The sequence below is a fragment of the Panthera pardus genome, unplaced genomic scaffold (assembly GCF_024362965.1).
Source record: "Panthera pardus isolate Hobbes unplaced genomic scaffold, ASM2436296v1 HiC_scaffold_18, whole genome shotgun sequence".
Taxonomy (NCBI): domain Eukaryota; kingdom Metazoa; phylum Chordata; class Mammalia; order Carnivora; family Felidae; genus Panthera; species Panthera pardus.
In genome coordinates, this window is record NW_026526743.1 from 20,574,685 (window position 1) to 20,863,042 (window position 288,358).

Consider the following 288,358-nt stretch of genomic DNA (forward strand, 5'->3'; position numbering starts at 1 on the left):
AAACAGACAGCATTTATCTCTTTGAGGATAAATTCTGCTGACAGCAGCCTTCTCTTTAGAAATCTAAACTATAACCCTGAGGTTCAAGTAAAACAAGTAAGCAGCTATGAAACCAAATTCCATGAAAAAATAAACTCCTTCCACATTAGCAAGTCCAGTCGAGACCTTGCCACATCGTCCAGTGACTAGACTCCATTTAGCATATATTTAATACACTTCAATAAGCTGGTTCCTTGGTTTCTGACCTTCAAAGAAAGGAAAAACACTCATCTTGTGTATTTTAAAAGAGCTTTATTTAGTATATAATCTCCGTACAACTCAGTACAACAAATTATAAAGGCTCTTTGTAAGATTTTACCCTTAGGATGTTAAATACAGAAAATCAATTGCCACAACACAGCAAGACACTCTCATCTTAAAAGCTTTTTTCCATCAGCAGATAAGCACTCTCTTCTAGGCCAAAAGGTTGTCATATATAAAGCCTTTGGGAGAATACTAACCAACATACGTGATCTGAGAACATTTTAATATCTTCCTAACAATCCCAAGGTTTGAGTGAAATTTTTAAAAAATGGAATATTTCTGTGTTAACTCAGGGAGGTTTTGGCCAAAGATGAGCTAAAACTGGTACATCTTAAACTAAGTTCATATGGAATCAGAATAAACATTTTTAGTTAATCATGAAGTAAAGATGCAGACTGGATGAAATATTACGCATGTCTTTGCCATCTGGCGGCACCTGCCCCAAACACACACACGCACACGCACACACGCACATCTGGTTGACCTCACAAAGTTCAAGAAAATCATCTTTAAGTGGACAACAAATGGCCTAGATAAACACCTAATTATGCTTCTGGCTAATATATCTGAAATTAATCCCTATTTTTTAAGTCTGTAATAAAAGTGACTGTAACCTTTCAACTATAGTAGGATCTCTGTTAGCCACTGTGATCAGGATCAGTCATTTAATGAAGTAAGTAGATTTATGCAGGGAATCATCATTTTAAATGTGTAATTGTCCACTCATTTCCTAACCTTCTGCTGGGAAGCCAAGGCCTTTCCTTTGCAACAGGGGTTCAACGACTGCAGCTCTATTCTTGAATAAATCACACCAATAATATGATTTGGGTACATTTTAACACCTTCTGATCAGTCTAGATATTTTTAAAGGTGGAATAAGTACTTAAATCGATAAAGCAACCTAAGCTTAGAAATGTCCTTGAATTTTATGTTTTCCCAATATTTTATAATTTTTCCAACCATGCCTAATGTATTTAAAAGCAATTTTGACTAGCAACTCAACCTTTATCAAATCTTACCAAAGCATTCAAGTTAAATTTCACAGAAATAACCCTTTCTTTTCCACACCCGTATCTCCTAGGTTTGTGTTGAACTGTGTACTCACAGCAGGAAGTAGAACTTGCAGAGAAGCTGCGTACGGGCACAGAGCTCACGGGACGGAGCACATGCCGTGGGCGGACACTGGGCAGCAGCCTGGGCAGTCAGCTTACGGGAGGGATGGAGTCCGTCGGGGAGTCCGGTGAGTCACGTTAAGTAGAGGATGATTAAGAGCACTTATTGTACGTAGACGTTCTTCCGAATGCTAACTCCGAAGCAAGATCAAGTGGTTTTTCTACCCATGAACACCAGCCACAGTATGAGGCTATTACCAAATATTAACAGAGCCACTGAGATCTGCACGGCGGGGAGCGAGGACGGCCCCAGGTGACGTGCTTTGGCCTGGTAGAGAGCCAGGAGTCAGTCACTTTTCCTCTTTCCTCCCGTGGACTCCAACGAGAAGGTCATAAAAGAGACAACTGATGAGCACTAAGAAGATTTAACATGATTTGTTGGCAGATTTGGTCATCAGGACATAAAAATGTCAACTCTACAAGGTCACAGTGTCTTGGAAAGAGCATATGTATGGATTCTGTCTTGCAAGACCTTTTTTTTTTTTTTTTTTGGCACTTTATTTTTTTTCACAGAAGACTGAACACTATGTTTTGGCAACAATGGCACGTAGACTGTGAGAAAAAGATTACTGTGTGCCATCACGGCGGTGAGGAGAAGCATAAAAATTGAAGTACGTGTTTCTTATACTGAAACTGCACATACCCAAATGCTTAGATGAACGCATATAGAAACATTTAAAATAAAACTGAAACATATCTGGAAGGTAACAGAGGACTTTAAAAACAAAACTACATAGTCTAACATGTACCTTACATGTGCTTCCTTTCAATTAAGAGTAAGGCACTCGCTGAAGGATGTACTGACCCATGCTGTCAGCCACACCGGGCATGCATCATTACTGGCTTAATTAAAGTTTTAGTACTGATTAAAGTGTTTTATTATTGTATTATCCTAAACTGCAGTGGTCTCCAACCTTATTAAGGGATACAGGAAAGACATAATTCAGGAGTTTCAGCTGCATAATTTAGTAACCCAGCCAGTGTCATTTTTTTTATTTAAATAAGTTTTGATTAAAAAAGCTGAGTATCCTTGAGTCCAACATGACAGTGTAAAATTTCTTTTTGAATACTGTTTAATAATAGTAACTCAATAGAACATCATTTAAACATGCGATAGATCTATCTTGATGCCGAGGGTAATTTACTTCAATACAACTGCAAGGAGAAACCTTTAAATCATTTCCAACTGGCAAGTACAGGGGAGAAAGTTAATTTCATTAGCCATCTTGATTTAATTAAACATGCAATATGCTTTTATCAGCAACTTTTACATGTCCCCATCATTAGAAATTAATTATAAAAGCAATTATCAAAAAATTTTTGAACAGGTATACATAATCTCTTTGTTGTTTACAAATAAGCATGACTTAGAGGCACTTGGTTACCTTTGAGTAAGAAAAAGAATCACACTACCTGGGCCCTCACAGCAAGATTGGAGACCACAAATCAAATTTGGTATGAAAATGCTCTCTGCCAAAAATATTGTATTAGTGAATTAGTTAAGATATAACCTTTTAAAAATATTCAGACTTTGCAAGGTTCTATGCTGTAAAAAATACAAAGGCTAAAAACAAAAAGTTTACAAAATTTTGCAAACCCAGTAAATTTAAATGAGTAAGAAATGAAGAAAAATTTTCTTACTTGCAGGATAGGTTAAGTAGTATCAATAGGTTTTAAAATAACACTAAACAGTAACAAATTCTGCTTGGCTACGTAACATTTTTGCTCCTTTAAGGACTTACAATAAGGAATTTGCCACACTTTTCTGTATCCGGCATTAAAACATGCACCCACATGCGCATACAGACACAGACAGACACACACAGACAGGATGCATACGCTGAAGTGCGAAACATTACATTTCAGACACGGCACAACACAAGGTTTTAGGTATATATACAAAGACCCAACGTGATTAAAAAAAAATATTAAAAGCATGACAGTCGGAAAACATTATAAAAGTTTTTAGGTGAAACAGGGCGATCGAGGGCTTTTAAAAACCCACCAGGTGTTCTTTGCTAGGGAAACGACATTAAAGAATTGCGTTATGCATCCCGTTGATTCAATTCAATCGTAGCTGTCTGAAGTCAATCAGCTCAGTCAAATCCTGAAGAGCCTCTTGATTTCCAACAAGAGGGGTGTCTGTCCAGGCTCCCGTGGAACACTTCCTGTTCTCCCCACCAGCAAAACTTCTAAGACCACTCTTAGAAAGTGGAGAATGTTTAGGCTACAGAACATTAATGAAACAAGATAAAAAAGACTGAAGCTTGTGTGAGATACTTCCCAGGACGGTAACGCTTGTGTAAACATCCCTACAACTTACTTATATCACAGCTTTGTGGTACAGGCTACCTAACGACAGATGAAATGTTACCTGTTGAGTTTCATTAGGATGGAGTTTCACGTATCAAAAATAGAGATTGACCGAAGAGCTCGGCTACTTGTTTCTAGAGAGCTTGTAAACGTGGAACGTTTTGTTCTGGAACACTCTGGTGAAGTATGCCGTGTAGGGCGGCAGGTTTCTCTTTATCTCTTCGCAGAAGCGAGGGTGGCCTGCGAGTTTCAAATCAGGATCGTTCTCTCCTGGGCCATCCATCATCTAAAGCCAAAACAAAACCGAATACAATTTGGGAAAAAAATAATTATATTGAGAAGAGAAGAAGGAACAGGTGACGGGGCTCCTCTGAGAGTGGTACGTTAGGTGAGCGTAAATCGTCCAATTTCAATGTCAGTGGCTGCTTCGAGACGATCTGGCCCACCTCTTTCCCCTGCGGAAGTGTAAACCACAGCTGGAGAGGGGAGTTCTGCCACAGGAGCATCCCCTCTAATGGCAAAGCCAGAAGCAGAACTTGGGTCCCCTTGTTCTTAGGAATGTAACACGCTGTGGCTCTCACAAGAATAAAAAACTGAGAAGAATGACTATGACCAGAGGAAATCCTCCAACTCAGTAGGTGGCCTCGTTAGAAAAAGTTACACACAAATCAAGATTTAAATGCGCGTCTTTAGTCTTTACCTCCTGTGAATTCAAGATGGTTAGGGACAGTTACTTTCCTCCGGCAAAAATCTGAATCTCATGTTTGTCCCCGCCACCCCCTGCCAAGCTTTACCGAGGCATAGCTGACAGACAAAACTGTATATATTCATGATGATCTGATACACATGGACATGGTCAAATGATCACCACCATCAAGTTAATTAAAACATCCATGTTCCGGGGCGCCTGGGTGGCTTGGTCGGTTAAGCGTCCGACTTCGGCTCAGGTCATGATCTCATGGGCCGTGAGTTCGAGCCCCGCGTTGGGCTCTGTGCTGACAGCTCGGAGCCTGGAGCCTGTTTCAGATTCTGTTTCTCCCTCTCTCTCTGCCCCTCCCCTGTTCATGCTCTGTCTCTCTCTGTCTCAAAAATAAATAAGCGTTTAAAAAAAAAAAAAATTAAAAAAAAAATTCATGTTCCTTAAAGGAACAAACCTGCAGTTACAAGGTGAATGAGTTCTGAGGCCCGACTGTACAGCATGGGGAGAACAGTCAATAATACCACAGACTTGAGATTTGCTGAGAGAGGAGATCTTAAGTGTCCTGAATCTCAAAATCTGCACAGTCAAGTTTTTCTTCCCTCACTTGTTTCTTAAATATCTATCAGCTTTTATACCAAATAATTACAGCACCTCTACAGGGTGAAAAGCTTCTGCTTGTGCTAATCTGAGGCCTGGCATAGGTCCGAGAACATTTTTCTCAGAAGGCTGGAGGGAGCAATAGCTTGTTCTTCTGCTCTGGAAGACTTGGCCGCAGAAAGCCATCTTGGTGGCATGGTGCCAGTGGGCAAAGGGGACACTGGCGGGAGCGGTGCCTGGAAGGGGAGATGGGGGCCCTGCTGTCACGGTCATATTCACGTGCCAGCCAAAACAATGCTCTGGGGCAGTGGTGTTAAGAGGGTTCTGCTTTTAACGGCAAAACCTTTAAAAATGAGTTTTATACATAGCCTCATGATACGAATCAGCTAAAGACAGAGTGGTTCTATTTAACGAGAAGTTGGGGTCTGAACCCCCCTATCTGTCCCCTGGCCCGGCCCGCACGGCTGTCACTGATGCGCCAGAGCCGGGAATTGTGTGGGATGCTGTGAAGATGGTGAGCTGATTCCCGACATCATTCTCTAACGTACAGAGAGTGAGACTGGACCCCCCCCCCCAACACTCCGGGAGCCCCGCACGGGGCGAGGGGACACGCTTACGTGCCCGTTGGCGATGTCCAGCAGGTCCCGCAGCCGGCAGCCCCGCTGGTGTCTTCGCTCGTAGCAGATGCTGTCTTCCAGGATGACATAGTCAGCGCCGAAGGACCTCAGGAGGGCGTGCACGTCCTCCGGAGACCTCTTTGCGTAGATCTGATAAACCTGCGAAACGAGATGAGAGTGGAATAGCGAAAAATAGCACCCAACTGCCAGGAAGTCAGTGGACGAGTATCTAATAAGGTGACGTCCCACAGGGGTTATGGCTAAGACCCGACACCCAGCTCCCCGACCTCTTCCCGTGCAGGCCACTCCCTCCTCCGCGGTCCTGGGTTGTGTGGGGGAAATTCCCAAAAGAATGCAAGTCACAATCACTCAGCTTTGGGAAGAAGAGAGTGAGTCATGCTGAATACATTGGGCTTTAGACACCAAACAGATCTGGATTTAGAATGTATTGTTGGGAGCTATGTATCCGTAGATGCCTGTTCTAAGGATGCTTCCCTGAGGTAAATAAACAGTGGAGTAAAGAAGACACAATCTCTACGTTTAAAAAAGGGTTCTTTGCACGAAAAGGTCCATCAGGCATGACAGTACAGCTTGGGGGCACCTCTACTTGTAAGGATCCTCAGCTTCTGACAATGGCGGTTGGAGAAGAGCACCGCCATAGGGTCCTCGGTGCTAGGCTGCCCCCGGCTTGACCAGAAGACCCCGTGCTTCGCTCTCACGCTTCCTGGAGCACGAACAACCTGCAGCACCAGTGGCAGTTCAGTGGGAGGCGCCTCCTCCCTGTTCATCACCAGCGTCACATACCTTAAGTGACTGCAGAGTGTGTGTGTGTGTGTGTGTGTGTGTGTGCGCACGTGTGTGCATGTGGGCGGGGGGATGGACAGGGGTGCCGACTCCTTCCCTGCACACTGATGTCTAATGACGCGTTTCTGACCAAAGAGACTGGGCCCTGAGGGCCAGCGTGCCTGTACCGATAGGTGAAATGCCAGGAGGTGGTCTCCTTCTGTGACTTGAAGCCAGAGGCCATCCTCGCTGTAGTTTAGCAGTGGCCTCACACCAAAGCCATTCCCAGGATTTGAAGGTCACGACTGAAGAAGGGCACCAGGACCTTAAGGATGTGTTTGGTTAGAGCACAAAACTCAGTCCCTAGACAAGGGCTGGATATCGGAGAGGGGGGGGGCAAGGAGGAGCTCCCGTGTGCCTGACGTGTCTCTTCTGCACCTTCTGCCAAGTCTGAGCCGCACCAGCCACCTCCCGCCTGGACTCCGGTTCTGTGGAGCCGGTGCCCTCCCTGCTTCCTCCAGCTAAACTGGGGCGATCTCAGGTACTTGCACCAACTGAAAAATCCCCATTTTAGTAGGAATCTAGGTTCAGATGATTCTCATAAAAAACAGGGGACTTAGTAAAAAATCATTTGCTTTTAGGCTAGTTAAATCTCCTGCCAAAACAAGACTTTTCAGCAACTTTTCAGCCGCTAAGATTATGAAGTGACTGACATAAAACATGAAAAAGTTTGAGCCCACTGCTGGAGAGGACTGGGGGAAAGGGGTACCTCTCTGCACTGCTGACTGGAATGTATGTGGTATAATCTGTACAGAGGGCAACTTAGGACTATCTGTCTAGCTCAATTACAAATGCCCGTACTTTCTGTCCCACAAGTTCATCTCTAAGAATCTGATGTACAAACAAACACTTGTATTTGTGCACAGTGATACGCATACAAGTTTACCATTTGGAACATTGTTTACATCATTACAAAAGACAGGGAAACAACCTAAATGGTTAAATAAAATATGCTATGTCTGCATAACAAAATTTTTGTAGATTCAAAAATACAATGCTGTCAATAACAGATATGGGGGGGGGGCGCCTGGTGGCTCAGTCAGTTGAGCATCCAACTCTCAATTTCGGCTCAGGTTATGATCTCGTGGTCGTGAGATCAAGCTCTGTGCTGGGTTCTGCACTTAAGATTCTGTCTCTCCCTCTGCCCCTCTCTCCCACTCACGCTCACTCTCTAAAATATAAAATTTAAAAAAAAGGAAGTGACTAGTTAAAAAAAATAACTGCTATGGAATGAGCTGCGAAGTATATGAAATGCCAAAGAAACCAAGATTTAGTATGTTCTTTTGTAAAAGAGGGGGAAAGAATGTGAATACAGTGTGTGTACATTTGTATATGCACAAAATGCCTGTGGAAAGATACACAACAAAGCATTTGTCTCCTGTGAGGGGAGACAGTAGCTGGGAGAGGGTGGGATGTAGACTTTTCACTAAGTTCCCTTTTATTTTGAAATTTGAACTATGTAGCTATATTACCAATACACACACACACACACACACACACACAATGGTCCGTAAAACAAGTTACTAGCGTGTCTCTACTCCTTTTCTTTCCCTAATTCAAAAGCTCTGAGGGTTCTGTTCTTAAATGGTCTTTTCTGTACATCTCAAGCCGTTTCTCTTGTTATTTTAATCCAGAGGAATATATATGTTGCCTTTAATGGATGTGGGGGGCAGGGCAGACTCAGGAGATAAGGGCCTGTGGCCTTCAGGTCCGACTGCCCCTGACAACATACACACGACAGCAAGCCACTGCTGGCCCCCCAGAAGCCATGAGCCCTCACCGCTTTGGTCCGCTCTCTCAGGCTGTTGTCTTCGTAGTGCGGGTGGTTGGTTAAGGTCCTTCCTGTGCACAGCTTAACTCCGGCCAGCAACTGCATGCTCCCGGCAAACACGGCCTTTCTTGGGGTGTTGGAGCTAGAAGATTCAGAGTCTGAATTAACTCCACCGCTAAGATTTCCTCAAAGACAACAAGAAAATAACATCATGTTCCCAGAATCACCCAGCTGCGTCAGGAAGGGCTGAGGCTTTGGGAAAAACACAGGAGGCTGCTTGACATTTGCCTTCAAACTGTTTCATGAAGCTTCTCCTGTCTGTTTTTGACAATGGTTAGGAAACTTCTAATTTACTGTTTTGATGGGTTTACCCTTATAATGAATGGGCTTAGGATGTGGGCATCTCCTGGCTCTAAGCCTTCTGGGCTAAATCCCATAATCCTCTCCCTCTCTTGCTCCAGAGGGTCAGATTCTGACAAAAAAGAACTTACAAGACTGTCATCCTGTTCTGTATTAAACTTAACTAAAGGGCTGCCTAGAGTAAAACAAATTATAAAGCCAGAAACTGCAGCTAATCATGAGTCAATTCCAACCGTTTTCATTTGAAACAAGAAAAAAGATCACAGATATTATAAATAGCTTTCCAGAAAAAAAAAAAAAAAAAAAAAAACAGAATCAGTAGAAACAAAAGAACACAGAAGATTTTGAAAAGGCAAATAATTTATTACTCAGTATGGGGACGTACACTGTTTCTGATGTGGAAACACAAGCATTTCCCATACTCCTCTCCTTGGCCCTGATTATGAAAGTCTGAGGAATCTGGAGGAATACGGGCACTCTCGTATCATTAAATCATGACCCTGCTAAGTGCCACCAAGCTGCGATTCCCTGCCTCCCTGTGGGGTGTGATGGACACTGACAGAGGATCAAGGAAAGAGTCCCTGATTCCAGTGAACTCCTTTTTCCTTTTCCCCCTGAAAGAAAAGAATCTTAGTGGTTGATTTTAATTCCCTTCCATTTTTTGGAGTGTCTTGCAAATCAACGAGGTGTCAGTTCCCCGGGACGACCCCGAGCGCCTTTGTGCAGACTGCTCAGCACACTGCTTCCTGCGGGGGCCACTGGGGGCCCCGCGAGCCCTGCCCGTGCTAAGAAAAGAGCAGCCTGAGCTTGCCAGGGGGAGGTAAAGGACGCAGATAATTTCGAGAAGAAGTCTCACTGAAATTATTAAAACTTGAAATACTCTAGAGAAAGACAGAGCAGGCTGTTCTCCTTGCGTTTTGGGAGATCAGGGCAGAAACTTACCCTGGTGCTAAGTTTCTAAGAGAAGCCGCCATCATATTCCCGCATCACGTGCGGATGTTCTATTTCCTTCAGTGCAATGCTAAGACCAGAGTGTGAACGCCATCTGACAAAGGCCTTACGGTACATCCTACAGTTCAAGTTGTAACGCTCACAACTTACTTGAAGAACTCAGATTTTCTACCAATGACCCTCTCACTTGGATTTCAATGGGCTTTCTCAAGTGACAAGACGTGGACAGAAGGACGATGGGCAACAGGAACGACGTGTGACCTGCGTCCTCCCTTATGGACGCCAGAGGCTAGAGTGTGGACTAGCACAGAACCAGGTTTTCAGTGAGCCTGACTGCTGGGTGGGTGGTCATCGTTCCAACAAGCAGACCCAAGAGTGCAAGAACAAACGAATGTTTGCCCTGTCCCCTTGAGCTGGCGATTTACAGGGAACTCTGGACTCCTGTCCCATGTGGTGGGTGGGACAGGCGGGTTTCAATGACAACATGTGAAGGTGTAGCATTCCTTAGTGGGAGATTCTACAAATATTTAGTTTAATTCAACTGACACTTACTAAGCACTTAGTCTGGGCCGCCTACCCTGAGCCACCCTCATCACCGCGCGCCAGACTTGCAAAAGAGTCCCTAATGGAAACAAACCATAAGACACTCCTAACAATGGGGAACAAACCGAGGGGTGCTCGAGAACAAACCGAGGGAGGTGGCTGGGGGACGGGCTAGATGGGTGATGGACATCAAGGAGGGCACTTGTGATGAGCACTGGGTGTTGTGAGTGATGAATCACTGAATTCTACTCCTGAAACCAACAGCAATACTGAAACCAATACCGACACGGATTTAAATGAAAATTTAAAAAGAAAAAGGGCATCTGGATGGCTCAGTGGGTTAAATGTCCAACTCTTGGTTTCGGCTCAGGCCATGCTCTCAGTTTGTGAGTTCAAGCCCCACATCAGGCTCTGTGCTAACAGCACAAAGCCCGCTTGGGATTCTCTCTCTCTCTTTTTCTCCCTCAAAATAAATAAATAAACTAAAAAAAAACAAGAAAAAAAAAAAGAAAAAATAATGGAAAACTTAAAAAAAAAAAAAAAAGAATTGCTAAAGAATAAGTATGGACAAATATTAATTAAAGAAAAGTGTCATCATTTTCCCAAGCCAGTCTTCTTTTCTTTTGTATACTCTTAACTGGCTTAAACCATTCCACCACAATAAATAATATAATCATATCCCATATTAAATAATGCCCAAAAGTGGCTGTCTCTGGGGCCTCTGAACTGAAGATACGAAGTCTGGTCTCCACGTCTGGCAGAGCACAGGGTAGAGGCGAGGGCGAGCTGTGGGTGAGCTGTCCTGGCTTACAGTCTTACTGCCTAAAGAGTGCCCAACTGGTCTTTGTACACAGATGACAAATCTGGCCGCTGAGCTGATAACATCCATCCAGATCTCGAGACTGTCTTAACATCCCCGTTTCGAATTAGAACAGGAGCCAGCGTCAGGGAGATGCACAGAGCTGTTTCTAGTATATATTTTATAACTGTGGCAGACACAGATGAGTGATCTAGGACTGATCTCTTATCTATTCATGGCTAATGACCCAGGTTTCATCTCCCTTCCTAGACTATAATCGTACTACTTGGATGAATTACATAGTTCTCAAAGGTTTAAAATATCCAAAGTCCTGAACTGCTTGCTGGGAAGCTACAAAGCTATTCTTTATTCAGTCAAAATCTATTGCTGCGGGCCTACTGTGTGCTGGGCTGGCAAACGTGGTATGATGGTAACCTGGCTTCAAGAAGCCTTCTAGCTAATAAGCTAATAGAGCCAGACTCAGCTCCCACTATAGGCAGACACTTCCATATAAACCAGTCATTAGTCTAGCACATATTTACTAGTGCTCTCTGTGGGCCTTGGGCGATCCTGGGAACGAAACACAACAGACTTGGCTCACCCTGGCAAATCCCGCCTCTCCCCACTGGGTGCTCAGGGAGCACTGGAGCGCCCCGCCCCCACAGCGGTGCAGCCACGTGCCGCAGGACTGCTCAGAGGCACGGAGAGAAAAATGAACTAAACCACATTCTTCTGTGATGTGTGTGTGTTTTTTTTTAAACGTTTATTTATTTTTGAGACAGAGAGAGACAGAGCATGGGGGGGGAGGGGCAGAGAGAGAGGGAGACACTGAATCAGAAGCGGGCTTCAGGCTCTGAGCTGTCAGCACAGAGCCCGATGAGGGGCTTGAACTCACGAACCACGAGATCATGACCTGAGCCGAAGTCGGACGCTTAACTGACCGAGCCACCCAGGCGCCCCTTCTGTGATGTGTTTTAAGTTTGGCCTCCTTAGCAAAGAGTCAGAAAGTTTAAAAGTAAAGGAATCTGTCTCAGCCGCTGGCACAACAATCCTGTGGCCTGTTAGCAGTCTTTCCTTGGTTTTATTTATTTTTTTTAAACTTTAAAAATTTGTTTATTATTGAGAAACAGAGAGAGACAGAGCATGAACATGGGAGGGGCAAAGAGAAGGGGAGACAGAATCTGAAGCAAGCTCTAGGCTCTGAGCCGTCAGCACAGACCCCGACGCGGGGCTCGAACTCACAAACTGCAAGATCACGACCTGAACCAAAGTCGGGCGCTCAACCGACTGAGCCACTCAGGCACCCCCTTGGTTTTACTTTAAAGCAGCAAATACAAGTACCCCAATGCCTATAAAATGAGCTAGAAGTAATACTTCCTTGAAAACCAGGGACTTCCGAGCATAGCAGAAACGATGTTTATTTGCTCTCTTCTAGTGACTTGGTTTCATAAGCTAGCCCCATTGCAAACCTGGGACATTTCACATTTTAAAGATTCAAGTTTACCCATGAAGCCAATGCAAAGCAAAACAAACAAGCAAAGTGGAACAAAAGGAAAAACAATCACACGTTTTCTGAACTTTAAAAACCTAGCTAGCTTCACCATGGTTTATATTTTCTGTGGTGAACTCAGCAGGCAAAGGGAAAAGGCATTTTTTTGTCCTTAACTTAAAATATGCAGTATGACAGGTGTAATGCTGGGTATTCTGCCTTCACAGATACTTCTGCTGACACAGTCTGTGGTCTGTGTCTAAAACAGCTAATGTGCTTTTAACCATTGAATGACACTTCTCTATTATAGAAAAACAAAGCAATTTTTACCAATGTTTGAACAAATGATGTATAAAATGAAAGGATAATTTGTTTTTATAGCCCTCTGCCAAGCTCTATAGCGGGCTGCCCAACCTGCAAACAATTTATTCTGCAAGAAATGTCACTAAATAATGACAAGGACTCACAGGTCAAACGGATTTACATTACATAATTTAAATGTCATTCCGGGAAGACCTGATGGCATTTTGAACAAATAATCTCATTTACTTTTGAAGCTCTAAGCTTCAACAAGTTAATTACTGTTGAACTAATGGGTAAACTGAGCATTAGAATATAATGTGCGAACATTTGCTTTATCTACCCCTCAAAAATTTATAGAATTATGCAAATACCACAAAATGATTCATTAAATATAAAAGAGGCTTATAGGCATTTAAGGTCTCAACTTAACCTTCATCATACTTAAGATACACAGTAATTCTTTCTGCTTTGATAAAATGCTAAGGAAGTGTGGTCCATTTTCTCAGTCCCATTGAGAATATATTGCACATGCAGGCTTCATCACTGAAAAGGGACTACCGTTAGTGAAAAATCTTCTAAAGCCCCATGGTTAAAATGTCACATCTCAGAATATTCAAATCTGCGGGAGTGTCTTCATTGCACAACGTCAAAGAAGAATTTCAGGAGCAAGAATGAAACACTTACGGGTCACAAAGGAACGAGGTCTGAAGCACCACGGCCGTGGCGTTTGGCCTCGTGGAAGTAAAAGTGCTTCCTAGTCACACACACGGCACAGCAAGTACCACCTGGGTCTTGCCGAAAGAGCTGCCAGAAACTAAAATCAATCAATCAATCAATCAATCAATCAATCGTGTTTTTAATCTCTGCGTTTGGGAGACCCTCAATCTGCTGGGAAGCGAGCATGCGGCAGTGAGTGCCGTGCGGAGGGCAGGCGGCCAGGGGAGCACACAGGCCGGCCCCGAGGAAGGATCGGGGTATAAGCGGCCTCCTGGTTCTCCCAGGGAAGATTCTGGGGCTGACTTCAACACAATGTCCTCACTGATTAACGAGGGATCGACTCTCAAAGTTCTATTAGTTTTCTACTTACAGTGAAATCTCGAAGGAACTAAAGAGAGGACATTTCTATTACTAATATAAAAAAGTTTTCAGTTGAAACCTGATAAGGCTCTAAAAACCTTAAACTGGAGTCAACAGTAAGAATATGGAAAACAGGCATGAAGACAGCAGTGCTGAGATGAGACTCAACTCTAGCGGAGAGGTGGTGAGAGTGGGCGGCCACGTGATGTCCTATGTGTCGTTGGTGCTCAGTAAGTATCTGTTAAATCGTATCAGTAAGTTCAAGTTCAGATATAACTTGACGCATTAAGGTGTTAGACAGTCTCTCAGAAACCGAATCCCTTCAGAACGGCCCCTCTCCTATTAATATGTGGTGTCCTAAAGCCATGCCCTTTGTCTTCCCCGGAGGCTGTCTGGTCAGCCAGTAAAGGGTCATAACCGAGCCCCTCCAGAAGAGGAGGAAATAACTAACTCCTGCTGAGATGGAATCTTTCGATTCATCCTCCAAGCCCGAGAAGCCCAAGTGAATACTCGGCCAGCCCTGATCTCCAAACGGAGGCCCCGTGTCCCGGAGCACAACGGTGATGCGTAAGGCAGGCGTGTGGTTTGCCCCAGCATCAAGTATACAGAACAGAGACCGGGACGTGCTGGGTAGGCTTCTTCTCAACACTTCACAGAGGAGGGGCCCTGTGCCATCACGGAGGGTCACTTGAGGTGTCCCCGAGGGTTCCTGTAGGTCACGGCTTCTCATCCCGACTCGTCCCGCAGCCGTCCTGTGACGGAAGCTACATCCCGCCCCGTACGCGCTGCCATGACCTCCCTGACGAAAGACAGACGTGGCGCCCCTGTGCCGGCTGTCCGAGAACAGCAGCAGACGACGTGGGAAGAAGGGGGCCGAGTCCCCGCCGGAGCTCTGCCGGCTGCCCTCAGACAACTTCAGACCGACTCCCAGGTACAGTCCATGCCATCCTTCGGCCACAGCCTGCTTCCAGCACAGCTCAGACCTGCTAGTGTCCCGGGCACAGGTGACTCATCAGAGTAGTAAAATGGAAGCGGAAGGTCATATGTTACGTTTCAGAAACAGAAGAAATCAAGGCGAGTTCAAAGAATATGAAGTGTGTTTTCCCTTGTGTTTGGAACCGAAGGCTACAGACCAGAGCTGATTTCAATGTTGATTTCAACAAATACATTTTGCGTCTAACTAGGCCCAATTTTGGCATATATTCATCATCACTTAAGCTTATTTCACAAACATGCCCAGCAGCTATTTTTACAAAAACGATAATTAAGATTTGAAGAATTTTAAGGGAAAACGAGCAAGATTAGATCACAATGGGGCCAATATTTTGGAACAATACAAAGCTTTCCAGTTGCTGAGGATTTTTTAAAAAGTAGAAAGAACGTGTTTCCATACAGGGAGAGGACCATGTTAGTAGGAGGATGATAAAGTAAGGAACAAAGATCGCTTTCGCAAAGGAGAGAAGTAACAGACTAACAGACTGTCTTCTTTGCACTCGGAATATAACCTCTCGTCTGCCATCTCTCAGAACCAGAAATGTCACTGTAAGTAATCTTGCCTGAGGACAAGCACGGAGACACAGGCACTGTAGTAAGCGCAGCAGCCTGACACTGCCACGGACCGCCTGGCCTCCGCCAGGACACGTTCTTACCCAGGCTTCATTCATTCCCCAGGGACCAGGGAGCGGAGGCGGGCTGCTCACAGGAATGACCGAGGCAGGCCCGCCAGCTTCAGGGCTCTACCAGGAGGGGGCGCCCTGCGCTCTTCCGATCAATAGTGTGACTTTGAAACCAGAACACCACCAGCCTCACCTTCACAGGTACGTGCCATAAATTTCCGGGTGGCTATAGTTAATGCAAAAGTAATTAGCTTTTCTTTACACGAATAACCCTCTTTTCCCATACACAATAAATACGGAAGGAATTATTTACTCTATAATTGTCTGCCGTGATTTAAAGTTAAATAAATAAATAAAGACAAAGCACTGCTTAGTAATCTCAGCACTGGAAGTACATGAAAAATTATACTCACTGCATCTAGTCAAAGCCAGTCCGACATTGGGACCAAAGCCACATATATATTTTAGACATAAATCTCTATAAAATCCATGTATTGCACTCAAGAGACCGAAGCTATCAAACGTTTACCATCTCTTAATACACAAGCGGTGCTAAACTGTACTGGTTAGTAAACATTAGTCATGAGCAAGTGCCAATATGGCTACTAAAACCCTAAGTGATGGAGACGATACCGCCGATGCCTTCAGAATATGTCACACAAGATTTGCGACGTCTATTTACATGTGAATAATCACACTGCTGCTTTTTGGTTACAAAGCAGGGAAATGCAGTACTACAGGGCACAGGAATGCTGCTCTGGGTAACAAAGTTTATTTCCGGTGGGAGGCAGGTTCCATTAACAAAGCTTTCGAACACATGACTTTCACGCTGACACTGAGTGCTGGGGCAAAGCAACAGAACGCAGGCAACAGTAGGCACCAAGAGAATGCTAAACGGGACGATGTTCAAGAGAGAAAGAGTCTGGATTTTTAGTTTTCTTTAGGCCTGGGCTCGGGCAGTGTGCTTCGTTGAAATCAAATGTGCACGCAGCTAGTAGGACTCCGTCGTTTACGGTATAACTTTTCAATGATTAACAAGGAAAGAATACTTTCATGTGTCAGCAGTAACAGAAAATCTGAATGGTACCAAAATGGAAGACACGCTAAAGGTAAAATTGGCCTAGACTACGAAGCTTCCTTTCCACTGCTGCCAGTGGCCTGGGGAGCATCCTCCAGCTCTGACTTCCTCTCCTTACAGGTATTGTCTCTTCTTCCGGAGTTTGTGGTTACAGGGAATATTTCTTGAATGGGGAGAAATTATTTCCAAATATAGAGCTTTAAAGAAAAACTCGGAAATGAATGTATCTTCACAGTTAGATTTCAGAAAAAAAGAAAACACCAAATGAGGTCTATGGTGACTCTTAAAAGGCACTTTAAATTTTAAAGGTTAAAAAAAAATCCTCTTACTTAATCCAGTTCATCAGCTCCACTGTATCTGGATCATAGAATTCTCTCAACTCGGAGAGTTCATCCATCATTCCTGGCCAGAACTGAAATTAAAAACAAAACAAAACAAAAACAAAATCCACCCCCACACCCACAACTGTCACTAAGATTAAAACGAAAGGGGACAAACGGCATATAGCCTGTGAACTAAATAAACACGCAACCGCAGCATCTGAACGACTTCACCGCGGCAGTGGACCCTCCTAGCAGAAGCCAGCCAAAGTCCGAAAAAGGTTCCCCGAGTTATTCTGAGCCAAAGCTAATCAGGGCTAGAGGGGTTGTCAACTTTTTACAATGAGCTTTTATTTTACTCTAATAAAAAACCTGTTGTATGTGGTGTTAGTATCTAGTGAAACATTCATTTGGATAGGACAGGAAATGGCAACCGCGAGAAGGTTCCCGGTATGTTAGAAAAATAGATCTTCCATCATGCAATCTACCCTTCGATGCGGAAGGTGCCCTTACAAGACAGCGCCACGTTAGAGCTGCAGAAACGCTCTGGGACAGAATCTCCTCTCATCCCCACAGTTACCCAGGGAGGAAGTGGACGCAAGCGGGCACCATCCCTACTGCTGTTCACGGTTCATTTTGTTGGTGTGGAGACGCTGGCTGGAGAGGTAGCCCGACTTGACCAGCTCACGGACTGGTAGAGCTATGGCCTGAAACCTGACTCCAAATCCAAATCCAGGATAGCCTGGCATATTTTAATATAATTACAGGTACAATGGGAGAGAAGAATATTTGAAAGTAGGACTCTCCAGGAAATCAGGAACATTTTATGCCACTGGTGCCTCCTACTCAACTCAAGGTAGTGAAGGGGAAGCAGAGTGCGAACACCACGCTCTGAGCTTACTGCTTTTCTACCATAATTCCCTATTTAATCCAACAATTAATTAAATGTTCACTGCCGTATCGAATGATAATCGGCTAAGAAGCCTCGATAATCTACATACGTCCTAAGGTGAACAGCAGAACTCCCATGTTGGAAGAAGGCCAATGACAAAGTGCCCGTGCTTCATTAATTTTGAAAATACAGGAATTTTATTTAGGAACCACTAACTAGAACCCGAGTGAAACCTGACTGCTTGGAGGCTGTGTTGTCAGCCCTGTCACTTTCTTATCATCTCAACTTTGGCCATTTTTACTGCTCATTCTCATCTAGTGTTGTGGGTGGGTGAACCCGGAAAACTGTTGGTGATGGAAAACCAAGACAGCACTACTGTCTCAAAGTTTTAGAAGAGATGTAATCATAGTGATTCAATGATACCTTTGTAATATTTCAATTATCCCTATTAATTTGGATAATCAATAGAATACCAACTTTTTAATGATAGGTCCAAATTATGTGGGTATAAAACATATTTTAAAATCTATCAATTCAATGGATAGTAGATATTTTTCTAGCTTGAAAGTTGCTGTTGTTAATTCTGAAAATGTTAAAATCTAGTAACATTGTCTTGTGGCAGACTTCTTAAACAGTGTGAAAGTGTCAAATTAACTAAATGCTGTTTCTAAATGACTAGCAATACTGTGAGAATGCAGCGATGCAAATAAATTAATCAACGTGAGCATAATAATAACTCCTGATTTTAGAGTGAAGTGCATGCTTTTCCCTTTTAAATAGGATTGTCCTAAAGAGACATATAGCAAGATTGCTACTATGGACAAGGAAATCTGAAATCCTCATTACAATTGTTCTGTGAAACTCAAATGAGGCTTCGAAGTAGAGGAGTTCATTTTACTTATCAGTAAATCTGTTCAATAGTTGGAAAACAGATTCAGTTTCGGGGTAATTCTCAATATACATAACACCTTTATTTTCTTTGTGATTTTAAATGTGGAGAGGTTGGAATATCTCAACGGTTTTGTACCGTGGAAGCTGGACGCATGAAGATTTCTCCTGAAGTCCGATACTGAGAAGGGCTACGCTGGTTCTAGGCAAGTCTTCGGAAGGATTCTTCCGAGTTACTAACTCTCACTCAAAGAATATCAACATAGACTTCCTGGAAATGATGGCTTTTTTGGTGCTCTCACTGGTTTTTCTATAGTAATGGTTTTCAAGAGAGGTGGGGAGAGGGATTTTGCCCCACCCCCAGAGGGATGTTTTGCAATGTCTGGAGGTTTTTGATTGTCCCAACAGGAGAGAAGTGCCATTGGCATCTAGGGGGTCGAAATTAGGGATGTTGCTAAACATCCTACAACACACAGGACAGCCCCCTATGACAAGGAATTACCTAGCCAAAATGTCATTAGTCCAGGGAAGCCCTGTCCTGTGTGTAAGTGCCACCTGGAGGGCCAGGGAAACACATTTCTGGACTCCACTCTAGAGGTTCTGATTCGGTAGGTCTGGTCTGGAGTGGGACCCAAACATCTGTATTTCTAACAAGTTCCCAGGTGATGCTGATGTTGCTTGTCTGGGGACCACACTCTGAGACCCAATGCCATATAGCGTAGTTTGTTTCTTCTAGAATGCCCTTCCTGTTTTACCAAGAACAAGAGACTGAAGTCCTCAAATAGCTGTAAAAAATGAACACAATTCCAAATACATAGCTGAGACATGGAAGAACTCAGCCTACACAGAGAGGCTGTGGAAAAAAGACTGCTACTGTGTGCATACGTCTTTAGCGTGAGACCAGAAACGTGGTGAGCTCTGTCTTCTCTGGGAGGAGGGGGTTTATCACCCAGAACCAACGTGCAGAGGGGAAGTTACCTCATTCCTTATTAAACATAAATTCTACTTAATCTTCCGTTTTTGCTTTCCAGATGTTTTAAAGAAGTTTCATTTATTTACATCAGAGCAAGAAAATTCCCAGGGGCAGGGTGGTAGAAATAACCTATTTCTAGGTTTTCCAGTATCTGAGTTAGCACAGTGCTCTGCCTATGACAATAAATGTCTTGATGGATAGGAACATGATAGAGCATGATTTTTTGAAATATTTACAGTAGAATCATCCAAGAGTGTGATTATCACATACTATTTTTAGCCTAAAACCTCTGGCTTTGAGTAAAATCTTACATGAAAGTATAAGCCAAACCCGAAGCTGAGCTGCAATCGCTAATCCTCCCCGTGGCTGAGCCCCCTCCTCCCTTGAGACTCCCTCCCAAATGAGGGGCGATACACAGTAGAGGATGAGATCTACTGTTCGTTCTGACATAAAACCAAATTTGAAGGAAAAAATCTAAACTTAAGAATATGTGTAAGATTGTTTAAAAAGAGAGGGTAAAAGCTCAGTTGGATGGCGTAGTCTGGGCTCCCTGCCCAGGTACTGATTCAAGCCTCTAAATCTTAAAGATGCGTCAAGAGTCACCAAATCGTCCATCTGACTGGCGACTCCCTGTCTCTTACGAAGGATTCTCAGAACTGAAGCACAGTTAAAGCTATTTCAGGAGTTACTCAACTGAGAATATGAGGAATTTCCTTATTTCCTATTGAAACTGAAGGACAGATAACGAGGCTAGTCTGGGACTGTACTTACTTACATATGCCCAGCCTCTTACAAAGTGATTTTAAGCATCTAATAAAATATGTAGGTTAAAGTAAGATGCATTTTAGGATCTCTTACTCTAAAGCAGGTAACAGGGAATTATTTTTCTACTTAATTTACCTCAACATAGGTCTGAAAACATCTTTCGGAATTTGCATCAGCGGAATAGTAAGTCAAAACCAAAGTTAATCAGAAAAATTAACCTGTAGTCGTTTTTGCTACAGTGTTTTTACTTGTTAAATACTATTTGAGAAATAGATGGGTTTTCCTATCAATGCCAGGTGGCTTCATAAGAAGCCAAGGAGAGGTCTGTAACCTCCACAAACCATTCTATTTGCCAGTAACATAGAGAGTACAGAGTCAAAGCAATTATTCTGCTAAACTGATTAATGGCAACAATGAGGAAAATCAGTCTTACCTTATAGCCCAGATACAGCAGTATTAATATCGGTACTGAATATCGCATTATACATATCTATATAAGAAAGACATTATTTAGATCACAGGTATTTTGAACACTTTGGCCTTACAGTTTTGTTCTGTAAACATAGGACCCATTCTTTTTAAAGCAACAAAAATGTGATTTCACGGAGCATGAGTCTCCACTATGCCAGACAACGGGGTCAACGTAAGGGTCCCAATCACTCATGAGATACTTGTAGCTTCTACTCTATTGCCACCTTGTGAGTTCACACGGGAGAACAATTCAAAACTGCAGTTATAGGCTATTAACCATAACCATATGCTTATTCATATTTGTGTTTTCCTATCCCCCGTTATTAATATTTGTTTTAAGGATAATTTATTATAATAATAGTGATAACTGGATAATGGAGTTCTTGATGATTTGTAATTTTTCCTTGTGTGCTTTACAGTATTTCCAAATTCAGTATAATAAGCAAATCTAACCAATGGTTTGGGAAAAAATAAATAATTTAAAAAATAAAATTAAGAATAAAACTATTTTAGAAATAACTCCTTAGAAAATCCTAAGGTCTACGGCCACACCAGCCTGAATGCGACCGATCTCGTCTGATCTTGGAAGCTAAGCAGGGTTGGGCCTGGTTAGTACTTAGACGGGAGAAAACCATAAGGTGCCAGTTATCTATTTTCTGCCTCAAATTTTAGTATCTGTTTCACTGGACTGATGTAGGGGCAACTACTGAAAACAACAATAATTGGTAGGAAAGAAATCCTGAAAGTCATAAAACTAAAAGGGATAATAGCACTGACCCTCTTTGGGTTATAAAGATGGATCAACTTCAGGAGTAACTCCCATATTTCAGGGCTGCATAAGCCAAACGATGCAAACACACACATGTGTGACGTCCAGAGGTACTTCATTCTGTAGGAAAAGAAACAGGCAAAGGTCAACAAGTGCCAGCCAGCCGTGGAGAGACCCGCGGTATGAGACAGTTGTACCATCTGGGACAGGAAAATCTAACTAAGACTGTGCAGGAACCGTCTGCCAAAGGATCAGTTACGAGTTTCACTGCCTTTTGAGAACCATCATATAGGTAAAAATAGATCAATCTGGGTAATTAGGAAAAAAGTGGTTATTAATAATATTTTGTACTGGAAAAGGTAGCAAACAAGAAAAATTTTATGGCAACCATAATTATCAATGAAGATGCCCGTCAGTTTCCAAGTTACATTGCTAAAATATGTCAGGTAAAGAATGGTCAAATAAAAACATTAATCAAGCAAACAGATCAGACAAAATACCTCATCGTACTCAATGCCAAGAATCCAAACAGAATGGTATGTATTAAGTTGTAGGCAGTTTCTGGTTTCAGGATGATCGTGCACTTTCCCATTTGACCCATGGATTGTTGATTTGCAGAATCACTGAATAAAACAGCACATGTACAAAATTGAAACTGGATACATAACTGTAAGTTAGGTAAATCTTTTTAAAAGATTTATGCCTTCATATATATACAAATGTATTTAGAAACTTATCTCTTCATATATTTAGAAATGTATTATTGCTCTAAGACAAAATGAGTCAGCATTAATCAATTTTGAATTTATGAAGCTAAAAGTGTTAAAATGCATCACTAGCTAAAATTTAACAAATTACATTGTAAGGAAAAATTTAGAGTACTTCAACCCTTTATAAGAAAATAGAAAAAATAGTCTTCTGGAGTCAAAAAGATAAAGATATCTTTAAAGATATTTCATGAGTTGCTAGTATTTTGTAAGTTTTCATAAATAAGAAAAAATAAAAATGTGTCCATAAACTTGGAATTCAGTTCCTTTAAGAACAAATGATCACATTTTAACCTATCAATACCTCATTACAGATGTCTGACGTGATTTTTTTAAAATCAAACATGGCTACGTTAAAATAATTACACCCATAATATTAACAATAATTCCTCATCACGTAACACCCACTTTGTATTCTATTTCCCACGTACTGCCATTGCTTTTTTCAGGTGGTTTCTTTGAATCAGGACCCTAAGCTTTCACACTGCATTTCATCAACGTCTCTTTAAGTTATCTCTCAGTCAAAACAAGGATCCTCTGCTTTGAGGCTGTTTATTGGCTGAAAGAAATGTCATTTGTCCTGTAACTACTTCCACCTTCTGGATTTGGCTGATTTTCTCCTTGTGGTGGTGTTTAATACGTTTCTCTATGCCCACCCTGCTTATAAACTTATAATTAGATCTAGAGGTTAATTATTAGAGTCAGTTTTATTTTGGCAAGAATACTCCATGGGGGACCTGCTGTACTCTAAACTGGGTCACACCGGGGAGGCACATACTGTCGTCTCTGGTGGTCCCCACTTTAGAGATGCTGAGATGGACGAGTGGGTTCGGATGTCGTCCAGTGTGTTGTCAAGGGCATAAGGAAACAACAGGAAGTGCCATCAGTTTCAGATAAAAGCAATACCTTGTAAAGGCCCCACTTAGCCTTCATAAAATCCAACACACCTGGATACGTAGGAGGCTTCCATGTAACTAGAAAACTATTCTTCCCTAGAAATCCTTTCAACCACCCTAGATACGTATGAAAATTAAACTGGTATTCTAAGGTAATTTTCACCACTGGTAGTAATCTTTACTTAGGTGTCATATATTACAACCCAAACCCTGGCTTCTATGTTGCTACTAAAAGGTTGCTCCAGACAAGAACATATGTTCTCATTTTCCCCTGATACCTGAGAGAATTCTGCAACACCTCTCCCCATCTCCCTGGCCAAGCTGGAAAGCTCATATTGATCCCATGAATATAGAGCCCATGAGTTAATTCCTTTTCAGTCGTAGCCTTTACACCAACACAGATGTGTTGCGTGAACAGAACAGTATCATCCTTCCTAGTATTGAGATGGTGGAAATATTTTAAATACTTGGCATCGATAAAATATCCTTCAAATTACTTAGAAGTTCATCTTAAGATACCATTATTCTTAAATTACTTTAATTAATGTAGTACTTTTCCTCTAATAAGGTTCTAATACCCCTACGTGGTAGATGAGGATGTTCTAAAACCTTACCCACAATCATACACCAAGTCAGCCTGCAGAGACGGCTCCTAGATTCACACTGAGCATGGCAGACATTTTCACAAAATACTGCAGGCCAACTCAACTTCCTGCTTTGCATGCAGTCTAGAGTCCTGCCGACACTTGGCGTGTCTGGAATAATATTAAATTACGCTGTCTAGAATAATTTCCATCTATTTTCACAGGGCTGGATTTTATCTTGGGCTAGAGATCAGGCTAAGAACACTTCTGAAAGATACTAAAATAGTTTATAGTCAATGAAGTATTTTCATGGTTCAATGTTGCTTCACTCTCTTAATAATCATAAAACATCTCAACTGATCTGGACTCATTTTAATGCCCTTCTCCAGCACAGCTCTCCGGTGGCTGCGAATCACAGCCCACCAGCACCTTAATTGGCAAGATAACTATGGAGAAAAAGGGCTTCCTTCTGAGCTTCATTAAGTTTTCACAAATGACAGCAGCTTCAATTTCTTACACTTAATTTTCTTTCAATTTAACACGGACAGTAAATGCAAAAGCCCTCCATCAGCCTTGCAGGTAGGTATTCCACACGTTTTTAAAAAGTCTTTATACTCCCTGGCTCTTTCTTTTAGCAGATTAGTAGACATGTTAAGTTTTTAGAAACAGCCAATTATTGCTGAAGACTTTGGTGGACTCCAACTTTACAAGCCCTTTAACAACATGCAACAAAACAACAGTTAACTCTTGATACTTCATGAGAAATAAAAAAGGCAGCTAGACCAAGAAAGGCAGAAAAACAACAGGAAAACTAACAATGAGAACCAAAGAGAGACTATGAGTCATTAATAGTAATACGAGCTAATGACATATAAAATGCACAGAATGTTCCAGGCGTGAGGCACCATTCTAAGCACTGTATGTCATTTTAACTTATTTACTTCCCACAAACCCTGTAGAGTAAGTCCTCTGAGTATCCTGTGTCTATAGAAAGGGGCATACGGGAAGGGCTCAAAGGGGACAGTCTGCTCGGTACTGCCTTTTTGCTATGTCTTAGCTGGTCCATCGTTAATGACTGAGTGGAGTCCAATCTAAACTGGCTACGTCCCCCCTTTCAGCTGCACAATACCGCATCTGTGTCTGATTGATTTTCAACGGAGCACTTTTTCGGCAACAGAGAGCAAGTTCGTTAAAGCACAGCATAGGCTTCCGAAACACGCCATACCTGAGATTATGGAAGGCGACTGCTAACGCTGCCATCACTGTGATGGACAGAACAAATATGTAAGCGTAAAAAAGGAGAGTATCTGAGAGCCTTCCAAATGTATTAAAAGGTAAGAGGCCAAATGCTTCTTCACAGAGATACAGATTTGCATCGAAATCTCTAGGGAACAAATGAAAAGGCAAAATATTAAATTCAAAACAAGAGAAGTAAACCACACATTTTTCCTCAAAATGAGCCTGGAATTAATAGTTCAAGGCACTATGAAGTTTGAAAGTCCCTGCTGATTTAATATAAAAAAGCAAACATAAATTTTAAATTCAGCCATACCTTGTTGCTCCAAACCCAAATTTTGCCTTCAGAAATTTAAATATGTGTTCGTCTGACTTCAGATTAAGAATTTTCTATCAGGGAGGGAGAAAATGAAAATTACTATTAGTGCCTCATGCATGATTTCCTGATAATTTCCCAATGAATACATACATCTGGTGTCCAGTTTCACAGGACTGCGTGTGTGTGTGCGTGTGTGTGTTTATAGCAAATGTTCTCAATAGTTGTCAGAAATGAGGAATTCTAACACAGTGACTTTTACACTCCTTCATCCCCCCCCCCTTTTTATAAGCAGAATCACTTTTTTCAACCTTATAAAGAAGTTCAACACGTAAAATAGATAAAAGATGAGCTTCTTTGGTCTCAGGGAGGAGATGGCTGAAGCCAGGTGAGTACAATTTTTTTTTTTTTTAATCAGAAAACCAATAATTTGATGATCTGAGACCTCAAACAGGTATAGAGCCCACAGGGCCTCTCTGGCTTTGGGGTCTCCGTCTGGAGACACAATTGATAGAAGACTCATTCACACAATGACAACTGAAGGCTCAGTGGTGGCCCCCAGAGTGAACAAATACCAGCGCATATCATTAGTGATTAGGATTTTAATTCACATCATTTTATTTTTAACATACGCTTTACAAAAATCCATATAACATAAATCAGTCAAGAAATTCTATCAAAAGGAAAATGAAGACAGAAAAGAAAGTAAGATGAATCCAGAAGTGAGGTTAGTACATAAAATACATTTGCTAGAGATGAGCTGCAAATCTGGGCTTACACATTCTACTAGCAAATGCAGAGGGAGATAAAAGCACAGGTCATAAGATTAAAACAAACTAGTTGCTCAAAACAGATCCTAACACTCCTAAAACTGAGACTCAAGAGAAATTTTCCCCATGGGTACGGTAAAAACAGCAGGAGTCTCAAAGACAAATTTTTTCTAATTCCTCTCATTGTATGTAGCTGGCAAGACATCAAGTATGACTCAATAGATGGTATTCTTTGGGAAGTCAAGAATCAATGGTCCAGGCATGCAGCGCTCTACTGGCTTCACTCAGGCACGGATGACTAAATGTCTCGAGCGGGGGAATGGGTGAACTGCGTATCTTTCAGCCAATCTTTCGGAAACGCTGATTGCTCAGCTCAAGTAAGCTTTTGATAAGTACTGAACTGTGTGGGGTTTAAGAACTAGCGACAAGGACCTGGAGTGGAAGTGTTTAATGTGGCCGGATGAGTGAGAGTCTCTGAGAGTCAACAGACAGGAAGAGGGACTGCCAACGTACATGCGGATGTCTCCTGCCCTGAAACCAGCCTGCCAGGAGGGGCAAAATCGTTTCAATAAATCACTGTGGTTCCAACAGTAAAGCTAGTTTCTCTCTCTTCTTTTCTTTTGTTTTAAGTAATCTTCTATACCTACCGTGGGGCTCGAACTGACGACCCCGAGACCAAGAGTTGCACGCTTCACCAACTGAGACAGCCAGGCGCCCTGCCTGTTCATCTATCAACTTAACCCAGTGAAAATCATGTCATCTTTTTCTTTGTACCATAGTGCAAGAAAACGCTCTCTAAAAAGTAGAATTTTTTACAATTAGAGAGACACTCGTTTAATGCCTTTAAAGTTGAGCTTTTAAAAAGTGTAGTGACTCAAAAAGTGAGTTCAAGTTAGAACATATTTAAAAAATGAGCAGAAATCAATGACTGAGATAGAGAATAACTGTTTCAGAAACAAAGTAAAAACTGAGCTTGTTAAAAGGAGAACTGGTCATTCTTTAGGTAACTTTAATTCATAAATTAAATGTCATTTTATTAACCTACCTTAATAATGTTGTTGAGAAAAAGTGTCAAGCATAAAACTGCAAATAAATGTAATAATAGTTTCCCCAGCCTATTAAGGAAGCTTCCAGTTTTCAGATTTTTCTAGAAATGAAAACAGCTGAGTCTTAATTCTTAAATTACTTCAGAGACATTTAAGATGAGATTACTTAAGGATTTAAAACATGAGATCATGCAACATACTGGGAAAATATGTGGAAAATATCACCTACTTTTCACGAGGTTATATACTATCTTAATGCTTGTAAATGTCTAATATAAATGTAAATGAATCCCTTAATATAAAGCTTCATAATATCAGAAAACTGTCCTAGTCTTTTTTTTTTTTTTAGACCTTTGCAACTAGAGTATGGAGTGTGCCAGAAGGTACTCAGGATACACTGACTGAACAAATCTCGTGGTCATTTAACCATTAATTCATGTATCACAGACGACACAGCAAATTAAAGACCTACCAGTATAATAAAAGATAAATTGTGCTTATAACTGTCAGATTAACTTTACAGATCATCAAATATAATAATAACTAATAATTTTGAAGAATTAAATAGGCATGATGTTTATTTATAACTAAAGTTAGAAGGATGAATGAGAACTATTGTTTTAGATCATCAACTGAAGCCTTTTTTAAAAAAATCTTTGTGACAGCTTGTCCATGACAGGATATTTTCTTCCTAAAGCAGAAAGTAAAACAGCTTCTTGATATAAAAGTACTTATGAGAAATGTTTCTCATATGCTTATGAAAAAGAAAACAGGCCTTGTGACATTATGTGAAGAAAAACAAATTAAATCTCATGTAACTTTAAGAGATTTGAATTCTTTAATAAAACCAAAATATCAGGTCAATGTTTTCAAATGTGACACTCCAGGAATGTCCCCTTATTTCTGAATGTATGTATCTAGATTCTCAAAATTCTCAGAGTTAATCTAAATTCACTTAAAAATCAATACCACGATACGGAACGATGCGGTAGGGAGTAGTGCTACTGTGTCACCAATAATAAGGTATCCAGCAACTCGAAAGACACTGGGATGAACATATGTCCCCAAGCAACAGGTTCTTCTTACTCTTGAATTCACACACACCAGAAGTAAAAAAGTTTTTCTTCTTTGTTTCAGGTTTAAATCAATGGCATGCATTCAAATAAGCATCTCTGGCTAATCCCTGAATTGAGATTCCCATTCTCTAAGACAAAAGTAAATGTCAAAACAAGGGGTGGCACATCAGAAAGCTTGACAACAGAGATGCTACACCGTGCACATAAAAACAAACAAACAAACAAACAAAACCAAAAACCAAACCAAAACAAAAAATAATGGGTCCGGTGCTTTTCAGTGGGAATCTGGTCATAAATTTTCCTTTGTGTGCTGTATAAAAATAAGGCCCAAGCAACCACACAATTTAAAAAAGAGTTTGCTTAAAGGACAAAAATAATGTCCTACCTGAAGTTTTCTTGCAATTAATACTGAAAGATTAAAACTGATCAGCAATGATCCAAGAATCATAGAATTAAAAAACTGAAGAATGCACACCAAGAGCAAGCCTGTCATTTGTATGCCATACAGCCATGTCGCCTGCAACAAGCAAAGATTAGGTGGTTAAAGACTTGATCAGAAGCCTACTGCATGCTGGCACGTGGGCAACTAGCCGGCTGGATACATTTCAAGTTACAAATGAAGCAGAAAGCACACCTAGCTTCAAGCAATTCCATCTAAAAACCAAAATCATACACATACTGCTTATTTACCTTTTAATATACTGCATTTTAAACCTTGTAACATTAGTTAAAGAGGAAACAAACAGATAATATGAAGTAGAGGAAGCAGACAATGGCAAAAACATATTCTGGAAATGGGCAAATGCAGTCCGCAATTTCCTTCTAAATTCTCTTACAGTTACTATGTACAGAATCTTCTGGTGTTCTGTTATTTCCGAATTTTCCACACTCCAGACTATCCTATTGCTTCCTTTTCTCTGTGTGTGCACCTGATTCCATCAGGCTGAAAAGCCCTCCTGGAGCAAGGCCTTCGACTTTCCACTTCGGGGGGTCTCTAGCAGGTGGCACAGCGCAGCAGTCAAGAACACGACTGGGGTCGGGGCGCCTGGGTGGCTCAGTGAGTTAAGCGTCTCACTTGCACTCAGGTTGTGATTTCGCAGTCGGCAGGTTCGAGCCCCACGTCGGGCTCTGTCCTGACAGCTCAGAGCCTGGAGCCTGCTTTGGATTCTGGGTCTGTCCCTCTCGCTCATGCTCTGTCTCCCTCTCAAAAATAAATAAACATTAAAAAAAAAAAAAAAAACCCACAACTGGGGTCAATAGCACCTGTGCTAGCTTGCGGATTCTGACATAAACCAGCTGTGTGACCTTCATGTGCTGGAACTGGTTCATGTGCAAAAGAGGGATGTTTACACCTTCCTCAGAGTTGCCGTGAGGCCTGGCGGAAGGACCGGATGTGGTACTATTTTAAAATGCCTAGCACATGATGAGCACTCGCTAACGACAGCTCTCGGTGTATAAGAATTGTTGACAGGTGGATACTGAAAGAAGCAAAACTCCACCAACTTGAACACAGAAAATATGCCACAAAGAAAAACTGACAGCCTCTAATAACGAGTTGATACTTTCTCTCCTCTTTGAGATTGGACAATTCCATATTCATATCGGCATATGAAAAATCCCACTTTCATTCAGCAGCAAACCAGATTTCCCTCATAGCTTTGTTTTCTTAACTTCAAAGGAAACAAACCTATAACAAGCATTTAGAAGGCAACACCTGCAACGGTTCAGCGCTTTTGCTTGGTTGTTCACAGAAATGTGGATTTTAGGATTATAAAGGCACAATATTTCATTATAGGAGATTTAGGAAAACATAAAAAAAGAAACAATAATGGATAGAAAAGTGGGCTCTAAAATCAAAATCCAACATCATTACCTACAGAGATAATATTGATTTCATAGTGGTGGTAGGATATTTCATGTGGCATTTTCCTTATTTCACGTTATATTGTATCATTTTCTCACATCAATGACTGTTCTGTGAAAACTTAATTTTAAATGGTTACATAACATTCTACCATATGCCGTAATTTGTCTGCCAGTGGATCATTTGTTCCCAGCTTTTTATTATTGTTGAAGTTAATGTTATTACGAACATCCTTTTGAAAAAGTCCTCAAATCATTGTATCTGATTACACTCCTCCACCCTTATCTGCGAGGGATCTGTTCCAAGATCCCAGTGGGCTCCTGCCTAGTCGCGCCTGAAACCATGAAGGCGCCGAATGGATGGATACATAGTATGTTTTCTCCTGTACACGATGATAAAGTTTAACTTATGAATTAGGCACAGTAAGAGATTAACAACAGTAACCAATAATAAAATACATAGAACCATTGTAACAATATACCGTACAAGATTTATGGGAATGTAGTCTCTCTCAAAATACCTTCTTATACTGCACTCACCCTTTTTCTTGTGATATGATAAAATGCCTACGTGATGAGATGAATGTAGTAAGGTGAGTGATGCAGGCATGTGACATTGAATCAGGCTACTACTGTCATTCTGGCTATAGGTCAGAGGTGGATTATCTGCTTCTCACCGTGGCTGACCTCACATAGCTGAAAACATGGATAAGGTGTGGGGGTGGGGAGGCTTCCGTAGCTCCTTAATTTGTTCATTGTTGTATAGCTAGCACCTAAAACAACACCCACTAGGACAGTGACACTCAATAAATATTGGAGGGACAAATGAATGAATGCATTTCCTTAGGACAGATTCCTAAAAGTACAATTACTAGATAGCGAAGGGATAGTTATTCTTTTTTAATAGCTTTATTGAGATATAATTCACATGCCATAAAATTCACCTTTTTAAAGTGTACAATTCCTGACTTTTAGTATTAACAGTTGTGCAAACATCACCAAAATCTAATTTTAAGATATCCTCATCATCTCCCCAGTCCCCCCAAATTCCACAGCCATTAGCTGTAACTCCTTTTTTTTTTTTTTTTTTTTTTGTAGGTCCTCACTCCTTATTTCCTTCCCATCATTCCTATCCAACACCAATCTACTTTCTGCCTCTAAGGATTGGCATATTTTGACATTCCATATAAGTGGAACCACACAATATTTGTTTTTGTGTGACTGGCTTCGTAGCACAGTGTTTTTTCAAGGTTCCTTCATGTTGTAGCATGTATCAGTGCTTCATTCTAAATTTTGACGGTTGAATAATATTCCGTTGTACCACATTTTGTTTACCCCATTCATCAAGTGATGGGCATTTTGGTAGTTTCCACTTTCTGGCCATTCTGAATCACGCTGCTATGAACATTCATGTACAAATTTTTATGCGGATATAGGTTTTCATTGCTCTTGGGTATGTTACCTAGCAGTGGAATTGCTGATCGCGTGGCAACTCTACGTTTAACACGTGAGCCACTGCTAAGTTGTTTTCCAAAGAGGCTGCACCCTTCTATATATCCCTCCAGCAATGAGAGTTCTAACATCTTCACATCCTTGCCAACGCTTATCATCTGTCTTTGTTGTTGTTTTTAGATTTTAGCCATCTGAGTGGGGGTGAAAGTGTATCTTATTTTGGTTTTGACTTATTTCCCTAGTGAGTAATGATGCTGAGCATCTTTTCATGTGCTTACTGGACATTTATGTATCTTCTCGAATTGTCTATCCAATCTTTTGCCCGTATTTATTATTGAAAGAGCTGAAAGAGTTCTTTATATATCCTGGAAGTGCATTATCAGATAGAGGATTTGCAAATATTCTCTCCCATTTTGTGAGCTGTCTTTTCACTTTGATGATTTGTTTTGAAACACAAAAGTTTTTAAGTTTGATGAAGTCCACTTCACCCATGTTTTTCTTTAGTCACTCATGCTTTTGGTGCTGATCCTTGTAAGAAGGCTTGGCCTACTCCAAGGTCATGAAGAATTTTTCCTGTCTTCTCCATGTTTTATAGCTTTAGCTCTTAAAGTAGGTCTTTGCTGTACTTTGAGTTAATTATTGTATATGGGGGGGGGGGTTGGGGGGAGGGGTCTGACTTAATTCTTTCACATGTGGATATCCAGTTATTCCAGCACCATTTGCTGAAAAGATTATTCTTTCTCCATAATTATCTTGGCTCCCTTGTTGAAAATCAATTGACTGTTTATTTTTGGTGAAGACTTATTTCTGGTCTTTCAATTTTATTCCACTGATTTATGTCTGTCCTCCTACCAGTATCACACTGTCTCAATTGCTGTAGCTTGAAAATAAGTTCTGAAATTGGAAAGTGTGAGTCTCCCAACTCTATTCCTCTTTTTCATGGCTGCTTCAACTATTCTGGGTCCCTTGGGTTTTCCCATGAATTTTAAGATTGGCTTGTCAATTTCTGCCAAAAAAAAAAAAAAATCACCTGGGATTCTGAGAGAAATTGTGTTGAATGTGTACATCAATTTAGGAGTACTGTCATTTTAAAAATAGTAAGCCTTCCAATCCATAAACATGGGTATCCTTCTAACTTATGTTGGTCTTTAAAACTTTCAATGTTTTGTAGTTTGCAGTGTAGAAGAAAGTTTGCAATTCTTTTGTTCAAGTTATATCAAAGTATTTTATTCTTTTTGCTGCTTTTCCTTCTAGGAAGTATTTGTATTTTTTGCTCTCTTTCCTACTGGAGTGCAAATATTTTTCTCATTATCCTCTTTAAGGATAACAAATCACTCACGAATACATTTAAAAAAAAAACAATTTTTTGTTTGCCTTTTTGAGTTATGGTGTTTTCTGGTGTTGCCAGTTTTTGGGTCAAATAGGCATACTTCTAGAAAAAAGAACAGTTTGTGTTACAACAAGGTTGTATGGTTTTATAAATGTAATGATATTCAAGGTTCGTAAGAAACATTGCTAGTGAGCCGCCGGAATGTAACGTTGAGTAGTATTGCATATTAGAAAGTCCTAAATTATCAGTGGTAGATCTGATGTTTGTTCTCAGATTTTATTAGTCCAGTAGAGTTTAGAAACGAGGTAGCAGTAATATATTCTTTCTATGTAGAGTAACTGGAATTTTCTTCAGTGGGTCTTGCTCCTGCTCTCTATAATCATTTAAAAAAAATTTTTTTTAATGTTTATTTTTGAGACAGACAGAGCATGAGTGGGGGAGAGGCAGAGAGAGACACACACACAGAATCCGAAGCAGGCTCCAGGCTCTGAGCTGTAAGCACAGAGCCTGACACAGGACTAGAACTCACGAACTGCGAGATCGTGACCTGAGTTGAAGTCAGACACTTAACTGACTGAGCCACCCAGGTGCCCCTCTCCATAATCATTTTGAATTAGCCATGGTTAACATTTGTGTAACATTCATAAAATACCAGGCAGTTTTGTTCTAAATGACTCAAATATATCAACTCGCTCAAACCTAGGTGGTCCGGTTCCAGAATCTGTGCTCTTAACTAACTATGCTATAATACAGGCTAGAACAGAGACTCAAACTTTGGTATCAAAATGAGTTGAGATTGAGTTTCTAATGCTCCAGGCCATTATGAGGTCTGGCTAGAGGTTTGTAATTTTGCTTTTGAAAGAACTAGCTTTTAAGATTTTATTTTTTTAAAATAATCTCTACACCTAGCGTGGGGCCTGAACCCACAACCCCAAGATTCAGAGTTGCATACTACACCAACTGAGCCAGCCAGGGCACCCCAAGAACTAGCTTTTTATTTCACTGATTTTCTCTATTGCTTTTATGTTTCAATTTCACTGATTTCTGCTTTTATTATTTTCTTCCTTTTGCTTGTCTCGGGTTTATTTTGCTCTTCTTTTTCTAATTTCTTAAGGTGGGAGCTTAGATTACTGATTTCAGATGTTTTCTCTTTTCTAATGTGATACATTTCTCTTTATTGCTGCTTTAGCTGTATCCTACAAGGTTTGATACAACAAGGTTGCCTTTTGTCACTGAGTTCAGTGTCATCTCAAGGCTTTGAGACCATAGGTATTGACGTTCTTTGACCCATAGGTTATTTAGAAGTGTGTTGTTTAGTTTCTAAGTATTAGAATTTTTTTTTTAACCTTTCTGTACTGATTTCTAGTTTGACTCTATTGATTCAATCCATTGGCTCTTCTGCTGTTATTGGGTGTGGTGTTCTATAAATGTTGATTACATCCTGTTCCTTGATGGTGTTAAGTACTATATCCTTAATGATTTTCTGTTTTATCAGTTGTTGAAAGAGGGGTGTTGAGGTCCTCAACTTATTTGTGGATTTGTCTAGTTCTCCTTTCGGCTGCCAGTTTTTGCTTCACATATTTTGTAGCTCTACTGTTCGGTGCACACATATTTAGGATTGCTATGTCTTCTTGGTAGATTAACCCTTTTGTTATAATAACCCTTTTGTCCTGGTAATTTTCTCTGCTCTGACACCTACTTTATCTCATATTAACATACTACTACTACTTTCTTTTGATTAATGTTTGCATAGTGTTATCTTTCCGAATTTCTTTTACTTTCAATCTTCTTAATGCTGTGTTTGAAATAAGTTCTTGTGCTTCTTTAACCCACTCTACCGATCTCTGTCTTTAAGTAGTTGTAGTTAGATCATTTATCTTTAATGTAATTATTGATTTGTTAGGTCGTACCTGTCATTTTGTTTTCTGTTTGCTCACTGTTTTTCATCTGTTTTCTTTTTCTTACCTTCCTGTTGGTTACTTGAACATTCTTAGAATTCCATTTTTATTTATTTATAGTATTTTTGAATTTATCTTTTTGTACAGATTTTTTAATGGTCGTTCTGGGTTATTACATTATACATTCATAACTTACCACAGTCTACTGGTGTGGCTATTTTACCAGTTTGAATCAAGTTTAGAAACTTTACTTAAATCCCTTTTTTCTTCCCATTTATAACACAATTATCTTAGATATTTCCTCTACATACAATGAGAACCACATTCAACATTGTAATTTTTGCTTCAGCCATCAAACATACATTAGAAAACTCAAGAGGAGATGGCAAGTCTGTTTCATTTATTAATAGTTTTACTCTTTTGCCTTTTCTTTGTTCCTGATGTCCCAACATTTCTTCTTTATCATTTCCTGTTTCAAGAACTTCTTTTAGCCATTTTTTAGGGTAGTTCCATGAGCAACAAACTCTTTTCCTTCATCTGAGAATGTTTTCATTTCTCCTCCTTCTGTGAAGGATATTTTTGCTGGGCATAGGATTCTGGGTTAACCATTCTTTTCTTTCAGCACCATTGTTTCTGATGAGAAACCTGCTGTCACTCGACTTAGTTTTCCCCTTTGGATAAGTATTGTTTTTCTCTGCTTTTAAGATTTCATATTTATTTATTTATTTATTTATTTTTTATTTAATGTTATTTTATCTTATTTATTTATTTATTTATTTATTTTTATTTTTTTAAAGTAAGCTTCATGCTCAGTGTGGAACCCAATGCCGGGCTTGAACTAATGACTCTGAGATCAAGACCTGAGCTGAGACCAAGAGTTGGATGCTTAACTGACTCTGCCACTCAGGCACCCCTCTTTATCTTTAGTCTTCAGAAGTTTGATTGTTATGTGTCTTGGCATGTATTTGTTTGGGTTTATCCTATTTGACATTAGCTCAGCTTCTTGATTCTGTAAGTTTCCATCTTTTGTGAAATTTGGGAAATTCTCAAACACCTTCAAAAAGTACTTTTTCAAATACTTTTTTTCAGTCTTACACTCGATCTCTCCTTTGGGGATTTTGATTAGAAGAATATTAGAGTTTCTGTTATAGTCCCACAGGAACCTGAGGCTGCTCTTTTTTTTTTTCCCACTCTATTTTCTCTTGTTCAAATTAGGTAATTTCTAACCTGTTCTATCTTCAAGTTCACTGGTTCTTTCTTAAAAAAATTTTTTTTAAATGTTTATTTATTTTTAAGAGACAGAGATAGACAGAGCATGAGCAGGGGAGGGGCAGAGAGAGAGACACACACAGAATCTGAAGTAGGCTTTAGGCTCTGAGCTGTCAGCACAGAACCTGATGTGGGGCTCGAATCCACGAGCTAGGAGATCATGAACTGAGCCGAAGTCGGGCGCTTAACCAACTGAGCCACCCAAGTGCCCCTCATTGGTTCTTTCTTCTGACCACTCCATTTTGCTGTTGGGCCCATCTACTGAGTTTTTAAATTTTCATTACTGGAGTTTTTCAGCAAAAAAATTTCTTATATGCTCCTTATTTGTATCTTCTGTATGTTGCGAGTTTATATTTTTAATTTGTTTCAAGTGTTTGTATGTGCTCAATGAAAATTTTTTATAATGGCTGCTTTAAATTCCTCATAAGATAATCCAACTTCTGTGTGTTGGTGTTGAGATCTGGTAATTGTTTCTTTTCACTCAAGAGAGATTTTCCCAGTTCTTAGTATAAGAAGCGATCTTCAATCGCACTGTATTATGTTACTGGACTCTGGATCTTATTTAAGTTTCTGTATCAGGAGGCGTCCTCTGTGCCATGCCAGTCGGGGAAGAAGGATGCAGTCTCATTATTTCCAGATGGGGTTAGATCTAGGTTTTCCACTTGGCCTCTGTTGACTTTTGGGAGACAGGGGAGAGGGGTGTCTCATGGCTGGGAGATGATGAAACTTTAGGCTCCCTACAAGGCTTCTGCTGATACCATCCTGGCTGGGAAGGGAAGGGACGCCTCCACACTGCTCCTCACATGGCCCTTCGCTGACACTGTTGGGGGTCGGGGGGAGGGTGAAGGGAGCGAAGGAGGTTTGTTACTTTAAAAAAAAAATGTTTTTTTCACGTTTATATATTTGAGAGAGAGAGAGAGAGTGGGAGCACAAGTTGGGGAGGAACAGAGATAGAAGGAGAGAGAGAGAATCCCAAGCAGTCTCTGCACTGTCAGCACAGAGCTTGATGTGGAGCTTAAACTCACAAATGGTGAGATCATGACCTGAACAGAAATCAAGAGTCATAGACGTCCAACTGACTGAGCCACCCAGGTGCCCCAAGGCTTATGGTGGTTAAAACTCTGGCTTCCCTGTTGGTCTTTTCCGACACCATCCTGTCAGGGAGAGGAAGGGATATGTCACTACTACTGGATGAGGGGAAGGGATATCTCACTAACCACTGGATGTGGCCCTCACTGACGCTTCTGGGAGACAGTGAAAGCGCTGCCTCCCCAATAGATTTCTTCTGACATAGCCCCAGCAGGAAGTGAGGACTATCTTGTTACAGCTGGGGGAGGGCGGAAGTCCAGCTTCCCCACTGAACTTCTGCCGATGGAGGTGGGAGTGAAGCTTTTTCCGTGGTGTTTGGCTAAGTACACAATCAATGTCTAAAGGTTTTCTATCTTGCTAGAGATATCCCGCCTCCCCTTTTCTGGTCCTTTGGCTTATCTTGGGACTTCTGATTGAGTCCATTGGGGTTTCCTGGTTGCTGACTTTTCCAGCACCTACTCTGGGATACATGAGGCAAAAGGAAAATCCAAGGACCCCACTGCCACGTTCTTCTTCCAGTCGCCGGGGCTCTAAGCAGCCTGCTTTTTTTTCTTCGCCCCTTAAAATCTTCTCATGTTTCTTTTATATATATTGTCCAGGGCTTTTAGTTGTACTTAGTGGGAGGAATAGAGGGGAGTGCATTTACTCCATCTTGTCTGGAACCACATGGAGTCCTTTAAAATTTCTTCTTAGGTAGTGATCATTAATGCGTCTTGTTGTTTTCACAATGGGTTAATAAAACTTTATCAGCCTCCATATTCTTCGGCTTTAATATAAAAAAGTATATGCTTTATAATACCATCTACTGTTCTGCTCTATAGTTTCAAAGCCTATACACATACCTAAGTGAAACTTGAGCTTTTGATGGTTAGAGAGTTTCTTTCTTTCCATCGACCATGAAAAGATGACACACACTGAAGAGGCTACTCTTTCTTGTCACCACATCAGGCTCTGAATCTGCATTACCTTTTTCTCTCCCAACTATTCTGACTCTCCCATTTGGCATGATTAGAGATCAGTGATTCCAATTTATAAAGACACTGAGGCTGCAAGAAGTTAAACCACTTGCCGAAATTTAAAGAGCTAGTTATTTTCATACTTGATAAAAGCAGCTTGGTTTTGCAACTCAGGATTCTTTCCTTACTAAGCTGCCCCTCCTTAAATTTTCATACTTACAATGACCACCACTAACATTGACACAGTTTCAATGACAAAAGTTTAGAACCAAATAAGACATAAATTAACTGTTATTCTTTGGTTTTGTGTGTGTGTGCGCACGTGCGCACGTCAAAACTGTGTCAAAACTGTATCTTTTATTCTGTTTTCTAGTTTAAAAGAAAACAGAAAAAGAAACACGTGTTCTTTACAGAAAAATTAAAAAGATTTAAAGGACAAAAGGAATTTAAGAACATCAATCACACAGCTGATTGCTAATACTTGGATGTATAGGAACTTTTCTCACTTTCCCTATATGTGTTTTACTTTTAAAAACAAGACAGGGAAAATAAAGGTTATGTAATACTCTGTTGCACTAATATACCATATTTATTTAACAATATTCTATTGCCATTGACTTAGACTGTTTCCAGCTAGGGTTTTCTTATTACGGCACAACTTAAATGGACATGGTTGATTATTTCCTAAGGATAAATCTCTAGAAGTGAAAGTGTCAGTGAAAGGGAAAGCACATTTTTAGGCTTTTCTGTGAAATTACACTACAGAAAATTTTATGTATTTGTTTTCAAAATAGCTCAACGTATTTATTTTTTATATGAAAATGTACAGAGTTCTTTTGAAAAGTACTTGCTGGAAAGGGAGGAAACGTGGTATTACATACAAAGAGAGAAAGGCAGACCAGCTGGCCTAGGAATGCGGCCCAGGAGGAACAGAGGCACCAGGCACCCCTTCCCCGGAGCCTACAGGTCACCATGACCAAAGTACACAGGTTACAAAACAGGAAAAGCAAATATAAACAGACTCACTTCACTTGTACACGAGGCTTTTTGAGGCACGTGGAGCTCTATAACCATGATTTAGTATCACGTACACGTACTTTCCACACACAAACACTGCTTTACCTTTGCTCCACCGACTTGCTTTCCCTCCTGTATTTTACCTTTATAACCTGCCCCCTCACACTCCATCCAAATTCTACTCTTCTCATTTGTGGCCTGGCCCTAGCCTCCCATTTCTGTGGAAACTTTCTGGCCTGAAAAGAACCTTCTTCTAGACTTCAGCACTCCCTATTACTACAAATTAACATTGCAGACATACAGACATCTAGTTGGTCTAGCTGTCTCTGTATCTCCCAGGCTGCAGCAACACCCTTGCGGATGGGACAATGTCTTACGTGGGTGGTGACGCCCAGTCGTGCCTATCCTGTCCTAGCTGCCAAGGACAATGTCCACTTGCTGGCTGGCTTTAATGTTTCCTAATTCAGATTCAGTCAGTCTCTAAAGACCGCTGCGTCTCTCTGGACATGGAATAAATGAACACGACTCTTCTGTATTCAACTCTACTGCTGCCTTAGACTTGGAGAGAATATTTTATTACACTGGGAGAATACTTAGTTACTGTTACTTTACTAATGATGAACAAATTTTAAAACATACACAATACATTAAAGCACATTTCTGCACGTGAAAAACACCTTGCAATGAAATAATAGCGGCGCATACCCGCCGTCACACATGGTGAGACAAACAACGGCTTCCTTAAAATTGCTGTTTCCTATGTGACCTCTGGCCAGGCAGCAGGGATTCCCACGCTTGTTAAACGTGACTATGAAAATTTTACGAAGTACCACAGAAAGGTGTTGCCTACCCACTGATTTCCTTGGGGGGAAAAGGCAGTATATCATAAGACATTTTACAAGAGCTAGCTTCTATTTTAAAATTTAAGTCATCTCTACAAAGGACAATTGATCGAGACAGAATAAAAGTTAAGCTGGTCAAACGAGGCTGCACAGATTACTCAACTTCAGTTGGCCACAGCAGATTTATACTGTAGCGAAGAAGCAGCTTCAACTTCACTGCTAAGCATGTGCACCTCTGGAGCTCGCGCTCTGACCTACGGCGCTAAATGACGACTGTCCCCACCGAGAGGAGAAAGCGCGGCTCACCTTCGCTGCCGGCAGCATGTCCAGGGAGTCCAGTGTGAACAGCACTAATGCTTGCATCAGCATCATAAACTGATTAAATTGCCATGTCAGACTAAAGAGAAAAGTTGATACGAAAATGGCAAGAAGTGTCAGCCTCTGTAAAAAGAAAACCTGAGTATAATTTACATGTCTCTAGGAAGAAAAAGCCTTGCAGATAAGTTTTCTCAAAAGCAGCCAATGTCTATGTAAACCAAATAGAAAAACCATAAACTGTTGCTCTGAAAACCCTTGCACTTGTTATTTGAGCTCTAACTGTCCTAAAGTGACACTGTGCACGGAAACATTCACATAAGGAACGTGTACACTGTGCACGGAAACATCCACGCAAGGAACGTATACACTGTGCATAGAAACATCCACGTAAGGAACGTGTCCACTGTGCACGGAAATAGTTACATAAGGAACGTGTACACTGTGCGTGGAAACATCCACATAAGGAATATGTACACTGTGCATAGAAACATTCATATAAGGAACGTGTACACTGTGCACGGAAACATCCACGCAAGGAACGTGTATACTGTGCACGGAAATAGTTACATAAGGAATGTGTACACTGTGCACGGAAACATCCACGTAAGGAACGTGTACACTGTGCACGGAAATAGTTACATAAGGAACGTGTACACTGTGCATGGAAACATCCACGCAAGGAACGTGTACACTGTGCACGGAAAGAGTTACATAAGGAACGTGTACACTGTGCACGGAAATATCCACATAAGGAATATGTACACTGTGCATAGAAACATTCATATAAGGAACATGTACACTGTGCACGGAAACATCCACGTAAGGAACGTGTACACTGTGCACGGAAAGAGTTACATAAGGAACGTGTACACTGTGCACGGAAATAGTTACATAAGGAACGTGTACACTGTGCATGGAAACATCCACGCAAGGAACGTGTACACTGTGCACGGAAAGAGTTACATAAGGAACGTGTACACTGTGCATGGAAATATCCACATAAGGAATATGTACACTGTGCATAGAAACATTCATATAAGGAACGTGTACACTGTGCATGGAAACATCCACGCAAGGAACGTGTACACTGTGCACGGAAATAGTTACATAAGGAACGTGTACACTGTGCACGGAAACATCCACGTAAGGAATGTGTACACTGTGCACAGAAACATCCACGTAAGGAACGTGTACACTGTGCACGGAAATATCCACATAAGGAATATGTACACTGTGCACAGAAACATTCATATAAGGAACGTGTACACTGTGCATAGAAACATCCACGTAAGGAACGTGTACACTGTGCACGGAAATAGTTACATAAAGAACGTGTACACTGTGCATGGAAATATCCACATAAGGAATGTGTACACTGTGCATAGAAACATCCACGTAAGGAATGTGTACACTGTGCACGGAAATAGTTACATAAAGAACATGTACACTGTGCATAGAAACATCCACATAAGGAATGTGTACACTGTGCATAGAAACATCCACATAGGGAACGTGTACCCCACAGTCTTATGGAGGCGCTAATGCTCCAACTCACATCTCAAGAGCACCGGCTTCAGGACTCTGACAGTTTCGCAGACATTGTGTGTGGGTTTGCTGCAGCTATTTAAGGGCAGATTATGTAGAGTACATTTTTAACATCAAAAAGGAAAACATTTTCTTTGCAAAGTAGGAGAGGGCTCAGGAAGAGGAAACTTCGTTTAACTCAAGTTAAAAACTGGTCACGCAATAAGAACTATTCCCGTGCAGTGTGACACTATGCATGTCACATCTTTCGAAGTTTCTGAGACAAAACTGGAGAATTAAAAATATATATAAAGTATTACAAAAACTTACCTCAGAAAGAGGCCGTAAGTTTGGTCTCAGGAAATATGTAATTGCCGCTATCTGAATAGCAAAGAATGGCAGAGCCCAATTCTCTCTCAAGGGGATGGTAAACTCAACTCTCGTAGTATCTATCCTGCACAGAGAAAACACAAATGGCCAAAGGAATCATTTTTACTATAATTAGCTGAAAGGTTTCCTAAAGGGAAAGATATAGGACGTTAACTATACTTAGATTCTGGTTGTCAGTTCTCGACAGTAATGATATGTCCTCATCATTATCATCCCTGTAATACCAAGTTGCACTGGGAAAATGCAAGGAACCTGTCCCCAGGTATGCAGCTAGCTAAGTGGTGGAACTGGGGTCCAATCCACGGTGGTGATTCCAAACCCCATGCCTAACTGCCTCGCACGTTTATTTCCTTCCAACTTCATTAGTGCAAACTGGCATTGTTTTGCATTCTCCCTCTCCGTGTTTCTCTAGTGCTTAAATCTGAATCTTAAATTTGTCACTGGTAATAATTTTTGAAAGAGCCTCTTGTCCCTCTGGAACGGAAACCGCCAGAGGGCAAGTACAGTTGAGCTTTCACTTTTGGTTACCCAGTACCAAAAGCATCTCCACACATACTGGGCACTCAATACATGTCTTTTATTTACTTTAAGAGAACAACAAACTTGCCTTTCATTTACTCGTAGCAGGAATAATATGTTAAAATGTTAAGAGGCGGTATACTCTTGGGTGTTTCATACCCTGCATTTGAATTCTGACCGAGACTTAGCTGGCTGTATGTGTGTATGACTTTATCAGTATATAAATACACACATCTTAACTTTGTAAGTAATATGTGTGTTTGTGTGTGTGTGTGTGTGTGTGTGTGTAAGCTTAACCTTTTAAGCTTTAATTTTCTCATCTCTAAAATGTTAATAGTATCTACCCTATAGGGTTGTTAAAAGAATATAAATAAAGCATTTTGTAAAGTGGTTGGCATACAGTAAGCACTCAATAAGGTTATATTAAAAAGTAATTTGCTTAGGATTATAAAGTAAATCAATATTAGAACTTGTGCTTTTAACACTCGTACTGAGCATTGGTGTTGCTACTGTAGATCAGGAAATTAATCAATACATCTTGACTATGTTTTTTAAAAAGTGCTATTTAGTGTTCTTGTATTTAGAATGATAGATATTAACTACGTAACATAAGAACTTCCGGCATCTGAACAGTCCTTTATGCTTTGTTAATTATGAGCGACACACAGCCCTATTAAGGTTAACAGTAAAGATATCATTAAACGTCTTTAAGAGATGAGATATGTGGCCGGAGAAATATTGATCACACATCAAACTGTAATAGGACTGGAATTATCATGGTGATTCTCCTGACCTATAATTCAACGTTCTGTTTCTCAGCTGGAAATATACATAAGAAGAACTTTCTACCTTGCTAAAGAAGACAAGTACACAGCACTACGTAAACCAAAGAGAAAATACTCCTACGTAAACAAATGTGCCAGAACAACTTCCTTTGAACTGGAAATGAGGTAACTGTGTTTTAACTTACGTCTTCAAAAGGGAGATGGGAAAACGGATTCCAACTCACCTATTCGTGACATACCAGAAAGCTGCCAGCAGTCCTGACAGCCACGTGCCACTAAGGAGCCAGCTGGTTATGTAAAGGGCTGTGACATAGATCGCCTGCAGTCCAAACAAGGTGTAAATATAAAAATAAACTGGCTCTAAATATTTCTGAAGAAAGGAACAAGAAAAAATATTTGTTACGGAAGCCCTAATCCTTTTCACTGTCACTTAAAAAATATGATACTAGAGGGGTGCCTGGCTGGCTCGGTCAACAGAGCAATGCGACTCTTTTTTTTTTAATTTATTTTTTTGATGTTTATTTATTTATTTATTTGAGAGAAGAGAGAAAGAGAGAGAGAGAGAGAGAGAGAGAGAGAGAGGCAGAGAAAATATCCCAAGCAGGCTCTGTGATGTCAGCATTGGAGCCTGACGTGGGGCTCAATCTCATGAACCGTGAGATCATGACCTGAGCCAAAAGCAAGAGCTGGCCACTTAACTGACTGACCCGCCCAGATGCCCCAGAGCATGTTGACTCTTAATCTCAGGGTCACAAATTTAAGCCCTAAATTGGACGTGGAGCCTACTTAAAAAAAAAATTGGAAAAATATATGACACTGGAAATGTAATATTTGGAATCTTGCTGTTAATTACAAGCAATAAACATACATCATCAGTCCTTTTTGTGCAAAAGTGTGTTGGCAGGCAGACTTTCTTCCCCCCAGCAGAGTAGAAGAGGGAAAGGAGCCCTTGAGGGCTCTGGCTTCATTCTTTTTTTTTTTTTTTTTTTTTTAACGTTTATTTATTTTTGAGACAGAGAGAGATAGAGCATGAGCAGGGGAGGATCAGAGAGAGAGGGAGACACACAATCCGAAACGGGCTCTAGGCTCTGAGCTTTCAGCACAGAGCCCGACGCGGGGCTTGAACTCATGGACCGTGAGATCATGACCTGAGCCGAAGTCGGCCACTTAACCGACTGAGCCACCCAGGCGCCCCTCTGGCTTCTTTCTTTAGACAAACTGTACGTCTACCTTTGCCCAGGATTGCCTTATTCACACGAAGCGGTCATTGTGATTTGCTAATTTCCAGTTTTTAAATTTCAAGGATAACTGAGGAGTGACTGATTACATGTTTCTAAATGAAAGTATGTACCAGTCTCTAGACTGCACACATATATGATAAGCCAGGAAGTATCTATGTAAAAAATACCTCATAAAAACAAGTAAAAAGCAAAGTTCACAACATATCTGGAGAACATTGGGATACTGTTGCTTTTTTACCAAGACAGCTGAAGATCAGAATAACATATGTGAACGTTTCAACTTAAGATAGCAGATTTTGACTTTCATGTGATATTAACAATTCAGTGTCACAGAACATAACATACCTGTATGGGTAGAACTCTATATAAAATACTGAGAAAAACTTCTTGGTAAATATTCATTCGTTGAAGAAGGTTAATTGTCCTCATAGACTCAGTTTTGTTATCATATATTAAGCCATGAAAACCTAAGGTTGATATTTGAAAGATCAGGAAAAAATAATTATAAATTATTCATTCATTTAAAACCATCCATAGATTCTTTAGTGTGTGCCAGAGAATGTGCTAGGCATTGGGGATATAATAGTAAGCAAAAAACACAGTCCCACCCTCAAAGAGCTTACTGTATATTAGATGGACGTTTACGTGTTTACACAAACATAGGTAAATTATAATTCTCGTGCATACAATGAAAAAGAAAAGCTCCTATGTTCTTTTATAATAATGTAGGCAAGAGGATTTTATATCCCTGCTCTGTCCTCCTGCCATGAGGCCTACAATACCTCTTTTGGGGGTGTAAGTAGCCTCCCCCGCTTCCCTGGGATAGGTTTGGCCATTTGACTTGCTCTGACCAATGGCATGTGAGAGGATGTGACATCTTTTAATAAAAGATGATGCATGTTTCCACCAGCAGTGTGGCTATTTCCCTCTGTCATGACAACAGCAGGTTCCAAACGGGGGCTGGATAATAAAAGCAAGAGATAAACCTGTTGTTGCAGAATTCTATGGCTATATCGAGGTCATATACCACTGCAACCAAGCTGAGTAATTAATAGAAGGCATGAAGAGATAGTTCATAGAAGAAAATATGCATATAGTCCTTACACATATGAAAAGACGCTCAACCTTGCTCCTACTGTAAGTGCAAATTAACACTACACTGAGATACCATTTCTCACCTATCAGCTTGGAAAAAAAATTCAGTCTGACAACAGGGGCACCTGGGTGGCTCAGTCATTTTAAGCGTCTGACTCTTGATCTCGGCTCAGGTCCTGATCTCATGATTCGTGAGATGGAGCCCTGCACTGGGTCCTGTTTGGGATTCTCTCTCTCCGGCTCTCTCTCCCCCTCCCCGGCACGCTCTTTCTCAAAAAAAAAAACTTAAAAAAAGAAGTCTGACGACATACTCAGTGTGGTTCTAAGGAAGTAAGGTCTCTCATACACTACAGTCGGGAAAACAATTTTAGCACCACCAAGCAAAATTACATGTGCATTTACCTTTTGATCTGGCCTAGAAATCAGTCCTAAAGACAGACTGGCAAAAACACAAAAGAACACAGGCCTCAGATCATTCCTGCAGTGCCCTCTTTAAAAGTAAAAGATCAGAAGCAACCAGATGTCCATCAGCAGGAGGTGTTCTGGACTGAACTGTATCCCTCCAAATTTCTGTATTAAGGCCCAAACCCAATGCGTATTTGGATAGGGTCTATAAGGAGGTAATGAAGGTTAAGAGACGTCATAAGGATAGGGCCATAATATGATAGGACTGGTGTCCTCAGAAGAGGAACAGACAAGAGAGAGCTCTTTTGCTTTCTCTGTGCACACATACAGGGGAAAGGCCAAGTGAGGACATGGCAAGAAGGTGGCCATCTACAAGCCAGGAAGAGAGGCTTTACCAGAAACCAACCCTGGCAGTACCTTGATCTTGGACTTCAGCCTTCAGACCTGAGAGAAAATCAATTTGTGTTGTTTAAGCCACCTGGTCTGTTATGGCAGTCTTGCCAGACTAACAGAGGCGTGCTACAGACTGAGTGTCTGTGTCCCACCAGAACTCATAAGCTGAAGCCCTAACCCCTAACGTGATGGTATTTGGAAGTGTGGCCTTTGGGAGGTAATTAGGGTTAGACAAGGTCATGACAGTGGGGCCCTCGTGACGGGACTAGTGACCTTGTGGGAAGAGACACCAGAGCTGGCTCTCTGTCTTCCACGTGAGGGTGCAGCGACAGGTGGCTAGCTGCAAGCCAAGAAGAGACTCTTCACCAGAACCAGGATTGGAACTCTAACCTCAGACTTCCTGCTTCCAGAACTCTAGGAAGCTAAATTAGTTTTTTTAAGCCACCCAGTCCATGGTATTTTGTTATGGCAGCCTGAGCAGATGAAGACAAGAAAGCTACCTGAATAAACTATGGTTATCCACACAAACGGAGTACTATGCAATTACAAAAAGAATTAGGAGTATCTTCATGTTATATTATAGCGTGATCAAGATTTTTGACAAATGAAAAAGCAAAAAAAGGAGAACAGTGTATACAGCAATAAAGGAGATATATGAATATATAAAGTATTTGTTTATATTAAAAATACTGAGACTAGGGGAAAAATACTGATAGTAGAAGAATAAAACAAAATCTAAAAAAAAATGGTTACTTAAAGAGTGTAGAAGGAAATAAGATGGAAGGGGCAGGGGGGGAAGGACACCTCCCTGAATGCTTCCTGTTTTACTGTTTGACTTTGGAACCATGTAAAATAAACTTTTTTTAGAAGTATAAAAAACCAAAATAAAATTTTTTTACAAAACAATCCTGGAAAAAACAAAAGAAATATAAAACAAACCTATTAAGTTGGTGGCTTGGTCACACAGAAAGAACTCTTTCCAATGACAGAGGAACGTGAAAAAAAAATTATATATATATATATATATATATATATATATATATATATATATATATACACACACACATAGACATACACACGTAGTTGGTTTTATCTTAAGGACAAAAAGAACTACAAAGACAGCCTGAATTGTTTTCAGGTAATCATATTAGAAGCAACATAATTACTGCTGCACTGAAAGTATTGTGTGTGTGTGTGTGTGTGTGTGTGTATACACACTGCGTGTATATGCACAGTTGTACACAACAGCTAAATGATAATGTTAATATTGTAAGAAACCAAAATTTTCAACTTAAGGAGAAAGACATACAAATATAAAATCAAAAAAAGTAAAAACCCTGTTATACTAACTTTGAACTGAAAATAACTATATTCCTATTTTCTTCTAGGAAAAAAAATTCACATCTCCTGCCTCTTCTCACTAAAAAGGACTGGAAACAAGGACCAATCTAGTAGTAAAAAGTATCCCTACCATCGATCCAAACTGTGGGCTCTAAATAGCCACTAAAGAGAACTGAGTTCCTTGGAGAAATGGTGGATCCTAGGTCAGGGTGGAGATACACGAGTGGATAAGAAATATCTTGTCATGCCAAAAAGCGAGGGAGTTTTCAACGACTCCCGGAATGTTGTCAAAAAGACAGCAGCCAATCTGAAGGGCATCCCGCTGACCAAAGATTGGACAATTTCAATAAGAAGAATAATGCAAAAGATCGAAACACATCAAAGATGTTAAAAACCCATGCTTTCTGATGATATATAAAAAGCAAAACCTTTAGCGGATGCAAGAGGGCAACTCATGCTAAAACACAGGGAAAGGAGCAATCCAACCTTTTCTTTAGGAACTGAAATTCTGAGTTACCAAACAGTTGATGAGAATTCATTGTTCTCTAGAGATGAATTCCATCTGATAATGATGGAAGGAAATATAGAATTCAAATATTACTGTCCTTATGAAGTTAACGGCTTTAGGTAATGGTCACGAATGGTGCTAACCCATCAGAGGAAAGGCTAAATGAGAACTTAGCATTGGATCAGTCTAAACCCTAAAAGAGATGGTGCACATTATGTCCCCGATGCGGAAGTGGGCACCACGTGTTTGACAGAACCTGGACCTGAGCACGCCTCCAGACCCAACTACCAATTCATAGGAGATACAGGCAACAGAGAATCATGAAATGACACCACGGGGCTCCTCCAATATCCAGAAAGTGAAAAACTATCAGACAAATGAATCTGGGGTTTCAACAAAAAATTACAAGAAAAAAAGATGGAAAGAAACCTACAGATTAAAGGAAACAAGGAGACAGAGCAAATGACTGCAATGTGTGGACTTTATTTGGATCTCGAAAACTGTATTAAAAATCTGCAAGACAATCAGGAAAATGAGAACACTGGGTATTTGATAGTAAGAAATTTCCCAATTGTTTAAGTGTGATAATGGTAACATGGTAATACTTATGAAAGGGGTTGCCACCCTTTAAAGAAATATACTGATATATTTACAAATGCGGAATATGACGTCTTGGGGTTTTTCCAAAATAATCCAGCCTGAAGATGGCGGGTAGAGAGGAGACAAGATTGGTCGTGAGTTGGTAACTGTGGTAGCTGATGACAGACAGGTGGGAATCCATCAGAGGAGTCTCTCTACCCTTTTATATGTTTGGAATTTTCTAGAAGGAAGATCTTAACAAATGACTTAGACGAAATGAAACGGAGGAACCAATGAGTTTGTGGTGATAGAAAATACTCATATTTACCTTTATGAGCAACTCTGAACTTTAACACTATTGGTATTTTGACAGTTGGGGCCTGATAATTCTTTGTTCTAGGGACATTGTAGGATGTTTAGCAATATCTGTCGCAGTTCCGTCCATTCCAGTAGCACGATCTCAATCTACCCCAGCTGTCACAACCAAAAATGTATCTGCACGTTTCAGATGTCTCCTAGGGACACAACTGACCCTCCATAAGAACCACCACTTTAGAGGATGCTAGAGAAGCAAATCACAACTTTGAGAACTCACTGACTCATTTTTCTCAGTAGTCACATTCTATTAAGTTGCAGTGAAAACTGAATTAGCAATACTGAGCCCTGTAGGAAATACAGGGTTATGTTCTTATGAGCCTCTGGTCATCAAGTGATCGACATATCACCTTGATTTACATGTTTCTGTTTAAAGACGTCTTCTTTTAACGTATACTAGCAATTCATTAACATTGAACACATGGCCAACAGTATCTAACTCATAACTGAACAAAGCTTATCTGACAAACGTGTTTTCTCGGTGTGCCTTCTTCACAGCCTGCTTGCACTCAGGAACTCCAGACAGTGATTTAGCACTACGCTGGGGGCCGTTTTAAACCACAAAATCACCAACAAAAAGCACAAAAATGCAAAAAACAAGGCCCCAGGTGGACTGTGAACAGGACGCTATAGTATGAGAGCTGAACACAACAGCAGGGCTCCGCCTTGTTGGACCTCAGCTGGGAACGTGCCCGTCAGGTGATAAAAATTTTTGGCTGCTCTGCACAAGCCTGCGAATGACTGCAAAAGCACCACAAATACTGATTCTGGGGTCACAAATACGTGTTAGTGAGTGAGTATGGAAATATGGACTCTATGAATAACGAAGATCAACTGTATGGGGAAAGAAAATCAGCACTTAGCCTGCCTTTTTGTATAAACCGTACGTCAGGGTCACCAAATAGTTGATGAGGAAGAGGTTTCTTAAGTGACAGAGTTCCAGCTAACAAATACAAGAGGAATGCAGAATGTCACTTTTGTTAACTACTGAAATGTGGGTATAGGCAGTGAGCATCAGTGGCTGCTAAAACCACTCAGTGAAAGGCTGATGGGTAATTAGCCTTATTGCATAGGAACCAACTGGTTATATTTATGGCACAAAAAGAAAGATAACATTTCATGTCTCCCACTGTAATAAAATTAGGAGAAGTACAAAACATCACCTGTGAAGAATTCTTGCCAAAAATGTATCTGAATCCAAGTAAAACCTAGCAAATGTCTCTGTCAGGTGGAGCATATCAAACATAGATTAAGCAGGAGAGATCCTTTTTGGGGTCCTATTAGATGGAGTAAAGGTAACGGGTACGGGCTCTAAACCACTTACAAACAGTGAAAATGTGGGAAAATGACAACTGCAAGGTAAGGGGCTGAATGGGAACATTGGGGACAAGGACAACTGTAATTTTTGTTTGTATTACCAAAACGCTTCCTGTTTTTAGACACTACTCCTTCACCTGCGAAGACTTTTTCCAAAATGATCAGGAGAAAAACCAGCAGCAAAACCAGGAAATCAGAAACAGATGAATTCAGAGATGGAGTAGAGCTGAGGAGAGGAGAGTTACATTAAGTATCATATAACTGCTTCCAGAGCCAAACACTGATGATGTTGGCAGGGAAAAACTACACAAGTTCACAGAAAAGCTACCCAAGTTCTATAAAGCATTCTAAATGCTTTAGTGCAAAAGTATGTTTGGCAGAAATAGCGGAAGGGGTGAAGCAGATCCCACTAAAGTCATCAGCTATAATTACCTTGCATGAGGGTCGGAGCCTGCAGCATTTGCTTGTAGTAGGAGTAATACAGTCCACATTCTGTTCTGAATGAGATCTCTCGCTCCACTTCCTGAAATAAAGTGAGGTCTACTGGGTTTACATGACCTAGTTTGTTTTTTTAAATCTACTGTCACTGTAGAAACGGGATCCAGAACTACAACTTAAAAGGAAAACAAACACACAAAACCTCTCAAAATATAATCTTAAGAAATTTGGGCAAACAAGAACAATAGAAGGCTGATGATTGTTGAAGCTGGGCATGTATTACAGGAGTTTATTATACAATTCTCTCTGCCTTTGTAGATGTTTAAATTTTCCATAACAAACCATTAAATTTTTTTTTTTTAACATTTATTTATTTTTCAGAGACAGAGGACAAGTGGCGGAGGGGCAGAGAGAGAGGGAGACTCAGAATCTGAAGCAGGCTCCAGGCTCTGAGCTGTTAGCACAGAGCCCCACGCGGGGCTTGAACTCACAAACCGTGAGACCACCACCTGAGCTGAAGTCAGATGCTTAACCGACGGAGCCACCCAGGCACCCCCATAGCAAACCATTTTAAAACATGGAGACAACGGATTCCATCTGCATTGATGTTTCAGAGTTAAGGTTTTTCTTTTATTTCACACAAATTAAAACTTAAAAAAAACAAAACAAAACCATACCACCAATTCTTATGTAATATTAGAATCAAAATAGGGACAGTATAAAAAAATCTCCCAAGTGAAAAGAACTATAATTGCGTTACACACCTACCTAAAAGCTAACAGTATTACATAAGATTAATAATTTTCTTTTTATTCTAAGAACATAAGGTACTCTTAGTGAAATGAGGCAGACCTTTTACATGTGAATTTCAGTTTGACAAATATAACCTTGGTGGAAAGACACTCTTGTAGGGAAACAGATACAAGAAATATTCAGTTTTGTAAAACTGAAAATTTAAAGTGATACCTATTAGTCAATTTGGTTGTAAGGTGCCATCAAGAAATTTAAAATTTAAATTAACAAAATACGGAGGCAACCGGTAAGGAGGATGGGGAAGACATTGGACTAGTCACATTACTATTCTTAGATACTGTAGTTCATATATGTAAAAAACAGTGTACGTGAATGAAAATTATAACTTATGTCATTATAGATTCTCTTACACCAATGTTCAAAGAACCAGGTCCTGGAATCTGGCACACACTGTCTGAAATGTATTTCCATCTATGTGCTTCCTACCGCAACAGATCCCTATTCCACAAACCCAATTTTATTGGGGGAGGATGATAAACACGAAACATGGTGTGTTCTAGAGGATAAGCTGCTTCTAATACATCTTTGTTTTCCCCTATCTCTAACTATTTTTCAAATCATAATAAACATCTCATGAAAAGAGCCACCCAAGCTATTTATCTTCAGACCTGAAATTATTTAATGTACTCCTTCTACCCTTTAAATATTTCTCCTATCCTTAAAAAATATACAAATTGATTCATGAATAAATTAATCAATTATCCGAGTATAAATGTTATCCGAGTATAAATGTCCAATTATTGACCTTCAGAAACAAATTTATGTTTTATCATTGTTAACCCTTCTTTAAAAAAACAAGAGGAGGGGCTCCTGGGTGGCTCAGTCGGTTGAGCGTCTGACTTCGGCTCAGGTCATGATCTCGCGGTAGTACGAGCCCCACGTCAGGCTGTGTGCTGACAGCTCAGAGCCTGGAGCCTGCTTCGAATTCTGTGTCTCCCTCTCTTCCCACCCCTCCCCCCACTCATGCTGTCTCTCTCTCAAAAATAAATAAACATTAAAAAAAATAAAAAAATAAAAAACAAGAGGAGGGTGGAGTAGCAAACCTTATTTACTGGGCTTCCTTCTGTAGAAAACAAATTTATCTTGGGGAAATCAAACATGGAAAACAAGGACCAGGCGGGTTCTGAAATTCACTTTCATTGGCACCCTCGCTTTATAAAAAGGACAATATGTGATGGAGCTCTTTTAGCTTCTGCATTTGCCACTGATTTGTGTTGTTATCTTTCATAGCAGTAAAGGCGATTCTCAGCAGTCATGTTAATCTGTTCATCTTTAATTTTTGAGAAAAACTGCTCTATTGCTTTTCATAACATAAAACTAAACTGGTATCGCCTGTTTCTACAATGTTCACACTCCTACAAGGTCAAGTAGCCATAGAGGCTGTGAACTGATGTTAACTGAGCAAATGTTAGCTTTTGTTCATGCATATCAGGGAAAAAACCCACAAAGTTTAATTACATTCGGTTTCTTCTCTCCAGCTGCCTTTCAGTGTTCAAAGCACGGCTGTCTTCAATGGAATACTCTTAACGTCAAACCTACATCCCCAAATCAAACTGGAGAGCCAGATCAATCACTCACATGAAGGGGGCTTCATATCCAACATGGCTCAAGAATACAGGAAGAGTGACTTCATAAAGATGGAAAAACAGAAAAAACCCACCACTCCAGGTACAAAGGTAGAAAGCTTTTGTGCCCCACCCCTCTCTTTAATATACCCAGAAAGCGTAAGGAACAGAGGGGGGCCTTATTAGTAAAAAAGCATTCACACATGATTAATTGGTAATCTTGGCACCAGCTGTATGGGACCAAATGCTATACTTCATGAGACAGACACTTGCAAGCTTTACATCTGCTTCATGCTAAGAGAACATCTGCTTTACTCATTCAAACACTTTTCCAGTTTTACAGCAATTTACACTTTGCCTGGTGGATTGTGCCAATGAAAATGTACACCAATACAAGTTACCCTCTAAAGAATGCAACATGAACAAATACTTCATATGTTCATTTCCATCAGTTCCACAGGGAACGTGATGTCGGGAGAATGAAAACATTTCTTCTGGAGATAATGACAGAAAGAAACAGACAAAAGCGGTGTTATTTTTAAGGAGCTGTACAACGAAAACCATTTAATAGTAGTTTATATAGTAATTTGACAAAAATACTAAAAGGAAAAAGCATTAAAACAATGACTGCTCACAGGGAGTGATTTGGGTCCCCTAGAAACACACAAAATGTAACAGCGCCTTTTAGGCAAATGACACCACATCTGCCAAAGGAAACCTCGCGTTAGTTTTTAAGACTCTTCATGTAAATAACTTTTGTTTACAAAAACTGTGTCCAAACTGAGTAGGCTGCTGGTGGTGGGGAAGCCACGGAAAGACTAACTTTACAAATGCAGTCTGTTTCAGGAGCAGGTAACAAATCATCTCACCAAGAAACAGTAGCTCACGATAAGACAGCTGTTCTTGAAGTTTCGTACTGGGAACCATGCCCTTAGCAGACATTCTTAAGGCATGTACTCTGTTCATTGTCTGGTGAGCCCCCTGTCCGTCTGTCAGAATGGAATGATCTTGCCCTAGGGCTGAGAGCTTCGTGTGGGGGCAGGCTGGGGACAGGCTGGGCTACTGCTGACAGCACACCCCCCGCACCCCCGGCACCCACCGGGCTCACACAGAAGCATCCACCACTCTTGGTACCCCTGGACTTACAACTTGGCTAGTTAACTCTACGTATTCTAGAGAGTCCTTGCTGAGTGAGGGTATTCAGTGGGAAGATATGCAAATTCCGTAACATCAAACGAATATGAGAATAACAGTGGAAAATATTAGCATAAGAAAAGACTGAAAAAAACTGGTAAAAATTGAGTGACATGAGTGTTTTTTTAGCTAAATGAGAATTATTTTTCCTTATCACTGAACATTTCTTTGCTGGGGAAACAAAGGTATAAAACTTTAGTCCTCGACCCCAAGGGGTTTAGGTTTCAATGAGAAAGAATAATGCATTTTTGTAAAGAAAATGACTATTGAAGGAAAGGTATCAATTAGAAGGGATGAAGAGCCTTTGGCCTGCACTATTTTTTTAAAATGTTTATTTTAAGAGAGAAAGAGCGAGCACGCACACGAGGGAGAGAGTCAGAGAAAGAGGAAGGGAGAGAATCCCAAGCAGGCTCTGTGCTGTCAGCACAGAGCCTGATGTGGGGTTCCTTCCCACGAACAATGAGATCATGACCTGAGCTGAAATCAAGAGTCGAACGCCCAACTGACAGGGCCACCCAGGTGCCCCTGCCTGAACTATTAAACCAGCTCCCACTGGATTCTGGGTTTCTAATTGGTCTCTTTTTCCTCTATCTTCCTCATTCATTCATTCATTCATTCAACAAACAGCTACTGACCAAAAAGTGACAAGCGTTCTCTTGCTGAGATTCAGCAGGGAACAAAGGAGATGCAAATCTTTGTCTTCATGGAATTTGTAATCTAGAACAGAGGGAGAACAAATAAATGTGTAAAATATAAAAAGCAGAGTAGGGGGATGGCGAGGGGTAGGGTGTTGTGATCTTGCAGTTGGGTGGGGAAGGCCGCACCGATGAAGTGACTACTGAACAGAGATCTGAAGAGGCGGGGCAGTGAGCCATGTGGAGGAGAGCCTGTGGGTCGCACAGGACAGCTCATGTACACCTTGAAGAACAATGAGGAAGGCAGCGTGGTTTGAGGTGGAGGGAGCAAGGAAGGTCGGGGGCGGTACGGTAGAGTGGTGTGAAATAACATGGGGTTGGACACCCAGTCCTGCTAGCTAACTAGGACTCCAGGCTTGTACTCTGAGCTAGGTGTGTGTGTGGGGAGGTGAGGGAGGTCAGGAGTGTGGTTTCAGACCTGCTGAGCTGGACTGTGAAGGGCTCTGAGCTGCTGTAATAATCCCGGTGGGGATATGGGTTGTGAGAGGTGATCACATTCTACACATTGTTAAAGGGAAACGGACAGGGCACTTGAGAGAACCAGGACTGTTCAAGGGCAGGAGCCCCGAGCCACCGGAGGACGAAGCTGCAATGTACAGAGAGGAGGTATCAGGAGAAACCCCTGAGGGCAGGTACAGTCAGGCGTTTGATGTGGACTTGTTAAGTTCGAAATGCCTGTTGGACATCCCAGCTCAGGTGGTCAAGCAGGCGGCTGTATATACAAGTCTGGAGTTCAGGGGAAGGTATGAGCAGGGGACAGACATTCGGGGGCCATGAGCGTAGAGATGGTATTTAAAGCTATAGGTAAGATTGTTCTTAGAAATGACAAATGGACAGAAAAGTACAGAGCTAAGTCCTGGATTCTCTGCCAACAAGAGGTCAGAAGGCTGAGGGGTAGCCTGTGAAGGAGCCAAAGAACCACCTGGAGAGGGAGGAGTAAATCCAGGAGAACACGCGTCCTGGAGTCCAGGAAAAATGAGGACTGAGACATGACCACTAAACTGGACAGGAACTTTTAGAGAGCAGTGCCATGGCTGCAGCCTGCCTGGGGTGGGCTCAAGATAGAGATTAAGAAGAGAGGAATAGAGACTGTGGGACTGCACACTTTCTGGGTGTGTTTGGGTGTTAAGGTGAGCAGAGCAACGGACAGTAGCTGAAAGAGAAGATGGGGACAGAAGAGCCTTCCCGACCCCAGGACGGGAGAAGGCAGGGGAGACTCAACTGCCAGAGGGATGTAACTTGGCCGAAGGCAGGGGAGCAGATGCCACCCACAGGGTGACAAGTCGGTGCACACGGGCACAGATCCAGGCAGATGTGGGGCTGAAGCACGTGGGAGGTCTCTTCAGCTTGCTTCTCCTTCCTCAGTCGACAGGGTTCCTGAAATGCTACCTCCAAATACGGCACCTTGACTCACTGAGTATCTTAAGCTGAAGGAATGTGACAAATGGCAGGTGCAGGAAGGCTCTCTGCCTCTCCCTGGTCCCCTGAAGCAGGTCCTAAGACTGTCTTGTGAAAGGTGCACTCCCTCTACCCGGAGGAAAAGAAATCCTTATCTCCGAAGGTGGAGGGGCATGGAGAGGAATCTGAACAAACAGGCTTTGCTAACTAAGTTCAGCCCCTTTTCTTCCTATGATATTTTCCACGTTCTACTCTTTGTCAAATCCAGTATTAAAATGCTCAGGTTTAACCATTTCTTCACGTCTTCATTTCCTTATGAAGGTTCTAGTGTCACGTAAAACTTGTCTTAAGTAAATTTGTACGCTTTTCTCTTGTTAATCTGTCTTTTGTCAGTTCACCTGACAGAACCCCAGCCAGAGGACGCAGGAGGGCAGTGGGTTCCCCTCCACAGTGAAACAGGAAGCAATGTAACCCTGGGGAAGGTCTGGGGGGAAAAGCAGGGAACAACAGGTTAGAACGGTCGTCTAGGAGAGCTGGGGGGTTAATGGACAAAGGAAGTGTAACAGGACTGCCAGGCAGCACTTTTAAAAACTGACAAATTTGGGGGCACCTGGGTGGCTCAGTCGGTTGAGCATCCGACTTCAGCTCAGGTCTTGATCTCACGGTCCATGAGTTCGAGCCCCACGTCAGGCTCTATGCGGACAGCTCAGAGCCCACAGCCTGCTTTGGATTCTGTCTCCCTCTCTCTCTGCCCCTTCCATGCTCATGCTCTGTCTCTGTCTCAAGAATAAATAAAAGCATTAAAATTTTTTTTTAAAAAATCTGACAAGTTTTAAAATAAAATATTTTGGTTTCTGTATATTTAAATGTGTATTTAGTCCCTGCTACTGAGTTTTCTTATTGCTTGTAATAATTTTTCAGATTCTCTTGTGGTTTCCAGGTATATAATGACATGACCTACAAGTAATTTTACCTCCTCCTTCCCAATTTTTATACTTTTTACTTCTCCTGTTTATATTGCTGGTACCTCCAAAGCAATGTTAAACAATAGTACTAACAGACAGCTTTGGCTTGGGATACGCCTCTAGCCACATGTGCCTACTTAAATTTAATTAAACTAAAAATTCAGTTTCTCAGTTTTTGAACACAAATGGCTAACGGCTAGAGTATTAGTAATACAGCATGAAGAACTTTTCATCATCACAGAAAGTTCTGTTAGATAGCTAGCACTGTTCTAGTGTTTCCCTAATGGGGAAGGTCTTAGCATCTGGTCTGAAATGTATTCATGCTATATTAAAAAAAAAGGATGCATCTATTTTTTAAGTTTTACCGAGACAGAATTCACATACCATACCATTCACCCATTTAAAGTGTACAATTCAATGGCTTTTACTGTACTCACAAAGTTATACGTGCATCACTACAATGTTAGACCATTTCATTACCCCTAAAAAGAATCACCACTCGGAGTCATCACCCTACAAATCCCCCATGCTTTGTAGCACTGGGCAACACTAATCTACTTTCTATCTCTTTAGGTTGGCTTCTCCGGGACAGTCCGTAAAATGAAATGATACAATATGTGGTCCTTTGGGCCTGATTTCATTCGTTCGGCAAGTTTTCGAGGCTCCTCTAATGCTGCGGCATGTATCACTCATTGCAAAATCGCCAAATAATATTCCACTGTATGGATGTACCACATTTTACTTACCCATTCCTCCCTTAGTGGACACTGAGGTTGTTTCCTCTTTGGGCCATTATGAAAAACGCTGCTATGAGTATTCATGTACAAGTTTTTGTGTGGGTATGTTTTCCTTTTTCTTGGGTATTTCCTTAGGAATGGGACGGCTAAGATCATTTGAGAACTATGTTTCCCTGTTTGAGGGTTGCTAGACTGCTTACCAAAGTGGTTGCATTATTTTACATTCCAATCAGCACTGTAAAACATTCCAATTTCTCCACATCCTTGTCAACATTTGTTACTACATGTCTTCTTATTACAGCCCTGCCAGTGGATGTGAAGTGTTATCCCATTGTGGGTTTGAGTAGAACTTCCTGACAGGCTAATGATGTTGAGCATCTTTTTTGCATGTGCTTTTTTAGCCATTTGTATATCATCTTTTGAAAAATGTCTATTCAAGTCCTTTTTTCATAAAAAAAAAATTGGGCTGTGTTTTTATTAGTGAATTGTTATAGTTCTCTCTATATTCCAGATTCAGATCCCTTATCAGGCATATGATCTGTAAATATTTTCTCCCTGAGTGGTGTCTTTTCGTTTTGATTGTATGCTCTGGGGCACAAAACTTTCTAATGCTGAAGAAGTCCAATGTAACTATTTTTCCTTTCCTTTAGTCACTTGTGCTTTTGGTGTATCTAGGATGGCCGAGCCCAACCCAAAGCCATGATGACTTATTCATGTTTTCTTTGCATTTTACTTTTTTAAATATAATTTACTGTCAAATTGGCCAACATACAGGGTGTACAGTGTGCTCTTAGAAGCTTCAGAGTTACATTTAGGTCTCTGACCCACTTTGAGTTCATCTGTGTGTGTGTGTACGAGGAAGGGGCCCAATTTCCTTATTTTACACATGAATATCCGTTTGTCCTCAGATCACTTGTTGCAAAGACTATTCTTTCTTCATTTAATTGTCTTGGCATCTTTGTTGAAAATCAATTGGTCATAAATGTAATGGTTTATTTCTGGACTCTCAATGCTATTTCATCTACCCTAATGCCAGTCCCACACTTTCTTGCTTATTGTTGTGAGTCTTCTAACTTTATTTTATTTTTTTTCAAAACTGCTTTGGCTATTCTGGGTCATTTCAGTTTCCATATAAATGTGGTCAGCTTGTCAATTTCTGCAAAAAGATCCCATTTTGAGAGGGATCCGTCAAATCTGTACACCAACTTGGGGTGTATTGCTATCTTAACAATCTTGTCTTCCAATTCATGAACATGGTTTAAATTTTATACTTCTTTTGTTCAATTTATTCCTAAGTATCTTATTATCTTGTTGCTATTGTAAAAGAAACTCTTGTTAATTTAATTTTGGTTTGCTCATTGCTACTGTATAAAAATACAATTAGCTTTTGTGTATTGATCTTGTATCCTGCAACCTGGATAAACTCATTTATTAGTTCTAATAGTTTTTTTTTAGTGGGTTCTATATAGAAGATCATGTTTTCTACAGAGCCAGTTTTACTTCTTCCTTTCCAATTTGGAGGTCTTTTGTTTCATTTTCTTGCCCGATTTCCCTGATTAGGGCCTCTAGTATAGTGCTGAAAAGAAATGGCTAGAGCAGACATTCTTGTCTTGTTCCTAATCTTAGGGGGAAAACTTTTGATTTATCACCATTAAATATGATGTTAGCTGTTGGATTTTTGGCAGACGCCCTTTCTGAAGCTAAAGATCCCTTCTATTTCTAGTCTGTTGAGTGTTTTTTATTATGAAGAGTTGGTGAGGGGTTCCTGGGTGGCTTAGTTGGTTGAGCATCTGACTTTGGCTCAGGTCATGATCTTGCAGTTCGTGGGTTCAAGCCCTGCGCTGGGCTTTGAGCTGACAGTGTGGAGCCTGCTTCGGATTCTCTATCACCCTCTCTGTCTGTCCCTCCCCATCTCACTCTCTCTCTCTTTCAAAAATAAACATTAAAAAAAAAAATGAAGAGTTGTTGAATTCTGTTAAATACTTTTTTAATGTCTTTTAAGATAATCACATGGTTTTTGTGTTTTATTCCATTGATGTCATGGGCTCATCTGGCCAATTCTTATTTTGTTACGTGTGTTACAAGAAAATGATACTATATTTTTTCCAAATACCATTTCTTGCATCTTTTGAAGTACTAACAGAACAAACAAGTGTATTACTAGATTTCTCAGCAATTGCCTTTAGTTTCCTGGTAGAAAAATGACTTTTTCATGGAGCGTTTTACTTTGGGTTTTTTTTTTTTTTTAATTTTTTTTTAATGTTTATTTATTTTTGAGACAGAGAGAGACAGAGCATGAATGGGGGAGGGGCAGAGAGAGAGGGAGACACAGGATCGGAAGCAGGCTCCAGGCTCTGAGCCATCAGCCCAGAGCCCGACGCGGGGCTCGAACTCACGAACCATGAGATCGTGACCTGAGCTGAAGTTGGACGCTCAACCGACTGAGCCACCCAGGCGCCCCAGGAGCGTTTTACTTTGAACATGCAACCAGATTCTCTTTATTAGTATTAATTAGAATTTTTGGTTCAACATATATATAAGTGGGATTAGTCCCTGAGCTTTGTTTTTTTATATTACTTACATTACATACAGTTGATTCTCATCATTCACACGTTTCTGATTTGCAAACCTGCCTACTAACTAAAATCTGTAACAACAAGATTGACAAAAAGTACTCGCTGTGCTTTTGCAGTCATGTGTAGAGCGGTGACACTTTGAGTTGCCTCATGCGCACGGTTCCCAACTGTGCTCTGCCTCTTGCTCCAGCTGTCATACAGAAGTGATCCGAAGGTGACTGCGCTAAGGGGCAGTGCAGCACAGTGTCAGAAGCTCTGCGCCCAGGTGGACGGGGTTTCTATCCAACTCTGGTACCTGTTAGTGGGACGGCCTTAGGCAAGTCACTTAACAACTCTGAACCTCATTTTCTCTTTTATAAAATGAAGAAAACAGAATCTACCGGGAGTTCTTAGAATTTAAGACCTATGTGTGACACACATGCACGCGTACACGCATGCACACACACACACACACACGCGCGCGCGATTTCCCCAGGAGCAATGACTAGTATTCTCTAATTCAGTGTTCAGTGACTTTTAGAATATAACTGCTGGGAGTAAGAAAAATTGACTGTAGTTATATTCTGATCCTCAGTTTTGGTGTGTTATGCCTGACTCATAAAAATAATCTAGAAGTTTTCTTTCTCTTTGGTGTTCTAGAATGGCTGAAATAGTACTGGAATATTTTGGTTCTTCAGTAAGAGTTTGGTAAAATTCCTCCATAAAATCAACAGGGTCTGCTGTTTTGGGGAGTGCAGGATGGGTAGTTCTTTATTAAGTCTTCTCTATCACATCTGCAGAAATAACTATATTTTCTGGGGCTAGTTTTGCCAATTTATATCCTAGAAAAGCATCCATTTCACCCATTCATCTAATTTGCACGGAATCAAACAGAACAGACCACGTGGCTCCTTTCTATTTCTTGGTCTCCATAGTTATTTCTCTGCTCCCACATTTCATCATCTCTGCAATTATTTCTGGTATTTATTTTGGGTATTTGTACTCCCTACCCTATCTTCATCCTTCTTATTTTTTACTCCCCAAATAATCACTCATTTATTAATTATTTTCCTACTTTCTAACTCATCAATTTCTTATTTTATTTTTATCCTTCCTTCTGTTGCTACATTTTGTTTACTTTCCAACTACGTAAGTGGAATAATGAATTCATTTGTTTACTCATTCTTATTTCATAATACAATATTTAAAGCTACAAATTCTTCTGAATACTGCTTTAGCTGTATTCCATAATCCAGAAACATGGTTTTCATCATTTTCTAGATTTTGTTTATAATTTCTATAAGTTCAGTTTTAATGTGAACAAAAAATTATTTATAAAGTTATTTTTACATTTCCAGAAAGTGAGCTTTTTCTTCTTAATTAGTTATCTCCAGTTTTCATTTAAATGAATGAATAAATTAAAAGAGCATACTGTGAGTCTATGACCATTATCCCCAAAGCCGAGAATAAGACAACTCTATGCACTACCACAACGTGATAAGGAAATACTATTTCTGGGTCTGAGATTTTTCTCTAGGGCTGAACATATGAATATTTTAGTTAATGTTCTGTGGATATTTAAAAAGAACATACATTCTGTCATTAGATATTTATAAATTAGATCTTACTATTTTCTCTAGGTCTTCTATATTCTCATTTTTGACCACCTGCTTTTTTTATGGACTAAGAATTAAAACTCAATAGTAATGGGTTTCTCTATTACTTCTTGTATTTCCTGTAGCTTTTGCTTTATAAATTTTGTTAAGTTATTTGACACATAGATAGTCCTATCTGTGGTCGGCATCTTTATCACTGAAAAATTGCCTTTCTTTGCCTCATTTTTCTGAGACTTTCTTTCCCTTTTTTTGCAGTATTTCAATAAGTTCTTATCTACACCTTAGATCTAATCCAAGAAACTGTTCTGGGAGAATCTTATCCATATAGTAAGTGATCTGATTTTGCTCTGTGACACAGAGTTTTCATCAGGTGAGTAAAGCAGACGTATATTTATTTATGCAAAAATATTTTGACATTTTTGTGTTAACACGTTTTCTGTCACAGTTTTTAGAACAAATCCTCTACTATATTGCCTGTGTCTGCTTGTGTGTGTCTTTTAATTTCGAAGGTTTATGTTTTTATTGTAGGAGTTACCTCTAGAACTGTAACTTTCAAGGATGACTTAATTCTTTATTTCTATGGATAGTATCTACTGAGTTCCTATAACGAGTGATTACAATCTCATGAAATTTGTATTTCTCCCCTGCCCAATTTTACTTGATATTTTCTTGGCATTTTCTTTTATATACATCTGTTTCTTATCATTTTTAAATGAAACTTGACTTCTAGCTATCAAAAATAAAGAAATGGATACCTCCACCATCTTCTACCTTCTCTTTTCCTTCCTCTTCTTTTTACTACATTGTTATTGCTACTATTTCATTGTTATAACATCACTGAGTATTACTACATTGTTACATCATATATATTTTGTCTATAAATATTTGGTGCTAGTCCTACAGTTAAATACGTTTGTACTTCACCGATAGGCCTTCTGCCATTGTTTTGCCTTTTATCTCTTGGCCAGGTAAAGTTTTCCCTCTAACAATTTCTTCAGGTGTTAAAAAAAAATAGATTTCTCAGAATCAAAACAGTTTGTTGGGTGCTTTATGCAGGATGGAATGACTGCATTAAAACATATAAATCACATTCTCTTGTCTTCTGCAGACATCATTCAAGATCTTTTAAGCATTAAATGTCACCATGGAAAAGTTGGAAGCCAGACTGACTTGTCTCCCTTTTGTTTGGATGTCTGGGGATTTCTTACTGTTGAAGGCCACCAATTTCACAGAACTATACCCTGCTGATGATCTGTCGAGGCCAAGTTTTCCTGATGCCCCTCAACTTGTAGATTCAATTCATCTTTCATTTTTCAAGTTTTCTTGAATTATATCTTTAAACATGATTCTCCCTTGTTTCATTGTTTTGGTTCTTTTCTTTTGGGACACAAATTATGTGTGTTTGCTGCTGTCTTCCTCAGCTGTCAGCTTCTCCCTACTACTGTAACTGTACGAATTCCATTTCATTTTGTTTACTTTTATCAGTCCAACATTTCTCTTTCTGTGCCTTCTGCAGAGTCTAGTCTTCTGTGTGTTGCTTCCAACACCGTCGTCATTGTTACGGTTTTATCTTTTGATTCTACTTCTTGCCTAAGTTCTGCCAGTTCACGTTTCAGTTCTTTCTGTTGTCTTCCTAGACGGTATAGACTTTCTTACATCCCTGCTTTGAATCCATCTTCTATGGTGGCAAATGCTTATTATTATTTTTTATTTGTTTATTTTTGAGAGAGAGAGACAGAGACAGAGAGACAGCATCAGCAGGGGAGAGGTAGGGAGAGAGGAAGAGAGACTGAATCCCAAGCAGGCTCTGCACTGACAGAAGGGCTCCATCTCACGAAGGTAAGATCATGTCCTGAACTAAAATCAAGAATCAGGAGCTTGACTGACAGAACTACCCAGGTGTGTCTGTTTTTTTTTCTTTTTGTTTGTTTTTTTTTTTTTTTTTTTAAATGTTTACTTATTTTTGAGAGAGACAGAGACAGAATGCGAGTGGGTTGGGGCAGAGAGAGAGGGAGACACAGAATCTGAAGCAGGCTCCAGGCTCCAAGCTGTCAGCACAGAGCCCGACATGGGGCTCAAACTCACGAGCTGTGAGATCATGACCTGAGCCGAAGTCGGATGCTCAACCGACTGAGCCACCCAGGCGCCCCTATTGTGTCTGGTTTTTAATGGGACCTGTTTGGTCACAATTTTCATGTCCCTGCTATAAATTTTTTCTGGTGACTGCTCTTCACCAACACTTGTTCTTGGTTCTTCTCTTCCTTTTTTTCTTCCAGGTTCATTGTACAGATCCTGTGCTAGTTCCCTTCTGTATGTGGCAAGTTCTTACCAAACCAACTTCTTGCAGGAAGTTCATGTGGGGGACAGGCCAGGGCCACAAGTCAGGCCAGCAAGAATCTTCCTTGTGATTCAGCGTGGTTTACAACAGTGAGCTCTTTAGTCTTTTCCTCATTTTAGCCAACCAAGATTGGCAGCCTCAGAGCTGTGCAACACGCAAGTTCTCTCTCTTTATCCGGGTCTTCTGAAACTCCACTTGTACAAAAATGGCTTGTCTCTGTGATTACTCCTTTCAGCCTGCCTAGCTTACTTCTCTTTCATACCAGGGCGTCTCCAGGAAAGCTTCCATCATTACTGCTCACATCTGGCCCCGTGGTTCTCCACAGCGGACCTCGGTCTCACCCCTCAGGATATGCCAGTAACCTTGGAGAACTCAGCTTTGGAGGCTTCCTCCAAAATCCTCTCTCCCTACCTTTCCACGCTCCTCTGAGTTTCACGTGGTTAGGCGGCCCTTCCTCATACACTATGGTTCCAGATCAGAGACCACTCTTGGTTCTGTCAAAGCTGGAAAATAACCATCTCTTTTTCATTTTCCTTATTGCTTTGAGGTAATTCTAAAGAAAGAAGGAACTGACATCTTTACACGGCCACTTTAAAACAAGAAGTTGATTAACAAACAATTTTAGGGATTTTACCCACACAGGAACAATCTACCCCAAAATTGGGGAGCTTAGAAACAGTGAAATAACTAAGAGTATAATTTTTTTTTAATTTTGAGTTACATAAACAATCATGTCCATGATAATTGTGGAAGTTGGTATACCTATGTACATATGGAAAAAGCATATGATGTAACATCAGAGAAGTCTGATTTTGAAAACTATGTTGGAGTCATAAATAAGTAAAATATATACACATGTAGGATGCAGAATGGAAGGGAAAACTGAAAACTGGTTTTTGATGAGGTAATGAAAACTGAGTAATGTCTTTTACTTAAAAGTTTTTTGTTGTTGTCACAATATAGTTTTTGCAATAAGTAACACAATACATGTTCAAAAACTAAAAGGAATCAGTGTTATGTGTATTTTCACTCCAGCGTCTACTAAACACAAATCATGACAAACACACTGATGGGCTCCCCACTTGCCAGCACTTCTGTGTCCTCTGCCTGAAGGCAGCTCCCAAAGCTGCATCCCCCTGCTCGCTCTAGTGCTGGCCCAGATCTTTTACAACAGCCGTTGTCCCCATCCCCCCTCCCCCTGCCTAGACCGCTTCCCTCACCTGTAGAGGTGAACTACTCCAAACAGACCACTATCACTCAGCACTGATGATGTGCTGGGCACCAGAGGGTAGCACAGCAAGTAAGGCATGGGCGTTGAACCCTTTTAGTTTGTTTGTTTATAATAAAGGGCAACAAAAAAGCAGGTTGCATTTAAGGGACAATTTAGAAGGGCACCTGGGTGGCTCAGTCAGTTAAGTGTCCGGCTTCGGCTCAGGTCATGATCTCATGGTTCATGAGTTCGAGTCACGCATCAGGCTCTGTGCTGACAGCTCGGGGCCTGGAGCCTGCTTCAGATTCTGTGTCTCCCTCTCTGTCTTCCCTTCCCCCCACTCATGCTCTGTCTCTCTCTCTCTCTCTCTCTCAAAAATAAATAGACATTAACAAAAAAAATTTTTTTTTAAATAAAGGACAATTTAGAGTTAGAATGTTTGGTCCTTGGAAACAGCCAGATTAAATATGCTCAAAATGCACCTAAAACAGGGCTAAGCACATAGCAGACATTCAATAAAAGCTATTTTTAAAAACTATACTTTCAATTTCCCAGCAAGGAAAATAGAACACAGTTGTTAACACAGTAGGAGAAGAACTTTTAATTTAAAAAATATGCAAAGAAAACCAAAACTACAATGAGCTGTCACCTCACACCTGTCAGAATGGCTAAAATCAGTAACACAAGAAACAACATGCTCTGGCGAGGATGTGGAGAAAGGAGAACCCCGGTGCACTGCTGGTGGGAGTGCAAACTGCCACTCTGGAAAACAGTATGGACGTTCCTCAAAAAATTAAGAACGGAACTACCCTATGATCTAGCAATTGCACTATTAGGGTTTCCCCCAAATAATACAAATAATACAAAACTACGAACTCAAAGGGACACATGCACTCCATTGTTTACAGCAGCATTACTGACAATGGCCAGATTATGGAAAGAGCCCAAATGTCCACTGACTGAGGAATGGATAAGAAGAGGTGGTGCGTACATACAACAGAATATCACTCAACCATAAACGAGACCCAAGTCTTGCCATTTCCAGTGACATGGAGGTGGAGGGTATTATGCTAAGTGAAGTAAGTCAGAGAAAGATAAATACCCTATAATTTCAGTCCTATGTGGAATTTAAGAAACAAAACAAATGATCATAGGGGTTAAAAAAGAGAGAAGCAAACCAAGAAACAGACTCTTAACTATGGAGAAGAAACTGATGGTTACCAGAGGGGAGGGGAGGGGATGAATGAAATAGGTGATGGGGATTAAGGAGCACGTTTGTTGTGATGAGCACCGGGTGTTGGTATGAAAGTGATGAATCACTATACCATACACCTGAAACTAATATTACACTGTATGTTAACTAACTGGAATTTAAATAAAAACTAAAAATAAAATTTAAAAATATGCCACGAAAGGATAGTATATACACATTTCCTATGACCACTTAAAACCAACATCTTCTTCATTCAAATACTAATGCTGTTATGATCAGCAACTAACATTTAAAATATCATTCTGGGGGTGCCTGGGTGGCTGAGCCAGTTAAGCATCTGACTTTGGCTCAGGTCACGATCTCGTGATTCTTGGGTTCGAGCCCTGCGTCAGGCTTGGTGCCGACAATGGAAAGCCTGCTTGGGATTCTCATTCTCTACCTCTCTCTCTGCCCCTCTCCCATCACACTTTCTCTCTCAAAATAAATAAACTTAAAAAAAATCATTCTGAACACATAAATAAAACTCTATGATTTGCCTGTTTCAATATGTTTTTAAATATTTATTTATTTATTTTGGGGACAGAGCTGGTTCATGCTTGCTCAGTGCAAAGCCTGACGTAGGGGTTCGATCTCACAACTGTGAGATCATGACCTCAGCCTAAATCAAGAGCCGGATGCTTAACTAAACCACCCAGGTGCCCCTGTCTATATTATAAGCAAGGTTTTTACTCTCTGAATAATTACAATGAATTCAAAGTATTCAGAGATCAAAGTATTTTCATGAAAATTAGCCTAGCCAGGGCACTTGGGTGGTCCAGTCAGTTAGGCATTTGACTTTTGATTTCAGCTCAGGTCATGATCTCGCGGTTGGTTCATTGGGTTCGAGTCCCACTGTCAGTGCAGAGCCTGCTTGGGATTATCTCTCAAAACAAATAAATAAACTTAAAAAAAAAAAAAAAAAAGTAGCCTAGCAATTTTAAGTTATAACCCACAAGTACAAAAGGAAAACAGATTTACACTTCTCAAGTATTCCCATAATCCCCCAATATGAAAATGGTGTAAATTACAGGAGTAAAATTTACGAAGGCATATATAAACTCGGAAAATGAGCTTTCCTCTGACTGAGCAATGTCTTTGATCATTAATGGCTACCAGCTTCATGGTTTATTCACAGAAAATGTTTACACATTTTAAAATTCAGTAAAATGTAAAATTCAGCTCCTCAGTTGCAACAGCCACGGATCAAGTGTTTAGCAGCTCCATTTGGCTCGTGGCCACTGTACTGAACAGTGTGGAAAAAGATCATTTCCTTCACTGCACAGAGTTCCACTGGACAGCACTGGGTCTACGTGATCTAAGATGAAAAACAAGCCAAATGCCCACGCAGAGGTACCATCAGGTTTGCGAAACAGTCGAAACATCTGAGGATTCCTCTTGTGATGCAGAGAAAACAAGTCTGTGCTATAAGCCATTGCTTGAATAAAGAGAAGAAGATGCAATAAGACTGAGCTCAACTGTACATTTCAGGGGATGGAGGTGTCAGTGGGAAGAAACCTGTTAGATTCGAGTACGTTCCTGTTTTATAGCTTCTTCCAGATGGTATCTGAGGCAGAGACAAGAAACTAGCCTAGGGTCTCTTTCTCACTCTGCACACTCCTCCAACAATCTTGCCCACACGTCTATAAGCTGGTAATATGAAAATGTCCATTTCCAACACAGATGGAACTCCTGCCTCCACATCCGTGGATCCAGCTCCCTTTACTCCATATCTCCCTCCTTGGACTGTTTCGAAAGTGACTCATAACGTATCCAAACATGGATTATCATTTGCTGTCTCACCGTCCCCTCTAAAGAATTTGGCTGCCCTTTGTCCCTGGTTCCTGGGAGGTAGCCAATAAATCCTCGAATTTCCCAAGTGATAACAGCATCTTTGTCATTCACAGTTGGTTCCTCGGGACCACCTCTGATAGTGTGTTCTAAGGAGATGACTCAGGATGGGGGCTGGCCAAGCCAGAAAGACCAGAAATGTGTGATCAGAGGGTTGGGGCTTGGAGCTAGCTGACACCGACCCAACCTCTGGGGAGGAGAGGGAGCTGGAGATTGAATTCAACATTGTGGCCAAATGGTTCAATCAATCACACCTACATAATAAAACTCCAGTAAAAACTCTGGACACCAGAGCCCAGGTGAGCTTTCTTGGTTGACAATAGTCAACACACTGTCATACACTGACGTGCCAGGAGAACAACATGTCCTGACTCCACAAGGAAAGGACAATGGAAAGTCTGAATTTGGGGACCTCCCCCCACCGCTGACTTTCAATGAGTCTCTGCCTTTCACCGATTCTGATTTGTATCCCATTGTTGTATTAAAGCTATCATCATAAGTGTAACGCTTTCCTGAGTTCCGTGAGTCATTCTAGTGAATTACTGAACCTGAGGGGATAGTGGGTATCCCAAAATTTATAGCCTACTTATGGTCAGAAGTCAGGTGGCCTGAGGATCCCCAAACTTGTGACTGGTATCTGAAGTGAGGGTGGTGTTGTAGTGCCCTTAGCCGGTCAAGTCTGGCTTAACTCTGGGTAGCTCTTGTCAGAAGTTACTCCACTGCCCAGACCTGTTCCTCCCAACAGGGTTCATCATCACGGTGAATGGTATGTCCATCCAACTATTCAGCTGCTAATGGGAGAAAGTAGATCACCACTGATGATTCCTTCCTCCCAATCACCATCCACACAAATGATGAATCGATAGATCCTTCTAAATCCACCTTCTAATAAACTCTGAGTTCATCCACTTCTCTCCAGCATGATCTGGTCTTTTCCTCTCTGGTCCTGTTCTCCTTGTGCTCCTAGAGTTCTGGCCACACGTGCCTTCTCTCTGATACTCGGGCTGGACGAGTTCTGTCCTACCTTGTGGCTTTTCCAGTTGTTGTTCCCTCTGCTTAGGACGTTTTCACAGATCTTAGCTTGGCTGTTCTTCTTAGGATTTCAGTGTTGATGTATATCTGGTCTTCAAAATGGTCTGCTTTCCCTCCCTGTAACTATGTCACCACCCTGTTTGGTTTCTACCATAGGACTTATTTCTTGTTGGTTCCTGTTTCTTCCCTCCTCTTTGAACAGAATTCAAAGGCTGTTTTCTCGGGGCCTAGACCTGTGTCTGGTGCACAGATGACGTGCATTTACTGACATCCAGGTATTACCGAATCCACTGAATTGGATTTTCTTGGTGGTTGCCTCTTCCCGCAGTGCTGTCCTCCTCAGGTCCACTCTCCACGCTGCAGCCTGAGCCATCTTTCTAGCACGCCAAGACAATGACACTGCTGTACCTTCATGACCTCTGTTTACCATCCCTGTACATTCTCTCTTCCCATCTGTTCTCCAGTCAGGCTGACTACTGCCAACACCTTCAACGCTCTCAACGTTCTTGCCTCTCAAAGTTCCTGCACGTCCCTTCCCTATGACATTCACTTCTCCTCCCCAATTTGACTGGTTAACCTTTCTCATCCTTCAGGTCTCCTTAACCATCACTTCTTCCAGAAAACCTTCCCTGAGCGTCCAAAATTGGGTTAGGCTACCCCTCCTCTGTGCTCCCACAATGTCTTTCCCCAGCAAGGTATTGATTTTGGATGGGCTGTAATGTCTGCCAACTTGCCTGTACCCTCAAGGGTGTGAACTCCCTGCAGGCAGGGGCCTTGTTGCAGTTGGAGGTATCGCTACAACTGAACGCAGTCCCTGCAGGTATACTATAGGTGCTTAATATGTATTTACTGGATCAATTTATTACACTGGAAAACCTGCTGGCAAATTCATTAGTCTCTGTTATTCTTTCCATGTTCCCCATGGTGTTTCAATAAATGCTACCCACAGAAGGGGTGCTCCATAAACACTAGGTAAAAGTATAATGACTTCTTTAACCTGGTGAGAATAAAAAGGAAAATCAAGGGTGCTCAGGTTTCTTGATGATGGGGTGTATTTATTTAAGGTTACTAGGAAGGCCACCTAAAAACTTTAAAGAGCTAAAATTACAATTTGAAATTAAGCCATGTGACCTCTTTTAGCATCTTCTCCTTACTTACTACACAGTTACTAACATTTAATTTTAGCTATATGCCCACACAGGGATATTTCAGTCTTTATTCAAAATGTTGGTGTTGATAAATAAGTATAAGATTGTTTAGTTATAGGGAATCTGTTTATAAGCACTCTATTAAAGAGATATAGGCGAGGGACGCCTGGGTGGCTCAGTTGGTTAAGAGTCTAACTCTTGATTTCAGCTTAGGCTTTGAGCATCGAATGTGCTTGGGATTCTCTCTCTCTCTCTCTCTCTCTCTCTCCCTCTGCCTCTCCCTGGCTAGCGCATGCTCTCTCTCTTAAAATAAACAGTAAAAAAAAACAAATAAAAAAAATAAAGAGATATAGGTGAGTGAAATTTTTCTTGACAAGAAAAACTACCCACTGTTCCTGAAAGATAAGGATTATTCTTTGTACCATGATATTTTTGTATAAAAATATATACATAGATACACGCTACACTTATAGAGTAAGAAGAACAGGTTTTTAAAATAAACATACTATAAGTTATCTGTATAAATTAAATCTGTCATTCAAAGTAGTTCTCTTTGTTTTTGTTCTTTTTTTTTAAATTTTTTAGTATTTATTTTGAGCGAGAGAGAGACAGAGCATGAGCAGGGGAGGGGCAGAGAGAGAGGGAGACACAGAATCCGAAGCAGGTTCCAGGATCCGAGCCATCAGCACAGAGCCTGACATGGGGCCCGAACCCATGAGTGAGATCATGACCTGAGCCGAAGTCAGATGCTCAAATGACTGAGCCACCCAGGCGCCCCTAAAGTAGTCCCCTTTGGAGACTCATTTCAGTAATGGAACCAAAGTTCAAAATATTTTGGAAAACTCTCTTTGAGAACCGTTTTACTTTTTTTATTAAAATTTTTTGTAATGTTTATTTATTTTGAGAGAGAGAGAGAGAGCGCGTGCGCTCACGTGTATGAGCAGGGGAGGGGTAGAGAGAGAGAATCCCAAGTAGACTCTATGCTGTCAGTGCAAAGCCTGAGACAGAAAACGATTTCATGAACTATGAGATCATGACCTGAGCCGAAATCAAGAGTCAGATGCTTAACTGACTGAGCCACCCAGGTACCCCGAGAACTGTTTTAGATTCTGCATTGATTCTTTTGAATATTCACCTATAAATATTTGACCTTTGATAGTGAATTTTACCTTTATAACAACTAGTCATTAGAAGCCACGATAGTAAACAGGGTCAAAGATGATGACGCTTGGGATAAAAAAACAAAGTATATTTGGATTGAAAACCCCTGGTGATATAAAAGTCTCCTTGCTTAAGTGATATGCTTGTTTTGAAAACAATGGCAAATTAAAAGACATCTAGAAACGTTTAAAAAGAGAAAAAAAGAGAACAAGGAAATTGGTGTTTAAGAAGTCACAGACCCTCCTGAGAATGTGATGAAAATAATGGTTCCCCGACCCTCTAACCACTGCATGTACAATTAGAAAGGTAGGAACACACTGAGGTCGTCTATGGAGCCAGATTAACACTCCATGGTTTAGAGGACTGGCTTTTGATTTTTTTATTGTGCCCAACAGAAAAAAATATATATATACTGTGACCCAGCTTGTACATACATACATATAATTAACACAACAGTTATACAATTAACACAACATATAATTGACACAAACAATTCTCAACCCTAGTGTATATGATAATATCCTCTTGCATCTTATTTTAATCACGAACGTTACTCATGATTTACTGCACCAATTTCACAACGTACAGTGGGAAAATACTGGTTTAGAGTTACTGTCCCATAACTAGAGCAAGTTCATGAAATGAGAAAACTCACTGATGACAAACATCCTGATATTATTTTAAATAACAGTCTTTCTACGCTATAGGCAAACCTTTTAAGAGGTTAGATTCTTTACAGCAAAGCAGCATTATCTTGGTCCTTCATCTACACACTTAACTACTCGAGATACTGATGAGGAAATCATACAACAGTAATAGGATGCCATACCTTAATATTAGAAAACCATAAGTCGTTTTCATGTAAAGTGGCCAGGTAGACAGATGTAAGAAGTCCAATGCAAAGGGCAATGGTTCCACCAACCATAAGTGACAGAAGCTTCCATAATCTTCTACTGGTACCACCTTTTAGAAAAAATAAATAACTAAGTCAGTAAACAACATAGAATTTAATAGTGCCACTTCAGACTATCAAGTATGCTAAGTTCCAACTGCCTGTCACTGGCGAAGCTTCTATTCCCAGGAGACAGTTAGGAACTCCTTGCTGTGACTCCGGAGACCTGTTTTCATACCTCATTATGGTTTTTACCCGATGATATCTAATTGCTCACTTGTCCACTTTGGCAGAAATCGTGAGCTTATTCATTACCTTAGTTATCTTAGTACCTACGGTCTGTGTTTGGCATAGTTTAATAACTGTAGTTCAACTGTGAAGTTTGTGAAATGGAGGAGTTAAGTGGGGCGCAGGTCTAGGATATAGAAAATCTTTCAGATGATCTATGTATAATTTGTGATTTATTCATTAAAAGCTACCAAAAAGCTTGACTACCTAAAATTCAACAACCCATCGGGAGAAAAACATCCAAGTTAAAGGACATAAACTAGGAAAAAAATATTCATGGCACGTATAAGAAAGCTTAAGTATCCTCAATATGGGATGAACACCTTCAGGATTAAAAAACTAAATATTTCAGTTGGAAAGAAATTACAGAGACAAACAGGCAATGCACAGAAAAAAAAAAAAAAGGGCCACAGACAGACAAAAATATTCACAGTCATTAGTATTAAAGAAATGCAAATCAAAACAATGGGCTACAATTTTTTAGATGCTGGTCAATTTGACAGCTTAAAAACGTTAACGCTGTTTTAACAAGGGTACAAAATGAATAGTTTTCAAACACTGCCAGTAGGAGAATAACGTGGCAGCTCACTGGAACACGAGAGGGCAGGAAGTTGGAAAAGCTACCAAAACGAGCATACCATTTGACCAGCAATTCCAAATCTTGGCCTATAACCCCAAATAAAGTTTTAAACAAACATTTGGCCACAAGAACATTTACTCTAGTTCTGTTCGTATAGGTGAAAGGTTTAAAACCACTTATTCAACCAGGAATTCTTAAATCAGTTATGCTATAGCCACACAGTGACTACACCAGTAACATTTTTAAAACACATTGACTGACTTGTGACATGATTGGAACATAATAAAAGAATTGTAGCAAATTACAAAACAGCCAGGATCCCAACGTTGTAAAACCACGTGACTGCTTGAAGGTGTGCCTAGGCAAGAACACCGTTTCCACAGCAACATCAAGTTTCATGGATGACAGTCTCAGGATGGGTTTGTTTGTGGGAATACTTTCTTTCTTTCTTTCCTTTCCTTTTTTTTTTTTTTTTTTTGCTTTTCTTTAGTTTTCAGGGTTTTTTTTTCCTGACATGAAAAAATACTGCCTCAGTAAAATGAAGAATCCTCAAGTTATGTTTTAATTTTAAAAAAAGCAAACTTGGGGGCACCTGGGTGGCACAGTTGGTTAAGTGTCTGACTCTTGATTTCGGCTCAGTTCATGATCTCACGGTTCATGGGACCGAGCCCCATGTCAGGCTCTACGCTGACAGTGCAGAGAATGCTTGAGATTCTCTCTTTCAAAATAAATAAGCGTATAAAAATAAAAAGGCAAACGTGAAGTTACATTGTGTAAGTCTTCAGAAAGTACTCTATCTTGTCCAAAACTGCTTATTTATTGGATGGTTGAATGGTTTGACTTCTCAGTACAGATTTATTTTATAAAACTGCTCCCCCCAAATTACTAGCTCTGGCTGATAAGAATTAACATGGCTGAGTTAATATGAATTCTGTCAGATATCCAAAATGGTGAAGAGACAAGGAATTTTTCATGCTTATTTTTTTTTTAATTTTTTTAACGTTTATTTATTTTTGAGACAGAGAAAGACAGAGCATGAACGGGGGAGGGACAGAGAAAGAGGGAGACACAGAATCGGAAGCAGGCTCCAGGCTCGGAGCCATCAGCCCACAGCCCGACGCGGGGCTCGAACTCAAGGACCGCGAGATCATGACCCGAGCCGAAGTCGGACGCTCAACCGACTGAGCCACCCAGGCGCCCCTCATGCTTATTTTTAAAAATCTTTGACCATGCTTAGTTAAGAAAGCAACTCCACACTGGGGAAGTTCATAATTAAGGTCATTTGATGTACACTTAGCAAGAATCTTCAGCATTACGTAAACAACTTAACCAAGTTCTGACCACCACTCCCTCACAAACCAAAGGAGAAAATGTCAGGAATTCAAATAAGGAATAAAAAAATGTTTGATTCATCTTTCAATACCTTAACGAAATGAGAAAGTCACCCAAGCTAATGTTGTCTAGAGTGAACAGCATACACAAACCAGAAAAATTAGAAACAGACTAAAATCTGAAGCATGGGGGAAAGCATTACTTTAGAAAGTCAAAGATTGGCAAAACCAGAACCCACTGCACAGACAGCTGACAAACAAGGGGTTCCATCAGAGCTCTGTGACCTTTTATCTGGTCACAGCTGTGAAACCAGGATCATCAAACTGCAGTCAAATCATCTGTCAAACTAAAACATCAGGGTATTAGAACAAGTTTCCTCAAATGTTAGGGCTCACCAAATCTGTACCCTATTGGAGAGTGATATTTTAATATTGAAGAAATAATAGCAATCCAAAATGCTGCTTTAATTTAAGTCACCTACCAGATGGCAATTTATTTTCCAACGTCACATTTGCTTCTTGCGCTGCATAATCCTCAGGAACTTCCGTGGTTTTTACTCCTTTTCTTTGCCTGATGGATATCATGGTGTCAAAGACTTACGTGCATTGTTCTTCCAACCACTCCTACAAACAACATACAAGTAAACTGCCCATCCATACGCCAGTACCGTCTCCCCAACACACGCTTTGCTCCTCTGTGACTTGGAGCCTTGTCCCTGGCTTAGCATGCCCTCCCACTTTCCCATCAAATCTTTACCAGCCTTCAAAGCTCCTGTCAAGGCACAACACAAATATTTACTTAATACCTATTATTAAGAGTTAAGAATACAGGTAAGCATCCCAGACAAGCCCCTGCCCTTCCTCCAAGAAACCTTCCTCTCTCGGTTGTGCCAGCCACTGCTGATCTTTCTCCATCCTGAGCCACTGCAGTTACCACGCAATTGGTCACATAATTATGCAGTTTTATATTACGTTCCACAGTTCCATACTATTCGGTAGTAAATCTGTTGATAGCCTGATTCTGAAGAAGTGAAATATTGTTTCGTCTTAGGTATCTGAATTTTAATACCGACGTTCTTTAAAACAATTCACACTGGAAACTTTAGGAATATGCCTGAGTGGTGATGGCAGCGGGGGTGTGCCAATCAGGGCAGCTGCTATCCCAGGGAGCAACAGTGGGAGTAAAGGCAGGGTGCAGGAGCCTGGTTTGGAAGCAGTGAGTGGGAGGCGAGGGAGTGGTGGCAGTGAGTAAGCTGGCGACGGTCCCCAGGAACATCTTGCTTCACTTCTCTGAATAATGAACAGCGTTTTACTAATTACTATTAAATATGCCCAGTTACCGGACACGATTGTTTGGGCAGTTTATTAATAACCACCTTGCTCTAGAGAAAGAACAATCCAACCAACCAACATTATACAATTTATTCATTCATTCATAAAAAAAAAAAAAAATGTGAGACGCAAAAACAGTTAAGTACAAGCACCGAAAATGAATCTGGACCAGCGAGGCAGGAAAAAGGGAGTGTTAGGCAAAGCCGTACTGCATTCATTAGATGGACTTATCCCCCAACTGGATAACTTGGATTCTTAGCCAAGAATCACGTCCTCCTAAGGGCTCGGGAAGGAGTTATAAATATCCCACATCGGATACACTCTAACAAGTCAGGACAGAAGGGCAACAAACATTTCCGCGCCAACTCTGTGTCGGGCAATGTGATAATCGCACCAACAGGGGAAACAAAAGTTTCCCCATAATGAAAGGGAATGCCATCTTCGACGTTGGAAAAGGGAAGTGAGAGCGACGCTCGTCCTCTACTCGGAAGGACCAGCACGCACAGAGCGACCGGGCACTGCAGGGCACTCAGCTTCCCGCCGCACCCCAGCCTCACAGCGCCGAGTGTCCCCACCGGACACCGAGGGGCCGGCAGCGGCCGCCCAAGTTCAGACACTTGCTCCAGCTCGGCAGAGTCGTGCGGCCGCGGAGGCCAGCACCAACCAGGCCCTCCCTCCGCCCGCGCGGCAGGAGCCCGAAGTAGCCCGCGAGCGCCGCCCCGCCCCGCCCTCGGCAAACTTCCTCACTCCCGACCTGCCGCCCCCCGCCCCGCAGTTCGAGCGGACCCGCGAGCGCCGCGTCCCCCACCCTGGCGCCCCAGGGCGCCGCGGGGCCCGGGCCGCGCCCCCCGATTGCACGACGCGGCGGGACGACCCGCAGGCACCCGGTCGTTGCGGCTGATTCGGCGGAACATCGCAACGCAGGGCGCAGCCCGACCAGCCGCCGAAGCCTCGCACCCGCGCGTCCCCTCGCTCCGCCCGCGGCCCGACACGCAGTCACAGACCTGCGGCCTCAGCCGTCCTGGCGCGCAGCTCCGGGCGGGGAAGGAGGCCGGCCGGCCGGGGGTGCCGAGGGCCGCGCAACTGCCCGCGATGCACCGTGAGGACAGGGAGGACCAGGCAGCAGCCACCGTGCAGCGAAAGAGCTTTGCGCGACACCAGAGAAATGGGGGACTGGGGGGCGTCCGCGGCCCCGAGGAAGGGGCGCGCCAGGGAGGCCGGGCCGCCGCGGGCGCGCCCATAGGTCCCGGGAGCCGTCCGTCAGCTCAAGTCCCCGCCCTCTCCAGGGGCGCCCCGCCCAGTCTCGTGCGGCGCCGGCCGGAAGGAAGCGGCACACTTCCGCTAGCCCCGTCCGCCCCGCCCGCCCCGCGTCCAGCCCCTGCGTGCCCCGAGCACACAGACCCCTGACCCGGGCGGCGCTCCCGCGAGCGTACGCGGCTGCCCTCCTCAGCCGCGGGGACGCCCGCCAGCCCCAGGGCAGAGCGAGAGGTGGCCACCCGGGGGAGGAGGGGCCCGTCTCCGAGGAAGGGTCGCCTCAGGTGTGCTTGCAAGAGACCGCGAAACCTTTTGCTTGTTCCCGTAGCTTCCTGCTCCCGGGTGCTGGTGGATGCGGGGGGCTCGGTGAAGGGTCTGGCGGACTGAAGCAGTTGACCGCTCGGGCCTCTCCCGCCTCCAGCGTCTCAGGCCTGTGGCGCCTTGTTTGCAGGTCTTGGCAGCCCCCCAGGACCCAGTGGCCGCCGGTGTGTGCTTGGAAGGCGCTTCCACTGCGGTAGAGAGCACCCGCAGAGACACTTTGGCCTCTCCGGCGACTCCCCGCTACCCCTACCGTTGGGGTGGGGGCGGCGCGCCCCTTCCTTAATCTTGCCTTCAAGGGTATGCTTCTCTTGGTCTCCAGGACTAGAGTGAAGCCTTTTTTGAGGGCAGGTACTGTGCTTTTATCTGGGTATCTTTTCTTTTTATTTTTTTATTATTTATTTATTTTTTTAATTTTGGTTATTTATTTATTTTGAGAGAGAGCATGAGCAGGGGAGGGGCAGAGAAAGAGAGAGAGAATCCCAAGCAGGCCCCGTATTGTCGGCTTAGAGCCTGACTCTGGGCTCGGAAGTCACGAAGCATGAGACCTTGACCTGAGCGGAAGTGGGACCTTTCACAGACTGAGCCACCCACGCGCCCCTACCTGGCTACGTTTCTTAATCACACTGCATAGAAGGGTAGATGAAGCCTTCTGTCAGCAGATGCCCAGGCCACATGTTTAAGTTAAGGAATGGTCGTCTGGGTCCTCCACCTGTGAAAAGACTGTCCATCTGGCTAATTCCAACACGAAATTATTTTATCCAGGAAGTCAGTCACCCCTGTTGGGTATTTTCTCCTCCTCAGCGCGTCTGTTGCTATTAATAACAAACACACATTCTGTGCGAATGGATTGAGGTATCTGCTGGGTGGCTTTAAGAAAAATAAGTGTCAGCTGTTTTTTCAGATGGCATTTGTCATGTTTTAACTTGGTTGCTGGTGTCTTTGATGTTCCAGACTTGAGAGCAGAGCTTGTATTTGTAATCCATCTTTTTCGCGTTTAGATGCCTTCCATAAAATACTTTTGGGTGCTTAATAAATACATATGTGACCTGATTCCTCCTTAAATAGAATTTTCCCCCTTCTTTTTTTAAAAAAAAATTTTTTTTTAACGTTTATTTATTTTTGAGACAGAGAGAGACAGAGCATGAACGGGGGAGGGGCAGAGAGAGAGGGAGACACAGAATCTGAAACGGGCTCCAGGCTCTGAGCTGTCAGCACAGAGCCCAACGCGGAGCTCGAACTCGTGGACCGTGAGATCATGACCTGAGCCGAAGTCGGACGCTCAACCGACTGAGCCATCCAGGCGCCCCGAATTTTCCCCCTTCTTATTGTATATAGGGTTTTTTCCAAGATTGTGTATTTCTAAAATTGTGTGCTCTGGGGAAGAATGTGTCTGTGGTGCAATGTATGTCCCTTGAGTAAAGGAAACAGTCCTCAATATCAGCTCTTTGTTTTAGTATTAATGAAATGGTTTTTCCAGCAAGATAAAGCTTTGAGACTTACTTTTAAAAAGTATCTACTGCTGAAGGTTAAGTCTTCAGAATTAATAAATCAGTTAAGAATGAGTCCTGGGGCGCCTGAGCAGCTTAGTCAGGTAAGCGTCCAACTTCAGCTCAGGTCATGATCTCGAAGTTTATGAGTTGGAGTCCCGCATTGGGCTCTCTATTGATGGCATAGAGCCTGCTTTGGATCCTCTGTCTTCCTCTCTCTGCCCCTCCCCTGCTTGTGCACGCGTCTGCGCTGTCAAAAATAAACATTAAAAAATATTAAAAAAAAAAAAAAAAAAAGGATGAGTACTTAGCTTTGATACAGTAACCATGGGGGTGATGGGTAACTAGCAGGCCCTGCCCTCAATGAGCTCTGGTCATGGACTGACTCCAGTGGTGTTCAGGAATACTTCTTGTTTGCATTATGTCTTGAAATCCATATGGATTTCTCCCTGTTGTGGCCCACAGTAGTTAAGCTGTGGTCTTGTAGAAGTGTGCAATTCAAACTGGTCTTGGAGACCTGTGGCATCACTGTCGCCATCTCCAAGGAGGTTGTTGGAAATGCAGATTATCAGATCCTGCCCCAGACCCACTGAATCATAATCTGTAGGGATGGGGTCCAATAATCTGTTTTAAAATGTTCTCCGTGTGAGTCTGTGCTCAGTAAAGTTTGAAAGCCACAGCAGAACCTCGCTATTCAAAATGTGGGCCAGGGGTATCAGTATCGCCGGGGACTTTCTTAGAAACACAGGCTCTCAGGCCCTCCCCTACTGAGACCTACTGAGCCAGAATCTGCATTTTACTAGAGTCCCCAGGTTATTTGTACATCACACTTGGAGAAGCACCACACCAGAAGTCATCGATGCTGTTGACATCCTTCCTATAAAAGTACTCCGCCTTGGGACCGAGGGAGAGTGCTCTTTTTCCTATCTGATACACAATGTTCTGTTTTAAATTGCTTGGCTTAGTGGTGTGACCACTGTTGATCACGGCGGTATCTTCTGTGACAGTAGACTCCTGGTGTTCCTATTAACCTTTCTGGCATTCCTTTTCAGTCTCTTGTAAACTCTTCCTTTTCAAAGCAACGGTTCGCTGGTTCATGGCTCCATTGTCCACTAATGTCCTGATGGCTCATACGTTTTTATGTCCAGGCATATATTCCCTGACCTCCAGGTCCCATGTGGCCACTGACGATTCAACGTTTCCATGTGTAAGCATCTCAAACTCATTAAAAACTTTTTCTAATCCCCAACCTGCTCTTCATCCCGTGTGCCCCATTCACCTGATTGGTCAAGTCACAACCCCAGGAGCCAAACGTGGTTCCTTCCTGTTGTGTAATCCGCGTATCTAAACATGGAATCCTATTGGACTTTTTCCTAAATATCTCAGAAGCTCCCTGATTTTTCTCCCCCTCTATTGCCATCCCCCCTAATCCAAGGTACCATTCCTTGTCAGGATCACTTTAATGGCCTCCTAACTGATGGCCTGACCTCCATCCCTGCCCCTGTCCTTGTCTATTCATTCCACCCTCCGTGTAATAACCAGAGCGATCTTACCGGCTTCATATAAAAATCAAGCTCCTTAACACAGCTTGGAATTACTGCCATGAATCGGCCTCCATTTATCTCTCCAGCCTCATCTCTACTTCCCATTCATAAATTTCTGTTGGAGGTTTTGCAAGTGTCTCCTTGCACTCTCTCTGACCTAACATGCCAGTCAGTCTTCAAATTTCCCAGTTTCAGCCGTAGCCCCTCTTGGATCGGTCACTTAGGGGCCCCCAGCCACCACGTTGTGAGGACATTCAGCCAGTGGAGAAGGCCACTTGGGCAACAACTGGCCTCTGGCCAACAACCAGCGCCCCCTTGCCAGCCATGTGAGTGAGCCACCTTAGAGGAAGGGTCTGCCAGCTCCAGGGCAACCTTCAGACACTGCAGCCTCATGAGATGTCCTGAGCCAGAAATGCCCACCTGCCACTCCCAAATATCTGACATGGAAATAACAGGAAAAGAAATGTTTACTGTTTTAAGCCATTCCGTTTTGGGGTAATTTTGTTACACAATGATAGGTGATCAATCCTGTAATATTCTTCTGTGGGGGGGCGGGGGGGAGGCACCTGGGTCGCTCAGTCGCTAAAGTGTCCAACTCGATTTTGGCTCAGGTCACGATCTCACGGGCGTAGGATCAAGCCCTGAGTTAGGCTCTGTGCTGACAGTGTGGAACCTGCTTGGGATTCTCTCTCTCTCTCTCTCTCTCTCTTTCTCTCTGTCCCTCCCGTTTGTGCACGCTCTCTCTCTCTCTCTCTCTCTCTTTAAGTAAATAAATAAATAAACAAACCTAAAAACATTTGCTCTGCATGGATATATCATAATTTTATTTAACTATTCCCCTCGGATTGGACATTTAGGTTATTTTTTAGTTTTATCCTATTACAAGCAATGCTGTCAAGAATATCCTTATATTTATGTAATTCTTTAGGACATATTTCTGGAAGTGGAATTGCTAGAATTCCTATTTTAAATTATGATAGGGCACCTGGGTAGCTTAGTCGGTTGAGCATCCGACTTTGGCTCAGGTCATGATCTCGTGGTTTGTGAGTTCGAGCCCCAAGCCGGGCTCGTTGCTGTCAGTGCAGAGCCCGCTTCAGATCCTCTGTTCCCCCTCTCTCTTCCCCTCCCCTGCTTGTGTTCACTCTCTCTCAAAAATAAACATTTGAAAATACTATGATAAACATTGGCAAACTACTTTCCAAAAAGGTTAACGATTCTACACGTCCACCAATGCGTGTTCCACTGCTTATCTCTTTGTGCCTTTGCCAACAATCCAACAACGGATGTTTTTAGTCATTGCCGATCTTCTGTGACAAGTGAGGTCTCACTTTTGTTATTATTATTACTAAGTAGGCTTCACCCCCATCTCAGAGCTCAACATATGGGGCTCAAACTCACGACTCTGAGATCAAGACCTGAGCTGAGGTCGAGTTGAACACTTAATCGACTAAGCCACCCCGTATCCTATCAGGTGCCCCGAGGTATCATTTAAATGCTATTTGTGAGGTGGAGACAGTTGTATCACGGGTTTATTGGCTGTTTGTGTTTCTTTTCCTATGATTTGTCTTTTTGTGTTCTTTGACCAGTCATGGATTTAATCTTGATGTGAAGGGAGTATTTACAGATTATAGAAATGAACTTTTTGTCACATACCCTGCAGAGGTTTCCTCTTTATTGTATGCCTTGTCAGGGGTCTTTTGTTATGTAGCAATTTTTCCATTTTTATATTGTCAAATCTATCACCTTTCCCTTTATAGCTTCTGGGTTTTTCCATCATGCTTAGGAAAACCTTTCTCACTGCAAGATTGTAACATTTTAAAAACACTTTCTTCCAGTTTTTAAAAATATGGCATCTTTTTAATATGGGGTGAGATGGCGGTCTGATATAATTTCTTTCTGGCTGGTTGGTCAGCTGTTTCCCCATTATTCTTCGAATTACCTGTATCACATACTAATTCCTGTATGTATATGGCCTGTTTGTTAACTATTATGTTTAAGTGACTTTAAAAAGGAACTCTGTGCAACAGTTCCACATATTTGTAACTACTGTTTCTTTATAGAAAGCCTTTCATACTTGCGAGAACAAGTGCCCCCTTTATTATATTTCTTTTCTTTTTTTAAAAATTTTAAAAAAAAATTTTTTATTTATTTTTGAGAGAGAGACAGAGTGTGAGCAGGGGAGGAGCAGAGAGAGAGGGAGACCCAGTATCTGAAGCAGGCTCCAGGCTCTGAGCTGTCAGCACAGAGCCTGATGTGGGGCTTGAACTCATGAGCTGTGAGATCATGACCTGAGCCAAAGCCGGACGCTCAACTGACTGAGTCACCCAGGCGCCCCCAGTATATTTCTTTTAAACACATGTCAGGGCATCTGGGTGGCTCAGTTAGGTAAGCATCCGACTCTTGATTTTGACGCAGGTCATGATCTCACGGTTCGTGGGTTCGAGCCCTGCATCGGGTTCTGTGCTTGTCAGCCCAGAGCCTGCTGGGGATTCAATCTCTCCCTCTCTTTCTGTGCCTCTCCTCTGCTCTTTCTTTCTCTCTCAAAAATAAACACTTCTTAAAAAGTCTCATGTTTTGGCAAGTTTTACGTATCTGTTGGCTCAGATGAACTCCAGCCATTTATCAGTTTCCAACAAAGAATCTATGGAGGTTTTTACTAGAATTGTATAAAATTTATAGGAATGTTTGGGCAAAGTGAGATCTTTTTAAGACTGGGTATGCTATTATAGGAACACCTATGCATTTGGAGACAGTTTGGCCAACCACATATGTTTTTCTAACAGTGCTCTCATGCACTTCGTGTTTTTCCCTCTTGTCCACAAGGGTTGGCTTTTCACGTGTCTTGATAAAGGAGCAGACTTTTTGCTCACATACCTTTATCAGATAAAAAAGTTTGTCCTCTCTGTGTCAGTGTATACACATACATATATTTAACTGAGGTAAATACAAAGGGAAGTCCTAATATGTTCTGCCTGCATTCCACTGGATTGTTCTATACACCTCTTATGTACAACCCACACCAGAGGCTGCAGACAGGCTGTGCCTGCATCATCCTTTGGAGCCTGGCTCAGTGTGCTTCGTCTTAGGGAACCTGTGCCGAGTCAAGGGTCCACTTCCTCAGTGCACACAGATCATTACAGAGTTGCACAGGCATTGACGTTACACTGGAGTCCTTCCCTGTGAGATTCTTTAAAAAAGGCGTTATGAAATATTGTTAGTGTTGATTTTTTTTCTTCCTTTGATCAACTTTGTATTAGATTTGTAGTGGTTTACATAGTGGAATTCAGGGGTGCTTGGCTGGCTCAGTTGGTAAAATATGTCACTTGATCTCAGGGTCATGAGTTCAAGCCCTGCATTGGGTGTGGAGCCTACTTAAAATTAAATTAGATCAAATTAAAAATGGTGAAATTCATAGGCAGATTAGGTGCACAATTATCTGACTTTTAAAGTTAACGGTATTTTTTTTTATGTTGATTTTTGAGAGAGAGAGCATGAGCAGGGGAGGGAGCAGAGAGAGGGAGGGAGACACAGAATCTGAAGCAGGCTTCAGGCTCTGAGCTGTCAGCAACAGAGGCCAACGCAGGGGTCAAATGCACGAGCTGTAAGATCATGACCTGAGCCGAAGTTGGACGTTTAACCGACTGAGCCACCCAGGCGTCCCTAAACTTAACAGTGTTTAAGCATTACCAATTTGGTTTCATTTGCCTTAATACCCGACACTCTTAGCTCTACTTGTCTGTTATTCCTACCTACACCCCCTTTTTTTTTTAAGTTTATTTATTTTGAAAGAGAGAGAGAAAGAGCATTTATAAGCAGGGGAAAGGCGGAGAGAGGGAGAGAGAATTCCAAGCAGGCTTCTAGCTGTCAGTGCATAGCCCGACCTGGGGCTCAATCCCACGAACCGTGAGATCATGATCTGAGCCGAAATCAAGAGTTGGACGCTTAACCGACTGAGCCGCCCAGGGTCCCCATCCCCTTACACCTTCTTTTCTAATTTCCATGGTTAGAATAATGTCGTACTTGTATATTTCAAATGAGGACATGAATAGTCAAGTTATTCAATTAAAGCAGATGGTGATGCTTTATCACATAAGCTTCTTGCCAAATGTGATGATTCCTAGATGTTGGCTGTTCTAGTCCAGTGGCCTTGGCTGGTCTTCCCAGTTTGTTCCTTTGGACTGCTCTAATGTCATCCCCTGCAACAGGCATAACACAACAGGTGTCTAAAACTCCTAGAAGTACAGATTTCCTACCAACAGATGCCAAAGCGTATTGTCTGGCTTGGGAGTTCTGTTTTTTTCTGTAGGAAGAAGTAGGAGTTTGAGCCAGAAATGTATATGTTTCTAACACTCAAACTAAGATATTTTATCCTGCCTTAAATTGTGGCTAATCTAGCACTGGGTTGGATTTTCATGAAGTGTTCTTCTGCGACCCTCCTGGGTCCCCCCATGAACATTGGTAAGTCAGCTCCAAGGACTCCTTATGCATAAGAATTCACAGGTGTGCCTGTCAGCCAGGACTCACTGGACCCCCAGCAGCTGTGTAGACTGTACTGGGTGGATTCAGTGCTTTTGTGATCCCCACATGATGGAAGAGCAGATAAAGCCATCTTGGAGAGGGTTTTTAATCAAAATCTCTTGACGACCTTTTGCAGTTTTAGTCTGGACCAGAAACCAGAAAGCTGAGTTGGGCGTAGTATCTTACTCTCCCCACAACTATCATCAACCAGGTCGTTTACATAAGAGCATGCATTCTCCGTGGTAATACCCCCCCCCACCCCCCCTCCCCGCCATGGGGAGGCAATTGGTCTGGGGAGGGGTTGAAAAAAAAATCCTACCCTTTTTATGTATCAAGCACAGATATACAGTATATCTAAGGTATTCAAATTTCAGGGGTTGGGGAGCTGATTAGGAAAACCATAAAAAGGGCTCCTTAGGGTGGTGATAATGAAAAAAAAAAAAAGGTTGAAACACTGGTATGGATTAAGTTTTGGTGGCTGGAGCTCTACTCACACCCTGGAGATACACTTTCCCCCTCTTTGTTTTGAGAGAGAGCGAGGAAGGGGGAGAGAGGGGGTAGAGAGAATCCCAAGCAGGCTCCTTGTCCGCTCAGAGTCTGAGGCAGGGGACAGATCCCATGACACTGGGATCAGGACCCGAGCTGAAACCAAAGTTAGATGCTCAACCGATTGAGCCACCCAGGAGCCCCGCTGTGCTTTTCCCTTTAATGGATTTTTTTTTTTTTTTTTTTGCGCGGGGGCGGGGAGGGAGCAAATAATTTAAAATTTTTATCAAATTAAAAAAATTTTTTTTTTTTTGAGAGACAGAAACAGCACGAGCAGGAAAGGGGCAGAGGGAGAGGGAGACACAGAACCTGAAGCGGGCACGTGAGATCATGACCTAACATGAAGTTGGACGCTTCACCGACCGAGCCACCCATGCACCCCATTAAAAAAAAAATTTGTTTTGATACACCAAAAAATCGTGCAATGCTGCCAGCATTGGATGCAATCCTGGCGCACAAGGCTTCACAGTCCTTTGCAGCTGGTCCTGTGATAGCAGATCCCTTCATTTTGCCTTTGTTGTTTACTATGATCTCTGTGATATCCTTAGAGAAACATGCCATCTTTTCTCCGGTATGACTCTCGTCGAATTACACCACCGGATGTACCTTCTTCCTGAGCTCTGGCTTGCCTTTCTTCACTGTGGCCATCACCGTGTCCCCCACAGCAGCAGCAGGAAGCCTGTTCAGTCGCCCCTTGATCCCCCATCACAGAGATGACGCACAGATTTTTGGCTCCTGTGCTGTCAGCACAGTTGATATCGCCTCCTACTGGAAGACCCGGGGAAGCTCGGAATTTCCCACCAGACCACCCACGACGTCCGCGTTTTGACATCTTGAACGCTGGACTATCTTTTAGATGTGACGTGACCTGTCTACAATATTCTAGGGACTGGGAAATAGGTTTTGACTTTTTTGGTGTCTTTGGAGGGATAGGATGTTTTGTTTTGAGTGCTCTTCCTCAAGACACAAGCCAGGATGGTTCTTCGGTTCCTTCCAAGGTTGTAACAAGAACAAGGTTGTCACAGAACGCATCAACTGAAGCAACCGCTGCTGAGCCCCTAGACGGCCAGGCCCTATATACACATGGTTATGAACTTTCACAGCAACCCTACAGGGCTTACGTATTCCCATCTGTTCTACTGAAGAAGAAACGGAGTCTCAAAAATGCTTGAATGCCTTACTCAGGATCACATGGCTTGGAACCAAGCATGGTCCAGAACTGCCAGGACTTGACGAAGTGTTTTGTAGACCATCTCATTTAATCCCCGCAACTCTATGAGGTAGGTATTACTGTCAGCTTTACAGGTCAGAAAAAAAAAAAAAGGAATAACTGAACTTAAAAGACATTCAAAAGGGTAAAGCCAGACTGTATTCCAAACCACCCGAGGTAGCAGTACCCACTTCGTGGGCAGCCCTGGGGCGCTGTCTCCTAGACATTCCTCTGCTTGTCGCAGATGGGATGTGGTGACTGCTTTCCCATTAGGAAGATTCCTACTTATGTTTTCTTCCCGCTTCTACAAAGTTCCGTTTTAAAAATTGCCAGGCAGTACGCTGGAGCCTCTGAATCAGCAGTTGCACACTGAGCACAAGGTGGGCACAGATTCCGAAAAGCCCTAGATTTCTTGACCTCTACGGTGATTCTCCGCACGGACCCCAGTATCACCATTGTAGACAGACACTACCTCACCGTGTTCTCATGCTTCCCAGTGGAGAAGGGCTTAAAAACATGAAGGTAACCTTGAAACCACTGGTTTATTTAATTATTCCAGCATAACTTTTTTTGCACATTAGCTGCAGAAGATCAGAAATAAATACAGCTTAAGGTTTGAACCACGTCCTGCTGTACTTTTTCTCATAAGCCTGAAATAGAATTTTCTAACACCTTTTGTGGTTGGAAATACTGAATTTAAATAGGGCTGGAGATATAAACAGAAAGCAAGATGTGGATCGATGTGCCTATTTCAGTAAAAGGCAGCCACGTTGTTTCTGAAGTACAGATACCAGAATTGATAAAATGACAAGTAGAAAATACAGAAATCCAGAGATGTGCACTGTAGTGACAATGAGCCTTTAAATAACGTGATTCGGTACTAATAAAAGACCTGAAAAATGAACAACTTTATTTTGCTGAGGGTCTCTTCAGGTCACAGTTTTTTTAAGATTAATAATTTAAAAAGCCATTTCATTATTATTCGATACCAATGGTAATGACATGGGCAAGTATCCTTTGTCTTTAAAAAAATTTTTTTTATGTTTATTTACTTCAGAGAGAGAGAGAGAGAAAGAGAACAAGCGGGAGAGGCAGATAGACACAGACTCTGAAGCAGGCTCCAGGTTCTGAGCTGACAGCACAGAGACCGACACGGGGCTCAAACCCATGTACCGTGAGATCATGACGTGAACCAAAGTCAGACGCTCAACCGACTGAGCCACCCAGGCACGCCTCCTTTTTATTTTCTGAACAAAGGATAAAGCCGAGGAATCGGAAAGATGGAATGGTTGAGTCTGAGCTTATGGTCAAGGATTCATTATTTTTGGATTTGTGTATCTCAAACTCCAGCTACCTATGTAATGTCCTTCCCAAAGGCCCCACGTACCTCAGTATTACCCTAGAAGCTTCTGTCATACATCCAGTTTTGCCACCTTTTACAGGATGGTGCCTTTACTATCTGCATTCAGTGACACTTGGCGTAAACGTGGCTGGGTTAGGAAGCAAAAAGACACCAGCATTTGCTAATTTTGTCATATACATCTAAGAATTTATAGGAGATGCCTAAAATTAAACTCTTTAATTCCAGAGAAGATCTACTATGATCTACTTTTGTAAGGCAAACAAGTGAACATGATTACCCATTACTGGAAGAAATAACTCCGTAAATGAGAAAATCAAGTAGGTCATCATCTCACGAACACTTCATGGTTCGATGAGAAAACGAGACACAGCATATTAATGTGCCATCACAACAGTGGGGTCGAGTCCCCCAACACAACATACAAAGAAGTGGATTCTGCTGCACAGGTAGGACTCTGGCAATGGCTCAAGCACCTTACAGTCATTTGGATCCTGAGATATAAACCAAAACACATGACCTGAGTAAGCCTGTCATATGGCCCCAGTTAAAAACTTTTCAAAGAATTTATGGGGCTGAAAATGGTCATTTGATGTCTTTGCTGACAGATCTGGAGGACATGTAGGTCAAAAAGTACTGCTGACTGTTTCTTCACTTGGCCGGTTTAGTCAATAGATCTACACGAAAGCCAACTACCGCCTCCACGAATCTGGCTTTTATCCGTTACAAAGCGGTACATCAAAGACTCTTTTCTGTGTGTCCGGGATTACTGAAGTCAGTTGTCACCCCAGTTGAGTGGATTAGCTGCCATGGTTGCCGTGCGCCGCAGCGAGACATGTCCCTGGAACTGCCACAATCGGCGGTGGTGCCCACGGCTCCAAAAGGGCGAGGCAGGGAGGGCACCAGCAACACCGCAAGGTTGGCAGGAGGAAAACAAGACAGTACTTTTTATAGCAGCATTATTTAATCGTGCACTGTTATTTTAAACAAATTGTGTTTGGCTTTAAAGAGCAGAGACGATGAAACAGGTTAAAGTCATAAATTATGGATAAGGGCTGTGGAAAAACAGGAAGACTTTATAAAAATTACGGGGGGAGAAATAATACAACTTAGCTAGAAAACAGTGCTATAAAAAGCTTTCTTTATAAAAAGCTTTTTTCTTTCTGGTAGCTTTAAAGCACGGATCACACCATTATTCCTCCAGGTCAGAGGTCAGCAGACAGAAATTTTCTATGGAACTATCAAACAAATAGTAAGTAATCTGGGCTTTGTGGGCCATCCGGTCTCTGTCACCACTACTCAATGCTGCTGTTGTACCTTGAAGATAACCACATGCAACATGTAAACCAATAAATACAGCTATATTCCAAGAAAACTTTATTATTATCATTAATTTAATGTTTACTTTTGAGAGCGAGAGAGCGAGAGAGAGTGTGTGAGCAGGGGAGGGGCGGAGAGACAGGGAGACAGAATCCGAAGCAGGCTCCAGGCTCTGAGCTGTCAGCGCAGAGCCTGACGCGGGGCTCGAACCCATGAACCGTGAGATCATGACCTGAGCCGAAGTCAGATGCTTAACCGACAGAGCCACCCAGGTGCCCCCCAATAAAACTTTATTTACTGGTTTTTACCAGTGGCAGGCTTGAACTCAAGCAAGGGATGTAGTTTACTAATCCCTCTTCTAGACTAGCACCGTCCAGCAGAAACATGACATTAGCCACCTGCGTAATTAAAATTCTTCTAGTAGCTACATTGGGAAAAAAGTGAATTTTAATAGCACATTTTATTTAACCCCAAATATCATTTCAACATGTAATTAATATAAAACTATTAATAAGATACTTCACTTTTTGTTCTAAGCCTTCAAAACGGCCGTGCATCGTATACTCACCGCATGCCAGTCGTATTTCAAGTGCTCACTGGAAACAGCGGCTAACCAACTGCAGCCGATGTTCTAGAAGTTCCATGATGGGATTTCTACAACTAACCTGGAGTTTAGTGACAAAGTGTTGGCATTTGGGTCTTAAAAGATAGGGGGTATAATTACGTTGCCTCTAGGGAGACAGGACAGCGGATTATAGCTGTTGGGAAGAAACACTTGGCCTCTCGACTCTAAGCTGAGGTGGCCCAGGATAACCAGACCAATGACACAGTGAGACGATGTCAGCTTCACCTCTCAATGCTGCCAACAAAGCTAACTGGAGAACGTATCTGATGTAGACCACAAAACGATCAGGTGTGAACACACTATTGTCGTTTCGGGCCTTCCATAAAGAATGCTAACTGTCATGAATACAGCTAGTCTCCAGCACTGGCACTGTAGTAGAACTGAAAGCACAGAAAAATGCGATTCGGGAGAGAAAATGAAGAACCGAGTAGTAAGGGCAAAAAGCTTCAAAACCAGAGTGAATGTTTACAGTGATTAAAACAATCTAAGTACTTTTTCAGTCATCTCTGTGTAACAGAGCTGCATGCTAGCCAGAAATAGCTGAAGAAGTCACCCAAGGGTAATCAGAAGCCATAATCCTAAATTCAACCCTTGGGAGGCTCTTCAGTATTTAAACCCCACTTTCCAAGTGACCAAATCAACATTTCCAAGATAAAAATGATAAAAACCTTTGGTGATAAAACTTCAGAGGCGAGTGTTTTTAACAAAAAATTTATTACCAAAATACAATATTAAAGTCAATACATGACAAACTCCTGTAAAGCAAAATAAATTATTCTAACATTGTACAGTATTTCCAAAGGTAGTTAAAGAAGCACTATAGACCTTGCTTCACTGTTTGTTGAACAGATGAACTGTTCTACCATGAACACGATCCTAGAGTTTTAGGCTTTAAGGCATGCAGCTCGATGTGCAGGATAATTTTACAAAATGCAAATCATCCTATTTTAATAAGATACAGTGTCAGAATTAACTGTAGTCTTTACATGTCAGTGTTCCAGAAATTTTTAGACTTTGGCTATAGAAGCAATGCCATAGTGTTACACAATACTTATTTCTTAAAAAAATACATGTATTCATGTCCATGAATATCAAACTCAAATTTCTATTAAATATATTTTATAGAATATTACTTAGAGCACCTTGCTGTACAATAAAAAAAGATTAAATAAGTGTCTATGAAAACTAAAAATATAATAAGTCTCGATAGAGAAGCCTGCTTGTCTTTGTCAAGCCAAGTACATTGTGGGAAGATACAATGTAAACATGGGTGCCCACCATCTGCTTTGTGAGAAAAGACAGAGAAAATAATAATGAAGCCACCAACAGCTACCTCGAATAGGATGAGAGGATCTAGAACAAAAGCTTCTGCCAGCGTCGTTGCAACGCACTGGCTGCACACAGAACTAACGTCTAGGGATCCACTGGAATACAGGCCTGGGACTGTTAGAACGCTGGGGACACCAACCACATTCTGGACTAGTAGTGAGTGGGAGAAAATGTTGACCCTTGGAAAGTATTACTTGTGATGATCAGAACGCAACGCACCGTCTTCCGCCCTCCCCGCCTTTGCCTTATCCAGTTTCTTTTAAAAACTAGTTTTACTATCAAATCTTACAACTGTTAGGTGTTCAGAGTGGGAAACAAATACTATGATCTTTATATGGCAAAAGATCTAGTACCACTAGATAGTTATTCCTATGAAGGGAGTCCCTGATGATTATTCTAATACCTATCTCTTTTACAATTAACATTGCATACTCAGCCTTCATTATTACTTTTAGAAACACTCAATTGTTCTTGGTGGAGACACTGTTAACTTCAAGCTCGCCACAAAATGGTCACAGGAAGGTACAGAACACCCATGGCATATGGTTCTTCCCAAAGCCCCACAGAAAGCTTTTGAGGGCATTTTAGGCCAGAGTCAGATGAACGTTGAAAGGTTTGGAACTTTTGGGTGAATTTTTTCCCACGAGCTAGGGAAATTTTAAATTCATGATTCCAAATGGAAAATTTAAGTAACAATCAACGGAAATGGGTTAGGGAACTGAAGGTTATTTAAAAACTCACTATGAATGCTTTTGGGATTTTTTTTTTTTTTGGTCATTAGTATTTTCCAAATGATTACATGAAATTAAAACCAAGGAACCTTTATAAAACAAAATTCTGCTAATAAGGGTTAATTTTCAGAATGAGCGGTAAGAATGGAACCATTTATTTACTTAAACATGAAATGAAATAGAATTGTCTTTTAATTCTGAAAACAGGAGAAAATGAACATAAATCCACATGCAGTGAATTTGGGTAATATATATAATTGGTATATATAAATTCATTTTATGTTTTTAAAAACCACCTATCAGAAACGGATTAACTCTCATAAATAAAGCTACCTAAATCAAACAGCTGGCAATTACAACCGATTCTGTTTGTTTAAATATCAACATCAAAATAAGATGTAGAAAAAACTGAACAATGTTTCAAGATGGCCTGGCCCCACGTAATAGTTCCTGATGCTATCTTAAAAATATTAATTCATTCAGTCCACACCTGGACTTGGGGAAGGGAATTCTTTCCTAAAATGTGTCTACAGAGTAATCAATGTCTTCTAAACTTATCAGACTCACAGCCTCAGCTCTAGAACATGTTAGAGATCAAGTTCAGAAAGAGCACCATGAAGACAGTGCACTGCTCGGTGCACCAGCCTTTGACTTGTACGCAGAATTCACTTCAACAAAACAACACAAAGATAAATGATCAGTACTACAGAAGCAAAACCAAAACCACCCCTGTTCTCTTCACTTTGAAATACATTATAATACAAAATGTGTAATTAATGAGAAGATTACATGTATTCGATGGCGAGTTTTAATGCAAAAGCACTTGTAGTTGGTTGTCCATATGTCCTATTGCACACTAACAAAACGGAACATCCTAGACAGGAGAAACCCTGTAGACTTGCGCCAAATCGCCTGTTATTAAAAGTTTTATAAACAACCTGAATGTTTACTATAGTTTAGCCACATTTGATTATACCTCTTATGCTAAGTATAACTAGATTAATAAACTCCAGGCAGTAAAATCTCAACAGCAGTACTCATTTTAAGGGGCCTCTGAATTTCACCTCTTGTCCCTCAAATGATTTTTATTTAAGAGTTCCAAAGATTTCCGAGGTCTGATGATCAAATGCCAATCTTCACACCTGGCTGCTTGAATAGACCTTTGAGATGAGACACTTGGTCTAGTTCAGAAGAGAGGGTCAGCCTGTGCAACTACGGAGAAAAGTGCGGTGTTCCGTCAAACCTGGAAAGGGCCTCTGGGAAGGGTGCTGTGCTAAATGAGTCCCCGTTTTCACACACCTTGCGATTTGGTTTGAGGCTGGTGGGAATTCACCTATTTTCTCCTTTGCCCACAAGACATTCACTGTAAATTTAAGACAACAATTTACTTCTTAAATGCCTATTTACAATCTAGATTTGGATTCAGAGGTCTCTTTCTGTTTTAGGGAGAAATAGATCCTAGATTGAGTATATGATTCATTCCTATCGATTTGGGAAAAGATTTGGGTAGATCATTTCACAGCCCTCTGGTGATCTTTTCCTTGTTGACCCTGCTGGTCACAGTGAAAAGCCCTCAGAGAGCTGCCTCCCGCCCCTCATGAGAGGCCCGGCCCTCCACAGCTGGCATGTCCGAGTTCACAACAAAGAGAACTAAGCTCTGCTTAAGATGTGACACCTTTGGAACAAGAAGTTTTAGAAGTTCCGGAAAAGCTGTTTCTTAACTCTTTTGTTTGCATTTCTACACTACATTACGCTTTGAATAATAAATACACCCACCACTAAGAAGAGGTGACAGGGCAAACACAGGGTTACATTTTTGCTTCCTCCTCAACCTACCTCCCCTCACTCACGATACTTGAACAGCATTCCCACTTATCCATTTGGAATTCTTTTTATTACACTGCAAATTTGATTCCAAAGTCATATCTGTCTTTTCTTCAAAACAAACAAACAAACGAACAAAAACCCCACACCAACTATTTCTTCTGTGTCTAGTAAGTTATTTGATAGCGCAAAGGTGAACCTGTGGTTTAAAGGGTTTCTCTTCTACCGTGTCCCTCTTCAAGGAGTTATTCAATCTAATTTGTGTTTAGAGTTGTGTTGTGGTCCTTACTTAGGATGATGTTTACGATCTCACCCTCATGCTCTTTCATATGATCCAAGAGATTTTCTTTGCTGGTAGATTCAAAACCGCAAATACAACAACAGAAGAGTAAAACACAATACTCCATGCCAGGAGGGGCCAAACTGGAGTTTTTTTCTAAACTGTATGAGGTATTACTCGTAGGGCTCAGTTTCTCGTTGTCGTTGGAACCTACAACTTCGCCGGGGGCCTGGGAAACCAGCTCTGAGGCTGACACCAAGTTTTCAGAACTTCCAGTGACAGGATCGGCTCGATCGGCTCTGTCCTCACTGCTGTTTAAGAGCATCTTTCCAGGGGATCTCCCCAGAACTCTTAAAAACAAAAACAGAACACACCACACCTTGAGTTGGTTATCACGTAAGCCTGGCAGATTCAACCCTCACTTTGGTTTACATACAGCAACAAGGAAAGGGACAGGATAAATACCTGCCACTCTGTGAAATGGCATCATTGATAGCCTTGTTTACTTGTTCGTAGTTGTAATTCTGGTCACTTGCATGCTTCCACATGTGAGACTTCAAAGAAGGAGGATGGCTGCACACGTACCCACACAGAGAACATCTGAAAGACACGAGTGAGTCAGAACCATCCCCAGCATCAGTTAAAGACAATTAAGGAATTCCTTCCCTGAAGCCTTATGAGACATGGTATTTCACTAAACCTAAGATGTTACTGATTGTAAGTGACATATTGATTTCAGAGGCTAACGTGTCCTAGAACAGATATCCTAGAATTGATAAAATTAGGGATTTTATATTGTAAAAAAATTATTAGAATCATGACAAACATCCTAGATTACTTTGGCTATTACAGTGTTTGGAAAGATTTCTAATATACTAACATACAAAATCTTTGCTCTAAATTATTTAACCACACACAGAAAGAAAAATACACAAAATTGATACTCTCTATACCACTCTATTTCTCAAGAAAGCAAAAAGGAATTAGATAATTTTAACAAGAACTCTGCTTGTTTACAGATCCACACAAAATGGAAGTAGTAGTCCTGAAAAGCATCAACAATTTAAGTTTCATAAATAAAATGGATAATTAATCATCTTAAAAACGTTTTCTATTCAAAATAACATTTTGTTCGCACATAATTGGCTACACTTGGTAAAATCTGAACTGAATGAAACATTTAAAAACAAGTAAAAAAAGGAACGGACTCTCTTTTTGAATAGACTCTTCCAGAACGCTTGTAGGTTTACGCCCCCTTTCTCTCGCACCCAGTTCCCCATCTTAGTAACGTCTTGCATCAGTGTGGAGTATTTGATACAAATGGTGAACCAATATGGGAACATCATCCATCATTAACAAGTCTACAGTTTACACTAGGGTTCACTGTTTGTGTTACACGGTTCTCTGTGTTCTGACAGGTGCATAATGTCACGTATCCACCATGATAAATCATGAAGAGTAATTTCTCTGCTTGAAATAGCCTCGGTGCTCTGCGTGTTCACCCCTCCCAATCCCTGAATCCCTGGCAACTACTGATTCTTTGCCTCTTCCAGAATGTCCCACAGATGGAATCTTACAGTATGTAGTTTTTCTAGACCGGTTTCTCTCATTTAACCATACACATTTAAAGTTCCTCATCTCTTTTCATGGCCCAATAGCTCTTTTCTTATCGCCAAATAATACCCCACTGTCAAGATGTACCACAATTTGTTTATCCATTCACCTACTGAAGGATATCTTGGCTGCTTCCCCATTTTGGCAATTACGAATAAAGTTGCTATAAATATATACATGCAGGTTTTTGTATGGATAGGAGTTTTCATCTTTTGGGTAAATACCTAGGAGCAGAACTGCTGAATTGTATGATAAAATTATATTTATCTTTTTGGACAACTGCAAATGTTTTTAAAGATTTTATTTTTAAGTAATCTCTACACCCAACTCGGGGCTTGAACTCACGACTCTGAGATCAAGAGTCTCAAGCTCTAATGAATGAGCAAGCCGGGGTGCCCTGTAAATACCTAAGTAGAAGCCTAACAAATCAGGTAACTTACTTGAACCCTTCACAGTAAGAGACACGGTCACTGATAATGAAGCACAAAGAAAATAAAAAGCACAATAGGGAATAAATAAGACAACTAAATACGGCAAGGACTAAATTCTTCCTCCAACCCACCTTCCGCTTTACGGTGGGTTCAGCGGTGTTATCTTTTAATACAGGTCCTGAGACATCAGATCCAAGGCCAGGGAAGGGCCTTTTACCTCAGCAAACACCAAGCTACTTAAGGGCAATAAATGTGCATTTCTTAGAAGAATTTCCATAAACTCAAACATAAAGAAGATATACGATTTTCATTAATACGCAGGCAAATGCATCACACCCATAAGCCTGGAAGATGAGTAAGTCTGATCATGCCATTTCTGTACCGGTGTGAAGAAGGGGAAACGCACAGACGGCGTGCAGAGTACAAAGTCTGGAGAGCAACCTGGTAGCATCTGTTAAGGCTGAAGAGGCACACACCTGTGACCCTGGATCTAGGCGGCTATGTGTTCACAAGGACACATATGCAAGAAGCATCACTGTAGCCATGAACATTAAAAAAAAAAAAAAGACAAAAAAGGATGCAACTCACAACCACTGTTTTTCCACAGCACAGTGGACATAAAATGGTTTATTTTCATATAATGGAACATTATGCTGTGCTTAAAAGAACTGGATGTATACTTATTACCATGAATTGATGTCAATAATGGTCAGTGAGAAGAAAAAGTTAAAAAAAAGATTTCTTTGGTGTATCATTTAAATAAACTGTTAAAACATCAAACCAGTATATATTATTAATACATACATACATGTGTAAACACACACACACAATAAAGTTTTAAAAAACGGTAGAAAATGATATATATTAGCATCAGCACAACAGGAAGGAAGGGCAGAACAAGTTTTAGCTGTCCCTGTTTTATTTCTTCAAAATGTGGTAAAATGTTTGAAATGTTTTATTACTGGAAATATTTTTAAGACCGTTATCCCATTCTCTTCAAGACTTTGTAGCCTGGGGGCGCCTGGGTGGCGCAGTCGGTTGAGTGTCTGAATTCGGCTCAGGTCATGATATCGTGGTTTTTGAGTCCAAGCCCCGCGTCGGGCTCTGTGCTGACAGCTCAGAGCCTGGAGCCTGCTTCGGATTCTGTTGTCTCCCTCTCTCTCTCTCTGCCCCTCCCCCATTCGTGCACATACTCTCTCTCTCGCTCCCAGAAATAACAAATAAATAAACATGAAAAAATCATTAAAAAGAAAGACTTTATAGCTTGCATACTTTTATTACTGGCCACACACAGAAAACTAATTTTAATTCATTTTATTTTGCCCATTCATATCTATCTTTGGACCCATCCATCTCAATAAATCTGTTTCACTAACATCTAGAAAAGGGCCAGCAGTTGGTGATCACGCCCCCCTCCGTGCCATTCAGCTCAGTGTCCCTATGCGACTGCACTAGTTACACCATGCGATGAATGTGCTGAGTCCCTGGCTCAAGCGTTTCTGCACTGGTCCCTTGAAAGTAGAGACTGCCCTTTGGGGCGCCTGGGTGGCTCAGTCGGTTGAGTGTCTGACTTTGGCTCAGGTCACGATCTCGCGGTGAGTTCGAGCCCCACGTCGGGCTCTGTGCGGACAGCTCGGAGCCTGGAGCCTGCTTCAGATTCCGTGTCTCCCTCTCTCTCTCTTGCCCCTCCCCCCGCTCATGCTCTGTCTCTCTCTGTCAAAAATAAATAAACGTTAAAAAAAAATTTTTTTTTTTTTAAAGAAAGTAGAGACTGCCCTGCACCACAGTGGCCTGGCACTCAGGTCTACCCTGAGCAAGTAGGAGTGAACAGTCAAGGCCAACAGATGCCCATTCGTTCCTTCCCCCTCAGTACTTTCACCACGTACAATGCCTTCACACATGTCAAACACCTACGTGGTAACTGATAATATGAACACCTTTATATTTATATTAAAGAAAGGAGAAATATAAACTCTTGACTCTTCAGATTACTTTGCATTCAGGATCTGCCCTGAAACCTCACTGGAAAATTCTGTACCCAGAATGAACCACACAATGCTGCACATCAAGCGTCCTCTGAATGGAAAGTCAGGCTTATGCAATGAGAATTTCATACTTCTGAGAAAAATGGGTCAAAACACAAATGTCAGAAATTGCAAATTTATCCCACGGAACATCTCCATTATTACTCAAAACTTTTCAAAGTAAGAATAAATTGTTCAATTAAATAATTATCTTTTTTTTTTTAAAAGCAAACTAACTTCAGAATAGCTTTAGCTTTATAAAAAAGTTGAGTTTCTCCTATTATTAAAATCTTTTATTGCTAAGGTATATCTATCATAAACAAGGAGCCAAAGTTGATACGTTATTATTAACTAAAGTCCATACTTTATTCAGGTTTCCTTAGTTTTGTCCTTCAATTCTAGTCATCACATATCCTTAGGATCTTCTAGACTTTAACGTTTCTCTGACTTTCTTTGTTTTTAATGACTTGACAGATTTGAAGAATACTGGCCAGGTATTTTGTAGAATGTCCCTCAATTTGGGTATGTCTGAGGTTTTTCTCATGTTTAGACTAGGGTAATGGGCTCCTGGGAGGAAGACCCCAGAGGTATAGTGCCACCCTCGAGCCTCGGCACAGAATACCGTCGCAACATGACTTAGCACTATTGATGCTGACTTTGAGATCGAGTTTCTCCACAGGAAAGTTACACTTTCTTATCCCCTCTTCCCATACTGTATATACTTTGGAAGAAAGTTACCACCTACCGACAGTAGAGTTATCTATATAAATCACTGGGAATTCTGCACAGGGATTTCCTCTATTCTCACCCATTTATTATTCAATCATTAATGTCAGTATGGACTCCTGGTTATGTATTTTGCACTTTCGGATATAATTTAATACTACATTATTTATCTTATTGCTGAGGTTACTGAGGGCTCCTCCAGGTCCCATGTCCTGCTGACATACTCCCATCTTTTGTTTGTCGAGCACTTTCCTTACTTTCTGGCACCGTAAGATGTTCCAGGTTCACTTATTTACCTAGAGATCAATCATTTCTCTAAGCCATTTCTCTTGTTACTTTTATTAGTATTAGAAACCAAGATTTAGGTGCTGAATGAATTGCTTTATTTCTATAAATAGTTTCCGGATTTCAAAAATTCACTGTAGGAAATTAGAAATCTACAAAGAAAACAAAAATCACCTATAACCTAACCACTAGATGTAACCAATATTATCATTTTGATGTTTATTTCCCAGTCTTTTTTTTTTAATGTTTACTTATTTATTTTGAGAGAGAGGGAGAGCGAGAGAGGGAGAGAGAGAGGAAGGACACACACGTAGGGGAGGGGCAGAGAGAAAAGGGAGAGAATCCCAAGCAGGTTCCATGCTATCTACCAACACAGAGCCTGACACGGTTCTCGATCTCACGAACTGTAAGATCATGGCCTGAGCCGAAATCAGAAGTTGGACATTTAACTGACCGAGCCAACCAGGTGCCCCTTTCCCAGTCTTAAAATGCATATATTTATAAAACTGTGATCATGCAAGTTGACTGTTTTGTTAATATTCCCCAATGTAACTTAAATTTTCTATGATAAAATATTTTACAGCTGCCCACAATTCTATTCCTGGAAGCAATTGGTGACATTCAATCCACAATTCCCTATCATTTTATGCAAAAAAAATATAATTCTAAAAATGACAATCAGGAACTTCTGGTTTCCGGTTTAGTATATAAGACTGGAAATTGCCACTCAATCCTAACAAGTAAAATACTGAACACACTGAAAAGTCAACAACCCATCTTAGATCTGTAAGAAAACTGAGGTTACAGGACACACCCCTGCACCCCAAACTGGAAAGACCTTTTACTCCTAAAGGAAGTAGGGCCGGAACAGGGCGACCTGAACAGTAATTGATGATTTGCTGGCAGCTAAGTGTAGACAATTAGGGGAAGTAAACATGTGAAGGGAGGGGCACCTGGGTGCTGGCTCAGCTGGTTGAGCATCCAACTCTTGATTTTGGCTCAGGTCACGATCCCAGGATTGTGAGATCGAGCCCTGTGTTGGGCTCCACGCTGAGCATGGAACCTGCCTTAGAGTCTCATTCTCCCTCTCATTCTCTCTCTTTCTCCCTCCCTCTCCCTCCCCCTCTGCCACTCTCCCCTGCTCTAAATTAAAAAAATAAAAATAAAAAAAATGTGAAGGGATGCAATCATACAGGATCCTCCACACTTTTCTGAGTTTATCTCCTATAGTTCTACCAAATTCTTACTGAATGTTGGAGAAAAATCCAGGTAGAGGGATAAAACAACCACTTTGAAATATGCTACAGGATTCTGTCTTTAACAAGGTCTACCCCTAGGACAAACATTTAACCAGAGCCTAACCTGCTGGAGTTTATTGGAGCCTCACCGACCTGAAGAAAAGGAAATGCCCGATTCCAGCCCATTCCAGCTGTCTTGTCTCACCAAAGGGATGGGGGACTCAGTAGCACACGTAAAGTTCAGTCTAGAGGCACAGACTCACTAAAACGCTGAGACCTACTAATCACAGGACAGTAGACTATTTGCTCTCCCCTCACAGGTTACTCACTACTAAAGTGCTATTCACAGCAGTGCCTTTTACCTAATACATCATGCCTGGCTATCTAGAAAAAATTACAAGATACATTAAAAGGTAAAAACCAAACTTTAAAGAGAGACAGCAAGCATCAGAACAGACTCACATATGGTAGGATATTGGAATGATCAGATTGGTGATATAAAACAACTAAGATTAATATGCAAAGAGTGCTAATGAATAAAACACACAGTGTGCAATAACAGATGGGTAATGAAAACAGAGATAGAAAGTCTAACAAAGAACCAAAAAAAATGCGAGAGATAAAAAATATGTAACAGAAATGAAGAGTGCCTTTAATGGTCGAGTGCCTTTAATGGTCCTATTAGTAGACTGGACTTGACTGAAGAAAGAATTTCTGAGCTTGACGGTATCTCCATAGAAATCTCCAAAACTGGAAAGCAAACAGAAAAAAGACTGGAATACAAAATTTACAACCCAAAGGGGCATAACATATGTGTAACAGGAAGAAGAAAAGAGAAGGAACAGAAGAAATATTTGAAAGAACAATTACTGGAAATTTCCCCAAATTAATGTCAGATACCAAACTACAGGTCCTGTGAAGCCCAGAAAACACCAAGCAGAATAAATGGCAGAAAAACTACACCCAGACATATCATTTTTGAACTACAAAAAATAGAAGAAAAAGAAAAAAATCCTGAAAGAAGCCAGAGGGGGAAAATACTTTAGATAATGGAGCAGAGAGAAGAATTACATCTGACTTCTCAGAAACCAGGCAAGCAAGGAAGAGTAAAATATTTCAAGTATGAAGGGAAAAAAACAACCAACCTAGAATCTGCAGCCAGTAAAACTATTCTTCTAAAGTAAAGCAGAAATAAAGACTTTTTCAGACACACAAACAACCTGAAACAATTTATTGCCAGTAGAAATGTTAGAAGTACCTTAGAAAGAAAAATGATATAGGTCAGAAACCTGGATATACATAAAGAAAGAGCATCAGAGAAGGCATGAGAAGATTAAAAAAGAAAAACTTGCTTCTTATGCTTAACTGATCTAAGGAATACAAGTTTGTTTAAAATAACAGCAACAATGTATCTGATTACTGATTACGTATGCTCATGTATGTGTACACACACACACTTATGTTTAAATGAAATTAACGGCAGAAATGATACAAGGGATGGTAGAGAAAAATTAGGATTATTTTAATATAAGGTACTTGTACTACCCATGAAGCTGGTATAATGTTATTTGAATGTGGATCTGAACTAGTTGTAAATGTACATTCCAAACTCTAGGGAAACCACCAAGAAAAGAAATGTAACTGATCCGCTGAGAAAGGAAAAGAAAATGAAATCATATAACACGCTCAATTAAAACCACAAAAGGCAGAAAAAGAGCAGAAGAGAAAAACAGGAGCAAAGAATGAGGGAAAGAAATGGAAAATAGTATCAAATATGGTAGATACAAATTCAACTGTATCAATAATTCTGAATGTCAGTAGTCTTACAACGCCAATTAAAAGACAAGTTGAAGTGGATTAAAAACAAGAACTACATGCTATCTATAAGAAACTCATTTTAAATATAAATACACATAGAGATGAAAAGTAGATGGATGGAGATACATATACCACACTAATATTAATCAAAAGAAAGCAAGAGTAGCTATATTAATTTTAGACTAGGCAGACTTCAGAGTATGGAAAGTGATCAAGGAAAAAGAGGGCCATTACATAATGATAAATGGGTCAACTCTCCAAGACAGATGATACTTAACATGAATGTGTCAAACAACAAAGGATAAAACTATATGAGGCATAAATAAACTGACAGAACTGCAAGGAGAAACAGATGAATCCATTATTGTAGTTGGAGACTTAAACACCTCTCTATCATGAATAGATCCAGCAGACAAAACTGAACTCAAGACCACCATCAATTAGCTGGATATAACTGACAACTGTAGACTACTTCACCCAACAACAGAATACACATGGAATGTTCATGAAGAAATACCATATTTTGGGCTGTAACACAGCTGAACAAATTTAACAGAAGAAAAACCATGCTATGTCTGTTCTCAAATCACAATGGAATTAAGGTAGAACAACACAGATAATAGAAAATCTCAAAATACTTGGCGATTAAACAAATACTTACAAATAACACATGGGTCAAAGGAGAAATACGAAGAAAAATTTTACTGTATTTTGAACTAATGAAAAAACAACCCATCAAAATGTATGGAATGCAGCAAAAGCAGTACTTGAAGGGAAGTTTATAGAACTGAATGCATATATTAGAAAAGAAGGAATATCTAAAATCAGTCACTAAGTTTTCACCTTAGGAAAAAAACTAGGGGAAAAAAAGAGCATATTAAATCCAAATAAGTAGGAAAAAAAAGAAATAATAAAAAGAGCAGAAATCAATGAAACTGAAATCAGGAAGTCAAGAAATCAATTGAGAATATCAAGAAAACCAAAAGCTGATTCTTTGAAAAGATGGATGATATCAATAAGCCAGTAAGTAACTAGGCTACTTCACAAGGAAGAGAGGACACCACTACAGATCTCACAGACATTAGAAGGGTAATCAAGGAATAAGTGAACCGTGCTATGCCCATAAATTTGATAACCCAGGTAAAACAGACCAATTCCTTGAAAGACACAATCTGTTAAAACTCACACAAGAACAATCTGAAGAGGTTCTATATCTATTAAAAAATTAAATCAATAATTTGGAGCACCTGGCTGGCTCAGTTAGTAGAGCACATGACTCTTAATCTCAGGGTCATGAGTTCAAGCCCTGCACTGGGCATGGAGCCTACTTAAAAATAAATTAAAAAAAAAAAAAAAAAAAAAAAAGAAATTAAATTAATAATTAATAATAACTCTTCCAAAACAGAAAGCACCATGTACAGATGGGATCACTGGTGAATTCTATCAAACATTTAGGAAGAAATTATACCAACTTTTTTTCTTTTAAAACAGGTTTTTATTATTTATTTATTTATTTAAAAAATTTTTTTAACGTTTATTCATTTTTGAGAGACAGAGAGAGACAGAGCATGAGCACGGAAGGGGCAGAGAGAGGGAGACACAGAATCTGAAGCAGGCTTCAGGCTCCGAGCTGTCAGCACAGAGCCCGACGCGGGGCTTGAACTCACGAACTGTGAGATCATGACCGGAGCTGAAGTCGGATGCTCAACCGACTGAGCCACCCAGGCACCCCTAAAACAGGTTTTTAATGTTTATTTATTTTTGAGAAAGACAGCATGAGTGGGAGAAGGGCAGAGAGAGAGGGAGACACAGAATCCAAAGCAGGCTCCAGGCTCTGAGCTGTCAGCACAGAGCCCGACGCGAGGCTCAAACTCACGAATTGCGAGATGACTGAGCCGAAGTTGGATGCCCAACTGATGGAGTCACCCAGGCGCCCTGAAATTATACCAATTCTTTACAATTTCTTTCAGAAGATGGAAGCAGAGCAAATACTTCCTACCTCATTCTATGAGGTCGGCATTACTCTTAATACCCAAACCACACAAAGATATTATAAGAAAAAGCAAACAAAGCGATAGCCTGGTATCTCTCATGAACACAGATGCAACAATCCTCAACAAAGTATTAGCAAACTGAATTCAACAATGTGTAAAAAAAATATTCTAGACCACAACCAAGTGAGATTTATCCCAGCCATGCCAGCCTGATTCAGCATCTGAAAATCAATGTAATCTACCATATTAACAAGTAAAGAAAAATCTTATGATCGTATCAATAGATGCTGAAAAAGCATTTGACAAAATCCAATACTCATTCATGTTAAAAATTTTCAGCAAACTAGGAACTTCTTCAAATGAATAAAGAATATCCACAGTAAATATACAGCTAACATCATACTTGATGAGAAACTGGAAGCTTTCCTACTAAGTTTAGGAATAAGAGATGAATATCCCCTCTCACCACTCCTTTCCAACATTGTACTTGAAGTCCTAGCTAATGTAGTAAAAAAAAGAAATAAAAGATACACAGATTGGGAAAGAAAAAAACAAACTGTCTTGGCGGACGACATTATTGTCTATATAGAAAATCCAAAAGAACTGACAAAAAAACTCCTGGAACTAATGAACAATTAAAGCAAGATTGCAGGACACACAGTTAATATAAATAAAAGTCAATCACTTTTCCATATTCCTGAAATTAACAGATGGTATTTGAAATTAAAAACACAATCCCATTTACATTACCACTCTCCAAATATATAATACCTAATTTTAACAATATATATATAAAATCTGTATGAGAAAAACTACAAAACTGTGACAAAAGAAGTCAAAGAAGAAGCAAATAAATGGAGATATTCTATATTAAGAAGACTCAATATTGTTAAGATGTCAGTTCTTTCTAACTTGATCTATATATTCAGTGTGATCCCATTAAAAATCCCAGCAAGTTATTTTGTTGTTTTTGCCTCTCAAGTTTATATGGATAGGCAAAAGATCTAGAATAGCCAATACAATACTGAAGGAGAAGAACAAAGCTGAAGAAGTGACAATACACAGCTATGGAATCAGTAAAAAGATGAGTGGTCACCGGGAGTCTGGATGTGTGTATGGGAGGGATGAACAGGTAGAGCACAGGGGATGTTGAGGGCTGTGAAACTACTCTGCATGATACCATATTACTACAATGGTGGATACATGCCATTATAAATTTGTCCAAACCCACAGAATGTACAGTACCCAGGGTGAACCCTCATGTAAACTATGGACTTTGGGTGATAATGATTCGTCAGTGCAGGTTCATCAACTGTAATGAGTATGCCACTCTGGTGGAGAATGCTGATAACGGAAGAGGCCATAAGTGAGTGGGGTAGGGAGTATATGGGAAGTCTTTGTACTTCTGCCCAACACTGCAGTGAACCCAAACTGCTCTAAAAAAATAAAGACTATTAAAAGTTGACAGTCATCTTACATAATAAGAATTTTAGGCACTTAAAGCTTTTGATACAAAAAAGTCATTGAGAATACTGCCCATAAGCTCTAATGTTTGCAACAGTATATGTTCATTCTTTTGGAAGACACTTGGAGTAGAAATTAGGAAAAGAAACGAGTTATGAACGTTTTCAAAGGACTATCAGTGGAATATTTAAAGTGAATAGAAAATAGCCAGTTTCTCTGTATTCAAATTAGCTGTATCTTCCAGTTCCAGGGAGTTTAAAAGAAAAAAAGTCGTTCTAAGTCTTTTTATGAAGTTAGAATTACACTGATACTGAAACTTGGCAAAGGCAACAGAAAAAAGAAAACTAAACACCAAATCTCAGTTACGGATATCAATGTAGATTATCCTGAATAAAATGCTGGCAAAGAGATTCCCAAGTATATTAAAGAATAATATACCATGACGAAAGGAGGCTTATTCTAGGAATACAGAGAATTCAGTGTTAGGAAATTTATCATGATGATTCACCATTTGAAAGGATCAGAGAAGTCATATTTTCACTGTTATTGCTGAAACTTAATCTAAAATTCAATATCCATTTAAACAAAACTTTTTACTATGGCAATCTTTTTTTTTTTTTTTTTTTTTTTAAGAGAGAGAGTGTGCATGTGCAGAAGTTGGGGAGGGGCAGGGAGAAAGAGAGACAGAATCCAAAGCAGTCTCCGTGCCATCAGCACAGAGCCTGACCCGGGGCTTGAACTCACAAATTGTGAGATCATGACCTGAGCTAAGATCAAGAGTTGGATGCTTAAACGACTGAGCACCCGGGCACCCCTACTATGGAAATCTTTAAACAAAGACCAAAGTAGGAAATTATAATGAAATTCCATCACCCAGCTTCAATTATGACTGACACTTTACCAGTCTTGTTTCACGTAACCCCCACTTAAAATTTCCCTAATTTCTGCAGGAATGTTTTGTTCAAATGAGGATCAAAACAAGATCTATATATTGCATTTGGTTGGTATATATCTTAAGTCTCTTAATCTGTAACAGTTCTTTCTTTCCCAATCCGCTTCATGTGTTTATGTACTAAAGAAACCAGGTCATCTGCCTTGTAGAATTTTTCATATCATGTGCTGCACTGATTACTTTCTGATGTTACAGTATATGTTCCTGTATCTTTCACATTTCTTATAATCTGACAGTGAGACCTAGAAAAGGCTTTCTCAACCTCAGCACTCCTGACATTTTGGGCTAGATAATTCTTCATTGTGGGAGCTGTTCTGGGCACTGTAGGATGTTTATCGCATCACTAGCCTCTACCCACTAAGTCTTTTTTTTTTTTTTTTTTTTTAATTTTTTTTTTAACGTTTATTTTTGAGACAGAGAGAGACACAGCATGAACGGGGGAGGGTCAGAGAAAGGGAGACACAGAATCCAAAACAGGCTCCAGGCTCTGAGCTGTCAGCACAGAGCCCGATGCGGGGCTCGAACTCACGGACTGCGAGATCACGACGTGAGCCGAAGTCGGACGCCCAACTGACTGAGCCACCCGGGCGCCCCTACCCACTAAGTCTTAGTAGCACCTCCTCTCCCCCTTGTGACAACCAATAATGTCTCTAGACACCGTGAGATGTCCTTTGTGGGGGGATGAGGGAGAAAAGCCTTCTCCCTGGTTAAGAACTACTGACATAAAGGTTTCATTAGATTCAGGATCAAATTTTTTTCCCCACTTTTTCTTTTTTGCAAATATACTTCCTAGGGACAGCTGTGTATTCCCTACCACCATATTTTAGGAGGCACTTACATCAGGCTGACAATACCTATACCCGATATACATTCTTAATAAAATTTCTCCACAGAATAGGGTAGGTGAATAATTCTTCATGAAAAAACATATCTATCTTAACCCCAAAACTAGTCTAAAGCTTTATGAGAAAACATTAGAAGCATATCCATTCAGCCCAAGAACAAAATAAGGATTTTCACTATCCCCACTATTATTTAGTATGCGGCAGAAACACTAGCCAGTACAGTTAGGTAAGAGACAGAAATAAGAGTTGTAAATATCATATAGGAAAGGTTGAGAAAATTATTTGCAGATAATATAATTATATATCTATACAAACACCAATTAAAAACTGTTAAAAGTAATAAGAAGTTCAGTAAGAGAAAAAAAAAGAAATTCAGTAAGGGCATAAAGTGAACGTTCTGTATAGATCAACAGCTTTCCTATATAAAAACAATATTGAATTGAAAACTAGGAAAAGAAGGAAAAGACCCATGTTATAGCAGCAACAGAAAAAATGAAATACATAAGCATATGCCTCACAACCAGTGTGTGTGTGTGTGGGGTGAGCAGGCAGTCCTTGCTTTGTATGGTTCTGCCATGCACGGATCCTGGTTACTATGGTTTAGTTAAATGTCACCACTCCCCCCTAACAACTGTTCAAATTTCAGTTATCAAAAAATATTAACTGTGTAATTGTAGAGTACAGACTTCACTGGTAGCTTTTGAGTCCACTAGGCAAAGACATGCTTCGGGATCAGTGACCAATCATGTCACTTCTTTCATTCAGTCAGTAATTGGTCACTCACAGACAGCAAAGCATTAAGTTGTGGTGCCTCCTAATCTCCCACTGATAAAATGTCCCGTGTGCCTTTTTACAAAAATGTAGTCTCCAAAAGAAGGAATTGGCCAACAAAATGGAAATACAGGAGAAACCTGTAACCCTGTAAGTGAAATCAGGCTCAAATGTAAATGCATTTATAGAACAAATAGCGGACCACAGGAATGTTGACACGGCCACCACTGAAGAAACTCTGGATATGCAGCCAGAGGATCTACATGAAGGTGAACTTGATGACATGCATGAAGAAAGTGGGTTCCTGGAAGAAGTTATTCCTGTGAAAAATATCAGTACAGAAACTCTCTGTAATCAAACTGAATTGAAAGAGCAAAGGATAAAATGGTGAAAGCTGATCCATACCCAGAAAGGAGTATGACAAATGGTCAAGGCACCGAAAACATGCTCACCTATAATACTGTAAGGAGAAGCGAGCACTGAGCAGACTATTCTGGGTAAGTTTCCCACAAAAGAAATAAAACACTTTAATTCTTAATGTTTTTAAGCATTAAGTTACAGTGTGCTATATATCTTATAGTATTTTTCATTTCCCTATACATTTATAACAGTAAGAGAGTTTTTAAATGCTTTAAGAAAAAAAATTAAGGATCACAGAATAACTGTGATTGACTACCTGTGTACTTCTATATACACAAATGTGTGCGTGGATTTACACACATACGAAACAGGAAATGTACACAATATACAGGGACAAAACTTAAATGCTACTGAGGAACACAAGAGATGATTTGAACAAATGAATGAAGTCCATACCTTGTTTGTAGAAAGTTGTGAATTCTTTCTAAATTAATCTAGAAGCTTAACACGATCCCAACACAAATAAGAGAATTATTATTAAAGTTTATTTGAGAGTGTGCATGTGTAAGTGAGAGAGGGGTAGAGAGAAATGGGGGGGGGGGGGGAGAGAAAGAGAGAGACAGAGAGAAAGACAGAGGGAGAGGGAGAGGGAGAGAGAATCCCAAGCAGGCTCCACACGGTCAGGGCAGAGCCTGATGTAGGGCTTCATCTCACAAACTGTGAGATCACGAGCTGAGCTGAAATTAAGAGTCAGACACTTAACCGACTGAGCCACCCACGTGCCCCAAGAGAATTATTTTTAGAGGAAACTAGATAAGCTGATTCTGAAGTTCATATGTGTTACCCAATTAAAACAACAAATAAAAAAATGAAGTACCTACAAAATCCACACACTTAACTTCATTTCCTTACTATCACTTCTCTCATAGAATGTGGTTTAATTTGTACATTCAATTGAAAAAATGTTTGTGTGTGTGTGTATGAAACTCATCATATAAAAGGAGAATAAGGTGTATACATGGAATTAAAAAAATAATGTATACATCATACTTGCTTGAGAACGTTCCCTCTATCTTAAGAGCTCTTTGTGTGTTCCTCCAAGATCTCATCTACCTCCCCAAAAGAAGTCTCATGTTTCCGAATTTTGTAGTGTATTCCTAAATAATTGTTTATCTGCATGATTTGGGGCATATAAATAGAATCATACTTTATGTATTCTTGTGTGACTTACTGTACCTTAGTTCAGTGTTTCTGAGATTCATCCATGCTGACAGGTACAGCTCAATTACCTCACAGAGTACCTGATTTATTGTTACCTGTAAAGTTTCTTGATTTCCCTGCTAGATGAGCTATACATTTAAACACTGACCCAGCATGTTAGTTAACTTCACTGGGAGACTTGTTCAGGCTATCTAGTTCGCTGTGCTGTCTGAAATGGGGGCCCCCTGCTTAAAGATGTTTAAACTGCTACGCCAATTTCTGTCTTACTCAACTGGTGAGCAAATGCTGTTTTTATTTTAAAATTTTTCCTGATTATATAAACTATATATATATATATTTTTTTAATTTTATTTTATTTTAAAGAAAAAGAGAGCATGAGCAGAGGAAGGGGAGAGAGAATTTCAAGCAGGCCCCATGCTTAGTGCAGAACCCAACACAGGGCTCGATCCCACGACTCTGGGATCATGACCTAAGCTGAAATCAAGAGTTGGATGCTCAACTGACTGAGCCACCTAGGTGCCCCTATAATCTTTATTTCTCTCTTTTTTAAAATGTTTGTTTACTTTGAGAGAGAGAAAAGGAGGGAAGGAATGAGTGGGGGAGGGGCAGAGAGAAAGGGAGAGAAAGAGAATCCCAAGCAAGCTCCAGGCTGGGCATGGAGCCCAATTTGGGGTTCAGTCTCAAAAACCATGAGATCATGACCTGAGCCGAGATCAAGGGTTGGACGCTTAACCGACTGAACCACCCAAGCACCCCTATAATAACCTATACGACTGAACCACCCAAGCACCCCTATAATAACCTATATTCCTTATACAAAGATGGAATTTACAGGTAAGTACAAATACAAATTCCAAAAAATTATCTAGAAAATTCCCACTGTTTTTAATGTACGTATGTAGATCTGAAGCAAAAGTGGAATCTTATTAAAGATTTTTCATCGTATTTTTGACAGTGCTCTGTAAGTATTTTCTCAAGTTAAAAGTTATGTATTTTCAATGGGGCATGATGTTCCATCCTATGCAAGTATCATAAGTTAATCACTGTACTATTATTATTAAGAGTTAGAATATTCAAAAATAAAGTAGAACGTTTTTGTATCTTTTTAACATTTTAAACAATCTACATGCATCACTGATTATTCTGTAGGATACAGTCTATTTTCCTCCACCAGAATCTTTTAAGAGAGAAGAAAAAATAAACACTCACAGTTAAGACATAGAATATAACCAATACATCTTTGAAACTCCCTGTGTGCCTCTCGATTGCCTCTTCTTCCTTTCCCAGAGGTAAGAACATTCCTGAACTGTGGGATACAGCTATTTTTAAGGCTTTTGAACTGTCATCATTTACTACTTGAGGTAGAAATGAGGAATGATAAAGTACATTTAAATTAATAATGTATATTTATGTAAGCAGTAAATCACATATTCCAGAAGTAAATGCTAAAATTATTTTTAGAATAGTTTACAGAGTTGGACAAGGCCACTTTGAAGAGTTTGAGAATAGCTAAAATTTACACTGAAATATTATTCACTATCAGAAATGCTCTTTCCTTTTTTTTTTTTTTTAATGTTTATTTATTTTGGGGAGACAGAGAGAGAGCGTGAGCAGAGTTGGGGCAGACAGAGAGGGAGACACAGATTTCAAAGCAGGCTCCAGGCTCCAAGCTGTCAGCGCAGAGCCTGACACAGGGCTCGAACTCACAAGCCAAGAGATCATGACCCGAGCTGAAGTCGGAGCTTAACCAACTGAGCCACTCAGGTGCCCCAGAAATGCTCTTTCCTAATAGAGTGATCTAGAAGCTCACCTAGAGTCTATCACTTTCATTAGTTCTCCTATGCAAACAACACACACAGATGAAGCCTTTTTGCTTTCCTGCTCTATCTAGCCTTTTAAAATTGCTCTCTCCCATCCTATTGGACAAGAACTTACTTCTATAAATTCTGCTGACTTGGTTACTCAATATCTTTTAATATGAAGAACTCCTTAAAATCTTTCCTGACAAAGGAAGATAAAGAAAGCAAGAGCAGTATATGGAACAACTGAGCCCTAATTCTAGGAGCATCAAACTTAGCTTGGTAGAAAGGTTATTCTGAAGAGACACTTGCAATGCAAATTATTCATTAAAAGATCTAAGTGTGAAGAGTGTGGAAAAAAATTGACAAGATTAAGCACTTATTAAAATGATTTTCAACTGAGTAGAGGACAAGAGATACTATAAAAGAACCTCAACTTCAGAGTTATGTAAAGGCGGCTTATATGTATTTCTACTTCCTTTTTACCTAAATAAAAAAAATAAAGCTGCCAGTTATTTTATCATCAAAAAAAAAAAAAAAAATGGGTTTATTGCAATCTGGGACAAGAAGTTGGGGAAAACCACTGGCAAGAGTTCCAAACAAAGATAGGAATGTTCTTTTACACAGGAAAGCAGGAGGTTAGGAGGGCTGTTATAAACAGTCTCTGACTGGCTGAGCTGTTGGAGGCCTGTAAGCCTTTCTTTCTCCTGCAAGTATCCACCTGCAAGGTCCTCCTCTTCCTGCTGGGGTGTGCAACTGACAACGAGTGGCAGGGCAGGAGAGCTCCCCTTGCTGAACCTCCAACTGCATTCTAATGAGGATTCCCTTTATTAATCTTCATAGCGTATATGCCATGAGTCAGAAAATGAACAGGTAACACCGACCTGACCAAAATACATGTAATGTAGTACCTAGAAAAAGCATAAAAAATGTTTCGAAACAGAGGATTATGTCTAACAGATCATTTCTAACCATGTTACCAGCAGACCGTCAACATCCCTATTTCCAAATACCCTGCACAGTGGGCAAAAAAAAGATAATAAAAACCCAAAAGCAAACAAAAACAAACCCTAGTGACATAAGAATAACAGCAGCACATTTACAGGACATCACCTGTCACAATTTTGTTTTGTTTTTCATTTTCTGAGAGAGAGAGAGAGAGAGAGAGAGAGAGAGAGAGAGGACGAGCGCGCAAGCAGGGAAGGGGCAGAGAGAGAGAGGGAGACACAGAATCTGAAGCAGGCTCCAGGCTCTGAGCCGTCAGCATAGAGCCTGATGCGGGGCTTGAACCCATGAACTGTGAGATCATGACCTGAGCTGAAGTCAGACATCCCACGACTGAGCCACCCAGGCGCCCCTGTTTTGCTTTTTTAATGGAACTGCCCCATCTGGCATCTTCCCATGACAATCCCATTTGGTACTTCAATTATTCAAATCTGTCAAGGCAAAGTATACGTGACGTGAGGAAACACATGAGCATCCTAACAGACCAAGTGCTGGTTTCCTGGTGTAATCTCTACAGAAGGTTGGACGGAAGCTTTGGAATGCCAGAATGAACACTGCCTCTGTCAACCAATAAAGTCCTATCCATATCTGTATGAAAAATGAGATTTCTTCCCAATGCAAGAAAACTATTTTGGCAACCAAAAGAAAGCCGATGGAGAAACCTGTGATATTATGATTTCTAACAAGAAATATATATTTGGTTTTTGCCCCCATTCCTGGCACTAAACTCCAAAATCCCTTGGAATTTCCGTACGTGAGGAGAGCAAACAATGTGTTTTTGTCATGTTAATGAGGTGACCTTTCGAACCCCTCTGGGTAACCTAAGGATGGGGGCTGGTTGCTAGAGGAACCAATCACAGGATCAGAGGGTTGGAACTTTCTGTCTCACCCTCTAGGGGAGGTGAGGGGCTGGAGATGTAATTAATCACGGCTACATAATGAAGCCTCCATAAAAACCCAAAGGATGTTCAGAGAGCTTCTGGGTTGGTGACCAGGTGAAGGTGCTGAGAGGGTGGTGACCCAGAGAGGGCATGGACGTTCTGCTCCTCCAGGGCCTTGCCCTTTGAACCTCTCATCGGGCTGCTCATCCGTATCCTTTACAACATCCTTCATGACAAACGGGTAAATATTAGTACACTGGTTTCCTGAGTTTTGTGAGCTGGTCTAGCAAACCTCTGCTTTAGGTCAGTTGGTTAGGAGCACAGGTGACAACCTAGAAGTGGGGGCAGTCTTGTGGAACTGAGCCCTTAACCAGTGGGATCCAATGCTATCTCCTGGTAGTGTTAGAATAGGATTAAATTTGCAGGACCCCCAGTTGGTGTCTGCTGATGACTGAGTCAACTGCTTGATGGTGGAGAAAAAACATCAGAAAACCCAGTGCTTCTCAAACAAAGAAACAAACAAACCAACAAACAACAAGAAAACCAAATGCTTTTCTTGGCTAAAAAAAACCCGTAAGACTGAATTTTTCTATAGGCTTTCTCCTACTGCTCATGGGTCAGTTACTTTATAGTCCCAGAACCCCAGAAAAATAGGAATGTGGCTCAAACACCCTACTCCCCTGACCTGGGACCTTACTTGGACCTTACTCCAGGTCTCTTCAACTGGGAATGACTGCCTTGGGGGATGAGGTAAAAGAAAGCAGAACCTGGATGTTCTGTAAGATCTGAAGTGACCTGAGAAGGATTTGAACGTGCATAAAAAGATTTCAATAAAAATTCTGCAGTAGGGTTTGTCTTACCACATTTCATTTGTTTTCTGTGCTTTCAAAGGAGTAAATAACTAAGGTCCAGAGAAATGGCCACTTCAGATTTTGTGAAGAACCCAAGAAATCTTTGTGCCACTGTGAAAAACAAACTCCTTTGGTTCATCCCTTAGAAACAACACATATTGTTTTCCTCCAAATTAAACTATCTGCTAAACTGTTTCCTTAAAATAAATTCAAGTTTTTCAAAGACTTGAGTTTTCCCCCAAGCCAAGAAAAATAACTGAAATTCAACATGCCTCCAGATTGAGAGAGACTTAAGAAATCTATAACTATGGTGGAAGTGATGGTATGTGGCTTCTCAGAACAGGTCATAAGAGGTGATACAGTGCTTGCCTACTTAATTTTTTTTTTTTTTTTAACATTCTTGACTACTTTTTTTTTTTTTTTTTAATTTTTTAATGTTTATTTATTTTTCTGAGACAGTGAGTGCACACACACGCCCGCTCGGGGGAGGGGCAGAAAGAGAGGGAGACAGAAGATCCAAGCAAGCTCTACACTGTCAGCACAGAGCCCGCTGTGGGGCTTGAACTCACAAACCATGAGATCATGACCTGAGACAAAGTTGTACGCCTAACCGACTGAGCCACCCAGGCACCCCAGTGCTTGCCTACTTCTAATCCAAACATTCACTTTGGGGCACGAGCGCAGCTGGAAGGACCTCGTGGAGAAATGGTGTATGTGCTCCAGCTGAGATCCCCAGCTGAGGGTCCGGCCAACAGCCAGCATCAACCACCAGTTAGGCTGGTGAGGGAGCCTTCAGCCTTCAAGTCTTCCCTGCAAAGACCCAGACCTTATGGAATAGAGACAAGCCATCCCTACAGTAGTCTTCCTCAATTCCCCATCCACAGAAACCCTGAGCTTAATAAAACTTCTGCTGCATTATAATATACCACTAAATTGGGGATAGTATGGCATGCAGTGGCAGTAGGCCTCACAAAGAGTTCTTTCTGGCATAACAGAGACACACAGCCGGTAGAAGCAAAGGTTCAAACCCTGGCTCTGCCATTTGGGAGACCTGGGGAAAGTAGTTTCATCTACCCAGTCTCTCTTTCCACATCTATGAAATTGGGATAGCAACATTCCTAAGTAACGGTTAAGTAAGCTGATACAAATCAAGTGCTTAGCACACTGTCTGGTCCATGCAGAATGTCTAAAAAATGTTAACGGTTATTATTACTCGTAATATTTTTTATATCAAAGACTAGACTTTATTTAATGACTGACCACACTGAGTGGCAACCCCTGTCATTCCAAAATGTGATTCGCGCTGCTTAAAACTTTTCTGGATTTTTAAAATTTTTCTTAGTTTTTGTGCTATGTTAGAACAAAATATAGGCTCATTAACATATAAGCACACAATATTTTTGACCCAGCTGATGTACATCCCTAAAATCAGAGTCCTTACTTTATAAGCACACATTTTTACTTCGAATCATGTATCTTACAAGGGTATTTCAAAGACATCAACATCAGTTTCAGAGTATAAAGACACAAAAGCTGTAATCACAAGAAAAAGATTCATAAATCTGACTACATTAAATATTAGAATTTTGGTTTGTCAGAAACATAACTGAGAGAGTAGAAAGACAAACCATAGTTTAGCAGATACGTGCAATATACATAATAGACAAGGAACTTGTATTCAGAACAGACTGTTGCAAATCAGTAAGAAAAAGGCAGACAACCAATAAGGGAATGGGCAATAGTACACAAACAGGCAAAAAAGATACTCAACCTCATAAATCATCAGGAAAATGCAAATCAGAACCACAACAACATACTTCTACACACCTACCAGAACGATCAAAATTAAAGACTGACAATATGAAGTGTTGGTCAGACTATGAGCTGGTATAGTCACTGTAAACTGGTATAACCATTTTGGATAATTGTTGAGATCTACCAAAGCTGAATATATACGCGGGCCCTATTACCCAGATATTTCACTCCTAGGTATAAACCCAATGAAAATGGACTCAATTTCATATACGCACCAAAAACACGTAAAAGAATGTTCAAAAGGCATTATTCACAATAGCGGGAAGATCGGGCAGTAACCCCAATACCTATCACTAGTAGAGTGAATGAATAAATTGCCAGTCTCACAATGGAATACTATATGGCAATGAAAAGGACGGTGTTAGTTCTACATTACATTACACACAATGATGATGAGCCTGATATAAAAGAATATGCACCAGGGCGCCAGGCTGGCTCAGTTGGAAGAACATGTGAACATGTGACTCAGTCTCAGGGTTGTGAGTTCCAGCCCTGTGCTGGGTATACAGCTTACTTAAATGAATAAACTTAAAAAAAAAAAAAAAAAAAAAAGACTATGTACTGCATGATATCATTTCTGTTAAGTCAAAAAAAAGGCAAAATCATGATGTTAGAAGTCAAGATGGTTGGAAGGGCAGAGGAGAAAGGGAGCTGGTGCCTGGGGGCCCCGAGAAGAGTGCTGCAGAGGGGCTGGCAATGGCTTATTTCATGGTCTGAGTAGTTAAGAGGAGGAGTGAATGTGACTCATTGGCCAAGCTGCACACTTACAATTTATGCAATTTTCAGGACATATACCACCTTAAATTATAAAGTATTAAAAATTTTAAAGAGAGAGAAAGGCTTAAGAGAGTTTTCAATCAAATGCAACATTTGGACCTTGTTTAGCTTCTGATATGAACAAACTAACTCTAAAAGTATATTAAAAATGTTTTTTAGGGGCGCCTGGGTGGCTCAGTCGGTTAAGCGGCCGACTTCGGCTCAGGTCATGATCCTGCGGTCCGTGAGTTCGAGCCCCGCGTCGGGCTCTGTGCTGACGGCTCAGAGCCTGGAGCCTGTTTCGGATTCTGTGTCTCCCTCTCTCTGACCCTCCCCCGTTCATGCTCTCTCTCTCTCTCTGTCTCAAAAATTAAAAAAAAAAAAAAAAAAGTTAAAAAAAAATTAAAAAAAAATGTTTTTTAATGTTTTTATTTATTTTTGAAAGAGAAAGAGAGACAGAGCACGAGCAAGGGAGGGGCAGAAAGAGGGAGACACAGAATCCAAAGCAGGCTCCAGGCTCTGAGCTGTCAGTGCAGAGCCCAATGTGGGGCTTGAAACCATGAACACGAGACATGATCTGAAGCAAAGTTGGACACCTAACGCACTGAGCCACCCAGGTGCCCCTAAAAGTACATTTTTGAAACATTTAGGGAAACACTGGGTATTTCTGGCCTAGGTATTAAAACAGGACTCTTAAAAAATTCAACATACTTATGTGGGTAGCTTTTCTACTTAAAGAAGAAAAAGTATAGTAACACCATTATACATTTTTTTTTTCAAAGTACAAAAAACTTACAGAACCAGAGCTATTTCCTAGATAAGGCAAACTGAGGTATACAGATAACTATCAGTGACCATTTCCTGAGCACCTAATACATGCCAGGTCATATACCAAGTGCTTTATGCCAAAGCCCATTTCCTTCTTTGTCGTGTTGCGGCACCTACCCCTCACTGTGCCATGGTGGAGTTTCAGAACAGAAGTACCAACACAACTGTGTTTCTAAGGGAAAATGGTTCAATGTCATATAGTTAGAAGGAAACTCGGTAACTTGAGGAAAATATTTTGTCATCCCATCTTCCATCTCCAGCCAGTCACAAAAGTGATACTGGGGGATGTAAACCAGGGGGAATTCTAGAACTGCAATATTAACACTAAACTGAGGATGATCTAATGTTTGAAAATCCTGAAAGGAACCTTCTAGTAACTGTGGGGCCAATGTCCTAAACATCAGGTATAACTATAATGGGTATGTGCTTTAGAACGTTCCTTACTAAAGCACTGAAAAACAAAGTTTGCTGATTTGGTAAGACTGAGGCGGGATGATGCCTTTTTCATCTTTCCCTGTCCTCACACAAGAACGGAAAATAGCTCTCCTTCTGTAATGAGGACAGAGTTTCTGAGATGCCTGTACACCTGCATGAGCAGCAGGGGAAAACCAGCCCCTTTGATGCACCAGGAAATATGCTGGGTGCTTAATACACATAACCTCATCCAATCCTCACAGAGCTTCATGAGCTAGGCAGTATTCTCCCATTTTGTATGGGAAAGGAGGCTTAGCTTGGAATAACCTCCACAAGGTCACCCAGTTGGGCAAAGGAGGTCCGTGGCCCAGGCCTGAGACTATAAAGCAGAAGTGCTACACAGGACACTAGGTTGCCTTCAAGGCAGGCAACACGGCACGGGGACCTCAGCTGTGACAATACTTCTACCTGGGGATAGCATCCCTTTCGTAAAATAAATAAGCTATGTCTGTCTGTCCAGGAACAGGATTATGCTTTGTTTTCCAAAATGAGAGGTAAACAGCATTTTTAGGGGGTTGGTGGGGGGTGGTGTCAGACAATGAATCAGTGGGAGGGGACGAGGACAGAAGCCAGGCCAATGAGTATTAGATGGCCACCACTTACTGGGTGCTTAGTTTGTGCCAGTACATCACGTATGCTGTTTAGTTTAGTCCTCACATCTACCCTGTAAAGCAGGTGTCTTAATTATCCTCATTTTAGAAAAGACAAGACCAAGCATAGCAGGGTGAAATTGTTTGCTCAAGGTAACAAATGCCATAAGTCAGAGAGCTCAGATTCAATCCCGAGACTATCTGTCCCCAGAACCAGGGTTCTTACACATGAAAATGTACTGCCCAGATCACACAATATGTTCCGTGAAGGATCGGAATGGCAACATAAAAAGTAAAGGCATGAGCAAAGAACAGTTATAAATATTGCAGAAAATCTATTACAAAGCAGGCACATTCAAACACACACCACACCTGTTCCGCCTTTGCGCAAAGACTGCAAGTTGTGCAAGAAGGCACTCTAACTCTGAGGAGTTCACCATTGCTCCCGGTGAGTATGTTCCTTAACAAAAAGTAGGTAATCAGAAATGTGTAGGGTATGGATTCTGAGAAAATAAGCCCAAACTCTGACCAGTAAGTGTACCAGGCAGCAAAACTGAATGAAGCCTACGTGCAATAAGCCAGAAAAACTACTGTGATAACTTAGATCAAATTAGATCTCAAGAAGGCTATGCTTACTAGCTTAGCTTAAAACGAAGTTTATGACCGGGAACAGAAAATCCTAGAAGCATACTGGAATACAGTGTGTTAATTCACAGTGCTCTGTAGACTGCAAATCCTATGTGGATTTAAAGTATTTAAAAAAGGAGTCACAAGATTTGACAGTTGGAAAATAAGACTTATGAGAAAAAGCTGGTTGTATTTACAGGGAAGGGGGATGTATGACATTTCTTCTGAGACATAAACACTCAGCCAAACCCAGTGACAAAGTGTAGTGTGTATAAACTTGGAAAATAACACGCTGAGACTTCTCTGCTTTAAGAGGAAAAGGGTTCTCAGAGTGCACTGCCCACTGGCAGGAAGACTCTAGGACAATTACAACCAATCCTAGGAGTCTGTGAATACTTTAAGAACATAAGAAAACACAAACCCCAGGACACCAAAAACCGTCAAGATAAATCTTTAAGCTATAAGACTAACCTAACTCAAGTAGATGTGAGACTTTCCTCTACAGACTTGGAATCAATCATTAACCTCTTTTATCCTAATTGTATTCTTGAGAGTTTACTTGTTTATTGTTTGTCTACAGGGTTCATGATAGAGGGACGATATCCCTTTTATCATGACTACAGTCTAAGAGCCTAGCACAGCTCCTGGAACACAATTATCTGCTCAATAAATTTTTCTCAATGAATTTGAATGAAGAGTCTATATCTAATTTTATTCTTGCCTGGATCACATGAATTGGCATGGTATGTCATTGAATTTAAAAATAAAGATACCCAAAATATAAAGGCAAAGCTTTCTCCTATCAGATGAACTAGCATCCCCTGTTTTCATAATGTTCTCCTAAATACTTTCTAGTGCAAATCATAAATGATACATGCAAATACCACCTATCACTCTCATATGTATTTTCTGGCACTGAGTTACTGTTAATAATGGTTAATGGCCTTCATTGTACTCTGGGAAAACTAGGGATCCTAGTTTTAAAAGTGTTTGAAATAAACACAGACACACTGAGGCAAGGCCAAACACCTTCCACAGAATTACGAGTCTTTGCAAATGGACATACTGTCTGAAGAAGAGTGATTATAAACAAGTCTGCTGCTTAGGAAATTAAGCACATGCTATATTATTAAAAGCCATATATAGAGAGAGAGATACACACTTAGAGCGTCAAACAATGGCATTTTCAGGCATAGTCCGTCAAGTCTTCATTTAGCTACTAATACTGTGACCCCCCCACACCTACTTGTGTCATACTCATACCATGGCTGGGGACACAAGTTAAAATGTGAAGCAGATTTTGATAAGCAGTTGAAACAGCTCATGCCCGTGGCCTAGCACGGTTAGTCATGGTGACTATGTCAGTTTTGAGTAGGAACCTGACATTCCATCATGGCTGCAAGAGCAACAGATTGCTCTGTGGCAGCTGGACACGCTTCCACAGAAACGTTTGTACCTTTACCGTACATAAACAACACGCAGTGCATTCTCAAGAGGCAAAGTTTACTTAAGAAATGATTTCTACTTTTCTATTCGATCACCTGACAAGGCCTGTATTTCCTGAAAATATGTGTTAGAATTGGCTTTTGTGAAAAATCACGTAACAAAATTCTATTAAATGACAGCTTAATTTTCAAACACAGAGTTGTTCATAGGGAATTTTAGTTTTAAGCATCTTTTCTGAAATATTGACTACTTAACCCACCAAATTACTGAACTGAAGTCTAAGCACTGAAAGTCTGCTATGATAATTTATACCCAACTGAAACTGAAAACATATCTGACAGAAGTAGACATTTTCTTCCATTTTAACTAGACAAAATGCCTATTGTCCTAAGACCCAAGCTTAAAGTTCATGTTCCTTAACAAACACTCATGAAACCAGTAGTGAGTTTCTTTGCACACAATCTGTGTTCAAATAAGTGTTATGAATCTTTAACTATTTCTACTTGTTTCCTTTACTATAAGATATTCTAACACAAGCATTAAAGCTCTATGACCGTCACACTCACCTGTATGGCTTGTCAGAGTTATGGATTCGCCGGTGGTTTCTGACACCAACGTAGGTTGTACTTGTATAATCGCACACGTCACATCTATACTGTTTCTGTACTGAAGACTTACTCCCTAGATAAGGGATTGGAGAGCTTTAGTGACATACTTTGATTAGATAGAAATGACATCATCTCCACTGTAAATGAATATTTACAGCACATTGTACCAACATTTCCAACAAGGCCTTCTCTTTTAATAAAGTTAACAAGTTTGAACATGGTTTTCCAGTTTCTCCTGCAACTGGACTATCAGCAGATACAAAGCGAACGTCATCTCACCTGCAAATATAGATACATTGGCTTGGTTTCTGCATGACCTTGTACAAAATGCTACAATAAAATAAGCTGATGCCAGCTGCCCTGCTGACTGCAGCAGCTGAATTAACCAGAGATATACTGTTAATTTGAAAAGTGTTAGTCTAATTGATATTGGATAAACTGTCTTAAGGAAACACTGATTTGCCAACAAGCTGTGATCTAACACTATAATACAATATTACACAGTATGGCTACATAGCATATATAACAAACTCAATATAAAAAGCCTAAAGCTTGGGGCACCTGGGTAGCTCAATTGGTTAAGCCACCAACTCTTGATTTCAGCTCAGGTCATGATCTCATGGTTTGTGGGATCGAGAACGGTGTTGGGCTCAGCATGGAGTTTGGAGCCTGCTTGGGATTCTCTCTCTCTCTCTCTCTCTCTCTCTCTCTCTCTCTCTGCCCCTGCCCTGCTTACACTCTCTCTCTCAAAATAAATAAATAAAAGCCTAAAGCTTTTTCACCCTATGGGTTTCCTTTGTTTATAAAAATGTCAGGTACCAGTGCAACAATGGAAGGAAAAACAACTGCAAATTATTAAGTGCTATATAATGTAGCATATGTCTAGCAAACTGACACATTACAAGGACAAATGTTATCACTAACATGAATGTGCAGCCCTCTGAAATTCAGAATATATGGATCCGATTGGAAATAGGCCATGTCACCACACTTACTCTGCACCAACAAGGCTGGGTAATTTAAATCAGGGTAAGCCTGAGACAACACAAGCTGAATGATTTATTTGATCATGTAAAACTGTTCCTGAAGATATTCAACACCTTCTTTACTCTTCTGTAAGCACAAAGTCTGTGGGCCATTCACAGGCCGATGGCTTTACATTCAGAAACAAAGCAAGCATGGAAACCTAAAGAATAAGGCAGAGCAGCAAGGAAGCTTAGGTAGAATATTAGTGCACAGTGCATAAACGTAAAATTGGTGGCAGAAGAGAATCCCACGCTGAAATTTTAACAAAGAAAATTCTTAAGTTAAATTTAAGCTTTCTAAAATTGAAATTCTCTTTCGCCTGTAACTACTTTTGTCAGGCAGAACAAAATGTCCTAATTTCCTGGTATACGTCTACAACATTAATATACACTCTAATCATAATTATAATGTAAGTATCGCTCTTAATTGCTAGGTTAAAAACTTGGACTTGATTATAAGTGGCATTGTTCCAAATACAGTTTTTTTTTTAAACCCTGAAAAAAATGAGGTGTGAAATATTGGATAATGGTTTTGTGTGAGAAATATTACAGATCAATGACAACTAATAAAAATGACAGATGGAAAAACTTAATATAGCACAGAACGAGAGCCTGTGCTACTTCCAGCAACTGTTTCCAATGGAAAGAATACACGATTTAAAGTTCAACGATTTGGGCTTCGTCCTTGCTCTTCTACCTAGTACCAGGATGATCGTGGGCAAAGCATTTCACCTCCTGAAGACTCGGTTTTCTCATCTACAGGATGGAAATTCTAGAATCTCCCAGCATGGTTTATTGAGTAAGCTTTAGGAGGACTCTATTCTTCCTTCACTGCAGTCTGTACGTCACATGCAGGTCTGTGTCAGGCCTCTGACCTGTCCCTTGCTGTAGACTCCCTGAAGACAGGGATCTGTGCGTTTTGTTTACATTGCATCCCCCGGGGTTCATGAATCGTATGTTTGCAATAAGGAATGATTTCATTAATGATGTTTGCGAAGGAACATCATATGAGAATGCTTTGCCCGTGGCTCTAACACAGCACGTGTGCTCTCCGCGGACACAGCCGTCATACGGTTCTGTCTTCCTCCAGGGCTGGGTTTCTTACAGGCAGTGAGGCCTTCACCGTACTCCCTGCACCTAGCTTGGTATCCAGCTCGGAATGGGTGCACCATGCCTTCTGGCAGAACAATGTCTGAAGTATGTTACACTGGGTCTCTGAGTCAAAAACTGTCCCAAGTTATCTGTGCCATCATAATGGGCAGTGGCTGGGGACCACTGAGGCACACTTCCCCCAACTTGTCCAGCAAGTTTACTACAAGGCTAAAAAATCTAGAGTAAAACACGAATTATTCTGACCTTCTTTGTGAGCTAAACACTTGTTTTTTGGCTCAACAACCAGATTTCAAAAGTGCTAATACGGAATTCATCAAGTATCGGTGTAAGTGTGCAGGCGGTTATCAGTCACCTGAATTGTTGGACCACTAGGACAGAGAAAAGCAAATGGAGTGAAGCGAGAGAAAAACAGACATGGCAGCAATTTAAAATCCATACATTCAACCACGAGAAACAGCAGGACGCACCAAGAAAAGATGCCGTAAAATGGAATATGGTGGACAGGTGCTGTCGCGGTAAAGCTCAAACTGGTTACTTTACTTTTGAGCTGACATTTTAATCTTTTTTATCAAAGTTGTGAGTTCTAATTTGTTAACCCATTTGGACAGTTTTATAAATTACTGCTTTTGAAGACGGTGCCAGAAAAGACATATTCCGCCGCTACTGTTAACCGCACGCAGGTGGTGCCACTGAGTAGTATTTACTTTATTCCTTCATTAGGGATTTATGGTCCAATGACATCAAATGTTTTAATGTCTCCTTTAAGGGGATATGGAAACATAATGAATTAAAATAAAAGGAGGCATTTAGGGCTGTTTTGTAAAAAGGAAACAAAACGGTTTTAGCTCAGCCATCTCTTGCAGAAACAGATGCTATGTCATAAACTCCTTTTGTTTTGGATAGTTTTACAGGGATGACATCTGTCTGACAAGGGAATTTTGGTGCTACAGTGGTGTCAAAATCAGTTCTTTCAGAAACATTCTTGAATCAGTTATGCTTTCTGGGGTATAATTTAATGAACCATTATGGTAAAACATTTTACTCTGCAGTCGTTTCTAACTTTAATTCTTAGGAAATCTAAAAAGGAAAGTCACCCCAATATGTTTTATTTCCCATAAACACTATGTACCGCACTTGAGACATTTAAAGTATATCAATTTGAGAGAGCTGATGCAAGGAAGCACAGCTTATTACACTTTATCCCTCATTCTCCGGATGTGGCATCCGCTTTTTCATGGAACTCTAATTAAATCTTTTGATTCTAATATTCCTATTAGCAGAAACTCAGCCGACTGGTACCTAACTAGTACACAAAAAGATCTTCTGTTTTTTTGGCTTTTTTTTTTTTTTCTTAAATAATGCAGATGAAATCTGGCAGTCATACTTGGATAAGAATAAGATCACAGCAGGAAGCCTCACTTACAGTTTGAGGTGGGGGCCCTGCCATCTGCAAAAGCTGCTATATTCTCAGTGGGTCAACGGTGCTGAGAGAGGGGAGGGCTTGCTTTCCACACTGCAGCTTCCCTGGCTTGCTGGGGTGTCACCCAAGGGTTTGTGATGTACTTGGCTCTTACAGGGCAGCATAAATTTCAACGTGTTATCGACCTACACAGTCGACTACTTACTAATATAGCATTTCATTTAGTGCTCAGAATTACCTCAGGAACACAGGTAAGATTCATTCACATCCACAGTATGAAAATAGAGAACATATGCGGCTTTAGTCCTGAAAATAACCCACGTGACAACTAAGGGCTTTTTAAAAAACCTAATACGCTAGTCAAATAAATGCAGATACCTTCTTGAACACCTTTTCCATCAGCTGTATCACTGGAAATTCTTGACTCATTAGAAGCTGCTACTGACAAGGTATCTGGAAGGCTGTGTTGCTCTCTCTCATGGTTCCTCAGTTGACTCTAAAAAATTGAGAAATAGTCCCACGTAACTTTCAATAAATATACTTGCACTGTTACTAAGAGACTGCTGAAGCAGTTAATTGCTTTCATGGCCTGGCACCTAGAACACATTACCAATATTTTAAAACCAAATGTGCTAAAAGATTATCTGATTTATTTGACAGTTTACGGAAAGAAATACACTGGAGAAATCACAATCTCATCAAAAAGGCAGTTCTTTTTGCATTCTCCAAAAGCAAGCCCCCGCTATCTTCAGAGGGGTTTCTGCACGGCACGTGCGTGCTTACTGAACCACTGGCAGGCCCGGAGGAGGGAAGAGCAGAGTGTTTGGAATAACCCGATGCTTTCACAAAAATAAATCCAACCAGTAACTGCTGGACTCCTGCTAATTCTTGCCTTTCAACACCAGCTAACTTGTTGATGAATATCTTCTTCCTTCACCACCACCCCCACAAATCAAGAGTGCAGGAACAAAAGAAACTTCTGGAACTTGCTTTTACAGCCCATTTGGATGTGCTGCTTGTCTAGCAGCCTGAGGCCACTTCAGAACACTATGAGGGCAATCCAAGGAGGCAGTATATCTCAGACTCAAAGGCTGAGAGAAGTCTACATCCCAGTTAGCCTTTTAGGATACTTTTTTTTTTTTTTTTTGCCCTCCAGACAGTCAACTGGCAACATTGGAGAAGAAAAGTTCTAAACTAATGATTAAATGAATCCTGTTTCCTTTAGGAAGACAGCCATTTCATGCTGGTTGTTGGTTTTAAGGTAGTACATAGGATGAAAATCACGGTCAAAATCCTTACAGTCCCTTAAACTGCCCATTAAATACACGTGGCTCTATTTCCACTTTACTGTCTGTCATGAAGTCCAACATAGTCTACTTTCCCTCTTGCGAGGACACAGATTACTGTTGGCTGGTTGTGTGGCTGAAGCGAGCAACCTGCATTTTGGGGACATGGAAGATGGAGTTTGTTTGCATCGATGTAGGATTACATCTGGGTAAATCAACTGTTAAGTCCTTCCCCTGTACATTCTCTTGAAATTACCCTGCAATTTAAAATCAACACGTTTAAAAAAAGATATACACGCTAAAACACTAAAAGCAATAAACACAGACACTGTTAAGGAGGAAGCAGACGGGAAAACAATCCTACACCAATCCTGATGACCTAGATCTCAGTCCCAATTTTAATACTAACTAGTTGGGATCCCCTGGGCAAATTGCCAAACTTTCCTAGGCCTCACCTCAGATTCCTTATCTATAAAATGAGACGGCTGGACTCTCTGCCAAGTTCCCTCCTTGCTCTAAAAAGGTTCTCCGAATGATTTCATGAACCGATGCTTACCTTATAATGAAACGATTCTTCACACTGCTTGCACTGGTATATTCTTGTTTTGCAGTGGTTGATCATGTGGTTCTCCAAATCTTTGCTGTCGCCAGCTATGTGCTCACAGATAGGACACTGATAGGGCTGTCTCTGTCGATGGACCCGCAAGTGCTGCTTGATGTAGCCCTTGTTACCACTTGCGTAGTGACACAGGCGGCAGCGGTAGGGTCGATCGGCATTAGGGATGTATTCCACCACGTTGCTTCCCGATAGACCTGCGTCACTGTTGGGTTGGCACTGGGCGTTGTCCTGCAGCTCCTTCAAAATGTCATCGTCGGAAGCATTTTGGTCTGTCCTTTCCCTCAACTTTTCGATTACAGTCAGTAAGGACATGCTGATACCCGTCTTCACTTGCCCATCTGACAACTCCTGCCTACCCTCTGGGAGTGCTACCAACGTAGAGTTGCTTTGGTCAAAACCAGTTAATCCATCTGAAGAGTTTTTAAGTGGTGACATCATTTTAGAATAAGCCGCCAACGTACTGTCCACTTGCCTTTGTCCGGTATCTGGATCTAGAAGGTTTATATTCCCGTAGTGCCCAAGGTTGGCCCTTGTCAGTTCTGCAGCTCTTATGGGCATTGTGACGAGGGCTTCTGCAGCTAACGAGTGTAGTCGGAGAGACTCAGAATTTGTCCTTCTTCGGCCTGGTGGGGCATTCTCATCAGTAGCCAGTCCTTTGGCTATTAACTCACTGTCTTTCTTCTCTGGATTGCTCCAGCCTATGATCAGCCCCCCAATATCAACAGTACATTTATCAGCATGATAAACTTCATCTCTTCCTTCACCCCCAATGTGGGATTCTGTCGGGCTCAGGTTTTTTCCCTCTTCGATTTCAGCATTCATGAGGAAATGTTTCTGTGAAAGAGTTTCTTCAGCACTCGGCAAACGTTCTACTATCACGTTAACGTGACCTTTTTTATTTGGACTACTACTAATGATTTTCTGTGCGGATGAAAGCAGACTATCAGCGATCAGGTTCTCCTCCACATCGGATATCACCTCTAGCATCTCTTCCTCACTGGGGTCAAGGGTAACTGACTGAGTCAGATGAACTCCACCTTCTGCACTCTGTCCTAAAGGAGACGAAGAGGATAACGGTTCTGAGCTGCAAATCTGTACTTGTACTGAAGGCCCATTGTGGATACTCAGTTCGTTGTCTCCAATAGCAATGACGACTGCATCCACCCCACCGGGTTCAGCAGCCACTGAAGAATCCAGCAGGCCTAGGGGCTCATTTTCATTTTCAAAGATCGGATAGGAGCAGTCAACCTCCCCAGCATGTTTCCAAGCATGTGTTTTCAACATTCTCTGCTGGCCACAGGTGTAACTACAAAACAAGCATCGGTACATGCCATACTGTTCATACGCATACCATTTCCTCTTACCCATTTCTGCCGTGGGTGCGTTTTGGGCAGCGTGCGTTTGCGCACTGTCCACACTCACTTGGACATCAGAAATGCTTTCACTGTTTCTTTCTGTGGGCCTCTGACACAAAGAGTTGGAGGGGCTTACACACTGCTGGGCTTTGGATTGAGTGTGACTGCTGGCATCATTTTCGTGGTCATTTACCACGTGAGCTTCAAGTTCCTCTTGGCTTTTAGATGTAATGTGGCACTCTGAGCACATTAATATCACTTCATTTTGTTGACCATGCTGCTTGATATGATCTTTTAACACAGAAAACGATGATGACAGAAACTTGCAAAGGCTACACTGGTAAGACATAGTCTTCCCATCGTTCTGGGCAAGAGAGCCAGGGGTAAAATGTATCTGAGACATCTCTGCCCTTCTGATCCCAGCAGGGGACTGGGTTACTTTAGCTGGAATCTCACAAAGTTCTTGGGTTTCAAGAGAGTGCGTTGCAGCACTTGAACGTGAGCGTTTTTTCCCGATCAAAAGACATTTTTGTGACTTTTCATGTTCTACTATCTTGCTTAACTTCTGGATAACATGGATCAATGGATCTGTTTTAACTTTTCTTTGTTCATCAATTTCCAGTGATGAACTGATGACAGTTTCAGCAGTCAATATAGCTTCCTGTTCCCCAATATCTGGCACCAACATGGCAACACTGCTGCTTTCTTCCATATCTAGAAAGGATAATATACAACAGAAAGAAATATCGGGTTAGAGGTATTATAAGAATGCAATTACAGGAAACCTGAGCTACTCTTAGAGTTTAAGCTAATCTCAGTTATTTTCTAACCTGGGAGCTCCATTATCAGCATACCCGTATCCCCAGCAGAGACTTAAACTGCTTGGAACTTCTCTAGAGAATGTCATCCCCTATCAAGACTGAGGATGATCTTTCCATCTATTTCTTTCTTTGGAAATGACTTTAACGATATGCATATCCTTTTTTCTTCACTTTCTTTCCCCCAGACATCTAGCTGGACCCAATTAGCATGCCCTCTCTTTTGCGCAATGCCAAAAAAACACAAAAAACAAAAAAACAGGACTGCTGTTCCTTGATTGAAGGGACACAAGCATTCCCAGGGTATGTGGAACCACCTCAAGTTACCACAAAACCAACAAACAAAACTAACGCATGACTGACACAATTCTTGGGAGACAACTACTTATATCAAAAATAATTATAGTCTTATTATTAAAATCATAAATTTGTTTTTTTCACTCCATATCTTTGGAGTTATGAAAAGATAGTCTGGTAACCTCTTGTAAATGGCAGAGTGAATTTTGAGAAGTATGATGCAAACGAAACTACATAAAAGCAATGATCCAGTTCCTTCTTTTACTTCCTTCGATTGATTTCCCTGAAGATAAACCACAAACAACGCTGTGGTTTTTTCCTAGAGGTCATATTAGTGGTCAACTATTACTCATGCACGAATATATGTAATTTCATTTTCCTGAAAGGGAAAGGGGCATCAGAGAAGGAAAAAGACCTGACATTCTAGTTGTGTTTCAGGTCTAAATATTCAGAGTCCTTAAAAGGGGTTCTCTGTAAGTTCCAGCAATGCATTACAGCCAAGGAAGTCACAAAACAAAAAATACTCACAATATCTTTCTCCCTAAATCTTGAATCCTCTATTTCCTGGCAGTACTTTCATTTCAAACATTTCCTTTGGCTCAAAGTGAGATTAATTTGTTGACTTGGATCACATTTTTCAGTTTAGGCTTTTTTCCAGCAACAAGTTTTGTTTTTCCACATTTTAGGTGCATTCTGGAGTCTTACTCACAACATTCAATAAATGCCAGCAAAATTTTTAGTGGCACCAGCTATAGACCAAAGACCATACTATTCTTAAACCTCAATCACAGGCTCTGAATTCTTATTTTAGGAGGTGAATCATGGCTTCCCTCCCCCCAGGTGGCTGAATCAACATGGAAGGGCCCTTGAGCCCCTGCCAAGATCACACCGAACTCCTGCTGGACCTACCAGCACTCTGACCAGCTGCAGTGCCAGCCCTCCCGCATCTACTCTTGGCAGCAGTTAGAGCTTTTCCTCTTATTTTCTGCTCTTTCTGGCACACAAACTTTCTATATCTAGGGCCACATCAGGCAAAAATGCAAACATTTTACTCTCGGCTTTAGTACTGCTTCTTCCCTCCTTCTTGATACTCTGTCCAATGGGATCAGCTTTCGTTTCTTTTCCATGTCCAACTGCGCTCGTGGCAGGGAATGCACCCAACAGCCATTACAACGATGACCACTACCCCAGCTCCCACAGACCTAGAAATCTGGGTGACTGCGGCCCTTTAGCCGCTCTCTTCTCTAAACAACCTGAGGTCATTACCTCTCAAAAGACTATGTAGTTCCTCTCCATCTTTCTCAAGCAGAAAAAACAGTATTTTTAAATCTCTACACTCAATCTTAAATCACTAAAGAGGGACCAGTGTGGGAACAACTTGTTTCTTTAGGAAAATCCTTTGTGACGTCTTAAGTCACCTTATTGCCTGAGAATTCCACAATTTTTCGGCCAAGGGGAGCTGTGGCTGTTTCTGTGACTAATGATTTCACTTTAGGACCATTCACTTAAGGCTTTATTTCTTTCAGTTCAATTGTTAAATGGGAATTAGTTAAATCATTGTTAATAACAGAAATCCTTGAACATTCAATTTCTTGCCCAAGATTTGGTGGTCTACTGTAGATCTAAGGTCTCCTCCTCCATGAAATATGACATCCATATAGGCTGATTGACAGTCCGCAGGTTAATGAGTGAATATTTGCTCAACAGACTTTGTGTACCCACAGGGTTACAAAGGTGACTCATGTGGTCCCTCTTTTACCTAATGACAGAATAGGAAAGAGAGCAGTGCAACTGCTCCCTGTGGATATTTCAGTGCGCACCTTAAAAAGAGTGTGGAATGAAGAGGAGGAGGAGTTCAAGTTATCTCAAGAAAAAAACTAATACAAAAGAAACTGACAAAACATTCAGATTTGAAAAGCTGTGTCTGCTCAGGCATTAAGAGCTAATGGAAATTTGCAGCAGATGCTCCAATTTTCCCTGAACATTTATGTAAGTATCTCATTTTAGAGGCTGCATACATTTGGGGATAAGTACAGAAATGGCAGCTATAAAACAGATATGACAACATAAAATACATCAAGAAACACCTGAAAAACCAGTTTGGGTCCACATGGCAGAATCGATATATGAGTTAAATCTCATTAAAACAAAAGTCTCTCTTAGAAAGGGTTAGATGAACAGTTCATAATAAAGTATACACAGGGAGGAAGGCCTGTGACCTTAAGGCCAACTCTTTAAATTTTCACAAAAATTTCTCTTAGGCCACCAATGTGCATATATATGGGATCCTATGTCAAGTGAAGTAAAATTTATTTGGAAAAAAAAAAGACAGAGAGATGAAAATAAGGGTACAAACACAATCCCAGTGGCTCAATAATGACAACACAGATTATGATCATTGGCATACTATCGAGGGCCTTCACGTGATCAATACAAGTACATGGTCAGGGTGGGTGGAGAGGGTAGGAATAAAGCAAGAATAGCAAATTTTGTAATTAAAGTTTAGTAATAAGTATCTAGGAGTTCCTTACACTATTCTTTCTACTTGTGTAAATATTTACAACTTTTCATACTAAAAAGTTACAGAAAAAATGGTTATGTGTCAGGGTGCCTGGGCGGCTCAGCCGGTTAACTGTCTGACTTTGGTTCAGGATGTGATCTCACAGCTCATGAGTTCAAGTCCTGAGTCGGGCTCTGTGCTGACAGCTCAGAGCCTGGAGTCTGCTTCGGATTCTGTGTCTCGCTCTCTCTTTGCCCTTCCCCTGCTTGTGCTCTGTCTCTCTCTCAAAAATAGATAAACATTTTTAAAAAAAAACAGTATGGAAAAAAATTTAAAATCACAGTACTAATGGTTTAAAACAGAGTTGAATGGATAGGACAAACATGTTTAGAAGTTAAAAAGAAGTAACAGCTTTTATATACTGTAACAACAGTACACAAAGTAAAACAGTCAGAAGGCAACAGTCAATGACCAAATCCTAACAAACCGAAAAGCTAGTTTTGGTCTAGGAAAGTAAGCAAAAGGTTTTTGAAGAGGTAAGACGTATACTGTATTCTAAAAGACGGCCGCGCCAGATGTCAACCATTTGTCCCTCTGGGCTCACTGCCTACTTTCCTCCACTCTGCTCTCTGCCCCAGGAGGTATATTACATTAGTAGGCTCCTATGCCCTCTGGTTTCTGATTGCGTTATGCCAATGGGGAGCCATGAGAGATCAGAAGGAGGCAGCATAGTGAAATCAGGATATTCATTCCCCTAATTCCCTCCCTCTAGGTCAGCTTGGACTGGCCATGTTTCTCAATGGAAGACCATTCTCTTCAGGCAGGGGGCTCTACAAAACTCTCCTGGTTCTGATACCTCTCTTCCTTCTGATGCTGCTACCTCCAGATAACTGCATTATCCTTGTGATGTGTCTATACAAGTCCAACGCCTTTATTACGAGTATTTTTGTAAATACGTCCTCCTTGAATTATCTTAATTAGAATGCATCGTTTTCTCTTTTGGAATTCTGTCAACACAAGGGTAAGACTGACAAGGAAAAGAGCCACAACATTATCACGTTTCCAAAAGTGAGAATAAACCTTCCATCTAGCAGTTAGTGAAAAGATCAACATGGCTGAACAAGAAGGTTTACAGAAAGAGTAAAGCCTAGAGGCATTACCAAAGTAGGAAGCTTCTTATTTTGAATCTTTAGACATAACCACATTACACAAAATATATCAAACTATTACAAATAAATAAATATAAGTTGTATCCCAAACCAGAAAAGTTCTAGCATCTTTCCCACTGAGTCTTAAATCTTTCCTAGACAACAGGACAGGTTTCTCTGGCCACCTGAAAGTAGATCCTTCCTATGGAATCTTTCAGAAGCTGAAATGATGTAAAGTGAAAAAGCAATTACCATTTATATAGAAAAAAAACCCCAAAATGACCTCTCTTAGGCTTTTCTGATATTTTAGAACACATCTTGCTAATGAGCGCACACGATAAAATGAGATAAAGCACAGATGCTCACAGACACAGTTCAAAGCTCTGGCGCCTTGGTGCAGAGATTCCGAGTACAGTTCCTGGGCAGGAAAGGAGCTTGGTGGGGCCACGCTTGCTGCTTGGGTTACGTGCTGCCTCTATTAATGGCTCGCTGCAAAACAAACATTGGAAACTATTTTTGCCTTTGGTGTAAGACTGAAATCTTTAGATTTCTTTCAGTTAGAGAAATCAGGTTCTAATGTATGTCTTTCATAAAAGCAAAGTGGCAGGGGCTACCTGGGTGGCTCAGTTGGTTGAGCGTCTGACTCTTGATTTTGGTTCAGGTCATGATCCCAGGGTTGTGAGATTGGGTCCTGTGTCAGGCTCCATGTTCAGCATGGATTCTCTCTCTCTTCCCCACTTCCCCTCTCGTGCTCTCTCTCCCCCACCGCCCCAAAAAAGCACAAAGTGGCAGAAGGCAAACTGTAAAAAGTGGGGGAGACCTGTATTCCAAAGGCAAAAGCTTATAATTAATGTCTTTCCCAAGAAAAGAACCAAATTATTTCAGTTGTCTTTATTTCCTGATAATTACTACTAGGTTTCTTTGTATATCTAATTAGTTCCTTTCAGTTATAGAGTATGGTTATCATAAGTAAAATCAAGTTGAACAATTCATGTGAGCCTGAGTAGGGCTGGAGAAAGGCTGTAATTTTCTGTGCATGTGCAAAGGCAGTTCAGTGTTATAAAAAACCTTTTCTTTCAGACTAAAAATTTGTTCTTTCCCAACTAGGCAAAGATATGAACTGTTATGTCCCTGAACTGTAAACTGCCTACAAAAAATCACCTTGAGATTGCTTACACATTATTTATAGATTTATCTTATTAATGTCAGCTATGATTCATTTGAATTAAAATCTCCTTAGCTTAATGTGATTAACTGCCACTAAGAAAAATATAGTGTAAATATCGCAAGAACATGAATTTTATAATCTAAAATTTCTTAGCTGGCATCTAGCCTGGGAGAATATTCTAATTTGGCAGACCACGAAGACATAAGGTCTAACTAACATTAACCAATATTAAGATTTAACATTTATTGAGCACCTATAATGTGCCAAGCACAGTGCTGGAGACTACACAAGTAAGTAAGAAGGAATCCTTGTCCTTGGAGTGCTCACCATCCAGAGGGCAGTGCCTATGTAGACTTTGTGTATTATTCATGAATTTCTGGTAATACTAGCCTCTTTTTTGCAGGTAAGGAACCTGAGGATCACAGATGTAAAGCAATAACTGGTTTAAGAACTGGAATCCAGGACTATCTGATTCTAAATCCCCTTTCTTAATACACCAATTTCTTTCTTATATCTCAATGAGGACAAATACATAAAATCAATACTGAAAAGAATTGGCCCCTTACAGCCCGGCTATATCAAACGTATTAGCCTGTTTGATCTTCATAACTCTGGAACAGGCCAGGTGGGTGTTACACAATTTTACAAATAAGGAAACACTCAGTGTGGTTTCAGTGACTTACCCAAGGTTACATGGCTGTTAAGAGGCAGAGCCAATGTCTTTCAAATCAATTCCTGAAATTAACACAGTCCCTTGGACCAATCTTCAGAATTCAGCTGTGGCCAAGAATGAAAGTACATAGTATCAAACATTTCTCTTTCTTGGTGAAACAAAGTAATGATTTCTTTTGGCAGTGAAAAATTCCCCAATATTCTATGTCAAAAAGACATTCAGAGGAATGTTCATGCAACCCAATCATGTGTTGCAATTTTACATAATTTATCTAGCAAGCAGACGTTACCACTTTGTACAAGTTAGAAAAAAAAAATTGCTCTGGAAACTTCTCTCAATAATTGTGTTTTGTTTTAGCTCAGAATTTAATTGACTAAAAATATTACTGTTTACTGATAACACTTTCTAATGAATAAGGAACAATAAATTGCATATCGCCATTTTAATCTTAACCCAAAATGCCATCTAAAGGATGATTTTGCAAGCACAGTGGGCATGAAAAGATAGGACACAGTAGCTTGACCTATATATCTTCCAACGCAGTTTCCTGCTCTGGTCTTACATTTCTTTGCAGTTTCCTATACTAGCTAGGATGAATCTAAAAGATCAAATAAAGCCTATTCCTTTCACCTAGAACGCAGCTATCTTATCGATTACGGTTAAGTAAACAGTTCGTTGCCAGGGCAGAAAGCACGTCTTCGGTCCTCCCTTCGAGTTAATTTCAAACGAGTTGGTAAGGTAAAGGAATGAAGGGCCAGGCTCTCTCTCTTTTAATCAATAACGCAATCCAAACACTGAGTCAAAGCGGAGTACTGAAGAAAGTACAAGCTCAAGCAGGTGATAAATCCAGTAATTGCCTGATAAAAGAGATGCAGACTGATAGTAAATTACAGCCCACCACAGTAACTAAAAAGATCGCCTACGGGTTGGGATGACGGCCTCCGCCTAATTAATCATCCAAGCCTTCCACACAAACCATTCCCTCCGGATGCCCGTAGGTCTGAAGAGTGGGAGATTTTCCCACTGATCTCAGTGATCGAGAGACCAGTTCATCGAAAAGGTTCGTAATAGGGTCAGAAGGCTAGGATTTTCTGTACTAGCTTTTCCTACATCAAGAATTGGTTAAAGGGCTGGGGCGATCGGGGGTTGAGAAAAGTAACCAACAGATGCGGTGAGGACACCGTCGTGAGCTTCACCGCGGCTGGCCTAAGCGGTTTCACAACCGCAGAGGAGAAGGAAGCAACGCCTCGGCAGGCCCGCTTGCAGACCAGGCTGGTGACAGTATGCGGAGAGCGGCAGGTTCCCCCCACCCCCCGCGGCAGGGCAAGCCAGGGGTCTCCGCAGGCCTCGCCGTGGGCTGCGTGGGCTGCGCAGAGCACTGGAAAGGGACGCGGAACTTGGGGCAAGTGGCGAGCCCCGGGCGGTGTCGGCCCGCTGAAGAGGAAGCAGGCGCCGGTAGAGGCCTGAGGGGAGGACGCACATGGCCGGCGGCGGCGCTACCTGCGGGCGGAGGGGCGGCCCCGGGGCGCTGTACCTGCGGTCGGGCGGCGGCTGCTGCTTCCGCGAGCCTCCTTTGGCCGGCTAGGAGCCCGGCCGTGCCCTCGCCCTCGTCCTCTCCCACCTCTCTCCCGGCTCTTTTCCCTCTTTTCCCCCGCTTTTCCCCTCCTCATCCGGAGCTCCAAAATGGCGGCGCTGGGAACGGATCACGTGAGCCGCGGGCAGGTCAGGTGACCCGAGTGGCGGGCGGCGGGGCGGGGCGATGCTCAGGCCCCGCCCATGGGCATCCCGGGGCTCTCGGGCTGGGCGGGCGCGAAGGTACCCCAGCGGCCCGGGCTATCCCAGTCTTGGGCGGGTACGGGTCTGGGTAGACGACCTCCCAAGGCCTCTGCGTTGCCCTCTCAATGGTCACCTGGGCCTAGAAGTCAGTGTCTCTCCCAACGTCGCCCAAATCTTCTGTGGGCTAGCTTCTTCACCCCATCCCCTCCCTAACTGGCTTTTCACCTAGACCACTGGCATTCTTTCAGCCTTATGCTCAGGAATATGTTACTGTGCTTGTTGGGCATGTTTTTTGTGGTGTTCTTGGCTAAAATGTAGAGGTCCCAGCTAGGTTTGTGACTGGACTTCAGGTGTGACTGGTGAGGGGCAGGGCTAGCCTTGGGTCATCTGTTTACTTGAAAGCGAGAAGATTTTCAGGGAAAGAACGCATCCTAGGGGTTGTGGCCTGACACAAGCTCAGTCTTTCTGAGGGCACATCGTGTTGGTCATTTGGCTCTTGTGTTTATGGGTGGCATACACACCAGGGTTATAAGCAGCCTTGTTTGAGTTCCACTGTGAACAGAGTAAAATACAAAGGGAGGGAAGCATTTCGTCCAGCTTCACAGAGAACACTGGACTGTTTGGAACATTAAGAACTACACAGCAGGGAGTTTGGGTCTGGACTCACTAGGTGGGCCAGGAGCAGTAGGAAGGGAGCAAGCCCAATGGAGATAGCCCTTCATTGTTCATTGATATAGCCCTTGGGGACTTCCAGGTACATTTAGAGGCTTTTGCAGCAGGCTGGGCTTTCACTTATCAAGTGGGAGAAATATCTAGCAAAACTTAGTCACTGTTGAGACAGGTCAGTAATTCTCCTTACTGTGTCTCAGGATTCAAATTCACCTGAATTGGGGGGTTGGGAAACCAGCAAAGTTAGCATTCTGCTATTCTACAGACTCCTTTGCTGATTGGGCCAAAGAGCTAAGGAGAAGAAAAAATAAAGTGTTGAGCAATTTTTGTTTTCAATAAAAGAGATTGAATAGGAGACTACCATGGAAGGGTGAAAGGAAAAAAAAAAAAACAAGGAAAACCAGAACTACATGAAAAGGGGAAAGCAAGAACAAGCAATTAATGTGCAAATTTCTTTCCTTTCCTTGAGCTATACATATAATCTTAGTTTATAACCATCTGAAGAAGACGTTTTCTTCAGCAATAACTGTAATGTCCATGAATCTGAAAGTGGACACAAGTCAGGGAATTATTTGATCGGGGAAGAGTTTAAACACAAAGCAGAGGAATTGTAATCTAGGGAAAATAAGGAACTTCTAAAGAAGGGGAAGAAGATAAATTGGTTTGTCTGAAGTTTCTGTGGTATTTTTTTCCAGTATACGCCAGCTGTTTCCCGATGTCCCTCGTGCAGGGCAAGGTTCAATAGAACTTCCTGGCTCAGAGGTGTGGCCAGTGACTGGTGCCGTCTAATGAATTGCGTGTGTGGATGTGTCACCCCCATCCTGGAGCATTTAGTTGCCAGTGCACTCGCATCCAGGGCACCATTTTCCTGCTGCCTTGATGACTGGCAATGTTCACAATGGTGGCCACCCTATCAGCGTACATTCTAGAGTAGCGATGACAAGCTGAGCCCCCAGCCGCCCCGCAATGGATATGTAGGGTGAGGAGGTCACTGAGGTTTGGAGCTGTTTGTTACCGCAGCATAATGTAGCCACATTGCTGACTGGCATTCTTCCTCCCTACACTGAAGTAGCAGGAAGAGGCAGAACCGATAGAAAGACACCATTACAGTCAGACGGCGATGCTGATGAAAGAATTAGAACCTTCATTCCTGAAGACAGAGAAGGTATGAGACACAGAATCCAATAGGCAAACGTGGGCAACTTCAAAAAGCCAGTGGAGCAAAACCTCAGTAGTTTTCTTTCCTGTGTGAGAGCTCTCCAGAAAATTACAGGGGACGTTTTTAAGTCAGAGGACTGCAAAGACATTCAGAGGTGGTTCCATTGAACTTGTGGTCATCCCACCCAACTCTTTGGAGCACCTTCCACTTGCCACGGAATGTTATTTATCATGATTTAATTAACCAGTCCTAGTAAGATTTGGTGTTGCAGATAGGAAATTTGCTCACTCAGTTCTCCAGCGCCTACTCACTGGAATCGGATTCTGTCTCCAGATGAGAGATGACCCGGATAACTGGGTCTTACCTCTACATATCTCATTATTTGCGATTGTTAATTAATGGATGAGGTTAAAGGTTTTGCTTCTAACAAGTAGCCTTGGGAAGTGACCAGGGAGTCTGCTTGACAACTTACACTGGAGCACCATTTAAACTTTGGGAGAGCTAAGGGCAGCGCAGTAGTGAGTTGCCGAGGTGATGACTGGTTGTAAACTGAATGAGACACGGAACCCGTTGAAACTTGAGGAGACAGGGGCATCTGGGTGGCTCAGTCGGTTAAGCATCTGACTCTTGGTTTCAGCTCAGGTCAGGATCTCACGGTTTTGTGAGTTTGAGCCCCGCGTTGGGCTCTGTGCTGACAGTGCGGAGCTTGCTTGGGATTCTCTCTCTCCCCTTCTCTTTCCGTTCCTCCCCTGCTCCCATTGTCTCTGTCTCTGTCAACAATAAACAAATAAACTTAAAAAAAAAAAAAAGAATCTTGAGAAGACCAACTTGTTCCCAAGCCAGGATACTTACAAAGGACACCTTGTCTTTGGTGTAATAAGATTAGATTAGATTCCTTTTGACAGGATTAATCGTGTAAGTCTTTGGCACAGCATAGAAAATTGGAGGAGACGTGTTAGCCTGTATTTCTTCTAGTTGTAATTTTTATCATGACCTTAAAAAAAATTCTTGGAATATACTGCCTCAAAAAAGGAAAGATTGGGGGGGGGGGGGCGCTGAGAGGAGGAAAAATCAGAGTGGTGGCGTGAACTGAGATAAACACAAACATTTCCCCTGACTTTCTGTTTAGCTCCACTGGGACCGTGGGCAGGTGGACTCCATGTTTCTGATGTGTTCATCCTGCCCGTAAAACAAGTTCAATTTATCTTTTTTTTTTTTTTTTTTTTTTTTTTTGAGCTTCAGATGTCTGGTATATGGAAGTATGGAGTTTAATTATAGGAGTCCTCTGGATTCAAAATGGGACTTCATCATTAAGAATAATGGCAAGGCTTGATTTTATTAATGAATGAAAGGATTGCTTGATGTAAGTCAGAAGGAATGTAAGATTAAAAGACATGATAGATTATTATATATACAGCTGTCAGTAATAAATTAACATTAGCTCTAGGTTCCTTACACTTTGCATCCCGAATATACACCTAGAAATACTTCATAATTATAGTTCAGATCTCAAGAATCATCATAAATTATCTATCTGTCATTCATTCTCTGCTAAAAGCCAACAGACCTACATTATTTCCGCAGCACATTGACATCTAAAATCTCTGGTGCTACGAGGCACACATATTAATTTATTTCTTCCTGAGGACCTGAATAAGCCAGATGGGTACCCAGTGACCGATGGTGGCTAGGAAGGATTGGAGGTAGAGCGGGGGGGCATCTGTCATGAGAGTGAGGAGTGGCTCTGGCTAACGTTGTCCACACCTCGCTTTCGGCTCGGCTGTTTGGGGTCTGAGCCGCAAACTGGTTTCGGAGAGGCCCGCTGAAGGAGCTTCAGACTGCCCCGGCATCTAAGGCAGCCCTGAGGTCCCAGTGGTGGTGGTGGAATTCTGTATAGACTTCCCTTAGCCCCTGGGACTGCCTTATATGCAGGACCTGGGAAGAAGGACAAGAATCAACGGTGGTGACATCTAGTGGCTTACCTGGGATGTGCAGTCAAGCCACAGAGCACTCCAGTGGGAATGTCGAGCTAGCCCAGGTCCCACCTCCAGGCCCCTGAATCGGTCTGTGAGTTTGGTTTCTGGCAGAGATTGCCTGAATCCAATAAATTGGATTCATAAATGAATGAATCCATGGTTGGGATTATGGTTGGGATCCAGGAAAGGCCCCAGCCGGCTGGGAGTGGAGGTGGAGATGGGCTGCGTTTGAGGACTTCGGGAGGCTCCTTCCAGTCTGGTCCGCATATGCACAGGCTGGTGAGGCGGCCCGGCGGGGCTCGATGGAGCTGCCGCGGAGCAGGGAGCTCGCCTCCGCCACACTGTCTCTTCTGCTTCAGCGCAGACTGGGTATTGGAACGCTCAAGCAATTTTCAGTCGTCTTTGTCAATAAAGTCAGTCTCTTTTCCACAAGGGGAATGAAAATGAGATTTTGAGGCCTCCAGAGGGCTGTCTCCTTTGGTCACTTTATCTGCCCGGGAGCCTCAGCTGAGGTGGGTGGCAGTTATTTGCTAAGTCCAAAACCCTGTTGACAGGTAATACCACCTGCTTCGGAACAAGACGATGTGATTATAATAGGATACTGTTAAATTCTTCCCAGAGAAGCGGTTTCCTTGACGCGGTGACCTTTATTGATGAGAGGGGCAGAGGAAGAAAATGAAAAGAAGGGGAAGAAGATGAAGAAAGACACTAAGAGGAAAAGCAACTGCTAATCAAACCGAGAGGGCCTGGCTAAGGGGTAATCCTGTGACCTAAAAATGTGTCGTTTGTTACTTTGACAGCTCCTCTTGAGATGATAGACTGGGGGAGGCCACTGGCATCATCATTAGCTGGCTGGGAGCTCCGCGTCTTGCTTCCTTAAGTCATCAGTACATGGACGCCCATAGATAGCGAGTAGTCTACCTTCTAGGCCCTTCCAGCTCTGAGCTCCTCGCGTGCTGGGGAAAACCAAGCATAAAAAACATTGTTTAGTTTTTGATCTCCTGGGATGTTTCTTTCATCGATGAAGCAACATGAGCGGGAAACCGAAGATGCACGTGGCACCCGGGGATGGTCTACGCTGCAGTTCTCGTGCCCTTTCTGGCCACGACCCTCCAGCAAGTCATAAGGTTGGGAGGGCCCGGTGGAAATCTGTTGTGAGTTCGAAGCGACACATCCAGAATCAGGCACGAGTGGGGCTTCAGTGCACGTGCCAGCTCCATCCCTCTCTCACAGGCACCTCTCCCTCAGCTCACAGGTCTGGGCCACACAAGGAAGGAGATCCCAACGACTGCCTGAATGGGGTGGGGGGGGGGGGTTGTGGAAGCTTGAGCTAAGTCTATGAATGGATCAGCTTGGTATGTGGAAGGAGATGGACTGACATGGATGGACGTGTGGAGTGAGAGTGGGCACTAGGCATCTGTCTGGGTCATGGAGACAACCCTGCCTGGCATGGAGGCCTGGCCATTGAGGGGCAGGGAGAGCTTTGGCCAGAAAGGCAGGCTGGGGTCGGGGCTGGGGCTGGGGCTGGGGCTGGGGCTAGGGCTAGGGCTGGGGTGGGACTGGGCTGGGGCTGGGGTGGGGGTGGGGCTAGGGTGGGACTGGGGTGGGGGTGGGGCTGGGACTGGGGCTGGAGTAGGGGTGGGACTGGGCTGGGGCTGGGGTGGGGGTGGGGCTAGGGAGGGACTGGAGTGGGGGTGGGGCTGGGACTGGGGCTGGAGTAGGGGTGGGGCTGGGGCTAGGGTGGAGGTGGGGCTGGGGTAGGGGTGAGGGTGGGGCTGGGGTGGGGTGGGGGTGGGACTGGGGGTGGGGCTGGGACTGGGACTGTGGTGGGGGTGGGACTGGGACTGTGGTGTGAGCGGGACTAGGGCTTGCCCAGGCAGAGACAGGCATCAGGCATCTATGGAGGGCCCTCCTGGTGCAGGGCCCTGTGTTATGGGCTCTGCTTGTCTTATTTCTCACATCTTTGTGGACTTAGCTCTCTGGTCATTAATTACATATGTAATCCCTGCCTTACCATCTGTCTAGGTTGGTGGAGAATGAGTTCCAAGAGCCCAGGGATCTTGTTAGTCTTGTTCACTGATATTCCCCCCGGCCTAGAATAGGGCTGGGAATATAGGTACACTGAATAAGTATTCATTGATGGGATGAAAAAGCGATTTCACTCAGCAGACACACTTCTAGGCGTGGACTTTATTTAAGGAGCTTGAAAGCAGTCTTTTGGGAAGATGCAACATCAGATTGAGAACTGAAGGCTAGGAGATAGAAGAAAGATGGCATCCAGTTAAGGACCTGAGAGCTGGCCTCAGAGAAGCCCTAGGAATCCAGGCTGTAGCCTGGGTTTCACCCCAAGCTTCAAAACCCGTTAGTGTTCACTAGCTGTGTGTGTTAAGGCAAGTTACTTAGCCTCTCTGTGCCTCTGTGACTTCATCTGTAAAATGGGGGTAAAGACACCGATCTCCTAGGGCTGTTGAAAAGTTTAAGGCGCATGATGTATATGAAGCACTGATACACTTGACCCATAGTAAATGATTAACAGACGATACATATTGTTTATTTATTTGCTTATTTATTATTTTTTAAGTTTATTTTTATTTATTTATGTTTATTTACTTTTGAGACACACACACACATACACACACAATCAGAACACACACAGAATCTGAAGCAGGCTGCAGGCTCTGAGCTGTCAGCACAGAGCCTGATGTGGGGCTCGAACTCATGAACTGTGAGATCATCACCTGAGCCGACGTTGGATGCTCAACCGACTGAGCCATCCACGCGCCCAGCGAGAAATATTATTATCGCAAAGGTTCAGATTGGAATGGTACAAAATGGAAGGGAGAGAGGGGGACAGGGACACTGAGCTAAGAACATGTAGCTTGTGAGGCTAATTGGAAACAGGGTGCGAAGGGGAGGGCCCGCGAGCATCTCTGTTCATTCAGTGTGCCCTCGATGGGAGGCACAGACAGCTCTTGGCTCCAATACCAATGACAGAGGCAAGCACAGAAGTCAGGGGACACACGGAAAAGATGAGGCCAGAATCATCCAGCTACTCTAAAATCAGCTCATCAGTTGTGGAAGTTGATGTGAGCCCAGTTAGTCATGTCACATATGACTACGTGGGTTTTAAGCCTATTTTTCCTAAACGCGGATTTTCTTGGCAACTGAATGCGTGCTAACACCCTAAGTTTTAGTTACATTTTGGTTAAGAAGTCCAGAAGACTTTGGACTTGGCTTTGAAAAATTGAAAGTGAATTGAATTTGCATTATTTAAATGGCTTATTCAGATTAACACTGCTATCTCTTCAGATTTAAAATTTCAAAGACTCAAAGATTTGATATTTTAGCAGCAACAATGACATCTAGGGGTTGGTTTCTACAGGTTTAATCTTAGATATCTATCCTCTGCATTTTGAAAAAATAAGGGTGCTAACATGTTGATTCAATCCAAAATGTCTGGACTGTGTGAACTTGGTTGAGGGCTAGGGCAACATTGATGGATCAGAGAAAAGAAAAATCTGGAAGTGGTTTCTGCTGTCATCTAAGAAAGCTACTTTCCTTCTAAAATTGCAAAACCTCTCATTTTGCTTAATATACTCATCTATATATTCATTTCCCTCCCCGCCCCCCCCCCCGACCTTTTCACCAGAAATATGCCATATTCCACTCTTTCTGTGGATGACAGAATTGCCTTCCTTGCATGGAGAGGGGCTGGGGTCTCAGGTTCTAGCTCCTTCCAGTTTTTTCCATTTCCTTTCGTTGATGAGCCAGTGGAAGGAATTTTTGACAGTTCACCTCATCTCTACCTTATGTTTTTACCAGATTCTTTTAAATGAGGGCTACATCATTCTCTTGACTATGGCTTTGACTGTCAGATTCAGAGGCAGCCTTTTGTCTGTTGTCAGCCAGTCAGTCAGTCAGTCAGTAAACTAATGCTGTTGATTGAGCACCTTCTGGGTACGGTCTTTGTGTGTGTGTGTGTGTGTGTGTGTGTGTGTGTGTGCACCCCACTGGGGTTCAGGTGGGAATGAGAGGGAAATGTAAGGCAATATACATAGGTTTAAGCCCATGAAAAGCAATTTATTTAGAGGACACCAAACATACATGTTAATAGGAGATAAATTATACATGAAAACATCTATGAACATACTGGAAAAATTCACAAATATTCAGATGATATTTAAAGTTCCTTTCAGCATGAAATTTCTGTGATTTTTGTGCAGATCAAAATTAGTACCCTGTTATACTGATGCATAATAATGTTGGTGTCAGCACAAGAATTATAGTTTTTTTTTTTCTTTTTTTTATGTTCGACTGAAAGTAATGCAAATAGAACCTATTCCTTGCATGGGTACCAGTTGACCCTCAATGTTACCAAGCTGTAAGGGTCATTTCTGGTTTGCAGGATTGTACAGAGTGGCCTGAGGGTAGTGAGACCTAACGGTACCCCTCTGGGGACAAACGCCCCACCATTTAACTTTCTGATCATCTTAAGATGAGCCAGGAAATCCTTTTAGTTTCCACCCCTGCTGTTGTCCTTTCCTTTTCTCTCCTTAGCATGTCTGCCCAGTTTCCTGCCTTAGCCAGCAGACTGAACAGAAGTAATGCGTCGCCAGGCTGTCAGTGTCACCTTCTGAACAGTTCTTGGATCTTTCCCTTTCTGGTGGTGTCCAAAGTCTTCTAGCAAAGACCACCAGCCTCTGTGGTCCAGCCTGACATTCCTGCATTCCTGGTCGCAGCCCCAGCCTCAGCCCCTCCCCCCCCCCCCCATTCCTGGGGGTGCTTTTCGGTTTCCCAGTTGCACCAAGCCTGGTGTCCTCCTCCCTCTTCCCAGGCCTCTCTTGGTCTCCGCAGAGAGCCATTTTCTCAGGCAAGCCTTCCCTGACCTCCGTGACCAAGTGAAATGCCTTTGCCCTCCCTTTGCTGACTTGTGCCCTCTGGCTACAGCTCCTACCATGGCTACAGGGTATCTGCGTGGTCATTGCATCAACGCCAACCCCCTTCCATGAATGGCACATTCTGTGAGGTCAGCTGATGCGTGGGGTCAGCGAGGTGCCTGGTGCTGGTAGATGCCGATGAGGAAACAGACAGTGGATGGATGAATGAGTGAGTGAGTGAGTGATGAATATAGTGGGGTTTGTCTTAGGTGACTGAGATCAAATCACTCTGTGACTTAGTGGTTCAGGCTGCTGTAACAGAAACCATAGACTAGGAGGCTTATAAGCATCAGACGTTTATTTCTCACGTGTCTGGAGTCTGGGACGTTCCAGATAAGGCGCTGGCGGGTTCAGTGTCTGGTGAGGGCCTGCTTCCTGGTTCATAGACAGTTGTCTTCTTGCTGTGTCTTCGCATGGTAGAAGGGGCGAGGGAGCTCCCTGGCGTCTCTTCTGTAAGGGCACTAATCTCGTTCACGAGGGCTCCACCCTGATGACCTCATGACCTCCCCCAAATCCTACCTCTTAATACCATCATCTCGAGGCTAAGTGTCAGCATATGAATTTGGGGGGTAACATGACGTTCGGTTTGTAGCATTGTGTCTGATTGTGTCATCTGTGTAGATGACAGACAACATGGGTTACATTTCTGTGGGTTCTAGGACCTACTGAGGAGATTTTGATTTAGACGAATACTTCCAGTTACATTACTGGGCCCTAGTGTTGAGTATAGAAAGTTCCAGTTCTTTGAGTAGTCTCATTAGTCAAAGGTCCTCCTGCACATTAACACTGAAATGATGTAGAATGAAAGGGCCCCTGGTGTGGCCCATTTTGCACTGATGGAGGAGTTCGTCTGTGTTAGCTGTAGGCTCTTATAATCCAAACCCAGGCAGAGCCCCAGAATGGGGTTGCCCTTCTCAGCTCTAGGCAGGAACTGTATTCCACTCTCCCACAGAAGGAATTTTCTGAATCATTTGCCTCACTATCCTCAGGTAAAGTATAGTCTTGATGTTTAATCTATAAGGGAAAGATTATCAAGTGACATCTTGATTTGGAGCAGAGGTTTGTAATTTGTAATCTAGTTTGAATGAAAAATAGGAATCAACTCAAGGAGACCTAGTGTTAGTGCCCAGATACCTCTCTCGAGGTATTTTTCTAATTATTTTTTGTACTTATCCTAGATTCCAAAGTCAAGAGAAATAGCAGAACATGGAGCACAGATTCTGGGCTGGACTCTGTGTCTCTTTCCTGGCTCCCTCACTTACTTAGCTGTGTGACCTTGGGCTTATCACTTTACCTCTCTGTGTCCTAATTCTTGGTCGCTAACAGGCAAAGAATAACGTTCCAGACCCACAGGCCTATCGTGTGGGTTTTATGGATGAATACCCTGGAGGGTCGTTTGAATAGTGCCCCTGCAGAAAGCACTATTTCAATGCTAGCTATGATTATTCCTTGAAAAGTGGTAGGAGATATGCTTTTGCCTTTTCCAAGGCAGGGATTGGATTTGTGGCTTGCAACCTCTCTCATCCACTTGTGCAAGTTCTAAAGCACCTAAGGTGTACTCAGTGCTGAATAAGATGCCATGGGAAGCATCCCTGCATTTGGGGATGTTATGATCTAGTTGAGGAGAAGAGGGCCCTCTAACCACAACTGCAGAATGTACCGACTTGATTCATTCATTCAGCGAATACTTCTTGGGCACCTACTCTGCTAGGCACCAGGAATATGGCGGTGGGAAGGGTAGACCAGGTCTCTGGCCCTGTGGACCTTAGAACTGAGTGAGGGAGACGGAAGCAGACAGGTAATCAGGCAGACCGGTAGGTAGCATGGCTGTGCTAGGAAGGAACCAGAGCGGTGAGGGGGGGCGGTGGGCAGAAGGTATGGAGGGTGGGAGTCAGTCACTGCTTTAGAGAAATGGGGTATTTAGGAGAGGCTGCCTGGCGGAAGGCGAGAAGGATAAAATCCAGGAATTGGGGGACCACAAGGTGAAAGAGCCCAGGCCGAGCTACATCCAGCTCAGGAAGGCCGAGAGGCAACCCAGAGAGTCTGGAAGAAAATGAAGGGCATGGATTGGCAGAGCGAAGGAGGAAGGTGTTCACCCCCCTCTGGGTAGGACCCAGAGGAGGGGCCTTCAGGTGGAGCAGGTCTGCTTATTGAGTGCACCCTCCCTTTCGTGAAGGGCGTGGTGGGGACCGCATAAGGTGTCTACTGCTCATGCCCTGGCACTTGCCATTTTCTGCAGCCAGTGCCATGTCAAGCTAAACCCCTGCTCTTCTCCCTCTCAGTAGCGGGAGGCTGAAGCAGGTGCGGTGACGCCAGCCGAGAGCCCAGGAGCAAATGGGATTTTAAAGTTGTTAGGGGGTTTTGGCATCCAGTTCCCCGAGATGAACAAAGTGTCTTGTCTGGTAATTGCAATTAATGGTTCTGCTATTCAAGCATATCCGTCAATAAATCTTCTCTAATAACCGATTGGGCACAGTCGTTGCCATAGTTATGTCTCTAAATTGAGCCCAGGGTAGTTGGCCACGACACTGACCTTACTGGGGTCAGGCCTGCTTCCTGACTGTATGACTCCATATCCCAGGAATTAAAGTTACCCTCCAAATGATTGGCTTTGAGCCAGCTGAAAGACAAGCTCAGCCCCTCGCCTTAACTGCCTGGAGATTTCCTGTAAATCTCTTAAATGCTGAATAAAAGTCTTCGAAGCCCCATACCGTCAACAGTTGTAGTAATTAATCCTGTCCAATCCACTTTTGTACAATGACGGGATGTAGTCAGCAGGGGGACCACACGTCAGATCTGTGATCACTAGTGTTATTTGTGGCAGGCCTCACCTCAGATTCCCTGGCTGACGAGGTCAGTGCTTCACCATGGAGTCCTTGACTTCACTTCTTCCCTTCTAGAGAATTCCTTCCCCCAACCCCAAGTTCTGTCTTCAGGAGCCTTTGACTTCTCCCATGGGCCGTTATTCTGCAGCCACCAGGCTGGCTCATTGGTTAAGGGCTCGGATTCCTGAGACTCCAGCTGTTACTTCAGAAACCAGATCTGCTCCTTTTCCTCCTCAACTCATGACACACCTCATGTCCTCAGGAGATCTTGACTTTCTAGAATGCCATCTCGAAACCAAGTTGGGAGCACCTGATGCGGTGGGGGTATTTTTAAATGTGCCTATTTTTATATCTGAGTTGATTGCAGGTAATTACATAGAAGATGCAAGAAGGGATCTGGAAACAGAAACACTCCGTAAAAGGGTCTCGCTTCATTTATATCTGTGTAAAATCCCTGGGGGAAGGGGGGAGAAAACAATGGAACCTTCTTTCCTGACTCTGGCTGGGCCCAAGGCTTGACTTAAGCTTTCCAAACTCTTGTTTCCATTTCTTTCCACGTTTGCTTCCTCCCCTGCCTTCACTATTTATCTCAGAGTGAATGCTAGAGACTTTTAGAGCTGAAGGGCCTCAGAGACCTGAAGGGCAGGGAGGTGGGGCCACCGTGGGGGCTCACAGAGCAGATGTGAGGCTCTGCACAGGTCTTGCCCCACCTTCCTTCCTGGGGGACTCCCTCTCACACGGCAGGCTCAGCGTGTTCACCCTCTCTCCGTGTGTCTCTGTGAGGACAAGGGAGAGGGATTTCCATATGGCATCCCTTTTTATATACCCCCTGCTTATCATTTGGCCTATAGCTTTTCCATAACCTCCGAATATAATAAAAATGATGGTGTCTTTTAAAAATGGGTGATGTTTGCAAGACTTGCTGCGTTCGTGCAGGAACACCCCTAATCTCCTGAACATTTCGAATTATTACCAAAAGAAAGCTAACCCGCCCACAAGTGGCTCTGGATGGGAAATGTGCATGCTTTTAAAATGCTGCCACTCCGTGGCTTAGTGTTTTGATGGATGTTTGATGAAATTTGAGTGATTAAACAATGTCAAATAGAATTCTGGCTTCCCTGTTAATGATGTGTCATTGAAAGGAGTTGTAAAAATAGCAAGAGGTTTGTTTTCATAAAAGAAGGAAAAGGGAAGGCAAATTAAATCCAATAAACCCATGAAGCTCAACGTTGGAGGCACCCACTTCCTTTCTTTGCCTCTCTTTTCTCTAAGCTGAGGGCTCCACACTCAATCAACCGAGGTATCGACACGGCCAGCCAGTTAGCACAGGGCAACCCCAGTCCGTATCCGCGAGATAGCAGGTGGACGCCCCACCCCATTGCCTTCTCCCAAGCTGTGAAATAGCTCCAGGTTTCCAGACTCTGTCCCAAATGTGTTTCCTCTGCATCCTGGCCAGGGCTGTTTAATGGGCTGATAGAGTGTTCATTGTTGCGGTACCTGGGCGTAGGGAAGGAGCTAAATGCCCACAATTCTCTGTTGAACTTTGAGTTCCAGTAGAGGGCAGATGGCCTCTGGGGCCATTCACCGCAATGCTGCTTCTTCACCCTGTGTACCTTGAGTGCACACAGCGTGGACCTGGCAAGCCCAGTCATGTACTGGCACCGGGAAGGAGAGGGCTGGCTCTCATCCTCCTCATGTCGGGGACCATGGGGGACCAAGGGGGGGAGAGGATCCCTAGAAAGAGACAGGAATCACAGAGCAATTGAAATGAGAATTGTCTAGAAGAGTCAGAGGAGAATGAAAGGAATGAGGAGACCAGGGAAGATGGCAGGTTTGGGCTGGATCAGAGCAGGGATCAATAAGGGGGAAGCAGTGCCTCCAGCAAGCCCCTGGCCCCAGTACACCTTCCCTTAACCACCCTTTCCTTCTGGTTCCCTTTCTCCCTCTCTCCTCGCCCTGGGGGCCTCCTTTGTCTTTTCCTCCTAGTTTTGGCTTTCCTTTTGAAGTGCAGTCTAAAGCAGTTTTTAAAACATTTTATTTCTATTTACACATTTCAAGTAGTTAATACATAGATACAGTATAAAATTCAAGACAAAAATGGGTACAAAGTGAGAATTGTCTCCCCTGCTCCTGTTATTAGCCCCCCCCCCCCCAAATTCTCCCACGAGGGAGCCATTGTTAATGGTTTATTGTATTTTTTTACAAAGAGATTCTAGGCAAATACACACACACACACACAAAGCATACGGTACATACAATTTTGCACATGGTTTTTTTCCCCTACTCAACCATATGATGTTGGAAATCATGCCATATTGGTATGTATAGAGCGCCTTGTTGATCTCAAAGACTGCACAGCATTCTATTTTATGGATTTACTATAATTTACTTTACAAGTCTTCTGTTGATGGACATTTAGTTTGTTTCCAATCTTCTGCTGTAATAAATTCCCTCGTACAGACATCTTTGTGTCCGTGTATGTATATATACGAAAAATAAATTTGTAGAAAGGGGATTGCTGGTCAGAGGGTATATGCATTTTAAAATTTGGGAAATGTCACCACATTTCCCTCTCTTCTAATTTACATACCACCTTGCCAAACCAGTGTGATCAAAAGTTGATCTTTGACAATCTGTTAGGCAAAACATGTATCTCTCTGAGTGAGTCGGCTCATTGGCATTTCCTTCTCTGTAAACTGTTTGTTCATGTTAAGGGTAGTTTTGATAAATCCACTTGGAAGAGACTCAGGTTCACAGAGGTCACCAACTGGGAAAGATTTAAGAAGGAGCGGAAAAGAGCCACGTGAGCTTTTGGAAGAGAAATAAACTCAAGGACTGTTTCTTTTTTCTAAAGAAACCACTGTGTCTAGATTATGCCCTGTCAATATGCCAGTTATGCACAGATGGCTCTTCAGTTTGATGAATTGACATTTCTTCCCCTGGACTGTGATAGAAGAGCCTTCCCTCTCGCAGACCTGGTACTCACAATGCCATCCTCCCATGGCTGGAGGATGTTTCCGTTGCAAATTGCATATAAAACCCATTGTTTCATTGCAAATAAAAGTTTAGATTTACTGTGACGTGACCACAATGTGATATTTTCCTCCATAAAGCCCTCAGTTACTTACTTGCATTAGTGCATTAGACGAAGTGAGCCACCTCGTTTTCAGTGAGTGACCTTGAGGTGGCAGCAACATTCCATTCCATTCTGTGATGCACCAAGTCCATTACAAAGTGAAAGTAAAAATGGCAATAAATCAGAATAATACTGATTGTTATAATTTTATTATCGGAGCATTAAGTCAATAAAACTTATCTGAAATGTCATTTGCATTGTATACAATTTTTACTAGTCATCCAGTATGTCTTAAAAGCATGTTTAAAACAACAAAATGAAGAAATCGGTGATAAATTCTGCAAAAGCTGGAATTTGTCTCCTGTTCTGGTAAAACTAAATTCTCTCTTGATTCCTTGAATTGTAAAATATTCTTTTTCAGGCTTTTACTATACCGTGATGCCTTATGTCTGCCCAGCTGTATTTAGTGCCCTATTGTCTGATTACTTATTTTCCTGCAGGTTGTCTGGCCCTTTTTCATTTATGATTTTATATAGGAAGGTCATCTAATATATGGTATCCTTTCAGGAGAGGAGAATGTGGTTGTTTTTTTAAATAATGAGGAATAATGAAACTTATTTATGAAGGAAGTCAGAAAAATTTATTGAAGAATCACTATAAGAGAAACATGCAAATTAAAAAAAGCTGCTTAATAGCATATTCATTACCAGGGAGCTTCCCAGTAATGAAATAGTTGTGTAAAAGGCAGGATATTAGGTGATGTACTATTGCTTATATCAGGTACAATACATGATTGCTATGCATTTTTGTCTTGTCAATTGCTATTAGATTATCATAGTATTACGGTGTAATTACTGAAGATGCAAGGCACTAAGAATGTTTAGGCCTATGTTTTTGCAACTTCTTCTTTTTCTTTCTTTCTTTCTCTCTCCCCCCCCCCCCCTTTTGTTTTGCATTTTATGCCATGGGTTACTGACATATAAGTTATAGGAAGTTGGAAACATCTGAATGTGTTCCTAGTTGATAACATTAATGATGCTGGTCTTGGTCTTTGATTAAACCTTTTTTAAGCAAAGGCAAAGTTGAGGTCCTCTGCTGCAGTGGGCAGACCCTGGGCTGGAAGTCCAGAGGCTTGGATTCCCCCTTCCAGCTCTGCACCATCCTGTTTCATAGCCTTAGTTAGTAGCTTGGCCTCTCTGAACTTAAGTTACTTCGTTTGTATCGTGAGCAGGCATTGGAATAAGTGCGTATATGCAACTATTCATTCGCTCAACAGACATTCATGAGTGCCAGTGGTGGGTTGGGAATTGTTGGGGGATGTGGATCGTGAGATGAATGAGACACAACCCAGGCTGTGACGGTAGAGGAGCAAAGTGTATAAACAAAGCCTCATAGCAGGTGTCATGCAGGGTGTGGTGATGGGTGTCTCAGTGGGTGATCATGGCTCATATAACAGAACTGAGCACGTACTCTATATCAGGTGCTTGGTGAGTGCTATACATGTGTTATTTCTTAGAACTCCCTCCCTTACCCGTGTTGCAGAGGAATTATGACCATCCTCATATTACAGGTGAAAAAAACTGAGGTACAGAGGATTCAACCTTATCAGGGACACAAAGTGCATAAATGATGAGCTGGGGGTTATACACAGGCACTCCTCATCCACGTGCCATACACATGCGCATGTTCCTTCCCTTATATTCTCGCTCAGAAAATGCCCTTTGTCTAAAGAATATGATGGACGGCTGCCTCATGTATTATACAGCACTCCTAGAGAAGGGGCAAACATCCTAGACAGAGGGAAACTGAAGCACTGAGAACAGTAAACAGGAGTCACTTTGGCCTTATCTGGGGACTGGGTCATCTGTTAGGTCCATTCTAGCATGACCTCTGGTTATTGGCTAACTCAGAGCGGAATGGAAGCTTAGAGACCTCTCTTCTCGGAATTACTCGTGTCGCTTACAAGTGGAGCCAAGTAGTGGTTAGAAACAGGGCTCGCAAGTCAGACTGGCTGGGTCAGATCCTGGGGATAAGTCACTTAATGTCTCGGACCCAGTTCATCATCCCTACAATGGGGATACCAATCAGGGCTTCCGTGTAGACTTGTCTGAAAATTAAAGTGGACAATCCTAGCGATGGCTCAAGCCCAGAGTCTGGCATGTTAGAAGTGCTCAATAAGTGTTTTCCATAACTATTGTTATTACTGATGGTCTTTTCCTCTTGGGCAGTTGGCATAAATAGATATGTCAGAGGAAATCCAAACCAAAATTAAATTAGAAGCTCAAATTTTATCCAAATGCAGCTGAGACAAAGATCAAAGTAATGTATAGTTAATGTAAATAATTGAGAAATGCCTTTTGGTAATGGCAACCAGCATCGTGAATCTCAAATAAGTTGATTATTAGATAAGATACTTATTCATCTTTCACAAGAAGTATTGATTTGATTTTGGTGACAGCATCAATTTGAGGGGGCTGATTGAAGATGTTGGAAAATATTTGTGTGAAATGGTCTAACAAGACAAGTTCTTTGAATTGCAGTGACAATGGTATGTATTTATAAATTTCAGGATTGACCTGCCCCCTGGATGCTCTGGGAGCTGGGAGTCTGGCCATAACCCAGTCCTATTTGTATTGGACTCCAGGGCAGCCCTTGTCTGTCAATTTTCACAAAGCCACATATTGACCTGATAAAGTTTATTTTATATGTTATGGAACCATCTCACAAACACATCACCAAACAAAAGATAAGTCCCAAATGGCTTGCTAATACTGGGTTCTTTGAGAGGGGAAAAAGGGAAATATCGTCTTTTGGAAAGTGACTTTGTTTGCCTGAAATATTAGACCAGAGATATTAGATCACAAAACACGTAAAAACAATTCACGGCTCTCCAGGGCACAACTTTTCCATATGCACATGTTGGTGTAAAACCAATGAGCTCTGCAACTTCTGGGCTCGGCCTAAGGGGCCACAGTGATTGGGAGGATTGTCTTGCTGTCCCGGGATCAGAAATTTCACTGTGATCAATTGCCAGTGTGAGTTTAATCAGGCACTTGGGGAGGCCCGGTGTGCACTTCCTGAGCTTCCTCCCAACATCTAGCTCGTGGTCATCTTTCTGTTTTTGGTAGTTGAAAGGGACCATGTATCTTGTCAGAAAATCAACGGATGGTTTGAACTCTGATACTTTGCGGGTGTCACACATACACACACACACACACACACACACACACACACACACACACACACACACACACCCATGTACACTTACGCATATAACCCTCTCAAACACGTGTGTATGGGTGCACACACGTTTTTCCTGTCTTCTCCAAGCTAAGAAGGCCTTTAGTTTGCATCATAAGCCAGAAACACTTGTTATTGCCACCCAAACCTTTTATTATGGGCACTGAATTTCACCCATGGATGGAGTGTTGCTTTTATCATCTCCTCTGAGCAGTCCAGTGGTTCTGATTAGCTCTATGCAGTTCTCACTGAAGTAGCATTGCGGCTGACACTCAGAACACCAAGATTCATCTTTCAGAGAGACTGTGATCACCCGTTTCCTTGCCCTGACCTTGTGGCGAGGAGGTTCGAAGGTGAGCTATTTTATGCAGTAAGTTTCCCATTGCAAAAGGAGCGGGGACGCCCATTACTGAGCGCTTGTTGATATCAAAGCTAATGTGCGCTTTTCCCTTTTTTGGAAAGGGGTGGGAGGAATGTGGGGAGGAAAACCACAGACCTTTTAAGGTAAGTGGCATGCTCTGACGGAGCTTCAGGGAGCACGCTCAGGCTCACTCTTGGCTTGGTTTTAAGTTCGTTCGGACCAACATGAGAGAGTCTGTGAGCAGACTACTGCTGGGGATGGCGCTTTCTCTGTCTCCTACACAAGAAAATTCCTACTTTCCTAGTGCTTTCACTAGTCACAGGATGACTTTTCTTCTATAATCAGGATTAATGCAGTCTGATGTCTTTGTTCCTGAATTTTTACTCGTTACTCTCTACGCCACCGTCTCTGGCTCAGTGTGCCCCAAGCCAGGCTCCCACATGTCCTCCTCACTCTCGGGGTCTAAATGATCTTGAGCCCGAAAAGAAAGAAATGAAGAGGTCTACTTCTCCCAACAAGAACAGAGAGCAGAGAAAGGTTGAAAAATAGATTGAGCTCTTGCCTGGAATGATCCAGAAAAGATTAAAAAAAGGCCTATTATCTGGGTCATTTTAGTTCGATGAGTTCAAGATTTCAAGACGGTAACCTGATCAAACTCACTTTCTTTATCATCTTCGCTACCATCATCATCACCATCACCATCACCTTCACCTTCTTTTAATTTTAGGCAAAAAGTGTTTGAAGTGCTGTAAGGGATTCTGGCTGTCCACCCAGAACCATAACTCACCAGGTTAACAGGCTGCAGTGCTTAATGCAAAACAAATCGCCATGCTGGCACTGAGCAATGTGAAATCCAACTAGCTAGAAACTGTGTCTCATTAGAGGCCATCCACGCAGCAAGCAAATGCACTTGGAAATAGTCATGTGATTCTGTCACAGGAACCACAGAAGTGATATTTGCTGCTGGGCAGCCAATCGATCCTCTTGAATCTGTTTGCAGTTTCTCTTCTTTGATATTCTGCCTCTTCTAAAATCTCATCCCTCCCCTGCATCCTCAGTTTGATTTTGCCCACTTACCTCCCCCGAACACACTAAAATCCTCCATTAAGTTGGCTTCCAGACCCACTAGGATAAGGGTAAAGTCTGAATTCTCCCCTCCCCCAAAGACTTGACTTGAGGCCTCTCCTGCACTTTACAGATTAGAAACAAACACTTTTCTGGCAGAGAAAGGACCTGCCTTTGGTGGAGTCTTCACAGAGTGGATGTTTACATTTATGCCAAGATTTGTTCCTAACCTCTGCTCAGCATTTGTTTTTCTGAAGAAGTAGGGGAAAAATCATCATATGCAAACAAAAGCTAAAACATTTCTCATGTTGCAGAGTTGAATGTAACCACACTTATATTTCTTATGAGTTAGTGCCTAACTTCCTAAAACAACAAAAACAAACAAACTAACAAACCCCCAGTCTCCCTCCCAAGGATATGGGAAAGGGTTTATCATTAATCCTGACATACTAATAACTCAAATTCCATCAAAGAATTTCTCAAGCAAAAAAACTCCAGGAGTCACCCTGAGTTTCTTTCTTGACATCCCACTTCACCCATTAACAGGACATGTTGGCTCCCATCTAAAAAAAAAAACAAAAAACAAAAAACAAAAAACAAAAAACAAAAACAAAAAGCAAACAAACCCAAGTCCAGTTACTTCTTTCCACCTTCACTGCCATCATCCCAGGCCAGCATCATCAGTTACCTAGCACCCATGAGAACCTCCTCCCTGGTGTCTCTGCTGCCACACCTGCCCCCTGCAAACACTCTTCAGACAGTGGCCAGAACCATCTTTAAAAAGCAAAAAGTCAGATCATGTCACTGTTGTGCTTGAAACACCTCAGGGCTTCCTGATGCCCTTAGAATAAAATCCAAACTTTTTGCCAAGTCTCCTACCTCTTACTAATCTCATCTGGTATCCTTCTCCCCTGTGCTTTATCCACACGGACATTTTTTCTGCACTTGAAGTCACCGATGGGCCTTTGCACGAGCTGTGATGGATACTTGGAATGCTCTTTCCTTGATCTTTGCATGGCTGGCTTTGTCTAAGCCTGCATATCTCCATTTATAAGTCTCCTGAGGCCTTCTCTGACCACCCAGACTATTCTAGAGGCCTCTCCAACCCTACTGATGTCTCTCAATCCTGTTTTATTTTCTTCATAGTATTTACAGTTTTCTGAGTCGTCATGTCTGTGATATGTTGACACCTTAATTGTTGGTCTCCCCTTACCAGAAAGTGCCAGAGGAGCAGGGACCTTGTTGGTCTTTCTCCGTTATGTGGGGATTCAGCACCTAGGACAGCTCCCAGTCCTTTGTGCCACCAATGAATGAGTCATCCCAAACCACTATGCCAATATATCAAGCTGTTGAATCTTCTTTGTGTCCCCCCCCCCCCCACAAGGAACCCCCACTATGGTTCCTGGACTTATTTCTTGCTCTCTTGAAAGTTTTTAGATGAGCCTGTCCTTCCAGTTTTACTTTTCGTTCCTATAAAAAAATAGCCTTGGAGTTGTATACCTGTTTGCTCTGTCATGGAAGTCATTCCATTCAAAGCCACAGCAACAGTTCCCCAATGTCAGAGTCAGAGTGGTGTCCAATGTTAATTTCCTAGTGTTTGTATTTCGAGCTAATGTGCCCAGGGATGATAATGAATCAGAAGCAAAATGCTGAAAAGGGATCTCGGTCACCTGGACAGCCCTGGCAAAGTCAAGAGAAGCCTCCTTTGTTGGAAAACCACCTTGTCTGCCCTTCTGGAGAACTGGTACCACCTAGAAACTGCACATCCCAGTTACTGCAAAGAAACATGGTCAAAAGGGCAAAATTGGTGAGATAGTGGGTACTGGAAGAGTCTCCATGGAGAAGGGCTGCTCAGCACTCCCCAGTGGGCAGCCATGGTAGAGGCAAAAAGCATTCGTGCTTTAGCAAGATAATTTTTCATAAAGAAGTTACTTTCCTTAGTATGTAAGAGCAGTGAGTATTCATGCATGATTGGTTCTTTACATTGCCATTGGACACCTAATGCTCTAGCTGGAGAAATTTCTGTTGGCTCCTGGAGGTCAGAAACCATCATCTCTCTGGAAGGAAAAAAAAAATTCTATCCAAACCAGTCTACTTCTGACTCCAAAGTTCTGAGATTTTATGAACTGAGTGCTAGGAAGAAGAGGCACATTGTTCTGCTGGGTAAAATCAAGTTGGGGGATGGTTGCAAGGAACTCAGGGATGGAGAAAACGAAAATAATGAAAATCAATAGTGCGTCTGCAGTGATCTTACAGTTCAATCTAAGCAGTTCTTTGCACATGTAATTTGTGAGAAAATTCATTATCCTGTTGTGGCAGCAAACACATTCCATATGAATGCACAAATGCTCTGCTAATAACCACCACTATCCCACGTTGTGTTGTGGAAAGTGTGGAACTAAAATCAGAGTCGTAGAATGTTAGGGTTGGAAGGCTATGAGCCCATTTTAAGGTTGAGTAAATAAAGCCCACTGTGGGGAGTTTTTCCATGGTCTCAAAAATCATTGGTTGCAGAGCTTGTCCTGCACCCAAACTTCTGTCTCCTGCTCTGTGCTCTTTCTCCAGCCCAGATATCAGCTCTGCCTTCATCCGCTGGCTCCTGTGTCTAGGCATGCTGTATGTGTTTTGCTTACAAGTCAACTTAGGCATTGCCTTTACACTCCAAAATCTTCACCCATGAAGGCACTCATAAGCATTGGGATGGCAGAGAGGATCGTAACACAAAGACCTTCTAGCATCCTCAGTAGGAATTTCGGCTTACCAATGACCACTACTGGTCATTTGCAACTTCCCTTTATGCGGTGCGCAGCCACCTGGCTCTTCATAGTGCCAGGATGCAAAATCTCCCTCCTCTCTATGCCAAACTGCTCAGGTCTTTTCTCAGTCCTACCCTCAAACTCCCTAACCCAAATCCAATGACACAAAGCATCCTCCAGTTAACAAGATACTCTTTAGTAGGCAGTTTGCTTGCCATTTTTATTACTTGAGAATGCTCCTGGAGTTTTACCCTCAAACCACAGGCAGCTTATCAAGTATTTCCTTTACATAGATACAATTTTTCTCCAGGAGGAAATCTGAAGTGAAAAATTTCCCTCTTGTCCTATATTCCCATCACATCATGTAGATTCTTGAAGTGGCTTCCAGAGGTCACTTTCAATTCTCTTTTCTGCTCTGAAATCTTACTGGCAACTTCCCCATTGTGTGTTCAATCCGACCTCCTGAACCAGAACGATTGATAATGATAGTCAACATTTCCAACTGCCTATGTGAATGTTCCACCTTGGGACACCAATGTCCTCTAAGCTTGTCCCCACTCAGGGTTGGGACTCCTCGCTATGACCATACTTAGGTGTCCAGGGGTCCCCTTTGGTTTTATAGTAGTCTTAGAAGATACTTATAGAAGATACTACAGATACTTATAGAAGTCTAAAGAACTTGTTCTTTAGGGGGAGCTTGCTGGAGACTTGCAAAGGGCTGGTTCCCACCCTCTTGGTGACTGGGCGTATGTGTGGGCTGGTCCCCACCCTCTTGGTGACTTCTGCTGCTGAAGGCCCACCATGTGAAGATTGAGGGGTGGAGACCTGCTGGTGAGGACTCTGTCCTCTGAGTCTCCTGGGTGCCTCAATACCATCTGTCGTGGTGGTCACCATCAATTCCTCTCTTTTCTAGCTGGGGGTTTGTGATGGGCATGCTTAGCATAGGGCTTTCCTCCTTTTTCCCTCAACCCAAGCCTCTGATTCTTGCCCCGCACAACTTTATCACCTGGTCCCACTTCATATGACCCTGACTCTTCCTTTCCATGGTCAATCCCAAGGCTATGATCCTTTAGAGAAGCACACTGGTCTGATCTCTGCTTCCTGGAGGGTCCTGGTGAAGGTTACCCTGCAGCAGAGGAAAGACCACAAGTAGATTGTTTTCTTACTCAATGGGTGACCATTAGTTTTCTCCTCCCCTTCCATGTGCTACACTCCTATTGGATACTAAGTGTTTTATATACATTGTCTTTAATCCTCACAACACACTGGACGAAGCAGATGCTATCATCCCCAATTTAAAGATTAGGAAATCACGGGGTATCTGGGTAGCTCAGTTGGTTAGACACCCAACATTGGCTCATGTCATGACCTCATGGTTCGTGAGTTCTAGCCGCACGTTGGGTTCTGTGCTGACAGCTCAGAGCTTGGAGTCTGCTTCGGATTCTGTCTCCCTCTCTCTCCCTGTCTCTCTCTCTCTCTGCCCCTCTCCCACTTTTGCTCTTTCTTTCAAAAATAAATAAATAAACTTAAAAAAAAAAGAAATAAAAATCTGAGAGGTTCTGAAACCTGCTTGAGGTCACCCAGTGAGGTGGTGGAGGAAGAGGTTGAACCCAACCCCTGTGCATTGCCAAAGTTACATTTTTTCTATAACACCTTGCCCTGGTCTCAGTAAGAGTCCCCAGGAAAGACAGCTCTTCTTCTCCTTTTTTTTAATTAAAAAATTTTTTAATGTTTATTTATGAGAGAGAGAGAGAGAGAGAGAGAGAGAGAGAGAGCGAGCGCATGAGCGGGGCAGGGGGCAGAGAGAGAGGGAGTCACGGAATCTGAAGCACGCTCCAGGCTCTGAGCTGTCAGCACAGAGCCTGATGCGGGGCTTGAACTCACTAACTGAGAGATCATGACTGGAGCCAAAGTCAGTCGTTAACTGACTGAGCCACTCAGCTGCTCCTCTTCCTCTCCTTTTAAAAACAGACAGACACAGGTGACCTGAAACAGTTCCAGAGCTGCCATCTGGTAGAGGTCCTGCCGTGGCACTTGATGGAAGATGAAATGGGTGAAAATGTGGGTCCCCCTGGAGAAGCAGTGTCGGCTCTGGGATTCATGCCTCAAGGCGCTGCCCCTCTAGAGACCAGGTCTGTGTTTTCTTTTCTTTTTTCTTTTTCTTTTTCTCTTTTTCCTTCCTTCCTTCCTTTCTTTTTTATATATATTTTTTAATTTTATTTTTTTAATTTACATCCGAATTAGCATACAGTGCAACAATGATTTCAGGAGTAAATTCCTTAACGCCTCTTACACATTTAGCCCACCCCCCCTCCCACAACCCCTCCAGCAACCCTCAGTTTGTTCTCCATATTTAAGAATCTCTTATGTTTTGTCCCCCTCCCTGTTTTTATATTATTTTTGCTTCCCTTCCCTTACGTTCATCTGTTTTGTATCTTGAAGTCTTCATACGAGTGAAGTCATATGATATTTGTCTTTCTCTGACTGACTCATTTTGCTTAGCATAATACTCTATAGTTCCATCCACGTAGTTGAAAATGGCAAGATTTCATTCTTTTTGATTGCCGAGTAATACTCCATTGTATATCTATATCACATCTTCTTTATCCATTCATCCACCAATGGACATTTGGGCTCTTTCCATACTTTGGCTATTGTTGATAGTGCTGCTATAAACATGGGGGTGCACGTGTCCCTTTGAAACAGCATACCTGTATCCCTTGGATAAATACCTAGTAGTGCAATTGCTGGGTCGTAGGGTACTTCTATTTTTAAATTTTTGAGGAACCTCCATACTGTTTTCCAGAGTGGCTGCACCAGTTTGCATTCCCACCAGCAATGCAAAAGAGATGCTCTTTCTCCACATCCTTACCAATGCCTGAGTTGTTAATGTTAGCCATTCTGACAGGTGTGAGGTGGTATCTCATTGTGGTTTTGATTTGTATTTCCCTGATGATGAGTGATGTTGAGTATTTTTTCATGTGTCGGTTGGCCATCTGGATGTCTTCTTTGGAGAAGTGTCTGTTCATGTCTTTTGCCCATTTCTTCACTGGATTATTTGTTTTTTGGGTGTTGAGTTTGATAAGTTCTTTATAGATTTTGGATACTAACCCTTTATCTGATATGTCGTTTGCAAATATCTTCTCCCATTCTGTCAGTTGCCTTTTAGTTTTGCTGATGGTTTCCTTCACTGTGCAGAAGCTTTTTATTTTGATGAGGTCCCAGTAGTTCATTTTTGCTTTTGTTTTCCTTACCTCTGGAGACATGTTGAGTAAGAAGTTGCTGCAGCCAAGGTCAAAGAGGTTTTTGCCTGCTTTCTCCTTGAGGATATTGATGGCTTCCTGTCTTACATTGAGGTCTTTCATCCATTTTGAGTTTATTTTTGTGTATGGTGTAAGAAAGTGGTCCAGGTTCATTCTTCTGCATGTCGCTGTCCAGTTTTCCCAACACCACTTGCTGAAGAGGGTGTCTTTTTATTCCATTGGATGTTCTTTCCTCCTTTGTCAAAGATTAGTTAGCCATAGGTTTGTGGGTCAATTGCAGGGTTCTCTATTCTGTTCCATTGATCCGAGTGTCTGTTCTTGTGCCAGTACCATACTGTCTTGATGATTACAGCTTTGTAGTGTAGCTTGAAGTCCAGGATTGTGATGCCTCCTGCTTTGGTTTTCTTTTTCAAGATTGCTTTGGCCATTCAGGGTCTTTTCTGCTTCCATACAAATTTTAGGATTATTTGTTCTAGCTCTGTGAAGAATGCTGGTGTTATTTTGATAGGGATTGCATTGAATATGTAGATTGCTTTGGGTGGTACCAACATTTTAACAATATTTGTTCTTCCTATCCAGGAGCATGGAATATTTTTCCTTTTTTGTGTGTCTTTTTCAGTTTCTTTCATAAGCTTTCTATAGTTTTCAGTATATAGATTTTTCACCTCTTTGGTTACATTTATTCCTAGGTATTTTATGTTTTTGGTGCAATTGTAAATGGGATAGATTCCTTGATTTCTCTTTCTGTTGCTTCATTGTTGGTGAATAGGAATGCAACCAATTTCTGTGCATTGATTTTATATATCCTGAAACTTTGCTGAATTCATGAATTAGTTCTAGAAGTTTTTTGGTGGAATCTTTTGGGTTTTCCATATAGAGTATCATGTCATCTGCAAAGAGTGAAAGTTTGACCTCGTCCTGGCTGATTTGGATGCTTTTTATTTCTTTGTGTTGTCTGATTGTGGAGGCTAAGACTTCCCATACTATGTTGAATAACAGTGGCAAGAGTGGACATCCCTGTCTTGTTCCTGACCTTAGGGGGAAAGTTCTCAGTTTTTCCCCATTGAGGATGATATTAGCTTTGGGTCATTCATATGTGGCTTTTATGATCTCAAGGTATGATCCTTCTATCCCTGCTTTCTTGAGGGTTTTTATCAAGAAAGGATGTTGTATTTTGTCAAATGCTTTCTCTGCGTCTATTGAGAGGATCATATGGTTCTTGTCCTTTCTTTTATTGATGTGATGAATCACATTAATTGTTTTTGCAGATACTGAACCAGCCCTGCATCCCACGTATAAATCCCAGTTGGGTGTGGTGAATAATTTTTTTAATGTATTGTTGGATCCGGTTGGCTAATATCTTGTTGAGGATTTTTGCATCCATGTTCATCAGGGCAACTGGTCTGTAGTTCTCCTTTTTAGTGGGGTCTCAGTCTGGTTTTGGAATCAAGGTAATGCTGGCCTCATAGAAAGAGTTTGGAAGTTTTCCTTCCATTTCTATTTTTTGGAACAGCTTCAAGAGAATAGGTGTTAACTCTTCCTTAAATGTTTGGTAGAATTCCCCTGGTAAGCCATCTGGCCCTGGACTCTTGTATTTTGGGATATTTTTGATTACTAATTCAATTTCTTTACTGGTTATGGGTCTGTTCAAATTTTCTATTTCTTCCTGTTTCAGTTTTAGTAGTGTATATGTCTCTAGGAATTTGTCCATTTCTTCCAGATTGCCCATTTTATTGGCATATAATTGCTCATAATATTCTCTTATTATTGTTTTTATTTCTGCTGTGTTGGTTGTGATCTCTCTTCTTTCATTCTTGATTTTATTTGTTTGGGTTCTTTTCTTTTCCTTTTTGATCAAACTGGCTAGTGGTTTATCAATTTTGTTAATTCTTTCAGAGAACCAGCTTCTGGTTTCATTTATCTATTCTACTGTTTGTTTGGTTTTGATAGCATTAATTTCTGCTCTAATCTTTATTATTTTCTGTCTTCTGCTGGTTTTGGGTTTTATTTGCTGTTCTTTTTCAAGTTCTTTAAGGTGTAAGGTTAGGTTGTGTATCTGAGATCTTTCTTCCTTCTTTAGGAAGGCCTGGATTGCTATATGCTTTCCTAGTATGACCGCCTTTCCTGCATCCCAGAGGTTTTGGGTTGTGGTGTTATCATTTTCACTGGCTTCCATGAACTTTTTATTTCTTCTTTAACTTCTTTGTTAGCCCATTCATTCTTTAGTAGGCTGTTCTTTATTCTCCAAGTATTTGTTATCTTTCCAAATTTTTTCTTGTGGTTGATTTTGAGTTTCATAGTGTTGTGGTCTGAAAATATGCACAGTATGATCTCGATCTTTTTGTACTTGTTGAGTGCTGATTTGTGTCCCAGTATGTGGTCTATTCTGGAGAATGTTCCCTGTGCACTGTAGAAGAATGTATATTCTGCTGCTTTAGGATGAAATGTTCTGAATATATCTGTTAAGTCCATCTGGTCCAGTGTGTCACTCAAAGCCATTGTTTCTTTATTGATTTTTTGATTAGATGCTCTGTTCATTGCTGTGAGTAGAGTGTTGAAGTCCCCTACTATTATGGTATTACTATCAATCAGTTTCTTTATCTTTGTGATTAATTGGTTTATATTTTTGGGTGCTACCACATTTGGCACATCAATGTTTACAATTGTTAGGTCTTCTTGGTGGATAGACCCCTTAATTATGGTATAATGCCCTTCTTCATCATTTGATACAGTCTTTATTTGAAAGTCTAGATTGTCTAATATAAGTATGGCTACTCCAGCTTTCTTTTGTTGACCATTAGCATGATAGATAGTTCTCCGTCTCCTTACTTTCAATCTGAAGGTGTCCTTAGGTCTAAAGTGGATATCTTGTAAACAGCATATAGATGGATCTTGTTTTCTCATCCATTCTGTTACCCTATTTTGATTGGAGCATTTAGTCCATTGACATTGAGAGTGAGCACTGAAAAATATGAATTTATTGCCATTATGTTGCTTGTAGAGTTGGAGTTTCTGGTGGTGTTCTCTGGTCCTTTCTAGTCTTTGTTGCTTTTGGTATTTATTTATTTATTTATTTACTTATTTTCATCTTTTCTCCCCTCAGAGAGTCCCCCTTAAAATTTCTTGCAGGGATGGTTTAGTGGTCACAAACTCCTTTAATTTTTGTTTGTCTGGGAAACTTTTTACCTCTCCTTCTATTTTGAATGACAGCCTTGCTGGATAAAGAATTCTTGGCTGCATATTTATCTGATTCAGCACATTGAATATATCCTGCCTCTCCTTTCTGGCCTGCCAAGTTTCTGTGGATAGGTCTTCTGCAAACCTGATCTGTCTTCCCTTGTAGGCTAGGGACTGTTTTTCCCTTGCTGCTTTCATGATTCTCTCCTTGCCCGAGTATTTTGTGAATTTGACTATGATCTGCCTTGTTGATGGTTGTTTTTTGTTGAATCTAATGGGAGTCCTCTGTGCTTCCCGAATTTTGATGTCTGTGTCTTTCCCCAGGTTAGGAAAGTTTTCCATTATGATTTGCTCATATAACCCTTCTACCCCTATTTCTCTCACTGCCTTTTCTGGGACCCCTATGATTCTGATGTTATTCGTTTTAATGAGTCATTGACTTCTCTAATTCTCAAATCGCGCTCTTTGGCCTTAATCTCCCTCTTTTTTTCTGTTTCATTATTCTCCACAAGTTTGTCCTCTATATCGCTGATTCTCTGTTCTGCCTCATGCATTCTTGCTGCCATGGCATCCATTCTAGATTGCAGCTCAGTTATAGCATTTTTTATTTCATCCTGACTAGCTTTTACTTCTTTTATCTATGCAGAAAGGGATTCTAATCTATTTTCGACTGTAGCTAGTACTCTTATTATCGTGATTTTAAATTCTGGTTCAGACATATTGCTTGTATCTGTGTTGGTTAAGTCTCTGGCTGTCATTTCTTCGTGCTCTTTCTTTTGGGGTGAATTCCTTCATTTCGTCATTTTGAAGGGAGAAAAGGAATTAATGGGGTAAAAAAATTAAAAATTAAAATTAAAAAATAAAAAACAAACACACACACAGACACACACACAGAATTGAATAAATGATGCTAGATGTTAGGTGTGTTTTGGTCTGGGTGTTGAAAGGACCTTGATAGATTAGAGAAAAAAAGGGAAGGAAAAGAAAAAAAAAGGAAATCATTTGAAAATTTGAAAAAATGAATACACTAGACTAAAATGAAATGATGGAAGTAAAATAGAATTTGAAAAAATTTACACAAAAGTAAAACAATATAGTAGAAAAAAATTAAAGAAAATATTTTTAATAAAAATTGAAAGTAAAAATGACTTTTTTCTCTTTCTGTATTCAAGAAAAAGAAAAGAAACAAAAAAGAGAAAAACAAAAAAAGAAAAAAAAGAGAAAGAAAATTGAATAGATGGACCAGTGAACTGACTGAAATATGACTGAAATTACTTCGTTTTCCCCTAAAAGTCAAACTACGAAGTTTATAGCCCATAAACTAAGCAGGCGGAGAGACTGCTTGTGTTTCTGAAGAGCGAGGTTGGCCCAGTTGGGCGGAGCTTAGTGTAATGGCTCTGGTTTCCACTAGATGGCGCTGCTTAGCTTACTGTGGTGGATTGCTGTGGCGCTTATAGGTGCGTATGCGCATGCGCGGGAGCGGTGAAAATGGCGTCACCCAGCTACCCAGTCTCTAATATCCAACTCTGTTCTCCCAGATCAGCAATTGTGCACCCGTCGTCTTCGGCTTCCATCTGCTCACTGCTTTTACACAGTTTGTGACCAAGCCCCAGGCAGCACCTCCCTCCTGAGTTTTGTCTCAGATGCGGCTTTTTTCCCCGACCCCTTACTTCTGAGGGACTGCGGCTCTGACCCGCTCCTCCCCTCTGCAGAGGGTCTCGCGGAGCAATGGCCGGGTGCCGGCCGCACCCAGGGACGTTCGTGGGTCATGCTGCTGCTGACGCCCAGAGACTGCAGCCGGGTGCCAGCCCGCCCCAGAAAAAGTTCGCGAGATAGTGGGGCAGCAGCGTTTCAGGGATTATGGAAAATCACAACACGCCTCTGGCACCAGGCTTCCCCTTTAACGACCTTGTTCCAGTACCAGCAAATGTGGCCGTTCTCTGGGGTCCACTGGGGCCTTGCCTTTGGGGGACCCACACAGCCTCTACCAGGTGTCCCCCCAGCAGGGGAACCGCCTCTCCCCATGTGGCCTGAAGACCCCCGGACTCCACTCTGCTCCTGGGAGAGCCTTCTCACCAGAGCACCGCCAGGTATGGAGCTGCGGAGTTTCAGACTCTGCACTCCCCCTGTTTACAGTCTTAATGGAATTTAAGCCCTCTCCTTTCTCCCTTTTTTAGTGGCTGTTTCCAATTTTCCACTTTCTCTCCTGCTGCTTTTGGGGAGGGGTGCTTTTCCCGTATTCTCCCCCACCCCAGTCTCCATCCTTTCTCCGCTGGCAAAGGTGGCTCCCTGCCTGCCGCCGGCTTCTCTCTCCCCAAGTTCACCTCTCTGCGCCGCGTACCTGCTGAGTTCTGTGGTTCAGGTTGTGCAGATCGTTGTGCTAATCCTCCAATCAGTTTTCTAGGTGTGGAGGATGGTTTAGTGTTGGTCTGGCTGTATTTCATGGACGTGAGACACACAAAAAACTTCCATGCTGTTCCGCCATCTTGGCTCCTCCTCTTTCTTTCTTTTTTTAGACAGAGAGAGAGAGAGCAAGTGCGCACGCGCGCACACACACACACACACACACACACACACACACACGTGAGTGGGGGAGGGGCAGAGGGAGAGGAAGAGAGAGAATCTCAAGCAGGCTCCAAGCCCAGCGCAATGCCCTGTGTGGGGCTCGATCTACGATGGTGAGGTCATGGCCTGAACTGAATCAAGAGTCAGACGGTTAACTGACTGAGCCACCCAGGCACCCTTGTGCTTTCTGATACCTGATCCATTACTCAGACCCTGGACATAGGTCCCCTCACGGGAAACCCAGGCTTGAGGAAGGCACAAATGTCCGTGCGTGGTTGCAAGGTCCCCAGACCATAGTGCCCAAATCCTTGGCAGACTTCGATTGGACCTTGGATCCCTTGGGGGCCAGTTGGCATCAGTCTTCAGCCAGACCCGAGTTTGCCACTCCTGGGGAGTGTCTTGTGCCATTTAAAGGTGCTGCGTTGACCATGAAGATCGACATGTGACAAATGTGTGTGTTGGTGTGTGTGTGTGTGTTTATGGAATTACATAATTGCAGTGTGTGGCTGAACATGTGTTAAAAACGTTGCAAAGGGGAAAGTTCTGAAGCGACAGCCATTGATCTTTCTGAGTGTTTGCATCACTGCGGGTGGAGAAGGAAGTGGCTACTGTGGGGCCGACAGCCAGCTCTGCTGTCCCAGGTTCACACTCTCCGACAGCCTGTGAAGGCAGCGCTTCTGGTCGGGATCACGCGTCTCTGAGCTCGGGCTCGGGCTGCTGGGAATCAGAGGCCCCAACGAGCCCCCGGAGTCCTCCTGGCAGTCTCTGAGGCATGGGCTGCTGCCAGATCACGGCTCCCAGACGGATGTGTGAGTGAGTGCTCTAACTCAACCCAAAAGAGCTTTTTAAAAATCAAAGGCAAATCTTTAGAAAGGAAGGAGAAGATGCTTTTGTGAATCATTGTTTTCAGCTCCTGGAAGTTACCTGAAATTTCCACTTGGATTCAACCTGCTAAGATGGCTTGGTCTGTGTACTGCACCTTGCTGAGGTCCTAGGCCTGTTTGGGCCAAGCTGCTGCCAGTGACAAACAAGTGGCAGGTTCTGGATGTGTCTGCCCTGGGTGCACGATTGTAGCATGCACAGAGAAGGGCCTTGGGATGCCATGACCTTATTCTGCCCCAAACATACCACAGTTCCTATCAGACTGATATCCAGAAAGGCCTAGTCTAATATTTATGGCTAAAAATAAATAGTGCAAAAATCTCAGCATCTTGTGATCCTTGAGTGAGACTAAGGCAGGTAGTTGATGAATGTTAAGTGAATGTATGAACCCAACACGGGGCTCCATGAGCCTATTGGATGGGGTTTCCTGGAAATCTCCACTATCCATAGGAAGTTTATTAAACACAGGAACCACACAGCATTTCTCTTCACTGTGGTTATTTGATTACCAGGTTTTCACTTTTCTACATTTTACCTAACATAATATTTTCTTACAGAGCTACGCCATGCTGAGATTCTGACAGAATCCCACAGGGAGAGGCACAATTAAGACTCTTATACAATAACACATTCCTTTGTCCTTATGATCAGCATATGTATGGACATCCACAGTGGGGAAAATAGTGCTGATGTAGGTTCTCTGAGTTTGGTTTTTTATTTTTGTAGCTCATATTTGGGGATTTTAGTTATCCTATCATAAGCCAGGGTATTATATACCTCAGCATTATGGTAACATTAAGGCATTGACTTCTAGGATAATGACTATTGCTTCTGCAGCAATCTGCTCTTAAGGACACCCTGGGAATATTTCCTACTTATCAGGTTTTTGACCTCTGAGGGTGTATCTATGTAATTCTAAAACATATTGTCATTTCGGTACAAAACTTAAAAAAAGAAAAAGCAATTAACCAGTTGCCTAGTGTTGTATAGATGAAACGATCTGGATAATCAACCTAATCTTTGATTTGGCTTGATTGATTAATTAATTAAGCACTTATTGAGCCAGGCCCACACTAGGTGCTGGCATGCTGTGTCTGACAGTCAGGGGCCTGGAAGGCAAGTGTTGATCCTGCCCGGGAAGGGGACTGGGGAGAAGAGGGGATACACTAAACTCCCCAGTCAGCCATGTGAGGAAGGTCTTCTCCTCACCTATGCCTGCACTGAAACATGTGCCCCTGGGAGGTCAGAAGGTTCGATACTTGGTCACGGCAGGGCTGTGCCAGTGGGTCTTTGTGTGGGGGGCACATTGAGTTTGGATGTGTGCACATGGACATATTTATGTGCACACACACACGTGCAACCATGAGGATTCAGAGGACTAAGAGAGGGCAGAAATTCCACTCTTATTGTCAGTGGGAATACATACTCCATGGAGTATAACACAGTCACATCTATGAAGTTATAAGATACACATACTCTTTGATGCAGCCATTCAACTTTTAGGAATTTATATCCTACAGCTATACTCATACATGTGCCAATGATGGATATTCAAAGACATTCGTTATTAATTCATTTATCAAATATTTAATGAGCTGCTGATGCACTCCAGCACTGTTCTAGGTACTGGAGGAAGAGTAGTGAACAAACCAGACTGGTTCTTACCCTTCCAGGAGCTTGTATTCTAGAGGGCAAGTAGGCGAGAAACAAATACAGACAATGAATACATACATAGCAAGTTCAGGTAGGGTGGCCATGCAGCCCGGTTGCCTGGGACAGTCACATTTATGTCCTAGTTAGAACTGTTAATAGCGCCCTCTTCTGTTCTCAGAACTGTCCCAGTCTGCACAACAAATTATATGGTCATTCTGATGTGGTGCTGGTAAGTGCTACCGGAAAAAAAAAAAAAAAAAAGGAGAAAAAGAGGCAAGAGTAGCAGAAGTGGGTGTGGTTGTATGTGTTATTCATTACAGATAGTTAGTAGTTGCAGAAAATTGGAAACAACCTGAGTGTCCATCAACTGGAGACCGGTTAAGAAATTATGTTACATTCGTGCAATAGAATACTATGTAGTTGACAAAAGGAAAGAGACAGGATCATGTTTACTGCTATGGAACACTCTCTAAGATATACTGTTACGTGGAAAGAGCAAGCTAGAGGACAGCATGTGTAGTTTAAACCACTGCATGTAAAGAAGGCTGTATGGATGCAGATGTGTTTGGCCATGCACAGAATAACTCCGGAAAGACCTAAAATTCTGGTAGTAGTGATTGCATTTGGAGAGAAAAATTGGAACCTGGAAGGTTAGGGATGGAGAGATACTTGCTTTTCACTGTATACTAGCTTGTATTCTTGGACTTTTAAAAAGCGATGTATTTCAAAAATAACAACAGGGAAGAGAAAGCAAATATCTCAAGTTCAGCCGGATATGAAGTGCAGGAATCTCTGGGGGCCGCAGTGCCCACTCATGCCACATGAGACTCCCTTGCAGAACTTTAAAACATAACAAATGTCTGGGCCCCACCCCCAGAGGTTCTGATTCAGTTGTCTACAGAGGGGTCTGGGCATTGGTATTTAAAAACTAAACTTGCCCTGTTGCTTCTAATATGCAGCTGGGGCTGGGGACCAACACTTCCCAAACTTTAATGTGGGCATGAATCACTTGCAAATCTCAATAAATGACAGGATCAGAGCTAGTAGATCTGGGGTGGGTGTTTCTAAAAAGGTACTGCATTTCTAACAGGTCTCAGGACTGATGCAGCTGGTTCCTGGGCCACACTGTAGTAGCACAAGGCCAGAATATCTCTGGTTCAGAACAGATAATCCTTGCACCTCTGCTTACACATCTTTGGAGATGAGCTGCTCTGTTCTTTTTGAATGTTGCTGTTTCATGCAAGAGTGGGTGCAGATAATTAGCTTTCCTAAGTTGGAAGATCTGAATGCTACCGAAGTGGTACAGGATCCTGAGCTTAAATCTTGTGTTTCTATTATTCTTCTAGGTTTTCTATTCTGAGAGCACAGGGTGAAGTATAGTGTAATGATTCATTCATTCATTCATTCACTCGTACATTCATTCATTCACCCATTTGTTCATTTCAAGAGATGGGTTCCAACACTACTGCATGGGTAATCTTGGGGAAGCCCCTCCGTTGTGGGGAGTTCAGAGAAGGGCACTGATGGCATGAGTGGGTGGCCTTGAGATGCACCCCTGGAGGCCACTGGAGAGGAAAGGAAAGTGGCTAGGAGGTGGTAGGACTTCCATCTGTTGGAAGATGTGGAGTTCCTTGCCTGGTGTAGGGCAGTGGCTTAGTGCTCCTGAAGATCCCTGACACAGAGAGTCACCTTCCTGAAAGCAGAGGTGGCCCTGGCCAAGCGCCCACAAAACTATGGCTCCCAGCATGCAGGTAAAAATTTGGGAAAGTTTCCATTGGCAGGTAGTGGCGTCTATTCCTGGACAGCATCAGTATGAGTCTCTCATGGGCTCCAGATGGTGTCCAGAGCCCCCTTCAGCCCTGGAGTTCATTGTGGCCATTGAGTGAAAACCTTAAGAAAGTGGGGATCGGTGCTTTTCTCCATCAGTTTCACAGTCTTCAACCTGTAGCTGCCCAGAATGCCTGTCCAGTCACAGGACTTTCCCATTCTATGTGGGCAGGCAAAGCATCTGTGTTTGGACCTTTTGGGCTCTGCAAAGAGGAGCAGAAACAAAACATCTGGGGGTGGTTTGTTGCTTCAAGGAAGCAAGAAGAAAAACCACCTCTTTCCCTGTAGAGGGGCTGCCTCAACAAAGAGCTGGACTATGGTGTTGTGGAAGGGGGCGGGGGGGGGGGGCACGGGAGATACAGGAGATCATTTCCCCACAGGCCTGCTTTCGCTGCTGTCAGAAGGTGCCTGCTGTGGGGGAGTGAGGGATTGGGTCACTGAAAGAGGAAATGAAATCTACAAGGTGTGGCGGTCCCAGAGCATTTTCAGCATGAATGTTCAAGGAGGGCTCCCAAGCTTCACTCCCCCGCATGCCCTGCCTTGCCCACCATCTTCTCTGCCCTGCAATGCTCCGCCCCCATCCCAGCCACGCCCCTCGCTGCTTAACCCTCCCTGTAGGGAGGAGCCCTGTTCCAGCAGGCCTCCAACCCACCTCCTCCACTCCCCACCCAGCAGGAACCTGCAGAGGCCAGCGCTTCCACCCTGCACCTTCAGGGCTTCTTGTGAGCTCAGCACTGCTGCTTGTCCACACATCCTTCCCACCCCGCCTGGGGCCTGAGCTCCCAGCGAAGTCCCCTACGTCAGGCTTCTTGCATCCTGAATCCCTCAGCGCCCCGCCCAGAACCCCTGTGTAAGGGCACTACCAGGATTAATCGGCAATGGGGACAAGAGACAGAAGCAAACGCTTCTGCCCACAAATAAAGATACCAGCCGGCAGCTCCTGACTCAGGGAAAGACCTGGAGGGGACAAGGTCTTCAGTCTGCAGTTAATGGAAGAAAACTGAGCTGCCGGAGAAGTGATGGTCTGGGCCGGCCATCGGGATTCAGCGTGCCTCTCCCTCACCTCACCCCGTGGGGCCCTTATTTACCTGTGACCCAGACGGAGGCCAATCCCAGGGCAGAGGCCTGCAGGCCAGGACGGGGCTGAGGCGCAGGGTCCAGGACCAGTGCTGCCAAACCTGGAATCGGAAGCAAATTTGGACCTAGAAACTCAGAGATAAGGTCCAAACGAAACAGAAGTAGCTTTGCATCAGCAGTGAGGACAATCCTTGAGGCCCATGCCTGAATGAGCAGAACTCTCCTTTCTCAGCCTTCTTTCTGGACATGTCTGGGACCCAGTGGATTTAGAATGCCCTGTGGTAATTTCCCCACTTGGATTGTGGGCACCATGGAATCCTCTGTATGAAATTGTAGTTTTCATGTCTGTCTTCCTCGGTGGCAGTAAGCCCTTCAAGAGTGGAGACCAAATCTTACTCCTGGTATTCCTGGCGGAGACCAGGTCTTTTTCTGGCATGCAACACAGTAGAAGCTCCATTAGTATTTTTTTTTTTTTGAATGACTCTGAGTTCATAATATTTTATATCAACTCCCAGACCCCTGATTTCCTTTGCTTGATGTTGGGGGTTGATGTTTCTGACCCTGGACTGTATGCTGGGTTTGTTTATCCCCACCAAAACGATTTAGTAGAAAGGGCCTGACATTTATCACATAGCCCAGGATGAGGCATCCAGTCCGTGCCTTCAGTAAATGCCAGTACACTCAATCTGCAAGAAAACATCGTCTGTGGTTTACTTGGAAGAGGTCAGTATCCCCTTACCCAGGGTTGCTGGCTTGCTGTTAAGGAAATTACTTTTCTACCCAGTTGGAGCCCAAATCAACTAGTCCTCACTGACCCTCAGGATAAAATCGACTAAGTTACCTCGTATGGGCCCAACTCTTGAAAGATTCAATTTTCCTAATTTCCCTCCAGGTACAGAGCTGAGTCAGTGACTGATTAGCTCTAGAATAGTCATGTGCTGGTTGTATTTATAGCACTAATTAATTAATACAGGTAAAGAGCGAGGAAGATAAAGTGCTACCAGGGTGCAGTGTCTTAAAATGACTATTAGCTCACAGGCTGGGGAACCTTTGAATGTGAGCGTATGGGCAAAAAAGTGCCATCCCAGGTGGAGCCTTTTAAAAAGCATCAGCTTGATTACGGAAGACATAAATTAACCGGGGGAAGTACTGCTTTCAGTGACAGACTGTCGTCAGAATCCTGTCCCGTTTGGTTTCCATTTAAAAACGACACATATGGCGAGGGGTTGTTTAAGGGTTTCAAGCGTAGACGCGCACACTCACGCAGGAATAGGGATGCCTCGGTTGCTGTGAACTCGGCGGGCGGTGTGGTCTCTCGGACTCCCCTGCTTCTCCTGAACAACAGAGAAGGGAGTGGTGAACTCTGCACGCATTAGGGAGCCCAGTGAGGCTGGCTCGCCTCATTTAATTGCATTCATCCGAGTACCTGAAACCCTTCACAAATGCAGTGTTGTTACAGATGCCCGGAAAGCATTGGTGGCACCAAGGCCTGGCCCGAGGAACATGGGATTCGGGGAGGACTCCCAGCAGCCTTCTGGGTTCTTCCTGCAGGGAGAGGAGGCACGGAGAAAGGTTTGTGGCTTGTGAGGCTCTCCGCGTCCAGGAGCTCCATGGAGGCGGGGAGGGGTCAGCTTCGTGTTTTCTCTCTGCGCCTCGCTCAGGGCCACATAAAATGGGATGGAGGCCTGGGGATGTGTTGAGCAATGGAAGACCCGCTTCAGGGGAACTTCTGCTGAGTCCTGAATCTGTTCTGTTCTGGCCTTGCCTCGCCTCTACCTGACTAGAAATGACAATCAATTCTGACCAAAATGCTTTTCCTCTGAAATGCCCCAGTCAGCCTAGAAAACAGTGTCGGGGGCTTCTTGGGAGGAAGGTGGGGGCTTTGAGCTTTTTGGGAAGGAGTTTGCCCCCACCCGGGTTTGGGCCTGGAAGTATTTCAGCGGGACTATTGCCAGCCCACATTTAATTTAGAAAAAGTAGGGCACTTTTGTGCAGTGAACAACCAGCACAACTGTACAAAGTGGCCTGTGCCCCAGGTGGTACTGGGAAGACCGTGGAGCTTCCTCCTAACAGCTTTTGCTAGGCAGAGATGAAGAGGTGGCCCCACATCTTGAGTGGCCCTTGTGGAAGGGCCACCTTAAGCCTCCTAGACATTGCTTCCAGGACGTTAACTGTGTTAGTTGGTATCCAATCACTCAAACACTCCTGGGGATCTCAAGACAGGGAATTGAGCACAGGGAATTGCTCACAGAGGTATAGGAAGAGTGGAGGCAGAGAAAGGGCTGAGGTAAAGTTGGCGCATGATCGACAGCTGCAGGAAGTTGCTACCACCTCCGGACTTGAGGAACGATCGGGAACACGGTGTCAGCCAGCACCCAGAGTTTGGTGCCACTGCTGGGGCTGGGAACAAGCGATTGAGCAGGAAGCCGGGCCTGCGCCTTCTGGCCCTCTGCTGCCACCACTGCTGCCGGCCAGGCCACCGTCCCCGTCCCTGCTGGCCTTCTTCCACTATTGCTGGTACCTCTGTTGGAAGAGACGCAGAAGCTGGGAAAATGGCTTCTCACTTCCTCTTGCCTCCCACTTTTCTTCCAGTGCTTTCTGGAACCTCACCCGAGCCAGCCAGCTAGCACAGGAACGTGCACACGATGGCTTGCTGGGGTCCAGCCCCGGTGCTAGGGGGGTGACTTTCACCGAGAGGCGGTACCTACTATGCTCTGTGTTCACCTAGGCCTGACTCGTTTTCTCTTTGTGGCCGAAAATGTGAAGATTAGAAAATTCAACAAATATGCACTGTGCGCCTGGTCAGTGTCAGGCACTCTGCTGGGCCCTGGAGCTGCAGTGATGAACAAAGCCCACTTCCCTCTCAGAGGGAGCTGACGGGTCAGGGAGAAGTTGCTGAGACCGTGGGTGCGTTCCCATGGCCAGGGACTGGGCTGCGTGTTGACTTGGCTGATTGCATTTAGCTCTCACAAGAGCTTGATGCGTTTCCAGATGAGGTAATACAGGCTCGGGTAACTTAGGCTGCGATAGAAAACTTACACGAGATCGCATGCACTGGGAGGCTCATTGCCGTCCTCTGGGAATGCATGGGAAGTCCCTGCCGTGTGGGGGTGGGGTGGGCGTCTTGCCACCCTAGGTGAGGAGGGGCCTGAAAGGCCTGTCTTGGACCTTGTCTAATGGGGCCCGAAGATGGGTGGTCCCGGCAACAGTGATCCCTGCTGGCACCCGCCCATCCCCCGGCGCCCCACCAGCGCACGCTAGAGGAGTCGATGGCACTCCTGTCTGGGCCTCGTGGGAGTGATGCAGCCATTATTCCTGCTATGTCTGTGCCGGAGCCTCTTCCCCTCCTGGTGGGCGCCGGAGGAGGGCCCTAACTTATCCATCTTTGTATCCCTCGAATCTGGTATAACATCTTGCACGTAGCAAGTGCTCAGAAAGACATTATTCATGTAAATCACCTGTATAAAAAGACAAGGCCATGCAACCAACCCGTATTTGGCAGCCTTCAAAAGTAAATTCAGCCAAAAAAGTGGAAAGCAGGGACTTGAACAGATATTTGTACACCTGTGTTCATAGCAGCATTGTTCACAACAGCCAAAAAGTGGAGGCAGCCCAAGTGTCCGTCAATGGAGGCACGGATAAACAAAACGTGGTATATACTCACCGTGGAATATTATTCAGCCTTAAGAAGGACAGAAATTCTGACAGGTGCTACAACATGGGTAAACCTCGAGGACATTATGCTTATGCTAAGTGAAATGAGCCCGTCACAAAAAGATAAGTGCTGTATGATTCCACTTACATAAGGTGCCTAGCGTAGCAGGGTGGTTTCCAAGGGCTGGGGGCGGGGGTGCGGGGGGAGGAGGGAATGGGAAGTTCTGATTTAATGGGTACAGAGTGTGAGTTGGAGAAGACCAAAAGGTTCTGGAGGCAGATGCACAAAGGTGTGAATGTACTTAATGCCACAGAACTGAGCTCTTAAAAATGGCAAAAGTGGTGTATTTCATGTTACGTATATTTTACCGCGATAAAACCAAGTAAACTCAGGATTCTTCACTGTGGCATCTTGGTTTGTGATGACTCCTGACTCTTCCAACCTGAGAATCCTGTTTAGGAAGGGGTCCTTGAGAGGGTGAGTCTCTGCCTACCTCCATGAAGACTGCCTATCAATTGCAAGCAGTGCCTTGGGCCTTTATTTGAGCCCCAGAGAGGTGCATTTGTCCTGCTAAGATACAGTCTCTGGTGACACAGTGTTTGCTTCAAGATATGATGTGTGAGCACTTCCTTGGTTGTTCTGGTAGCACATCCAGGGACGATGCCCATCTGTATTCATCAGTGGCTGAAATGAACTCTTGCAAATATCAGTACACTGGGAATTTACTGGAAGGCCCCAGATGGCTCCAGAACTGGGCTCAGAAAAAGGGGCGGAAGCGAGGTGGCCCAAGACCCTCAGGTGGTGTGATGGCTTCTGCAAGACCAGGCACCAAGGCTAGAGTGAAGGGCTTCCTTCCTTAAGATTCAGGGCCCGAGTTAAGCAGCCTGATTGGCCAACAGGACAGCAGGCCGCCTCTTGGCTTGGGGGGCGGGTGGTGGTAGGGAGAAGTCCTTCAAAGAGCACTGGGACCTGGGAAAAAGAGGCACTAGATGTCGAGTGGCCACAAGTGGCCAACATGCCCTCAGACGAGGGCCCCATCCCCGCTGAGACGTCATGGGAGCACAGTCTCCCTGGTACCCCCGCTGTGCCCCTGCTCTGAGCTCCAGATAGGTCTGGGGAGCAGGAAGAGTGCCCTCCTGCGAGGCCTGGACATGCCTGTAGCGTTTCCTAGGTCCCCGGGCCGCAGGCTGTGGGAGGCTGTGGGCAGGCGCTGCTGTTCCCACTTGCAGAGCAATGCTGCCATCTTGCAGCTGTTGCCTCCTGGTCTGTCTTGGGGAGAACGCTTACTGTTGCCTTTCACCGAAACCCCATAAATCTCCAGGAATAACAAAACAGCAGTGTTTGGGGGGCCCTCCCGAATCTTTACGGGACCCCGTGGAAGGGAAAACCAGCCGCAAACCAGTGCATGACCTCGTTTGCCCTAGAAAAATATGAATCTTGGCTAACTTTTCCCTGCTTCCCAAACATGCAGTAAAATGTTTACTTCCACATAGACTTTTAAATGCACCACTGATGCGCTCGCTCCCCAAGTATATCAGCAGATTTAAAAGGTTCATAAAAATTCCCTTCATATGGCTACAGTAAACTTTTGTGCAATTGTTCTGTGAGATTAGTGGTTCACAGACCATCTCTTTAAGTTTGATCACTGATTTGTCTGAGAGCTCATTATCAGCAGACTGGGGGATGATGAAATTTATTTATCACCAAAGCTGGTGAGTCAACATAGCCCATTAAGCCTCCAGGGCCTTATATCTCAAGGACCTTATTCCTTTGTGGAGCATGAAGTGTGTTCTCTCTCCCTCTCCTTGTGCTCTTGTCTCTAGCACAGTGCTACCAGTGAGCAGCTGTGGGTGCCTCCGTCCGGGGCCCGCACGGCACTCCTGGGGCACCTCGAGTGGGGCCTGTTAATCTACGATGTCATCTGCAGACACGTGTGCTGCCCAGAAGAATGTGCTTTACAAGATGCTTATTCCTCAAAACCCGACCGGTGGGGGCTTAAGCAAGTAGGTAGCAGATTGAGGCTTGTGTGTGAGGAACTGAGGGTCTAAGACCTCCGCCCACGTGCACCATTGCCCGTGGGCTTGAGGTGTGGGCAGAGGCTGTGATCCAGCCACACCGAGCATTTGACTACTCTAGGTATTTCACACAAGTGGGAATCACACATGTGGAATTGCTGGATCCTACGATAAGTTTATTTTTAACGTTTGGAGGAACCTCCATATTGTTTTCTATAATGGTTGTACCATTGTACGTTCTCACGGACAGCACACACGGGTTCCATTTCTCCATATGCTTGCCGACACTTGTTGTTTTCTGTATTTATTTTATTTTGTTTTTTATCGTAGTCATCCTAAGGGGTATGAGGTGGCATCTCACTGTGGTTTTGACTTGTATTTCCCTAATGGTCAGTGTTGTTGAACATCTTTTCACGTGCTTATTGGCCATTTGTACGTTTTCCTTGTATATCTTCTTTGGAAAAATGCCCTGTTCAAGTCCTCTGTCCCTTTAAATTTGTTTTAATGCTTATTTATTTTTGGGAGAGAGAGAGAGAGAGAGACATAGAATCTGATACAGACTCCAGGCTCTGAGCTGTCAGCGCGAAGTCTGATGCTGGGCTCGAACTCACGAACTGTGAGATCATGACCTGAGTCAGTCAGAAACTTAACCGACTGAGGCACCCAGTCGCCTTTGCCCCTCTTAAAATTGGATTGTTTGTTTTTTTGTTGTTGAGTTGCAGGAGTTTTTGGTTTATTCTAGATATTGACCCTGTATCAGGTATATGATTTGCGAATCTTTTCTCCCATTCTGTTGGTTGCCTTTTCATTCAATTGTGTCCCTTGATTAATTGAAGTTTCAAATTCTGACACTAATTGATCTATTTTTTCTCAATATCCAATAAGTCATTGCCAAATCTAATGTCATGAAACTTTATTTTCTTCTAAGATTTTTTTTTTAATATAGTTTTAGGTCTTATGTTTAAGCATTTGATCTATTTGAGTTAATTTTTGTATTGGCTGTGAGGTAAGGGTCCAACTTCATTCTTTTGCATGTGGTCTTCCAGTTTTCCCAGCACCATTTGTGGAAAAGACTGTCCTTTCCCCGTGGAGTGGTCTTGGCATCTTTGTTGAAAATCATTTGACTCTCTATGTGGGATGTTATTTCTGGGCTCTCTATTCCATTGGTGTGTAGGTCCATCAGTCTATATGGTACTGTCATGATGTCTTTATCACTCTCTTTTGTTTACTATAGATTTTGTACTAAGTTTTGAAATCAGGAAATATGAGACCTCCAGCTTTGTTCTTCTTTTTCCAGTTTGGCCCAAATCTGACTCTCTCGAATAGGCCTGCACTCAGGGCCTGAGCTAGGGGGAGGTTCTAGAGGTGCCTGGGGCATGAAACATCAGGAGGGACTCATTCAGGGTGGGCCCTGTGCTTGCACGACCCTGAGAGGGAGGGCCTCCTTACCCGTGGCACCCTGAGCACCTGCTCACTTTCCTCACCCTGGTCCCTGCCCTGCTTTCCCATCACCCTTTTTATTTCTGCAGCCCACTCTCTCCCCTACCCAATGAGCCCCTTCGCCTTCCTCTCCTCTATGTTTTCCAAAGCACTCGGCCTCTGCTAGCCTACCATCGCATGTAATTATTTATTATGCTATTGCTGTTGTCTGACTCCCTTCACTGGAAAAGAAGCATCCCTGAGGCAGAGAAATTTCCTGGTTTGATTCTCTATGTCTGCAGTGCCTAGGGTAGGGCCTGGCACATGGTAGGCACTCAATAAATATTTACCAAATGAATGAATAGAAAAGGAGAGAATACTGCTTTCCCTAGGCCCTTGTAACCTTGCCTGGCAGGCAGGCAGGACAGAGGGTTCATCCTCAGAAGCTTTCTCCTGCCAGTGACACAGCTGATGAGTCAGGGCCTCCTGCCCCGGCCATCAGGCTGGGGAGAGTCAGGGCCTCCTGCCTCTGCCCTCAGGCTGGGGAGGGGTTGGGGGAAGTGGAGAGAAGGATGCTGGCAGCAGCAGCTGGCTTTACGACTTCATGCTGCTTAAGCATTATGATGCTCTGATGGATAGTCTGGTCTCCTCTGCCTCATAGGATGCCGCTCAGGAAGGTCCTTCCCCTGCCCTTCCCAGTTCAGAGCATAGAGCAGCTGCCCCCCAGCCAGCCTTGGTGACTCTTTGCTCGGACCACTCAGGCAGCTCCCGGGCCCATGTCCTTCCATGTGTTCCTTCCACTGTATTTCTTACTCTATGGGAAAGTAGAGCCAAGATATTGCCCTCAATTTAAGACTGCTTGACCCCAATTTCCCCATTCACCTTTCCTCCATCATTGCCTCTGATGTTATTTTATGTTGGCATGTTGGAGTTCCTGCTCATGTTGACTAAGCTAAAAGCAGCCTTGTGTATGTATGTATATAGTCTCTCCCTCCACTGTATTAAAAATGTTCACACACTGGTGTATTACAAGGAAGTGGCCAGGTTTGGGCTTCTTCAGCTAATTTTCACCCTCTAGGTAAGGTCCTCCTTTTGAAGTCGATGAGGACAATTTTACGTAATGTTTATAATTGACGTAACAAACGTTTAAACGGCACTTACTCTGTTCCAGGCACTCTCTTAAGCCCTTTCCACGTAGCAACTCATTTAATCCTCACACATCACCCCAAGAGGTATGTCCTGTTATTGTCTCTATTTTTCAGATGAGGAAAACAAGGCATAGAGAGGTCACCTGTTCCAGGTCACCCAGCTGGTAAGCAGAAACCCAAGGATCCATCCCAGTTCTGGAAACCAAACCCCACGTTTCTAACTGAGAGTCTAGCTCCAATAATCTGCTTTGGCTCTGGGGCTGCAGTCATGTTAAGTGGATTGACATTGCGGCATTAACTGGCTTCTGTTTTGTTCTGACACTTTCTGATGCCTCTGGGCAGATCTACATGGGTCCAGGGAGAGAGAGGATTCCAGAGAGTCCTGGCAGTCCAGTGCATCATCAGCCTGGGAGCCAGGAACCCCTGGAGGAAGGCATGGTGGTGGAATCAAGAGGTCTGGTGGCATCCAGTGGTAAAATGTTCCTTTTCCTTTTAAAAGTTCACACACAGGGCAAGGTGGACTGGAAGGGGAGGGCTCCAGCCCTCCCTCATTTCCCAAAGCCCTATGAACCTGAACTTAAGAAACTTTTACTCAAAACTGGGGCTAATGGGAGGGAATATAAGATTTTTTAAGGCAAGAACAGAGAAGCTGATGGCAGTGGTCCGTGGGAAAGGCAGCAAGCACCAGGGAAGAACACACCGGCTCTCCCCGCGTATCCACACACCTATGTGGGAGAAGGGGGAGATCTGGGATTGCCCATCTTCTCCTGAGAGGAGACAAGGCTCGGAGAGCGTCGTGCAGGAAAGGCCTTGGAAGGGGGAGAACAAAGCTGTGTAGTCCCTGTCCCAGAGGGAAATGCGATCCCCTAGGGACAGCAGCTTGTCTCCAGCACAGATCTGATTCTGGTCTAGCTCCCACATTTCCTAGGGAAGAAGGTGGATCTAAGCCAAACCTGAAAGAATGATTTTTCGGAAAAACAACACTAATAACAGCAAAATGTCTGGACCCAACAACAAAGAAGGCTGATAGGACATTGTGGCAGCTGTCCTTGGCAGGGCTGGCTTAGGAGCCTTCTAGTGAGGCCTTACTGCGTAGGATAACTACGCAGCTTCCCAGCTCGAGGGGCCAGGGCAGTGTGTGGGCACCCAGCACAGAGGGAGACTGCAGAGGTGGGGAGGAGAGCCAAGCTAGGAAAGGCAGGGATGCTTGCGGTGGGGGAGGGGGTGCCCTGGAGCCTGCGGGAATCCCAATGACGGTCAGCAGCTGCGATGAAGCAGTGTTTCGTGGGAACTCCGGATATTGGTGGGCAGACGTCCCACATTAGCAAGACTCGGTGAAAATAGTATATGCCTTTATATTTTTGAAAATCGGGTAACATTTGTGTACAGCAAAATTCTCATCTTAAAAGTACGATTCCATTAGTTTTTATTTTAAGTTTATTTATTTATTTTGAGAGAGAGAGAGAGCGTGAGAGCTCAGGGGAGGGGCAGAGAGAGGAGAGAGAGAATCCTAAGCAGGTTCCACACTGTCGGCACAGAACCTGACACAGGGCTCAATCTCACCAACTGTGAGATCGTGACCTGAGCTGAAATCAACAGTCAGACACTTAACCAACTGAGCCACCCAGGTGCCTCATACCATTCCATTAAAAAAAAAATTTTTTTTTAATGTTTATTTTTGAGAGAGACAGAGAGAGACAGTATGTGAGCAGGGGAGGGACAGAGAGAGGGAGACACAGAATCCGAAGCAAGCTCCAGGCTCCGAGCTGTCAGCATGGAGCCTGACGTGGGGCTCAAACTCACAAGCTGTGAGATCATGACCTGAGCCGAAGTCGGTCGCCCAACCGACTGAGCCACCCAGGCACCCCACAATTCCATAAGTTTTGACAACAGTATACAACTAAAACCAACACCACGATCCAGATATAGAAAACGTCCATCATCCCAGAAAATTCCCATTCCAGTGAATGCGTACCACCCATAGCCAACTGCTGCTCTGATTTCTATCCCTATAGATAGTTTGATCTGTGCTGAACTTCAATAAAATAAGATTACATAGCATGTACTGTTCTGTGTCTGGCCACTTTCATTCAACATGTTTTAGAGATTCGTCCATGTTATTGCATGGATCAGCTGAGCTGTGCTCCACTGTATGAACACATACCTGTTTGTTGGTCCCTTCTTCTCTTTGTGGACATTTGGGATGGTTCTTAGTTTTTGCCTAAGGGGCAAGCTCTTAAGGGGCACCTGGGTGGCTCAGTCGGTTGGACGTCTGACTTCGGCTCGGGTCATGATCTCGTGGTTCACAAGTTCGGGCCCCGCGTCGGGCTCTGTGCTGACAGCTTGGTGCTTGGAGCCTGCTTCAGATTCTGTGTGTGTGTGTGTGTGTGTGTGTGTGTGTGTGTGTGTCTGCACCTCTCCTGCTCATGCTCTGTCTCTGTCTCTCAAAAATAAACATCAAAAATGTTTAAAAAAAGGTCTTATAAACATCTGTGGACAAGTCCTATGTGTGCATACATTTTCATTTCTCTCCGGTGCATACCTAAACGTACACTTGCTGGGTCATATAATACATGTAGGTTTAAATTTCTAAGAAACTGCTGCTTTTCAGAAGTGATTGTACCTTTTTAACCCTCACTAGCAATGTATAAGAGTTCCAGTTGTTTTTTTAACCTTGTCCACATTTGGTGGTGTTAGTCTTTTCAATCTTAGCCATTCTAGTTGTTGCAAAGTGGTGTTTCATTGTGATTTTAATTTATAGTTCCTAGGGGTGTCTGGGTGGCTCAGTTGGTTAAGTGTCCGACTTCGTCTTAGGTCACGATTTCACGGTTCCTGGGTTCGAGCCCCATGTTGGGCTCTGTGCTGACAGCTCAGAGCCTGGAACCTGCTTTGGATTCTGTGACTCCCTCTCTCTCTCTGCCCCTCCCCTGCTTGTGCTCTCTCTCTCTCTCTCTCTCAAAAGTAAATAAACATTAAAAAAAATTGTAGTTTCTAGAGGATTAATGATGTTGAACACCTCTCATGTGCTCATTGGCCATTCATATATATATATCTATACCTTTCTTTCTTTCCTAACAATAGATAGATATTTTAATGTTTATTTATTTATTCTGAGAGAGAGAGAAAGAGAGAGAGAGCATGCGGGCAGAGAGAGAGGAGAGAGAGAATCCCAAGCAGGCTATGTGCTCTTAGCGCAGAACCTGATGAGGGCTCCATCCCACGAACTGTGAGATCATGACCAGAGATCAAGACCACGATCAAGAGTCAGATGCCACCCAGGTGCCCCAGCCATTTGTGTATCTTTTGTGAAAAGTTTGTTCAAGTCTTTAGTTCATTACAAAAATTGAATTGTTTAGCTTTTCGTATTGATCAGTGTACGTTCTTTATATTGCCAGGTATTTGAATTGTGAGTATTTTCTGCCCGTTTGTGGCTTGCTTTTTTGTCTTCTTAAAGTGACTTTTGATGAGTGGAAAATGTTAGCCTTGATGAAGTCCAATTTATCAATCATTTTTCTTTTAAAGTGGGTGCTTTTTGTATCTTCTCTAAGAGAACTTTTCCTACCAAGGGTCATTAAGATATTTTCTTGTGTTTTCTTCTAGAAACTTTATAGTATTGAATTTTCTAGTTAGTCTATGATCTAACTATCAAGTTAATTTTTTGTGTATTCCTGAGGTAGGAGTTGAGGTTCATTTTCCCCCATATGTTTATTCAGTTCTTCCAGTGCCATTTGCTGAAAAGGCTTTTATTTCCCCCATTGGGAGGTACCTTGGTACCTTTGCTGAAAGTCAGGACATGTGGGTCTGTTTCTGGATTCTCTATTTGGTTTTATTGATGTATTCATCTGTTCTAATCCTAATACCATATTGTCTCAATGACTATTAGTGATTAATTAGGTAACATAAGTCTATCAAATTGTTCTTCCTCCCTCTCTTTCTTTCTTTCCTTCCTTCCTTCCTTTCTTCCTCCCTCTGTCCCTCCCTCCCTCTCTTTTCTCTCTTTCTTCTTTCTTTTTCTTTCTTTCTCTTTCTTTCTTTCTTTCTTTCTTTCTTTCTTTCTTTCTTTCTTTCTTTCTTTCTTTCTTTCTTCATGCCTAGTGTGGAGCCCCTCGTGGGGCCTGAACTCACGACCTGAGATCAAGACCTGAGCTGAGAACAAGAGTTGGATGCTTAACTGACTGAGCCACTCAGGAGCCCCAAATTACTATTCTTTTTCATTATGGTTTTGTCTTTTTATAAGTTCTTTTCATTCCCATAAAAATTTTAGAGCTTATTTATAAATTCTTACAAACTCCATTGGGATTGCTTTGATCATTATTGACTCTTCCATATCAAGTCTTCTAGTATCAGAAGGCTAATTAGAATATCAATCAATGTTGTGTCTTCCAAATGCTTAACCTACTGAACCAAATGCCCCAATGTTATGTCTTCCAAACCACGAACACGATATATTTTTTCCATATACTTAGGTCTTCTTTAATTTCTCCTACTGATATTTTCAGAGAATGATCTTTCTTTGTTAATGTATTTCTAAATATTTTATACATATATATTAATTTTTTTGTTTAAAGTTTATTTGAGAGAGAGAGAAAGCAAACAGGGAAGGACAGAGAAAGAGAGAGAGGGAGAGAGAGAGAAGGAGGGAGGGAGAGAGAGACAGAATCCCAAGAAGGCTCTGCACTGCCAGCATGAGCCCAATTTGGGGCTCAAACTCACGAACTGCGAGATCGTGACCTGATCAAGTCAAGAGTCAGACACTCAACTGATTGAGCCACCCAGACACCCCTCTAAATATTTTATATTTTTGAGGCTATTATAAATGGCACTGTTTTAAAATTTCCTTTCCTTTCCTTTCCTTTCCTTTCCTTTCCTTTCCTTTCCTTTCCTCTTTCTTTCTTTCTTTCTTTCTTTCTTTCTTTCTTTCTGCTGCCATTGTATAGGAGTACCGTTCATTTTTTGCATACTGACTTATTTGCAACCATGCTAAATTTACTTATGTTTTTGCAAGTTCTCTGTAGATACCTTAGGATTTTCTGGATAAATCATCATATTCTCTGTAAATGAATTCAATTTTATTTCTTCTTTTTTAATCCTGGTCTTTTTATTTTTTCTTATTGCATTGGCTAAGATCTCAGGACAATGTTGAATAGAGATGGTGAGAGAGAACTTTCTTTTGCCTTATTTCCAATCTCAGGGGAAAGAAGTTAACATTTTATCAGTAAGTGTGATGCTATCTGTAGATTTATCGTAGAAGGCTTTTATCAGATTGATGCAGTTTCTTTTTACTCTTAGTTTGCATTTTTTCTTCTATGAATGGGTGTGACATCTCAATAAAGTTTTTTTGGTATGTAGTCAGATGATATTTTCATTCCCTTTTTCTGTTAATATAGTTCATTACACTAATTTATGATTGTTAAACCAATTGCATTCTGTGATAAGCTCTACTTGATCATGATGTATTATTCTTTTTATATATTAGATTTATTTGCTAATATTTTATGAGCCATTTTGTGCCTATGTTAATACAGAAGTATATTTATTGGTAATTATCCTTCGTTGTAATTTCTTTGTCAGGTTTGGAAACAGTGTTCTCTTGGCTTTATACAACTGGCTGAGGAGTGTTTCCTCATCCTCTGTTTTCTTTGAGAGTTTATGTAATGCTGGTATTGTTCTTAAATATTTGATAGAATCCACCAGTAGAACCATTTAGGCCTCAAGTTTGTTTTTGTTTATGAATTCAATTCCTTTAATGGAATTAAGACTTTTCAGATTTTTTATTTCCTCTAATACCAGTTTTGGTAAGTTGAAATCTTCAAGGAATTTGTCCATTTCACATAAGCTGTTAAATTTACTGGCAATAAAGTTGTTCATAATATTGCCTTTTTTCCCTTTTCGTGTCTATAGAATCTGTAATGATGTTTCTTTTTTCATTTCTGATATGAATAGTTTGGGTTTACTCCTTTTTTTTTTCTTAGCCTTTCTACATCAATTTTGTTAATATTATAAATTCAAATTTTGGTTTTGTTGATTTTCTTGATTATGTGTTTGCTTTTTATTTTATCAATTTCTCTTCTTTATTACTGCCTTCCTTATACTTACATTAGGTTAAATCTGATTTTTTTTCCAGTTTGCTAAGATGGACACTTGAATCATTGACTTTTTAAAAAAAAAAAAATTTTTTTTTAACGTTTTTATTTATTTTTGAGACAGAGAGAGACAGAGCATGAACGGGGGAGGGGCAGAGAGAGAGGGAGACACAGAATCAGAAGCAGGCTCCAGGCTCTGAGCCGTCGGCACAGAGCCCGACTCCAGGCTCGAACTCACGGACCACGAGATCGTGACCTGAGCCGAAGTCGGCCGCTTAACCGACTGAGCAACCCAGGCGCCCCATTGAATCATTGACTTTAAATCTCTCCTTTTCTAGCATAAAAAGCTAGAAAAGCTATACCCATTAAAAGCTATACATTCACTCTAATTACTGCTCTAGTTGCATCCTCCTAATTTTGATATGTTGTGTTTTTATTATCATTCAGTTTAAAATATTTTGCAATTTACTTTGTGATTTCTTCTTGGACCCATGGGTTATTTATTCATTCATTCATTCATTCATTCATTTATATTTTTTATTTTAGAGAGAGAGAATGTGAGACAGAATCTTAAGCAGGCTCCACACTCAGCACAAAGCCCAACATGGGGCTCGATCCCATGACCCTGGGATCATGACCTGAGCCAAAATCAAGAGTCACATGCTCAACTGACCGAGCCACCAAGGCACCTCAGGGCTTTCTTCTTTGACCCATGGGTTATTTAGATGTGTGTTGTGAATTTCCAAATATTTGCAGTTTTTCCATTGTGGTCAGAAAACACATTGTTTAAACTTCCAATATTTTGAAATTTATTGACACTTGAATTTGGCCCAGTATAAGACTTAACTTGGTGAACATTCTAGGTGCACTTGGAAACAATGTGCCTTTTACTGTTGGGTGCAGTGTTCTAAAAATATCAATTAGGTTAAGTTCACTGAAAAGTGTTCTTAAAATATTCTATATATTTATTGATTTTCTTGTCTAGTTGTTTTATCAATTAACAAGGCATGGATGTTAAAATCTTCAACAGTTGTTGATTTACCTACTCTCTTTTGGGTTTGGTTGAGTTTTGCTTCATGTATTTTGAAGCTCTGTGCACATAGTTTGGATTTTTATGTCTTCCTGATAAATTGCCTATTTATCACTATGAAATGTCCTTCTTTATATATATTCATACTCTTGGTTGTAAAGTCTGTTTGGCTAATATTAATAAACTCAAGCTAGCTTTCCTATTTACTTATTGTATTTTTTCCACTCTTTTAAATTTAAACTAGCTATTTATTTTCATTTAAAATGTTTCTTGTAGGCAGCATATAGTTGAATCCCATCTGACTATCTATGCTTTTCGATTGGAGAGTTTCGTGCATTATATTTGTAATGTCCAATATATTTAATAATTGGTGTCTACAAGTCTACCAGCTGCAGTTTTCTAGTTTTCCATTTGATTTTTATTTGTCCTTCCTTTCCTGAAGACTTTTGCATTATTGTACTATTTTTTAGCATTCCATTTTAATTCTTTTTAATACAAAGAATTCTACTGATCAGTATTTTTTTAAAGTTGATCATGCTAGGCATTCCAATGTTCATTTTAAACTCATCACCATCTATTTTAGTTAATATTGTACTTCACATAAAGAGTAAGAGCATTACAATAGTAACGTCCTTTTACTTTACCATCCTTTGAGCTATTGGTGTCATATTTTTAATAGTACTTAATAAGCCCTACAACACTGTGTTGCTATTTTTTGCTTACACAATTGTCTTAAAAATAAATTAAGGGAGGAACAAAATTTTTTCATTTTTACCCACATTTTCTGTTCTGATGTTTTTCATTTTTTTTTTGTAGATCTGAATTCCAATCTGATGAGAAATCAGCTGTCATTCATATTATTGCTCCTCTGTATGTTGTGAGTCTTAAAAAATTTTTTTTAAATGTTTATTTTTTTAGAGAGAGAGAGAGAGAGCGAGCGAGTGGGGGAGGATCAGAAGAAGAGGGAGACCCAGAATCCAAAGCAGGCTTCTGGCCCTGAGCTGTCAGCACAGACCCTGATGTGGGGCTTGAACTCATGAACCGTGAGATCTTGACCTGAGTTGAAGTTGGACATTAACTGACTGAACCACCTAGGTGCCCCTGTATGTTGTGAGCCTTTATTGAGTGGCTCCTTTTAATATTGTTTCTTTATATTTAGCTGTCATCAGTTTGGCTATGATGTGATCTAGGTGTGGTTCTCCACAAGGAGATTTATGTTCTTTGGGATTCACTGAGCTTCTTGGATCTATAAGTTCATGTGTTCCACAAAATTTCTAAAAAAGCTGCTTGTTATTCTGTCACATAATTTTCTCTCTATTTTCTCTCTTTCCTTTCCATCCTGGACTCTAATCACATGTATGTTCAACTTATTTTTTTGCCTCACAAGTCTCTGAAGCCCTGTTCATTTTTTGTCTAATATTTTTCTCTCTGTTTTTCAGATTGAATAATTTCTGTTGATGTGTCTTCAAATTCATTAACTTTTGTGTTCAGCCCCCAATTTTCTGTTAAAGCTATGTATACAGAGCTTTCATTTCAGGCATTGCATTTTTAATATCCAGAATTTCCATTTGGTTCTTTTTGCATATGTGTGTGTGTGTGTGTGTGTGTGTATCATTTTTTTGGATATCCCTGCTGTCACTCATGATTGCCTTTTCTTTTAAGTCCTTGATTGCATACATATTTATAAAGCTGCTTGAAAGACCTTTCCCTGATAATTTCAACATGTGGGTCATGTTAGGGTCAGTTTTTATTGAATTATTATTATTATCATTATGGATCAGATTTTCATGTTTCTTTTCATGTCTAGTAATTTTTGAGTGGCTAATAGACATTGTCAATGATGATGCTCTGTGGGGATTCCAGATTATGTTATTTTTCTCCAAAGAGTTTAACTTTTGTTCTGTCAGACAGTGATATTACTAGTGGAGACTTTCTGTCCTGTTAGGGTTGGTTTAATTTGTTAAGATCTATTTTAATTTTGAGTTTGTCTTCACTTTGGACTATGGTTCTTAATCTGAAAACATGGCCTTCTGAGATCTCAACTGGACACTGAGCTTTCAGTGAAGCTTCTCTACTTTGACTTGGCTGAAACTTTGAGGTCTTCTAACAGTGCCATAACCTCTGGTATCACCATACCACTCTCAGCTCCATGGGAGGAGGTGTCTACTGGGCTTCCTGGAATCTGACTCTGTGCATGCACATCCCAGCCCTTGGTCAAGGTACCATGGTGAAACCCTAACTAGATGTACAGGGCCTCTCTTTGTGAAGTTCTTTTTTTGTTGTTGTTAATCTGCTCCACCAAATTCAGCCCCTTCAACAGCCTAGAACTCTGATCTCTACCTCTTTAGCTTAGTACAACTACTGGATTTGGATAGAAATAATGGGGTCCACACCACATGTATGCCTTCTTTCAAAATTACAGTCCTGCATCGTGTTTTTCACTGTCTGGAAACAGTTGCCTCATATAGTCATCCAGTTTTATAGTTGTTTCTGGCAGGAGGGCATGCCTCTTATCAGTTATTTTGTCATGGCTAGAAGCAGAGTTCTCCAATTTTTTAAAAGAGAGTATGTTATTAAAATATACATGCTGCTGGTTTTTGTCTATGTCAGTGCTTTAAATTTTAGCAGGACCCATTTAATGTATGGATGGATTAGATGTGATTTAATTTTTTCTCTGCTATTTGAAAGAACCAACTCTTTTATTTACAGTTGGAGATACAGATTAACATTTACACTAAGCTGCTAAAAAATGAACCTTGGGCTGGTTGTTAGGACAACTGAGCCTTAGCCCTGGGTCTGCCACTAACCAGTGGTGTTACCTTAGATTTCTGGCCTCAGCTTCACTATATGTAAAATGAATTGAATGAGTTGTATGCCCTCAGGTCCCTTCTAGCTTTGACATTCTGGAATTGTCATATTGAATTTGACATTTCACTCTTTGCTGGCAGCAAACTTTTCTTAGACAGGTGGTTGGCAGAGATGCTGGGTAGGTTGGGCCCCTGAATGGTTGAAAGAGGCAGAAAACAAAAAAGGGGCATCTTGAGGCACAAAAACTAAATTTTATCAATTGGCAATTTTGCATAGCCTTAATTATGAAAGATAAGAGTATCAGTGAAAAGGATTCATGGAACCAGGTGTGTCCCATCTTTTCTAGACCTTTACTAACGAAGGTAGTCATTTTTTGAGTACCTGGTGTGTTCCAGGTACTGAGATTCGCTCTTTCTCCCAACTCTGCTGTCACTCTTACTCTTTTTTCATACATTATGCCATTTTTTTCTTACAACAACTATCAGAGGAGTCTTACTATTCTTATTTCAAAGATGAAAAAACTTGAGGATCAAGGAGATTTGGCAACTCCTCAAAGGCCACGTAGTAAGTGCTGTGGACAGGACTTTAACCCAGGCTTTTCTAACGTGCTATTCGCTGCATTCCTAATATATGGGGAGATTTCTATCTTAATACCAGGCGACTGTAATATTAGCCAATAAGACCCACAGTTTCTTTCTAATCCCTAATATACGTATATAGTTTTACAGTTTGCAAAGCACTTTTGTGTATAAAATCCAATTTGATTCTTACAAGAACATTATGATTATGGTCTCTTCACAGATCAAGAGTCTGAGGTTACATGAAATTCTCCAAAGAAACACTCACGGCTTAGGCAGGTGGTGAAGCCAGGTTTTCTACTGAGCTCTGGCTGCCTTGCAGGCTCTACACGTGGTCACTTTAGTTGGGTCATGGTTAGGAGCAGAGCTGAGCTGTTCAAGGAGGTGACAGCTAGTGGTTGAAGGGGTTCAGGGTAGTATTACTGCTGCTGGGAGCATAAATTGGTACATCCCCTTGAGAAGACTGTTTGCCTTGATCTACTAAAGATAAGCCCAAAACCCAATGGTTTCTCATATCTGCATATGTATAAAAATATTCATGATGGTAACCAAAAATAATGATCACCAATAGATTGCTTACATTGTGTCTTAGTCCTTTGAGGCTACTATAACAAACTATAGATTGGGTAGCTTATAAACAACAGAAATTTCTCTCTCATGGTTGTGGAGGCTGGAAGTCTGAGATTAGGGTGCCAGCATGGGCAGGTTCTGGTGGGCCCTCTTCTGGGTTGCAGACTGCCGATTTCCTGTATCCTTAAGTGATGCAGGAGGATGAGAGAGTGCTCTGTGGTCCTTATATAAGGTCACTAATTTCATGCATGAGGGCTTCATCCCCATGACCTAATTATCTCCCAGAGGCCTCACCTCCTAATGCCATCTCACTGGGGTTTAAGATTTCAACATGTGAATTTTGAGGGTACATAAACATTCAGTCCATTGCATACAGATTACAGGATCTATCTATCTATCTATCTATCTATCTATCTTTTTTTTTTAAAGTTTATTTGGGGCACCTGGGTGGCTCAGTTGGTTAAGTGTCTGATTTTGGCTCAGGTCATGATCTCATGGTTTGTGGGTTTGAGCCCTGTGACAGGCTCTGTGCTGACAGCTCAGAGCCTGGAGCCTGCTTCAGATTCTGTGTCTCCCTCTCTCTCTGCCCCTCCCCAACTCACTCTCTGTCTTTCTCTCTCTCAAAAATAAAAGTAAAACATTAAAATTATTTTTAAAAAGTTTATTTTGAGAGAGACAGAGACAGCACAAGTGGGGGAGGAGCAGAGAGGAGAGAGAGAGAATCCCAAGCAGGCTCCACGCTGCCAGCACAGGGGCTGATCTCATGAAACTGAGAGATTATGACCTGAGCCAAAACCAAGAGTTGGACACTTAACTGACTGAGTCACCCACCCAGGCACCATCAGATTACAGGATATGAATGTTAAGCAGCAACGAAAACAAATGAACTACCACTACATGGGACAGCTGAGTGAATCTCTTTTGAAAAAAGAATCCCCACACAAAAGAGTATATACTGTATGATTCCATTTTTATGAAGTTCAAAAGATAAGCAAGCTTCATCTATGTTGTTAGAAGTCAGATAGTTGTTAACTTTGTGTGGAAGAATTAGGGCAATGATTGGTAGGGGATCCAAAAAAGACTCCTGGGGCTTTCTGGCTACCTCAATAGTAGTTACTCGAACGTGTTTACTTTGGGATAATGAATTGAGATATTATGAATATTATACGAAATATAATGAATCGGGATATGACTTGTGCATTTGTTCATCCGTGTGTTGTATTTCAACAAGCAAAGTTCAATGAGTGCAAAAAAAGAAGCTATCAAAGTTGAAACTAAGTGGTTTCTTTAAAAAAAAATCTTGGTGTAGCTGTCTTTCCAGGTTTATCTATCTTCTAGAAAGCAATTACTTAATCTGACTTGTAATCTTAATTAAAATTTTAGAAACTATATAAAGCACAAGTGACTTGGTCCTACAGTTCACCTTATTGCTCTACTTATTGAACAGGGACTTTTTAATCATTTGGTGTAAGCTTTATAACTTGAGAGTGGCAGCTATTCAAATTCTGAACACTAGTGATTGCAAAGTTCACTTCCAGGAATCATTTCTGTGAACCCATCAGATTCTGGAGATGGCAGGGGCCCCGTGCAATCTGGATGCTGACAGCTACGGGGCATTCCACACAAGTAAGTGGCTATATTCACTACTCAGACTGTGAGTAAACTCTGGGCAAGCTACCCTGGCCAATGGAAATTGGAGATTTTTGGTCCAACCGAAGATTGGGTCTTGCGATGCATTGAAGTGGGCATTTGTTGCATTTTTACTTCCACCATCCATTCCTCCTAATTTTACTGGGTGGGGCTTACACTTCACTTCTCTGAGCCTGCATGTTTTGGCCAAGCTTTTGCCCAGGGAGATGCACGAGATCTAGTCTCAGCCAAGCAGTGCACTCTATCTCTCTGGCTGCAGTGATTGGCACAGGCATGTGCACATGACCCAAGTCAAATGCAGTTTGGGCCAATCGGTTTCAGTTCTGAGCTCTAGTTTGGACTCCTCTTCCTCTGGCCTAAGTGTTTATTTATAGACACGAACCCCAGGCTACCAGGTCTCCCCACCAAGCTGTGGAAGAGGATTACCCCAGGAAGCAGAGGCTGTGGTTGACAGCGGTAGGTCTCTGATTCATTTCTTCCCTAAGCCAGCTCACCCTTTGGAACCTTCATTTATGTGAGCCAATACGTATACTCTTTCACCTTGAGCTTTTTTGCTTGGGTTTTCTGTCACTGGCAACCAAAAGTGTCCTAATTGTTACACTTACTTATTCTCTGCCTCACTTGTGTCTCTGGATCTGTTTTTCCACATGAGTGATGGAGATAGTTCTTTTTTCCCCTCCCTTCCTTCCTTCCTTTCCTTCCTTCCTTCCTTCCTTCCTTCCTTCCTTCCTTCTATCCTTTCTCTTTCTCTCTCTTTCTTTTTTTCTTTCTTCTGATGGAAGTAATTCTAATGACCACTCTCTCATGGCTCTTGAGAAAAATCATAAGGACACGTGCCTGGAAAATTTCTTTGGCCTGACGACAGTGATGACGAGGATAACAATACTGGCAAAACCCCAGGCTTTTCCAAACTTCTCAGCCATTGTGTGGCGAGTTCACACCATCTTCTGTTGGCAAGATGTGGCAAATAATTGCAGCTCAGCGGTAACAGTGAGACACCCAGGTCCTGAGCAGTTGGGTGGCTTTTCTTAGCAGCTTTAGCTGTGCTGAAGCCTCTCAAACTTTGCTCTGTGTGTGTGTGTGTGTGTGTGTGCGCACGCACGTGTGTGTGTAGGTGCATGCATGCGTGGGCACGTGCATGTGTGGGCGTGTGTATGCGTGTGTGGGCGCGTGCATGTGTGGGCGTGTGCGTGTGTGGGCGTGTGTGTGTGTGTGTGTGTGTGTGTGTGTAGGAGGGTTTGGACTCTCTTCCTCTTTTGTTATGAGGGAGAACAGGGAGCAGATGGGAACAGGTTGTAACACTTCCGCACGCCAGTGTCCTGGTGCTTATTTCATAGTGTCGTCTGCCAATTGGCGTCTGGATCCCATGCCTCTTCGATTTATGTATTTACTGTAAAGCAGCCAAATTTCAGAGAGAAGAGAGGATATTCTAATTTAATAGTAAGAGCAAGGTGTAATTTCTTATGAAGGGAGGGAAATACACCGCCTTCTTATGTGATGTCAGAAAATAAGACACTGTGCAAGCCTTTTCCCTACCCATTTAAAAATTAAGACATTGGGTGTCGTTTCACCAAATGGTTATCTCAGTGTTTTATAAGATCTGATCCTTTTATTGTGCATATGTGATTTTAAATTAGGTAGACATTGTATTACGAAATAAAGATAAGCAGAATAAAAAAAAAAAAACAACACAACTCAACCTTACAAACAAGCAGCCAAGCAAACAAATCCCCTAAATCTTCTCGCCAACCATTATTTTCCCTTTTAAATTGGTTAAAACTGGTACCTGAAGGCCAAGAGTTTGCATGCCAGAGCTTGAGGCTATTGCTAAATGTGGGCTGAGGGGGCAAGCACCTGAGATGGCAGTTCTCGGGGGCTGGGATGGGTCTGTAGAAGGAGTTGGGGGGTGAAGAACCAACATGGCTACTGTGGCAACAGCTCCCCGAAATCCCGGGCACTGGGCTGGGTGGTTTTTGTGTGCCTGACTTGCACCAGGAGCTCCCCAGGATACGGTCCCCATTGCCCTTGCAGGAATATTTCCCACCTTGGATACCGCCCTCCCAGGCTTCTCTCGACAGCAAGTAAATGCATTTGATCGGTTAAGCGATGCTGCTTAGCGTGGTGGGTGTGTGGGCATCGGGGACCACAAGCAGGGCTCGGGTCAGCAAGGGGCATTGTCTCACCTCTTCCAGCGCCTGGCGCTCAGGAGGGGCTCAGTCACCCTGCGCTGCAGCCCCAGAATTCCATTTGTCTGATTTTGAAATTTGAAGTTCTGTTTGTCTCCATCCTGCCCCAACTCCTACTTCCACTGGTACTTCTTCCTTTTGTATACTGGAGTTCTCGAACCCTCCCCAGCACTTCTGGGCGGCTCAGTCTTGTCCTGGGTGTGCTGTGACTTTGATAGGGCGGTGAGAGAATCCAGACCTGGGTTCCAGCCCTGACTGATAAGGAGAGTAATCTCAAACTCACACTATGCCTCAGTTTCCCCTTCTTTCAAAATGGGCACAATAATATTTTACCTTTTTATCTCTTGCAGACCTTATGAAGTTGAAATGAGATCATGGATGTGAAAGTAATCAGGAGAAAGGGTCTATGCAAATCCATCACTGCGATTAGCATTATGGTTATTACTTTTATTCAGGCTCAGAATGATCACATACTTCTGTGAAAGACATGATCTGGGAACAGAAAAAGAAATGAAAGCTGCGTCTACCTGCAACCTTGGAGTAGAAAAATCCCTTATTCTGTTTCCTCTTTCAGAATAGGACTTGATGTGATCGGGTCATTGCATGTAAAATGCTTTAAGAATGTGATCTGCACTTCATCATTTTAAAATTCAAACATTCCTGAGCCTTTTTTCCCCTCACCCCGTTCATATTTATCTTCTCGGTCTTGCCTTCATTGGGCACCACATTTGTATTGATAAATTGTAGGTGGTAGGAGATGTATTGATGGGATTGAGACAGTTCCGAATGTAGAGTGCTGGGGCTTTGCATATCATTACACCTAGCTAGCTTTTTGCCTCCTGAAAGCTGTCGATTTGTGCATTATTGCTATTCAGGCTGATAAATGACAGTAATTGTTCTTAAGTTGAAGAGCTGGTTTAATATGCTGTCTGGCCTGGGAATTTCCTGAGCACCAGGGTTAAACTAGTGCTCCACTCGAGCTAGCAAAATGGCCCTTTTTTCATCTCAGACTATAGAGTTAATTGAATTACTCGCTATTCATGCAGTTTGTAGCCTTGATTCTAAAGATACCATGAACGGTAGGGGGAGGGAGAGGCTTTCTAGGGGGCTCAGGGTAACCGTGGGCCCTGCTTCAAGGACATGACCTCCCTTCCCCGAGTGGAGGGCGGTTGGTATACTCTGGCACAATTTACTTTCCTGTTCCTCTGCTTGTGGCTGATTCTTCGGGGGGGGGGGGTGGGTGGGTGGGTGCCTCCAGGGCTGTCCAGATCATGGCAGTCCCGGTGCTGTGAACATGGTTTCTCTGAGGCTGTACCTGCATATTTCGGAAAAGTTGGATATCAGAACACTTGAGTTGCTCGCCTTTCATTTTGTTTACTCTCTTAGCTTCTGAGTTGGGAACGTGTGCTACGATTTAGGGAAGATCTGAAGTTTGCCACGTGTCTGTGGGGACAGCCCCTGGACACACCTCTGGTGCCTTGGCCTCTCACTCATCCGTTCAACCCAAAGGGCTGGCTCAAGCCATTCTGAACCAGAAAACCCTCCCCGCAACCCCCCCCCCCCCCCCCCCGCCCTTCCTTTGACCAAAGGTGGGGAAGGTCTTAACTGCAGGAAGTTGGGCAGGAGAATCTGCCCTTCAAGGAATGTCTCACCTGAACCTGGAGTGTGGGCAGAGATTTCCAGAAAAGTATCCTCTTACCGGTGGAACCAACCACCTTGTCTTCATGGTGTCTGTGGATTGGTTGTCTGGCCTCCCTTGGAAAGAATGAACCGAAGGCAAATGCAAAGCAAGTGAGAGACCCAGCCTGCCTCATTTACCCCTAGCTTTTAAAAACTATTTTTATTTATTTTTGAGAGAGTGCAAGCAGGGGAGGGGCACAGAGAGGGGGCCAGAGGATCCAAGGCGGACATCAGCAAGCCCGATGAAGGGCTCGAACTCCCAAACTGTGAGATCATGACCTGAGCCAAAGTCGGATGCTCAACCCACTGAGCCACCCAGGTGTCCCTGCTCCTAGCTTTGAGATGACCCTTTAAAGCACCAAGGGGGTTCAAGATTCCAGATTTATTTCTGTTTGGGGACCAATGTCCAGTTTCCCCACACGCATAGCTGTGTCTTGGCAGGGGAAAACCAAGTCATTTCTCTTATATGTTTTTGAAGCTTTTGTACAGCTTTTGGCTTCATAAGTGGGGAACCCTCTTTCCCTCTTTCTCTGTCTCTCTGGATGGATGAGAATGTTTGGTACCAAATGGTGTTCAGTGTCCTACCTGGAAACATTTCCTCTGTTTAGATCCAACTTAAAAAAAAGTTTGAAATGCTCTTTCCACGTGCCCTTTCTCTGATCTCAGCTCTCAGATGTGCCCACTGAAGCAAGACTGAGGGATGGGACCCCCACGCCCGAACAGCTGGAGTAGGGAGAGCCTCCCATTGAGGGGCATTAATCATTTCTCATCACAGAAGCCATAAAAATCTATCTTTTGCTACCCGACAAGGTACGAGATAATGAAAGAAGATTGCTTAAAATGTAAATCATTTGGATCTGTTGGTAACACTGTTTAGAATTAAATTCATGTGTAATAGAACTTCCGATCAGAAACGAACAGTTTCCCAGACAAAGCCATCATACATCCCATAATCTCGTATAGGTGCTTCCAACGTTAATATAGCTGGTGCAGCTCACTTGATGATGCTCTAGGCAGGAGAGGATCATTTTTCCCCGTTCTGTAACTAGCAAACATGACTGCAAATCACTCACTCCAGTTCTTCCTGTCCAGCATCCCAAAGAGTGCATCCCACACCTTTACTGAGCTAGAGAGAGGGGCCAGCTGTTCCCCTTCCCTGCCCCACGACTCTGTACCTGGGAGAAGACAACCCCCAAAGGTCTTAGGGTGACCTGCTGAGTCCCCCATGGCCTAACAAAGGTCAGGGTCCCTCCTCACTCGCTGGGCCTCCTACTGCCCCCCTCTGTGCTGTCCCCCACCGGGGAGGGCTGGCTTGGAGCTCAAAGGAGCAGCAGGCGTCGGTCTAATCCGGGGTTTCCCTTGGGCTCGTCCCCAAAGCCCGGTGACCTCAGGAGCATGGGATGTGTAGTGCTCGTGGCCTGTAAATGCTTGTGGGTGCTGCAGGGACATGGCAATGAACGCCATTGAATCAAACGTCAGTCTTCCTTGAATCCACTTTTAAGCCTTCTCATTACATCTAAGAGAAGGGCTTATTTGGTGCAAATATATCTTTAACACTTGCCTCTCTAACATCTGGTAAATCTCCCTTTATTAAAAACAGGAGAGATGGCCTTGGACTCACAACCTTCTTTAGGAGACAGTGTCTAGGTAGAACCAAAAAAAAATGCCACTTTAAAAACATGGTGTTTATTTTATAGTTACATTTTATTAGTGACAAATGATACTGATTTCTTTTATGGTAGTGATAACAATTCCCTCTAAACACATTTTTTTTTTAATAAAAAGAGTCAATTTAAGAATAATATTAAGTAGGGAAGTATGGGTGGCTAAGTTGGTCAAGCATCCGACTCCTGATCTCAGCTTAGGTCTTCATCTCTAGGTCGTGAGTTCAAGCCCTGCATCAGGCTCTGTGCTGCCAGTGTGGAGCCTGCTTGGGATTCTCTCTCTCTCCCTCTCTCTCTGCCCCTCATGCTTTCTCTCTATTTCAAAATAAATAAATAAACTTTAAAAAAAATTTAAAAAGAAGGGGCACCTGAGTGGTTCAGTCGGTTGAGCATCTGACTTCAGTTCAGGTCATGATCTCACGGCTCATGGGTTAGACCCCTGCATCAGGCTCTGTACTGACGGCTCAGAGCCTGGAGCCCCGCTTTGGATTCTGTGTCTCCCTCTCTCTCTGCCCCTCCCCCGCTCATGCTTTGTCTCTCTCTCTCTCACTCCTTCAAAAGTAAATACACATTAAAAAAATTAAAAACATTTAAAAAAAGGATAACATTAAGTAAACAAGAGTATAAGTGGTTCCAGTTTGTGGGGGAAATTCTGAGGGTGCCCTGAGAAGAGAGGGCTGCAGTCTAGGTGACCTCCCCTTTGCTGTGAGGCCCTGGAAGCAAGAGGGCAAGGCTGCTCCTCCTGGACTCCATCATTGTTCCAGAAATCACAGTAACTCAGCACAGATTCCAAAGTACTTTAAAAATACCACGGTCTTACTGTCTGTTTAAAAAGGAATAGATGTTCTTTGTAGAGAATTTGGAATATCTAGAAAACCCACACACATACAGAGGACACAAAAGAAGGGAAAAGAAGGAAAGGAATAATCCCCTAAGATCCCATTCACCAGAGACAGCCATTGCTAATGTCTTGCCTTGTTTTCCTTCAGTCTCTTAATATGCAAACATACATACATTTTTCCTTCTTTAAACAGAACTGTGGTTACGATGCACATAGTCTTGCAATCTGTTTCTCTCTTTTCACTTACGGTATTGTGAATGTTTTCCTGCATCACAATTTTTCTGTGGTGCTTAGTGTTTTATCGCTGAGTTCAAATTAATCTGATACTATTAATTGAAGCTCTTTCTAGGCCTTGGGGATACACTGATGCCCAGACAAAGACCCCAGCCTGGAAGTGACAATCTAGGTACATATGGATGGAATGCAATCGCTTAACCAATCCCTTGTGGTTGGAGACATAGAAGCTTCCTTTTGTTGTTGTTGTTGTTGTTGTTGTATGTAAATAATGCTTCAATCAACATGCTGGATCCTGACATATTTTTTGCACATTTCTGTTTCCTTCAGAGAAATCCCTACAAGTAGAATCTCTGGACATAAAAATATGGGCCTTTCAGAGTGTTGACACGTCCATTTTTCCTTTTTGTGTGATTATTTGCCATCTGTACATCCTTGTCAGTCAAGTGTCTTTTAATGTTTTTTGCCCACTTTGTAATTGGACTGTTTGTGTTCTGTTAGCTGTTGAGTTTGAAGGTCCTTTATATATTCTAGGTACTAGCTCTTTGTTGGATGTGTGGTTTGCAACTATTTTCTGCTCTTCACATGGCTTTTGCAGGGCCAAAATTTTAATTTTGATGAGGCCAATTTGTAAGTTCACGTACTTTTCTTTTAAGCCTAACTGTATGCATGACTTGCTAATAAGAATCAATGCTCCATTAAAACTATGTATTTCCCAAGGACCTACTAAGCCCCAAGTACTTGTCTGGGGTGGGAGATACCATGCTGAGAAAAATGTACTATTCTTGCCCATATAGAGCTAGACAGGTAGTAAAAATATAAATTTTAATATATAGTAGTATATCTAACTTAATATATAGTATATTATTTATAGTATTAATACAATACTATTATATACAATATATATTTTTAGCATATATTATTTAATATACAGTAACTATGTAACTTTACTGGCGAAAAATGTCTCCAGGGGAAGGGGGAGGTGTTCCAAGAGGGTGAAATAGATGGCAGAGACCCTTGCCTGAAGAAGCATCATGTGTGTGGAATGAAGAGAATGAGGAAAAGTTGGCCAAATGGAGACAGAGGAGCAGACCCAGGGCCTGGCCTTGAACCAGAGGGAGATTGGCATGTTTGAGCATGGGAAGACCTGGGGCGGGGGACCTGGCAGACATGCCCATTGGGAGGCAGACCAAGCAGGTGCACCCCATAGGCCCTGGCGGGAGTTGGGACTTGATCCCGAGACTAATGAGAGCAGGGAGAGGTTGCATGGGTTGCAGGCCCTTGTGAGCCATTTACTGAACTTTGGGAGAGCAAAGTCATATTCTTTGTTCTACAGAAATCTCAAAGCTGCATTCGTGTGAATAAGCAGTTAGATGCTGAGATTAGTTGTTAACCTATTTACAGATCCTGAGGTCTAGAATCCAATGCAGTTAAAAAAAAATCATCTTAGGAACTTCCACGTTACGTCTAGGATATGAAAATAGCCTATAAATTATGAGGGAGATACACATGCCCAAAGCAGAATGAAAACAGCTCTGGCATGCTCAGGTAAGTTAGAAGACATTAAGGATTGCCAGAGACCTGAGGTTTGGTGGGCGTACGACCTGGGGATTGGGCCGCTTCTGTTCGCTACTCACCAGGTGGGGTGGGGCCTGGCTGTGGCCGACTGATTGGCACGGATGAGGCTTGGAAGTGCACATGTTGTTGGGTCTTTGTGGGGTCACCTTCTCACATTTGCTTCTGTGTTTAGGGACCATTTCTTAGCACTGTGGACTCAGCAAAATTCTGGGAACGCTCACTCCCTGGGAAATGGATCGCCCTCACGCATGTAGGGTTGCCAGGCTAACCCACAGTCTTAAGACTGTGTTGAGACAAAGGACAAGATTAAAGAATATACAGGGCTCTCAAGGGGCACCTGGCTGGCTCAGTTGGTGGAGTGAATGACTCTTGATCTTGGGGTTGTATGTTTGAGCCCCGTGTTGGGTGTAGAGATTACTTAAAAATAAAATCTTAAAAAACAAAAAGTGCTCTCAAGGCATACGGTGTGTCCAGAATTCTCATTTGTCATGCCAGTGGGACACACATGTCCTGTGTGACTACTCCTTAGTGGCACTGGCCCTTCCCTCGGGGCCTGTGGCCTGACCTATGAGGTGACGAAGGCATTCTCATGGCATAGAGTGTGTTTGGACCCTGACAGTGTCCCCAAAGGCGTGTGCTGGAAAGTAGGGGATAAATATTTTAGGGGTGGTTCCTGTGCTGCCCCAGGACATCTCCAGGGCTGGGCGAGGCCCCCACAGCATCCTCACCCGCTTCTGCAGCCCCCGCCCCCTCCCCGAGGAGAAGGTGGCTACTGGAACATGTGCGAGCCCCGCTGACGCCATCCACCCACTAAGTTGGCTTCTCTGTGGGGGCGGAAGGGAGTAGGCCGGTTGTAACACCAGCTGTCAGCACACACACTGCTTAATTTCAAAGCCACGTCACAGACAGAATTGAAAACACCGCACTTGAGTTAAAGTAAAGCCAAAGGAAGAAAGAGAGGAATTTTTGACACAGAGCGGAGTGGCCATGTGTAGGAGGGACCCGGGAGCCCTAGAAGAGGGTCTATCTCGGCGATGCTCAGGAAGCCTATCAGACAAAACAGGTAACCCTTCGCACCTGCCCACCGCCATCTCAGAATGACCGGTGACCATGGGTTCTCTGACTCAGCTTTCCCCTTGCTCGTCTGTCATGTGAAATGTGGTGAATTGTTGTCCCAAGGATGCTACAGATCCACCTTTATTTCAACGGTAAGATCTGAGAGGGTGGGAAAGAGAAGCATGCTGATACCCTGTCTGCCTGCCCTCCCCTAGGAGGGACGTGCTTCTCTTCCCTCAGTGTCTCTAGGACTTGGTCCCCTGCCTGTGGTTAGATGTTCAGCACGCAGCTCCAAGCAGAGTGAACTGGGAAGCATTTAGCTAGGCCACTTTACTATTATGTATATCTTTTGCAAGTAGACACAGCCTCAAGTGAAATGCAAAACAGCAGCTCTGGGTAGCTAGCGGCAGCCCCTTTCCCTGTCATGGTATCTGGGACATGTCTAAAATACCCGATGGGACGGGAGGTATGAGTCCCCAGGTGGACTTGGAGAGTTTCCTTTCATTAGCTGAGCTGGAACATGGGCCACTGCCTATGGGGCCATGACTCCTTGTCCGTAGTAAATTTCTTCCTATTCTGTGCTGCTTCGGATGCTTGATGTTTCTCCTTGGGCAGGTCCCCGCCCCTCTATCATCCACGTTCATTCCACGGGCATTTGTAGGCACCTCTTCTGCACCTGCCTAGCATGGGTTCCTGGGGAGACCAGAAGTAAGACACAGTTCTCCTTTATTTATTTCCGTGCCTCTCCTTTCCCCTCCCTGAGGTGGGCTGTGAGCATGTTGAGGGCAGAGGAAATGTCTTATTTACCTATGTATCCCTTGGGCAAAATAGAGCACCTAGCACCACGTGAGTGCCTGGAGAACCCTGAGTTGGAAATGGTGTTAGGAATGCTGACCTTTCTTCTTTCCCTCTTTGCTCTGCTGTCATCTTGGACTCAACATCTGCTTCTTTGGCCAACCCATTCTGAGCACATTGCCAGATGCTAGGGCTAAGTCATGTGGTGGACCCGGTGTGTGTCTTGGGGTATCCTCACCATGGGTAGGATGTCTGGCTGTCTGTGACCACTCAGCAGATGTGGCCTGTTAAGACCCCCAGATATGGTAGGAAGGTTGGTGGGAAGGGAGACTTAGGGTTCCTGCCTCTCCTGAAAGGAGGCAGTAGCCTTCTGCATTTCCAAACACATGGGAATCCAATGTGTATCCTGGTTTACTAGTCAGGAAAACCTCTGATGGGTGAGCCAAATGCTCAGATCTTTGACAGAAGAGTTTAGTCTAGATAGGGTATTCACAGATGGGCACAGCGATTGCTCCCAATGAGAGCTGAGTTAGTTATAATACCAGAGGTTGAAGCAAACTTCCAACATGCCTCCTGCTCTAGTCCCTCAGCCAGAGATGGGTCCCCAGGGATCCATGGGTCTATCAGGGACCAAGGCAGACCTCTAAACTCACTCTTGATTTCCCCTTTTCCTTGATGCCAGTCCTGGGAAGGATGAAAAGTTGTAAGAATAAGACACAGCAATGCGGGGCTGGGGGCCAGCACTCCGGGGCTGTGGGAAGTGAGCGCATATTCTGGAGTTCATGGGATCTTCAAGCTGACCTCAGGGAACATTCTGGAAACACCCAAGGCGACCCTCCAGCGTTGGTACCCAAGACCTACTCCTGTCCCGGACAGGGGTTTGCCACCCCTGGCCCCTCTCTCCAGCCCTCTTGGCCACATGGACATGAGGATCAGACTCTGAGCTTCCCTCCTCTCTCCCCAGGAAGCTGCTTCCAGGAATTCTCACCTTCCCCAAACCACTAGGGGAAGCCCCTCCTTGCCTCATTTGACTCGATTACATTGCTTCTTCTTTGAGACTCAAAACAGAGAAGTACACTGAGGAGGAAAACTTATTTTTTCTCTCTTCACTCTGGAAGCCAGCCTTGATCTGAATGTTCCTATAGCAACATTAATTCTCCCAAGTTGCACCTGCTGTACGATAAGTTATATATATAGAAGACCCACTGGGGTCCAAATACCCCATATGTGCAAGCGAATGAGTTAATGCTGCCGTGAGAATTAGCAATGTTCCGCTTCCTGCTTTTCTTGCTTTCAAGATACAACCCGTGTTTGCTGAGCGCTCTGGATGCAGGGTTTGGGGAGCAGTAGGTGTGGGTGCAGTACTGGCAGGGACCCGCCTTCACAGCAGAGGGAAGGGTGTCTGCAGAATGTTTGAGTCTCGAGATGGAAATAGACTTGGGGATGCCAATGTCCTTCCTAGTCACCACTGAATGATTCCTCGAGCTCAGCTCTGGCTGTTGGCCTCCACAATCCTCTGACGGTGAAGCTGCATAGCAGGGGCTTCAGGGTGAGGAAAAGAACCGGGTATGACTCACGGGCAGATGGGGGCCAGCCGGGGCCAGCATCTGATGCTGCTTGAGTCCTGGGGGTGGGGGCGATGTAGGCAATCCTGGGCCAGTGTTTTTGCCTGTTGGTGCAAAATATGGCTCTGGGGAAAGTTTGGGCCCTTTGTGGGTCTCTGGGCCGTTGTTTATATTGGGTAGGATAGATGCAGCGTCAGGAAGAAAGGAATGGCCGTGATGGTGGGAAAGATGGTTTACATTTCACGCCAGGGACAGGCATGGTGCTCTGCACTTTTATGCAGGGTGTCATTCGCTCTTCCAGCAAGTTCTGCGATTATCTCAATTGTGCAGGCTTCGATCCAGTAAGCCAGCAGTGCCAGAGCGGGAGTAAGACGTCCCAGGCCCGTGTTGCTGGTAACATACTACTCACCGCGCCTTGCTCTGACAGGGGCCCGTGCATGGCCTGAAGACCCGGTGACTCCTTGGCCTGCCCTTGCCCCTGTAAGCCTTGTCTCGCTTCCTAACCCAGAGCCCATAGGGTGTGAGAGTCCAAGGGCAGGGCGAGGTGTCCTGAGGCACTCGGTGAGAAGCAGGGAGCCCTGGGGCCTCCCCAGCACAGCGTGCAGCTTGTGGTCCCTCTGCTCCGGAGCCCGTTGGACACGAGACATAGGTCCCATGGGACATGGGCCATCAGCTGTCCCTCACCGTCCCTGCCTCTCTGGCCCTCGAGGCCTGCACACCCAGCTAGGGGGCTTAACACTTCTGCTGCGTCTCAGGCTAGAGCTTAGACGGCTATCAGCTGCCAGACAGCCTCACCCTTCCGTCTGCTGGCCGCTCGCAGGTGGGAACTCAGGGGTTCTAAAAGCATTACCTTAAACCAGAGGGTGAAGAGTCCGACTCATTTCTGGCTGTTCCTGTCTCCTGCATTTAATGAAAGGCCTTTTCTTCCTCTGCCCACAGCCGACGGATACCCTGAAGGGGTATAAAATTCAATAGACACTCACAGAGATAAAAACCCCTGTAAAAGTTCTTGGTTCTAACCTTCTTTTATGGCCCCGTATGGGAGTGTTCCTGGAAGGCTGTTTTGGGAAATGAAACGGTCCATTTGTCCCCTTGTAAAGCCGAGCCGAGCCCTGGGATCCCCTGTCAGCCTGCTTCTGCCTCTGGCCCTAGCGCCCGGAAGAGGGCCGGGCACCGTAGTGGGCACCTGGCCCGGGCACCGGTGTCCCCAGGATGGATGTGTAGCCGTCGGGAGCACGCAGGCTGCTCTGGGGCTCCAGAGCCTGGGCTGAGCACCCACCTAGGGGCCAGCCCCTCGCATCGCTCTGTGTCCTCCACCTCTCACCCAGGAGGCACAACTGCCAAGAGGTGCAGATGTGTGGGGGCTGTTCACTGGGCACCAGGGGACAGACCGGGTGGAAAAGACAAGGCTCAGCTCAGGGGTCGTGGCCCAGTGAGCAAGCCCAGTGGATGGGACGGTGGCTGGGATGTGGGCTGAAGCCCTCGTGTCGGTCTTCTCTTCTACCTTCTCTTCCATGATGACCGTGTGGGCAGGGTGCACCTTGTGGGAGGGACGGAGTGGCAGAACACAGGAAACTGCAAGTCGCTTCCCCCCTCTTGGGGTTCAGAGGTGTGCCGGTTCACCCAGGCTGCCATAACAAAATATCACAGACTGGGGGGTTCACCATCAGAAGTCTGTTTTTTTGCAGTCCTGGAGGCATAAGTCCGGGACCGAGGGGTCGGCAGGATGGCTTCTTCTGACGCCTCTCTCCCTCTCTGGTGTGTACATGGACACCTTCTCACTGTGTCCTCACATGGTCTTCCCTTTGTGTCCTAGTCTTTTCTCTTTTAAAACATTTATTTATGTATTTATGAGAGTGAGTGAGTGTGCATGCATGGGAGGGGCAGAGAGAGAAGGAGAGAGAGAGAATCCCAAGTAGGCTCTGAGCTGTTAGCTCAGAGCCCAATGCGGGGCTTGAACTCACGAACCGTCAAAATCAAGGGGCGGATGCTTAACCGACTGAGCCACCCAGGTGCACCCTAATCTTTTCTTATAAGGACAACAGTCATATTGGATCAGGACCCACCATAAAGAGCTCATTATAACTTAATTACCTCTTTAAAGACCCCATCTCCAAATATGGTCACACTGTGAGGTCCTGGGGGCTAGGACACCAACATCTGAATTTTGGGGGCATTTAATTCAGCCCAGAATTCCTCAAGTTTGATTGGTGTAGCTTATTGAGAAAAAAATAAACCACTGCAGATCCTCACTAGTAACTTGGATTATTTTTTGCTACAATATTTATTACTATAAAATAAATAAGATTCAGTAACATTTATTGAGTACTTCCCATGTGCCAGACATGGTGCTAACCACTATCCCTGCATGATTTCACTTAATTCTTTTTTGTTAAGTTTATTTATTTATCTTGAGAGAGACAGAGGCAGCATGAGTGGGGGAGGAGCACAGAGAGAGGGAGAGAGAATCCCAAGCAGGCTCCACACTGACAGCATGGAGCCTGATGGGGGCTCGAACCCATGAACTGCGAGATCATGACCTGAGCTGAAATCAAGAGTCAGATTCTTAACTGACTGAGCTATCCAAGTGCCCCATGATTTCCTTTAATTCTTATAACCACTCAATGAGTGAATATAATAATGTTCTTGACTGCAATATTACAAAAGTAGGTTAAACTCCTTATGCTTATAACTTGTAGACAACTGTAAAACCAGGCCTCATGTACAAATTAAATACAGACAAAATGATAAAACCAATGAAATTTAAAATAGCAACTTTCATTTAACGGAAAGGATGATGTTGTTTTGCTGACCCTAAATCACAACTCACAGGATGAATCTGGAACTGGCAAAGACAAGCCAGGTTCTTTCCAGATTGGTAAGATTGCATGTGTTGGGGGTGGGGTGGGGTGGGAGGAGGGCAGACTCAACTTTTCTACCATTTTTCTTCTGTTTGAACTATCACTGGTGACAGGACAGGCATTCCTTCTTTTCTTGACCCCTTCTTCTCTTACCTTCCTCATTCCTTGCCAAAGAACCAATGGAGAGAAGGTACGTGAATGGCATAACAACACATGAAAGTTACACTCTAAGACCTGTCAAGATTAGGAAGAAACGTTCATTGAGACAGTCTGAAGAATCCGAGCTATCTAAAATCTCAAAGTAATACGGCATCTGGAAAATCTGACCCTGCCCCTCCAGTGTGGGATGTGGATCCAGAGGGAAGGCGTAGGATGCAAAGAAACCAAGAGAGCTGGAGGAGACAAGAGCGACCAGAGAGTGAAGATACCAGGTGTCCACCTGGGGGACTCTGTGTGGACTGAGAGATGACTCAGAGGAGAAAAGCAGGGGCGTGTTATATGCTATCCTCTGCATTATCCTGATGGATCCTGGGTCAGTCTGTCACAGTACATGCCCTCTTTTTCCACACCGAGGTTGGAGTAACTCAGGGCTCACACTGCCATGAACAGAATTCTGGAATTAAGAAAAAAATGTATTTAGTTTTGAGAGAGAGAGAGTGAGAGAGCGTACAAGCAGGGTAGGGGCAGAGAGAGAGGGAGACACAGGAATTGAAGCAGGCTCCAGGCTCCAAGCTGTCAGCACAGAGCCCGACATGGGGCCCGAACTCATGAACTGTGAGATCATGACCTGAGCCAAAGTTGGACGCTCAACCGACTGAGCCACCCAGGTGCCTCCAGGCACCTAGAATTTTATTGCTCCTTCCATCAGCCCCAGTGCACACTCAGTCCCCACCCCTTTATTCTTTGATGATGACAAAAGTGTGCTTTGACATCTACAGGACGGAAAACACAAAACCTAGCATGGGAATGGTTACCTATGCGGTCCAGAATGTTTATACTCATTGTGTCTTTTAGATGGATTTTCACCAATGTAAAAATACTAAAAAAAAAAAAAAAAAAAAATTAAAAACTGCCAAAAGCAGTGGACCCCCTGAGGATATATACATGGGCCTCAGTTTTGAGAGTCAGAGTCTGTCCAAAGGAGGACGGAGGTGCTCCCTGAAGGAGCACTAGCCCCAAAGTCAGAGAAGGTGGATTTTAATTCTGTGGTGCTATTCACTAGCTGGGTGACTTTAAGATAGAGACTTCATTCCTCTGGACCTCAGTCTTCTGAAAAATGGTGGTATTTATAAGATGGTGGGGGGGGGGGTCACAGTTGACCATAAGGACACCTGTAGTGTGACCTTCGTCAGCCAGGGTGGGCTGCATACCTGGATGGTGGAGGGGCCTATAGGTGCCCAGTGTCTGGGGCGGATCTTCCTAGTCCCAGGGTCTAGGTGTGGGGGGTGGTTGTGGCGTGCAGGGGGTTGACTCCTGTTGGGGAACCCTCTTTGGTAAAAAGGGAGGGGTAAATGGGAACCATCCCTACTATGATGTTTGACTCAAAGGACAAGGGCACTGAGTGATGGCTCCTATAGAGGGCCAGGCTAGTCCTGAGTCAGGGCTGGGGGACAGGGCACAGGAATCCTGCCTGGTACTCAGAGACACTCCCCCCCGCCCCCCCGCCCACCTTCCCCCAACAGAGCCCAGCCTTTCTGTAGGGCCTTTCACCTGCTAGGACAGCTGGGACAGAATCCCCCAACCAAACAAGGGCTGAAGAAGGCCCAGGGAGTAGCTAGGCATGTCTCCCTGGCGGTGACCTTTGGAGACTCCATGAGCAGGGCTAATAGCTTAGGTCCCCTCCGGCGCTGGGGCACAGGCCAGAGCTGTGAGTCCACACTCCAGCATGGGCCGGGAGGGGCCTTTGGTGGGAAGTCAGGCGTCTGGAGAAGGGAGGGGGCAGGCGAGATGAGGCTGTGGAGGTGGGTGCAAGCCAGAGCCCGCTAGGCTAAGGTGGGGTCTTGCCCTCACAACAGGAGGTGGCTCACCTGGTACTCCACTCGTCTCAACGTGGACAGAATAGATGTAGGTCCTGGACTGAGACCTTGCGTGGTCTCCTCTGGCCAGCGTGGCTTCCTTCTCCGTCTTTTTAGAACTCTGGTGGGTTCTACCTGCAGCTCCAACAAGGACCTGCAGGGAGGTGGGGGTCCAGTTCTTTGTCACCCTCTGGTTCCCCAGCCTCCGAGGCTTTGCAGGGTTCAGCTCTGAACGTGTCCAGTGCCAGGGGCTTGTGCTTGTCTCATCAATATGCACAGGGTGGGGTGGGGGTCCGGGGACGAAGGCCTGGGGGGGAAGGGCTGCACGCGTACGCTCAGGTCAGGTGTGGCGAGGAAGTGTTTGGGCACCAGTTTTGTCCCCGCAACCCCCCCCCCCCCCCCACCCCAGGAGCTGGACACGCCCTCCCCTTCCTGCCGGAAGTCCCCGCTCCTCCTGTGGGTGGCGCTATTTTCTTCTGCAGCCAAGTTGCGGACCGGGTGTCTGTCCCGCGGAATCCGAGCTGCAGAATAGGCTCCCCCAGTCATCCTGCTGCCCTCTCAGTATGGGGTGCTCTGAGACCCAGTTCAGAACGGTTTCCACCCTGGGAGCGGGTGGGGCCCGAAGTTAACTTGCGGCCCCCCCCCCGGGGCCAGTGCAGCAAATTTCCCGTTTATTCCTGCTCGGTAATTAACGCCCTTGCTGCCTGCTCCAGCAGCAGATGTGAGAGATTTAAGGGAATATTTTAATCTGAAATCTAGCAGCACGGAGATAAGAGTGGCATGGTAGACTGGGCTGCAACCGGCATATTTATCGTCCGAGGCTGACCGTCCAACGAGTGAGTTCCGTTCGTCACTTCAGACGGATAGCTCATCGCTCTCCGTGTTTATGATTTCAATTCCTGTCCTTCAACGGGGTTGTGGTGAATTAGCTCGGTGCCATTTTCTAAAATATCAAGCATTTTTATACATTAGGTATAGTGAATGGCAAATACTTGATGTAAAGTCTGCAGTTTTACTCCATAACCAGATTGTAAAATATGAACTGAATTAATCATAACTGCAAAGACTAATGGTACGTTTTCTCTTATTTTATCTTTAGTGCCTTTCAGATCATGTTTTAAAACCTTCCACGTCTGGCGTTGGGAACGCAGCCGCGGCTTGGTGGTGGATAGCAAGAGGCAAAGGTCAGACCGAAGGCTGCGCAAATATTGTGTGCTGGATTTATTGTTTTAATTAAGAGCGTGGCAGTTCATCATAAACTGTTTATGGCGTTTCTGCACAGTGCAGCATTTTGAAATCAGCTGTTTTAATGAAAACATAATGTCATATCTGTCAAAGTTCTAAATATTTTGAAAGTGAAATATGGAAACAAGAACTTTAATTCTGGGTTTACTGAGATTAGCTCATTGAATTGCTTTTAAATCCCTTAAGAGGGTCACATCATGGGTACCGTATGGCTTCCTGTAGGTGACTGGGAAGAAAAAAAATTCCAGGAGGTTCTCAGGCTGGTTGTTTAACAGTGAAAATACAAGTTGAAGGTTAATGTATCGCAAAACAAAACCATTACAGTTGGCGTTGGGGTTTCAGATTAAAGATGCAATAATGGGTGTGCAGAGCCCTGGATGCCCAGTTGTTTGGGGAGACCTAATTGTGTCGAGAGGGAGCCGAGAGCCTCTCAGGGCGGGAGAGAAATGGAGGCGCCCCTGTCCTTTTCCAGTGGTGAAGCCGCCACGTCGCCGTGTTTGCAACTAATTATTTATAATGACCTCAAAGATGATGAGGTTTCATGGACTTTTCAGGCTGAGCAGTTTGCAATCCTAGTAATTCCCTCTCATGGTCGCTGGGCGTCTGTGGAGACATGTCAGCCATTCCTGGTTACATTTGTTAGGGAGTCGGATAAAATATTTGTCTAATCTGGAAATTGTATTTTTAGCTGTACCCTCATTGGAAACAGAAATTAAGCTTGTCATTAGATGCCGGGCCACAGGAGTTGACTGAACAGGGTAATGTATGTTATATTCTGTGCTATACTTGGTCAAGTTTCATATATATCGTATTCCACATTATTTTATTAACTTTAATATCTGCACTTCCTATTACCAGACATGCCCCTCGTTCAAAGCACAGAGGCACAGTTCTCTAATCAGAAGTGACAGGCTATATACTTTCTCTCAGCCATTACTTGGTAGCCTAGAGCAAAGAACTCTGTTTCCTTGAAAATGTTTTGAATTGGGTTATTTTTATTGAAGTATTAAAGTAATTCTTCAGATTTTAGGCTATTATTTAAGTACTTTTGGGAGAATACAATAACCTCTGGATTCTATAGGCTTTGTTACTTTAACAACCCAAGCTGCTAAATGCATCTTTTTAATGCTGGTTATATGAGTGAGAACTCATCTGACCAGCGGAAGCTAAGAGCATTCAGGTAATTATAGAAAATTAGTAGGCTAAATTAGTTTAGGAAAGCACAAAAGTGTAATATTTAAACCGCTTGCAAAATATAGGCCCTGCTTGCCAGATTTCCGGTGACGAATTAGCATTTCTGATTATTCTGTCTTTGCGTTTTTGGTAATTTGGTTGAAGGAGCCGATAGACTGGTTAAGGAAGCTGAATTAGGCACAGGTTGGTATAATCTGAGAATGGACCCATGAAATCGATAACAGTTCACATCTGTGATGTTGGAGGAGGCAGTAACAGCAAGGGCCAGACTCCGACTGTGGGTGTCAGGCAGGAAAGCCCACGGTTGGATGGGATGGCCCTGGTGTTGGGTGCTTCCAGGAGTCAGAGTTCAAGCCACGAGGGCAGCTTTCTGAAAGGGGCTCCATTTTACCAATAGGAGGTATAAAAAGGAGATGATTCACATGCATGCTCTGAATCAGTGTGCCCGTGACACTTACATGGGGCCATGGTCTTATGGCACTTTGGACGTCCAGGGGTGAGCGTGTCACCAGAGGTTTGAGTAAGAGAACTACCCTTCACGGAGCACTCCATACTCACCAAGCCGCGGTCTTTGGCATGTTGTCCATGGAATCTTCCCTATATTGTCCTCCTCTCCTGCCGGGAGAGGCCAAAGAGAGGATGCCATCTGCTCAAGGCCAAGTTAGCAAATGGCAGAGTTAAGATTGGAACTCAAGGTCAAAGTCAAGATTCTTCCGCTCTCCCACTGAACTAGTGAGAAAGGTTCCAGCTCATCTTTTTCCTTTTGTCGTGTCTCAAAGGTAGTTTAGTTTGTAATTGGTCATTTCTGATGGGGCCTAGAGATGAGGCGTCTAGAAGCTTTTAGGAATAACAGTTCGCAATACATGGATAACCAAAAACACCAAACACACAGAAACCCCCCAAAAACCCAGTGAGAAAATCAGCATTAGATCATTGGAAAAATGGCTGGACCTCACGCCCACACATACCCTTTAGAACGAACTTTCCAGTGTGGGCAAACCAACAAAATTAACCATGTGCTAAGTGCAAATCTAAGAACCAGATAGGGAGTCTGAGCTGCAAGATACCCCAGGATAGTGTTGGAATTCATTTAAAAAACAAAATTTGGGCCAATAATCTAGGCATTCCACTGTGGGATCAAGTAGATGGAACCCAGAATTTCTGAAACTCAGTAAGAACTTGTATACCAAAGATAGGGGGTGGTGGTGGTGGGGAAGAGATGTTAAAGCAAATGGGACTATGAAGGGCATTAAAAGCAATGTGGTTTCCAAAGCAACCAGCTAAACATCAGATAGAACTGAATGCGTGTCACCATTTGTTGACCACTCTGGATGCCATGGTTCTAGCCATTGAAGCAGGGCACGTCCCAACATGCTGAAATGCACTGGCCATATGGCTATGGATGTTATTTCTACTAGCCTGTATGTGTGCAAACCTATATGGTTTGAAATTCATGGAGTCTTAGATCTTTATGGTAGCCTGTTAGACTGGTATTGTGACCCCCATTTTATAGATGAGGAAATGACATTGCCTTGATCTCGTAGCCTAAGGAGTCCAGTTAAACAAAGCCCAGTTTAGTTGACACGAAAGGAGAAATAGTGTTTTAGAAAAAGCGCTTGGAATGTGCTTCATTAGGTGTTCTGCTTAGGACCTGCCTTTCTTCTATCATGATTGACTCTCTGTGAAATGGTTTGTTACCAGTGGTGGAGATGGCGATGTCCATCAAACATTCCCTTCTGTTCTCCCAAATTTCCCAGCTTCCTTGCAAACACAGAGAGTGTGCCTTCTGCTGGCCAAAGGGCTGCTTCTGGGTAAAAGCACAGACTAGCCTGTGTGTGGCTTATCATGGCTTTTTCTGGCTTCCTCTGCGCATAAGGGCCTATGTTGAGATGTAGGAGCCTTAAGATCAAAGCAGCCTGGGTCACTGAGTCACATGGTATGTAGCACAGCTGTCCTATGAACCTCCCAGACCCTCAGGGGGTTTTGTGAAGCTGGGAAAGTAACCTCGCTGTGCTAAGCTATGGAGGTTCTGGGGTTGTTTGTTACAGTTGCCCAAGCCCGTCCTGTCCTGGCCTACATATCCCTCTAAAAGCAGTTGCTTTGGCAACCCCTCCCCTCTTTCCAGGGCCCAGAAGTAGAGGCTCCTTGTCCTCCTCCTTCTACCTGGTTGACGTCCCGTCCTCTTGGGTTTAGCTCAGTGATGACTGACTCCACGAAGCCATTTATGATCTTGGTGTTAGGGATGTGGTATGAAAATGAATTGTATTGTTTGTGTAGATGTCACCAATGGCTCCTCCTCGCTGAAATTGACTGTAACAAGTGGTTGGAGTTTCCACTGGAGGGTAATTTATATTTATTTGAGCTGCCACCAACTCTTATTTCGTTTGCATAAACTACCCAGGACAGAAGAGGAATCTCCCTGGACCCTGTTTATCTTGTGAAACTGGAGCTTGCTCCACAGAGTGGGTCACTCCTCACGTGGACCTCCCTCCATCCCTTTTAGTGATGAATAATCAGTCATCAGGAGAGGGAATTAAAAAATAGATTTATTGCTATTTCTAAAAGTCAGAACTAGAGGATGAGTAAACATAACAACAGATGTATAAGAACGTAAGTAGAAACACTATTTTACAATAACATGTACTGAAACACATTTATGTACTGGAAACTATGAAAAATAACTCTCTTTAAATGATTTAACATTTGCTCTTCCTTATATATGGTTGAATTTCCAGTGGGAGAACAAAGATGCTCATGGCTCTCTGGGCCTTCCTTCGTGAAAACCCTTCCTTAAAACCTTCTGGAATGTTCCGTGAAAGCTGGTGTACAGTTTAGCAGGAAGTAGGGCCTGCCTTCAGTACCCACGTGTCTTCCCAACACCCCCACACATGTGGGATCATTACTGGGGTTCAGAGGACCCCCAAGGACAAATAAAAAAGTCCTCTGGAACAAAGCGTGTTAGTGAAGTTCCCTTCTGCAGAAAAAAAGAGAGTATGCCTTTCCCTGAGAAGACCTGCATTCTGTGTCTGCCCTCCTGTGAGAAGTCTCTGTTCAGGGTAGCTCTGGGTCAGTCATTTCTGCCAGTGATGGGGATGCAAAGCATTAGGAGGGGAAAAAAAGCTTATTTCAGAGCTTTGGCCCTTTTTTCAGAGGCCTCATCGGGTGGGCCATGTGGTTGGCTGGATTGACAATATCGAAAAGGATTGTAATAAAAGGTCCTGATCTAGACATGTAGACATACTTCATAGTCCTTGAAAGTGGGTGATATTTGTAGTGTTTTAAAAGTGGATTGGTTGGAAGAGTATTGCCTAGGGATTTTTGAGGACCCTGAAGACCAGGGGGGGCCTGAAGCCAGCAGAGTGACCTCTGGAGTAATGTGGCCTAGAGTTCGTGATGGCTACACAGAGTTACAACAGCCCAGAAATGAAAAGCTGGCTGACCTGTTCAGTTTGGTCCACATGCTGGGGATGACCATCTTTTTCTGGAAAGGGACCTCTTCTTAACAGCATCGGCTGCTTTGTATTGGCATCTGGGTGACTGTGTAGGCTTCTTCAATTTGGTCCAACCCAATGAGTGGAGAACGATAAGGGAATGGAACGATTTGGGATAAAAGATGACACTGGGCACTCAGATCTCAGATACCCTTGATGCAAACAATCTCTCTTACATTCTCTTCTGGGCACAGCTTGGATGCTGGGGGTCTGGTTTTTAGACCCTTTCCCTCATCTTGTGTAGCTAGCTCAATCTTCTTTTCTTAAGAAAAGTGACCTGAATGAAATGTGCATGTGACCGCAGAAGTCGCCTCAGAAAAATAAGGACAGAATTTGCAATATTTAGAGGTGAGAATAAAATGTGTGGCTTGTAATCTTTGTTTTTACGTAGGCCAAATCACAAACCCGTGTGTGTGTGTGTGTGTGTGTGTGTGCACGCACACATGTAATGCCTAAGTTTAATTGCCTGCTTTGGAAATCCGTGACAGAGAAATAAGATCACATAGGTGTGTGTTGGCTTTTTGTGTAGGTTGTATCCCTATTTCGGTGTTATTGAACTGGCTTCTATCTTTCTCTCTTCCACAGTTTCCACTGAGCAACCTCCATACGAAAGCGATATTAAGGACTACATAATTAGGCACCTTAATAAATTTTTCCAAGATGGATAGGCAATGTTTGGCTTTCTTCCGAAGAAAACATTCCTCTAATAGTATTCTGTGGGAAGCTATGGAGGGAACAATGAACAGAAATATCTGGAAATATATTAAGATATATGTGCATATATTGGACATTAGCACCATACACTAAGCATATTGGGAATATGCTTCAAAATATTTCAAACATTGTTGACCTTTGTTATATAATCCCAGGCTCGGGGAAACATATTTGCATAGACTTAGCAATATATTGTAAATAACTACATAGGACAGTGTGTATTTTTCCTTAAGATGCAGTATTATAAGCAAGACATTAAATTATGCCTATCAGACAAAGCAGCCGGATCTCTACATTTTTTTATAGCACATTCTATTGGGAAGACATCCCTGCTTCTAAAAAGCACATGCATTAACTGCCTGATTCATGTGGTGACATGTGGCATATCCAAATGCATTATGGATCTCTCAGGAATAAAAACAACATAGCAAAACCATCACCTTGGGATGTTCATTGAGTGAATATTTTACAGACACACTCCTTTTATATTTATATAATAATTTAGTGTTATGACAATTTTTTTAGCAGAGTTGGCAGTTTTTCTTTTTTATAATGGTATTATATTTGTGAGCCTATTAAGTGCATATGGGATAAACTACAGAAAAAAGTATTTTTCATAATTCCTCAGGGTGCTTGTAGCAAAAAAAAAAACATATTGGTTTAGAAAAATGTTAATAAAGGTCAAGCAGAACTTTCCAGTGCTTAGCATGACAGCAATGGCAATTTTGAGGCCTTTTTTGAATTGTATATCGAGGAGATGTGGGGATTTATGGGGCTTCCAGGAGGAAAATGGCACCTAATGTCCTTTCTGAAAGGGAGACTGACCCTTCGGCAGGGCTTGTGAGTCTTCAACAAAGAATCACAACAGCGTGTTGCTTTCCCCCTCTGCAGCCGTCCCCCCTCAACAATGAGCCAGGCTGGTTTCTGGCGTGGCCTGGGTCCTCAGGAGCCAGCAGCGCTGGGCTGTGGCATCAGGGGCTGTGCATGGGCACCCTCTCTGGCTGGCATCTTTCCAGGAGCCAGGGGAGTGAATGGTGGAGATTGGGGCACTTCTCCCCCTTTTCATCAGCAGAGAAGCACAGCTGCTTCTCCAGACCGGAGGGAAAAGGCAGGTGCACGCAGAGGCTGGGGCAATGCCCACCTGCAGTGCGGGAGTGTGTCAGAGGGCAGGGGCAGCCGGCATGCGCAGACTGCCCGTGTGGCGATCCCCCCCGTGCTCGTGTCCTCCCCTCCTTCCTGTTTCTCTTGCAACTGGGACATCAGGTAAGAGAGTGGAAAAATTCTGTATTTCTTCATCTCTCTCTCTCTCTTTTTTTTCTTTTTTCTTTCAAAGAACTTGTAAAAACGCAAAAATAGAGCATGGTTATTTGGGGATTTTTATTGAGCAGTTGTCAGAATTTGGGCATGTTTCAGGCAAACCTGTACACTGTGATTCCAGACCAGCCTCAGATGACACTTCCTCAAAATAGAAATGTTCTCTGTGAAGAGGTGGACAGAGAGTGACCGCCTTGGAATATGGATCCAGCCTGGTTCCCCAGCAGCAGGAGCCCAGGCACCCAGGCGCCTGCTGGGGCAGGACATGCCTTCCCACGGCCGCTTGGCTGTAGTCCTCGGGAAAGGGGGAGAAAAGTCGCAGGAGCCCCAGGAAATTGGTCCCACTTTTTCTCTGGGTCTGCCTGATTGTTTTTCTCATCTTCACTGCATCCATCCTGTCAGTTCTGTACTTAATATATTGTCTCACAAATGACGGCAAAGGGCTCATCAGAGCCCAGCTCAGGCTCCTACCTTTGAGAAGAGGGGGCTGGTTGCGTAGCAGTGGCTGGTCCTGCAGGGGGTCCCCCGGGGCAGGAGCTGGAGCCTCGAGGCTGTCATGCATCTGAGCGGACAAGAACCGCTCACAGCACAGCTTTCAGGGCTGTTTGCCACCTGTGATCATTCCGGGGTCCCTGGGCATCTCTTTACCGTGCACCACGCTCTCAGCCGGAGGCCAGGCACACCAGGGCTGGTGAAGCACGCTGCCCTTGCCCTTGCCCTTGTGGGGACAGAGACTAATCCAGACATCACCCCAACGAATATGGACTAGCCCCTGACCGTGTGAAGTGGCAGGGCCTGGCCTTGGGGTCAGGCAGCTGACGCAGGGCTGTGCTGTGCCAGGCCAGACCCTGTCTTTATTTATATAATTTTGAGGTTTTTTCTCATCTGAATTTTTTTTTCCACATCAGTTGTGATTTTTAAAAATATTGCACTTAACCTTGATTGTTGAGTGTTTTGGTACCTCCTTAAATTTTGAGGTGAGCATTTCCTTTTTCCACCCTGAAGAATCAGGAGATGAGGCCAGGTGGGGTGGGTGGAAAAAATGCCCCCGAGGAAGGGAGGGGTGGTTGATCTGCATCTGAATACGTGACTGTCGGTTAATGAGGGAGAAAAGTCCAGAAAGAAGGGGTTGCACACAGTTGTAGATGAGGAGGAGGGCTTGGTGTATTCAATGTGGGATGGGGACGGGGGTGAGACCCCAGTATTTCAGGGTAGTTAACTTTCAGATCTAATGACCTCCCAGCAGGGTGCCCTGTCACTTCCGTGTGTGGATTTCAGAGGCCGGTGGGTAGAATGTGGCAGGCAGCAGGGGTGGCCTCACGGCAGGGACGCTGGCTGGTCTGAGGGCCTACACTCCCTTGATGTCTCCTGCCCTGAATGAGGCCAGCTCTGTGGTTCTCATGCTCTTTTCTGAGGAGCGACCTGGAGGGGCCAAGCTGGCTCCTCCCGGCCACTGGGCACAGTGCAGACCAGGGAGCCTTTGATGAACATTTCTCTTGAACCTGGAACACCGCTTGGTAAAGAGCACACTCTACAGGCTGGAAACTCACGGCCCACTCCCCCAGGACATGCCTCTGCCTGCCCAGCCTGTATGGATGTCTGCCGGGCTCTGTGGGGCCACATGGCACAGGGCAGTGACAGCCTCGCCTCCTCCCCCAGGATCCCCTTGTAGCTTGGGTCTTCTTCCTCCACACTCGTGAGCTCCCTGGGCTGGAACTGCGTCTTTGCCTTTTCCGGTGATCTCCTCAGGCCTAAGGGTGGCGGGACTGAGACAGGCTGTCAGGAGACACCTCCCAGTCTCCAACTTGGCTGTTTTGTCCCTGGATCCCGTCATGGAACGGCTTGAGGGAGAGCATTCTGGATTAAAATATGTTGTGTATCTTTGGTGAGCCTGAGGGTGGTGAAGGTCACTGAAGGGGATGGGTCAGCCCCCCAATATGCCAGTGGGTGCAAAAAACGGCTCCAACTTCCTGGAGTTCTGCCTTTATGATAAGTGGGGTTTGCTGTTGGTAAGGGCTCTCATCCTTCCCTTTCCGGCTTGGGGACCCTTTCCTGGTCGTGGAAACAGCCTGACACAGACTGTTGCCAGGGCATGTGGCCTGGTGGGAAAAGAGCAGGGTCAGTGCAACTGATCCCTTTGTTTCTAGTACGTTCTACACTACTCTTGTGGAGGAAGCATGGCTGAATGCCTGCTTAGTAATCTAATGGGGTAAAAAAACCACAACAGAACTCCATGTTTAGTATATGTGCTTATCTATTTCCTAATTTATATCACCTCTCATCTCTTAACCATTAAAAAATAATTATTTTGAGAGACAGCATGAGTGAGCGGGGCAGGAGCAGAGAGAGGGAGCGAGAGAATCCCAAGCAGGCTCCATGCTGTCAGCATAGAGCCAGACGTGGTGCTCAAACCCGCGAACCGTGAGATCGTGACCTGAGCCAAAGTCAAGATGGATTGGATGCTTAACCAACTGAGCCACCCAGGCACCGAATCCCTTAACCATTTTGAGATAGGCGTGGAGGTGCCCCCTGGGGGAAAGGAGGTCACTTGGAGCACAGACACTTAAGTGTGGGGCTGCCTTCCCCGTCTCCCCAACCATGAACCCTCCCCTTCCTCCAGGGCAGTGCATTGCTGGAGGTCTACAGCTGCTCCTTGCTCTGCACTCCACAGGGACTCATCCATCCAGTTCTGGCCCCCACGGGGAGGGGCAGGCACCCCAGGGCTAAAATTCTGGCCTCAGACGCTGATAGGTGTGTTCATCCCCTTCCACCCCCTCCCTGCTCTGGCCAGTAGCAAACACGGCTTCCCTTCAACATGGCACAGTGATGCCTTTAGCCCCCTGGCTAACGAGGAGCTTTTGTGCTCATTAAGTCATTAGAATCTTGGGACAAGCCTGGGTAATTAGCATCGCCTCGCACATAGGGACACAGAGATCCGGCGTTGTCCAAATTTCCCTGTAGCCAAGTCGGTGGTGGTGTTCACCTTCCAGCCTGCCGGCCTCTGCTCTGCAGCCCGCCTCCGAGGGCAGTTCTGACTCTGCCGTGTCCTGCCTCAGCAGCACTTGGACACCTTGGTGTCTTTCGGCAGGTGATTCGTTATGATGGTACAAGCCACCCGGGCTGTGGGCCTGGCCTTCTCCCCTACGGCAATACTCGTGTGAAATTGATGACCGTGCATGCGCTCTGCTGTGCTGCCTTTGGATAGAAAACAGGTAGAGAAATGAGCCCTTGGATTGTGTCTACACGTCCTTTCCACTTTCCCCTGTGGTATTCTGTATTTAGCAAACACTGTTAGGTGCCTACCGTGTGCCCAGCATCACCTTAAGGACCAGGGCAGAGCAGTGGAGTATGAGTCCAGAGGTGAGATGCTCACAGAACCACACACAAACATGCCACCACGTGTGTTACCACTCTTCCCTTTGTTGAAGCAGTCAGAGTGGAAAGGTAAGGCCTGCCAACTGCATGCCCGGGCTGTCTCGGTGTCGTGATGTTGTCTCAGGCTGGGCTGTGGCTTCTGTGATACCTTGGGGGCCTGGGGCACGTCAGAGTCAGCTGGCACTAAGATATCCATAGACAGCTTTGTGTATCACGTGCTGTGACTTTTCTAGCCAGTGCCGTGGGTCCTGGGTTAGCCTTTACGGTGGCACTGTGCCCGGAGGGCTTGGGACAGATGGATTTTCAGTTGGCTGAGAGGGTCCCGACCTGGAATGCTACTACCTATAGCCACACAGATACCTCCCTCTCTGATGCCTTCACATCTACTCAACCAGGTTATCCCCAGGCATTCAGACACTGGCTGAGCTCCTGAGTCGTCTCGCACAAAAGAACCTCCCTATCCCCCATCCCCCCATGCACATGGTCCCCCAGGTGCACACAGAGCAGCCAGCTCTAGCTTTGGGTGAGGATGATGGAAGTCACAAATTCATGGCTGATCTATTTGCACAGAGCCGATGGACCCTGGTGTCTGACTCCCAGGAAGGCAGGGGACTAACCCCAGACTGTCCCCAGGGCCCTTCTCCCACTTTGCCTATCCCCCAACACCCCAAGAGGGCTTTCTGAGTATAAAAGAATGACTTTCCCAAGCAAGGTAACAGACCTCTTCAGAAACTGGGGAAGCAGTGTGCAGAGAAATGGGAATATGGCACCAGGAGAGGCAGAGACCTCCTGTAATTGGGGGGTACTAGATGTGTAGGTCTAGAACAGACCCCTCAGTTCAGAAGAATAATTTTAAGAAAAAATTTTCATTAATTTGTATCATACAAGTGATGATAATGTCTTTTAAAAGATTTGGTAGGAAAAACATAGAAAATTTCCCCCATATGAATACAGTGGGCTCACATTGGAACTCAGGAGGAAATAAGTCATGGAAATCCATCAGTGATCTCCCAGGCCTGAGAAAAGATGTGAGATCACGTATATCCTTCCTTCCATCACATGGGGCATTGGATGCAGGAAAACTTTTGATCCATGTTTTGTGGAAAGTGTGGCTTCTGTGCTGGCCCATGTGGTGATGGACACAAGGTAAAGGTAGATGATTGAATGATCCAATGATTCATGTTCTCCTTTCCTTGCTTAGCCACTAACTGGTCACCGTTTAGGTTGGGTGCAAGGCCAATTTGTAGGATGATTTCTGGACTGGAGAGGGATGGCAGATGTTGTATCTTTGGTTGACCCTCTTAGCCTAGTTTTCTGTTTTTCAGAAATGTCCAGATCTACTGAGGGATGAACTGCCTGAGCATCCTTGTTAGCTAGGGGCCCTGAGAAATTTAAGATACCCCCCACCGCCAGATGCTGTCCTGGCTGCTTACAAAATTAGCACGTGTGACGGCCAGTGCTGCCCGGTTCTTGAGGCCACTCCAGTTCAGGCTCAGTGTCTGCAGTGACCTCCTGACTCAACCCAGAGTAGTGGTATCCTGGGGACACGAAATTGGGTCACATCATTCTGCACAAAATCCTCCCCGGGTCCCATTACAATTACACCCAGAAGAAAATCTGAACTTCCTATGATGGCCCAGAAGGTTCTCCAGGATGCTGCTACTCATCCCTTCCCTCGATGTCCCTGACCCCACCTTCTGCCAGCTCACCTTTGCTTTTTCTCTTCCAGCTATACGAGCCTCCTTCTACATACACCACACACTCTGCCCTAAACCTTGCTGTTGCCTCTGCAGGAAATACTTGCCCAGATGTGCAAGGACCTGCTCCTCACCAGACTCCTGTTTCTCCTCTTTCCTCACCTTCGCAGAGTGGCCCTCCCCAAGCTCGTCCCTGGGATAGCTCCCTTCCCCAGCCTCTCAATATCCGCTCGCTTCCTCTGTATCATCCCAGCGCTGCTTTCTTGCTTTGTTCTTGGTCTCTCTAACTTGGAACTCCTTGAGGGTTTATGCCTGTGGCTCTGCTTCTAGAATGTGCCTTAGTCTGTGTTCTGAGCATATTCTGTGAATCTGTGAACAGACACCTAAATGCACTGCTCGTGGGAATGTATATCAGTACATTTCTAGGAAACCACTAAAAACTATTTTTCTCATTAACAATTGATTAGAAATCATTAAGGGTAGAAAGCTAGAAAGTACCAACCAGCAAAAAGAATATTAAATATTACTTATAACTTTGAACACTATTATTATTTGGAGGTAAACCCTTATAGTTTTTCTATGCGTGCAGAAAGCATAGTTACACTGTTTGTAATTTGCTTTTTATTACTTGACAGAATATTATGATAAATCCTTAAATGTTAATAAGTAAATTTCTATAACATTACTTTTGGGGACTCTATTGTATGGAGAATTTATACATATATACATACATATCTACTCTTCATGTATATTTACTTTTCTGTTGTTGACATTATGATTTGTTCCCAAAAGCAATGAACAACTTAAGTGAAATCTTTATACACATCCATGATTGATTCCTTTGGGAATAGAATCTTTGGGTCATGCATTTTAAATGCTTTTGATAATATTATCAAATTATCCTTCATAAAGGTTGCCCAGCTTACCCTATTACTAGTAGTGTAGAAAGGGTTCGTTTCTTTGTCCTTGACAGTCCTATATGATATATTATCATTGTTTCTTTTCTTTTCTTTTCTTTTTTTAAGTAGGCTCTACGCCCAACGTGGGGTTCGAACTCACAACCCTAAGATCAAGAGTTGCTCACTCTGCAGCCAGGCACCCCTATATTAGCATTGTTTCTATCTTTACCAATATAAGGGCCCAAATGAACTCATTTTTGTTTAAATGCATGTGTCTTTGATTACTAATAAGGTCAAGCATCTTTTATATGCTTATTTATCATTTATGTTTATTCTTTTGTGAATTGCTACTTTTGTCCTCAATATAGTTTTTCCTGTTAAAATATTTCTTTGTTATACATTTGTAAGAAAGCTTTATGCATTAGGGGAATTAACCTTCTGTTATATGTATAAAACTTTTCCCCCTGGCTTTGGTTTACCTTCAATTGCAAAATTGTTTTTTTCACATGTGGATATTTTATTTTATTTTATTTTATTATTATTTTAATTTTTCAATGTTTATTTTTGAGAGAGAGAGACAGACAGAGCATGAGTGGGGGAGGGGCAGAGGGAGAGAGGGAGACACACAATCCCAAGCAGGCTCCAGGCTCTGAGGTGTCAGCACAGAGCCTGATGTGGGGCTCAAACCCATGAACTGTGAGATCATGACCTGAGCCCAAGTTGGACACTTAACCGACTGAGCCACCCAGGAGCCCACACAAGTGGATATTTTAAATTTGTATAATTCAACATTAGTTATCTTTTTTTTTTCTTTCTGGTTTTTGTCTTTGGAATTGGATTTAGAAAAACCTTCCCCATTGCAATTTATGTAGATGGTACTTCTTAGTTTCACTTAAAAATTTAAATCTTGAATGCCTACAGGGCTTGCTTTAATATGTGGTATGAAGCAGGGCACTAATTTTGTTTTCCCAATGAGTGGCAGATTGTACTTCTATTTTTATCGATGAGCCATCCTTTCCCCATTGATATGAAATGCCTTTGTGTTAAAATGTAAATGTATGTGTTTGTTTCCGCAGTTATTTTCCTTTAAACTTTTTAAAACTTCACGGTTTTAATTATTGTTGCTTTCTGCAATACATTTTAATATCTGGTTGAGCAAAACCCCATTTCTCTCTCTCTTTTTTTTTTTTTTTTTTACAAAAATGTCTCTTGGATATTTTTTACTTATTTATACTTTCAAATAAAATTTGAAATCAATGTGACAAAATATCAAAGAGGCTTTGATAGAATTGTTTTTGGACTTGCATTTGGTTGAAAGATTAGATGGGGGAAGACTGACATGCTGAGAGTACAGAGCCTTCATGCCCAAGAAATAGTGCATGTTCTTTAATTATTTATTATGCCCACCCATCATTTCTTATAATAGTCTTCATACAGCATTTCACATCTAGAAAATAGGAATGTCGTTAAGAGGTTCACACATGTTTATTTTCTTAGTAATTCCACCTCTGGTGATCTAAACAATGTGAACATGCGTGAAGATTTTAGTTACAACATGCATGAACTTCATGCAGGAAGATTTTAGTTACAACATGATCTACAATGATTCAAACGTTAGAAACACTTTGGACAATGATTGGGGGATGGTTAAGTAACTTTTGATATAGTCACAAGATGAAATATTATGCAGCCCTTAAAAATATATTCATGGAAATTAGTTTAGTTTAAACGTTACATGGAAAATCATGATTGAGCATTGCGTGAACACTTTTTTATATTTTGTATGTCTAGTTTCTGTACGCATCATAGGATGAGACCAGAAAAATGTGCTAAAATGTAAATAGGAGTGGTTATATTTGGGAGAGGGGTAGTGAATGACGGTTATTTTTAATGTGGGGTTCTCTGTACTTTCTCACTTTTCTGCAATTTGTATGCATTGATGTCCTCACTGGAGCGAAGTGAAGCGTGTAGGAAGTGAGCCCGCCCCCTGCGCTTGGAGCCCGGGCTGGCGGGCGAGTCAGGCCGTCCCGGCCGGTGCAGTCCCGCGCGCGACCGGAGGGTGGCAGTGTCCGCTCGCAGACCCGCCACAGGCGGCCCGCTGACCTTTGTCAGCCTCCGCAGTCTCTCGTTTATCACTGATCACAAGAGTGGAATGAACATATTTACTTGTGTTTTGCTTTCCACTTATAATATCTAGTGGCATGGGAGGGAAATGAAAACAATTGTTCATAGGGGAAATTTATGAGCTTCATCTGGCTGCGAGATTTCCGCAGTTGCCCCACGCCGCCCAGGGACTCGGATTGCTTTTTGCGTCTTCAGGCGAGGGGAAAGGCGCGTTTCCATCTGCCCAAATGGCTCTTGAGTGTTCGTCATTCCTGGCTTTTTGTGGCAATTGCCTGTGAACAGCAGACTTTTCCAGCCATCTTTCCCTTCCCCTTGAGCTTGAGAAAAGCGCACGTTCTCCCCTTTGGGGCTCTCACATTACAGTGGTCCCCCTTTCATGCTGGGCCCTCCACCAGGAGTCTGGATTAGCCACGGTTTCCTGACTATCCAGGGGTGTCCAAAAATTTCTTTCCCTTAATGAGCTGAGGTGGGGTTCTGCTGACCCCTCGTGAACCTCAAGAGGAAGCTTCAGTATCATGATCTAGGGGGAGGTGGGGGTTTGTGGGCAAGTCCCTCCTCCTGGGGGGGTCTAGCAGCATCCTGAGACCATTGTCTCACATCCAGGATTGGGGGGTTGGTGGGCCTGCAAAGAGGGACACCTGAGAGCTGAGGGCTTTGTTCGATATGCACGCTTGTGTGTGTGTGTGTGTGTGTGTGTGTGTGTGTGTGTGTGTGGTGGCTTACATCCCTGTCCAGCCTGGCTTTCTCAGCCTGGCAGAGGGCAGTGTGATAGGACAGGAGCTGCTCACTGTGTGATTCAGGAGAGGACAAACCAGTGGACCCGTGTAGTCTTCAGACCCTGTAGACCTCAGGCTCATGGAACTTGCTCCTGGGAGCCTGGAACCAGCTCTGCCTGAAGCCCAGCCCAAGGTGGGACTGCCCATGCACCAAACTGTTCTGTTGCCCTGATGAACGGCCCCCTCCCAGGTTGTGGACTGGGACATGCTCAGTCTGGGCGGAGAGGTGCCAGCGGCTCACGCTCTAGGTGATGCTGGAGGGCTGTGTATAAAAAGAGGAAGCCAGGCTGGCTGTACCAGGGGCTTGGAGTACCAGAAGCATAGAAGGAGATGTGAAAACCACAGGAACGCATTGCTAGTGTGCTTCGATGTGGGACTTTTGTATCACTTGATGCATGTCAGTATGTGTGTGTTTTATGGGGGTGCTAATATTGTCTCCAGTGGAAAAAGTTGTTTGGGGTTATAATGGATCTGGGATTCTGTCCTGGTTTCTTTCTCCTTCTTCCTTCCTTCCTTCCTTCCTTCCTTCCTTCCTTCCTTCCTTCCTTCATATTTTCCTCCCTCTTTCTCCCTCCCTCTCTCCTTTCCTCCTTCCCTCCCTTTTCTTCCTTCCTATTTTCCTCCCTCCTCCCTCTCCCTCCATCCTTCCTTCCTTCCTTCCTTCCCTCCCTCCCTCCCTCCTTCTTCCTTCCCTTCCTTCCTTCCTTCCTTCCTTCCTTCCCTCCCTCCTTCCCTCCCTCCCTCCCTCCCTCCTTCCCTCCCTCCCTCCCTCTCTCCCTCCCTCCTTCCTTCCCTTCCTCCCTACTTCTTCCTTCCCTTCTTCCTTCCTTCCTTCCTTCCTTCCTTCCTTCCTTCCTTCCTTCCTTCCTTCCCTCCCTCCCTCCTTCCTTCCTTCCCTTCCTCCCTCCTTCCTTCCTTCCTTCCCTTCCTCCCTACTTCTTCCTTCCCTTCTTCCTTCCTTCCTTCCTTCCTTCCTTCCTTCCTTCCTTCCCTCCTTCCCTTCTTCCTTCCTTCCTTCCTTCCTTCCTTCCTTCCTTCCTTCCTCCTTCCCTTCCTTCCTTCCTTCCTTCCTTCCTTCCTTCCTTCCCTCCTTCCCTTCTTCCTTCCTTCCTTCCTTCCTTCCTTCCTTCCTTCCTTCCTTCCTTCCTCCTTCCCTTCCTTCCTTCCTTCCTTCTCTCCTTCCCTTCTTCCTTCCTTCCTTCCTTCCTTCCTTCCTTCCTTCCTTCCCTCCTTCCCTTCCTTCCTCCCTCCTTCCCTCCTTCCCTCACTCCCTCCTTCCTTCCTCCCCTTCCTCCCTTCTTCCTTCCTTCCTTCCTTCCTTCCTTCCTTCCTTCCTTCCTTCCCTCCTTCCCTTCTTCCTTCCTTCCTTCCTTCCTTCCTTCCTTCCTTCCTTCCTTCCTTCCCTCCTTCCCTCCTTCCTTCCTTCCTTCCTTCCTTCCTTCCTTCCTTCCTTCCCTCCCTCCTTCCTTCCTTCCTTCCTTCCTTCCTTCCTTCCTTCCCTCCCTCCCTCCCTCCTTCCTTCCTTCCTTCCTTCCCTCCTTCCTTCCTTCCCTCCTTCCCTTCCTCCCTCCCTCCCTCCCTCCCTCCCTCCTTCCTTCCCTCCACCCTCCTGTCTTTCCCCCTCTCTCCCTCCTTTCTTTTCTTGTCTGGGGGAGGTTTTCCTAAAGTGACTGTGCCCTTGTGATCCCGTGAAGACAAAGCCCACAGGGTGCTCACTCTTTGGTGACACAGTCTCATCTTGGCCAGGACTGCCTTAGCTCTGTGCCTGCAGGGATGTGACAGGGTGTGGCTGCTGCAGTGAGAAGTGTGAGGCACACGGGTGAGCCTTTGATGCCAGTACAAGGGCCCCATGGAGCCTTGTCCAGGACCCTCTCCTGCAGCGGCATTTCCAGCGCCCACACGTAGGACCTGAGCTTCTCTCGGGGTACCTGAACATCACTCAGGGATCAAGTTCTAATTCAGCCAGAGCTGGTTTTCTCCGGGTGAGGTTTGCACCCTCAGGAGCAGTAGGAGAACTGGTTCGCTCTGCGCCTTTGAGTGAATATTTAAAGACCCCATGTTTTCACCAGCGAGGGCACCGGGTTCACACTCGCTGGTAGACGGTGGTCTGGTTCTGTCTCAGTGTCTCGTGCCCACAGGACCCTCCCTCAGCTCATTACGATCCACCACATTTCCCCAGCAGTCTTACAATCAAATTACTCAAAATTGCACTGCTTTATTGCATATTGCTAAACTCCAAGACAAGCAAATACCCAGATAATGAACAATTATTTATGACAAATTATTACCTTTACATATAAGATTAACAGTTTTTATTAAGTTCGGTAAAGGTGACTACCCCTCCCTGAAAAATAGCCTGCAGTTTTCACACGGAATTTCGTAGGTGCCTGCGGGAGGTCAGGTGTGGAGGGTGCTGCGTGCGTGCACGCTCCTGCTGGCTGTTCTAGAGGTTGCCCTTGCGGGCCGAGGGGAGCCCGCAGCCGATGGGGCAGTCTACTCTTTCTGCCCGAGGTGGCCAGCTCGCCATCTCAGGAACTGGGCGGTTTCTGCAGGGTTCCCAGCTCTCTTTGTCTCCTTTGAATGTGTAACGATAAAAGCACAAAAGAATGGGACATGTTACACTAATTTCATTTGCATTTAAGTTTGAAAACGTATTATTTGAAATTGAACTTAACTTCTAAAATTATTTATGGACTCACTAACGTATGGTTTGGTGATTTCTCCCCATCTCCATGGTCCTTCTTGTGAACAGAAACCTCTCTCAGCTAATTATAACACACAGTATTTCCCCAGCAGTCTTACAATGAAATTATTCAAAATTGCATTTCTTTATTGCATATTGCTAAAACCCAAGACAAGCAAACATCAAGATAATAAACAATTATTTATTGCAAATTATTACCTAATATATAAGATTAACAGCTTGTAACTATTAAGATTAATACATGTGGTAAACTGTATTTATTATACTTATTTTGTAGCAAATATCTTTGTATAAAACATATGTTTATGTATTGCAATTAATGAGAAAAAGTGTAAGATTAACAATTTATGTTGGGTTTTGTTTTTAGATTTATGCACACTGTAAAACTTATTTATTGCACTTATTAAAAGTATTTAATGATGGACTTTTAGATGCTATATTTTTAATGTGCAAATATAAACTAAAGGAGTATTAAATTACAAAATGGAAAATTATAACCGAAGTCAAAGAATCCAACTATTTTCTGCTATAAATCTGCTTTAAAAAGATCATCACTGGAATTACTGAATCTTTAAATAGTGGCCTTTATAGTACATAATGAGTTCCAATGAGTTATCCTTCGAAAGGCTTTTTTCATCATTAAAACTAAACTCAACATCTTGCTCTTAAAGATAAATGTAGCTAACAGCGTAAACAGCAGAATCATTTCATTTTATGACGAGAGGTTGAAGTCACATTGTTGAAGAGCAATGTGCCCGGATGGGTCCCCTGAAGGTGAGGGAGCAGAACCGGCTGGCAGGAAAGAGCCCTGGAACAGGTGTAACTCCCCTGGATGGCACTGAGCAGCCTGGGGGCGGAGGGCGAGATCCTCAGCCTAACCACCCGGGCTCCCTTCCAGGGATGGAAACAAGGGCAGGTGTAACCAGAGCCATTTCTTTGCCACAGAATTAGAAAAAGATGCACCCGAAAGGAGGTTGTATTCAGACTATTGAAATAGAAACGAGGCACCGGCTGGGCATTTCTTGCTTTGCCAGGGGTCAGAGGCCCCAGCTGCTTTGGTAGGACAGGAGGGGAATCCTAGCAGAGGAGCTAAAGAAGCCCCTTGAGAAAACCGGCATCAGTTTTGGGTCCCTAATTTTTCTGAACGTTTTTAGGAATGAGTAATGCAAATGAGTAATTCCTCGGCTTTCTGTGGAGAGAAAACCCTGTAACCAGGGGCTGCTGAGAAAATGGAGCACTGCCCCCGTGTGTCCCTTGCCTGCCTGTGGCCAGTGGCTAATACTGGACTTGGGGACATACATTAGCTCCCACGACTGGGCACTGTCTCCTGAGTCTGGGGTCTGGTGCCACCCCAGTTGCCTGTGTGACACCGAAGAAGCTGAAGACAGGGTTACGACACAGCTTGCAAGCTGGACAGCGCAGACCTCCAAAACATGCTGTTGGTGCAGCTGGTCAGAGACCCTGGACATGGGGTTGTTCTTCTGGGCAAGGGTTGGCCACACTGTGCGGAGCGGGTCACGGTGCTGTGGGGGTTGCTGAGTGGCTTTCTCCCCCTCCAGTGCTGCTTGGGATGCTAACCCTTCTTAGGAAGACACACAGGAAAAGGTGGAAGGAGGAGGTGAGGGGAAGTGAGAAGGGAGAAAGGAGCTTTTTGGTCCTAAGCTATGCAGATCTCTGTTCACTGATGGAGATTTGGAACATAAACTCTGCTTACTCAGAATACAAGTGCTCATTTACTGGGTAGTTTGCATTATTTTATTTCAGGTGTTGCGAGCACCGCCCCCCACAATTATTTGATTTGTAGTATAGGGCACATAAAAAATTCTTTGAAAAATGTGTAGAAAGCATTAAAAACTCTGTTCTTTTGAGTCTGGAAGCATCATGGGTGCTGTTTGGGGCTCCTGTCCCAGGGTGCACATGCTGGCCTCCGGCCGCCCGCGGGAAGGTGACCACGGGATCTTTCTCTCCCTCCAGAAGGCTGCCTGCAAGCTGGGTGGGGAGGCAGGGAGCAGATGGGTAGGTTTCTGTGTTTGTCACATCCTCAGACTCCCTGCTTGGGATGAACACTTGCTTACTTCTCTTAGGCACTTATTTATCTATTCTTGTGGTTTTTAAAATTATTTTTTATATTAAAGTGTAATTAACATGCAGTGTTATATTAGCTTCAGGTATACGGTATAGTGAGTCAACAGTTCTATACAATACTCAGTGCTCATCTTGATAAGTGTGCTGTTAATCCCTTTATCTGTTTCACCCCCACCCACCTCCCCTCTGCCCACCACCAGTGTGTTCTTGGTATTTGAGAGTCTGTGGTTTTTTGTTTTTGTTTTTTTTGGTCTCTTTCTTTCTTTGTTTTGTTTCTTAAATTCCACGTGTGAATGAAATCCTATGGTATTTGTCTTTCTCTGTCTTATTTCACTTATATATAAAGAATTGGGGCGTCTAGGTGGCTCCGTCCGTGAAGCATCCAACTCTTGATTTCGGCTCCCTTCATGATCTCGTGGTTCTTGAGATCGAGCCCTGCGTCGGGCTCTGTGCTGACATTGCACAGCCTGCTTGGGATTCCCTCTCTCCCTCTGTCTCTGTCCACCGCCCCACCCCTCCCCACACGCTCTCTCCCTCTCTCAAGATAAATAAATGAACATTAAAACAAAACAACATAATGTATAGTTTGTGCAACTCAACACCAAACCAAACCAAACCAAACCAAACCAAACCAAACCAAACCAAACAAATAATCTTATTTAAAAATGGGCAGAGGACCTGAATAGACATACAGATGTACGTCTTCCAAAGAAGCGTTTTATTGCATATTGCTAATGTTTATGGTTGCCTCCTGGGCAGGACCTCCAACTGTATCCCAGCCCAGTTTTTAAGGATGAGGAACTGGGACACTTCTCTCTAGATCTGGGTCTTCATAAGAGTTTCACAGTGATGCCCAGTCTTCACTCGTAGAGACTGCTTCTAGAGGTTTTCCTTGGGACCTCCACTCTAGGCGATTGGCAGGCATGAGGCTGGGGCTCCACACTGGGAATCACAGCTCAGGGTGTGGGCTTGGGCCCTGGAGGGCTCGGCACCTGAAAACTCACTCTCCTGAGTAAGGTTAAACGCTAGACCTTATTTTCCTAGGGAGCCCAAGGAATTAAATTTCTCCTGTGCCTCTTGAGTTTACCACACTGGAGTTTTCAACCTCCCAGTAATAAAAGATGCTAATGTTAATAGGAGGTGACCTTATTTTAACCCATCAAATTGGTCAGTGTTTGTTTGCAAATGTGATGGTATCTGGCCAGAGGCAAGGAGCCAATTTACTGCTGGCTGCTGGTGGGAGTAAAGCGGACAGTTTCCAGGAGAGCAAAGTCCCTTTCCTTTTGACCGGTGGAGGCTCCTCTAGAAATTTGTCCTGAGGACATTATTACAAAACAAAGGTGTGATTTACCACAAGTGTGTTGTTTCAGCATCTTGAATAAAAGAGACAGAGCACCTATGTCCAGCTGCTGAGATTAGGGGAAGAAACGATTTTACCCTCACAGATGGGTGCAAGCAAGAACTAGGCAATTTTGAACTATGAGAACGAGGGTTTGAGTGCTTACTAAAATTTGGTTTCTTTCATGGAGGAAGAGCTTATCTGGGCCAGAAGGAGGAGGGGTAGCAATCAGAGAGGGCAATCTCTACCTCTAAAAATGTTCCCATTCCCCGCCAGGCAGTCCTGGGCTCCTCGGGTTTTCTCCTGCCCCACCACTTTCCTCCAGCAAAACATTTCAAAACCCATACAGTGTGCACACCCTTCAGGTCCTAAATTCCACTTCTAGGAATTGTCTGCAGGGAAGAATCCGGGATGAAGACAAAGAATCATGTGGGGTGGCATTTATTGCAGCGTAATTTGCGACTTGTTATTACAGACAACGTAACAAATGTACAGAAGTGGCATCGCCAGAAAAACAGAACCCCATGTGCCTGTTCTTCAGATGCCACCCCTGGGCCCCTTCCTGTCCCCTGGTTTATTGAAGCAAATCCCAGATACCATGTTATTTCCCCCACCGATCATTTAGAGTGCATCTCTAAAAGGGAAGGCTTTCTCAAAAAAGCGTAAGCACAATGTTTTTATCTTACATTAAGAGTACCAAAATTGGGACGTCTGGGTGGCTCAGTCGGTTGAGCATCTGACTCTTGGTTTCGGCTCAGGTCGTGATCCCAGGGTTGTGGGATCAAGCCCCACATCAGGCTCCGGACTGGGCTTGGAGGATGTTTAAGATTCTCTCTCTTCCCGCCCCCCACCCCCACACCTGACTCCCCTGCTCTCTCTCTCTCTCTCTCTCTCTCTCTCTCTCTCTCTCATAAATAAATAAATAAATAACCCCGAATTCCTTCATATTGTCAAATATCCAGCCAATGGTCAGCTTCCTCTGCTTGTCTCAGAACCTTTTTCTTTGAAACAATTTCATTGAATCAGATAAGGTCCATCCATTGCAATTTGGTTCACATGCCGCATCTTTTTTCACATTTCCTCTCTCTCTTCCCTTTGGAATGTATTGAAGGAACTGGATGAATTGTACTGTTTTCCACAGACTTGATTTTGCTGATTGCTTTGTTTTCATGTCATTTGACGTGTTCCTTTGTCTCTTGTATATTCTGTGACTTTGTCCCCAATAGAAATTATAGCATTATAGCTATTGCAGATATCCGTGTCTCAAAATACAACTTATGCACATCTCCACTTTGAAATGATTGGATATTCCACTAGACCTTATTATTTGATAAGTAAACAAGTATTCCACATATATTATTATGTCACAGGTTTGGTTTTTTAGAAAATATTTTGATAACCATAAATCAATAGTTTTTAACCTATATAGTTTATTAAATTTCATTTTTCTGAGAAGAGGTGTATCCTCTTTACCAAAAACCAGAGGGGTCAATGACCCCAAAAGGTAAAATCTTCCATTATTTTGTAAAGTTTATTTATTTATTTTGAGAGAGAGAGAGAGAGAGAGAGAGAGAGAGAGACTGAAAACAGGGAAGGGGAAGAGAGAGGAGAGAGAGAATCTCAAGCAGGCTCTGTACTGTCAGCGCAGAGCCTGACCTGGAGACTGATCTCACGAACCATGAAATCATGACCTGAGCTGAAATCAAGTCAGACACTTAACTGACTGAGCCACTCAGATGCCCCAATCTTCCATTATTTTAAGGCTGCAAAATGGTTACATTCTATTTCTGTGACATCTTCTCTTTTTTTGTTAGTGAAAGAGAGAGGAGAGAGAGAGAGAGAGAGAGAGAGAGAGAGATTGATCTCAGGGGAGGGCACAGAGGGAGAGAGAGAGAGAATCTTTTTTTTTTTTTAATTTAAATTTTTAATGTTTATTTATTCTTGAGAGAGTGACAGCGACAGAGTAAGAGCAGGGGAATGGCAGGGGAGAGGGAGACACAGAATCTGAAGGCAGGCTCCAGGCTCTGAGCTGTCAGCACAGAGCCTGACATGGGGCTCAAACTCATGAACTGTGAGACCATGACCTGAGCTGAATTTGGACATTTAACTGACTGAGCCACCCAGGCACCCTGAGAGAGAGAGAATCTTAAGCAGGCTCCATGCTGAGCATGGAGCCTGACACAAGGCTCGATCCCATGACCCTGGGATCATGACCTGAGCTAAAACCAAGAGCTGCTGCTCAACTGACTGAACCAGGTAACCCTCTCATCTTAATTCATTAGCTGGAAAACTTTTTAATAGGGAGAAGTACCTATCATCAACTGTTTGGTTATCTTGATTTTTAGGGGCTTTAAAAAATGAAACTTTTTATTATAAGATAATTATAAATTCATGTGCAGTTGTAAGAAATAGTTCAGAGAAATCCCATGAACTCCTTTACACAGTTAACCCAATCGTAACAATCTGTAAAACTATAGTGCACTATCACAATCAGGATATTGACATTGATGTAGGCAACATACAAAGCAGTTCTAGGTCCCATAAGAATACTTCATGTTGCACTTGTTTTAGCTACATCCATTTCCTTCTTCTCAACCTAGCAACCACTTATCTGTTCTTCATTTTCTATACTTTTATCACTTAAAGAATGTTACATAAATGAATCATGCAGTATACAACATTTGGGGATTGGTTTTTTCACTCAATGTTTTATATATATATATATATATATATATATATATAGATAGATAGATATAGATATATAGATATATATACACACATATACACACACACACATGTATATGTGTGTGTGTGTGTGATTTTGAAAGAAATTGTATTAAACCTGTATATCAGTTTGAGAAAAAGTAATCTCTTTAGCATGTTGAGTCATCTTATCCATGAACATGGTATGTCTCCTTATTTATTTAGATCTTCTTTGATTTCTTTCTTTTTTTTTTAAGTTTATTTATTTATTTTGAGAGAGAGAGAGAAAGTGTGTGTGTGAGCAGGGTAGGGGCAGAGAAAGAGGGAGAGAAAGAATCCCAAGTAGGCTCTGTTCTGTCAGCATGAAACCTGGTGTGGAGCTTGATCTCATGAACTGTGAGATGTTGACTTGAGCTGAAACCAAGAGTTGTTTGCTTAGCTGACTGAGCTACCTAGATCTTTTTTGATTTCTTTAATCAGCAAGTGTAGCTGTCTGTATATGTCTTGCATATGTTTTGTTAGGTTTACACCTTCGTATTTTATTTTTCTAAACAACTGTAAGTGTATTCTGTTTAAAATTTTGATGTTGATGTGGTTACCGCTAGTATATCGAAATACAATGGATTTTTTGCATGTTTATCTGGTATCCTGCAAGCTTACTGGATTCACTTGATAGTTCTAGGAGATTTTTTAAAACTAGATTTCTACATAGGTAATCATGTCATCTGCAAATACAAACATTTTCATTTCTTCTCTTCTCATTTGTATGCCTTTCATTTCCTTTTAAAAGTTATTGCACCAGCTAACACTTCCAGTAACATGTTGAATAAATGTGGTGAGGGTGACATCTTGCCTAAACTCTGGTGAAAATAATTCAGTCTTTCACCATTAGGTGCAATGTTAGCTGTAAGTTGTTTGTAGGTGCACTTTGTCAAATTGTGGAATTTCCCCACTATTCCCAGTTTTCTGAGAGTTTCTTCTTCTTTTTTTAATATCATGAATATGTGTTGAATTTTGTCAAATGCCCTTTCTGCATCAATTAACATAATCATATAATTTTTATTTTTTATTCTGTTAATATGGTGGATTACATTGGTTGATTTTCTAATATTGAAACAGACTTGCATCAATGGAATACAGCCATTTGTTATTGTGTGTAATGTATTTTTTATATTGCTGAATTCTATTTGCTAATATTTGTGAAGGATTTTGCATCTATATTCATATATTCCCTCTCTCCTCCTTCCCTTCCTCACTCCTTCTCTCTTTCCCTCCTTCTCTCCCTCCCTTCCTTCCTGGCTTTCACAGTCTTTGTCTGGTTTTCATATCAGGGCAATACAAGTGTCATAATATGAATTGGGAAGTGTTCCTCTATTTATTTTCCAGAAGAGATTACATAGAATGGTGTTAATTCCTCTTTAAACATTTGATAAAATTCACCAGTGACACCATCTGGGGCTAGAGATTTCCTTTTTGGGAGTTTTTAAATTACAAATTCAAATTTCTTAATCATTATGGGGCTATTCACATGATCTTTTTCATATTGGATGAGTTATAGTTATGTGTAAAGAATGTAATACCTAGAGCAACCACTAAAAAAGTTATACAACGAGAATTCACTGCAAAACACAACAGATAGTCTACTGGTATCATTATTTCACCAGCATGAATGAAGCATAGACATATTACTGCCCTTTAAGTACCTTTATCTCCCCCAGTTACAATACCATTTTTTTCAAATATTTTCTCTACATACATTTAGAATCACATCAAACAGTGTTATAATTTTTGCTTCAACCATCAAACGTGATTTGGAAAACTCAAAAGAAGGGAAGCCTATATATTTACCCACATTTTTGCTTGTTGAATTCTCTCTTCCTTCTTGATGTTCCACGTTTTTTTCTTTTAGAGCAACATTTCTGCTTAAAGAACTTCCCTTAGCCATTCTTTTTAGGGTTGGTTTGCCCCGAACAAATTCTAAGTTTTTCCCTATTGGAGAATGTCTTGATTTCTCCTTACATACTGGCGGGTATTTTTGCTGAGTATAGATTTCTGGATAGGCAGTTCTTTTCTTTTCAGCATTTGAACAACATTGTGCCACTTCTACTGGCCTCCATAATTTCTGATGAGAAATTACTGTTACTCTATTGCTTCCCTTCCTATATTGACATGATTTGTTTTCTGGTTGTTTTTGATATTTTGTTTTTATCTTTAGTTATAAGAAGTTTAATTATTATGTATCTTTATTATTATTACTATTATTTTGTGTTTATACAAACTTAGCTCCTTGAATCTGTAGGTTTATGTCTTTTGTCAAATCTGGCAAGTTTTCTTTCCTTTTTTTTTTAATGTTTATTTACTTTTGAGAGAGAGAGAGAGAGAGAGAGAGAGAAGGAGACACAGAATCCAAAGCAGGCTCCAGGTTCTGAGCTGTCAGCACAGAGCCTGATGCAGGGCTCGAACTCACAGGCTGTGAGATCATGACCTGAGCCGAAGTTGGATGCTTAACCAACTGAATCATCCAGGTGCCCCAAATCTGGCAAGTTTTCAACCATTTTTTTTCTTTCAGTACTTTCTAGTTCCATCCTCTTTCTCCTTTCCTTCCAGGACTCTGATGAAATGAATGTTAGCTCTTTTGTTATAATCCCACAGGTCTCTGTGCCTCTATTATTTTTTTCAGCCTGTTTTTTTTTCTCCCTGTTGTTCAGATTGGGTGATGTCAATTGTTCTGTCTTCCAGTTCACTGACTCTTTCCTCCTTCCCCTCCATTCTCCTCTTAAGCTCATTGACTTAGCCTTTTACTTTGGTTATTATCTTTTACAGTTCTAAAATTTCCATTTGGTTCTTCTTTATATCTTTTATTTCTTTTTTGAGACTCTTTTTTCTCATTTGTTTTAAGTGTGTTTGCAATTGCTCACTGACGCATTTTTTTTAAGTTTATTTATTTTTGACAGAGACAGAGTGCGAGCATGAGCTGGGGAGGGGCAGAGGGAGAGAGGGAGACACAGAATCCGAAGCAGGCTCCAGACTCTGAGCTGTCAGCACAGAGCCTGACGTAGGGCTCGAACTCATGAACTGTGAGATCATGACCTGGGCTGAAGTCAGATGCTTAACTGACTGAGCCACCCAGGTGCCCCTGAAGCATTTTTAAAATGATGAATGCTTTAAAATCTTTGTCAGATGATTATAACATCTCTGTCATATTGGTGTTGGTATCTGATTGTCTTTCTCATTCCATTTGAGACCTTTGTTTCTTGTGGTAGGATGATGATTTTTTAAGTTGACACCTGAGAATTTGTGTTACATTAAGACTCTGCATCTTACTTAAACCTTAGTTTTAGATGGTTTTGTCACCAGTCTAGTAGGAGAGTGGGGCTGCTTATCAGTTTTGGCTTTGAATATTTTGCAGCTGTTATTTGGTGTACACACATTTAGGACTGTGTCTTCTTGGTGGATTAACCCTCTTATTATTATATAATGTCCCTCTCTGTCTCTGGTAATTTTCTTTGCTCTATTTTAGTCTATTTTATCAGATATAAGTATAACCTACCTCCAGCTTTCCCACTTGCCTTTGTTGACACTGGAGGGAGTAGGATCCTTACTACTTTGGGTGTGGGTAAGAGTGCTAGCTTCCCATGTAGGCACCACCGACATGGTGATGGGGGTGATCTTGTTAGTGCTGGATGATGGTGAAAGTCTTGCTTTTCTGCTAGGCCTGCTCTGACTCCATCAGAGATAGAAGGCACATTTTGTTACTGCCAAGTGAGAGGTAAAGTCCGGGCTCCCCATGGTCTCTATGGACAATTTGGAGAGAGGGCCCTTACCCCAGTGGGGATATTGGGGTTCCTTGTTACAGCCTCCTGAAGATGGATCCAGACTTCCCATTTGACCTTTACTGGTGTAGATGTGAATGGGACCACTTTTTAATGTAATGCAATTAATTAATTAATTGCACTGTTTGGCTGGAGTAGAATAGAGTGGTCATTATCTAAAAGTTTTCTGTCTTACTTGCCTGCCCCTCTCCTGGTCCTTTGGTTAGAGAGATCAGGCTTTTGTTGGGGTTTGTTTTCTGTGACTATTGTAGTTTCCAGATTTCTGGTTGCTTTAATTCCAAGTCTAGCATATATGAAACGAAAAGAAAACCAAGGGAACTGACTACTATGTCATTTCTTGGATTTTAAGTCCTAGCCAGACTGCCTTCTTTTTTTTTTCTTTCTTACCGCCTCTGGGGCCAGCCCCCTTCCCTGATCACTTTCCTTGGGGTTTGTTCTATGCTATGGAGCACATGGCCTTTTGGATCTCATTCATTTCTTCTTTTGGTCAACAAAATTGTTTGTGTGCCTACTCCTGTGGATGTGACGGTCAAAGCCCTTGACTTACGGTCGGTCAGTGGAAGAGACAAACAGTCATCTTGGGGTCCGGGAAGACAGTCTCCCCTGAGCTGGCCTTGCACTGTCCTCGTGAAGGAGACTCTAGAGGGCAGGTGTGGCTGCTCCTGCTCAGGATGAGACAGGGCTCCGGGTCAAAGCCTTGGTAGGAGGCACCTGGGGGCGTGGCTCCTTCAGGATGCATTTCCTCATCTACTGAGCACCTGCTGCTACAGAGCCTGTGCCGCAAAGAGATGTGGTGCAAGAGAGGTGGAGCCAGCTGTTGGCAGCTCTGGGATGAGGCTATAGAAACAGTCGGTGCCTGGAAAGCTCACCCTTGAATGGAGGGTGAGGACACCAGTAGGGCTAGCAAATCAGGATACGGTTTCCTTTCAAAGGACACTTCTGAGCTAGACCAGGGTAGTGATTGGAAAAAAAAAATCCTGGTAGACGGAGGAGTAGTGAGCCCTATTCTCGGCTCCCGTCAGGTGGAACTGGGGGACCCAGGTTCCCACCCAGGCCCCATCCTGCTGCTGTCCCCCTGCCCTCCACAGGCATTGTCTTTCTCCTAGCATGATGCCCATCTGGGCCCCCACCCTGCGCACTCCCCCCTCCCCCACGGGCACTGCTCTTCTGCCCATGATACCCGTCCAGGCCCTGCATTGTGTCGGGAAGATGTGGCTCACCCGCGTGGGTTATTATTAGCCTGCAATGAAGTGAAAGGCCCTGAGTGGGGGATGCCGAGCTCCTGCCTGACACCGTGGCCGAGGCAAGAAGGGAATGATTCATTATGGCTACAAGGCGTGCTCTAATTTCATATAACGAAATAAATGACAGTCGTATTTTGGGCGCCACCACGCGCAGATAGCATTGTTCCCTGACTGCCTCTCACCCAGGCTGCAGGGAGAATTAGAGCAGCCTTTGTGCAGGGAGATGAGAGGCTGGGGGAGCCTGGAGGCCGGCAGGTGCCGTAACCCTGGGAGGCTGTGTAAAGTCCCTGTTCAGTGGCTGGGGTGGCCAGGGAAGGGGGCCCCCGGGACCCCATCCTTCCAGTCAAGGACCCCCAGCCTGCTGATCTCCACTTCAGCTTCCTGTGTTCCACTTCATCCCCTTCCATTCTTGTGGCTTCTCCAGCCCCTGCTTCCTATCCGGTTCTCCATCCTGTTCAGTTCCAGTTCTGGGCCCCCTCCTCCAGGAAGCCAACATCACCCATCCTATGCTGTTCTTCCGGTTCTGCTTGAGTGCCTCCTTTCCTCTTCAGGCTCTCAGGCTTTCCATCAGCCTCCTGGCCCTGACTGGGCACTCTGCAACCACATGCAGGCAGCTTTGGATGAGCCGTCTTCAGCGGGGAAGGAAGATGGCCCCAAGTTCAACGCAGTGCGCCTTCACCTGGTGTCTCCTGGGGAGGAGCTTTCCCTCACGAGCTGAGACCCACAACGGTGTAGCTGTTGAAGTAGGAGCCCTCCAGGGCAAGGCTGGCTGGGTGATTTGTGGAGCCTGGGGTCACGTGGAAATGCAGGGCCACTTGTTACAAAATTAGCAGAGGATTTCAGGATACGGGAGCAGAGCCTTAAACCCAGGGCAGGGCCCTTCTGAGTGAGGGGCCAGGGCGGTGAACAGATGCCAGGTGCGTGAAGCCGGTCCTATCCAGCATCAGAGACAAGAGATCCAAGGTTGGAGCCTAGGGTACCCCTGGGGACAGCATGGGGTCATCTTACCTCAGCTGTGGCCCGGCAGGCTGGCAGGGCCATGGGGAAGGACATTGGATCAGCTGGGAGGCAAGCACATTGGCAGGTGCCCGGAAGCAGCCCCAGAATTGTGTTTCCCCAGTGTGCTTCCTTTGTGCTCTGGAACTCGAGATAAAAATAATAGAGGAACAGGATCACATTCAAGGGCAATTTCATCCTTGGGCATCTAACCAGGACAGGAAGGCTTGGGATCACTGGACCAGGGAATTCTTGTTTCTGCAATATTTGCACACAAAATGGTCTCATGTTTAAAAATGCACATTAAAAGTCACGTCAATCATAGACACTTGGAAATTGGTGCTGACTTGACAGGGAAACAGAACTTTTTCATGGAGTTTAATTTGTTCAAACGCCTTTTACAATTGGGGTGACAGGGGGGCCGTGGACCAGGGGACCCACAGCCTCCCCGACCTGCTCCCGCTGCAGTAGAAGTCACTGCATGGAGTGTGTCAGCAGGGGGCTGCCGGATGCTGCTGCGGAAGGGCCCCGGGCAGGCCTGCGGGACAAGGCCCTCTCTCCCTGGTCTCTCCATTGTTCTCCTCGAGTAGGTCCTGGCATCACCTACAGACCAGAGTGGGGGACTGGGCGGGGTCTGCACTGGGTCCTCAGCCTGTGGGGCCTCCTTAGCTAGGCCAGCTTTCCCTGGGTGCTATGCAGGTTGCAAACAGATGTTCCATAGGCCCAGATCTTCAGGCCCAGGGAGATTTTTTGGCGCGGGGATGCTATGCATTGTTTTAATAAAACTTAAATTGGATGCCAGCCCGTAAATATCAAAAGACTGTACGCAAAAATCCAAAGTCCTAGCTTCTCTTGGAAAAACCTGGAGAATCCTGCATGACCATGACTGGGGTGTCGAGGAGGGCTGCTCCTTTTAAACGGGGCTGTGCTCTGTAGTTCACTGTGGGCCCTGCCGCTCGGAACTTTGGCCCAGTCCTGCAATGAAGGGCTGTCCCCAGAGGCTTTGATTTGCACAGTTGTGGTTCTTACACCTGGCTGGAGTTGCTCATTTAGGGTGTCTCCCGCTCCCCTTCGGCATTTTGCCCCCCTCCTCCTCATTTAGAACTTTCCTCTGGTGTCTTGCTGATTGTGGAGGGCCCAGTGTTGAGGGTGTAGACGCACGTAAAGGAAGTGTCTATGCTGTCTATCCCTGCTTCTGTGCTCACATGCTGAGTGTACTTGGTTTATCCTGATGACCAAGTTATTGGGCTGCAGATTTCTGACCGCTGATTGAGAGCAAAGTGGGGGCATAGTCTCACACTCTGCCTACAACCTGCCTCCCTGCCTGTGGGGAGGCTGGAAGGGCAGAGATGGCTGTGGCTTTTCTGGAAGAAGGCTAGTAGGGCAGGAATATTTTCTAGTGAGCTGCATCCACTGAGGAGGGTCAGCTGGGCTGGCTGCTGTGGTTGCCCCAGCAGGACATGCCTCATAAGATCTGCCTCTTTTCCTTCTCTTGGACATCTGTAGATCCAGGAGTGGGGAGACAAGGTCAAGGACACCACGTGGCCCAGGAGGCTCTGGCTTGGGGCTGCTGCTTATCCTTGGGCCTTTGGAGAAGACCATGCCACCCACAAGATCACTTTGCCTCTCATGGCATTCTATAGGGCCCGGTCTCTGCTCCCCAGCAGGTGCCTTGACGTTTTAGGGAGGCAGGGACAGAATTTTCTTATCAATAGAAAAATGGCAAATGCAAGGACAGGGGTGTGGGCAGCTACCCCAATGTCCGATTAAGGGAACAGTATGCTTTTCGAATATTACCTTATTATCCAGAAGAAGTTTGAATTAAATTTTTTTTAATGTTTAATTTTATTTTTTGGGAGACAGAGCACGAGCAGGGGAGGGGCAGAGAGAGAGAGAGACACACACACACACAGAATCCAAAGCAGGCTCCGGGCTCTGAGCTGTCAGCACAGAGCCTGATGCGGGGCTCAAACCCATGCACATGAGATCGTGACCTGAGCCGAAGTTGGCTGCTCAGCCGACGGAGCCACTCAGGCACCCCTGGGGCCCAATTGAATTAAACCGAGGGTAGCATATGTAGTGGTGGGGATGTGGCATCTTGCAGTGTCAGGTTAAATGTTGCTTTGCATATAGCTGATGGTCATCATTGCTTTCCAGAAAGTCCCCTGGCCATGTGGTAGATTGGATTTTTGCTGCACAAGTGTTAGAGGGTTCCTTTGCTGAGGGTTTCTGGAGTTGGGTTATGCAGTGTGACTGCCAATCTTGGGGATGAATGACAGTGCTCTGGTTTCTGGGACCCTCTCATGGCTCTCAGTGGGGATGGGGCGGTCTGAGGAGTGTAACCATTACCCCCAAAGAAGCTTCAGCTGCCACGTTGGTGTATTACCATGGGTATATCACGCAAACTTTGGGGGTCCTTAGCTGGAAAATGGAGTCAAACTCTGGAAGGGTCTCCCGTCTCCCTGAGGAGACATTCTCCCAGTCCGTTAATGTCATTTCCTTCAGAGAACCTTTTCTGATTCTCAGAAAGGTTGCCACATGCAAGACCAGGCTGATGCTAAAAGCCATTCCGTCTGGAGGCCAAGTGGCTTGGGGACATGCTAGATCGGTCACTTGCTGGCGAAGGACAAACATTGGCTTTGAAATGATACTACGCAGGGCCCGGAACCTGCCCACCCAGACTATGTGGTCAGTGACACTTGCCCACGGGCAGGGCTCGAGTTTCCAAGAGCAAACAGACCCAGGGGTCTGTCATGCCTTTTCCTCAGCCCTCAGAGCTGTAGCATCTGTCCTTTGAAGATTCGGAGGAGAGCAGGAAATCTGGCCGGCTGGCAATACACGCCTGCCTCTCTTCTGGTGTGGCCCGTTCCTCTCTGTGAGTCCTCACCACCCACCTCAGTGGCTCCAAGCAGGGGCCATTTGAAAAGTGAGCCTTTGGACCATTTGAACAACTTTCCAGCCACAGAGGAATCCTGAGGAGCCCGAGAAATCCTGTGAGGCCAGAAATCAGGTCTGTAGGGCACACTTGGCTGTAATGGTGGGCTGGCCGCCCCCGCCAGGTGGTGGGCAGGAGCGGAGGCTGGCGGGGTGAGGCAGGCTCCACTCGGCCCTGGAGGTCCCGGGTTCAGACGACGTGCTACTCCTCTACTGCGCCCTTAGACATTGACAAACTCGTCCCGCTTTGCCCAGGACTTTCTTGGTTCTGGCATTTTGAAAGTCCACATCCTGGGAACCCCCTCAGTCCTGGCAAACCAGATGGCCGGTCACCCTAACCTGGGCATGGTCCCCGAGCCAGAGGGGCGGTCAACGTGTAAAATGCGGAACAGGGCTAGGGGTGGTCTGAGAGTGAGGAGCAAGCCCATGGAAGAGGCAGCCACCCTTGGACCAAAGGGGCATGAAATGCTTCATGCGTTTCCCAGCCTCCCCTGCATATGCAACACCGTGACGTCATTGCATAGAACACGGCATGTAACTCGTGACGTGCACACGATGTGATCACTGCGGCCCCTCCAATCACGGTAGTGCTCACGCTGAATGTGCAGAGCGGGTCAGCCACCATGTTGCCAGGTGACGCTGTTAGCTAAGTCGTCTCCCAGGGGGTGGGGGGGCCCTTGCTCCCCTCACCTCACAAAGGTGCAGCCTGGGCTGCTACCAGCCCGGAGTCAGTATGTGTGGAGCTGGGATTTGGAGCTGGGCCGTCAGGCTCTATAGCCCACACAATAACTGTTCCACCTGGTGGGAAGTTGGTGACAGGTGCCACTTTTGGAGACCATGGTCTGTGAAGCAGCTCGTCTTCTTGTGTTGGAACCTTGTTCTCTGCAGTGAACACCCTGCTCACTCCGACTCCTGGGGATATGACTAGGATAGGGCACGTCCCCACACCCCCCCCCCTGCCCCAGCTGCCCCGGGAGGAGGTGGGCACCCAGTGCACACGTGCTGAGTGAACGTCAGCATCTGCACACGGAGCCCATCCAACCTTTCTTCCTCACCAGATGCCTGAGAGCACATGGAGCTTAAATACAGACATGTAACAGCCATGTGACCTCTCTGGGGATTTATGTTGTCCTTCTGAGCCATGGTTTTCTCCCGGTAAAATGGGGAAAATAAAAATGCACCTGCTTCACAGAGGCTCCAAGTCTGCGAAGCTCTGGGATTCTGAGCGTTCCACTTAAATGTCAGCTACGTCTACTTACCTCTATCCACCTACCCTGCCCAGTGATGTCCTCTCCACTGGGAAGTGTGGGGGAATTCTCCTCTTCCCCCCTCTCTCTCTCTCTCTCTCTCTGCTGTGTCTCCTCACAAGTGGCTGGCCTGGACACGGGGACCCAGAGTCCAGGGCCATGATGGGGATGAAGCTGGTGTTCAAAGCTGCTGAAGAGTCAGCTGGGCAGGAGAGAGGCCTAGTTCTGGAAGAACAGAGGGACTTACCACAGTCTCACGTGTAGAGAGGGCACCCCGGGCTCTGTGTGGACCTGGTGGGGGGAGCCTGGCATGGACACCTCTGAGCAGGTGCGTGGAGACGAATATGGAGAAGGTGACGGGTTCAAGTGACCACAGCCACTCTCCATCAGGCAGACCAGGAGCCGTGCAGGCAGTGAGGGAAGACACGGGGCAGAGAAAAGGGACAGAGGATAGTCCTCCGCCTGCAGAAACCCAGTGTCATCTTCAAGAGCCAGTGCGCACTCTTGGACCAAGAGTCCCCTCCGTGGGACCTCACGGTCCCCTCCGTGGGGTCTTCTTGTGTTCTGATCATTTCTTCATTTGTGTCCCCAGACGTTGTGCTCATGTTTTCACCTTGTCATGTGTCCTTCTCGCATAACTGGGAGAAGCCTGCAAAGGCAAGGCCGTGTCTGAGTCCGTGGTGACTGTCGCTCTCAGGAGCTGGGAAAGACACAGAGGGGGAGTGGTGTTGCTTCCTGGGGACGGCCGGTCAGCCGTCCCTCATTAGACATCCTGGGGCATCCCTACGTGCCCAGCTGGGACAAAGTTATCAGAGACCCAAGGGCCCAAGGACATAGTGACGCTGGCCTGAGTCACAGCAGGTGATGTAGGACCACCTTTTAGAGTCTTCCGTTGAGGCGGCTTTGCTTTCCCGCATGGCTTTCACCTTTCATCCATGTGCTTTGTACACACAGTATGATTGTTGGTGTTGCCATATCGAAGGACACAAAACACAGCCCAGCAATCTGCGTGCCGTAAATGCCAGGTCATGTGATGATGCACAGTCCTAAGAGTTAGCAGTCTTTTTTTTAAAAAATTTTTTAACATTTATTTATTATTGAGAGACAGACAGAGTATGAGCATGGGAGGGAGAGACAGAGAGAGGAGGAGACACAGACTCTGAAGCAGGCTCCAAGCTCTGAGCTGTCGGCACGGAGCCCGACGCGGGGCTCGAACTCACAGACCGCGAGATCATGGCCTGAGCCGAAGTCGGACGCTCAACCGACTGAGCCACCCGGGCGCCCCAAGAGTTAGCGGTCTTGATATCTCCCTGCCTGACACCACTTCGACCTTCCTCTGAGATCTTTGGTGGAGGTGGTTTTCTTTCTTTCTTTCTTCTCTGTTTAGAGAAGATGCTTGTGGGAGCTTTTGGTGCCTTGTGACGGTAATGATGGGGATTGTGATGAAACCCATGAACGAGCTGGCGTGGAGCTGGGAAGGGTGAGGAGGTCCCCTGCACGGGGTGTAGAGTGTGGACCGGGGCTGTGGGCTTCTGCAGAGTCTGACATTCTCTTAGCATTCGACTTTCCCTGGCCCACAATGCTGTGTGGCATGCTAAAGAAGAGGGTCGGGCAGGGCCAGGTGCGATATAGAGGTGGGACCCCTGTCCTAGTCCGCTTGAGCTACCATAACAAAGTAGCACGGGATGAGCGGCTTCCACAGCAGGAATTCGTCTTCTTGCAGCTCTGGAGGCCGGAGGCCGAGGTGAGGGTGTTCGCATGGTCAGGTTCCCATGGGAGCTCTCTTCTTGGCTTGTCGACAGCCACCTTCTTGCTGGACCCTGCCTGAAACCGTCCAGTGGCTCCCCACGGTATTAGATCAAACCCCTAACCCCTCATCACAGCCTCCAAGGCCTCCATGATGCGGGGCCAGCCTGACCTCTACCCCAGGTCACTGTCTCCCGATGCTCGGGAAACACTGACCTTTCGGTCTCTGACATTTGGGCCTCAGCCTTTGCTGTTTGTTGCCTTTGTGTGCAAAGTGCGTTTTGTCATTCGGGTCCTGGTCTCCTGATGGCACAGCTTCCATGGGTCTTGCTGTTGCTCTGTCACATCACAAGTCGTATTTCTTTGTAGCTCTTGCAGCCGGGAGGCTCGCTCGTCCCGTTCGGAGTCAGTCCCACGAGGCAGGTGCCTCCTCTCTGGCCCATTGTTGGAGAGAAACGCCCGGCCCGGAGAAAGCCCACCGTCAGTATTTGGTGGCTGTGCCTTTTTCCTTGGGCAAAGCGTGGGGGCACTCAGAGGATCTTCAGAGGCCTCCCTCCCACCCCCTGCCAGCTATCAAAGATGTCCATTCTTCCCCCAGGCTTTCCTCCTTGGCTCCCCCTACCCCTCCCGGGCCCACCCTATGTGGTCAGTGGCTCCACTGACCTCAGACCACTCTGCAGGCTAAAAGCACACCCAGGGCGTTAGCCCCATGCTTTGCAGAGACCTTCCCAACTCCCGGAAATATCCAAATCGGGGTCTTCTAGATGGTTCTGAAAGTCCTGTTTCAAGAACCTGTCCTCTCCCCCCACCCCAAGGCCTCTCCCTGCCCAACAAGGTGGCATTCGTCTTCTGAGGAATCACTGTTTCGTCCCTTTACCCTGCTACTTGGACAGAGCACGGTCCCAGGCTCCTGGCAGCTGAGGAACTGGGTGGAGAGGCGGGTGCTTCAACATCGCTCTTCCCTTCTCCCCCTCAGCCACGTGACATGCTTGTGCGGCTGCTCCCCTTCCTGCATTTCCGTGGCACTCTGTTCACACAGCCACCACTTCTCGGAGTCTCCTTAGTTGTTCATGTTAATTTACTCATTCATTCATTCATTCATTCAAGTGTCCAGGATGTTCCAGGTACTGTGATAACTGGTCAGGATGTAGGGAGAACAGCCCTGCTCACCAGCGGGGGATGGGTCCTGGGTCTCAAAGGTGGTGCCACGAGGAGTCTCTCGTGTGTACCACTCAGTAGATGACCCATTATGGTCACCCGAATTGATTTTGATTGCGGAGTTTTTAAAAAGCATGCAGACCACTAGCATCCTAAGAAGTATTATTTCCAAGGCAAATTTTGTTTTGAGAAGTGTAAGAAAATTGAGCATTTGAGTATAATTTAAAAATCCTGCAAAACAAGGGTGGGACATCCCTGTCCCGGCCTGAGGCCATTTCCCTGGAACCCTTCGGCAGGAACACACAGGCCCCTGAACAAAGCGTGTGGGACAAGCGGAGGACTCTGTCAACTCTGGGCCATGTAGGGAAGTCAGGAGTGAAATTCGCAGGGGACACAAGTGAGCATTTATAGGACAAGGAAGCCATAGCTGATGGCTGCCCTTATGAGTGCCTGCTCTACGCTCTCCCTGTCCACTGGGGTGTGGATGCTCCAGGGTCCTTTCTGGAATCTAGTTCCAATTGTTTTTGGAAATGTCCACAGATGTTGTCTTTCCTTCTTGGAATGATGTTTCACTTTCTCATTGCCTTAAAGCTTATCTGTCCTTCGAGAAGCCTCCCTGACACCCCCTGCTCCCTCTGGTGCTCCCTGCCTTTGCAGTCATCACTGTTCCTGGCTGCTGAGTGCACACAGGAAGGGCTCGGGGGCTAGGGACACAGGGCTCCAACCTCCATCGGGGGTCCCCACACCTGCTTCTCTCAGGTTGTTAAGGAGCTTCTGGGTCCAGCTCTGCGCAAACCGTGGATGCTGTCACCCACCCTGGGGCTTATTTAAAGGTTGCTAATTACTCTTTCCATTCCCCAGCAAGATTATACTTCCCTTGGAGTCACATGGAGCCCAGGACTGTGCCTGCATCCAAGCTGTTAATAAATATTTGGGTAGGACTTGGAAAAAGACAATAAATGTGAAGATGATTTGAAAAATCCCCCCCGTCCCCTGAATTTAACTTCTGGGAAAGTTCATTTGGATGATTAAATGAATAATAATGGCACAGAAATTTTGGGAGGACCTGTTGGGGGAAAGGTGAGATGGAGAATTTGTATTAGATGTTAAAATGAATTTTAAAGCCACAAAATAAATCAAGATAGCAAAATACAAATCCAGAAGCAGACCTGCTCTGGCTCTTTGGAAAATAGAGTTTGAGGGACCCCTGGGCGGCTCAGTCGGGTAAGCACTGACTTCGGCTCAGGTCACGATCCCGTAGTTTGTGAGTTCCAGCCCCACGTCGGGCTCTTCTGCTGTCAGCATGGAGTCTGCTTTGGATCCTCTGTACCCTTCTCTCTCTGCCCCTCCCCTGCCTGTGCGCTCTCTCTCTCAGAACTAAAATAAACACTAAAAAATAAAATAGAGTTTGAGGCGGGGATGCAAGGAATGGCTCTTTATTTGGGAGGGGCAAACTGTGGGCAGAGAGAGTGGGGGAGAGGGGAGCGAGGCAAGGAGGGAAGGGAAGCCACGCACGGTGCAGAGCTGGACAGGGAGACACAGCAGGTGGCTCAGCAGGTGGCTCAGCTTGGCTGGTGGTCTTCTCCAGATGGGCTGTGCGCAGAAACTCTGTCTCCGAGTAGTTGGTGGGTGAGAGGGAAGAGGGGATTGGTGCGCCTGGCTCCCCCCCTTCTCCTGCTTCCCACCGGGCAGAGCTCACCCCGTGGGTGGTTATCTCCTCCACATTTCTGCCCTGCAGCTTCTAGCCTGCACCTTTGACAGCTTCTTACAGCACTAGCTTCCTGCCCAGAGGTGAGGTGCCTCCTGCAAACCCACAAGGGCCCAGAGATGCTAGAAACAGGAGGTCAGTGGCTCGGCTGCTGGATGCATAGTGCTGATCCAAGTGGGAGGGGTCAGGGACTAGGGTCAAGAGAATGAGGTACTCACCTCTGGTGCAAAACTCAAGGGAGTGCCGACAAACTCTGTGATCAAATTAAATCATATTTTAACACAATGTTTAAAAAGCCAACATTAACGCACAAATGATGAACAAGATATCAAAATTTTATTTTTTTATTTTCTTAATATCGATTGATTTATTTTGAGAGAGAGAGAGAGAGTAGGGGAGAGGCAGAGAGGGAGGGAGCGAGAGAATCCCAAGCCGGCTCTGCGCTGTCAGACCTCACGAACCGTGAGATCATGACCTGAGCCGAAATCAAGAGTCGGATGCTCAACCGACTGAGCCCCCCAGGCATCCCCCAAAATATCAAAATTTTAAATAAAGACGAGAGCGGGAAGGGTTGGGATTCAAGCGAAGTGAGCAAGGTACTTGTGCAGCGTTGCGTCCTGCCTTTTGGAGGTGTGGAGGGACGTCTGTGGACGTGTTAAATGTGAGGCACGAGCTGGACATCCAGGGGGTGATGACTGGGCAGTGGGACCTGAGATGTGCCCCTCGCAGCAGACAGTTGAAAGCTGGTCCTGGAAGCCGTGGGGCTGGAGGGAGTACCAAGCATGTGAGTGTAACCGGGGAGGAGATGAGAGCCAGTGTCTGAGCCCTAGGCACCCCCAAACACAGAGCTTACCGAGAAGGAGACAACTGAGGAGCAGCAGACAATGGAAGCCTGGAAGGATCACACCGGAATGCCAACAGTGCTGGTGGCCCAGATGGATGGTGGAATCATGGGTGGTTTCTCTTGCTCATCCACTCGTGCACAATGCTCGAGGATGAGCAGCTATTACTTGTGCAATGAAAAAACTCTCCACATTTGCAAGATACTGTCGTGTGGATGGCTGGTGCGGAGAAGGAGCCCGTCAGAGAACGGAACCAGCTTCGGAAGAGGTGCTCCGTGCTGGCCACGCTGGGGCCGACGCCGGGCGCCAGGGGGTTGCTGTATGTGTGGACCCCACAGGTATTCTCAAGCTCTGGGGTGCTGGTGCTGGGCTTGGAGGACCAGAGTTTAAATTGCATTGGGAAGTTTGGCCCCTGGTGGGCTATTTTGGGGGTGGAGATTGGCAGGGGGAGGGCTTAACTGCGTTTCTTGAAGAAGGGCAGGGCGGTCTTTCTAGAAAACGTGGGCCCTGTGTCTAGCCTGCGCGATTCCTAAGTAGGTGGTCTTGGTACAAATTTATCACAAACACGGCCATGTGACAAAAATCCCAATTTGCTCATGGCCGGTTTTCACCAAGCACTTATCTTGAGTAAATGTTTGAATGAATAAATGTGCCTGGCTCTCTCTCATTGGAGCACTTATTGAGTGCCTATTATATACAGGCGCCATGCAAACAAGAGATCAGCCATCACTGCTGCTGTGAAGCTGGCCGTCTAGCAGGGAGAAGGGACACGTTAGATTAATTATTGCACAGATCATTTATTGATCAGGATGATGATAAACATTTTGAAGAAAGAGAACAGATAGACACGTGAAAGCCTGGAAGGTCTCGGTCAGAATCTCCGGGATTGTTAGGGAGGTGGGAAGGAGCAGGGTGAAGACGGGGCCCCCACAAAGGGGGTGAGGGGAGCCTTAGAAGAGTGGACAAAAGGACAGGAGGGCCCTAGTGAGTGCTAGTGGGCCTGCTCCTTCCTGTGGCGTGGAGCTGCCCTCCACAGAGCATGTGTGTGACAGCTTTGTCCTCCTCCCTGCTATGGCATCGGGGGACACCTTGGGAATGTTGGCCAACAGCGGGAGGCTGGGCCGGCATGCCTGGCCTCCTCCTGGGTGTCTGTGGCCAGGGACAGAGGTGGAGTTTGCGGCCACAGGAAGAAGGGATACTGGGATTCCACGACAGGCTGCAGAGAGCCCCGCCACAGGCCCAGCACCCGCGATCCCAGCCTGGCCCCCCCTGTAGAAGGGCTGGAGAGCACCTGCTCCCTGCTCCCCCCCAGCGCCCCGCGCTGACCCACCCTCACGACGCCTTCTTGTCCCCGCGCCCTGCTTGCCGTGTGTCACCAGGCAACAGGGGGTCTTCCCCCAGGGGGGCGGGCATGCTTTCCAGTATACTCTGTGGTGGCGGGAGAGTGAACGTGGATGAACCAGTGGGTGGTGTGGATGCGTTCTCGCCCACCGGGTCAGACATAACAAAGGGGGGGGCGATACTGTAACTCCAGTTTCTGTAAACATCGTGCCAGCAGTAGAAACCGAGTCTGCTAAATTCTGGGGAAACAGCTGACTGGGAGCTCCTCAGCTGAGTCCGGGATTGGCCATCACCACATCCCTGGGATGGAGGGGTGGCTGGCATGCAGGCGTGGGGCCAGCCACACATCCCTCAGTGCTGCTGCCCAGCAGCTGCCCATTGGCCCCTGATGTGTCCACACCTGCCAGCACCTTGTCCTGCAGCCGGGAGCTCCAGATCCACATGCTTTCTCTTCCGGCTAACCGCACTCCTTTCCAGGGGGTGGGAAACGTTGGTGGTCTTTCTGTGCTGCCCGGGGCCTCTGGGAACTGCGAGGGACTGACTGGCACCTGCCTGCCTCAGCCCCAAGTGCCCATCTCTGCCCCGTCCTTCCTGGTTGGTGCAGGGAACGATGCAGAATGGTGGACTGCACAAGGGCTGGGCTCGGCAGAACCCGGGGTCCTGCTTGGATGCTCACACGGGCCGTGTGCTCTGCACTCTGGTCCCCTCTGACTCTTTCTTCTTCCCTAGACCAGTTTTGACTCGGTGATGGGAACACCTGGATTGCCCATTACCCCTAATTTCTTCCCACCTATTTCTCAACGTTTGAAAGACAAGAGTAAAAAATTTGACTCCGTCATGCTTTTGTTTTTAACAACAGCTGCATTGCTTCGAGCTGCCTGTGCAGCAGAAGGTCGTACGGGGGGTGGGGGGGACACAGAGGTCTATCCTTCCTGGTGCTGGTGTTTCGCCATCACGGGTGCCCACAGCTCCCGCTCCTTGCTTTCCCTGTGGTCCTCAGGCCCCACGAGCACGTGCCTCCAAGCCACGGCCCCGTCATGCTAAGGCAGAGGGCAATAGCAAGTTCATGTGCAGGTGACAGCATGCATCAGCTCGGGAAGAATTGCCCCTCCATGTCTCTGGGTCTGGAAATGTAAGTAACGTGCACACAAAGCAGAAGGAGTATAAAGAGGAGCACTGAGGGAAGTAACTTCCCTGCCTCCCTGGATGGGAACCACCAGGTGTTTCCCTTGGTAGCCTCAGTGGACCTAAAGGAACCCCGAATGGGGGTCTGCGTCAGAAGAGGGACTTGAAACAAATGATTAGTCAGGTGTTGAAGAAGAGACTGGTGGTCTTGGGCTTCGTTACTGCATGCATTCATCAAGATTTGGGACCCAGAGCCTGAAGGATGCCGTGACACCGTGTGATGAAAGGGACACGGGATGTACGGTGCACCAGGCCCTGCAGATAGAGGGACGTCCACACTCCTCCTGCCCTTGAGTGGCTCAGCACCCAGCGGTGGAGACAGGACCGTGCGCAGATGATTGCGTGAGAGCATCTGGCCCAAAGGCTGGCTCCTAGCTTGTGCAGGTGGGGGGCTGGCTAGGGCAGTGAGAGAATATGAACGAGGCATAGAAGTCACAACAAAGGAGGGAAGAATTCACTCTTCTGGGGATGGGGCAGGAGGTGGTTCCCGTAAATGTGACACTGAGAACGCAGAGGCTTGGGGTCTAACCCTGGCACTGCCATGGGCACACTCTGTGAGCCTGGAAAGCCACCCCCCAGTTTCTGGGTCATATTTTTGCCAAGTCGACTAGTGACCAAACCAGAGGCTGTGGACTCAGATGCCTTCAGGGGCCAGATTGGTAAAATACCTGGGTTTAGTGTGCTGGGAGGGGCCAGCAAACTGAAGTGTGCCTCCTTGATGAATGGGGCACCTGCAATCCTGTCCTGACTATCTGTGCCATGTGGTAATATGGACTGTGTTTGGCCCTATCTTCCCACTTTCTAGAGAAGCCAGGAATTTGAACGTTTGTGAGAAAACTCAGAATTTTACTTATTTTTATTTATTTTTGACAGAGAGAGAGAGAGAGAGAGAGAGAGAGAGAGAGAAAGCATGAGTGTGGGAGGGGCAGAGAGAGAGAGGGAGACACAGAATCTGAAGCAGGTTCCAGGCTCTGAGCTGTCAGCACAGAGCCTGATGCGGGGCTTGAACCCATAAATTGCAAGAGCCCGTAAACCTGAGCCGAAGTCAGATGTTTAAGTGACTGAGCCGCCCAGGTGCCCCTCTGAATTTTTAAGTGACAAGTACTTCAAATGAAAAGGAGGAACAACACAAAATGGGGCAAAAAGTCTGTGGGTCAGATTTGTTCCCGGTTCTTCTCGTTTGTGGCCTGGGGACTAGGCGCCCTCTGAGGCTTTTCCCCACTCTGTTGGCCTGGGAATTACGGTCAGGCCGGGATACTCTGTGGCACAGAAACGTTGCCAGTGAGGTCAAGGGCATATGTGGCCACCGCATCCTCCAGAAAACCCAAGGACAGTCTTGAGAACCTGGGGTCACTCCTGCTCCCTTATCAGGTACCCCCAATTGTTCATTTATTCAACAAACTATGACCGAAGCCTCTTTGTGCCAGATTCCTTGTGAGCACAACTCCTTTTCGGAATTGTCTAAGGTTCTTCGTATCAGTGGATTCACACGCCGGGAAAGCGAAAGCCCGTGGTTACACTGCACACTCCTCTTTTGGCTGAGCACACAGGGTTACCTTAGGTTGCGGAACCCTTCGGGGCCCAGCGTCTGCCGGCCTGGAGCCTGGCAAGCCAGCCGATCCCCGCCCCGTGGCTCTGAGAGTGCGTGTTCTTGCTCCTGGAGCCCGGGCCCACTTTCCTGGGGGCAGGGCCAAGTCTCAGCGGCGCTGGCGGCTGGGGGCGATGCCGGGGGAAGCAGCAGCCAGCGCCTGGGATATGCACCTGGCCAGGCAGTTCCTCTGGTGTGGCCACTTCCCGGCTGCAATCATTCATCACAGGCGGGCTCACAGATGTACTTAAGAAAGAAGGGATGATCTATTTTGTACATGCTCCTTAAAGGGATTCCATTTTAGCTCCAATTGTAACTTTTACCTTTTTCGGGGGAATTTATTGACACAGTGCCTAGCTCAGCCCTAGTTTTTCCCACCACCCTTTTGTCTGCTAGCACACTCACCAGCGCTTAATTTGTCATAGCCCTGGAGGTATCAGAACTAATGAGCTTTGTTTGAATAGACTTTTTCCAGTTCATCTAGCACACTTTGGGGTAATCACTCAGTTTCTGTTTGCTTCGGATCCGAGGCATTGTGGGAAATATACGAAAATAACGGTTAAAAAAGCAGTATAAATCGGTAACAGCCACATTTTCCACAAAGCCCCGAAGATGTTATTTTTTTAATTTCCCCACTTACTGAAGTATCGAGAGGATTCTAAGTACGACCATTAACAATATCATATCAGAGGAGAATCTGATAAAATGCTATTTTTCAATTAGCCAGGAGTTTATACTTTGCCTTCTTTAAGCAGTTCATAGCTAACAAATCTTTAAACAATCTAACCTCTTAAGGTTTGGAAGTGGACAGATAATAACCGCGAACACATAACAGTGTGTCAGCGCCGAGAATTTAAGAATCTATTACAGAGATTACATACAGGAATGCTTTTTATTGGTCAGACAATTGAATTTCCTATTTTCCAAGGCAGCGCCTCACAGCCGCCGTGACACCACCGAGCACGTGGCCGAAGGTCTAGGAAATGAAGCTTGGGTGCAGGGGCGCGATGCAGGCGGGGCTGGGGGCGTCTGCCTCGAACCTCTGCGTCCTAGGCAGTGTCGTCATCTGTGCTGCCCAGATGGGCCGGGTCTATGGTAGGCCTCCCTTTTTCTAGGGATTAAGATGCATCTTCCCAAGGACCAGAGATGTGGCTTTAAGGACTACTTAGATCTGTGAAATGGGTCGAGCTGGTGGAAGCTTGGATTGCCCCAGAGTCCCTGCTTGGGGCGGGGGTGGGGGAGAGGGTGCCGTCACAAAATGTGGTGGGTAAGAGAAGCCACCTCCATTCGGGGGGCAGTGTCCTGCAGATTCCTGAAATCAAATCAAAGAAGCAGAGAGAGAGAGAGATAGTGCCTACCCCCTACCAAAGACGCTGGGGTGGCCTTTCCCTGTGGGAAGGGGCGGGAGGAAGATGGCGCACGGGCATGCGCAGTGCAAGTTGCACCGTGGCGGGGGCCGAGGTGGCTCTGGGCGGGGAGGGCGGGCGGTGCTGTTACTCAGCGATGGCTGTAGTGAGCATGCTACGCTCAGCTGGTCGGGCTGGCTGTGGTATAGACGAACCTGCTGTTACGTTCAGCTCTCCCAGTGTCCCTGTGGATCCTGCAAGACTCATCAGCTCCCTTTTGCAAGTGAAGAAACCGGAGTCTGAGCTCGTAGGGAACCTGCCCCTTGATCACAGGGTAGCGAGCAAAAGGGGCATGATTTGAACCCAGTGCTCTTTCCGCTTCATCACACGTTCCCAGCCCTGGCTGCGTCACACCTGTAGGGCTAGTAAGGAACACCACCAGCAGCCACAACAAATTCTCACCAGTGCCCCTGGAACCTCAGGGCCAGGCTGTGTGGGGTGTTCTAAGGTGAGGATAAGGCCGTGATCTCTGGGGAATGAACTCCAAGGGCAGAGCAGATGGTGAGCGACAGTACAGGCAGCAGTGGGAGGGGACAGGGGGGAATGGACAGGGCCGTGGCCAGCCTAGAGTGGGGACAGCTGCTTTGGTCTCTCTGGGAGATTTGCTCCCCTCGGACAGCCCCAGGCTTGGGGGCCTTTGTCTTTGGAGATCCACTGACAGTGGCCGAGGAACGCCCCTGCTGCAGAATTCATCTGGCGAGGCAGGGGCAGAAATTTCGGGCCCCCAGGTGAGGAGTAGTTTGGCCAGTTCTGGGATGCAGAAGAGTCATGCAGCATCCCTGGGAGGCAAAGACATGGCAAGGTTTGCATTTGGAACGGTCGCCCTGGAGGCTGAGGGTCAGAGGGGCTGAGGCTGCACAGGGGAGAGCAGGAGGGTTTTTTGTTCCCGCCTCTTCATCTGCACAATGCAGTTGTTCGGTGTCTCAGCTACTCCTGCGTAACAAACAACCTCAAACGTGTTCCCTAAAGAAACCACCGCTCTGCGGGGTGCTGGGCAGTCTACTGCCTGGGCCGGCCTGGCGGTTTCCGCTGGGCTTGCTCACATGTGTGCAGCGAGCTGGAGGGTTCCGGGTGGCTGATGGCCTGGGTTGGCCTCGCTTGTGTGTCCGGTGGTCAGCAAGGGGCACCTCGCTTGTCCTCTGTGGGAGCCGTCATCTTGCAGCGTCCGAGAGGACGAGAGACCAGTGCGCACCGACCCTCTCTCTTCTCCACTTCTGCCGTGGCTGGGCCTCTAATCCAACCCTGTAATTTCTGCTGACCTGCAGAAGCCATCTCTCTCCGTGTGTGGGCTGGGAGTGAGCTCTCTGGTAACAGTAATAGCTGTTATTATGATGAAAACCACAGTTACTTGTGTAGTTCCTGTTTTAAAGGATAAAAGACAGAACACAGGGAAAACTTCCACATTGCAAATATTCTTTTTTTAGAATGTTTATTTATTTATTTTGAGAGAGAGAGAGCGCACAAGCTTGAATGGGGGAGGGGCAGAGAGAGAGGGAGACAGAGAGTCCCAAGCAGCCTCCGTGCTGTCAGCATGGACCCTGACCCGGGGCTCGGTCCTAGGACCTGTGAGATCATGACCTGAACTGAAATCAAGAGCCAGACGCTTAACCGACTAAGCCATCCAGGTGCCCTTCTACATGGCGAATATATATATTTTTTAAATGTTTATTTATTTTTGACAGAGAGAGAGAGAGAGAGAGAGCGCGCGCGCGCGCATGAGTGGGGGAGGGGCAGAGAGAGAGGGAGACACAGAATCCAAAGCGGGCTCCAGGCTCTGAGCTGTCGGCACAGAGCCCGACACGGGGCTCGATCTCACGAACTGCGAGATCATGACCTGAGCCGAAGTCGGGTGCTCAACCAACTGAGCCACCCAGGTGCCTCAACATTGTGAATATTCTTAAGCTTCTTCTCAAAACAAGTGTCAAAGGTCATGTTGAGAGGGGTCAACTGTATAACCCTGCTGGTCCCCAAGACCACTGTGTCAGCAGGAACCCCTGATGCCTGTGTGCTGCTTCAGGTTTTCCAGATGCTGTCACCCGTGTTCTCTCTTTTGAGCACCCAAACCAACCTTGTGAGGAAGACGGAAGGGGTATTGTTCAACTGCCATTTTATGCCTGAAAAGAAAATGGAGACGTGAGACAGGATTGTTCAAGGTTGGTTGCAGAGTAGGGACTTGGACTCTAGGGGTGATTTTCTTTCCACTCTGCCTCCCAATCCTGACTCATCGTCAGTAGTGGCCCACTATGACCCCTGGATCATTCTCTTTTCTAATGAAACCTACTTGGCTCTTATTTAACAATATGATGCATTGCTTCTGGCAACAGATGTTCTGCTAGAAGACTGAGCTTCGGGTTGTGAGTGATCCAATAGCTAATTTGAAATGAAAATCACCCTACTTGAACTGTCATTTCGAGAGTCTCTCTAAGGTGCATTGCCAAGGACAGGACTGATAAAATTACCCTGTGATTTATCTCTGAGCATCTCTTTCTAATTTAAATGGGGTCTTCCTTCTTCTGGAGTTTTTCAGAGATGACCACACACACATACACCTTCTAAACAGCTATGCTCAGGCAAATTTTCCTGTAATTTGAGATTTGTTTCCCCTGTGTTTGCTGAAGGCCCCGAGAAGGTTCGGTGTGGCCCCTGCTCATCCTGCAGGTGACTTGGCATGCCTCTGAGTCATGGTGGAGCTCACGAGGAGTTCTGGAGTTGCAGTCAGGCAAGGAAGGACTGCCCTCAGGCCTGAGGACGTCTGCCCTTTCCCTTGTCCGAGGTCTAGCACAGCCCCCGTGAACACGGAGATAGTCATGTAGAGGGGCTTTTCCACCCTAGGGAGCAGAAAGCGAGCCCTAGATTGGCATTCTAGTCTCAGGGTGGTCAGTCACTAAGTTGCTGTGAGACTTTCTGTGAATCACTCCACCTCTCTGATCCTCTTTCTTCACTGTAAGGCCACACACCCTGATTCTGAATACACAAAGCGTGTTGCTCAAGAGGGCGAAGCGGGTGCTGGTCTCTTCTGCAGCCGGGGCGGGTTGTCTTTTCCTACGTGGAAGAGAATTTGCTTCTTCAACTTAATTTGCAGCAGCTCCAGCCTGTCAGGAGTGCTAGTTTGGAGGTATTCACGTGAACGTCGGTGGTTCCAATTTTGTGTAATCAACGGCAAGATAGACATTCTGTTAATTTCACATAGTGAATTCTTGCAGCTTAAGTCATGATGCAGAGTGAAAAAAAATGCTGTGGATAAATATTGCCTGAACTCACTCAAACTTGTGATAGCATAAAAAAAAAAAAGATTCCTTAAGTTGCTAAACCCTGAGCTCTCTGATTCAGATTCCCAAAGCCAACCCTTCTGTTTTCTCTTTAATACCTTGAGTTTATAGAACATAATCCCTTGGGGGAGGACAAAACCGGAGTAAGTTTATAAGACTGTAATAGTTCATAAGACCCTTTCTCAAATGTCATCTCATTTGGTTGATACAACACCCTGGTTTGTATCAGCTTTGGGGCAGTGCACACACCTGGCTTCCTGCCCTGTACAGTGACCTCAGGAGTGCAAGTCTCCTGAGTGGGCCTCTCCCTGCCTGTAGGATGGTGAGCCTTTATTTTCTGGAGATTCAAATGACATAAGCATCGAAAGTAGTAGCTCACCCTTCAGGGTTCTGGCAGAAGCCTTTGGGAATCGTTCCCCGGGGCTGGGGAGCCTGTGAGCCCAGGAGCCTGGACTTTCGGGTGCCTGGGCCTCCCAGCTGCTTAATCTCATTGCCGTCTCTGCACTGTAAATAGATGACAAGCCCCTGAGGGCTGGACCCAAATACTCTTATTTTCTTATGTCCCCCTCTCTTCCCACCACGAGGGCCTCGTAAATGCATCTTGAAACTACTACAGAGAGAGTTTCCCAGAAAAACAGATTTCCACCAATTTCATTTCAAAAGGGCCTTGCATTTGCTGTCCTGGGGTGGGAGTTTTGCGACTCACGGCTGACCCCAGTCTCTGCGCTGTCCATTGGGTCACCTAAGTCTGAAAAGAGAGAAGACTCATCCTTGGTATTGTTTTTTAATGTTTATTTATTTATTTTTTGAGGGGGGGGGGTGTGTGCACGCGCGCGTGACTGGGGGAGGGGCAGAGAGAGAGGGAGATACAGAATGTGAAGCAGGCTCCAGGCTCTGAGCTGTCAGCACAGAGCCCAACGCGGGGCTCGAACTCACAAACCGCGAGATCATGACCTGAGCCGAAGTCGGACGCTCAACTGACAGAGCCACCTAGATGCCCCTACTCACTCTATTTGACATCTGTGAACAGCAAATTTAATTCTTCCAGCACCTGTAAGGCAGGTGGTATAAACTTCCCTTCTAGATGCACCAACAGAAGCTTTGACCTCCTATGACGTGCCCAAGGCACTGCGACTGCTCCCTGCTTCTGATTCCACGTTCAGGCCGTGGTCTTCAGCCCAAGATGGAGCATAACTGATTCAGTGCATGAACAGGGTGCTATTCAGAGACTCACGAGTTTGCATGATGGCTCTCATGGTCTGGGTAGTTGGGAAAGCCAGGACAGGGAGAAGCCAGAGTGTAGGGGCTGGGTGCTTTCTCGGCTAGTAATCGGCAGTGAGTTATCTGTTGCTTTGGGGAGACATTTGGTTGCGGACCCACCTCGGCACCTTCCCTCCCTCTGTAAGGGTTACTGATGGGCACTGACAGGAGGCAGCTTGAGGGCACCCCACAGTAGCTGAGCACATCTTTCTCTCTCTAATTCATGCCACTGAGCTGCTCGGGGCAGTGGGCAAGTCCGTCTAGAGAGGGAATGCAGCCCAGCCGGCAGGAGCAGACCGGGGAAGCCCGGGTTGCACACATCAAGGTAGGGTCCGCCCGGAGCAGCAGGGTGTGGGGGTAGCCGGGGCCTGCACGCTTGAGTGCAAGTCTTGGACTCATAGCTTTTAGGAATTTATTTCACTTCTCCATAAGTCAAAGGATTGAACAAAGGAAAGTGGACCAAGGCTGGTTCTAGAACCTGAAAGCAACGTAGGCATGGGCCCAGAGTTGGGCCAAAGCCCACAAGACCTCCTAGGTTATGAGCACTAGTGGTCACTCTGCTGGGCTGTTGGGGAGTGCTTAGTCTAAGGGAGGGAGGAGTTCAGGCTCTGCTAGTCCAGTGTCCCTCTGACCGTCATGGGGGTGAGGGGAGTCTGCCCTTTAGAATTCCAAGATGGCTCCTTTACAACCATTCAGCAACGAAAGTGTTTATATCCATCATGGGTGTGGGCCTGAAGTCACAAGCTGGGGGCCCTGGGATGGATTTGGCCATCAGAGTATTAAAAAATTTTTTTTAATGTTTATTTACTTTGAGAGAGAGAGAGAGAGAGACAGACAGACAGACTCCCAAGCAGGATTCACAGTCCATGCAGAGCCTGATTTGGGGCTCGAACTCATGAATTGTGACATCACGAGTGGAAATCAAGAGTTGGATGCTTAACCGACTGAGCCACCCTGGTGCTCCTGGCCATCAGAGTATTTAAAAAGAATTTTTTTTTTAATGTTTATTTGTTTTTGAGAGAGAGATTGTGAGCGGGAGAGGAACAGAGAGAGAGAGGGAGACAGAATCTGAAGCAGGCTCCAGGCTCTGAGGTGTTATCACAGAGTCCAATGTGGGGCTTAAACTCAGGAACCCCGAGATCATGACCTGAGCTGGAGTCATACTTAACTGAATAAGCCACCCAGGCACCCCCAGAGTATTTTTATGTAGCCAGCAGAGTGGTTCTTTCATTTACTTTAAAAAATGTGAATCAACACTTAAAAAATGAAGAAATTCTCTGAAACAATCCAGATTTCCAGCTTTCATCAAAAATTCAGACTCTGGCCACGTGCAGCAGCTTTCCTTTGTAGCACTGTGTATTTGAGCAGAGGTACAGCTGCCCTCTTCAAAGGTCACGTGTTTAAAGTTAGCCACGGCCCCCACAGCCCCCAGTGTCCCTGACTTGGGGGAACAGGGTCAGATGCTGTTTCTACCATTCGTTTTCCTTCCGGTGGTGAAGGACTGTCTGTTTCCATGTCTCTCCCCAAAGGGGGAGTGGGAGATGGCGTTTTTCAATTTTATTTTTAATTTTTTTAATGTTAATTTTTGAGAGTGGGAGAGAGAGGGAGAGGGTGTGGGGGAGGGGCAGAGAGAGGGAGACAGAATGTGAAACAGGTTCCAGGCTCTGTGCTGTCAGCACAGAGCCTGATGCGGGGCTCGAACCCACGAACTGTGAGATCATGACCTGAGCCAAAGTCAGACGTCCAACTGACTGAGCCACCCAGGCGCCCGAGATGTTTTATCAAATGCAGTCTTTCTCCTTCTGTGACCTTCCTGGGTCCAGCAGCCATTTGCACCCGAGACTATTGGGATAAATAGACTTGCTCAGGTGAAAGAGTGGGGTGAAGAGAAGCTTCTGTGACCCGACATCTCCAGATGTGCTTAGGAAATCCCCAGGGAGATGGCTGGGGGCGGGGGCACTCTGTAGGGGCAGGTGGGTGAGAACCTGGCTTAAGTCGGGGACAGCTTATTAAGGTGTAGCCAGTGGAGGGCAGTCGGGATTTCACCAGGACCCAGAGCCAATTGCTCAGAATCTAAGAGTTCGTTAGGTGAGGCTCAATTTGCAAATCTCAAAATGACAGTTTCTCACTTGGCAATCTCTAGTGTTAATAAGTCAGTTACGAATGCAGGGTTAAATGAAGCAGCCACCCAGCTTGTGTGTATGTGTGTGCGCGTGTGCGTGTGTGTGTGTGTACGTGTGTGTGACACACCATGTGTGGTTTCTTGGAGTCGGGGAAAATCTGCCAGCCTTTCTAATACTGACTTAGTTTTGACAACAGAATAAGATGTATTTTGAACACATGCACGTCCTGCCTTTTCCAAAGGGGGGCTAATGAGTGTGGGGCCCCAGAGGAAGGAGGGAGGGTGAGGCTGGGCTTCTTTCTGGGGTATTTGCTCATGGAGCTTCTTCTGGGGACAAAGGGTCTGGGCATCTGTGGGCCACCTGAACGCCAATGGCCTCTTGGGCTAGTCCTGAGGGCAGAGAGGGCAGGGGACCTCCCTTTGGACATTCAGCTTCGCTGTTAAAGGTGATTCAGAAGCCAAATCTTCACCTTCCCCTCCCTCCACCCGCCCCGCCGCTCCCAAGATAGGGTTCTGCAACTCCATGTGAAATGGCGAGCTATCTGGTCAGAGTGGCCTATGGAGTAGAATAAATCCTTTCAACCAATTGTATAAAAATGCAAATTTAAGGCAAGCAATTAAAAACACATAGAAATTAGAGATTTGGATTTTGCAGAGCAAGCTTTCTGCAGCCACTGTCAGATCTCTGTGCAATTTATCTGGATTCCGTCAGTGGTGGCCAGGCTGGATTTTGATAAAGAGCCACAAATCTGTCCCTCTCCAGCTTCTGTGACTTGCCACACACTCCATTCAAGCTGAAGCGTCTGCACGATCCCTTGCATAATTTGAAGTTAATCATTTGTACTTCACAGCCTCCGAGAGGCCTCAGACTTGGGAGGTGGGGACAGATTTGGCTTTTTAATCGCCTTGTATATTGTGTAGCTCGAGATAAATGACACCGACTGTCTGAAATCTACATTCTTGCTTCTGATGCAAAACTGTAATTAATTTTGTGCAGTGTTTCAGAATTGATCGTGGTCACTTGAATTTCTAATTTTTCATTCACTTCAAAGACCCTGGTTTTTTTTTTTTTTTTTTTTTTTCCTCCCCTTTCCTTAAAGGAATGTGCTCAGGGTATGGGAGCGCTCTGTGATGCACTAAATGATTCTCTTATGTCTCTTCTTCAATAAGGTGAAACAGAGGTCAAGGCCTGTGGCTCCTGTTTATGGCTTAGCTTGTATTCAGATGTACTTCCCGACTTAGAGGAAATACTATCAAAACTTATTAAATTATAACTAAATAATTTGGCGACACGTATTGTCAAAGGCTCAAAAAGCTTCATTCACACATCCTATTCACTATAAGACAATTAAGCACAATTTAGGCAATAATTACCCTAATTAACTACACTATAATGTTTGTATTCAAGATTATGGCAACGTTGTATCACTTCACTCTTTAAATAATAACAAGGTTTCCTAATTTCTCTGTATTGATAGTTGTTGTATGTGATTCTTTGTTTGGTATATTTCACTGTAAAAATATTTGTCAGTGAAAGATTGAACAATATGAATGAATTTGATTATGCCATTGTCAAAAGCCCCATGCATCACAATTCCTTGTTTTTAATCACTACTGTAAACCTTGCAGCCGGAGGGCATAGTTTTAATTTGGGTGTCTTACTAATGAAAAGAAAAAAATAATTGTTTTGCCAGGATTTAATAATAAGCAATAAAATCAGCCAACCAGATTTTACCTCTGCATTCAATCTCTTTTTTATTATAAAACATTTTTGTCCTTTTTTTAGATTACAGGCGTAGATACTGAACATTTTACTAATAAATATTTCAGTTTGCTTATGGAGGCTAATGCTGTCATCTGAATATGGAATTATATTTCTTTCATGCTTCATTATCATTTCATGGTAGTAATGACAGTGAGGCGATGGAATATTTACAGGCTTTTCAGAAGACATTTATCCAATACATTCCCTGAAGGGCACCTAGGCTTAAAGATACATTATCCTTTTCTAAAGCTCTGCCCAGAATCCCAATTCCTGAATCAGCCAATCAGAACTTTCTCCCCCCTTGCAACACTTAACACAATGATGAAACCTCCCTCCCCTCCAGCCCCATTGGTGGGGCCATTTATCCTGGAAGTTAAGAGGGATGGTCGGGGAAATGGGACTCTGACCTCAGTTTACCCTGTCTGTGAAATGGGCGTGTAACTCAGGCCTTCACTGTTGCCTTGGGCCTTGGGTGTGACTTTGTTCTAGGTTTGTCTAAAGTGTTTCTTTTACTTAAATCATTTGCTAAATGGTTTCCAAGCCTCTGGAAGTTGTTTGTCTTATTAGTTGATGCTGCTATGAGGGTTGTAGATGGTGAGCCTCAGGCCTCTGGGGACCTGCAGGGGAGCTAACCTGTGACTATGGTATAGAATGATGGTGCTTCTGACGGATAGAGGGGGTCACTGGGGAAGGCAGAGTTTGCCTGTGTTCTTGCTGTGGTCCTGGGGGCCACGGGCAGGGCCTCCCTGGTGCCCCACAGAGCAGGGACCACACAATAGGGAGTTTGGGGACCACGGGAAAGTGGTAAGCATGTGTCCCGTCCAGGTGGGTGGCTGTTCCGTGGCTCTTGATACCTGGATGGTCACAGGCTCAGGATCGCAGGATCTTCTGATTTGTTAAGGGAAAGCAGAAATCTGGATTTTTCCTTTGAAATTTCCTGCCTTTTATTTTTATTTTATTAAAAAAAATTATTTATTTGGGAGGGGGGGGCAGAGAGACAGAGGGAGAGAGAGATTCTTAAGCAGGCTCCATGCCCAGCACCGAGCCTGATTTGAGCTCAATTTGAGGCTCATCTCACGAGGTGAGATCATGACCTGAGCTGAAATCGATGGTCGGAAGCTTAACTGCCTGAGCCACCCAGGCGCTCCCCCCCCCCCCGCCCCCCGTCCCGAGTTTTAAATATTGGCAGTTATTTCAAATCTTCTCAAACTACTGTGGCAAACCAAATAAGACTATGGGCTGTATTGAGGGCTGTGAGTGCCAGGGTTGGGCCTGTAGTCGAGGGGTGCCAAGAGGACATTCGTAGCGTCTTCCGGGCACCACAGAGGAGGGCTATCCCCGTCCTGTTGCTCAGGTCGCTGGCTTCCCGGGGCCAGGCAGCCATCGGGTGGTGGAGTCCTGGGTTTGCCCCCACTCCAGTTGCTCTAGGGAACGTGGGGCTGTCGGTGCCTCCCCCTGGACTCGTTATTCTCCTGCTTAATTTGTCATTGTGCTTTGGAGAGGCATTTAGTGGCTAGTCTTGTGCAACTTTTATCTCTTCTAAAACTTTTCTCCTAGACAGGCTGACGTGTGTTGGACTGTACTGATGCCTATCACATCCGCGTCTGTGTCCTCTTCAGAACAGCTCTATCCACTGCTTCCCCCCAGCTTTCCTAACCCTGGGGCCCAAAGACCCTTCCTGAAGGATACTGAGCTGTTTCCCAGCGAAAGGCATTCTTGGGCACTATTTCCCAGAATTGGGTGAAGGGAAGGAACGTGCAGATGCAGAAATCGTGGGCAAGCCTGTCGCTGGAGGGGTCCTGCTGGCTCCCGGGTGCCGGGCTGCACACGGGTGGTGCTGGGGGCACAGTAGGACTGTGCTGTGGAATCTTCTCTGGAGTCTCCCGCCCTAGGCTGATGCGCGGGGCAGACGGCTCTTCGGCAAAGGCACTCTGCCGTGAGGCAGCCGAGATGCCCTGTGTCCCTGTCACTACGCCACGATCGTGACGGGACGGGGGCTGGAGATGTGTCCAGAGGGCAGCGAATGGTGTGTGCAGAACCCAGGTACCGCAGCTGACAGGGAGCCAGGTTGAGTTGTCGCTGTGACCCTGATGGGTAACTGGCCCTGTCCACCAGGCTAGGATCACTGCCGAGGATGCTGTCCTGAACCCGGTCTGGCTGGCGTCTCTCTAGTTCAGAAGAGAGGGGTGAGAATCAAGCTTTCCCTGGGGAGAACGAGGACACTGGTTTTCTCCGGCTTGTCCTTCTGCAGACGTGTCTATATTTAGGTTTCCATATGATTAAGAAGCAACAGGATGTGAGACTTTCTGGTCTATGAGGGAAGATGAGTCAGTCTGGCCATAATTGATTTGAAACAGGAAGCAGTGCTGGCTCCCCTCCCCCCACCGCATCGAGTGCATTATGTTGTTCTGTTCTGGGATTGCTGCCAGGCCAGGTGGGAGAGGAGGACCTCCGAACTTCCACCGTCTTCTAGAAAAGGCTCCAGTCATGTCGCCTGGAGGTGCCAAGGTTGTGCGTTCTGGGAGCAGGAAGGGATCTGTCGAGGAGCATTCTGGGGGCCCCCATCTTTTTGTGGTCCCGCCTTCGTATCCAGCCCGAGAATGCCCCCAGCTTCAGGTCTCATATACACCCCTGCAGAATCCAGATGTGGTGGGGTCCTATCTACTTGGGACCAGGGTCCAAGTTTGCTCCAGTGAGTGGGCTCCGGGCCCAGGAGGAGGCAGAGTGTTTGGGGAGAGCCTGGGTGGAGGGCCGGAGGCGGTGCCTGTGTGCGGCTGTCCCGAGTTCGGAGCCCGGTTTTGCTTTTAATTCTTTCTCCTCGGTCACAACCCTGGTTCTCTCCAGGGCACTTTCACAGAAACATCCTGGATAGGATTGCCGGATGAAACAGAGGATGTCCAGTGAAGTTTGAATTTCAGATAGCTAATCTTTTTTTTTTTTTTTTTGCATGAATATGTTTCAAATACACGTGGGACATACTAATCCCAATTTTTTTTCCTTTAGGATTTATTTTCGTACTTAAGAACAGTACTTTAAAAATATAAGTATGTGTCATGCATATTTGGGACGTATTGATACTAAAAACTTATTTGTTGTTTGTCTGAAACTGAAATGCCACCAGGCATCTTGAATTTTTAAAAAATATTTGTTTTTGAAAGAGAGGGTGTGAGCACATGCACAAGTCGGGGGAGGGGCAGAGAGAGAGGGAGACAGAAGATCCCAAGCAGGTTCTGTGCTGTCAGCACAGACCCCGACACAGGGCTCGCGCTCTCGAACTGTGAATCATGACGGGAGCTGAAGTCAGAGGCTTAACTGACTGAGCCACCCAGGTGCCCACATCCCGAGTTTTGTTTTTGTTTTTGTTTTTTGCTAAACCTGGGGATGCTAATACTGACGTGGTGCATTTGAGACACCTGGAGTCTGCTCAAGGCTGCTTGAAAGGGAGATTTGGCCTTCTCTGTATCGCTTACAGCTGTCTATTTGAATTTTTTTTTTTAACGTTTTATTTATTTTTTGAGACAGAGACAGAGCATGAATGGGGGAGGGGCAGAGAGAGAGGGAGACACAGAATCAGAAGCAGGCTCCAGGCTCTGAGCCATCAGTCCAGAGCCCGACACGGGGCTCGAACTCACGGACCGTGAGTTCGTGACCTGAGCTGAAGTCGGATGCTCAACCGACTGAGCCACCCAGGCGCCCCTACAGCTGTCTATTTGGAAGCAGGGTGGAAGCTATACAGAAAGCAGGTTGCCTCTCCACAAATGCTCAAGCTGGTCCATATCGCTCATTAAAAATCTCATTGGATCTTTGTGAGCTGGGTGAATTTCTGCCTCATTCATTCCTATTCCTGTAGAAGAAAAGAAGGTGCCAGGCAGAATGCCTGTACTGATCTCTCCCCCACTGTCCCCTCTCTCCCCCCGCACCCACAAAGATCCCACAGACCCCGAATCTGCCCACCCGGTGCCCAGGCTCCACTCAGTTCAGGTTTGTGAGGTCTGTTCTGTTTCCCAGGGAGGCTTGCCTGCCGGGGGAGGGTGGGAACAAGGCTTCCTCACAGGGTGGAGCTAGCAGGGCAGAGACTTTCCTCTCTACACTCTCCTCCTCCCCCCTACACTGGCCTCAGCACAGACTGAGGTGTAGGGAAATGTCCCAAGAGATTCAGGCTAGTTTTTCAACCCCGATTTGTCTTGGGCTGAGTGGGAAGGGCGGGAGGGTGGTTGGAGAGACATTACCTTTGTTATTTTGTTTCCTCCCATAGTGTTTGAATTTGTTGCAAAAAGCATGTGTTATTTTTAGAACATAAACACCAGCCACGATGAAGAGGAAATACAATGTGCTAGGATCTAGAAGCTTTTGCCAAGTGGGTAATGAGGCCACCAAGGAAATCGGCTCTTAGACGTTTGAAATGTATCTCCAAACTTTTCCCCCCACTCCTGGACCGGCGTAGGGGACAGCAGTTACGACACAAAAACCAAAGCATGATGATAAGCGAGCGCACAGTGGATCCAGTAACTCTTTGAGAGCATTTCCATTCGGGTCGGAGGGACTCAATTCCGCAGGGCCCGGCTGTTCACCGATCCTGAGTGAAGTGTCCATAGCGGCCGGGGGAGTGCCTGCCTCACTCCTGTGTGTTCTTTCTCCCGCAGGGCACTTTCGTGGCCTGGTTGACCCAGTGCCAAGTGGGGACGGGCAGGGTCAGGTCCAGCAGGATTCCAGCCCCAGCTGAGGGCTCAACCCCTGCGGCCGAACTTGGAGATGCTCCGCGCGCTCAGCCCACCACGGAAGGCCCAGGATGCGCGCGGAGGCCAAGGTTGCAGGCGTTCGGTCCCCTCCAGAGTCTGCCCGGCCAGCCCTGGCTTCTCCCAGGCCGCGAAGGACGAGACACATCATATTTTTGACGTAGGGTTCCAATCACAAAAAGCAGTGATGGCTACTGCAAATGTATCGATTTGTTTTTCCTCCATAGACCCGTGTGCCGTTTGTAGGTAGAGGGGGAGAGAGCCTGCGAACAGAGTGGAATCTACTTCTTGGAAGCCTGGGTTATCAAACTCATTAATCTACATGTCAAGAGGCTAGGAATGAATAATTGTGTGTAGAATTTATCTGCCAACATGATAGCTACTTTTCAGCTCTTCCCTCAGAGCTCCAGCGCCGCGGTGCCCCTTATTAGACGCTTTGTCTTCTCCACGCGGCGGCGGAATCGGACCTCGGCCCCTGCGCGGACGGTGGCGGGGACACGCGGGGCGGCTGGCGCCTGCCCACGCAGAGAGGTGTGGCCCTATTGGTGCCACGCGGTGGCCATCCCATCGGCATGGTGGCTGATTAGGAACAAATGCCAAGCCCCCTCCTCCCTGGCAGTACAGGATCCTCCTTTTCTGATTTAGTGGAAGGTCACTTGCTGCCTGAGCGGGGGCAGGGGTGGGCTGATCCCGGCACCTTCGCTGTCCTCTGTCCCCGTTCGAGCTGAATGGTTTGAGCGGGGGACGCTGGGGTCGCTGGGAGGGCCGAGGTGGGCTTCCTGGATGCCCCCCCCCCTCCTCCACCCCCTCATTCTGGGCTGGAGGCTCACCCCCTTCACCCCCCCCTGGGTTGGAGACGCTCGGCAGAGGTCCAGGTGCTCTAGGTAGAGAACATGCAGGCCTCAAGTTGTAAGACAACGTGGCCCGCACCCCTCAGAGGGGCCCGTGAGGACAAGCACCACCACCCGGGGCCCCTCACCAGCTGCAGGCTTCAGGAAGCTGCAGACGCACAGCGTGGACAAGCGGTTTTGGCCTCGCCCTGTCGTCGGGTGCATCAAGTCAGTGCTTTCCACAGCGACCCCCTTGCCAGGAGCATCCCCGGGCAGCCTCTGCCTTGTCAGCTACATTTATGATGTGCTCATAATTAAATGTCCGCCAAGCTCGCAGCGTGCTGACCACAGAGGGGCCATAAGCTGTAAGATAAATGAGACGGGGAGATGTAATATTGCTTCACTCGTGGGCTCCGGCTGATGTTAAAGATTGTCAGTGATAATTATTAATATGTGACCTGGTTGAGTCTTTACGTGAACGATCACAATTTTAATAAAGTGGTAAACCCGGGGCTCAGCCTATCGCACATCCCGCATCTGACACCCTCGCTTCACACTTGCAAATTTTAGAAGAGCCCTTCTTTTCTCTGTTTTGCAGGTGGTATGACAACCCATTAATGGAAACTTCCACCCAAATGCAGATTGATGCAAAATCTGGCAATGACAGAGCATGCCCTCGACCTGTACCTTCACTTCCTGCCTGAGGAGGGGACAGGCCCCAGGGCGGGTGGGCAGGGTGGGGCGGGGTGTTGGCAGCTGAAGGTCTGGCTGGTTCTTTCCGCCCAGGCGCCTGGAGGCCCCGGGGGCCACTGCGCCTGCCTGCTGCTTGCATCTGTGTTGGTGTAGCTGACCCCATTGGTGCCCTATCCAGACCCTTCCCGCCTTTTTGCCAGCTTCTGATGTGGTTTGCTCTTAGCAATCCCACACACCAGCTTTCTCAGAGAGGCGTCTTTTGGACACTAGAGCCATTTGACCTGAATGGAGAACTGGAACCCCCCGGGGGGGAATTATGTGTTTCTTCCAGCACCCAGGGTGGCCTGGGGCCAAGGGTTTGGTGCAAGCGGAAAGAGGCCCAGGTCTTTGCCTGGAAGAAGCAGCACAAACATCAAGGTATAATTTATGAGTTAGGAAATGCTAGTCTGCGTGACTGAGACGTTGTTTGAAAAACTTAGTTCAAATGTTAAAAAGTAACTTTTGTAGATCAGTTAAATCTTTAAATATACATATATGTATAGTGCAAAAATTAATAATAATCTAAATATAAAATATCAGTTCATTTAATAAGGGTCTAAGGAGCATTTGGGGAGAAAACAATTGCATGAGGTTTAGAGGGAGAGAATACAAATGTGCTAACTACAATGTGTTAAAAAGGAGAACCGAAAGACTCAATTTCCTTTCCAACTTTAAAAATTAGGGAAATGCAGAGTTTAATATAGTGGTTAAATAACACTTTTGAAGCACTTAAAACCACTTAGTACTTGAATTCTAAAACTGGATCACTGCTTATTGACTACAATCACAAAGATAATAGATTTCATCGATCAGGGATAAGTCAGAAGAGGAAACACAAGAAAGCAAAAAATAAAAAACAACCACCCCCCCCCCCCACCGGCCAAATGGCTAAAACAAGATATACAAGTTCTACCAGGCAAAACGAAGTAAGAAACTATGGGGACAGAATATTAGCATCAGATGAAGGAGAAGTGGGGGTAAAAATGTTAGCTGCAGCAGAGAAATTATTTTTATTGATGAATGATGTCTCCTTTACACTGATGCGCTGTCATTTGTAAATTCTTAGATTTATTAGTCAATAAATAGTGAGCTAGGGCTGGCGACTCAATGTTAAGCAAGGAGGATATGATTCCTGTCTTCCGTGGGCTTATAGTCTAGTAGACTGAACTACTCGTGGATCCTAATGAGCCATGTGACATTAGCATGAAATATGGTAAGCAAATTGTTAGGAGAAGAAGTGGAAAAATTCACAGTTGTGCTAGAAAACTTTAAGACATCTCTTTTGGTATTTGGTGGATTTTGTAAGCAAAGATTCTACAGATTTAGATGGTTTCAAATAATAAAGTTGTTTCTTAAACTGAGATGTTTCTTCCAATGAGAGATTATATCAGAGCCCATGAAATGTTCACAAAACATAGTATTTATTGGCTAGAAAGAGAGCATCTAATAATTCTAAGTGGATGAATTTTTAAAAAGGAAGAAGAAAGGTAATTGAAAATCTTAATTAGTAATTTTAAACAATAATTAAAACTTCTCTGAAATAACTTTTACTTCAAAGAGGAAACCAAAGCTATATTTAGGGACCAATGAGAAAAATAAGGACAATGAGAACTCATGGTGTTTGGTTAAAGCTATACTCAGAGGAAAATACATAGCTTTAAATACCAAATTATTAACATAGAGTAAAAATATATGAATTAAGCATTCAACTCACAATAAATTAGAATGACAACAGGATAAACCTAAAAAGATACTGATAAAGACAAGATACTGTTAGTGAACCAGAAAACAGAAGATTGTCAAAGAATGGGAATCAGATAAAGACATTTGAGAAGTTATTCAAGTAAAAAGAGAAAACACATGTGATGGCATTAGAATAAAAAAGAAATATTCATGTATTCCAAAAAGTTAAAAAATGGTAGAAAATATAGTATATATTAACATAGAAATGTTGTGGAAATGGGTGATTTTCTAGGAAATTTTATGTGATGAATTTTAATGGTAGACTAGTTGAATAACAAAGGAAGGAAGTGGAAAAGTGTTAAAACAGATGCTTGTATAGGAAATTCATTTAAATCTCTTAAGGGGAAGAGGATGATCATGCAATAATTATAGATGGAAAGCATCCCAATCCACTTTATAAATCAAGCATAATCTTACACCGAACCCAACAAAAGTGGTAAACAAACAAAATCTACAGATTGACCTCACATGTAAACATAAACGTAAAAGTCATAAAAATCAATTCCATATCTGTATGTATATTTATGTATATATGTGTCATATCTATAGCTAAGCTTTATTGAGGTATAATTGATATGCAAAAAATTGCACACATGTAATATATACATCTTGACAAGATTAGACTCATGCACACAGCCATGAGACCATCACCACAATCAAAGTACTAAACATATCCACACCTCCAATCATTTCCTAGTGTTCTTTTGTGTGTGTGTGTGTGTGAGTTTGTGTGTGTGTGTGTGTGTGTGTGTGTGTGTGTGTGTGCATGTACTTGCTGGTAAAAACACTTAACATGACCTGTGTCCTCTTAATGTATTTTAAAGTACATAACAGTATTTTAACCATAGCTACTATGTTGTACAGCAGATCTTTAGAAACTTGCTTATCTTGTATAACTGAAATTTTATACCCATTGAATGACAATTCCCCATTTTCTCCTCACCCTAACCTTTGGCGAACATGATTACATTTTCTGCTATTATGAGCCTGACAATGTTCGATTCCTCAGATAAGTGGAATCATGTATTATTTGTCCTCCCATGAGTGGCAGACTTCACCTATAATGTCCTCTCTGTTCATCCATGTTGTCATAAATGGCAAGATTGTTTCTTTTTGAAATCTTTTTAAAGGGCTGAAGAATATTCCACTGTATGTACAATTTCTTTGTCCATTCATTTGTTGACGAACGCTTAGGTTGTTTCCATGCCTTGACTGTTGTGAACAACGCTGCAATGCACATGGGGGTGCAGATATTTCTTCAAGACCTGAATTTCAGTTCTTTTGGACATACACCCAGAAGTGCGATCATATGGTAGTTCAATTTTTAATTTTTTGATGACACTCCATACTGTTTTCTGTAGTGGCTGCACCATTCTACATTCCCACCAATAGTGTAGAAAAGATTTCCAGTTTCTCGACATCCTTGATGACATGTTTTTTCTTGTTCTTCTCCTTCTCTTCTCCCTTCCCTTTCCTTTCTCCTCTCCTCACCCTCCCTCTCCCCTCTCCTCCTCCCTCTACTTCTTCTCCCTCTTCTCCTTCCCTTCCTCCTCCTCCTCCTCCTCCTCCTCCTCCTCCTCCTGCTCCTCCTCCTCCTAATTCCATGTCCTAACAAATGTGGGGTGATAGGTCATTGTATCGATCTTCATTCCCTAGATGATCAGTGATGTTGAGTGCTCCTTCATATTCCTGGTGGCCATTTTTATTCAAGTTTATTCAAGTTCTTTGCCCATTTTTTCGTTCAGTTATTTGTTTTCTTTTCCTTTTTTTTTTTTTTGCCATTGAGTTGTAGTAGATTCTTAAATATTTTCTATATTAACTTCTTACCAGATAGATGGAATTTTTTCTCCTATTCTGTAGGTTGCCTTTTCACTTTGTTGATTGTTTCCTTTGTTGTGCAGAAGCTTTTTAGTCTGATGTAGTCCTACTTGTCTATTTTTGGTTTTGTTACCTGTGCTTTGGGTTTCAAATCCATGAAGTCTTTGCTGAGATCAATGTCAAGAAAATTTTCCCCTATGCTTTTGTCAAGGAGTTTTGCAGTTTCAAATCTTATGTTTGTCTTTCATCCATCTTGAGCTGATTTTTGTGTGTGGTGTAAGAAAGGGGTCACATTTCATTCTTGTGCATGTGGGCATCCAATTTTCTCAGCACTAATTTGTTAAAGAGACTGTCCTTTCCCCATTGTGTATTCTTGGCATCTTTATCAAAGATCAGTTGACTGTATATGTGTGGGTTTATTTCTGGGCTCTCTATTTTGTTCCATTGGCCTATATAGCTGTCTTGTTTTAATTACTGTAGCTTTATGGTATATTTTGAAATCAGGAAGTGTGATGCCTCCAGCATTTACAGGCCATTATCCATACTGAAATAGATGCAGAATTCCTCAACAAAATTCTAGCAAACCAAATTCAGTAGCATAGTAAAAGGATCACATACCATGATCAAGTGGGATTTAATCCTGCAAAATGGGATGGTTTAACATATGCAAATCAATCCAAGTGGTAGATCACATTAACAGAACGAAGGGAAAAATTATATGATCATCTCAATAGATGCAGAAAAAACATTTGACAAATCCATTACCCTTTCATGATAAAAAACACTTAAGAATTAGGTATGGTAGGAATGTTCTTCAGTGTAATAAAGGCCATACATGTTAAGCCCACAGCTAACATCACACTTAGTGAAAAACTGAAAGCTTTCCCTGTGAGATCAGAAACAAGGCAAAGATTTCTCCTCTTGTCACCTCTATTGAACATAGTACTGAAAAACCTAACCAGAACAAGTAGGCAGTAAATAGAAGGTATCTAAATCAGAAAAGAAGAACTTAAATTGTTCCTGTATGCAGATGACATGGTCTTATATAGAGAGAGTCCTAAAGACTCCACAAAAAACTGTTAGAACTAATAAACAAATTTAGCAAAATTGCGGGGTAAAAAAATAAACATAAAATTGGTTGTAATGCTATACACTAAAAATGAACTATCTAAAAAAGGAAATTAAGAAGACAATTCTGTTTACCGCAACATCAAAGGATAAAATATTTAGAAATAAGGAGGTAAAAGACATACATTGAAAACTATAAAATATCAATGAAGGAAATTAAAGCAGATACAAATAAGTAAAAAGACATTTGTATTCATGGATTGGAAGAATGAATAGTGTTAAAATGTCCACACTATTCAAAGCACATAGATGCAATGCAACCTCTATGAAAATTCCAATAGCATTTTTACAGAGATAGAAAAAAAAAATCCTAAAATTCATATGGTACCCCATAAGACCCCAAATAGCCAAAGCAATCTTGAGAAAGAAGAACACTAAACTTATATGAACAGAACAGTATATTTTGACGAATAAGGCTTTATTCCAGCATTTGTGAGGACGGTACCAAATTAGGAAACACCTAATTAAAAATTTAACACACCTGTAGGTCATTGGAAAAAGTATGTGATCATATGTAAAAAAGGTATTTGCTCAAGTTCAACATCCAGTCCCGCCAAAAGTTTTGATTAAGATAGAAAAGAGGGAGAATTCATTACAGTAGTGGTTTTTAACCAGGGACAGTTTGGCACTCAGGAGATGTTTAACAATGTCCTGATACATTTTTGATTATAGTGATTTGGGGGGTGGTGCTATTAGGATCTTGTGGGTACAGGTCAGGGTTGCTATTAAAAATGCTACAATGAAAAAAAAAAAACAAAAAAAAAAATGCTACAATGCACAGGAAGCCTCCCTCTCCCTCAACAAAGAATTATCTAGTTCAAAATATCAATAATGCCAAGATTGAGAGATCCTGGTTTACATGATAAAGATAATATGTCTGAAAATTACAACCTATACCGTACTTAAAATGGAAAACGTGGAGGAATTCTTGTGATAGTAACAAAACAAAGTCTAAGTAATTAGGTTATTATAACCAAAATACTAAAAACAATTGGGAAATAAATGCTGGAATGGCCAAATCCAAACAATTGTTATTTAATGTTGACATTAAAAAACTCAAGAATGTTATCTACTCTTATACCATATAAAGGAGTTCAATAATATGTCCAATTATAAAACAGATACATAGAAATCAATAGATAGCCAAAATTTTAAAGTAGTAATAACAGCCATGAAAAGGGTAAAAACATTCTATTCATATAGATGACACAAAATGTAAATTATCTAAAAGAACCCACACAACTTAAGTAGGCGAGGCACATATGAAAGAAAGAAATAAAATTTTTCTGAGGCTCATGTCAGAAAACTGAAATACAGAGATCTCCTCGAGTTGATTCATAAATAATTCTATTCTGGAACAACTATTAAATTGTATTTTCTTGGGAATTTTGCAAAATAAATGTAAAGTTAATATGGATGAATTAATATACTAGAGCAACCAATACGTATCTATATAGCAAATTAACTTACAAAGCCACAATGGGCAAAAGTATGATACTGGCTCCAAAATAATAAGTTAAATAAAAAGAGAGAAACAGTGAGTCAAGAAATAAGCCTATCTGTATTAAAAGTTTGTGATTTGATTCATTTTAAGTCAGAGGGGACACATTAAAGAGTGCACAGAGGAATTCATATTATTAAAAAAAAATCTACCAGGACGATGTATCAGTTGTGCACCTTGTGCCCTTGAAAATGTAGCATTGGAAAACATAAAAACAAAAACAAATAGAAATACAAAGATAAAATGACAAGTCTGCAATTAAAGTAGGACAAATCTCACACTTTTTAAAAGAAATGATTCTTTCAAGTAAACAAAAATAATGACGCATAGGGTTTAGATGACATAATGAATAACTAGTACTAACAAACTTACAGAAACCACTCAAATTGATAATATATTAGATGACAAAGGAAACCTCAGCAAGTTAAAACATGTACAGATCTTATCGGCTTCATTCTCTGGCCAAATAAGAAAATAAAAACTAAAGGAGAGATGAAATAAATCTCTATGCTCATAAATATGAGAACACTTATAAAAAGTCTCATGTTAATAAGGAAATAAAAAGTGGAAATTACCAACTATTTAGATATAAGCAATGGGGCATTAAATATTAAAACCTGTGAGATGTGGCCAAAGCAGCCATCAGAGGAAAATTTATGGACTTAAGTGCATAAATTAGAAAATGAGGGAAATTGAAATCAAATGGACCAAGAATAATATTCGGGATCCTAGAAAAATAACAAAAAAAATCAAATCTTCAGAAAATAGAAGGCAATAATAAAGATAAAAACTGACATCAATAAAATAAACAAGAACAACAAAGCCATTAGAATTGATCAATAAAATCTCCTTGAAATTTTATTAAGAAAAAAAGAATATAAATAAACAGCATCATTAATGAGATAAGGAGATTTCATTACAGATACAGAGGAATTAACTTTTATAAGATACTTTATATTAATAACTTTGGAAAAGTAGATGAAATGCATGATTTCATAAAAAATAAGTTACCAAAATTAACTCAAGAAGTCAGAAAACCTAAATATGCTAACTTCTGTTGAAAAGACTTCAAAGCTAGTTAAAGATATACTCTTTTACAGAGAACATCAAACCCAGAGAGTTTTACTATTTAGTTCTACCACATGTTCAAGAAATAGACAATTCTTCTGTTATGAATCAGGAAGATACTCAGCTAATTTTATAAGCCTAGTGTATCTTTGACATTAGAATCCTAATAGAAGCCAATGTATTAAAAAATATTCTTTTATGATAAACAAACAGCCATCCCCTAATATTCTTGTGCATGAGAAATAGAAGAAAACTTCCATTAAGAAGGTACAGATATCTTCTGCAAATCTGTAGCAGTGGTGAAATCATCAGAAATACTTCCATTCAAAACATGAGAAAAACAAGGATTCCTAAATATTCAATATTGCACTGGAGGTCCTGGCCAATGCTATATAATAAGAAAAAATTTAAAAAGCATGTGAATATTGGAAAGGAAGGCACAATAATGTCATTTTGGTTTTTTGCAGCCAGGTTCTGCAGGAAGTACAAGGTAATCCTTTGAGAAACCATTAGAACTAGTAAGTAAATACTACAAAGTGGCCTAATACAAATAAATGTATAAAAACCAATTGCTTGTATACCCCAGTATAAAAAAGTAATAGAAAAAATTACTCAATTTTCATAGCAATGAAAACTATAAAACTATAAAATATGGAAATAAACATCAGATTATTAAGGTGAATAATAGACCTGAATAAATAGAAAAAATATATTTTATTGTTTTGGATGAGAATGCTTAGTATTGTAAATGCATAGTATTGCCTCCAAATTAATTTATAAATTCAACATTTTTATGGAGCTTGTCAAGCTCATTATAAAATTCATTTGGAAGAGTAAATGTGTGAGAAAAGCCAAGATAATGTAGAAAAGAATGTAATAGGTGTGCTTGCCTTATTAAATATTGAGGCATATTCTAAAGCTGTAATAATTAAAATGCAATGAGATTCGTGCCAAAGATTTAATTAGAACACTGGAGTGAGAGTCCAGAAACAGATCTCTGTAGATACAGGTATTCACTTGTGGAAAAATTGGCATTTCATATTAGTGAGGGGAAAGAATACACTGTTTGTTTGTTTTTTTTTGTTTTTTTTTTTTTTAAATTTTTTTTCAACGTTTTTTAATTTATTTTTGGGACAGAGAGAGACAGAGCATGAACGGGGGAGGGGCAGAGAGAGAGGGAGACACAGAATCGGAAACAGGCTCCAGGCTCCGAGCCGTCAGCACAGAGCCTGACGCGGGGCTCGAACTCACGGACCGCGAGATCGTGACCTGGCTGAAGTCGGACGCTTAACTGACTGCGCCACCCAGGCGCCCCTGTTTGTTTGTTTTTTAAAGAAATGCTTTTTTTAAACGTTTATTTATTTTTGAGACAGAGAGAGACAGAGCATGAACGGGGGAGGGGCAGAGAGAGGGAGACACAGAATCTGAAACAGGCTCCAGGCTCCGAGCTGTCAGCACAGAGCCCGAGGCGGGGCTCGAACTCACGGACGGGGAGATCACAACCTGAGCCAAAGTCGGACGCTTAACCGACTGAGCCACCCAGGCGCCCCAAGAATACACTATTTGATAAATTGTGTGGAAAAAATCAGTTACTATTTGGAAAAAATAAAATTTGGAAAAAATAAAATTATATTTTTAACATTACACTATTCACTAAATTCCAGATGTACTAAAGACCTAAATGTTACACAAAAACAAAACCTAGAAATGTAGTGAAATAAAAAAAATGGTACATAATATGCAAAGGAAAATCTTGTGAATTTGTACAGATAAAATTATGTTTATTTATGTCTTGAGAGAGCACATGTGAGAGAGAGAGGGGGAGAGAGCTAGCCGGGGAGGGGCAAAGAGAGAGGAAGAGAGAAATCTGAAGCAGGTTCCACGCCATCAGCACAGAGCCTGATGCGGGGCTGGAACTCATGAACTGTGAGATCATGGCCTGAACGGAAACCAAGAGTTGGATGCTTAACTGACTGAGCCATCCAGGTGCCCCACTGTACATATAAAATTAAAGGCTCATATCAGTCAGTTAAGTGTCAGATTCTTGATTTCAGCTCAGGTTGTGACCTCACTGTTATGAGATTGAGCCCTGCCTTGGGCTCTGCACTGGGTGGGCGGGCATGGAGCCTGCTTAAGATTCTCTCTCCCTCTGCCCCTCTTCTGCATATGTGTGTGTGTGTGTGTGTGTGTGTGTGTGTGTGTGTGTCTGTGCATACACCTGCTCTCTCTTTCTCAAAAAAAAAAAAGGCTCTTATATGATAAAAAACACCATAGGCAAATGAACAAACATATGCTGGTAGAAAATATTTGCAACAGCCGCTCTGGAAAACAGTGTGGGGATTCCTCAAAAAATTAAAAATAGACCTACCCTATGACCCAGCAGTAGCACTGCTAGGAATTGACCCAAGGGATACAGGAGTGCTGATGCATAGGGGCACTTGTACCCCAATGTTTATAGCAGCACTCTCAACAATAGCCAAATTATGGAAAGAGCCTAAATGTCCATCAACTGATGAATGGATAAAGAAATTGTGGTTTATATACACAATGGAGTACTATGTGGCAATGAGAAAGAATAAAATATGGCCCTTTGTAGCAACGTGGATGGAACTGGAGAGTGTGATGCTAAGTGAAATAAGCCATACAGAGAAAGATAGATACCATATGTGTTCACTCTTATGTGGATCCTGAGAAACTTAACAGGAACCCATGGGGGAGGGGAAGAAAAAAAAAAAGAGGTTAGAGTGGGAGAGAGCCAAAGCATAAGAGACTCTTAAAAACTGAGAACAAACTGAGGGCTGATGGGGGGTGGGAGGGAGGGGAGGGGAGGTGATGGGTATTGAGGGCACCTGTTGGGATGAGCACTGGGTATTGTATGGACACCAACTTGACAATAAATTTCATATATTTAAAAAAAAAAGAAAATATTTGCAACATTTGTAAGACAAAGGATTAATATCCAAAATAAATGTAAAAATTTACAAATCAATAAGGAACAAACCATTAAGCCAAAAGGAAAAACATAAGAAAACACAAATAGACAATTCATAGAAGGGGAACTGAAAAGGAGAGTATAAAAAGTTACTCAGTTTTACTAGTAATAAGGGGCATCCAAAATAATACACAAGGAGATATCGTTTTTCACCCATCATATTGAAAAAAGAATTGACATTATTGACTGAGGGGATGGTATGAAGAACCAAACATTCTCATGCTGTGCTTGAGTATAAATTGGTCCAGATATTTTGAAGGGCAATTTGGCAATATCTGCTGAAATAAAAATGCACAGACCACACGGCCAAGGAAAACCAAGAAAAACACAAAAATGTGTAGGGAATTGTATTAATGATGTTCTTTGTAGCCTTGTCAATGATGAAAGGCTGGAAACAACCAAAATATACATCAATAGAAGAGTTAAATAAACTGTGGTAAATCATACTGTATAACAGTTTTAAGAAACTTGAGGTTGATTTATATGGATTAATATGGAAAGACAACCAGGATATATTGACATTTGAAAAAAATAGGTTACAACTTAATATGTATTGTATGATAGGAAACCCCCAAACTCTTTTTAAAAGAAAATAATGCTGTGCATCTTTTACTGATGTGCATTGCAAGACAGCCTGGTCTCAGGTTTTTTGTTTGTTTGTTTGTTTTATTTTTTTGTTTTGTTTTGTTTTTGTAAAATGGTAAGATGGAGGTAGCATATGTCATGGGCTGTTGGGACGATTATATCAATGAAAACGTCTGAAGCACAGAGTGTTGCCTGACATGTTTGGTAAGCACTCCTAGGTGTTAGCTATTTTTATGATGGAAAAATATTCTGGATTTCTATACCTCACACTGATTCTTCTGGTTAGAGAATGCAGCTGAGATTGAATGAGTATTTCCTAAATAGTCAAGGAGAAGTTTTGCTTTGTCTGGATTGTTTGATTTTTACCAAAAGGATGTATTATAATATTTCTTGTGGAATTACATGAAGATCAGTGGGGAAAGTAGAAATGGCATTGAGAGAATCATTTAATCATTTGACAAAAAAATAAAGATAGAGCCTTACCATAAAGCTAGATCATCTCAGGTGTATTAAAGATTCTATTGCAAAAATGAAACTACAAAAGAATAGGAACAAAGGCAAATGTTGATTTAATAGTGAGGACAGGCTTTTCAACATGACATCAAAGGTGGAGAACACAAGGGAAAAAAGCTGATGTATTAAAATATAAATTGTTTTTCAAATAATGTTACAAGTGAAATTAAAGTTTAAATAAGTTGTGAAAATAATTTAAAACACACGTGCCAAATGGATAAAGCCATCCTTTATTAGTAGCCTTTACAGATTAATGAGAAATAGAAAAATGATCGAGGAGAATAGACACGCAATTACCAAAATTAGAAATGTAAATGGGCAATAAATACATGTAAAGATTGCTTAGCTTTAGTAGTAATAAAGATATGCAGATTTGAACAGTCTTTTCTTATTGGTTGGCAAAAATTTTTTAAATATTATCAGTGCTGCAGGAAGTTTGGTGAAGTTTCACTCAGTAAGACAATTTGCAATAAGGACTCAATGTCTTAAAAACGAGTATATTCTTTGATCCAGTGATGCATTTCCTAGAAATTAGCCAGGTGGAATAAACATGTGCACACAGATACATGTATAACGATGTTCATTGTGGTATGGCTTCAATTAGTACAAAATTAAAAACTACTTAAATAGCCAATAATAAACTGTTACATAAACTATGGTACATACAAAGTATGCAATATTACTCAACCATTAAAAATAACGCTGTTGAAGACTATCTATTGGAAATATGTTATGAGTATGTAGGTTTTGAAAAAACAAAAAAAAAAAACCCTCTGCATGTGAATACGTATAATGCTAGCCTGTATCTCTATATCTTTATCTCTGTATCTCTATATCTATATATTTATGTATGTGAAATATACAACTAGATAAAAATGTACTACGGTGTTAAAATGTATGATCTCTGGGCAGAGATGACATTTACCATTCTCTCTGCACTTTATATTGATACTTTTGTTTGCTAAATGTCACACCAATACATGAATACATTCTTATAAAAATGAACATGGTACAGGGTTGCCTGGGTGGCTCAGTCGGTTGAGCATCTGACTTCAGCTCAGGTCATGATCTCATGGCTCGTGGGTTCGAGCCCCACGTCGGGCTCTGTGTTGACAGCTCAGAGCCTGGAGCCTGCTTCAGATTGTGTCCCCCTCTCTCTCTGCCCCTCCCTCGCTCATGCTCTGTCTCCCTTTCTCTCAAGAATAAATAAAACATTAAAAAAAATGAATATGGCACAGATAAAGCTGAAGCCCCTCGGACGAATTCCTTGCTCCTCCCCTCCGCCCTCCCCACAGGGATTCATTGTTATCAGCGTGGCGTGCAGCCCGACAAGACTTTTCCTACACATATACATACATATATTTCCTCCACTCGTTTGGCAGTGAAGACATCTTTAAAAAAGTTATTTGTATTTGCTCTGAAAATATTCATTACATTTTCGTTCGGTATTTAGAACTAATTGAGATCTCCTTACTATTTGCTTCACGACTCCTTCTCCCACTGTTTCCTGCCACCTTCAGTATTTTTATCAATTGAGATTTTATTCCCAGCTTGTTTAATTTTCTTTCAATTAAATGCCTCAGTTATCAATTTTACTGATTTCCTTGAGAGCTATTGTTGACTCCCAATAGTCTTAGAGTCTTCTTTTCTTTTTCTTTTTTTCTCTTCACTGCAATATATCTTCAAATAATTCTTCCAGGAAGGGCTTGTGTCTGACAAACTTTGAATCCTTGAATGACTTAAACAGCTTTTATTTTGCCTGAATGCTTGCCTGATATTTTGGCTGGATATAGAAATGTAAATTCAGTATAATTTTCTCTCAGAAGTTTGATGATACTGCTGTTCACTACTCTGAGTTGCTGGAAAGAAATCAGGTGCCACTGTGATCCTTGTACTTTTGCAGGTAGCATTTTTTTTTTTCTCTGGAAGTTTTTAGCGTTCTTTTACTTGGTTCTCTGAATTTCACAAAATGTGTAATTTTAATTACAATTTTATCCCCTTTTATTCTGCTGAGTAGTTACGGAGCCTTTCTATCTAAATACTTGATGTTTTTCTTCAGGTCTTGGAAATTTTCATGTGTTATTTCTCTGACTTTTGTTTTCTTCCATTCAATTCTCTGCTTCCTCTCTGCAATTAAATAGTTTTAGAACTTTTGGATCTACCTTCCAAGTCTCTATCAATGGCTTCCTTCTTTTTCTTGCTGTCATTTCCCCCCCTGTGTTTTATTCCGGGAATCAGCAGTTCAGTTTATCATTGTGCTCTTCAAGTGTCTCTATTCTCTAGTTAACCCATTTTTGAATTTTTTTTCTTTTAAAATTTAGTGGTCAAGGGGTGCCTGGGTGGCTCAGTTGGTTGAGCTTCCAACTTCGGCTCAGGTCATGATCTCACAGCTCATGAGTTCCAGCCCCGCCATGGGCTCTGTGCTTACAGCTCAGAGCCTGGAGCCTGCTGCGGCTTTTGTGTCTCCCTCTCTCTCTGCCCCTAACCCACTTGCATTCTGTCTCTGTCTCTCTCAAAAATAAATAAAGATTAAAAAAATTTAAAATTTAGCGGTCATATTTTCCTCTGTAAGATCTCCAACTGATTGTTTGAAATAGCCAATTTCATGGGGCGCCTGGGTGGCTCAGTCGGTTGAGCGTCCGACTTCAGCTCAGGTCACGATCTCGCGGTCTGTGAGTTCGAGCCCGGCGTCGGGTTCTGGGCTGATGGCCCAGAGCCTGGAGCCTGCTTCGGATTCTGTGTCTCCCTCTCTCTCAGCCCCTCCCCCGTTCATGCTCTGTCTCTCTCTGTCTCAAAAATAAATAAATGTTAAAAAAAAAAATTAAAAAAAAAAAAAAGAAATAGCCAATTTCCGAGTTACTCTGAAGATGTTATGGTATGTTGTTCATACTTCGTTTACAGTTGACCTCTACTTGTTCTGTTGACTTAATTTACACTCTTCTTAATTTTCTATTTGTTGCATTTGGTGTCCCTTAGAGATTGGGATAGGTTTCCTCAAATGTTTGGTTGTTTTGGGTAGCCTCAGTATTTCTATAATTAGGATTCTTGGTTAATGTTTTCATACTTTTAGATGTGCAGTTTAATGAATTTTGACAATCGTAGACAGTTGAGTGAACGTCCCTGCCATCAATAATATGCCTTGTTCCTGTTACCCCCGAGCTTCCCCTGTGCTCCTTTGCAATCTCTCTGCTCCCTCTACCCTAGCAACCACCAACTTGTTCTCTGTCCCTATAGTTTTACCCTTCCAAAATGTGATATAATGGAATCACACGACATGTATCCTTTAGAGTCTGGCTTTATTCAC

General features: G+C 43.5%; 2 protein-coding genes across 8 annotated transcripts; both read right to left on the minus strand.

Annotated features, from left to right (window-relative positions):
* Nucleotides 1-271: 271 nt before the first annotated feature.
* DPY19L3 (dpy-19 like C-mannosyltransferase 3) lies at nt 272-78,317 on the minus strand. Of its 5 annotated transcripts, none has more exons than XM_053906049.1 (19): nt 78,200-78,317; nt 76,346-76,487; nt 73,602-73,735; nt 51,240-51,330; nt 45,140-45,261; nt 43,778-43,923; nt 42,190-42,313; nt 40,324-40,458; nt 28,687-28,818; nt 27,225-27,326; nt 25,410-25,483; nt 25,083-25,241; nt 22,111-22,233; nt 21,619-21,730; nt 20,804-20,860; nt 16,862-16,944; nt 8,326-8,458; nt 5,703-5,861; nt 272-4,074 (listed from the first exon to the last, which is right to left on the minus strand). In XM_053906049.1, the coding sequence occupies exons 2-19, from the start codon at nt 76,446-76,448 to the stop codon at nt 3,913-3,915; spliced, it is 2,151 nt and encodes a 716-aa protein (XP_053762024.1). In that variant the 5' UTR covers nt 76,449-76,487; nt 78,200-78,317; the 3' UTR covers nt 272-3,912. The 5 variants fall into 5 exon arrangements, with proteins under 5 accessions (XP_053762024.1, XP_053762027.1, XP_053762025.1 ...); XM_053906052.1 differs by having other exon boundaries at nt 76,346-76,434; nt 78,200-78,316; XM_053906050.1 differs by lacking the exon at nt 20,804-20,860.
* Nucleotides 78,318-92,075: 13,758 nt separating this feature from the next.
* On the minus strand, nt 92,076-138,086 carry ZNF507 (zinc finger protein 507). Of its 3 annotated transcripts, XM_053906048.1 has the most exons (9): nt 137,924-138,039; nt 136,400-136,493; nt 135,163-135,368; nt 134,915-135,037; nt 128,368-130,499; nt 126,904-127,021; nt 122,926-123,040; nt 96,010-96,144; nt 92,076-95,894 (listed from the first exon to the last, which is right to left on the minus strand). In XM_053906048.1, the coding sequence occupies exons 5-9, from the start codon at nt 130,495-130,497 to the stop codon at nt 95,519-95,521; spliced, it is 2,874 nt and encodes a 957-aa protein (XP_053762023.1). In that variant the 5' UTR covers nt 130,498-130,499; nt 134,915-135,037; nt 135,163-135,368; nt 136,400-136,493; nt 137,924-138,039; the 3' UTR covers nt 92,076-95,518. The 3 variants fall into 3 exon arrangements, with proteins under 3 accessions (XP_053762023.1, XP_019278860.1, XP_019278859.1); XM_019423315.2 differs by lacking the exon at nt 135,163-135,368; XM_019423314.2 differs by lacking the exons at nt 134,915-135,037; nt 135,163-135,368; nt 136,400-136,493 and having other exon boundaries at nt 137,924-138,086.
* Between the last annotated feature and the right edge of the window lie 150,272 nt (nt 138,087-288,358).

What these genes read in the sequence shown, in the direction of transcription:
- ZNF507 (XM_019423314.2), bottom strand. Translation starts at nt 138,059, where the DNA reads ATGAGGAGGGGAAAAGCGGGGGAAAAGAGGGAAAAGAGCCGGGAGAGA. An exon ending in AAGAATCGTTTCATTATAAG is followed by an intron (nt 127,022 to 128,367) that starts GTAAGCATCGGT and finishes TCAATTTTTTAG; the next exon opens with AGTCAACTGAGGAACCATGA. An exon ending in AACTCTGACAAGCCATACAG is followed by an intron (nt 96,145 to 122,925) that starts GTGAGTGTGACG and finishes CGTGTCTTTCAG; the next exon opens with ATGTTCTCTGTGTGGGTACG.
- DPY19L3 (XM_053906049.1), bottom strand. Translation starts at nt 76,448, where the DNA reads ATGATATCCATCAGGCAAAGAAAAGGAGTAAAAACCACGGAAGTTCCT. An exon ending in GGCTCCGACCCTCATGCAAG is followed by an intron (nt 45,262 to 51,239) that starts GTAATTATAGCT and finishes TATCAACCTTAG; the next exon opens with GTTTTCATGGCTTAATATAT. An exon ending in TGGACATCGCCAACGGGCAC is followed by an intron (nt 4,075 to 5,702) that starts GTAAGCGTGTCC and finishes TTTTGGCTTTAG; the next exon opens with ATGATGGATGGCCCAGGAGA.